A 288,358-nucleotide genomic window follows, 5' to 3' on the forward strand; every position below is an offset into this window, starting at 1 on the left:
CAGGCTAATACGCTACCAGAGGTGGAATAAGTACTCAGATCTTGTACTTGAGTAAAAGTACAAGTACTCAGATGATCTTGTACTTGAGTAAAAGTAGAAGTACTCAGATCTTGTACTTGAGTAAAAGTACAAGTACTCAGATATTGTACTTCAGTAAAAGTAGAAGTACTCAGATCTTGTACTTGAGTAAAAGTAGAAGTACTCAGATCCTGTACTTAAGTAGAAGTACTCAGATCTTGTTCTTGAGTAGAAGTAGAAGTACTCAGGTCTTGTACTTGAGTAAAAGTAGAAGTACTCAGGTCTTGTACTTGATTACAAGTAGAAGTACTCAGATCTTGTACTTGAGTTAAAGTAGAAGTACTCAGATATTGTACTTGAGTTAAAGTAGAAGTACTCAGATCTTGTACTTGAGTAAAGTATTCTCATCAAAATATAGTGAAAGTAGCGACAGTAAAAGTAGTCGTTTTGCAGATTGGTCCATTTCAGAATAATATATATGATATGTTTTCTAATGATTGATCATGAAATTGTTCTCAAAGCTGGTGAAGGTGCAGCTAGTTTGAATGACTTTGTATACTGCAGGGTAGCTTGTGGATTTACTCCAGGTGGAACTACAGTCTGATTCAACACTTGATTAGATTTCACATCATTCATCCACATCTGTAAAGTAACTAAAGGTATTAAATACATGTAGTGGAGTAAAAGTACACCATTTACCTCTGACTTATGTTCATTGCCAACCTAAAAGTACCTCAAAAATAGTAATCAATAATGTATTGAAAAGTTATTTGGCTGATTGTTTTATATTGGCTCAGCCAGGTTATATGGGAGGCCTAGTCTACGTACAGATCACTAATTTTGAAATATTAAACTTAGTTTTCTTTTCTTTAATTTTTCATCCTCGTGTCTAATGCTATCACGAAACACACATTTGGTTGTTTATAGCATAAAGAACATCTGATTTAATGTGAGGTAGGGAAATAATCATTTGAGTATGTGTATATAAATATGTAATTTACAACAGCTGTAAGCTGCTTGAAAAGCTGGAAAATGCACCTTGAAAATGCTTAAAAAGTGCTTGAATTTGACTTTGGAAAAGTTGTAAGAACCCTGAATTTTATTTCACTTATTTTACACCTTTGAAAAAAAAAAACATGCCCAAAATGCAATTTATTTGGTCATCATATCAGTATTTTAGAGAGCTCCCCCCAAATTTCACAAACCATGTTCCCAGGGGAGCTCATGTCACCACTAGGGGAGCTATAGCTCCCCCTGCTCCCCTCCAGTTCACACCCTATTCATGACCAAAGTTGGAATTGAAATAAAAAAGGAAAGTGAAACTTATGCTCGTCACCCTCTCCCTCCATACATTAATACAAAAAATGATCCCGTATGATTGTATGTCTTAAAAATCAATACAAATGTATTTATTATAAACGTTAGTCTTTAACATCACTGTGTACATCACCATTCAAACATCTTTTAAAAGTTGAACAAAACCCACACAGCTCAGTGAAATGTTGACTTTATTTGATCATTTCAGTAAAAACTAACGTTCATATTTCTCTTTTTGATTATAATACTGATGAACGTTCAAAACAAAGCACTTTGGCAACTTACCACATACATTTTAAAAAGCTTAATAAGCACCGTAACTTTCATGATATAATTTCTCCGTCATAATCGATTGTTTCCGTGAACGGCCGACTGTTGTGTGACGTCAAATGCTGCGGCTGCAAGGCATTGTGGGGCAGCATTTTCTCCTCTCCTTTCGGTTAGGGAGGTCCAGTGGTTCCTAAGCTAAAGGAGGTTATAAAGGAAGTTTGAAACCTCCTTTCCTATCATTCTAGAGAATTCGAACGGCACTTATCATGGCTGCCACTAAGGGACTTCCGGGTCATTTCACTCCGTTAGGAAGGTTCCTAAGCTAAATGGACTATTCGACTGCAGCCCCCTTCTCACTTCGGTTAAATGGATTCCTTGCGTCCCTTACTTGCGTCGTTTCCCTGTGACTAGTCCCTCCCTCCAGGGAAGCATGGAGGGACGCAAGGAAACCACGAGAAGCAGGGAAATTAGTTTTAAGAGCAATGGGACGTCCTTTCCTCCGGAGCGTCACGTGAAGCGACGTCCGTTTGTGATGACGCCGCACAGCTGTTCGTCTGACAGCAGCCCTATCCCCGTTGTTTTCACAAACACCCCCGCCTCTGTTAGTACACATTTACTGACACAAACATTTGTATCATCTGTTGTAGACCCAAATAAATAAAATAAAATAAGAACTCATACTCAAAAAAGATAAACGCCATTCTTAAAATGTATAAACGAACAATAGTTTGATTAATATTGATTAGAGTGCACAATAGAAATAAAATAATTGAGAGAAGAAAAATAGATATGTTATCTATCAAAACCCAGTTAGATTAACATTCATTGGATTGCACACTTTGTTTGTGTGGATATGTAGCACATTAACATTGTAATAGCACTTAATGACTGACTGAATGGAACTGACAATAAATGAAAATGCAAAACGAAAAAAGCGATCATGAAAATGTTTCCCAAAAATGAATAAAATGATTTTTGACCACTTTGTTGTTCAGATATATCACATATTTGTAACTAAATGATACATGAATTGAAACAAAACACGGTATAAACTGAGGAGTCACTCCCGTGAGGTTCATGTGTTTTCTTCACTCCGCTGGGAAACTGCTCTCATGTCAAGAACAACAAGTCCTCCAACTCATACGGCCAAATGGGTCGATTGTTCAAGCCCTTATTACGACCTATAATTACGTTTTAAAGTTGTCGGCCTCTAGTGCTCCCGTTGAATGCAAACGTTACAGAGGGTCGTTTATTCACAAATAACCCTCTGTAAAATCCTAAATTGTAGGATAGTTTGGCCATTAAAACGCTTTTTGATTAGATTTCTAGCGAGAAGTATATATTGTACTTTTAGAATCCACGTCCAGTCGATATGTAGGATCTATAGTTTGATAGATATTACGAAGAGGATTTGAGGTTTCGCCAGGAGAACGTGTATATGCGGCAAGCTTCCATGTAAAGTTACGGGTTAAAAACAGTATTTCCGGTCTCGAGGTTTTCATAATAAAACCAATGATCAAATGATTTAACAGTGATATCTGCAGTCCTACTCATCCACTAAAAAACATCAGTTTATCCTAGTTAATTATACGACATTAATTGGTCTACATTTTGTACAATGCTTTTGTGTTTTTCCCATAGGTTTTTCTCTTTCGATTCTGAGAGACACATTTCTTTTTTCAGAGGTTTTGATAGGCTAAAATCACGCCGCAATGCACGTCGGGATATGGTGTTTATGTGATATGAAATCGGAAAACATTTTTTAAAAATAAAATAATACTTTATTCCAAGTGTTCTTGCTTTTCTCTTTGGAAGTCATCACATAACGGCATTGTAATACACGGTTCGGCTGCATTAAATATTACACATCTGCCGTAGATATTTATTTATAGAGCCCTGATGAGAAGACTTCTGGACAAACTGGAAGAAATGCCGCCAAAACTGAATACGTGACGTGGACCATAAATATATCAACAATTAAACAACATCTGCATTTATTTTCACACAATACGTCACCTTGCAGTATCAACACTAATTCGGCTGACTTTTATATTTGTTCCAATTAGTAGATAGTCTGTATTTACACCATAACGGTGCACAGCTGATAGAAAGGGACTTTTTTGTAGTTTTTAAAGATATTACTGATTTTCTGAACTACCTTTCCAACTCCTCATGCAGTTGACTGTTACAGGTCTATACAGGTTCATGTAAAAATGCATAAGCTTCAAATCGAGAGACTGAAACTGTATTTTCCTTTACCGTTCTGTTTTAATTTCACAATAAAGTGAATAGTCATATTATGTTTGATATTATGTTTTATTAACTAGACCACTGGTTTTTTAAACCGCACCGCCTAGTGGTTAAAGCACGTTATTGAATTTTGTTGTTGAATAAGTTATATTTGATAAACATTTAAATATTAAGAGTAGCCTACATACAAAATAGGGGTCAATGATAGAAATATAGAATAGAAAATATCAAGAAGATACTGTAGTGATCTCTACAATAAAACAGTTTAGTGCAGGACGTCCAAAGATATTAACAGGAGGATGTGCAAAACAGACAAACTGATAAGGCTGAATTTTAATCAGGTGTAACTCAAGTCTGATTTAAGGGTTGTTTATATTTCACATCATTAATCAGAATCTGCAAAGTAAACAAAAATAAATGTAGTAGAGTAAAAATACCAGGTTAACCTCTGAATTGTAGTGGAGTAGAACAAAGTAGTACATGCTGCTGTAACAAAAACATTTCCCAACTTGGGATCAATAAAGTATCTTATCTTATCTTAAGATGATCGATGGCTTCTGCCATATTTGCTAAATGTGCATCTGAACCTTGACAAGTGCATGTTTCAGGCTTATCAATTAACAACAGGAGGGGTCACAGACATAAGACTAGCTGTTAAATAAAGCTCTTCTGACCTTAGCTGTCATGTGGGTATATTAATGCTGCCCATTATGGACACAAGCAATTTTCACCCATGTATTAATTATATGTTTTAAATTTGATAACACCAATGTGTTTCGTATCCCCTAAACCTCCAGGGATGTATACAGTTTAATACTGGCAACTTCTAATTGTGGGAAATACGAAAATGTCTTTTAAAAGTACAATTCCCAGTAGAGACGGTACCCGTCCAAGCTGGACCCGTCCAAGTCCAGTTTTGGATAGTCTGGCGTGGTTCCATTCCATTTCAAAGAGCTGTTTGACACTCGGCGTAACCTTGTCGCACTGCCACTCCAACATCCAATCACAGAGCTTGAGGGCTAATCACGGGGTTTGTAAAGCAAGGCGGATGTTGTAGTCCCAAACGATAGCGGGGGATTCTGGGTAGTGTAGTGTCTTCGGAAACTCTGTAGTGTCTAAACTCCGAAAAAACCATTTGTTTCTCCGAATCGAAGGTTAAAAACACAAAAGCATTGTACACAATTTAAACCAATCAATATTGTGTAATTAACAAGGATGAACTGATGTTTTTTAGTGGATGAGTAATGGAGATATCACTGTGTAATCATTTGACAGTGAGGGGAATACTTCCGGTTTTATTATGAAAACTTCGAGGCCGGAAATACTGTTTTCACCCACGCTAACTTTACATGGAAGCTGCCCCATATACACGTTCTCCTGGCGAGACCTCAAATCATCTTCGTATATCTATCAAACTGTAGATCCTACACATCCACTGGACGTAGATTATAAAAGTACAATATACACTTCTCGCTAGAAATCTAATAAAAAAGCATTTTAATGGCCAAACTATTCCACAATTTAGGATTTTCCAGAGAGGGTTATTTGTGAATAAACGACCCTCCGGAGCGTTTGCAATCGACAGGAGCATGTTGTTTGTTACACGACCACTAGAGGTGCTACACTTTAAAACGTGACTCTGGGTCGTATTTAGTTGCTAAACAATCGGCCTACAGTATAGGCTATGGTCGTTTTTTGTAGGAGGACAGGCTGGTCAAGAAGCATCAGATCAGTGCATGCACTGCCTCGTCCAATCAGTGAGCGATACACAGTAAGGGGGCGGGGCGAGTGTCTGAGGATTTCATCGAAGGATGGTCTGGTGGTTCCTCGATTATCGCTGCTCCATTATCGCTCCTCGATCCTCGATCCCCCGGCAAAAATAAGGCCATTGGGACGCTACTCAAGATGGCGCAGACAAATCAACTTCCGGTGAGACCAAGGACCGAGGAGCGAGGAAATGAAAATAGTCGACCTGAGACAGGGCCATAGGGGTTGCTTCTTCTCTGAACTTCTATGGCCCTTTCTCATTTCTCTAACTCCCCTCCTCGACTCCTATCCTCGAGACTTAGTCCCGCCCACAGGAGATGCGAACGGAGGAGTCGAGGAGGGGAGCCGAGGAGAGAGGAGGGGAAGCAGCAGGCGGTTAGAGAAATGAGAACTCCTCTAGCGGTCATTTTAAAGAGACGTCCATTAATGATGACAGGAGGCACAGCAGCCCTCTGTCTGATGGACAGATGTGTTCATGACGACTTATATATTTACTTTTAATTCATTCACAGTGCGGTATAATGAGACAATAACAGGCTACAGATGCGGACACACACACACACCATTTCAGAATCAAACAGAGCACTCTCATAATAACGTAACACTATTAGAGACTCGCTACAATGAGGGAAATAAATTACGGGCCAAAAGTTTTATTTACAAGTATTAAAAGTAAGCAGAGGACACCAAACCAACTGAGACCTGTCTGTCCGCTGCATCTACGCACTGTACAACACACACACACCTACACACTGCACAACACACACACCTACACGCTGTAGGCCTACCACACACACCTACATCTCCTAAAGCATCAGGCTACAGCCGTTGTGTATTTTATTATGTGAAGCACTAAATGGTTTTAGAAACATATCGACTCTTTGTTTGTAGATATCTACTAAACTATAGCAAATACAGAAAGTAATGTAGGCCTGTTATACTGAGTGATATATATTTTACACACTGCTCTGCTTTCTGCACGGACCTCACAGCTGTTCTCTCTGTAAACATCGCGTTGCGATGAGAGCAGTTAATACAATAATATCCAGGGGATGCATGCAGAGCTGTCATTGGCTGAGATAAGTCCGGCCGTGCGTCACGAGTCTTTGAAACATCTCTGTTCCCGGAAATGAATCCACGAAGGAGCCGGGAGGACCCATCAGTGTATCCTCGGTTATAACTCCTCCAGAGAGCCTCCTTGACGCTCGATCCTCGGTCATCGAAGTGCATTTAGAGAAATGAGATGTCCTTCAACATGGCGCGCTAAAATTCATTTCCGGGTCGAGGAGGGGGGATTTGATGAAATGAGAAAGGGCCTATGTATACTGCATCCCTCCATATCAAATAAACCATAAACAAATACATAAAGTCGTGTTCACTGCAGCGATCTATTTTACACACAAAACTATGAAAAGTTGGTGATATACAGTGGCATTTTCTCCTGGAGAACAAGGGATCCCAGGCTTCTCCTGTTTTTTCAGCCTTTGTTATCATTTTGATAATTAAAAATATATATTCTTGTCTGTGGTTGTTTTTGCGTTCAGGGCATACAAGAGGTGTAACATTATTTGAATAATAAAAACTTCAGACGCAGACGTCACGTAGCTTCTCAGACGAGAGGGGCCACTGGAGACGAGAGTGTCACGTTACTTCTCTCACGGCATAGTTCACGGCATGGTAGACGACGATCGACACGACTGTCTGCTCGGTGAGTTCGTTAATTGGCACAAATCTATGAGGTGTGATTTGTGCCAAAGAGCAGGGTAAAGCAGAGTAGTAAACCTTGCATAGTGCTGAGAGTATCTATCACAAGTTTCCCTGCACTTCTTCAAATCATGATTTCACCTGATGAAGGTGCTCTGCATGATTGCATATGTGGCACAATACAGCTTCTGATATTGCATCGCTGTTTAAATACTTTACACACCCAATACAATTCAAACATGTGGCCCACAATAACAAAGGGCAATAGCTGTTTTCATTTGTATTAAAGTGTTATTTCTGGTAATAATGATTTTAAATTGTATCTACAGAATGTCAGAAATAGGGAAAATGCCAAACACATTTCTGCAAAGGCCATGATGACATCTCCAAATTGTTTGTCCTAAACCCAAAGATATTAAGGCATAATTTACACTTAAACTTATCCAGACAAAGAAAAAGAAGAACCCTGTCAAGGTTTGGAATGACTTTAATCAGTTCAAAATCCCAGGTTTGTAATAATGTCACTGATTGTAGTTGCTGAGGCCTTCCTCAATCTTTAAATATTAGCTTAATCCAGACCACAATGCAAACGCATGAGCAAATCCCTTTGAGTCAAGATAAATAAGAATGTATCAAAGTTATACAATCTTTTTTGAGTTTATAACAAATCCCTTTTAACTTGTTTTGCATTTGAGTCACACGGGGCTGTGCAAGCAAACAAAGCTCAACAGAAACAGAAATGCATAGTGAACATCGTACTTACATTCATCAGGTGGACAGAGACACGACTCCAAATAAATGTTTTCCAATGAACGTGAAACATTTGTTTATAAAACGTGAGATTTCACATCTTTACAGGTGGACAGGTCGACTGGCCCAGATGAATTGGACGACAGCATCCATCTTGTTTGATGTTTTCCTGCCTCCTAGTGGCCAACAGCACTACATTTAATAAAACGATTCATTCAGCCAACATCTCTTGAAACTGGTCTGTGTAGTTAAGTCAGCATTAGGTTGGCATATTCACATGAAAACGCAACATAGTTAATTTAAAGCACATTTGCCATTTGTCCCCAGGCTAATTCTGAGCAGTGAGCATGGCAGCTATCAGTAACCAGCCGACAAATTAAGAAAAACAATTACCGAAGAGAGAAAGCATTACAGACCACATAGACCTATATTTAATTTTCCTCCCTAGTGTTTTTCCTCACATGTCAAAAGAACGTTGGACTGTTAAATTGTTCAGAAGGCATACATGTTGCTGCTGTGAACAAAGTGGGAGCTTGAGCTCTGTCAGATTATTTCGTTTTTGGTTTAGTGTCTTACTTTACACCATACGTGCCACAATCTTGACAGGTTTATATAACCAACATCTGAAATGTTTAGACATGTCTTTCTTTGTTTATTCTAGTGAAAGTGTATTCTGTGAAACCACTACTTGAAAATCAGGGGCACATTTACTTTGAATAATCTGTTACTTCGCCATATGATGGTTTGGCATCTCCACACTCGGAACCATAGCTTATTAATTATTTCTTTATTTTGTCTTCAATTATCATGGATTTTTCTTGCAGGAAAAGAATCAATACGCTAATACATTCAATGGGAAATTGAGTCCATTATCACAATAACACCAAGAGCCATACATACGTGGAATATAATCACATTTGATAATGCTTTGGTTCGTCAATATATTAAGTCAGCTTTGTGTTTCAATACTTCAAATGTCAAAAAAGTGCAGCAGAGATGAATGATTTGCTTTAAGATAGATCAAACACTAAGGCCACAAGGCTGCAACAAATAGCAATAGATTATTTTTATGGGGCTTGAAAAAAGTGTTTAAGCTTTGTTTTTCTCCTAAAATCAGAACGTTTTTGTTCTCCCTCTTATAAAATTGAAGCAATTAAATCTGTTAATAATGAATAAAACTGCTGGACATTTTTTTATTCTCACACAATGTGGTCCAACATGAATGTGATTCATATTGATTACCATGTCGACAACACTACACTTAAGGATAATTGTATTTATGAACATGATCTGAAATTGTGTTGGCAGTGTGAGAAGTAAATAAAACAAAAACACAAGGACAGTCATTTAGAATGCCATTTATGTCATTGACTTTTCAAGAATCTAATACAAATGCATACACATACATTTCACCACCTAAAACCACATTATAACCACTACTGCAGTAAACAGCACCATACAGATAGAAAAAGAATCAGAGGTTGGCTTTCAAAGCTTAGGAGGGGTCATGAAGAGCCTCGAGCTCACATGCTCACAAACTATTTCATACACATTCAAAAAGAGCATCCAGTATGTACACACACACACACAGTATACATCACTTCAGGGGACATTACATTGACTTACATGCATTTCCTGGAGACGTATCCTAACCTTAACCATAACCAACACATGACTAACCCTAACCCTAACCCTAACCAAGTCTTCACCCTAAAATGAATGATTCCCCTCATGGGGACCTCCATTTTGTCCCCATAAGGGAGGCGAGTCCCCACACGTGACTGTGTAAACAGATGTAGGTCCCCACAAGTATAGTAATGCTAGGCCACACACACACACACACACACAGGGCTTATGTAACACAGCATTAAAGAAGTGTGGCTGTATAAAAGGCATATTAAGGGAGGGCGAGCAGAGTATGAGCAGGAAAAGGGAAACAGCCAAAGTGTACATAACACACATTTTTTTATAGTTAAGCCAACTTTACTTAATATAAATATTCTTCATCCAAAAGTCAGTGCAGTGCCTTCTGCTCAGGCTTCTCCTGGTCCTCATGCCGTGTCAACTTTACACGAAATAACGGGGACAGAGCATGGACAGAGCTGGCTGCTGTCAGACGATCAGCTGTGCAGCGTCATCACAAACGGACGTCGCTTCACGTGACGCTCCGGAGGAAAGGACCCATGGAAAGGACGTCTCATTGCTCTTAAAACTCATTTCCCTGCTTCTCGTGATTTCCTTGCGTCCCTCCATGCTTCCCTTGTGGGAGGGACTAGACGGCAAGGATTTCATTTAACCGACCTGAGACGGGGCCCTAGACGTTAGGAGCTGATTTTTGGATTATCCAACCGCAACCTTCGACTGCAGCCATGCTCTGAGGTGATATCAATGATGCTTCATGTTTATAGCTGATACAACTTCTGCTACAGTAGAAACAGATGAACCATGACACTTATCGACAGCCAAAACAATGCAGTTCCCTTCCGTTTAAAGAAAAATACAGTAACGACTGACCGTAAATTAAATGAATTTGTAGTAAAACATTCTTGTAGCGTTAGCAACTTCAATGTAGCATTACACTGCAGGTGGATTTCCTGCCATTAAAGATGTTGACATGTAGACTGCATTTATGATTTTCGCTGGTCATATTTAACTGATTATTTTACAGATAGGTGATTCAGAATAGACAAGTCGCCTTTGGACTGATCTGACAGCCCTTTGATATGATGACCTACTTTGGAGCAAGAGCAATCCTTCTCAACCTGAGGCACAGTTTCCATAAAGCAGGGTGCTTTACCAGAACCAGGCTCATCCATAGCTCCAGGACATATTTTGTAAAAAGAGGGCAGATACTGTCGCAGATACCCAAGGTGACGTTGCTATGTTGGGGTGCAGTCAATGCATCACCCTGTGCAGCCAGATGCCAGGAAGCCATTCTTCCACATCCAACCGCAGGCAAGAAATCCCTCGCTAAAGTCGAAGTGCACAAATTCATATTTTTTCTTCGCCTTAGCCTTCGTGCATTAGTCCTCCTCCTCAAATTTGGCCCCCTGCTCCTCCTCTCGCCCCTGACTCTGGTGTCCACTCGCTGGGCGTCTTGCTGGCTGGGGGCTCTTCTGTGGGTCACTGAAACATCTGGTCCTACTTTCATCAAGCTGGGGCAGTGGGCCAGCACCAGACGGGACATCTTCCCTCAGGAGTTTTGTGAGCGCTTTTCCACGCTTCATGTAAAGGTGCGCCCTCACTCCTGGAGCCACACCAAGCAGTGTCTCCGGAGGGCCTTTGGGGAGGGCTGGAGGAGAGTTTTAATGTTTGACAGCAAAGAGCCGGTGGGTTCAGGGTGTGTGGCTCAGGTGTACAGAGGCTGGGCCAGGACAGACCAGGTGGAGGATCCAGCCTTCCAGTTGTTGGTGGAGGAGATGGAGAAAGAAGACCTGCTGGAGGCATGGGAGATCCCTGGGCTGGGAGGAGTCGCAAGGGCCCTGCGACAGCTCTGGAGAGGGGGCAAGGAGGAGGAGGGCTATGAGGAGAAAGGTCGCTTTGAGGACAGCAGCACAGAGAAGGGCCATCTGATACCTGTGGCTATCAAGGTGAGTGTTAAAATCACAAAACAGCATCAATGGAGTCATGCCAGAATCATGCCTTCAGTAACCGTTTGTCGGAACAGACTGTCTATATTTTGGCTGTCAGGAGCAGAAGCTTATAAATAGTTTCTGGGGTTGTACAGGTGATTCATCCAGGCGTCAGGAGGCAGGTGGAAATGGACATCCTGCTGATGAAAATGGGCAGTTGGCTCCTGCACTGCCTGCCTGGACTCAAGTGGCTCAGTCTATGTGAGATAGTAGAGGAGTTTGAGCAGCTCATGACAAAACAGGTGGGAATATTCAGATCCCTACATTTAAAATATACATAATTTTCAATAACCTTATTTCTTTAATTGCACATATGAGCCTATTTGTCTACTCTTTTGTGATACTTAAAGAAATACACCCTTTTTTCAGATTGATCTCCGCTTTGAGGCCAAGAACATAGAGCGTTTCCAGGAAAATTTCCGCAATGTGGATTATGTCAAGTTCCCAACTACGTTACGACCATTTGTTACCAGGTCTATTTTAGTGGAGACTTTTGAGGTGAGTACAGACAGATTCAAAATGTATACAAAACACTGACAAACATGATTGAGTGGTAGTTTGAGCTCCAAATGTGCAATGTAACACAGAATATCAAAAGCAAACATCTACAACTACTAATGAAAGATAATCTTTCTTTAAATAACTCAACAACAATTGACAAAATGTCAGATTTTCAGGAAACATAGAATAACTGGTTGAAATAATTATGTACATGAAGCCCACGTTGTTCTGTTTATTTTCAACATGTTTTTCAGGAGAGTGAGCCCATATCCAACTACCTGAGACCTGACATTCCTAAGGAGGTGAAGCAGAGAATCGCCAGAATGGGAATAGAGACCATGCTGAAGATGGTGAGAAATGTCACCTGCAGGATATCTGTTGCATGTTATTTTTACCATTACTCTTATTTCATGACTTGTGTGAATGTGATTAAGATCTTTTAGATTGTATGTTTGCTTATTGTCTCCATCTATATGTCTGTTTTCCAGGTTTTTGTTGACAACTTTGTCCACGGTGATCTCCACCCAGGGAACATTCTGGTCCACTGCTCCGGGCCTCTTCCTGGTTCCTCTGACGGGGCTGGGGTCTCAGGGGAGGCTCAGGGTAAGACCACCCTCACTGACCTGTGGGACACGGTGGTGGTCAGCATCAGACCGGAGCCCTGTCCTCTGCAGCTGGTGCTGCTGGACGCCGGCATCGTAGCCCACCTCAGCGAGCACGACCTGTCCAACCTCAAGGCTGTGTTCACTGCTGTGGTGCTGCATCAGGTAATGAGGTTCATGCTGAACTATGATATAAGGAAAGTCTATGATAAAAATGATTGCATATCATGTAGAACAGGGGTGTCCAAACACTAGAGCAGTGGTTCTCAACTGGTCGGGCCTCGGGACCCACTTTTTTCCTTGTCAATAAATCGCGACCCACCCCCATTTTGAACCGCTCAAATCTATTCAACAAAAAATCTGCATACAATTGTAATTAAAGTGAAGTACAGTGCATATATCCTTATATCCCTTCACAGAACTAAAGTATGCTTTTAAAGAAAGTGTAATCTGATGAAGGTCATTAAGTTTCTAGAATCAAAGTTGAACTGTATAACAAAAAAAGGCGCACTTGACTTGTATTCATTCAATAAAAAGGCAGACATGGCGCCAATCCTGCAAATTCATCATATGTGAAAACGTGTCATGCTGTAAACCCAACCCCAGCAGGGGGGTCTGGGGGGATTCTCAGGAGATTTTTTGAAATACTAACATATAAATACGCATTCTGGTACACTCTGAGAAGAAAATAAATACATCTATTACCACCAGACATATTTAATAATAGTTTATGCCATTTTTTGATTTTTGTTCTGACAGCTGAACTTGCTGCTCCTCACAGAGAGAAGAGTAAAGAGGAGATATCTGTGTGAAATACATTAAATTGTGGGTAAGGGTAGATAGCTCCCATTGTTCTGTGGCCTGTCAATCATCAAACGGGGGGTCGTATTTCATTACGTGTTAATTTTTATCTGAATATGTACCCATGGATGTATAAAGAGTAGTTCTAGCGAAAAGTTATTCTCCGTCGGGACTTCCGGCAACAAAACCATGCCGTTATCTTGATTCTGATTGACCAGAAGACTCAAAAAAACCTCAGCAAACATGTTTTATTGAGAAGATTATCACTACATCACTGAAGTTTTCAAAACCGTTGATGTTCTCCGGCATTTCCAGTCCAACGCTTACTGCATGCGCAGCATTAGAAAATCGGGCTTTCAAAATAAAAGTTTGACTTTTTTTGGAAAAGAAAACAGTTATAATTTTCTTTTTTCACTCCCACACCTACTCGAAATGGGTCGCGACCCACCAGTTGAGAACCACTGCACTAGAGGTCAGGTTTATTGCCTCATAAGTGAAGTTATAAGTTAGCAAAATCAATCAAATGTAAGTAAATGATGCTTGATCAGCCTACATCACAGCTTTCCATAGGGTTTCGTTTATTTTGTTCGCAGCTCATTCCTTAAAACAGAAGCCTTGGATTGCTTATCATAAGAGGAAATAGGAAGGGTATATTCAAAGGTTGTTATGTTAATAAATTGTTGGGCTTTTTTCTTATCAATTTAGTTTGCACACCCCTGATGTAGAAGATGGGTTTCAAGCAGTGTACTTATATTAGCCCTTAATGACCTTTTTTAAATGGCTAACAAGAAATGTATGTAATCTGTAGGTCACATAAAACCTCCAGCTTTGACTAACTGTTGCCATGGTTTTGGATTCCCTTTTCTCAGGGCGAGCGAGTGGCAGAGTTGCTCCTGAATCACGCTCGGGCCAATGATTGCCAAGATGTGCCGCAGTTTAAGAAGGAGATGGCCCAGCTGGTGGACAATGCTCTCAGCAAAAGCCTCTCCCTGGGAAAGGTACTTACCTGGAATTGCAAATATCTCAGTGTTCTACTTATTCCTATGCACACATAGTTTATGGTGTTGGTTGGTTTTGTGTTGGGGAATAACAGTCACTAGTCATTTCTCATGTGTTTTGTTTGCTGTGTTTATAGTTCCAAGTGGGGGAATTGCTGTCCAGAGTCTTTGGTGTACTCATCAAGCACAAGGTAAAATATCAGGAGGTTACATATTTATGTTAAAAAAAACTACTACTGTAGCTTTAAATGCTGTACTTAGGATACTGCCAACTGTCAATCAGGGGAGGAAACATAATTTGAATCCCTGATGGGACGTGGCAATGTAGTTTAAAACATAATTATACTGTCAATGAATATTTGGTTTTATTTTCTTAACTGAGAAATCTACGAATACAAGTCTTTAAAGAGATAATCCTATACTTCAAGGTCTTCAAAACTATCTTTGTACACGTGTCATTTGAGCTGGTTTAATACACGTACCAGCTTTGTTGCAGAAAGGTGTTTGATCAGCTATTAAACTCGATGTTGATTGTTTTTCTAGGTGAAGCTGGAGAGTAACTTTGCCTCCGTTGTGTTTGCCATCATGGTGCTGGAGGGTCTCGGCAGGACACTGGATCCAAACTTGGACATCCTGGATATTGTCAAACCTCTGCTGCTAAAAAACTATACCTCAAGGCTCTGACACACACACACACAAGAGCTTAAGCACACTGGGCATCTGTAACAACACAACGCACCTACACTCTATATATTTTATACATATAGTAGATCTATAGATAGAGTGCATGTGTGTGCTGTGTTCTCGATATAGTGGTGGTTGTATTCAAGCTAACAAGATGCCACTGTGGGGGCCAAAAACACAGTTTCTTCACTACATTTTAGCAGTGCCCTAAATACCTCATTTTTTATTTGTTGTATTCCCACTTTGATCTCTGCTTCTCATGCGTTTCATCATCTACTGTGTTTGTGCTATCATTTAATTTAGAGGAAAATAATCTTCCAGGCGCCTCTAACTGAGCCTAATGAAGGAGAGTGTGTGCTTTACACAAAGCAATCTCGTGTTTATTGAGTGCTAATGGACTCGGACATAGATTGCATCAGAGACCATTTGTAGTGATTTAAGATATAAGAGGAAATACTGTGACTGTCCCTTGTTGCTCTCCATGCATGTTTAACTTTTCAATGACTAATATTGATCTCAAGATGTCTTTTATTGCATCCGAGATAATGTTGTCTAATGGGCCATATTTGCTCTTGTGTGAATCACTATACTGTTCCATTGATGAAGTGAAGGCTAGACTAAGTGTGCACACAACTATACCATCTCTTCTAACTTTCCATTAAAATAGTGGGAACACTTTTATGAATAATGCATTTCAATAAAAAAGGAATGTGTTAATTTGTTTTGTTACCAAGTGAAGGTTTTCTCACCTTTTAGTGACTGGTGCTGCTTCAAAGCAGAACATTCATTACATCATGGACACAGTATCCATTAATTTACAATTTTATTAAATCTGTCAATGAAAAACACAGACAAGAGACGCGTTTCTGTCAATGTCATCAGGAAGAACAGTCAGCATGGCTGAAAGAGTGAAATCAGGAGGTTTTTGGTGCAAAAAAACTCATCACATACCCTTTATTGCAAAACTGTTGACTTTTTCTTTTATCACCATCAAGAGCCCAGATAGAGCAGCACTGTTCAAGTAAGGAGGGAGGGGAGAGGTGACAACTGTGTAAAAAAAAAAAACTTTCAATAATAATAATGAATAATAACAATGACAAAAGAAAATCAAAATATCTCGAAAAGACAAACACAATCACCTCAGTATAAGACGAGATTATGTCACGGTCACAACAACCAGAGAAAAGTTGTTTTATTTTTTTCCCTCTTTTAATGAATTAAATAGTTTTTAAAAATATCTCACCATTTACTTATACTCATCTTTTTTCATTTATTGCGAAAAATAGGCAACTGGACTAATTGTGACGATGTTCTCGTGTGTGTGTGTGTGTGTGTGTGTAACAGAGAAATAGAGATTAAGTGGAGAGATAAAGTGGAACGTCTCGGAGCGTTGGCACTGAGAGTAGCAGCAGTGTGTGGCAATGCAGTACTCTCATCCAGCCACCAGGTGGCACAGTTCAGTATGAACATCCCTCCAGGGCCGGAGCGATGGCCCACTGTGTCAGAGGAAGTTAAAATATGCCAACGACAGCCTCTGTTTTTGGAATGATGCTTGTGTGTTGAAACTTTGTCCACGGTCGCTTGTCTGCGTTGCAAGATCTCAGTTCTATGTACAAAGGTTTCAAATCCCTGAAGGACATCTACAAAGACAAGTGCAACCTCCATGTGACCATCCCCTTTCTGGAATAGTTAAGGGATCAAAGGGTTCCTCTATAGGGAAAAAAGGGGAATAGTACCAATCAGATAGATTAGGTAAACGTGCCACGACAGAATCAACAGAATTGTTCTTGGGAATAAAATTCAGGAATGATGGCTGAGGACCAAGAATTAGGGATGTCAAAAGCTGAAGGGGAACAGGTTGTAACATAGTTTCCTCACTCAGAGGGGACACCAAAATATCCTAACATAAGTTTTTCTAACATAATGTCCAAGAGAGGTGATGAAACAGGAAAGAAAGCAGCGTAATGCACAAATAAAATATCGCATCCATCGTCCATTTGTCATATCCGTTCATGCTGATCCATCAGTCTCTCCATGCATTTTAAAAATAGTCTTTTAAGACCAAGTAGTCCTCCTCCGTGTTGAATTGATTGTATTTTGTTTAATGCTCGTCCCGCACTTTTTCTGTCAGTCTTTGTCAGCCCCCTGGAGGACTGGCTGCCCTCCAGTTATCTGAGGCGGCCCCCAGCAGGAGCATATAGCTCATTTACAAGGGGGATAGAAGGGACACCAAACAGTTAGGAGGGGCTTCTTGGGATTGGATTTGTGGAAGAAATCAGGGTGTAAACTTTAAGTACGATGTGGGTGTGCGTCCTTCCATAGCAGGGCGAGGGAGCGCAAGGAAGGCCAACAGGGCTGGAAAGAGAGAAGAAGGGTCTATGTATAGGTCTTAAGCTCAGCGCTCATTATCTTCTCATAAACAAAATTGTCTTTGAGGCCCAAGCTACGTTAAGGTCATGGCAGATGAAGCTTCACGTTGACTTTTGTTTCATGTCATCGAAAAGATCAGCAGCTCTCAGTGATCCATGACTGGATCCAAACAAGGTAAAACTGAGAATTCGTAGGAGATTAGATGGAAGGGACTGGCTCTTCACGGCAGAACAAAGCACATCTCTTCCCAGACTTCTCCCTTTTACGTGAGTAGCATCTATCTTTAAATGATCTTTTTGGGAGAGGTTTTGGAAGACACAGCTACTATGCCAAATTATCTCCATATGCTTGTCTTTGAATTCCTTTGAGGGGCTTGTGTGGTATTTAAGCCTACTCAGATAAGCATGAAATGGATGTGTGGGATAGGGCAGGAAGGAATAATCATCTACTCCGACTGTCTTTAGCTTCTCTCCATGCTGTTGTTCCACCGGCTGCCACCAGGGGGGGGGGGGTGTTTGGGCTAACAGTGGGGGGACGAAGGGAGGAGGGCATCTGATCAGACATTGTGGCTACGAGTTGAGCCAGGGGTGGTTGAGGCATTCGCCGGCCGAGGCCCTCTTCTCAGGAACCATCTCCAGCATGGGCAGCAGGAACTGGGTGAAGAGGCCGGCGTCTTCGTGCGCCCAGCCGTACTTCTCCACCAGCACGTCAAACAGGGACCAGGGCTTCAGCTTGGTGATGTGCCGCAGCTCGCCTGCAGGGGGCGACAGAGAGCAGAGTCAATGATAGCATGAGGATGTGAGAGATAAAACAGAAGGACGGAGTTAAGAGGGTCGGTTCACCAAAATGTAGTTTCTGTTCGAAAAACCCAAAAGACTGGTGATGGTACTAAGGTTACTTTTAAGAAGGATCATCCAAAACCTACAATGAATTGTCTGTGGACAACTTGTAATGGATACGATGTTCATTCATTATGAGGAACATGGTACTGTGGCTTATTTTGTGTAAACACTAGGCCTACATATGCTGGCTGCTGCTGTAAAAATACATAGACCTACACATTTGTATAATACACGGCTGAAAATAGTCCCCAACTACTAACTGACTATTTACACCTGTTAAAGTAATGTAAGATAACAAAAAGTACACTTAGGTAAGCCATTTTAGAAATTAAATGTACTATATATATGTTTGTCCCATTAGGCAGTAACAAATAGATTGCCACAGACAGTATTGAGATCAGAAAGGGTTGGTCGACAGACAGGTTGGTTTTGTTTTGTATGTTGGTTGATGTAAAAAGATCAAACACCAGCATTATCATTTTACTTCACTTAGTAATATATAGCCATGCAGATCGTTTTATTTTTGACTCTTCACTTAAGATATTTATCTCTGAGATCTCAGCCTCCACCTCAGGATGGTCAAGTAGGACAAAATGTGAAAAAAATCCAAAACTTTTTTTTTTACAAAAATCACACTAATAAAAACAGTGCTCAGTGAAGTATGTACAGATGGTACAGAGTTAGGGTGGGAGATACCACTAACTTTATTATACCAGGGCCAGAATTACAGATATCACCATCAATACCGTTCTATTATTAAAAGCAGCCATTGATTTTTAAGAACGTGAGCTTACATGAGACAGATCGTGTATTTTGGTGTATTTATTCTTAAAAAGCTGCAGGTTGTTACTCTACACTGTATACAGGACTTGGTCATTTACAGTGACTATGAAACATTTAAAAAAAGATGTTGCTGTTTAACTTTGTAATTGTTTAATGTTTTGTGCCAATAAACAAACATATCTGCCCGGACAGAATCCACAAAAGGCAAGACATTCTTTGGGGTTATTTGGGCGAACTGACTCTTAAATCCTTGGCCAAAGCAGGCCATAATTCTGCAGGCTCCAGCCAAACACTACAGCAGCTGATTTCCCTGGTATCATTGCCACTGTGAACGTGTGTTACACTGAGAGCTGCTGTAATGATGGGGTTGAGTAACCTGTAGAATTATTGTCTGCAAACCACAAGAACAGAGGGCGACAGGTAGAGAGAGAGAGAAGTGGAGATGTAATGGAAACACACGAGGAGAGGAAGTTGTTCTTTATTAAATAGAGAAAGAAAATGGTTGTCTGGGAGCGGATGATTAATGATGGAGGCAAAACCCAAGGGTCAGTTCAAACCACAGCTGCCATGGTAACCTCTCCTTCCTATACACTGATTGGAGAACATGAGATGGGAGAAAGGAAACCATTGAGATTCCTTTTATTGTATTGATGAAGTTTTAGTGTCTAAAAGGACGTTTTTTGCATTATTACAGACATTGACTGTCCCAAATGACTGTGTGTATTTATAATGTGTTTTTATGAAAGTGTTCAATTGTTTTGTTTCCCCCATCAATGTGCATAAAGGAAACGCAGCCGCTTGATTGCACCGCACGTCAGAAAGCAGACAGCAGAAGCCCGGAGAGACAGAGCGGGAAAGTCAGACCAGATTAACCGAGCGCCAGGGGATAAAAGAGAGAACATTGAGACATCAAGTGCACGCACAGACCTCAGATAGAGACAACATCAAAGGCAAAATATTCAGGTCTCATGACACGTTATAAAGAATATATGAGCAGAAAGGGAAGGAGATTGGGGGGAAAAGAGAATAAATGAGAGAGTGCAAAGGGTTATCGGCTGTACCAAACACAGATCCAGACACTTACCGGGCTCATAGAGGAGCAGTCAGAGACATTTAAGACCTGAGGTGCAGTAAAGCCTCACTGTTCTGAGAGTACGACTTTACTGTCATTGTTATTGTAAATCCTGCCATTGTAATCTTATTACTAGAATAGAATACCTTCTTCTTTAACACTAACCATTAAGTTATTGATTTACCCTCAAAATACAATCTGTAGAGGTGAATTACTTCAAGTGCAATTGGTTGTTTTGATTCTGGTTGTTTCATACATTTATATTTCAAATTAAATCATTATAAAAAGGTATAAACGATCTATGCTGGTTCGTTGAAATCTATATTAAGATAATACATGTCTATAAATGTCAGATTTGTCCTCTGATGGCAGTGAATTAAATGAACCATTTTGTTGCATTCCATAAGTAGAAATCAGTATTACTTTATTATTATATGCTCTATTGCCGATTGTCCAAAGGCGTATTAAAAAATATTATTATACATTTTATTTTATTATGACTATATTATATAGGACCACTTTCCTACTACATATAAGAAAAATACTTTAAATATGTACAACAAAATCAGCAAAACCTGATTTGACTTTTTTTAATCAAGTAATGTAGTCTTTGAATTGCTTTAACAATGAACATGTTTTTGTGTCAAATGTAATTTACTTCAGGCCACAGCAGGTGTGCCTTTATTTAGGAATGTGTTTTTATTGACCTATTAAACCATGAAAATGTTGTCTTTCCAGAGAAAAAAAAACGACATAAACCTGAAGTCTAAAACTCAAATACAATGTGATCATTTCATAATGATGCAATATTAATGGAAATCAATAAAGCTACATGGAATGTAGTTAGTTCATGGAATTTTTGCTGTAAAAAACGATTTGAACCGCCTTCATTTAGAATACTGTGGCAGTACTACAAACGTAATGACACTAAAAACTTCCCAAAACCTCTACGCAGCTCCTCCTCTCACACAGCTACATGAGGCCTCCCCTGCCCTTCTCCTGACGACCTTTGACCCCGGTGTTGTTTACCTTTCTTGGAGAAAAACTCTCGGCTGAACTTCCCGGCAGCGAACACTTTGCGTGGTACCTTCCCAAGGAGCTCCATGATCAGAGCGATGTGGTCTGCCCACCACCACATACATCACAGAGGGAACAGGCACGATTCAGCATTACAACATGCACACACACACATCAACACGGAGGGCTGTATGGGACCGACACACACTGCTGCCTTGGGGTGCTCCACGGAACACACAGCTAATTTAACCCCTCAAGTGGTGGGGATTTTATGAGATTGATCCCACTGATTTCAGTCAAAATGTTTAATTAAAGGTCCCCTATGATACTGTTTTTCATCAATATATTACAGGTCTCAGATACAAAACATGTCTCTGAAGTGTTTGGCTCAAAACACCAAACAGATCATTGTAGCATCCCATAATCCCCTCTGTTTCAGCCCTGTTTCACAAGTGCTGATTCTCTGTCTGTTACTTTAGATGAAAATAAGGAGCCACTCCCCACGCCCCTCTGAGAGATATTTGGTTAAAAAGAACACAATGGTGCTCTAGGAGGAGATTCAGGTGATAAGGGGGGCGGGTGTTACCTTGGTTGCTGATTGGCTAATAGTTACACAAGCCAAAAAATCGTTATGACATCATAAAGTGGCCAAAATCTGATCAGCTCATTTTCAGACAGGTTTTTATATAAATGGATCAGGACAAAAAGAGAGGGGGTCTTTCTTCCTGAAACTTTCAGAATATCTTTACAGAGGGGACACATGTTGATGTATAAAAGACGTGAAAAAGTGGATTTTGCACAATAGGTGACCTTTAATACATCCAGTTATTACCCATCTAATCCACAGCAATATAAGCTTATTTTATTATGGGTTAAGCTAGTGTCCATGTCTGTACGTTTTAGGCCTCTGTGTGTCCCAGTCCCACCAGCTCTCTAGCCAGCGCTACCTCTTCTGTTGAAGAACTCCCGGGAGTATTTTCCGGAGAGCGCAAAGTGCCTCGGAATACAGCCGAGCAGCTCTATGATGTGGGCTATGTGGTCTATAGAGGAGAGAGGGGGAGGGAGGGAGGGGGGGAAAGGGGGAAAGGAAGAAGGACGAAGAAGAAAAAGAGAAAGAAGAAAGACAAGGAAGGGGAAACTTAAATAAAGGAGAAGGAGAGATGAAAGTAAAGTGGGTAGAATGTGGATAGGAAAATAAATAAGGAAGTGACAGATACAAAAGATCATGGAGGGGTTTGGGGAGGAGTAAAAAGAGAGGGGAGAGGAAGGAAAAAAGAGAAAGTCACAGACAGTAAAGGAGAACAACCTGTGTTAGTGAGCTGTGCCTCCACAGCAGAGGTGATGAAATGAAATAATCAGCCTTGGAATAAAAGAGACATGCATGAGATTCAGAGTTGAATGAAGTGAAACCTGAAGCTAGATTTTCTAGTTGGCCTCAATGGAGGGAGATGAAAGGTTTGAATCATGATCAATCTGACACTGGCTTATTGCCTGTGCAAAACATGCCAAACGAGGCTAACTGTGAGTCTCATGCAATGGGAACAATGACAGGACGAGCTGGTGAGATCAAAGCTCACAGGAGATAAAGAGATGAGGTGAGGATGAGGGTGCATACACAGGGTCTGATTTTCTTTATAATGAACATGTGACTTCATGCTTCTGCTACTAACTGTCACCGTTTAACTGTTTCTACAAAACAGATCCGATATGTTACAAAAGTCTATAGATTGAGAACAATGACAGGACAATGTGTGATGTCTCTCTATATGTAAGAAAGGTTGGGTGAAGATGAGTGGAGGCAAAGCAGCAGAATAAAAGGACAGAATTTACAGTTGACAGTGGATAGGGGGATTTGGGGAAGGGGGTAGCTAAACTCATTTTGGCCATTTTTATCAATGTATAGGTTTTTAATTTATAATTAATAAATTAGTATTGGTATATCACAGTTCTTGGCCATTGTTCAGATGCATTGTTAGAAACAATAGCCACACTTTTCTGTGGACAACATGCTGACAAAACCACACATGCATGCTTAAAACTGTACAATCTATAAAAGAAAAAAGTGTACAGATCGAATGTTGGTGTCTGCACTTGTATTAAGCGTTTTTCAAACTTAATTACAAGTAAATTAAAGTTTAGTGAATGAATTTCAAGCTGTGACTGCATCAGTGCACGTTGTGGCACACTTGGCATCAATGCATCTGAACAATGGATTCAATCGGTAAAGCAAATTGAGATTGAATAGCACACAGACACATTTTATACAAAAATACCTCAAATTAAAGTAAGAACACTTTCAAAAACATTTAGTGACATTTTCCATTAATATTAGCTCGGTTTCATTTAAAAATGCACATCTACAGAATTAAAATGTAATAATAATAAGTCTTTAAATACAACTTTCCCCTGGGGAACACTTACGAAAGCATTTTATATTTCTATATTTGTCTGTTTACACCATGAACATTTAAATACTCACCCTCATCACGGGAGTAGTCCTCTCCAGAGTGCGGCTCAAATAAGTAATCTCCAGTGGCCAGCTCAAAAGTCTACAAGAGATCAAATAAAGTATTTTACTCGAGTCTATACTGATATAAAGGAATGAGTTACACCAGTGGCGAACTGTCAGGGCCTCCAAGGTATTCAGAGAATACCGTGGAATACTCAGATAAAACAAACAAAAAATCGATTTAATTATATAAATAAAATGTAATAAAATGTATGTAAAATGAATAAATGAGAATCGTATCTGTGTTGTTGATCGGTAATATTACAGTGTTACGTTGATTTGTTTGTCCTTCTCGAACCATGCACTACACATTTCAGTGGTTTTGTGTTAGAAAAGAAAGCAACCAATCAGATCTTGTTCTGGGTCTCTGGGTAGAATATCCTTCAACCAAGGTATTCTACATCCTTGATCGAATGCCCTGGCCGTTGCACTGAATGAGAGCGTACGTTTGGACTGACAGTTTGATCAACCAATCATATATTGATTTGTAGCCAATGGGCGTATTCTTTCAGAGTTTCCCTCGGTTCCAGGGTAGAAGGCCCGCTAGTTAACTGGCCCGAGACAGAGGATCTAGATGAATGCCACGAAGCAATTCATGCCGTTTTATTGTTTTTAACGTTGAAATGGCCAGTCCAACAGGTGAAGATGAAGTTGTTACGGAATTATTGCGAGTAACCTTTTCAAGACAACAATTCAATGAAAAGACGGACATTATAACGGCGGGGAGGGCGCGGCAGCGGAGGGTGTGTGTGTGTCTACAGAAGGTCCAGTTGTGATAGACACGGTTCGCCACTGAGTTACACTGTATGTATCTATGTGTCCTCACCATGCAGGCAGTGCTCCAGATGTCTGCAGGAGTGCTGTAACCCGCTCCTATCAGGACCTCGATGGAGCGGTACTGTCTCGTCTGGATGTCCTCTGTGAAGTGCTTGTGCTGTGAAGGGAGAAAAACAAACCTTACAGAGGGCTTCTGCATCCTAATCCCTTATAGTGCTTCTATAACAACATTTATGTTTTGAATGCAAAATGAACAACAATGACTCTTGCTGCCCCCTAGTGTCTTGTTAATTTATGGGAAGCCACCTTTTTATAGACATAGTCAAAGTTCAATAACAATCTGTGATTCTAGTGTGTATACTGTTTGATTGCAAATTGAATGGTTCATAAGATCAGCCCTCTAAAGAAAACTCCTGAATGCAAATAATAATTGTTCAAAACATGCCAAAGCTACCATTTCAAACTCCTCGAAACAAACTTTTCCAACTGGATTTTGTCAAGCTTGAATGTCAATATTTATAATATACAATCAAAATAATTGTACCACTGTGCTGCTGCTTAGACAGTACGTAAAAATGCTTCAAATACAGTGCATTCAATCCAGTTATATATCAATTTCAAGACAGTCTTACCACCCAGCAGGCGTTTCCAAGATCAGCAATTTTGACTCGAATAGTCTCAGAGTTGCGCGGGTCCAGAGGGTTGATCAGCAGATCTGCAGCTCGGGCTTTAACTGGGAGAAGGTGGAGGGAAAGAACAAGGTTAACACACACATTGAAACAGTTGAAAATTAGCCTGCTGCCTAATACTGGCTCATTTACAGCAATGTGAATTAATGTGCACTGTCCTTTAAATAAATAAACAAAATAAATAAACAAACAAACATTTAGCAAAGATAAAACGTAATAATTGACATTTATGAAAGATCAGAGGCGCTATGGCTTTTTTCAACAACAAATCCAATCCTGGCATAGTCGTGATGACATATTTATAGTGTTGTTTCACTGGCTTTATGTGGTGTTTGCACAACTATTTGTGTTTAAAATCCCTATGAGGCTCTGGAGATGTGATCCTAAAAGTGACCCTAGAGCTAGAAAGAGTGTCAAAGTGTAATGATAATAATATGAATGGTGTGGGTGGATGAGTAATGGTGGTGATGAGTCATTAATAATACCCAGAGGACATATGTGCATGACTCTGAAACGTAATAATGAGCAACTGGATTCTCTTCTTAGTCAGCTATAATGCAAAACAAGCATTGATGGTTATTTATTTTCCGCTGATTCGTCACCAATCCGAAGATCACATTTAAATAACCTTTGCAAAGTCGACTTTGGCAAGAAGAAAGCAGAATTTAGGCGGTATTGGTAGATGGTGCAGTAGTTTGTTTTATTTATACTTTTAAGCATGTTTTGTTGACTTGTCCTGGCTGGTTTTCTCTATGCTGCTCGGGGCGTATGTGCCATACAAGCGTACACAGCTCATGTTCGGAGGAACCTTAAAGAAAGGCATCAGTAAAGTGGAACGTCTGTGTGAACTATTCACATCTTAAACTGCACTGTAACTTTTTATTCATGTATTTTTTCTTTCTTTAATGTTTATTTTATTATCTTTGCTTTTTAATGACTGTTTTTAAATGCCTTTTTCTGAATGTCTTTCATTTTTGTGAAGCATCTTGAATTGCCTTGTGTTGAAAGGTGCTATATAAATATAGCCTTGCCTTGTTGTGTGTCACTCAATACATGAATCCACTAACTGCAAATAACTGTATATTTTATAACTCTAATAACTTTAATAAATATAAGTCGAAGAGCCCCAGTCAAACTAGTTTATTACTCAAAGAGTGGGATTACAATTGCCTCCATTTTAACATTTTGAATGGGATTGGACTCTCTCTTTCTCTTACATGTTATATATGTCTTAATGTGATAATTGTGTCAAAAATGTAAAAAAATAACTCTCTGCCTTTTTATATTACGGGTTGCTCTTTTTTGTGGTCTCCATAGTTACATTGTTAAAAGAGAGAGCGTTTTTCGAAATTTAGTGGAAACAATTGATGTGGTGGGAGTGAGTAGAAGTTAAAGAGACATTTTCAAGAACAGTTTAACAACTTAACCCCTGCCTGTGTAGTCACCCACAGACTCTGTGTAATGTACAATGAATGAACGCCCCATATTACATTTAAAGGTAGGGTAGGTAAGAATAGAGAAACCAGCTCGAGTTCGCTAGAATTTGAAAATACACAGCCGGAAAAAATCTGCCACTTCCTTACAGAGCCCCTCCTCCAACACACACGAACGCGCACATGACCAATTAGGGCACGAGATAAGTTTGTGCACAGATGGAAGGCTGACCGGCAGGTAGGCCATCCAGTTACTTTAGCCGGGCTGGCTCAGATGATTGGTCGTGCTTTTTACAGTACTACGGCTTCCACAGATGACATTTTTTTAATGTATTTATTGTCAAAGCATTTAATATATTCATTGCTATCGGGATGTTAAGAGCATTCCATGGAATATAACAAAAAGTGTTTCTGAAGTGAATTACCTACCCCACCTTTAAGGGGCACAAAACTTAACAGGTTTTATCTCCTAAATATTATTTTATTTATTTATTTAACCAGATAAAAGCATTGAGATAGAATCTCATTTGCAATGCTGACCTGGCCAAGAAGGCAGCAACGTTACACATAACACAAACATATAAAATACAGAGAACATAACTAAGAAAACAAAAGACGAAAAAGCAGTCACTGCATTGTGCACATTAGGACAGTAAGAAAGGTGCACTACTTATTACTGCAAGAGCAGCTGGTGGTTAGGACCTCAGACAACTTCAATTTAAAACATGCTATTGGGACAAGTGCCGTCAGTTTGAGGCGTGATTGAAGGTCATTCCAAGACCAAGGACCATAATAAAAAAGACTCCTTTTCCCAGCCTCAGTCCGCACAGCAGGAACCTGGAACCGTATCCAGGCACTGGATCTGAGGTTGTGAGAGTTACAAACTGGAGCAAATCTGGCACATATGTAGAGTGGAAGCTTACCTAAAATGGCTTTATACATTAATTAAACACTTTAAAGTTTAGAGTTCCTAAATAGATTTCTTATATTAGTAAATTAGTAATTGTAAATGTGTGAAGATGTAGATCACTGTGTGTGTGAATCAGTGAATATAATAAACCGTCTCACCCTTGGGAGTGTCTCCCGTGCTGGAGGAGGACACAGTGCGACTGCGGTCAGCCGTGGGGCTGTTGGGGGACGGGCCCGCTCCGATGTCCACCATTCCCACAGAGATGGGGTTTCCCGGCAGAGGATCCAGGGGCAGTTCGGGGAAGAGAGGGATGATGGGCGGAAGGCGGATGCTGCCCCCGTTGGTTAGCCCCGGCTCGCCCAGGTCTCCGTTGTACAGCTCGTACCCGGAGCTGAGAGAGTGGTCCCGGTCTGTGTAACTGAGCTCCGACTCCACCAGGGGGCAGAGGAGGGTCTCGGCGGTGGAGGAGGGGCGGGGCGGAGGATTGTCAGGGTTCGGTTTCCGTCCCTCGGATCCCAACGAAACGTGCCCGTTGGTTTTGGCCACATTGCTCTTGTTGTTCTGGGGTTTCATGGGCAAGGTGGATTCTGTGAGGAGTTCCGTGGTCGTGTCGTCGTCGTCCTCGTCATCTTCGTCCTCATCTTCGTCCTCCTCCTCATCCTCCCTCTCCTTCTCCTTTGACTCCTCTTCCTCTACAGCTGCCTCCTCATCCTCTGTTTTGCTCTCACTCTTTGGCTCCTCTGTTTTGTTTTCCCCCTTTTCAGTCTTTTTCTCCTCGTCCTCGTCCTCCTCCTCGTCCTCCTCTTCCTCCTCTTCATCCTCTACCTTGCCCTCCACCTCCTCTTCCTCATTATCGGCTCCTTTTAACCCTTCCTCCTCCCCCGCATCCTCCTCTTCCTCCTCCTCCTCCCCATCCTCCTCTACCTCTGCTTTGGTGGAATTTCCATTACCCTCATTCGTGTTGGGGAGAGCGGCATCATCTTTTTCAGCGACAGGCGTGGACTCCTCCTCCTCCTCCTCCTCCTCCTCTTCATCCTCGTCTTCCTCATCTTCCTCATCCACCTCCTCATCCGCATCATCTTCGTTGATGTGGAGCTCCTCGTTCTGCTCCTGGGGAGACGCCGCACCTAAAAGAAGACGCAGAGGAAATACTGTTAAAAGAGGAAGCGAGTGAGTGGGAAGGAGATAGAGACGCAATCAAAGACGGTGTAGGCAGTGAATAAAGAGCCATGAAGAGAGACTGGAGAGGAGGCACAAGAGATAAGGAGAATAAAAGAAGCAGAAGGTGAGGAGACAGAAGGTGGAGGAGGGAGACGGAGTTTCTATTTTTCTTTCTTGTGAATCAACCTTGTCTCCTACACACAGTGTGACCAGCGTGGGCAGAGTGGTTGGAGCCAATCCACCGCCTAGTCATTCACTGACGGACGGCATGGAACTACGTACTCACACACTCACTCAAGCTGAAGATATACTCGCTTTAGAAAAATCACCTTTCAAGTCGTTGACAACCAGAGTAGAGTAAAGAGAGCAGCCTAAGCTACGTACAGGATGTATCTCACTTTCACTTCGCACACAAAGAAAGAGAGGATTGCACACCACACCGTTTACAGTAAAGAACTAAAGGTAACAAACCGGTGCCTTCAAATTAGAATACGTTTAGATTCCTATAAGGAGAGAAGAATCAAAAAGAAGATTCAACCAAATATGGTGGTGTGAACGCAAATATATCTGAGTTCTGATGAACTATTGTGGGAAAAGTACTTCGGTGTGAACGCGCCAACTGTTTGAATATGAAGTAAAGCCATGCAATGCTAATAAAGACTATGTATGTCATTTGTTTCTATAATGAAACGATGCATGGGTTTAAGAATAGAATCAATGTGTTTGGGTGATTAAGACTCATTTCAAAAAGAACGTTTGTTTGCAAAAAAGAAAACAATTTGGATCACTAGACCACCAGCACTGCCCTAAAATACATATTTAACCAATATCAAATCACATGCAATATACGCTATTTATCATTTTAAAGGGGCCCTATTATGCTTTTGGGGTTTTCCCTTTCCTGTTGTGTGCTACATAGTTTTATGTGCATGTAAATGGTCTACAGCAGGGGTACTCAAATACAAATCTTAAAGGTCCAAAATAAATGTTTCAATAAAACAAAGGTCCGTTTATTACGGTCATTCAAACTTTTAAACAATTGCAACAAGATTCTTAACACGAGGTTGCAAAAACAAAAATAATCTGTATGCAGCAGTTTTCATTGTTATTGTGTCTGTGCTTGACCCCTCAGAGTCGCAGTGTAAGAGCTGCACAGTTATGAATAAAGGCAGCTGCACCCTCTTTCATTCAGCATTCCCATTATTGCTTTATAAATGTCTTGCCCCCTTGTGTGTCCACTGAGGTTCGTCAGGCCCAACACATCTTCAACAAACTCCCCCTTTGCCTCATCATAACAACTCACAAACACCAGCAACTGAGCATTGTCAGTGGTGTCAGTGGACTCACCCACAGCTAAGGAAATGCACTGCATTTTTTATTCCATCACAAAGCTGATGAATCAAATCACCAGCCAGTATTTATGTTCTTCTGGTTGCTGTGGAATCTGAGAGGGGGATTTGCTTGATTTGACCTGTTATTTCCTCTTTTTGTTTGCCTTCAACATGGTCTCCATCACTTCAGTCATGCATTCTTTTATACTGCAGTTATTATCCAGTGGAAAGTCCTTACCTACTGGCCTAGTTCAATCAAAGTGGTTACTTTTTTTTGGCTGGGCAGTGTAGTTTTAAACACCGTCTTATTTGACTTTCTCAGGACTTAAAACAGTTTTTTGGGGGCAGACCCTCTCAAAGAAAAAAATATATTTACACACGTAAGGTCATCATCTTAATAGTTGTGTATGCTCATCCGTGAGCAGAGCATCAAGTTGACATGTCTATTACAGCTGAATGCGGCGATTACCATTTTGTTCAGCAAAACGCCTCACAAACGTATTAAGATCAACAGCTTTAGTGCGTTTTGATTCAATGCTGAGTACAGCCACACTGACAGTCTCTTCTCTGTCAGACCGCAAATACCTCATTCCTTCAGTGCTTGGGTCCGAATGCTTCTCGTTTTGCGCCGTCCAGTTCAAAATGAAATCGCCGCCAATCATATGTCCACGCTCGCGCCAGGACCGGGGGAGGGGTTACATGACGTGCATCTTGTGCTGCATTCACTTGCATTCGGACATTAGAGACTTTCTCTCATAAATGTCCGATGAGCCACAACTTTTCTTTCAAAACAAAGCTGCCAACTGGGGTGGCAGCTGGGGTGGCAAGGCCTATTTTTAGGGTGTCAGTTGCCACCCCGGTAGGTGAAACTAGGCTACTAGCTACAGTACAGATGGAACTAGATGAGCTGTTAATTCTCGCTCTGAATTTTTTTTTTTAATTCTCGCTCTGACTTAGACAGGTTGAAAGAGACACACACATTTTTCCCACCCGCATTCCGCGAAGACCCGCCCTACTGTGCCTCTGATTCGCAGATTGTTTGGGGGAAAAAAAACGCTGACTGGATGCTGAATGTGATTGGACCAAAGCGTTGACACACACAGGTGGAACACAGTGGAACAGTCAGACATGCAGAGCGCTGTTTGCAGTGGACATAGCGGAGCATTTTGACTCGTTGCGAATGCGTTGTGGCGATGTCTCACATATAATACAGAGAGATCATACATATGAAAAGTATAATTTGCTCAGAGTCCGGAGACAGTGGTGGTTCGGTCCGGATCCGGACCGGAGTCCGTAGTTTGAGGATGCCTGGTCTACAGGCTAAAATCCCAAAGTCCCCCCCCCCCCCCCCCCCTGCCTGAAACGCCTCCATTGGACTCCTTTGTTTACTTTCGTAACATAATGATCACATTATGTAACACTCGCGCTTCTATTGGCTAGCGCTCCAACACATTGTACGTAATAGGCTAAGGGGCGGGGCATCTCTAAGCGGTTGACCGATCACAACAGAGCCGGCCAGCTAACCAATCAGAGCAGACTGGGCTCTGGTTTCAGACAGAGGGTGAAAAGAGGAAAAAAGGAAAAATAAACAACACTAAAGCATGGAGACATGTCCCAGGAGAGACACAACATGACTGAACATTTTCATAAAAGAGCCCCTTTAAAGAAAGACAGCATTTTTAACACACTTTAATTAAGTGATTTATTAATTATAAAAACCTGGGAACACTTGAAAGTACTCACATGTATGATTGGTCAATCTCATTGGCCTGTCCTTCTCCCTCTCTCTCTCCCTCTCCCTCTCTCCCACCTCCTCCTCCTCCTCCTCATCCTCCCCGTCCTCCTCATCATCATCGTCATCGTCGCTCTCTCCCAGAGCCATGCTGGGGCCCAGCTGCGGTTGAGAGGGACGAGGGGTGTGTTCGTGTTCCCCTTTCTCTCCCCCGTCTTTGGATCTCTCCTCCTTCTTCTCGGCCTCTCTCTCCAGCGCTTCGATCTCCAGCATCCGCCTCTCCAGCAGCTCCGCCTGCCGCTTCTGCTTCTTCTTCAGCTTCTTCTTCTTGTTCTTGGAGATCTTTCCCACCTGGGAGGAAATCAGAACGGACAGGAGAGGAAGAGGAAGAGGAAGAGGAAGAGGGAGAGTCACAAAGGGAGGCATGACAAGTATTGATATTTGCGAGTGCACTAAAAGTTCCATTGTATGTTTATAACATTAAATATAAGTACATTTGAAATATCATATCACCACTGTCTTACGGTTTGAGAAAATAATACCACCTTTTAAAGACACTGAATTAAGCAGTCACCAAAAATAAATACTAAATTGATGTTTTTGGAGATACATGGTTTTCACAGGACAGCACCAAAATCTTCTTATATGATACAATCACTTATTTTCAAGTTCCTCTGATGGGGCAGGCATTTAAAACTAATGTATAGCTTAACTGCATCTAGTGAGGTATTTTCGAAAGTCTGACATTGCTGCAAACCCATTAATTGGGGAATCATTAAACTAACATTGTTGTTAAAGTAGTGGTAGAAGTTTAAAATAACTGTTGTGAGAAATGTTGAGGATTGCCTTCAGATATTGTGTTGCACTGAGTACCCTCAAAGGGCCTCTAGCATCAGAGAAACAACACCAAACAGTGTTTAATGCTGTATGTGCCTGTGTGTGTGTGTTTGTGTTTGAGTGTGTATGTGTGTGTGTGCGTGTGTGTGTGTGTGTGTGTGTGTGTGTGTGTGTGTGTGTGTGTGTGTGTGCATTCCTATTGTTTTATACTCACATCTGTTGTATTCACCGGTTTGATCTGCGGGGCTGTGCTAACTGACAGGCATAAAGAAAAACCACAGTCAGAGGCTTCAAAGTTTCATGAACATCAATTCGCCACACAACCAAGTTCACACCGAGTTCAATACTCCACTCTCCGGGAAGAGAGTTAGGTTTGTTGCCTTTTATAGACCTCATACGTACAGAATCTGTAGGTGAAGTGAGAGATGTGCACAAAAACGAAGAAATAGATCCTCCAGAATCCAACAGAATTAATTCATCGTCCCAGATGTCTGAATGGTTTATTCTTCTTAAGCCTGAGAATGTGGTAAACTATTCTCACCTCAATGATCTAACACCAATCAATGTTATTTTTTAAATATTCTTAGGGATAAGGCCAATTTCGAAGATGGTATCAAATTGAATATCATCAATCAAATGTACATTGATGTTCTCCTAATGTGAACACTCAACAGCAAAGTGGGGCACAACACAATAATTTAAGAATGGACTGAACCATTTTAATGTTATTGATTAAAGGTGTGTTACTTAGCTGTTCAGGAAGTATACTTATATATCAACCACCAAAAATAAATCCTAAATAAACTGAAAACTAGTTACTGCCACTTTCCTCCTCCATACCTACTTTTCTGAGACATCCCAAATGAAACTCGCATTTATAAAATAAATGTAGCTAGAATAAACATTTCTACACTTTTCTAAATGACGATAAATGATTTGATTTATTTTGTCTCTTCAGTCAGAGACAGTTTGTATTACCATAAGCTCCTGTGTTTTGACAGTTGATGGTTATGCGCCTCACTTTAATTGTGAAGCAATGTAAGCAGTATAATTGGTTACCCTAAGCAGGCTCAGAGAGACTCCGAAGGGTGATGAAAGCAATTGACAGCTTATGGGGGGGGGGTTCACCGGGAGGACAGGGTTCATGTAGAGTTTGTAGAGACTGTTATCTTTTTTAGAACTGGATTTTTCTTTCAGTAGGGGAACTTGGTGCCGGGAGATGAAAAAGCAAAAATATCTGTTTGGAAACTGAGGAGGCAAAAAAAGCTTCTCTGTGAATCCTTTTTTCTTCACTGAACACTTATTCCATATTCAACTTGGAAGATTATTCTTCACTATAAATATCACACCAACATATTTTTCTACATTATTTGCCATTCGTGTTTTTTCGCACCAATCCCAAATTAGCTTAATCTGAATTATTCCCCTTTGTCCTAAAAACTAAAATGTCTATGAAGAAGCTACACGTCTTGCACAAATAAAACACTAAACCAACCGATCCTATGCTTCGGCCAAAGTTCAATGAACTCTAAAAAGTGTTCTCTTTTAATGTACCAAAGTGAAACAATGCTAACTTAGTAGCAACGTTTGAGGTAAAAATCTGTATGTTAAAACATTAAGAAATATGAATGAAAGATATGCTTAGAGTTAGAATATCGACCTCTCTTACGTCTGTACACCAAATACTGTATAAACCTAATGAGCAGCCAGTTAGCTTAGCTTAGCATGAAGACTGGAAACAATGGGAAAAAGCTAGCATGTCTAACCACTTCAAAACTAACTCAGCATAAAGGAACACTTCCGAAAGGTTGCACTGTTTTCTATAAAACAGACTGTGTGTGTGTGTGTGTGTGTGTGTGTGTGTGTGTGTGTGTGTGTGTGTGTGTGTGTGTGTGTGTGTGTGTGTGTGTGCGTCTACCTGCTGATCCAGAGGGTGGGGGGGCTCCAGCTTTCTGCCATTCGGTGGCCTCCATGGCCATACGCCTAACAAAAGCATCGTCTACACACATCAGGATGTTCTCTGGCTTGATGTCCGTGTGGATGATTTTACATTTGGTGTGGAGGTAGTCCAGACCCTGCAGGACCTACACACACATTCCGATAAACAGACACAGATTGTATCAGCGAGAAACAGGCTCACACATCTTGTTTAGGCATTATTACACTCTGCAGACAAGGCCTCAACACTATTCAGCGCTTTCCTTTTTCATCTATCTCCCTTTCATTCATTCTCTCTTCTTCAGAGCCAGATTATCCATTCTCCTAATGCTGGTCATCCTCTGAGGGCAGAGACGAGAGGCTGTTGATGTTTCTGCTTCACTGTTTCATTTGATGCTGTCCAGAGGCTTTGGGATGGAAGCGGGGAACAGTCTCATTTATTTTCTACTCATCTCCCGTTTGGCTGTCGAGTGGCTGGCAGCGGCTGAATCGGATCAACTCCCCATCCTCATCAGGTTGCCGAGGGAAAAATGCCTCAAAGAGCTGCGTCTTATGAAGGCAGCGGTACTGGAGTGTGAAGTGCACAATGGAATGTATTATTACGAGTAATGGGTGTGAATTTTGCCTCTTGTTTTTATTATACATATATTTACACCATGTGTCTTTCTTCTCTCTCAAATCAGCCTTTAATAGTCTGTGAATAAGATCTTGACCTTCTTCTCGCGATGAATTCCAAATGAAAATACTGTATCATGATACACAAACGCTAATTTTGCCTAATTTAAAAGTACCACAGCTTCACAGAATAGTTCTGCCAACTATAAAAGTGTAGCTAGCATCTTTCTTCTTAAAGAGAATCTCACTCAACCCATTTGAAAAACAACATCAGTTCATGGATTGCTTCCTATGTTTTAATTTGTTGTCATATTGTGAAAGACGCATTTGATGAGCATGCATTTTTCCAGACAGCAATCAGGCAAGGAACACTGAAAAGAGGAAGCCACTGCTTGATCCATCATCATTGTCCTCATCATTGTTATCTGTCTGCTACTTCATTACTTTCTATATGTGCCCTAATCTTTTTCTGTTTTGAATGTGAACTTATCTGATTTATGTTGTTATGTTATGTTTACTATGTGCTAGGGTTAGGGTTAGGGTAAATCATTTCTGATTTTCTGATCGTCATATACTGTAAATGTTTTATTTAGTTTTCAATATGTGTTTACAGATTTGTCAGTTGTATTATCAGCAGACTTATCTCTCTCCACATTACATTTCCTTCAACGCAGTGTTTCTGTAGTCACTGGAGGCTACATGATGCAGTTGAAATTGTGTGTTATAAATGTGTTTTGAACATGCCAATAGTATTTATACTGTGTACTGTGTGTGTGTGTGTGTGTGTGTGTGTGTGTGTGTGTGTGTGTGTGTGTGTGTGTGTGTGTGTGTTTGTGTGTGTGTGTGTGTGTCTCCTTACCTGTTTGATAATGCTCTTGACACACGGCAGCGGCAGACCTTGGTAGTTGGATTTAATAATCCACTTCAGCAGGTGGTGACCTAGCACCTCAAACACCATGCACACATCTGGGACGGACAGTCAAGGACTAATACTACTATATCTTTGACACACACACACACACACACACACACACACACACACACACACACACACACACACACACACACACACACACACACACACACACACACACACACACACACACACACACACACACACACACACACACACACACACACACACACACACACACACACACACACACACACACACACACACACACACACACACACACACACACACACACACACACACACACACACACACACACACACACACACACACACACACACACACACACACACACACACACACACACACACACACACACACACACACACACACACACACACACACACACACACACACACACACACACACACACACACACACACACACACACACACACACACACACACACACACACACACACACTTCTGATTGGGATACGTATGCCGTTGACTCCAGAGATCTTGAAGTCATCTATCAGCTGCACCACCATGTCCTTGTTGGGGTCTGCGGGGTCGCTCTCCCTCACCTGGGGGACAAGAGGACAACGAGATGACGCAAACGTGACAGGAAGAGGGAGGAGAAGATTGATTACAGATGGTATGAAAACAAAGAACTCTGGAGGAAAAAGGACAGAGAGAGAGTAAATGAAACTAACTTCATAATGCTGCTACTTATTAAAAAATGTCTTACTATGCATGTGTATTTTATTAACGTGCGTTTACTTAAAAACTAGTATGTTAACTGTACTTGAATTTGCCTTTCTTTGTCTGCACTGACCATAGACTGTATATAAAGGCACTGACTCATGAAGGGTTTCTGATTGTGATTCTGATTCTAGAAGATAAAGAAAGAAAGAAAGGGGGATTTGGATGGATGAAGGAGAATAGGGAAGGTAGGGGAGAGAGGAAAAGAAGAGGCGAGGGATATGAGAGATACATATGCTGAAAAATGGACTGTCACTGTCCTCTGCTGCACCCAGCATGAAAGATAAATGACCAGCGTATCTTTAGTGTTTCTTGTTACCAGAGTAGAGGAGGTGCAAGGTGCGAATGTCAAGAGAGAGTGAAAGAGGAGGGAAGGGATTTATAAGAAGATGAAAAACTGGAGTAGAAAAAGTTTCCTAAGAAGAGTCCAAACAAAAGACACAAATATGAACAAACAAAAGAACAAAGCGAGATGAAAGAGGAAGGTTCCCAAACACTTGAATGTCAAATTGCTCAGATCCTCACACATCGCAGCAGCTTGATCTCATCCAGGGCCGTCTCTGTGTAATGCTGCGCGCTCTTCACCACCTTCATCGCCACAAAGTTCTTCACTCTGTAATGACAAACACAGAAACATGCACTCATGTTCATACCTATTAAGCCAATAATGCTGATTAATGCATCGTATAAATAGCAGTGACCAATATCATGATGCCTTTCTACACATCTTTGAGCCATTGTTCACACGACCCACATTATAATTGCAAATGTGGCATTTTGTAACTTAAATAACATTAATACTAATGAGAGACGTCAATCAAATCTCTTCTCCAGCACACCATGCTTTATTCACCACATGTTTGCAGCTATCAGGACCGTTTGAGCTTCCTTACACCAGTCACGTGACCTATTGTACAGATCACCATGGATACCAAGTATATAAAACATTATCACCTTTTTTGAAAAGCAAAATATTCGATTTAATCTGAGTGGATACAAGATTACACCCACACAAGATATACATTTATACAAATAAATAAAACATATTGATATATTCAACTTTAAAAATCCCGTAGGCTCTCTGTGATAACTGATATTTATTTTGCCGACAGGTGCAAACGCGCTAAAACAGCCCAAAACATTTCAAATAAGAGAAATGTGTTCCAGCTTCAGAAACGATGCAAATATAAAAACCCAAATGAGCCAAAACACATCTTGACAACACATGCACAGCCTTTACAAAAAGCGCTGCATACACTCGACACTGCCATCACAAAACGCTGCTAAAGAAACACGTTGTTATCCCCGAACGTAAACAAGCGTTCTTGTCCAGGTCCCACCTGTGTGCATCACTTTGAGTGTCCCCAGGTTTCCGTTGTGTTTTAAGCTTCTTGCAGAGTCTTTTTATTTGGAGCCTTTTGTGTTTGCATTGTTTTGTTTATGTAGCGCTTTTTTCTAAACACTGCGCATGTTTTGTCAAGTTGGTGGAGATGTTTTCTTCATTTTGCATCGTTTCTGAAGCACTTTTCTCCTAATGGAAAGGTATTGGGTCGTTGTAGCGTATTGGCACCTGTCGGCCGCCGTACTTTGGGGCCACCAAACAAATACATATCCAATATTAACTCTCTTTTAGCTCGGTTTTTGGTCTCTACCAACTCCCCTCTGATTAGTTAGCTGCTAAATGCTCCACCACTATGTTTAGAAGTTACACTCTAACTGTGTTCATCTGCTATATTGGTGCTGAACAGAGAGTGTACAGTCACACAGATGACAACGACGCTATGAGAAGGGCGAGATTACACCAAAACTGTAAAGTTGTAGACGCACTGAATATAACCTTTGTCAAGGACTGTGACTCACTGTATCGTGTGTGAAGTAACTTAACTCCAAGTCACTACTTTATGACCACCATTAGTGTAATTAACAGTAGTGACAACATGAGTAAATGAGTTTGTTTGTGTGTGTGTGTGTGTGTGTGTGTATGTGTATGTGTATGTGTGTGTGTGTGTGTGTGTGTGTGTGTGTGTGTGTGTGTGTGTGTGTGTGTGTGTGTGTGTGTGTGTGTGTGTGTGTGTGTGTGTGCGCCAGGGAAACGTGACACTGGGTTGATGAGACTGTCATCAATAATCCACCCCGGTTGCTACGTGAAGACATAAGAAACAACATTATAGTGCAAATGAATATCTTTGGTGTCTGCGCACGATGGTGTTGGTTGCAACCGTCGTCTTGGTAAGGTGCCAGCTCGTGTCAACAGGTGCATGTGTGGTGTGTGTGAGGTTTACAGTATATGTGTGTGTGTGAGAGAGAGATCAAGGTGAAGTGAAGGACTGTGGGAAGAGCCTGTGTGCATATGTGTGTGTGACAGGGTGTGTTGAGGGCTTTTTCTGGGTCATGATGTACGTGTGTGTGTGTGTGTGTGTGTGTGTGTGTGTGTGTGTGTGTGTGTGTGTGTGTGTGTGTGTGTGTGTGTGTGTGTGTGTGTGTGTGTGTGTGTGTGTGTGTGTGTGTGTGTGTGTGTGTGCGCGTGACTCACTGTATATCCCAGCATAGCCATACGGTGGAGAAGTGGCCCCACCCCAATTTCCTGATCACATGGTACCTCCCGTTGAACAAATCCCCGATCTTCACCGGATGGTACCCTCCTGAGAGAGATGATGAGAGAGGAGGAAGGTTACAGGCGACTGCTAGAGATAACCAGTCAGTGACATGAAATCCATTAGTGGGTAAGAAGTGGAGGGAGGTCAAACTGATAGAAAATGAGATGGGAGAGAAGTGTTTTGGATTAATTAACAGAAAAGAGCAGGAGTCATTTGAAGGTGTGACCTTGGATTTTGAGAAGATAGATTTTTTCTCGTTCAAACGTTTGATAGCCAAAACAGTAAATAGATTACTAAGTTAAGTACAAAATAAAGGTTGGATGGATATCTATTAAACAAGCCTAAGTAAGCATTGTGCATTACTAAGTATTGTTAAGAATTGTCTTCAATAAATGTAAAAATACAGCAATACACATTTTTAGCAGATGTGGCGCCGCAGGAATTCATATTTATATTATATTAGTTATATATACAATATTACTAAAAATGCAAGGTACCTTTCATAAGAGACTAGAATCACAGGGTTAATCAAAGGAATGCAAGAACAATAACCATTGTTCTTTGTGTCTGTTATCTTTAGGGTTCGATCCCAGCCCGTGCTGCCAACATGTCGATGTATCCTTGGGCAAGATACTTAACCCTGAGTTGCTCCCGATGGCATGGCCAACGGTGTGTGAATGTGTGTGAATGTTAGGTCCTAGAGCAAGTGGTACTGCTCTGTATGAATGGGTGTGAATGGGTGAATGACATGTAGTATGTAAAGCGCTTTGAGGGGTTGTAAAGACTGGATAAAGCGCTATATAAGTACAGTCCATTTACCATTTAGGTTTGTGTACAAAAAAGGTGGCGCATACAGTATACTGTAAGGAGGTTAAACCAAAATGAATTCAGTAATTCTTTCTGTTGACCTCTCTGTTGTGTTTACAATGACAGCACCAGCTGGCAGAGAGCAAGGTCCTGCTTGCCAGGGTAACATTTGTTGTAGGTGTATCTTATTGAACTCCAACTTGGTGAGTAGTGTACTTTTGAATAAAATAGCAAGAAGGTAGGAGAGGCCAAAATATGTAGACAGAACAGTACCACGATGAATACTACTATTGCTACTACTGATCATAATAATATAATACTATACGATATATGGACCTCTCCTAAAGAGGTACAACATGCATTATATGGTATTTAAACGTCTTAAACGGACAAACAGACTCAAAAACTGTTTCTACCCCCGTTAGGCTGCTTAACCACCACACATAATACAATAACCGTAACCATTCTCACACATACACACACTTTTAATGCACTTTATATACTATTTGTATATCAATATTTTTAACTATTTATTAAATGAATGTATGATTGTTTATGTTGTCTGTCCTATTGCCGTGTTTTTTAGTGTTATGTATGCGTTTGTATTTTTTGCACACCGGGACAGAGTTGCACTCTGAATCTCGTTATACTCCGTGTATAATGACAATAAAAGGCTTAAACTTAACTTTAACATTTTCAGAAATAAATCATAAGGCCAAAACATAAAGGGCTCTGTGAGGAAAGTCACTTTGTTTTGACAGAAAATCAGTGAAAAAAGTATTTTCTTCTTTTAGTCTTTCACCTTACTGAAGTGAGATCAGACAGTCTGGCTTCAAAAACAACCTCGTACAAATCAAGAGTTTTCCTCCAAAGCTTCATGATACATCAAGGTATGTTATGCCTAAAGGAAATCATGGCATATTTAGGTTTCAGCTCAGTAAAATATGCTATTTTTTCCAAAAGATATCAAATGATAAGTGTAATGGCCACAGTGTTTACAGAAAGGGCGCAGCATTTTGAAACAGAGCCGTGTATTGAAAATGAACCTCTTAGCAGACAGAATAGCTTTTGGCATCCTGAGACACAGCAGGGAGCCAGCCTATCAGATCTAAACAACCTTGAAATATCAGTGTCACAACGACTAAGAGCCATCAAGAAGGTAGGAGAAATGAAGAAAAGCATCACATAAGCAGAGAGAGGAGACGGTGTGAGACCTTCTTAAAATATGTAAGACATATGTAGAGTGTGGAAGTAATGGGATGGGGCTGATGATTTTCAGCGGTGGAGAGCAGTACTCAAGTACTGTTCTTTAATAAAACTTGGAGGTACTCTTTACTTCCATTTTATGCTTCTTTATATCGCTATTCTACAAAAAAATGTTTAGCAAATATTGCAGTTTTTACTGTATATCAGTACAGATTAAAGATTCAGATATTTGCCAACACAAAATAGAACTAATAAATAAAATATGATATATTAATATGGGTTAGGTTATCCAGCAGCAGTATATAAAGTCATTAAGATAAGCTCCACATGTACCTGCTCTGATGAAAACACTAATGCTTCATATTCAATTCATTTATTAAATGTAATTCTGAAATTGACTTTGTTGTTGATGTTTGGATGCCAATACTTTGCACTAAGTAATATTTTGAATACAGGACAGAGACGTTTTATAACTCAGTATTGCCACATTTAATCAAATCTGAGTACTTCCTCCACCATTGATGATTTGAGTGTGTGTGTGTGTGTGTGTGTGTGTGTGTGTTTCGTTCTGACCTTTGCAGTAGTCTGCGGGGTCCTCCTGCTCCTCATCATCGGAGCCCAGGATCTCCTCCTCCGGCTCCGGGGGCCCTGCCGGCTCGGGGGGAGGCGGAGGGGGAGGTGGGGGAGGGGGGGCAGTCACCGGGGCTTTCTGCTGCGTCTCAGGCCTGCACACACAGCAGAGGAGAGGCAGTTAGGTAACCTTTCAGCTAACTTTGTACAGGAAACAAACTCCCAGTATGAACATTTTTGGTATATTTTGGTATCAGAGCGAGGGCACCTTTAGACTGAGCTTTAGGTGCCGATGACTAATGACTAAATAATAACTTGCTTCTGACTGGCATCATTCAAAAGTGAATCATCCAGCTAATACAAAAGCAAAGAACACTTTTATATTTGCTTTTCTAAAGATATTTGGTCAGACAGAAAAATAGCTCGGGAAGAGATGTTTTATACGTCCAATTTTGGAATAAATGAAAGATCCAAGTGGCATAAAGGCAGAAGAAGAAAGACATCACAACACCAGAAACTTTACGTGATTCCAATACAATAAAACCATCAGAAATAAGTAATATATTACATCAAACGTTTTTTGGTCAACACAGATAGAACCGAGCTAACTGATTATATTTTGTTGGCCAACAGAACTGAACTGAAAGCCCCTTTAACATTTAAGACAAAAAAGTAGAGCACTTGATCTTGTTACTTCTACAACCACTTCCAATAACAGGATCGTTTTTTGTATCAACTAATTTCAACAAAGCTATAAAAACAAATGTGTCAATTGATATATTGTGTCAAAACTGTACCTTAAAAGATGTATATACTCTCAAGACATTTAGATCCAATGCTAAGACAGACATTCAACTTGTTACTGACAAAGATTTCTGAAAATGAGAATTGTGATTGAATGGAATAACCATAAACGTTATTACTGAACTGTTGCCCTGTCTAAACCATAACAGGCGTTGCTTGATGGGCTCATATTGTTTGTGGCTCACAGACAGTCAGGTTGAACCGATCAACACCCACCACGCACTTCAGACATGAATCACCAGAAAAACTGGAATTCATCCAAAAACATTTTCTTCTTAAATTCCTGAATAATGTAGTATTACCGGTATGTAGCAGGTATTCTTAATATGTATGAGGTGATAAATGACATTGACGCCATCATAAATGATATACAGTAATGACACATCGATAGATTAGACTTGATAAGACAAAGTTGATCTCCACAGTCTTAAGCCTTGTTCCACTTCCTTTAGCTGGTCTAAAATGGAACTGAGCCCATGAGAGTGAACATAAATTAGGCTGCAGAGCACAGGCTGCCTCTTTCCCCAGCCCGGCTACTTTTTGGGCATTTATCCAGGTCGACTTACAATGATTGATCAGGCAGGGGTTCAGGGTTTTGCTTTAGGAAATAGCTATTTGTAGGTTTCGGGAACATGCCTGCAAAGTTCCTGTTTGTTTCCCACCAACGCTGCCAGTGTGCTCATTTGTAAAGACACTGCAAACTATGGGTCCTTATTTGTCAAATTAAATACTGCCTTCAGGTTTATTGCAATCTTTAATTTGAATGAAACTACTGTTTACTACTGTTCATGGATGCATTGTTGCAGTTGCAGCGTTTCCAAAGTTAAAGGTCAGGACACCCCAAGGGGAACAAGATTATTCTGAAGGGCTAAGACAAGTCATTTATGCTATGCAAATTACATTTATTATCTCACAGTATTCTTAGCTTTTTTTAATTGCAAATAGCTGAATAACTTGAAGAGGGCATATTATGCTGATTTTCAGGTTCATATTTGTATGTAGTGTCTCTACTGTGACCTATGACTGTGACATGTCTCCATGCTTTAATGTTCAAAAAGCTCTTTATTTTTGCTGCAGCACCTCTTTTCACCCTCTGTCTGAAACCAGAGCCCAGTCTGCTCTGATTGGTCACCTGGTTGGCTCAGTTGTGATTTATCCAGTGCGTAGAGATGTCCCTCACCTTAGCCTATCACGTACAATGTGTTGGAGCTCTAGCCAATAGAAGCTCGCGTGTTACATAGAAATATCACGATGTGCCAGAAGTAAACAAAGGAGTCCAATTGAGCTGTTTCAGGAAGGAGGGGGGGGGGGGGGGGGGGGGGGGGGGTGTGTGTGTGTGTGGGAGAGAAACACCCTCTGGAGGGAACACAGGGATTTTGGCCTTTGCAGACCATTTACATGTACAAAAACCTATAACACTCCAAAAGTCATAACTGGGCCTCTTTAACCTCTCATTGACTCTACAGTATATAGTATTCAAATAAAAACAGGGGAAACTCCCTCTTTTATTGACCTTATCTTTGAAAATATGCTGTGCCTGCAATACATTCAGAATGGATGTATGCCGTCAAAACACGTGTTCACATTCATTGCGATTGGGGAATATAGCCACTTCCACATCTGATTGTGTTCCTGTCAGATGAGCTCTCCGGTCACTATCTTGTACATCTGCAAATCGTGTCATGTGCTTTAAAGGGTAAGAGTCTAGCTCTCATTCATCAGTTCTGGGAAAAGGGCTGACATTATTAAATCTAACATTTACTTATCAAGACTCTATCGTATCTTCACATTAAGACAACGTGATGTTTCAATTATGTCCCTGTATGACTAGAACCAAGCTCGACAAACACTTCCCATTCGGTGTCATTTCACGGTTACCAGTAGCATGATCAAAAGCTATATTAAGACAGAAATAAATATATATAAACACACAAAGCCAGCGCTTGTAAGCTGTTATGAAATTGCGGTCACAGGCTCAGACACATGATGGAGCCTCTTGGTGCGTAGCCATGGCAACTGCAGTGCAAGAAGAAAGGGGGGGGGGATGATCCAGGACACAAAGCGTTAACGTGGCCAACAAAAACACTCGCACAACGGCAGCGGTTCTTCCAATGCAGGAACAACATAACTTGGCATTGAGATTTTTCATTGTGGCTTTACAACACACACACACACACACACACACACACACACACACACACACACACACACACACACACACACACACACACACACACACACACACACACACACACACACACACACACACACACACACACACACACACACACACACACACACACACACACACACACACACACACACACACACACACACACACACACACACACACACACACACACACACACACACACACACACACACACACACACACACACACACACACACACACACACACACACACACACACACACACACACACACACACACACACACACACACACACACACACACACACACACACACTAGAGGGCTGTGTCCTTGCAGAAGGATGCTGCTTCTTTACCAAAGCAGTCACGTAGGGTGTCATACATCACGTCTCTTCTTGCCATTGGCTGTACTCACTTAGCCTCCCATAACTTCCTGGACCCGAGCCAAGCAGCAAAAACATTAAGAGAGCAAAGACGCCACAGCCTGAGAGACAGATAGAGCAGGGGGAGGACGGCGAGAGAATGAAGATGAAGCGAGGGGGGAAAGACACAGAAACCAGAAAGAGGGGGAGTTGAAGAGAAACAAGGAAGAGGAAGACTCGGAGTCAAAGAAGAGGGTAGAAAGAAGAAAGAGAAAGTCAGACATAGACATAAGCAGAAAGAGAGACAAAATGATATATACAGAGAGCTAGGAGACGTTGAGAACAAAATAAAAGGGAGGGAGAGACAGGCAGACAAGCACAAGCAGAGACAAATAGAGAGGTGGAAAGCCAGAAAGAGAGAGACAAGCAGAGAAAAACAAAGGCAGCAGACAATAGAAGAAAAAAACAGAAACAGAGCGAGACAGGAGGAAAACAAATAACAGCAAGGACACAATCAGGCAGGAAAACAAAGTTCAATCCACACCGAGACACACTGCACATCATTCCACTTTGAATTCCACTAAATACCAGGTGGAGGTGGATAAAGACTCAGTGCTGAGCAAGTGGTAAACAAACATGAGGATGACAACAAACTCGTCTTTGAACACAAACACACATCGAGCCAAGGTCATCACCTTCAAACACACAGTGCTCCTTTTGTGTAATTACACATTAAGAGGGTGTTTGTGATCTGATCTTTTCTGCTTTTGTTTGTGTAAAGGTGAGGTTTTTCTTGGACGCACATCACCGCATAATCCATTCATTCCTTCACTGACGCACTGTGCCACTTCACTGCCGAACTGTACAGAGCATTATGTAACACTGTGACCTTGTTAAATACCCTCTACAAAAACAAGTCATTCCTGCATTTCTTCATTCTTTAGATCAGGTTTGAAAGATGTCAACTATTGTAAACAAAACCACCACAATCAGTAGTTTGAAATGGTGATTCTTAAATTTACCACACTGAGATTCAGCAGCAGTCACACTTACCATGCTCCTTCCTTTGGTTGAAGGTGTAATAATCAATTTCCTGCACTTACTTGCAGTCATTTGCACACTAGCTGAATCAATGTTCTCCTCAACCAAAGGGTTTACTTATACCTCACATATGCACAGCAGCTAGCACTCTCATTGAGCTTTGAGCCCTGTAACTAAGCATCTACATTTTAAATAGTTAAAGACCAACCAATATGGCACAAGCTAGAAGGCAAAGTCTTTTCTGAGGTACCTTTTATTTTTGTACAGTGTGCCACAGCACCATACCGTTGATCACTGTTATTTTCCTCATTGCACACGTACCGCTTGCTTGTTAAGCCGGGGGTAGGACAAAATGAACCCAGCAGTAATTTAAAGTGTGTATAGAAGAAAAAAAACGGAGAAGAAAATGAGTACGGCATAAACAATGCAGTAGTTCAGCTTCACTAGTGTATTTGGGCACGTGTGGGAGAAGTCTATGTCTATTTGTGTTGCTGACTCCTGCAGTAATGCACGTTTAAGACATGTTTCATGGACTTCTAAACTATTTTTTCCTGGGACTACTTTATTGGTAAATCACTCATTTGAAACTGGTAAAACTGTTCTAGTATTTGACGGGTTCAGACAGGTGTCTCTCAGCGATACTAACTTTGTACTGTGTAGGAAGTGACTGCAGAATGTGCCGTTTATCTTTGAACTTCTTGTTATGTGTGTGAACATGCCCAGGCTGCTCCTGACACCTTAACACAAGTGTAAGTGTGTGGACAGATAGCAAACACAAACACACACACGGCCCGTTTTCAGACTCAGCATTTCCACTATCACGCCTTGCAATGGCATCTGTAGTCCCAGTGTTACATTTTCAACTGCTTGGCACTTTTTTTCTGGATCCAACATAGTGTGTACAGCAGGAGACAAAAGAACCACACATGTGTTAAGATGTTGTAGTTTCATGCTAATAAGCTGAGGATACAGTTGAAAACAATTTCTGTCATCTGCATGAGTTCATCTAACTGCAGTGGAAATGCTACGCTGTGCGGCGGGTTGTGGAGGATATTAAGCACGAAAATGATTTCGTTTCACAAAGTCCACAGGGAACAGATGGAAACAGACGACTGGATCTTTCACCAATCGTAAAGCAAGATTTCCTAGTAAATTCCTCATCGTAGCTCACTGTGTAATTACGTCTGAGGCGTTTTTTTAGAGCCGTCTAAACAAGCATTTATTTGGATATAAATACAGCTACTTGTCAACAATTACAAGATATCACTGGTAGCATTATTACAATGAAGTTAAAGCTTGGCACTTTGAAAATATATTGTATTGGTGTTTGATTCAAAACATAGATCGATAATCAATCAGCCTTAACAATCCATTAATGGTCAGGGTTCATTTCTGAAAGGCTAAATAATTGGTTAAACAAATGGGCACTGTAGTTTATCCAGTTTTATTTTGGTTAGTATTTACAACAGTTGGATGGTGTATGTGAAGTCCAAATAAGCTGAGGTTTATTTGTATGGATCGACAGGCCACCTACGCAATTATGTGGCTCACCAATGTATTTAATTAGTATTTGAATGACTTTAAATAGGTGGTGGAGGTAGGTATGGAGGCTCGAGTAGTCAAAATCTTTCACTGGATAAAATATTTAGAGGGTTTATTAGTTTGTGAATTCTTCTTCCTCCTGTCGAATACACTTTTTTTGTATTTCAGTCGATACATATTTGTGTATGCTGTGGCTTGTTTTTGTTGCTTGTGTGTATTATGTGTATATAATGAGTTATTTTGATTAAGATTTGCTTTGTCAGGCTTGTCCTTTCTGCTAAAGCAGGCCAAAATACAAGTGCTAATGCAATTACACAATGTTCCCGTCAGCATGTAGTTCTGGAGAGAGACCTAAAACTATCTGGAACCTGCTGTTTCATTGCATATCCTCTTTGCAATTTATATATTCATTTTTTCATTTCCCTGGTCCCGATTGACAAGACAAATTATTATTATTTTCAATGTTCCATATTGTCCCCTGCTGTCCCCGCATGCCTACTGAGACCTGACATCAATGATGTGCGATGCTGTTAATTACATCTGGATACCCCAGGAAACCCCTGAGCGTCAAAACACCTCGGAGCAGCCGTATAGAGGAGCTGACCTCTCTCAAGTTCACACTTGATGACTCATCCTTAAGCATTTCTCATTATCACCAAGGTAACAGGTATTCCTTAGCAACAAGAGCACCGTCCTCCACTCTCAATGCTGAGTCGTGGGTTTCAGACCGCGGGTGTCCTTCAGCTCCGCTACACCATTCCTACAGTCTCTACCTCTGATTGATTCATCGTTAATCTTTCATTCTCTCCGTCCCTCCATCTTGGCTCAGTCGGGCAGCTGACTCATTCTCTCCTCTCCTCCAGAGTCTGTGCGGAGAGCTGAGATCTCACCGTTATTTTCAGAATACAGCACATCGCCACTGGCTGCGCTGCCCCCACATTACCTCTATCTGCACATTATGGCTCAGACGGATCCTGTTTCATACCGCCAGTCGTTCATTTATATACATTATGACAAGACTTCAAGTTTTAAAACATCTAATTGATGCAGCAAAACCAAAATCCTGCACCTACGTTACCCACCAACTCAGACGTTGATTCAGGTGTGTTAGGCTAGCAATTAATGTAGCAAGTAGCTTCTAAGATCAAGCTAGGTGAGCAGCTAGCAACTGAACATGGGACAGGTAAGCTCACTTTTTTGTAGTTCATGTATTATTTTTTTGTTCCCAAACCTGAATAATTCAGTCCCTCATGGAATAATAGAAAAAGGCTGTTTCATTTCCGTACAGACCTCTTGTGAAAGCCTTGATCGTAATGCAACACCCCCCCCCCCTCTCAACCAACTTCCTCCTGACTGCTTTTCTGTTTTGTTTCTTTGTTGGCTTTGTTTTTGTTTTGTTTGTCTACCCTCCCTCCCAAATGTAAAGCGTCTTTGGGTTCAAGAAAAGCGCTATAGAAATAAAATGTATTATTATTATTATTAACACAGCAGCAAGCCAATTTTCTGAATTGAACATGGGTTATTATTATTTTTTTTAACTTGAATAAAATCACAACCTTTCTATTATAGACACTATTGTGGTAACTGACACTGATTTGTGTTCATGCTGCTTAGATTTCCTTCCTTTTAGTGAATTTACATTTCCACCATTCTTCCTGTGTATCTGTTTTAATTCCCAAAGGGACAAAAAAAGCTTGGGCTTTCTTCAAATAACCACTGAGGACTATGATCCAAAGTGTCAAGGCTATGTACTCCTGTGTTAACCTTAAAGGAAGAATTCTACAAAGCTCTCAGTGATTAATGACCAGCAATACTGTGACCCCACAAAGCATGAAGACTGTAAAACATCAGGCCTCTGGTAAGAAACATCTGTGTTTTTGTCACATAGAGAGACCCGAGTTTGACCTCCAAAAGCATCCAGCTTGGCGAGGATCTTGCAGGTAAGCCACATAACGAGCAGTTATGCTGGAACAATGTGCTCTGTATGAGTGGAATGTGTTGCTGATCTTTTGCCACTTCTAATGACTCCTCTGCCACCATTACAAAGAATAATGTTCAAATCATTTGTAAACAGTGTAATAAGGTTAACTTGCAACTGTAGAAAGACTGGAGCTAGATGTTGATTTCCTCAATGATGTAACATGTTGTTATCAAGGAGAAGGAGAAAGTGAAATCTCACTGGTTCAGATCTTAAAATACACTTCTTAATTTTACAGCATTTTGACAGCTGCATCAACTGTTAATGCAGGATGCAATATTTATTTTGCATGCAGGTAGATTTCTGCCTCTTTTTTTCTGAGCTCCTGTTATAATGCTGTAAAGAAATGCAAAGTGTGCTCAACAAAACCAAACAAATCTATGCATTTCAGAGCAACTCATGCGTTCATCAATAGCCATTCTACGGAGATGATGTTACACAAGACGCTGACCTGCTTTTTTTTCACACAATGTACGGTGTGCCTCTGGATAAAAGCACCGGCTAATCAGCATAGAAATCAGTACTGTAAGCCATATTTTGACGTTTGTAATGGGGTTGCATCGTCCCATGATTAATCTCAATACTGTAGCTTCACATTAATAGATGCAGAGTAACCGTGCTGTGCTTTGTGCTGCAGGGTTCAGCCACACCGATCTATAGAGGCTGAATCGACTGTTGTTCAAACTCCCCACAGGCAGCCAATGGATACAAGACCACACGCTACGCTGCATTGACTGAACTCTACAGCGGATGTATAATGCATACACGTTTACACAGGGGCACACATGCAAACACACTTAAAGATGATAAAGGGCAATAGGCGAAATCGATACAATCCGCTGTAAAACGCACAAATATAAACATGTCGATGCACTCAAATAAACCTGCAGCACAAAGACACCCAAGGCTGCATGCAAACCCTCTGTGATAAAACCAGTTGACTTGGAATACAATTTGCATTTGGAAAGAGGAGCACTGCCCTACATGGTTGTTTAGGGGGGGGGCGTATTTGCGCACGTGTACCCAAACACACAACGCCTAGAGGCAGTGGGAGTCAAGTGACATGACTGCAGACCGACTAGGACAAGCTCATTTCGATCTCCTAAAAACAACATCCAAAGTGCACATCTCGAAAACCCAGAATAGCATAGATGCACACCAAGAAAACCATATCTAAGTATTATATTCATGTGTGCTGTGTTGTAGAAAAAGCCATGGGGTTCATGTTTTCTTCTGCTCAGTATAGAAGCATCCTACCGCCATAGGGTATCTGCTGTATCTTTCATTGTGCGGTGCATTTTACCCTCTGCGCTCCTGTCTATGTAGTGCACTCATTCACTGCATTCTGTATTTATACATTCCAATGACGTCAGCCATGCCACAAAGCCCGGTATTATTGAGGTTACATCCGCGCACACACAAGCAAGCGAGAGCGTCACAAGTACAGTATGTTTGCTATTACAAACATACTGTAAGCACACAGGAAGTACAGTATACACAAGTCTTCCCTCAATCTAGTATGTTCTTCAGCTGTTAAGATATGGTCTTTACTGACAGTCAGCAAGGATGCAAAAGGATCAGAACCCAATATATACTTGAATTAGCTTGGACAATAAACCTAATTTACCAGCATTATGTACCTCAATTGACTAACTTAGGTTTGTGAATCCTGTATGATAAAACTGAGAAGCAGCAACAAGTGACATTGCAACCGAATCTTCCAAAGTCCATAGTTAAATCAACATTACATGATTCATCTGTGTTGCTTTAAATGTGACTGTTAATTATGAGCCGTCACCACTCCCAAGGGGTTTGACTGAAAGCAAAGGCCTATTTTCGAGCTAGGTATAATAATAATCTTTTTGAAAAGTAACACAACGTTATTAGTTTTCAGAAGCAGGCTCTAAATCATTTCTAGTAACCACTGCCAATCAAAGTGAATGTCACCATTAATTAGATCTATATACAGTATATAACGCTGTCCTAAGAACTACAATATGATACAATATACACCTGTCAATCAAAGGAAGAGCCGAAACAGGACGCTTATTGGATACACATCACTACAATACGTGTCAAAAATCACATGCATGTTGTCCAATTGTAATTCCTCAAAACGGCAACATTGCAGAAGTCTACAGTTAAAGGTGGGGTAGGTAATTTTGGAGAAACCAGCTCGAGCGCGCTAGAATTTGAAAATACACAACCGGAGAAAATCTGCCACTTCCTCACAGAGCCCCTCCTCCAACACACACGAACGCGCACATGACCAATGAGGGCACGAGATAAGTTTGTGCACAGATGGAAGGCTGACAGGCAGGTAGGCCATCCAGTTATTTTAGCCGGACCGGCTCAAATGATTGGTCGTGTTTTTACAGTTCTACGGCTTCCACAGATGACATTTTTGTATGGATTTTGTTGTCAAAGCGCTTCAGATATTCATTGCTATCGGGATGTTAAGAGCATTCCATGGAATATAACAACAAGTGTATCTCGAGCCGGTTTCTCAAACTTACCTACCCCGCCACCTTTAATTAAAGTCCTACTAATTTCTGATTTATTCTATGCAAAATGTATATACAAAAACAAATCAAGGTTGTTCAATTTGAATCGCTGTGTTGATGTTTTTCAGACATGATGTGTTCCTGAGATAAATGACTTAGAAAATAGCAGCGATCATTGCACCTTCTCTGGTATGACACATGCAAGCTTGTTTGCTGTTTTCATGAATGCAAATAGAAACATGATTTGACCGGGTTTAAACCACAATGCTAAAATAAGTGAGTCACATGTCAAGAGCAACACAAAAAGCAAAGGTTTCAATGCTTTAAAAACACATAAGTGGTTCAACTAGATCACTCATTGTAATCAGTTATGTTTATCTTTTAAAAAGAGTTTTCATACATCAACACAGGCTCACTATTTGGCAAGATGACTAAGCCTTATATTGGCTACTTGCAGAATCAACTCAGTGAGCAACAGATACCAAGGATGCTGGCTGATGAAGAAGACGAAGTAAGCTAGGTAGCCAGTATAAGGCTTAGCAGTACAGATAAATGTGGGCTCACTATTTGGCAAGCAACCGGTCACAGTCGCCCTGTTTAGCTCATGTCTTATAAAAGCTTATTAATACGAGCAAAACAGCCAGATTCTGCAATAGCTTTTTCCCCCATGCCATCAGACTGCTGAACAGCAAGTAGACCAGTAACATAAAGATTACATCACGCTGTGTAAAGAGCACATATTTGTTATATAGTATGTCTATTTTATTTATATGTATAGTAAGTATTTATATTTTAAACGCACACTTTATCTTTAATTTTATCAGCACCACGTCTCTATTATTTATTTATATGTAGAATTTTAGCAAGTTTTTATATGGTCCTGTTCCTGTAAGCCAGTACAACAAAATTTCGTTTTAATAGTACACTCTGTGTCTTGTTGAAATGACAATAAAGTATGTCTATGTCTAATGATTTATAAAGTGTTCACAACCTAATTAATAAATGAATTACAAACTATTCGTAAACCCTTTATAAGGGTAGTCTTATTGTAAAGTGGTACCGTTTATCTTATCTTTCCCTTAGATCCAGGCCTAGACAAATGTTGCACCAATAAAATATTGACTACGGTTTATCTTTCTTAAAACATACTTAAGACCATTTTGGGCTGCAGGTTATTTATACTATAAATAGTGAAGAAAAAATCCAAGATGATGCCTTGTAAAGTCTTATTTCTCCTTTCAACAATCCAACAGTTAATTAATGATCAAGATCAGGGCCGGCCCTCGGCATAGGCAGTATAGGCGAATGCTAAGGGCGCATCAACCCATAGGGGGCGCCGGAAAAAGAAAAAAAAAGTTAGAAATTAAAAATAAAATCTTTTTTAAATTTCATAATACACAATTTCCCGATTTTGGATCAACAAAGTACATCTTATTATCTTATACTAACAGAACTACGCGTACAGCGCCCATAAACTATGGCACCCCCCCCCCCCCCAAATCAAGTTGAACTGCCCCAGTCCCAGTAAAAAGGTTTATGTGAAATTGTTCTTTTTTTTTAAATAATGGTTTTAGTGTGCAATTATAGGTTTTAATTTATTTTGTATTTGTATTTGTATTCATTTAAAATAAATCAAACTCCCAAAAAACATACACAGCTTCTGTGTGCTTTTATTAACATTGGAATTTACATTGTAAGCGGCCGCGGGGTGATAACCTCAGCTCAGTGAGGTAAAGGCACACCTCTATATGATCATTATAGTTATAAAAAAAATAAGAGAATAGATGAAAAACAGGTATAAAATACTGACAGTACAAAAAAGTTGTTATTAATAAACAAGAATAGAGTTTGAAAGGGGAGTGATTTGTAAAATATCCATAAAGAAAAAGAAAATCTGTTTACAGTTCTGTTTCATATGGGTGTTGAGAGATGTTTCCATAGATCTCCCAATGTTGCAAAGTGCACCAGATTGATGCTTTTAACTTCAATATAAAAAAAAAAAAGTCTTCCCGGGGGTGCATGCCCCTGGACCCCCCTAGAGGAGGTGAGGTCCCCCCCCCCCACTCAAATCATGTTGAAATGGATAGGAAACTAAATACAGTTGCACACATCTTGTGTCCATATCTTTCTGTTTTGGTGGTCATGCCACAACCGTGCACGCGCGAATCATAGTGAGTGTCTGCATTTTGGGGGGGGGGGGGGGGGCCAGCTAAAATATTGCCTAGGGCGGCAAATTGGTCAGGGCCGGCCCTGATCAAGATAGTCAATGAATTATTTAAGCTCTTGAACACCAAGTTGTGTTAGTAGTAGGGCTGAACGATATATCGTGTCATGGCGATAACCGCGATATGCACATCGCAGGGACGTGCGATTTTATAAATGTTTTATAATATATATATATATATATTTTTTTTTTTAATTAACTCAAACACGTCATGTTACAATTATTTTGCTGCTTGCTACAAAAGGAAAACTTGCGCGGCTCTCATGTCAGGGGTACTTGAGTGAGTGACATGCTGGCTCTGCATGCACAGCAAACCACCAATCACAATCATTCTTGATCAGATCACAGCAGGCCCCGCTAGTTTGCAGACCATCAAAACACCGGTAAAAAATGAGCGAGGCACAGGAGGACAATACCGGCGAGAATGAAGATTTACTTCCAAAAAGAAAAGCAACATCTGCCATCTGGAACTATTTTGGATACAAAAAGGTTCTTCTCTTCTTCATTCACAGATGAACCCCTTTATTTGAGGGTAAGCAATATGCATTATCATGACATGTTAGATCATGACTTAAGGTATGATGAGTCAACCAGTTAAGATCCAGACGTCCGTGACTAAAATCCTTTATCCGGTTAAATATAGTTTAAAAAAACGCAATATATATCGCAGGGGAAAAAAATATCGCAATGTCAGTTTTTTTCAATATCGTGCAGCGCTAGTTAGTAGGCTATCCTATAAGGCTCCATACACCCAATCGACCTCCAAAAAGAAAGGGTAACCCGAAAGGTCAAGCACAAAGACATTTAGCATATTTGAACTTCCTGGTCAAAAAGAAATTCAGTACACTTATTGAGAGAGGTACCATTATTTAGCCCATTAGTCCCGTCAGTCCACCCTCCATTTGCCACCTTTTCAAACTCAAAAGTCAAAGTCAACTTTATTGTCAATCTCAAAATATGTTTGTACACACAGAAAGATCGAAATACTGTTTCCCACAGTCCCGAGGTATACAAAAAAACACATTAAAAAGGCAAGAACACTCAATATTTACAAAAAACACAAAATAACCGTTTACTTCAAGTAAGCAGGATATATATATAAAAAAAGATGATTTACATAGTGCAAATGGGGGTGCAAAAATGTCCATAGCAGCGTAATAATCCACCCATATTCCTGCAGAGAAGTAAACAAGCAATACGTAGTTCAATAAAAAGTCACGACAGAATCCACCAAAGTCTGAACACTTAGTTTTACCAGTTAAAAATGAGTACTCACACCCTGTTTTCACTTTTTATATTAGCCTTGTCAACCTAAAACTCCTTTGCGACTTTATTTGTCTTGGTTTTCATCCCCCTCTACCTGTTTCGGAGGGCCCTGTGGCGCAGACGGAGCACGCACAAAGCCAGACTCCATCTCTTCTTGGTGGTCAGAGACGTGCTTAACTCCATAAGGTAAAGGTAAAAGTGGTGGACGGAGGGACAGAGGAAACTGTACGGTAGATCCTTCTCTCTGCTGTGGACTCAGGGATTGAACAGTGGAGGGACAAGACGAGCCGAGCCCTGAATTCCAGCAGAGGTCACATGGCACTGTGACACCCACCTGCCAAAGATCCTTCTGAATGCCCAGATGAGATTGGAGTGCCTAAGCATTAGGCACTAATACACAAACATACTGTATTATAACATAGGCCAAGATGCATTGATTTTACACACGAACAGACGCCCACACGATATCTCTCATACAGATCTGAAATGCAACACCCAGAATATATTAGCACCCGTCCATCGTAACAGCACACTCGTTACCTTAAATAAACTCTGAGCACTCTGAGAAGACATCCACTGTTAATTAAGCTCCCATACGCTGTTCCCTAATATACTTTATCATTTGATTTGTCAGCTAATTAGCATAGCAGTGTGTCTGATGTCGAAAGCATTACATATTGCTGTTAATGCAGAGTAGGATGGGGGCTTCTGGTTTGGCAAGAGCTGGCAGAAAGACTAGCAGTGTCATGTGCAAAGCAGTCGTAACAGTTGGAGCTAATTAAAAATAACGACCTGTGTGTCGGGCAGTTCAGCTCAGGATATCATGAAGATCAGAGAACTTTAAATGTAATATGTTTGCTCACTAATTATATCCATCCGCTTTTAGAAGGACAAATGAACCTAGAACTAACAGAAATAATTGGTTTACAATTATGTGTTAATCAAGTCCAATATATTTCACAATGGCAGCAGGGGTTGTGTTATTGTATTCAGCAGGCATGCATCACTAAAAACAATTTCATTTTTATTTTAAGGCATGTGTAATATTGCAATAAGAACCCTATAGGGACTTTAACATGCACTTCAAGGCAGGTTGGATTTACTTATTTAGTGACATATTTTGCAAACTGAACTAAATGTATCTAAAACTGCAGATATTGAAATGTGAACCTAGTACTAACTAGCTAGTGAAATGACTTGAACAATTCAATGATTATCTGAGAATAATCTTCCGTAGATCAAGTTATTGATAAATCGACTAATCCTTTCAGCTCTAGAATTGTTATTCTAACTTGAAACCTTGTCATACTAACTTGTCATATTATGTAGTCTCGTATTTTCACATTGCATTGTATTATTGAAACCACTATTCTCTCACCAGATCGCAGGGGAAAGTACCATCACCAGGGTAACCACACCCGGCTCAGCAGTGCACACTATCGTCATCAGAAAGAAAACCACTGTGTTTGCATTGTGACTTCACTAATGTTAAACTACAGGCCGGTGGAGTGAGCTGAGTGTGCATGAGAGTTGGCATGTTGACAATCTGGAAGCGTTTCAAGGGTCCACAGCCCTCGAAACCCCTCCCACTCAGAGCTGATGTAGGTCAATAACAAAATAAATGATAAACACCCATGACCATGCTGCAGGCAGGGACCACAGTTGAACAGTGTTCTCGACTCAGACACAACAGACGGATGTTGTTCTCAGTTATGCAGCAGACGAGGGGTGACTCAGTTCTACAGGGCATGAGGCGTTGATGAGGGGTTGTGTGAGTGTGTGTGTGTGTGTGTGTGTGTGTGTGTGTGTGTGTGTGTGTGTGTGTGGACAAATGGAGAGTGGAACCTCCGGATTCAAACGTGTCATATTTTCACACACATCCATATGCAAAGCCGCACAAACAAACACATGCCTCCCCCCCCCAACATGCACAAACAGGCCATTATCATTCCACTGCTCCAGCGCCGCAGCATCAGTAGAGATTAGTCCCCCGGTGACCTAGCATTACCCAACACACTGCGCAAGTCTGCAGAGAGCCATCTATCTTCTCCCTCCATCTTCCCTCACTTTCCCTCCTCTGCTTTTTATCTCCGTCTATCCGAGGCTCCCCAGCCGCCTCCCTCCGCTCTCTCCTGGGGTTTCTGCTGTCCTTTCCAGTTCTCTGCCCTCTCTGTCTCTATCTTGGTCTTTTCTTTTCTCTCCAGCATTCTTCCAAAGTCTTTATCTTCGCCTTTTCAGTCTCTCTCCTAGGGCTATACTTGTACCAATGCTCCTCTCCCCCCTAGAAAATCAAAACATTTTCCATCTTTCTTCCATCTTTACCCACACTCTCACTCGTCTTCCATTTCTCCGTTTCTGCTGAGTATAACTTACACGGTGTCAGAGCAGGAAAGTCGACTCCAAAAAGCCTAATACGCTGGTGGCAGAGAGCTGTAAAATAATGAGAGGAAGGCTCAAGCTGCATGCATATCCCCACTGCAGCTCAGAGCCATTTCACAGTGAGATAGGAACTCAAAGAGAATGTTTTTCAGCCATTATGTTCTTTAAATATCTCTTGTTGCACACGGGTAGATGCAGTCAATTAGTAGCACTGTTGGAATTGCTTATTATAACCAAATATGATCCTCCTTCTACACGGTTGGAGGCAAATGGCACAATAATCCTGCTAGCAATTCACTTTATGGACCTAGAGTAAGATTGTTGTCGGAAAATAATGAAATCCAATCAAATGTTTGTAATTCATTGTTCCAACGATGCAGCAAGTCGTGCACATTTTGAGTCTCAATGTTTTGTTTGATAACTCTTCTACAGCAACAGTCAAGATAACATGACCCATGCCACCACTAAGTGAAGTACTTCATGAGATCTGGCTCAGACAGAGACACCTTAGTAATGGGAGCAACACCACGAGAAAGAAAGAAAAAGATTAGAAGAGAGAATAAAGACAGGAAGAGAAGGGGATAGTGAAAAGATAAAAAATAAATAAAAAGGGAAGAGAGTGAACGATCTAACATGAGCAAAGCGGCACAGGAAAGACTGGAATGCTGTTTATGTAAACATACCGAGTCAGCAGGGACTACACACACACACACACACACACACACACACACACACACACACACACACACACACACACACACACACACACACCACACACACACACACACACACACACACACACACACACACACCACACACACACACACACACACCACACACACACACACACACACACCACACACACACACACACACACACCACACACACACACACCACACACACACACACACACACACACACACACACACACACACACACACACACACACACACACACACACACACACACAAAGAGTAACCAACCATGACTGATTAGTTTCACATACTGTCACATGTAATAAATTGATTTGACTTGTTTGCATTTTTTTCAAATGTAGCTGAACGGGCCTTTTTTCACATGATGTGGGACTTTCCCCCGCCGCTATATTAACAGTATCACCCTGTAGTGTATAGATTTTTCAACTACAACCTGACCTTTGACCCTACACTACACTGGCTGACAACCCTGCCGAAGGCACTCGCGTAAGATCAGGTGCCGGGGTCTGGATCACATGACCCAATCCTTGGGGGTATCGCCATGGCAATCGTGTTGGACACACTACTCGTGAGGTGTCTTGTTCCTGAGTCAGTGATTCTTATTACTGATTAACCACATAGGATTTAGTTGAGCAGGGTGGAAATTCCCAGTGTTATTCTGCGGGGAGAAAGTCGTGCTACGCAGTCCGGTTAGACTTGTTTGGGAGTCTTGAACATTTCCGAGTAGTTTCGACTACACTAACACCCACATGCTAATTTATTTACAATTGCTACATCATTAAAAGATCTTGGAGTGATGGAAAAATAAAGCTTGCATCTCCTTTTCTGCCTGTGTCAAATGGAGAAAGGAGGCCGAGTAAAAGGGAAAAGCAGGTGGCAAGAGAGAAAGTCGAGGCAATAATCTGCTTCTTTCCAGACATAGGAGGGGGGTTGCTGGGATAATGGAGGCCAGGAAGCCAGACAGGGAGGGCACACCGGCTAGTTTGCTAGCTAGCTCCCTGCCACGCTTCATTAGCTATTGTCATGTTGCTGCATGGCGGGGGCTGCTCATGTCTGTGTGTGCCTGTTTGTGTGTGACCTGTGTGTGTCTGAAGGGATGTGAGGCGGACTAGAGAAGATGGTGGAGGCAGTATAGGCCAGTCAAAGCTACATACACTGTGTGAATGTGATAGCTGCCGTCACACCAGAGCTGGATGTGATGCTTCTGCTGCATCGGCCTGGCTTACTGACTGACTGGATACATTCCAATACTCCACAACGCATCCTCTGCTGCTCCATCTGCCCTTTTATCCTCCCTTTTATATTTTCCTTATGTTTAATCTCTGTCAGATTTTTGCTAATACGCAGATTTGGTGTACTTTGAAAGTCTAGACAAGTAGACGATTCATTGATTGTTGGATTGACAGGAAATGACGTGAAATAGGGCTGAAAAATACAATCTTTTTTATAATCCATTTGGCTTCTGATTATTTTCTTATGTATTCAATAGTCTGTAAAAGAAAGAAAAATGCCCCAAATCAAATTTGTGTCCATCCAGTAATCCAAAAACCCATAGAAATTTAAAGAAGGGCAGCAAATCCTCACATTTGATATTTTTTCTGGAAAGCGACTAAAATTATTTTACTTTTATTAAGATATTTTCTGATTATTTCTCTTCCTATTGAAAGATCTGTTGTAAATGGATTTGTGTTCTGCTCTGCTGAACAGACAAAAACAAAGCAATTCAAAGACATTAACCTTGGTTCTGGAAAATAAATGTCAGATTAACTCATAATGACAATAATCATTGGTTGCAACCCTATTTAGTGTAGAGCTGTAAGTTAAGGGAGAGAAAAGGAAAGCAGGAAGGAGGCTGGATATTTGGATGTATCCTGTAGCTGGCGTTTCAACCGGTGTCAAGTAGATGAAAGAGGAGACAAGATGGAAATGTTTAGGTAGAATAGGAAATGGCTGGGCATTTGCGTCTGTGCCATCTGACGTCCACATATCTTAATAACAGTTATTTGGAGAAACCGTTTGGTCTATTCATCTGTTTTTGTGATGCTACCTTTCATATCTTCCTCTGACTTTTTATTTCCTTTCTTTGTTACTGTGTCCTGCTACAACAAGGCTCACATCATGCATATGAATTAAAAGCTGCTTTCAGACAGTGAACCAACTATTCATACGCCACTTTTTTTAATCTATTACATGCACCTTAAAGGATTTGAACTTTTCCTCTGTAAGCACAGGTTACACCTGTTAAACACACAAACCCTAGAATACACACTGACTAAAGGTGAGACAATCAGCATCAAACACAGTGAGGTTGACTCCCGACCTCTCAGCACTCGTATCAGCTACAAGAGCTACTGTACAAGCCAGTGCCTTTAACGTCTTGACCTATGGTTGTTTATTTATAAAACTCTTTTTTTTTTTAATCCTTACAAGAAATCTCCTCAAAAGGACATAAGCCCTCCCACCCAACAGCATTGGTTAGGACCTAAACCGACGTGCTGTCACCCTTCAGAGAGAAGCTTTAAGCTGTTCCCACGCAACAAGGATGTCAAAACACTCACACACAGACACTCCTTGTCCTCCATCCATCTCAGTCATGCCTCAAGTGCCAAGTTACACAACAGGGATCGTCTCTTTAATGCAAGTGCTCCGGAAAAACGTGTCACAGTGCTCTTTTCAAGCTCAAATCCATCCATCCTTTTGGTTTAAAAAACACGAGCTATTCAATGCATTCTGCTGCATTTTTGATGTGTGTGTGTGTGTGTGTGTGTGTGTGTGTGTGTGTGTGTTCATGGCGGCTGGGGTGCAAATGTAGTCAGAACATTTTACTGATATGTCCTAAAATGACCACAATTTAGGTCAAACTTCCAAATCAGGTCATGCTGCTTTAAGTGTAACATACACATAATGTCTATAACCTCTTATTAATAATAACCATGAATTGTATTGTGTCTGTACCTTGTAATTATAAACATAATCAAAAGCTGCATCAATTGTGTTACCATTGACCACAGGAGATTGAGGCGAGGAGACAGTCGCCCGTTTGGTCCGGCCAACAGCCTGATGACAAAATATATTCAACTTACAGTGATAAAAAACAAGAAATGCAATCATCACATTTGAGAAACTGAAAGCAGAGAATATTTGGCATTTATGATGGATAAATTGCTACAATTTATAACGAACTGATTACCAAAACAGACGATGAGTCATTTACCGTTGATTTATCACTTCATTAACCAACAAGTGACTTCAACAGAGTTCTGCACACATGTTTAAAGCATCTAATCATCTGCACTAGCATCTCAGTAAGATAGATCTTTCCAACACATTCCTTGCCATATTAATGGCGAGCTGCCAACTTCTGCAAATAGATAGTATGATGATGGCCTTATTTTAGTAAAAGCAACACCTGCTGTGATTACTATCTGCATGTATCCAGCCCAAAAGGTCACCCAGATGTCCATGTGACGCTCACAAAGCTCCCGATTCCTCTTTGATCCTTGGCACTCAGTCCAGCGTGTGGCATTCAAATTTGAGCATGGAGGTTTTATCAGTTTATTACAAGCGTTAACATCTATCTGGGAATTAATTGAGACAGAGATGATTAAACTCATGACTAGTTATACTAACTCATTTGTCGAGCCATTCTCGGATTTGATCAAACCAGCAGTTGCATGCTTTGTTGCTCTTGTTATATGAGCTGTTAGAGAGCAGCAGTTTGTGTATGAGTGTAGCGCTTTGTTGTTACCTGCCGTGCAACAAGGGACCGCTGCATTATTCTTAATTACAGTCAGACGGCTGTGACCCAAACAATAGAGGAAGGAAAAACTAGCCGTGTGATGAAATCCACAAACCTCATAGCACCAGGGCTGCCAGATGATCCTCTGTTTACGTGTAGAAGTATGTCTAAGGTAAGCACACAAATATACTCTTTACATGTGAATAAATATGATCATTTCCATCTTTCCATTCACTCTTAGATGCCTTACTACAGAACATATCTGTATCCACTACTACTTCCTGCTACTCCAAATTAAACTTCATTTCCTTCCCAAACTGCCAATGTAGCTCTGCTCTCCTCTGTGCCCAAATGCCCGTGTAATAATGCCTGATTTTGTTAGTGCCCATTCACTTCTGCCTGTTTGCCCACTGTGCTGTTTGAGTGTGCCAGTCTGGGGCCTGGAACTGCGTTGTGTGGATGGCAGCGGCTCTGCCTGATCGTATTTGGCACAGCATCAGTGGCTACCTGAGTCATCCAGTCTGCCTGCTCCTCACCCTCCAGCACCCGTCAAATCGAGCTCTTTCCGCATTTGCACACTGAAAGAGGAATGTGGGCTTGGTCCGATTACATCTGAATGGATATGGTCTCTTATGCATAGAGTTAAAGAGGTTCCGACACACCGCGATTTGACTGATTCGTGCTCAAAATAGAGATGAGAACCACCATCAACAGAGCCTTTGTTGTCAAACATTCCCGTCTGTCTTTCAATAGAAAAAACGGTCCTTAATTCACTGAAATGACTCCAACTAGAAAGCCCTAGCCGCTCCACCAACAGCGATTGTCGAAATCAGGATTATCCAAGCATCCCAGAAAAAAAAAGGTAGTGCTCACTTAGATCTTGTTAGTCTGCATGGGACTGTATGATTTGACATGAATAGGTACACATGATTAAAGAGGCAATTCATCTCTATTGAAATCCAAGGGTGGAATGGCTAGCTAGCCTAGATACACATGTTCGTCATAGATTTGAAACATTTTGAAAGGATGCTGTGTGTGTGTGTGTTTCTCGGTCTACATGTATTTTCAATAACCCACAGTGTGCCATGTGACTGATGAGGCCTTGTGACTTTGCTATTCCTGCTTAACATCGTCATTGGTTGTTTATCAATCTGTAAATATACGATGCATATCACCTGGTCAGAATATGATACAACTGCCTGAGTGTCATGTATAGAAGACATGTGGCGTCCAGAGGTGCCATTGTTCAGTATTGCTATGTACTGAGGTGCGTCATGTGGCTAGCTGTTGTCTTGCATGGCTGCTGAGATGCTGCTGCTGTGCTAATGTTGACGTGTGTTGACACTCTTGCTGTGTAAGCTCTGTGCTCCAATGCCATGAAGAGACACTATGTGTGTGTGTGTGGGTAGTCCTATTATTTTTGTCATAGATGTTGAGGCCACAGAAGGCAGCAGTAGCAGCTCAAGTGTGTATCTGCATGGTGTGTGTTTTAAGATGATGTGTGTATATGTACTGTATGTATGCATGTGTAAGGACATTCTGTTTTAGCAGCCAGGTGAAATGTTACAGCATCATGCAACAATGAACTACTGCGTGTTTTATTATTATTATCTTGCTACAGTCAAGACTGCTGTGACCCAGACAATAGAAGAAACCAGCCTAGGATACACAGACAGGAGGAGAAAGGACACAACACATGGAGGTGATGAGAGGCTTAGGGGGAGAGGAAGGGTACAAAAATAACAGGCAGATGGAAAGACATCCAAACAGACATATGGGGATGAAATTATACATAAGGACAGAGGAAATGGGGGTGAGGAGGTGTTACCTTTCGGGGGACGAGGATTTCTCCGAGTTCACGGACATGAGCGGTGCCTGTTAGCCGCTCGCTGGCCGAGGGACCACAGGAGACGGCGAAATAGAACAGAAAGCTGCCTTCTCCTTTTTTTACTATTCTCTCCCTATCTCTCTCTGCTGTGTGTCTGAGTAAAAGAGAGGAGAGGGTTACTGCCTCCCCTCCTCCTCCTCTCTGTCTCTCTTGTCCTCTCGCTGAAAGGAGAAGAAAGGATGGAGGACAAGGCTCTGCGAAAGGATAAGAAAAGAGCAGCAACTGTCCGGTGCACAATCCGGCAGGGTGCGTGTGTTTGCCTACAACTGTGTACGTGTGTGTGTGTGTGTGTGTGTGTGTGTGTGTGTGTGTGTGTGTGTGTGTGTGTGTGTGTGTGTGTGTGTGTGTGTGTGTGTGTGTGTGTGTGAGCTGATAGCGAGAGCAGCAATGTCAATCAGGCGCCCCTCCTCATGCCCCAGCCTCCTTCCTTCCTCCCTTTCCTTCCTTCTCCTCTTTCACCTTGCCTCTCTTTCACTTTCCCTGAAGCTCCGTGTTGTCTTCCTCTTCCCTCTGTGTCCTTCCTCCTTTGTTGACGCTGGTTGAACCCGGGTGATGAAATGAATTCACAGGCTCTACATCCACGGTGTGCGTCTGTCTCTGTCTGTATCCCTCCCTCCCTTCCTTCTCTCTTTCTCCGTCTATCTGGCTCTATCAGGCCTTCTGCAGCTCTGCACAACAACAGAGCCCAGAGCGAGCTGGAATGTTCCATTTTCTGCACAAGAGCAGGGGTGTTAGCTTGTCACAGCAACAGGAAAATTGATATATTTCTCCTCGAGGCGAACTCTCCTCCCCCTTTTCTCCCCTCTGAATCAGTCCCTCCCTCCCTCTATATTTCTCTCTCACACTCTCTCTCCCAATTGCCTTATTACGACATCCTGTATCTCAGGGCAACGCCGCACAGATCTGCCTTTCTTCAACCCCCATCTCCTCTCTTTCTGGCATCCTTCCTCCATTTCTCTAAACCTCATTTGCACCTCTATCTTATCCTGGATGCTGGTTGTGTGTGTCTCATCCTCTTGTGCCTCCATGCTTCCATGCCTCCATCCCTGGCTGTCCGTCTCTGTTTTCTCGCCATCTCTCCAGGCAGATGGATCTTCTACATGAGTGAAGCTCACAGTGAGGACGCCGCAGGGTGTGCCATGATGGGGGTCTGTCTCTAGCTCTCCATCTGACCTCAATATCGGTGTCTGTGTGCAGGAGTATGTGCTCAATCTATATGTACAGCATGTGTGTGAGTGTGTGCATGCATTAGTGTGTGTGAAAATGCACAGCAGGGGTTAAAAGGGCATCCTGGGGTTAATTTAACGGACAAGTTATCTAGGAAGTACTAAGGGGAAACATTTACAAGTGCTTATGGTATCTACAGATTCTTTCTCTTGTGATTATTCCAATTAAAATAAAGTAGACAATTATGTGAAATACAGACATATGCATTAAGGACTGAAAGGTGAATATATACTGTCAAACAACAGAGTTTTGTGAAATGATTTAAGGAGATAGCTGTCCCTTTAATATCTATGTGTGTTTGTAGGTCATTGCAGGCAATGTTGCAAATTAATATGCATGGATGCTTTATGGCAATATTAGATTTGCTTGATTGTCCACCAGTGTGATGGAATATCTTGTTTTGTCATGTATTTAATATATATATATATATATATATGTATTTAATATATATATATATATATATATATATATATATATAATATTCTGGGTACGTTTTCCCTATTTTTGATTTGAAATATTTAGTTTTTAGGGAAATATCTCAAATTAATTGCCATTAGAGGTAACATAAAATATATATAGCAACACATTCAAATGATTAAAACGAGAACAAGAGGAAATAATACCATCACAAAATCATTCCAATAAAAATCATTATGCAATACTATGAAAGAGCCTTATATTTGTTATGGCTTCTAATTTTGCACAAATACATTTTCATACACCGCTGCATGAGACATGCCTGAGAGATAGAGAAAGGAAGAAAACAAGAACACAATGATCCCCTTTCTCTCCGATCACCATACAGTTCCACTTTCCCACATAAAAGGGCTACATTAGGCACACATGTCTCTGAGCCAAACTATTGTCCTCATTCTCTGTGGATGTGGGCCAATGGGGTGTAAAGAACACACTGGGTCTGGAGGAATACTGAGCTAATGCGAGAGGGCGCACTCCAGTTTCTATTTGTTTATTTCGCATACGCATTTCTTTCGGGGTCACAGGAGGTGGGGGATGGTGCTGGAGGATGTTGCAGCGCCAACTGGATGTTATGCAGGAAAAATCCCTCACAAATCACCGGTAACACAAACACATTAACAAACATGGGTGTTATAATGAATCTGACCTGCATGTTGTTGGATCGAATAAGGAAAGGTGTGAGGAGATCAAGCTCAACTAAATACATAAAGCAATGAAACAGTTGGTCAGATAATCTGTTAGCTGTTTCACAGGAAAGTGATTGATTATTGAATTAATCAATGTATCATTTAAGCATTTCCATTCTCTTTTAAATGTAATTATAAGTTGATTATTTTTGGAGGATTTAGACAGACAGAGTTGGACATTTGAAGAATCAATGGTGATTGTGATTCACATTTTTCTGAGATGACATGTGGGTACCCACATGTAAGTACCCACATGTCTCCAGCAGCTCAGATCATAGGGGAAGGGTGACAAAGCACCAACATTACACCCTTCTGATTTTGATGAATGCAGCGGGACAATCTGGATGTCACGTTTTAATGGGGATAACGTCTACTGTAAGTGAGACTTTAAGACCCCTTTCAATAAAAAAGCTAAAAAACACACGTGCTTGCAGTCGCTCCAACATACAACCATTGACAGAGGGTACAGTTTTGCCAATTCAAAGGCTGATTTTCATCTTCATCTTCATAAGCAGAAGGAGCCAAAGGAGAATAAGAAAGATGGGGGAGGGAGAGAGATAATGACTCTCATGAGCAGTTGTATTTTGGGAGCCGGTATTGAGGCTGCCGGCAGCTATCTTTAAGCGGCCTACTTCTCCTCACTGCATGGTGGATGCTGGGGAGAGAGAAGGGGTTTATGCATGCAAACACACACACACACACACACACACACAGGTCCCATTGCCAATTCCCCTTGAACAAACAGTACACTTAAACACACAAGTGACGCCACTGACAGAAGTCACAGCAAAGCACAATCAATCAGACAAGAAGACAAATGCATACACAATGGATTAGGTGTGTGTGTGTGTGTGTGTGTGTGTATGTGTGTGTGTATGTGTGTGTATGTGTGTGTTAAGATGCTTCCACTTTAACAGTGACGCTGCTCTTTGTCAGAAGCCTTGTTGTAACTGTCTGCAGAGAAAACACTGCCCCCAAGTGGAGACACACACCATTATATACAGCACACACCAAGTGGCTTATCTTAAACTGTGTATGTGTGTGTGAGTGTGTTTAGGGTGGTCAGTGTCCAGATTGATTGACATACTTATAGCCCCAGGTCTGCCTGAGAGCAGATACTTTTTCTGGGCAACAGACTTCCATAAGGGGAACACTCACCTACTGTACAATTCAGATTGCATGATATAGCCTGTAGATACTGAAATCTGAACACACACGGAAAGGAAACGTCTCCTCAAATGCATAGCCAAGATGAAATGTACACTATAAATATGAGCGAGTCAAAGCCTGTACAATATCAGGTCCCTGAGCGGTCTCACCTCTATGCAATTCAATAATCCCTAATACCTGACATTTGGACGAGTCATGAGCTTCAATGTTGCTCCTGGCCTTTGCCTTAAGAACATTCTAGTGTTTTCTTTGTACTCACGTCACCTCCCATCACACACACACACACACACACACACACACACACACACACACACACACACACACACACACACACACACACACACACACACACACACACACACACACACACCACACACACACACACACACACTACACACACACACACACACACACACACACACACACACACACACACACACACACACATCACACACACACACACACACACACACACACACACACACACACACACACACACACACACAGCACACACACACACACACACACACACACACCACACACACACACACACACACACACACACACACACACACACACACACACACACACACACACACTACACACACACACACACACACACACACACACACACAACACACACACACACACACACACACACACACACACACACACACACACACACACACACACACACACACACACACACACACACACCACACACACACACACACACACACACACACACACACACACACACAGCACACACACACACACACACACACCACACACACACACACACACACACACACACACACACACACACACACACACACACACACACACACACACACACACACACACACACACACACACACACACACACACCACACACACACACACACACACACACACACACACACACACACACACACACACACACACACACACACACACACACACACACACACACACACACACACACACACACACACACACACACACACACACACACACACACACACACATACTGGTCAGTGCTCGTAATTCATGCAGACTCACACAGGTAAGCAGCCCGCACTTTCTATGCCTCATTACCCCAGGGACCGCACTTTGCAGCATTAAGTTTGAATGTGTGCACTTTGCAAGTTTAAGAGTGTGTTTTGGTGTTTGTATGCACAAAGTGGGTGAGAAGTAAGAGAGGGGGGGAGGGAGGGGGTATTTACAGTTTACCCAAAGCTAATACCAACAAAGAAAACTGTGATTAGGACCCAGTAATAGCATCTGGTCTTGTGTTAGGGTGTGACTGTTTATGTGAGTGTGTGTGAAGGTGAGCAGGAGCTCATTTGCTAAGTGGTGTGTGTTTAATGATGAATGAGTGACCTCCGCCCTCTCTTCCTGCACTCTGACCCCAGCTGCTTCACCGGGCTGATGTGTTGAATTAGATGATATCTCACACAGACAACACTTTAGACCTTACATCCAGAACGTTGTTTTACCTCAGGCCCAGTAGCATACTTAACTGAGATAAAGGTGTGTGTGATCAGTGTATTGCACATACACTGATGTGACCATTGTACTACACGATTTTTATGTGGAAAATAAGTAAAAACACCCAAAAAGACGTTTTAATTTAATTCAATTATGTGACAAAGAAAAAGCAGCAAACCCTCCTATTTCAAAAGCAAATATTTAAAATGTTAAAAATGACTAAAGGATAAATCAATGATACATTTTTTTTATTACAATTGAATTTTCTCTCTGAATTTTGTATTGAGAACTTTGTATTGTCATAAATTAGTCATTATCAGTGTAACAAAAACAAGAAGAGGGGGGGACATTGCCACAATGAATGCTTTCACTACAGGACCCAAAACTAGGACATGACTACCCTCTATTGGACAGATTAAGAACTACACTCCTGAGACTCAAACCAGTACACAATGCACTCTTCAATGCATTCATAATGGGATACAGAACATCAGGGAACAGTAAAACACAGCAACTTGGGAGGCCAAACAGGTACATCAAATGGTGGTTTTCCCCCTACTGTCATAAAGCATGTAGAGAAAACAGTCTTTGGTTGGGAGCTAAAGAGGCGTTCAAGTACAACAATGAACGGCCTGTGTTTCAAGCTTTGGAGTGTTGTGATAACCTCCCTGCAGCGGGCAGAGGGAAGGCAGGCCCGCGGTCCCCAGCGAGTGTTATGTCAACACAATGAGAGTTATAATTCACTTAGCAGAAGTACTGCTGTAATGTGACTGAAATAGACTGAGACTGGTGGTTAAATGTTTCTGTAACACTTCATGATAGATTATAGACCTCAAGTTCAAGTGGAGTTAAACAAGAGTCAAATGAAAGAGGCAGACTGGAAAATATGAAAAACACGCTGCAGGGTTCTATTATATTCAACTCAACAGATTTGAACTGTATTAAAACGTAGATTAATGCAAGTTTAGTCAGAGTTTCTCTAGGTATATCTGGATTTGTGTTGCACCATATTAAAAGTCTGTCAAATAGGTAACTTCAGTAGTAATTACAAAGGTTGTTATTCCGGTTTTTATTTTCATGAAATTCATAATTCACAGTCTTTTTTTGTACTGATTGAAACACAAATAAAAACGTAGATTTCTCAAAAGGTATTCATTTTCTTCTTTGACTAATTTGAGGTTAACCCACCTTTGTCGTTAGCTTGGATTAGATAAGATGTTTTATCAGCATGTTTACAAGGCATTGCATAAGTCAAAAATACAAGTTAAAAATATAAGAACATTGGTAAAATATATACAGGAGCTTCTGAGTCGTGTACTCCAACAAGAATGTACTGCCACTTTTGCAATGCAAGGCTAAATGAGGACACCAAATTGCTCACCGAGCCAATTACTCAATGTTTAAAATGGCAGCAACAGCTGTGATAGGACAGAGCGATACATGGACTGTGAAGGACACACACATTTACACACTCTCCAGAGATTTGGGTTAGCGAGCTGCAAAGATACTCAGACAAACAAATACCTTGTGGCTAGACGGCAAACACGGGAAGTGGTGATTACAGCCGACACAAGCAATACGATACAGAAGTAATACGTTTTGATTCTGCACTGAGGTACCTGTGTCTGCATTCACTACATGATCTGTGATTATTGGTGGGGGAAATGTGTTGCACTCTGACTCATCCAACCGCACTGACGACATGAGCAGCATCTTGGTAACTCATCATCAAATGAAGCTGTATCTACAGTTTCCATGAGGCTTAGGGTTTCTTTTCCTATTTTCAACAGGGGCAATTACTTCAAATTGCTAGTAGATCACTTTGTACAAAAGCTATTAGCCGAGCACTCGGAAGCCATTGAAGGAGCTGGATTATTTTTAAATGTCAAACTTTTTGTATTCTTAAAGTGATCTGCAGTAAGTTTTAGACGGGGTGTGGAGTGCACAAACATATACGCTGGCTTTGCATTTTGATAAAAAACACATAACACTTTGAGAAGAAACACACCCAAAAAGCAGCACTTTATGCTTAAGAAAAGAGGAAATACAGCCAGTGCAACCTCCATTTCTGCCTTCTCTACAATAGTGCAAAAATGTGAAAAAGAGGTGTTGTCCACTTATATGTATCACTTAAAGGCAGGGTCGGTATTCACCTCAGAAACACTTTTTGCTATATTCCATGGAATGCTCTTAACGTCCCGATAGCAATGAATACATTAAATGCTTTGACAATAAATACATACAAAAATTCATCTGTGGAAGCCGTGGCGCTGTAAAAAGCACGACCAGTTATTTTCACCGGCCCGGCCAAAGTAACTGGATGGCCTACCTGCCTGTCAGCCTTCCATCTGTGCACAAACTTATCTCGTGCCCTCATTGGCCATGTGCGCGTTCGTGTGTGTTGGAGGAGGGGCTCTGTAAGGAAGTCTGAAGGAAGGGGCAGATTATTTTCGGTTGTGTATTTTCAAATTCTAGCGCACTCGAGCTGGTTTCTCCATTCTTATCTACCCTACCTTTAAAAACAAGCATTCATTATTATCATCAGAATAAAGGATTCACTTAATAGAGGAAGTACCACTTTTAAAGCGTGGTTGTTTGCAAGTACAAAATATATCCAATTGTGCTATATTAAACAACTGATAAAGGCTGCAGTACAAGAATACCATTTAAAGATAGAAAATGCAGATTTCTTTAGGAAATATGACAGAACATTTACCAGAAATGCAACTTCATAAGCACTATCCTTCCTTCCCTTTCGTCCAGGAGGTGGCAGTGGAGAGTGAGAGTGCAGTGTTCCCCTCCCCTACTGTGAGAAGATCCTGCTCTCACAGAAGAATGACATGCCCTATTACCATCCTCCCTTCCTCCCTCTATGATGACCCACTCGCCTGCAACTGCAGAGCTGGATAACACTTGTTCTGAAGCATGACACGAGAGGACCAAGTCAGTGCTTACCGCGTTGAACAATTCCTATTTGGACCACACACACACTCCTAAAATGGTAACCCTAATGCATTATTTTCATCCCCCTCTGCTCCTTCAGTCTGATCAACTCGGTAGATTTGCTCAGATCTTTGCCATCTGTCTTGGAAAGCAGAGTGTAAATCCTTGAAGAGCTCAAACTCAAACATCTACTTTGACAAGAGGGAGTGAAATCCAGCAGAAAAATCCACCCTGAGTTCTTAACACAAGCCTCTAGACGAGTAGCTTTAAGGAGCGGTTCATATAATGATAACATGCTGTCAGGATGCTGCACTCTCTTCCCCTCTGGTCTGTAACTTACTTTCTTTCTACAAACACTTACACACGCTTATACTCAGCACTACCCACTTTATACAGAACAGCACAACAACTGCTGCTAGTTATACTCATCCTGTGGATTAGATGCACATTTTTCATCATTATTTGTGGTTAATTTGTGTTGTGCCTCGTTATTGACTTTTAGCAGGATAATCTCCACATATTGACACGGCTTGAATACAATCGCCAGAAGTAAAAAGCTAACTTGGCTCGATGTCGTTAAGTAGTCTCATTAAGTCACTGGTTAGCAACAGCTGTTTTAAAAGGTATGGGGTAGGTAATTCACTTCAGAAACACTTTTTGTTATATTCCATGGAATGCTCTTAACATCCCGATAGCAATGAATACATTAAAAGCTTTGACAATAAATACATACAAAAATGTATGGAAGCCGTGGCGCTGTAAAAAGCATGACCAATCAAAGTAACTGGATGGCCTACCTGCCTGTCAGCCTTCCATCTGTGCACAAACTTATCTTGTGCCCTCATTGGTCATGTGCGCGTTCCTGTGTGTTGGAGGAGGGGCTCTGTAAGGAAGTCTGAAAGAATGGGCATATTTTTTTCGGTTGTGTATTTTCAAATTCTAGCGCACGAGCTGGTTTCTCCATTCTTACCTACCCTACCTTTAAGCTTCAGAGACTCAGGGTTGGGGTATTAACTGGCATATTTTATGTTACAAAACAAAACGTGAAATCCACATGAGCATGTGTTAACCAAAGATCTTATTTCATCTATCTCACCAGAAATGCATTAAAAAAATGATTGACTTCGAGACAAGGGAACCAGAAGTGGTAAAATACTAACTCATATCTGGGTTTTAAGACACATTACTGTCCTTTACATATTGCATATTAAACAATCAAGTTGACTGAGATTAAAATGCTGAAAAACAATACAACGTTATGCTTGTCAAGTGCTTGGACATTGTTGCGCCTCACTAACTAATGGCTGTGGGAAATTGTGATCTTAAATGAGGATCTTCTCTTCAGGAGGTCCTACTTAAACACCTACTGAAGCGTGGGCCGCTTATTGTAATATATTGTAGAAGTGGGCCTTCTACAATATATTCAATTAGCAAATCAGCCAGCAATAATACTGGCACCATGGCCGCCAGGGAGGAAATCAATCCAACTCAGACACCACAGAGGAAGCAGCTGATATCATATTACAACTCAGTTTATAACAATGAATGATCTGTGAGGGGGAGAGCCAATCTCTCTGACTGTCTGAGATTCCTATGTGGGTTTTTTATTATTTATTATAAGACTGTAGGATTATTGAAAGTAATCCAGGAATACATTCAGACTGAATGAAACATTTCCCCCATATGCAGCTAGATGTACAGGTGAATAATGTATACAGATCAATGTGTTAAATAGCTTTCCCTTTTTAAAGGGGACCTATCATGCAAAATGCACTTTTTTGTGTCCCCAGTGTGTCGGGGAACTCACGCAAATAAATCCCTCTCTCTTTTCCTCTGTACCCAAATCTCTAAAAACGGGGGTACAATGGAGTTGATCCAGATTTGCGTCTGATATGACGTAATATCGGAAATGTGGACCCACCGCACTATCAGAAACGTTGCTATCAGAAACAATCCCCGACGGTTTTGGACGTAATATGGTCGGTGCATGTTACATTAGCATCGCTAACACTCAGAGCTAACCTGTACTGGAGAGCATGTGTGTGAAGAAGCAGGAAATCAAAAGGAACTCACCTTGTGGTATAACCGGCAAGAGAGAAAGCCTTTGAGCTCCAAACTGTTTCAGAAACAATCCTTGATAATCCATGATATGGCGTTTCATCACGGCAGTATTTAGTTTAGACAGTAGCTGCCGGGTCCCGCATGAGCTCAGCCCCCTCCTTTTTTTTTTTATCAATTTTTTTTTTTTTTTAAAGCTTTATACCCAAAATCAGCACTTTTGAAACAGGAAGTGAAATAGAGGGATATGAAGCAGGTGATCTGTTTGGTATTTTGAGCAAAACACTTCATAGACATGTTTTTTATATATTTGTATATATCTGAGACCTATGCTATTACCTAAAAATAGCATGACCTTTCGGTTGCATAAATGGATGAAATGACAATGTATAGTGTGAAAGGTGTTCTGAATGGTGATGAATCAACAGAGAGTAACCCAACTCCAGTACTCCGAAGCTCTATGCAGCATTTTTTCACGAATTCATTTTTGGTTTTACAGCCCGCAACGTAACTGTTTTGTTCAGGCTCGCTGCTCTCATCACTTAATTTCTAGAAGCTGCCTGCTGCTGCTGGAAATTAGGCTGTTTTTCAGCTAAGAAAACTCACAGTACGTACCAAAACACAGCATCAAATAGTAACTCATTCTGCTCAACTGACAATGTAAGGCCGACATTAGCAACAACAAACAATCCCGTCATGGCAGAGGGACACATGGGTGTGGATGGCTCCTCTATGGCAGCGACAATGAACACAAAAACACAACTCATCTCCAGTCAATGCCCAGTGTTATGCTGCTTCAAATCAATCCTTCATTGTTGTCCTGCAGGTCTGACTTGTACCGACACATCTCAAAAGGTTTCGATTCTAATGTACACAAACCAAACCATAGCAGTCATATGGGCCTTTGCCTCTAAGTTAGTTAAGAGAGGATATGTTATGCTCATTTTCAGATTCCAGGTTCATATTTGTATTTTCTGCTTCACTGATATGTTCAAAAAGCTCTTTATTTTCCTCATACTGCCTGTGCTGCAGAACCTCTTTTCAACCAGAGCCCAGTCTGCTCCGATTGGTCAGCTGGCCGGCTCTGTTGTGATTGGTCAACCGCATAGAGGTGTCTCGCCACTTAGCCTACGACGTACAGGGGGTGTTTCTCAATGTAGAGTACGCTTGCTTGGTAGTATGTCTTCCGATTATCTTGCTTCAGAAACAAGGCAAGAATACTTCCTGGCATTCGGAAAACGAAGAGTGGAACAGGCTAACAAGTGTGCAGGTGTGCGTCATATGAGAGGCCCCGCCCTACATTTTCCGCCACAGATTTGGGGAAATTGGTCCGTGCGCAAAGCATTGTGGGGATTTTAAGAGTCTACACATGTGCAGCCTCGAAATTTCTCCAAACGAAGTACGCCGGGCTCGGTAGAATTTCAAGTATGCTGGACATTGGAACAGTACTTCGGCAGCACTCGATGACGTATTATGCTTGAAATAGTGGCTCTGGAGCAGCTTTACTCGAGATTGAGAAACACCCAATGTGTTGGAGCACGAGCCAATAGAAGCGCGAGTGTAACATAATGATGTCATGTTAGGAAATAAACAAAGGTGTCCAATCGAGGCGTGTCAGGCAGGGGGGAGAGTATGGGAGAGAAACTTTTGTATTTTAGCCTTTTTTGCAGACAATTGACTTGAAGATCTAACACACTACAGGAAAGGAGAACTCCAAAAAACATGATTGAGCCACTTTCACATTCGGGTCTCTGCATAGTGCTTCTGCCATTCAACCTATGTGATTTCCCTGTGTCCAACGCAGCAGTTTTCACTAACCATTCCACCTCTCATTCCCTCTCTCCACTTTTCTCATTCCCTCTCTCCACTTTCCTCACTCCCTCTCTCCATCCCTAGCTTCTCTGTTGTTGGTTGGCCAGACACCTGCTCACAAAGTCTAATTTTCACACTCTCAGCCCTCCTCCATGTTGTTTTATATCTCTCTCCCTCTCTCTCTCTCTCCCTCTATCCAGGCTGCAGTATTGATGAGGGAAGCTTTATTAGCTGAGCAGTACAAATCTGCTTGCCAAAGATCCAGTCTCTGAAATCCTTGACACGCCTGTACAATTCATTACATACTAACTATCAATCCACCATGGCTTACTTCCTGAACTAACACAGCTGGCCACTCGTGATCATCGACAGCTAGGGTAGGTTGACCTCCCGGCTCCCAAGGGAATCGATTCAATTCATTAACAGGGAACCTTTTGGTTACCGCTTGCTAATCAACAAAGGATCATTAATCACTATGTCAAACTGATCGTACACATGATCAAAAACAACATGAATACATGTATCTACAGAGCCTAAAGTCTTAGTAATAGTTCGATATTTTGGAAAAGGCAGTTTCGCCCTTTTTTACCAAGAGACGATGCGACTGAGATGAGAAGATTGATACCATGCTCATGTCTGTAACTTAAATATATGAAGTTGGATCCAGCTGAGCTTAGCATAAATGCTACCTAAGTTTTAAAGGGTCGTTAGTAAGACACGATGGAGAGATGATGGCAGGTTGATTTAACTTCCATTAAGCTAAATTAACTCTAGATATACACCTTAATTTAAGGTTTATCTTATGTTATCCCAATAGCTTCAGTTTAACATAAGAGTTGTTTTCTCATCAGACCTTTGGCCACAAAGTAATTATCTTCACCAAACTTGAACTGTAATTCTAATACATCACACACTGGTGATATGTGGTTCTTACATCAAACTAAACCTAAATGACAGCATTCAGAAAACTCAATTACTTCAGAAAAATAGAAATTAACCATAAAATATAGAGAATCTATTAACTCAAAGTGCTGAAGATAAAGTCTGTTTACTAATGTTATACAATGCTATGTGTACATATTTGTATGTATTCATGTAAGAATTCATGCTAACATTCAAGTGTCATGCTAATTTAAGCAAATTTTTGAATGGTTACAAAAAACGAAATACTAATAAGGCGCAGGGCTGCACGATTAATCGATTTTAAATCGAAATTGCGATTTTAAATGATGCAATTAGCAAATCGCAAAGCCTGCGATTTGGGATTTTTTTCTTCTTGTGTGTCAGTCATCCACACCAACCAGAAGTGCTGTGCTCCACATGTAATAGCCATTGTTAACCAATCAGAAGTGGCCCAAGGTGTGTGTGTTTTTTATCTATGGAAACACTCTCCTGTGGATGTCCTTTTAGATTATATATATACAGTATATAGCGCAAATTGAATCGCAATATCTGTCAGAAAAATCACAATTTGATTATTTCCCCAAATCGTGCAGCCCTAATATGGCGCACTTCCTTCAATTGTTTTGGAGACATTAAACTACAGCAATGTTTCTTAGCAGCAATCAACGTGTGATTTCAATCCTAACAGACTCCAGATTCAGCTTGTTTCCTGTTCCCAGTGAATAAACCCTGTTCTGTCTCTGCACAGTTAGCCGGCTGCCTCATTTCATTTAATTTCAAACCTTTATTTAACGAGATTGGTCCCATTGAGATCATAGATCTCTTTTTAAAGGGAGACCTGCAGCATATAGGTTCCACATGAAACATAAAACAATAAAGGACATCATACATTATATTTACAGGATACATTTACATAGACATTTACAAGTGCCCATAGTATCAACGAGCATTCCATTTAGCCTAGCTTTAAAAACATGCAGAGGAATGAGATTGCTCAGTTTCAATTCTTGCTGAAGATTGTTCCAAGCAAGTGGTGCTGCGCACATAAAGGCTGTCTTACCTAAGACAGTCCTTGCTCTTGGCACATCTAACAATACTACATCATGCGATCTCAGACAATAGCTGCTTGCAACTCTCTGTGTTATCAGAGAGCAGATATAATACGGGAGTTTACCCAACAAAGCTTTATAAATAAACGTGTACCAATGACTGAGCCTCTTTACAGTAAGTGATGGCAGACCTGCCTTGGCATACAGGGTACAGTGATGTGTAAGTGCTTTACAATTTGTGACAAATCTCAGTGCGCTGTGATAGGCGGCATCTAACTTGTTCAGGCAATTGGCAGGTGCATTCAGATACAACAAATCACCATAGTCCAGCACAGGTAAAAAGGTCACAGTGACTAGCCTTTTCCTGGCCTCAAGCGAGAAACAGGACTTGTTTGCCTACTCTCATCTTCAGTCAAAGACTACGGGCTGGGCAAAACCCAGAAAATCAATGCAGTTTACTGTGCGGGAACATTAGTCAGGTTAGAGTCAGCTCATTTCATGCAGAAAGGTCCATAATGCCACGACTGGCACAGCTCGCTGACAGATATATATCTCAAAAAGAATAATAGCATTTAGACTCACCAATGCTCTGCCTGCCACGCTATGACTAATGAATGCTATTATACTAGAGCCACTTCGATATCTTTCACACTACCAACCCCAGCAAGTTTGAGTATGCTTATCCAAACTCATTTAATCTTCAAGACAATTCACATCAAATGACTTGAAAACGGCTATAAATTGTCATTGTCTTATTTAAAAAGCAGACACACATCTCAATCTCTATTCAACAAGGCAGATCAAACGTTTACTCTTTAATCCGGGGTGGATAGTTTGGTGGATTTCCAGCAGAGGAATGCTACATATTGCACGTATGGGTAACCTATGACAGGTCAAAGGTCAATAAAAGGGTTTCTTGTCAAACACTTCATTCTTTCATATGTATCTGACTGTACCGTTAGCCTTTACTTGAAATGGCCTGAATAGAGAACCTTTTATATTTTGAAGTCATTAAATATGCATCTCTACCCTCACCCTGCCATTAATCGTAACTTCATCATTGTTGTTCCTTGTACTCATGCCGACTAGCACTCGCTTTGTTATTACTACAACTGCTCTACTAGAGTCAAAGAGCCAGTGTTTCTATGGTTACATGCACAACAAAGGGCATGATTGTCCATTTATCTCAAATGACAGGCAAAACTCAATAAAGGGAGGGATGATAGAGTGAGAAAACATAAATGTGAAGGTGTAAAAGCTATGATCCCTCACTAAACTTCCTGTCCTATCCATCCCCACCCACATCAATCACCGGACCTGGGGGGATAGAGCCTTCTCCGTCGCTGCCCCCTCCCTCTGGAACTCACTCCCCCAACCCATCAGAGACTGCACTGACCTCACCACCTTCAAAAAACTTACAAAAACTCACCTCTTCAATCTGGCTTTTAATGTGTGATTGTTTTTGTATTATTTGACTTTAACTATATATTTATTTGTTGTTCTTTTCTTTTCACTATATCTGTAAAGCGTCTTTGAGCACCTGTAAACGCGCTAACAAAATAAATCTATTATTATTAATAAACAAATCCTTTCAGAGAAAAGAGGACTGATGCAACTTGCTTTGTTGTTGGTATTAACAAATCCCGCTAAAAACAAAGTGGCATGGTAGAGCTGTAACAAACTGTAGGGACAATTAAAGATAACATGGCATAAATCGGTTATTATTTGCATGTTTAAATACTTCATCGTCCGATTACTCACAGGATATACTGTAGTTTATAAGATATCAAACTTAAACATGTTATGGAGTTCACAAATCACATTGAAAATGCAGCGGTCAACATGCATTTTTTGTAAATGTCTCAGCACTTTCAGCACTTCTCCACACATTTCGCTCTCTTCTAAACTGAAAATGTATCTGGAACACATTATAACATCATTTGGGCTTAACTCAATTAACTTGACTTTGACTGAGTATAGTCTGACTTATGATTCTTTCCGCACATATAATAGTAATAATAATAATAATAAATGATACTTGTATAGCGCTTTTCTAGGAACTCTAAGACGCTTTGACTGAGGTCAAAAAAACACAAAGAAAAATACAAAAAGAGATAAACATAACAGAAAATAGGGGGGGGGGGGGGTCAGTGGTTGAATGCAGTGTTGAACAGGTGGGTTTTGAATGTGGTGGGAGGAAGAATCTGATGGATTGGGGTAGTGAGTTCCAGAGGGTGGGTGCAGCAACGGAGAAGGCTCTCCCGCCCCAGGACTTGAGGTCGGTCCAGGTGGGGGGGGCGGGGGGGGCGGGGGGGGCAGGAGGTTGGCAGGAGCAGAGTGGAGGGAGCGAGTGGGAGTGTGTCTGTGGAGGAGGTCAGTCAGGTAGGATGGGGTCAGGTTATGGAGGGCTTGGTATGTCATCAGGAGGATTTTGTACTGAATTCTCTGGGAGATGGGAAGCCAGTGGAGCTTGATGAGGACGGGGGTGATGTGTTCACGGATTTGGGTGTGGGTGAGTAGACGGGCGGCGGAGTTCTGGATGTATTGAAGCTTGTTGAGGATTTTTGCAGATGACTCAATAACTAACACGCATATTATACAATACTAACATCCAGACCATGAAGATATATCGAGGGAAGTATAGAGATAAGATCAGGTTACAGTGAGCGGGCAAAAGCCGAAACTTCAAAGGACAACACAAGCAAAAGTTGGAGGATGAAAAGAGATAGTATTTCAAAGTGAACTTAGAATGAACTTTCTTTTGGGCCCCAACCAAGTTCAAAGCATCTTCTATACTCCTCCTACAGACACTGCTCATCTATACCTGCACACTCACCGAGTTATTTTAGAAGATAAATCCAAGGAAATAACACCAAAGCACAACTACGCCTACAAATCACAACGGTGTCTTTGAATGTTTCTAGCATCGCTCCAGCCTAGTACACAGTCTTTGGTCAGCACCCTAAACAGAAGTTTTAAAAGCTAGAAAAAGGCTTTGAAGAACACACTTATAGCTGCAAGGCCAAAAGATCAGTGTCTTGCTTACAAACACGCTCTGTTCACCAATCCATACCCAAACATGTGACTGCACTGCTTGTGCTGATGATGTTAATCGTCAAGAACGGAGCATGTGTTCCCTCAGAAATGGGGTGGTTTCCCTCTGGGTAAATCAGTAACAAACAGCTCACATAATTATTTTCATAGGAAATTAAGTCCTCAAACAAAATGTATGCTGTTCGTATCTGATCAATGGTGTCTGAGATACTGTGTGACAGATACAAAATGACTAATCCTATTATTTGAACAGATGCAGTAAATAAACAGCTGTCAATGTAATCACTTGAGTGCATCTGCAAATAAACTGTTTACATTGATTCATCTAATAATACTGGTATTTTGTCAATTACATTGTGTTGTTTTTACATTTATTTCAAAAGGATTCAATTATGTTTGCTCATATAAATATATTCTGCCTAAAGAAGAGGTCATTTTGCTTTGCTTTGCTTGTTTATATGTATAGGTTATATTTGCCCAGTTGATCATATAAGTGTAATCAAATCAAGTTTTATTTATATAGCACATTTATAAACGATTTATGGTCGAGCCAAAGTGCTGTAGCCTGTTAGCATGCTAGCATTTGTTAATATCGACCAAATACAGAGAAGGGCTCAGGTGGTTTGCAATGACATTGACAAAAGTATTGGGCAGCAGATTAGACTGAGCTGAAGATGGCACTCGATGGTTCAGGGGATCACTAAATCTGTATGCAACGATAACTTATCCTGTAAGGACCTTTGGTTAGATGTATTTTCCTCGACAATGCATCGAATGGTTGTCAGGACATTACCCGTACAACCAGGGGCGGACTGGGACTATAAATCAGCCCGGGACTCTCGACCGGCCCACTTCGGTACCGCAAGTAAATTGTCAACGGGGGGGAGGGGGGGGGGGGCGACGGCGACCGGCCCACTTCAGTACCGGCCCATCGGGACGATTCCCGATGGGCCCGTCGACAATCGGGATTCGTCCCGAACGTCCCGATGGCCAGTCCGCCACTGTGTACAATGAAAAAAAATGTCAAACTGCATGTATATGGCGCTTGGAGAAAAGTCAGTGAATGCCAATGTCAGTAGAATTCAAGGCATCGTGAATGTCCATCCTGTTGTTTTTTTGATATTTCAGTCTGGACCCAAGAGTGGACTGAGTTACAGAGCTTGTCAACTTAAAAACAGAATAGCAAATTAGCCCCAATCTGCCGGGCATGCAAGTGCAACTGATGCATTTAATGGGATAGAAAGCATGATTGCGCGAACAACAAAAATACTTAAATATCTGCAGGATTTCAATCTTGATGAACAGACCACAAAAGCAAAAAGAAGTTCCTATGGAAGCCACATACAAAATAGAATTGATGTGTCCTTACACACCGAGCCGATTTTCGGCGTCGATAGATGTCGGGCCGTCGATGAGCGTCGTGTCGCGCTACTCAGATTGGTGTGTAGGCCTACTGAACCGTTGTGTCTTTTCGGCCGTGCCGCCACCGATTCGACATTTCTTTGGCTAAAGAAATCACTCTGATTGGCTGTTCAGCTTAGCGAATCAGTGCATGAGAAGCTAAACGGAAGTGAGGGACCCAAACAAACTATTAAGAATGCAAATCTGAGATTTCATTTAACTCCAGCTCTCGACACAGGTTCGGGAAAGCCCCATGAGCTTCTCGCTGTAGAGTGAAAATGGAACGCACACGCTATTTGTTGTTTGTTTATATCACGCAGTCTGTTCTTCTTCTCTTGGTGTATCACGCAGTCTGTCTTCTGGTTGTTGCCTCTTTTGAATGACGAATACACACTACCGCCGCCTGCTTACCTGCCACTCACGCATACGCAGTTTTGTACGTGCTACTTGGCCGTCGGCTGAAGTCTTTGCGGTGTGTTCCAGTGCGAAACATGGCCAAGACGCAGGAGACGTGAGGCGACGCAGGAGACGTGAGGCGACGCAGGAGACGTGAGGCGACGCAGGAGACGTGAGGCGACGCAGGAGACGTGAGGCGACGCAGGAGACGTGAGGCGACGCAGGAGACGTGAGGCGACGCAGGAGACGTGAGGAGACGCAGGAGACGTGAGGAGACGCAGGAGACGTGAGGCGACGCAGGAGACGTGAGGCGACGCAGGAGACGTGAGGCGACGCAGGAGACGTGAGGCGACGCAGGAGACGTGAGGCGACGCAGGAGACGTGAGGCGACGCAGGAGACGTGAGGCGACGCGTCCCGACGGTTCTTTGGTGTCAGTTTGGTGTGTAAGAGGCTTAAGAGGCTTAAGAGGCTTTAGAGGCTTTAAAGAGGTTAGACTTTGTGATTATATCCCTTCTCTCTAGACTAAGCGATGTATGTTAAGATGGCACCCAGACAGTGTGTGCACTTCTTGGGGTTGGGAATGTGTGTAGATGCATTTTAGTGTGAGTGTGTCTGAATGAATAAGTTCAAACATGGGAAGAGGTATCAGATGAAATCAGAAGAGATAAAAGTCGACCGACAATGCAATGACTGCTGAACCTGAGTACACACTGCTCTGAATGTGAAAGCCCATGTTTGTTGGAATTGTGTGTGCGTGTGCATGTGTGTGTGTGTGTGCATGTGTGTGTGTGGGAAAGTAAATGAATGTTTGTTTGTTTAGGTTTCTAAACACAAAGCTCGCCTCAGCTGTGTGAAGCCCTTCAGCGGAGGCCAGGCGTGACTCTGGATCAAAGAAGATCATAATCCTTATAAATAAAGTATTTCTGTGTGTGTGTGTGTGTGTGTGTGTGTGTGTGTGTGTTTAACAAACAAGAGTATATGTGAGTGTACTTGCCTTGATACCACTGTGACCTCGGCCTGGATAAGCATTTGCTAAATCAGTGGTTTTCAAACTGTGGGGCGCGACCCCTGGTGGGTCGCGGAGGTACTGCAGGGGGGTCGAGGGAAGATTTTTTTATTTTATTATTTTCTCCTTTTAGCTTTGTGAAGGTCATTCTCAATGACGTTGTTTTTAAAGTGCACCTATATAAATCAAATGTATCGTTATTATTATTCAATTCAATTATTCACTGCTCGAAAATATCTCATTGGTCAGAGAGCTGTGGGCATAATGCTGCCTTTTGCAACATTACTTGTGTGAGATAGGCTTTTTCTGCTGTTGCTGCCATCAAAACGAAATACAGATCAAAACTGAACTGAGAGGGGCAGTCTCAAAACAACAGCCCCGGTTTGAGAAGATCTGCAAGGGAAAGCAAGCACACGTAATTGATAAGCTAGTATGGAATAGGAATGGTAAAGTGATCGTTTGCAACCTGCAGTAGAAATAGTAGTTAATTAATATATTTTCCTTAAAGAAATTTGAATTTAAAAATCTACTACTCAGGGAAGAAGGCCAACCAGTTTTAATTAGGCCAAATTAATTCACAGTATCTATTACAAGCACTTTTGTTCATGTGTAATCCATAATAAAATATAAAATTATAGTTGGATCTTTGTATCTTCTTATTATTAGCAGAGAAAATGTAATGTTTTTAAAACAATATACAATTAATCCTACCAATATAGATGGGAACCGGGTTGGGGGGTCCCGAAAATATTTCCAATACCCAAGGGGGTCCCGACTGAAAAAGTTTGGGAACCACTGTGCTAAATGAATAGCTTTAATCATTTGTTTCATTGTACAGCTGAGATAAACAGTGAATCGACAGAAAAAATAAGCCGCAACTATTTTTAGATGCATTTATTTATCATTTGAGTCATTTACCAAGCAAAATCAACATGATTTCCGCTCTATTCCTTGTTTAAAATCATGATGAATTGTATTTTTAGAGCAAATTATAAATCAGGAAAATTAGTGCCGATGTATTCATCATACAAGTATAATCTTTAATCAAGAGACATTTTGTTACTCATGTTCTGTCCCTGCTTAATCCCCCTCAGAGTTAAGCCCTAGTAGTGTATATATCCGGGCATACCCTGGGGGAAAGGCCAAATCCACAACATGTCACCAATCTCAAAGCTACCACTGGGTTCATTTTTTATTTACAAGATAGCTGCTTCTAAGGGATAATAAAAACCTAAAATAGATGAAAATCCAGCATATGGAATTACCTCACCACTGACGTAATGTTTTCATGATTTAAGACAGAAAATCTGAATAACTGGCCTTATCATGCGGGGTCTTTTTTGCACACATCTGTTTGCTGTATTTCAATGTGCAGGTGTTTGGGAAATCCAGCACATTCCAGCATCAGACAGAGCAGCCCCCTGGGGTGGGCATTGGTTGGCATCACCTAATTGATGCCTTCTTCGGCTGCCGGTGACGTCGCTCCAATAGCATCATGCCATGAAGAAAGCCCCCACTCTACCCTCTCCAATTCGCATGCACTTTACACTGAGCTGCTCACACTCCAGTCCGCTGCAAGCACACACACCGGGGAAATCAAGCTGAAATACCCGTGCATCTGCAAGACTGCCAATACAACCAGACACACCAGGAAACAATGCTCATACAAATTCAACAAAAGTTACATAATCCAGCCCCATGATGTGAGAGATTCCAAAATAGGCATTTCGATAGAGGGGGGTGTTTTGGTTCTTATCAGTCTGGTACTGCTGCAAAGAAACGAGCTGTCACACCTCCTTCTACAACCCCCTGTCAAAAATAATCAGTCAGGAGGCTATCAGTCGTGGAACCCAAGAGAGGCAAAAATAAGGCATGAAGCTACTGTGGATAGAAGCAGGCGTTAGGGAGTCAAGTGGGGTCGTTTTTTAACGTAAATGGCAACTTATCACACTCCAGAGTAGCCCATATGCGTGCTGAAAGTAAACGCCTTTGGCCATATGTGCGCACAGTCTATACCGGCGTCAGACGGTGAGACACCCGCTGCCAGCGAGCCAAACCCCGGCAAACAAACACTTCACTTTCACCATGTCGTGCAGTCATCAAACGCCGCCGCCCTGCTTACCTCCGATGGTGACCAGTTCTGTCTTTCTTCCCCTTCGGCCTCCTTTTTCTAGCCTGGATGGCCATCACTGCCGGGGCGATGTGAGGTTTATCAACGGGCATGACCGATGTCCGGGGAAGGGTGTAGGAGGGACGGGGAGAGAGAGAACAAACATTCATCATTAGGCTTTAAAGCTGGCGGGTAATTTAGCGTCGTTTGGTGTATTCTGGTATAGGTTAGCTACACGGGTAACTTCCGCCACCTTTCATGTAAAATACAAACAGTAAGTGTGGTAGCATGTTCAAGTTAGAGGCTGAGGGATACGCACCTTTCCTGGAGCTCATGTTTCCTCCTCTTCCCCTCAGCACGAGCTGGGGCAGCTCAGCGGCAGCAGCCGGATTCTCTCTCGCAAATACACACAAACACACACATATACACTAACCTCTACATGCGCTCCCTCTGGCGGCAATGACATGCAGAGGCCGCGTGGATATGCACCAATTTGCAAAAATACATTTTTTTTGCCACTATGTAATCATATTTAATAATAAAACGATTTATTAATTTATTTAGCCTATTGGGAATTAACTATTTATATCCGTTTACCAAACAATATAATTAGTTTCCTTACTTTTTTAATGAAGGAAGCGATTAGAGGTAAACAGAGCGTTATATTATTGACTCTCATTAGTGAGGATTAAATGAGAACCCTTTTCTTTTCGTTTACTTAGGTACAATTAATATTAAACATTTTAAGTTGCTTTATTGTGAAATGGTGGCCATGCAAGATGGTGTCACATACAGTACAATTATGCTTTATTAAGGAGAATTAGACACTTTAAAAGCTAAGGAGCATGCACCTGAATTTAATTTAAGTGCAATACAACATTGTGTAGAATGAACCCATAGACTTACTACATAAGTAGGCTGTATGTTCCTGAATACTGTATATCTGTAGGTAGGCTAGTACATATTTTAGGTATTTGTACTTTAAGTATGTCCATGTTATGCTAAGCTAAAGTCTACTTTTACCTGATGAAAATGAAGATAGAAGGACATTACCTTAGCTCCACTACATTTAGAAAATTACCTAAATGTTTAATTGATTTTCAAAGTATTTGCTAATCAATTTCCAACTCTGCTAATTCACTATGCCAAAGAAAGACAAACATGAGCTAACAGCATTAAGGAGGAAACCATAATATGGGAGGAAACATGGTAGCATTGACAGAAGTAACCATGATGTCATATTTGCAAACAGCGTGTTTGATTCACAGTTAACACAACCAACAAGTCTTTATTGGTTTACCTTATTGATACGTTTCCCTGCAAATGTAAATCCGATCCGAGGCATCTTGCGTTAATTCTCAGTGAAAAGGCATCGCTGGGATTCGAACCCAGGATCTCCTGTTTACTAGACAGGCGCTTTAACCATCTAAGCCACAACACCGATATCATCAATATTTATTGCTATTATTAAATATCTCCAATTAACTGCAGGATTGCTTGGGACTTTAATTGAAGTAAGTTGATTCCATTTTGATTTTTCTTCATGTATTTTCATGTAAAGTTCATTCCGATTTAACAGGAGTTTTATGTGAATTAAAAATATATCTTGTATGCACTTTGTTAGAAAAAGTGGTGGGGACCATTTTCCTGATTTAACATCAGCATAGGAGAAGACAAAGGATGTCCCTCCCCTGGGTGTTGAGCACCTGCATGAAAAACCAATCCAAAGACCAAAGTGTTTCTAAAACATTGAACGCCCAACCATATGTCTTGCTGTGATGTGATCTTGAGTGAATTTGTCTTTATGCACACAACAAGCACACGGGTATGGAGGACAGAACATGACAAGGGTAAACAAAAAATGAATGCATAAATACAGGAAACAAAAAATATAACAATAAATAAAAGTGAAAAAACTTAAATAAATATAGCAATAAATAAACACAAGAAAAAATAAATATGGAAATAAGTAAATAATATAAAACAATCTCATTTGTAGGGTTAGACTTGATTACCTGAATATGTCCTTTAGAAAAAACTGGAATTAAGCCTAGATATCTGTCTACTTTTTTCAGTTTTTTACACCACAATTAAAAACGTTTTTACAAGAGTTTGTGAGAGCTATTACTTTGAAATAACTTGCAAGAGTTCCTCCCGGGCAGCTCAGTGAGGTAAAATAACAAAACAATATCATGCTGGGAGTTGAACCGCTGACCCTCAGCTTGGAAGACTTCCATTTACCCCCTTGAGCCAAAGTCACACACAAATGTTGCATTAACATCTTACCTATACCTATAACATTATCATGAGGAGGAAAGGACTTGTCAGAGGAGATATTGTAAAAACACTTGTTGAAACTCATCACAGGAAGTGACAGTCCAGTTCTTACATCTGTTCAGAAATCACAAGGCTACCAGGGCATCTGGAGTCATGTTTCTTTTGTCCTTTACAAACAATGGAATTAAGCCTTGGTGGTACCTTTCCAACAACCAAACTTCAGGTATTTTTCCAATAAAAAACAAATCCTCCATTCAAACAACAAAATACTCATCTTGATTGGGACATTCCGGCTATGAGTTGATCATTTCTGAACAACAGCCCATAATTGGGATGTGGATGAGAGGAAGAGCTGTTGTCTTCGATTCTGAAGGTGGTCGGTTCAATACCAGCCAAGCAGTTATCACGTTGATTTTTCCTATTGTGCTGCTTGCTAAATGTGTGCGTTATCTCACTGCTATGGAGAAGAGCTTCAAAATCTCAAACCTGTTAGAAATCCCATCCCTTGCACTCCTGTTACTCAGTTTTCGGTAGTAGCAAACCCTTTAATAGCAACACAATTTCTGACGCTAATAAACATTTATATCTGGCTCTTGAGGGCACTGAAGTGAAGTGTACTTTTTGCACCAAATACATCAATACAAGTAAATCAAAGTTTATTTAATCAGCCCAATATCACAAATTGTACTTTTGTGTCAGGGGGCTTAAAGGTTTATACAAAACATGAATATGCCGGAAATTCCCGGTGCTGTAAGCTTTTAAAATATGTATTGAAGACAGAAGAGTCACTGTGTTTCGCCTTGCATTGTGTACAACTTGACACACAGCTTCTAAATAAAATGGGGACTGGTCAGAAAAAGTGATATAAATATTATAGCAACTCAAATATATTGTTAAAGACACAGCTTTCAGAGCAATTGAAGTACAATTGTTATAAATGTTGTCGTATCCACAGAATACAAGGCTACCAAGCAGAACAACATTGTGTGAAACACGCACAGACACAGAAATTAATAAATATATTAATGTTAGTAAAAATAAATGTAATACATTAAATATGTGTGTGTTCTGTTTTATTCTCAACTTATATATTTTTATTTATACATTTATTTATTTTGTGATTATTTATTCCTGTATTTATTTATGTTTTCTTGTGTTTATTTATTCCTGCATTTGTTTCTACATTTATTTATTTATGTATTTATTTCCTAATTTATTTATTCTTTTATTTATTTATTCCTGTATTTATTTCCGTATTCATTTATTTATTCATACAATTATTTATGCATTTATTTATTTATACTTATGTCATGTTCCGTTCTCCATATAAGGAGGAATTATTTTTGGTTTACATTACTTTTTTTTAAGTGCAGTGCCTGCGCCCTGCTGCTACAAAACTTATTTTTACATTTTCTGTTAAAAGTTTACTAACATGTCCAAATTGCAAATCTTGACACTAAACCAGTGTTCTTGTTCATTACATTTATTTGTGCACTTTATTTTTCAGAACATTTAAAAGTTAGCCCTATACTTTAAAAAGGTGGTGTGGACAAAAATGTAAATTTCAAAAAGTGGTAAGGACATGTCCCCATCGCAAATGTCGCCTATGCTTATATATAAACTCCCTAAAACACATTGTAGACGATTAACTCTCTAATTGTAAATTCATTTTTTTTAAATGTTATCTTACCCTATATGAGTTTTGTAAATGTCTGTGTATTGATTTGAATAAAATCATGTTGATTTGTTTTTTATTTAATTGTATTATTATATACAGTCTATGATTATTATGTGAGAAGCTAACTGCATGATTGACAGGTCTTTAACCAAACGTTTGCAGTGGGCGGTAGGATCTGTTTCCGGAACAAACCCCCCCCCCCCCCCCCCCCCCCCCCCCCACACACACGTGTGTGGCAAAAGCTGGCTTTCAACGCTGTCCGTATTGCATATAATCAGACGCAGGTAAATTGCATTGGAGCTATCTCTTGAAACATAGTCGGGTTTTGCTTTATTTACCCCGACGTTTTAGCTTAGCTTTGCTGTTACCAATGCTAGCATTAGCAAGTAATGTTAGCTATTACATGCGAATGCGCTAGCTGCTTTGCTAACTTTTGAGTTGCTATTATGTTCATTTTGTCTTTCCAGGGCCTCAGCAAACTCCAGTCCGTTAACAAGTTGCTACAAGTGTTTGGCAGCTGTGCAACAAGAAGAGTTACCCTGATCCACATCTGTTTTTGCAACCTCAGCTCCACAAACTGTAAGTCATTTCAATCGCATTGTTTTATAGGCCGATAATGTGATTTGAGTGTGTTGTTATTCCTCAAACAAACATCTGCAGTTGAAGTTGTTTTATGTGCATCGATTCAAGATGATTGCATAATCGAGTTTAGCATTTGCAATATGTTACTAATGATGATCACAGTGTTTTATTCATAGTTTTGGTTCACAGTTTAGTTATTATTTTGTCGTTAGAAAAAGGAAGACAGCTACAAAATGTGAAAATAAATAAGTTATCATATTTTAATATTGAAATATATAATTTGTTGTATGCATATAGACTTGTTGCACTACTTTCTATGTTGTATTATATGTTGCATTGTTGGAGGAGCTCAGGTCAGAAGAATGTCATTGCCATTGCTACACTCGGTAGCTTTGTGCATATGACAAAAAAACCTTTGAATCTTGTTTTCTCAAAACTATAAACTTGATCATACTGGATGAAATGTATGCACATTATATAATGAATGTTATTGTAGATGTAAGTACTCCTACTATGATGTGACACTGTATGGCACTACCGGTAATATGTATTTATTTGTATTTAATCAGCAGGCATTATACAATTGTTTTCATAGTAGGTGTACTCTTCAATGGAGTTACCTTTTTATGTTTTGAATTCTCTGTTCTCACAGCTTGGCTCTGATGGCTGAGCCTGAGCACGTGTCCGTCACAGTCCAGGTGGGAGAAAAGAGAGGCTGTCCGGAGGAAGAAGGCAAAGACACACCTTCGAAGAAACCCAAAGTTGAGAAGGATCACAAGAATGGAGACCCTCCAGTCAAAGTGGATGAGGAGGAGGAAGGGCCTGATGGGGAAGCAGTTGATGGAGAAGAGGAAGGTGAAACCTTTGCAGATATGATGAAGTATGGCCTCACTGAGCTGGATGTGGGTATCCTGAGGTACGTCAGTGACCATGAGGGCTTCTCAGGAATCCTGAAAGAAAGGTTCGTCATGACAGCTTTTAACTAGTTTGCATAACTTATTTCAGTTTGGATTGTTTAACAGATAATCTGTTGTGGTTTTTTATCAGATATTCAGATTTCGTGGTGCATGAGATCAACAGACAAGGCCAAATTGTGCATTTAGATGACCTCTCCGTCCCTCCAGAGGCTGAGGTAAGATATTGGATTACATTTCAATCACCAGTGTTTCTAGGCAGACCTGTAAGCAGCTTAAAATCCTCCTGAATCCCTATTTTTCATATCTTTTCACATTCTACGTATCATTTTGTGAAATTGTTTATATTGGAATTGTATCACGTTGGTCAATTCCATACACAAGACATATTGGTATCCATCAGTGTGATAGGGATCTCTCCTAAATTGATTTTTGTGAGATTTCCTCAATTTCCCTCTGTTAAAGGTTTTTTTGGGAGGCGCTATCCTTATCTGAAACAAGTCATATACAGATAGAGGGTTTTGTAATATGCTGTACGGATTATAAAACCCCCTGAGGCAAATTTGTGACATTGGATCCATATAAACATATTGACTCAGCTTCTCCATTAGACTATTATTGAGTTTTTAATACTATGGCTAAATGTATCAGTGGACGATAAGCATTTAAAATGTATTATTTCTTGTTCAGAGATTAAACGACGTCTTGAATTCATTATACAAGTACAAATGGTAATCCAAAATAACTACTGTTACTTTGACACTCTTAGCAAAACAAATATAAAAGGAAAGCTTTGTGGAAAGCAACCTTCAAATGATGTTTAAATGTTCTTCTATTTAGGAAGCCCCAGAGCCTGAGCCGAAACCAGAGGATTGTGACGTGCTAACAGAAGAGCAGAAGAAGAAGCTTGGCGAGCTGCAGCTCTTCAAAAACAAAGAGGACGCGGTCCCCATTGAGGTGAGTTCACACACACTGGATCCCTTTTTATCATAACTCAAAACCCAGTGGACGTTTTAGGTGATGACCTTTCTCTTCTCTTAACATCTGTAGGTGATGGAGGATACTAAAGAGAAGCGGACACTGCTTCACAAAGCCATCAAGACACAGTTTCCTGGTATAGAGACAAAGACGGAAGAGAAGGAAGGACGCAAGTTCATAGTAGCCTACCATGCTGCTGGGAAGAAAGCTCTAGCAGGTAAGAGGAGAGAAGGAGAACCAGACGTCAGCTTTACAGTCTGGACAGGGTTCTTGTCTACATTAAGCTTTTCTGCTGCAGTGCATGTTTACTACAGCGCAGTCAAAAGTCTGCATGCACTAATGAATGTGCATGATCAAGGCACCTGCATGATTCTGCTCCGACCTGTACTCGCAGTGTCTGTTAAAAGTAGCTATATCAGGCATGGGCAAACTAAGGCCCGCGGGCCATATACGGCCCGTTGGGCTTTTGAATCCGGCCCGCCGAATATTAGTACAAAATTGTCCAAATTATACTAAAGACCGCATTCATTTTGCCTTTTTCCTGCAATACCCGGCATTTCAGTTGATCCCACTAGATGGCGCACTCTAGACACAATTTACCTTTGCTGGAGTCTGGTCTATTCTCTCAGCTGGCCCCACTCAGCAACCCGGCAAGATCCAAGAACCAAATACGTCACGCTTACATTGGAGGGGGTCGAGATTAACCTGAGCAATAACAGTTCAGTTGTAACAAGCAGTAGCGCTGAGCAAAGTGACTAGAATGCGACCACACACTTATAAAAACACTTATATAAAGTCAGGCAACACTAACCAGGCTTAGTGTGATTCTGTTTATTTTACCTTACTTTATTTATTTATTTTAATTCTTTATTTATTTGGGGTCACATTATAATACAAGTACAGTTTTTCAAATCATATATTTTTAGAGACCCAAAAGTGACAAATGAAATGGCAAACAAAATTAGTCAAAATAAAATAAAAACGAAAAAGTACACAGGGGTTGTTTGAAATAGCAAATGTCTACACATGTACATATGCATTCATATCAACATGCATATATGCATACAATACACACACACATACATGTGTCCATACATACACATCTATATACATTCAATCGGTGTATAGGAACAGTCAAACAAGGGATGGTCGTCTTTGGGATATGTAAATTCTCCACTTTTTCCATATTTCCTCAAATGTGTTTTCCTGTAGCCTCATTGAGAATGTGATTCTTTCCATGATATAGATTTCATGGATTTTGTCATACCAGTTGTCAAGAGAGGGGATGTCTGCTTTGAGCCATTTTCTAGTTATTGCTTTTTTTGCTGCAACAGTAAGAATTCCAAATAATTGTTTTGTTTTTAAGTTTGAGGGGATTGAATGTACGAGCCCAAATAGAAATTCGTCCCAGTTTAATGGGATTTTTTCCTGTAGTATTATTTCAATTTCTACATGGATCTTTTGCCAAAAAGTTACTATTAAAGGGCAAGTCCAAAACAAATGGTAGTGATGTGCTAACTGAGAACCACATTTTACACATTTTACCTTACTTTAATAACCATCCGTTCACTGTTATTGACCATTGTGAAGAGGCAGACGTTTTCCTTTTGTTTTGTATTATTGCGGCTATCGGATGGAATCAATACATGGGCTACATGTGGCCATCACAAGTAAAATCATAACGAAAACTACGTCGGTAAAATATGCGTGTAGAAAACGACTTATGCCACAATATAGCAACAAGTAGTCAAGATTAGCTAACATCACCTGTAGAATGCCAGATAAACTTTCATAACAGCGTTGTGATGCCAAACAGCTTTCAGACTAAAACACATTCATTTATGGCAGGGGTCTGCAACCTTTTTGACCAAAAGAGCCATTTTGCTCCTTTTTCCAAAAAAATGTTTTGTCTGGAGCCACAAAACATATTTCATAGCTTGATAGCTAATAAAGTTGTATTTATTGTTATATCAGACAAAAACAGTTTTTTTGCATTTATTAGGCTATTTATTACATTATATAAAACTGTTAACCTCTAATAAGAAACAAATAACTCATAAGGAGAATTAAAAATAATACACAGGCCTACTTTAAAATAAATTAAACACAGCACTTGGGGAGTCCTCTGCACATTTGAAGGAAAACATATATAATTAAAATGGGCCCACTTTGAAATAAATAAAACATAAAGCTGCACCCTAAAAAGAGTTAAAGGTAGGGTAGGTAAGAATAGAGTGGCGAAGTCATGCCCATCTACTCCGGTAGACGAGCAGCACTGCAGCAGGCAGTAATGCAGCTGAACCACATTAACAAACAATGCACCATGGCACTCTGGAGAAAGGTACAAGGTTGGAGAAGTAGTTATTTAATTGAATCTGGCTTCGTATAATTAAAAACTACCCGACGCAGTCCTCTATTGATGTTGTTGTGAGCGGTGTTGCGGAGAAAATCAGGGACGTAAAACGCTGTGTGGGTCATAAGAAGGCACGTAAACGGTTACGCAATGACGCAATAATTCACCTTTGAACCTAATTCACCTTTGAACCTGCATCTGTAACAATGAGTGGACCAAAGAAAAGAAAAGTCAACATTGAGTGTAAAGTGAGGAGTGGACAGCTAAATATTTTTTCACCGATCTGCTACTGGCCCGGCCCGTCTGTCAAATTTTAAAACTCATAGTGTCCCCCGAGCCAAAAAGTTTGCCCACCCCTGAGCTATATGGTCTGAGTTTTGACTTCATTTGGTCAGAATGAAGACTTTCGGTATTGTGATGCCTTGAAAAAACCCTTGTTGCTTAAACCATTTTAATACCATGCTCCACTCTCAGGCCCATGCATGAGATCTCATCCCTGACATCTCACCCCACAGTCCTTAAACATCTTTTACTCAGTAACATTATTCTATCCTCCTTTTGCTCCCCTCTGGTGGATAGAGGTGAAAGCAACTGCAGGTAAGAACTTATTCTCCACACACCTCAGAGGATGTGGTTAAAACCCACACGGAGTTAGGTGTCGGTTGCTAGGAAAATGCTTTTTCTTTTTGTAATCAAAAAGTAAACGTATTCCCCATTATTATAAGCAATCACAAATGAGTTTAACTTAAAGGTAACCACGTGGAAAAACAACATCTGTTAAGCTTTACCTGGAATCTTAAAAGTGAATATTGTATTTTGTATCTGTGAATTATTTAGCTCAACAATCTTTACTATGTTCTTCATGTGTCCATAAAAGCTCCAAGGAAACACTTCTGGCCCAAAAACCGTGGCAGTTTCTGCCATTTTGTCCTCTACAAGGAGAACAAGGACACCATGGATGCTATCAATGTGCTTTCAAAGTTCCTCAGGTTTGTGTTCAACTTTAAAAAAGGATAATCATTTAATCATAAGAGACAGATTGAGAGTTATTTGCCCAATGAAATAGGATTTGAACCGTCATTTCTTCATTTGTCTTTCTAGGCTTAGACCCAACATGTTTTCCTACATGGGAACCAAGGACAAGAGAGCCGTCACTGTGCAGGAGATAGCCGTGCTCAAGTGAGTGTGTAATGCTTTAAGCTTATCACAACTTTAATTACTGTGCATTCATTTCATTGTCTGTGTATGATTTCTGAACAAGTGGTTCATGGTGCATCTTATCCGTGCTGGAGGAGTTTCTGCTGTTACTAGGCAGCATTTTGACAGGATGAGTGATTAAATGAACCTTGTCCCTGTCCTCTCAGGATCACAGCAGAGAGGTTGTCTCACCTCAACAAGTGCCTCATGAACCTGAAGCTGGGAAACTTCTGCTACAAAAACCATCCTCTGAAGCTGGGAGAGCTGCAGGGCAACCACTTTACTATTGTCATCAGGTCAGCAGATGTTATTTAAGCAGATGTTACGTAGACGTAAATCCCGTTTGTTATGAATGCTGGTTACCTGTAACCAACCAGTGGTTGTGTGTCTAGTATTATCAAGTATTTTGTTAATAGTGCTCCTTATGATATTAAATCTGCCATGTCTAAAAAATGTCAATGACTCCCCAAAAAGATGTATAACGCATCAATTCTCTGGTTTAAAAATGTTGTCCCGTTCATTTTGTTTAAATTTGAGCATGATGTTTTGCTTCTAGCCTTAATTTTTAGGAAGTCCTGTATCATATCTCATTCTTCTAAATTGTTCAGGCATAATGTGTCTGGTCTTGAAACCATTGTTGACTTCCCTGTTACATGAATGTACTTCTCATTGTCGTTTTATTTGTTGATTTATCTGTAAATCAGGAACATCTCAGGCACAGACGAGCAGGTCGAGCAGGCCATGACGTCCATCAAGGCGACAGGCTTCATCAACTACTATGGGATGCAGCGCTTTGGCACCACGGCCGTGCCTACACAACAAGTTGGAAAGTAAGGTCAAACCCAGGGGGGCTGACATATATTGTGATTATGTTATTAGTGTTTACTCAAGTATTTTAATCATTTTGTTTCCGCGCAGGGCTATCTTAAGAAATGACTGGAATGAGGTGGTGGATTTAATTCTGAAGCCCCGTCCTGGAGGTACGGAACTTCTGTCTGTCACACTTTCTTCTACTATATTTAAATTAGATATGGTTTGAAATATGTAAATCCTTCAACCCTCGTTAACACTTTTTCAGCGGAGAAAGAGTTCCTGGTGCGCTGCAGAGAGGAGTGGGCAAAGAGTCAGGACCCCGAGGCGGCCCTGAAGAAGCTTCCCAACAAACGCTGCGTGGAGGGTCAGCTGCTGCGAGGCCTGTCCATGTACGGCAAGAAGAACATCGTCACTGCTTTTGGGATGGTTTGTGCCCTTTTTTTATCATTATTGATAATGCTATAAATAAGCTGGAAATGTGTGTTTTAAAGAAACAGAACATACAGTAAAGCAGCAAAAGTCCACCATTGCAAAGGTCCGATGTAAATGTATGTTTTTTGTTCTAATTTATAATGCAAAGGAATATGAGACTTTAAAAGAAGGTTTACACAGTTCCATACAAATCTGATTTCTGACGTGAAAGTCTAAATGGGTTTAAAATACAACAAAAAAATACACCTTTTTAGGTCTTAAAATGAATGCTCTACTGTTGTGTTGTGCTGCAAATAATCTAGAGGGTCACAAGAATGTATTTATGTCTTTCTTGGTGGAAGAATTCATTTAATTTCAATCTACGATGTCTTGAAAAGTCCCTAATGTGAACTGTTTAAATGTCCAAACCCTTGGAAAATACTTTTCATGACATTTTCACTGACGAGTATTTGTTATTCTTTCAGCTCCCTCGTAACAACCGCCTGATGTACGTCCACAGCTACCAGAGCGTGGTGTGGAACACCATGGTGAGCCGGAGGATCGATGCCTTCGGCCTGAAGGCTGTGGAGGGGGACCTGGTGCTCAAAGGAAGTAAGAAGACCCCCTTTCTATTAGCTTATGATAAATATTAAAGTCAGTGTTAATAGTCTTTTCATTAAACTCTCAGACAAGTAAACCAATAACAAAAACACTATACAATGTTTACTATGGTTTGAACTATAGTTTTAAAGAACCCCAAATCAAAGTATTTTAAACTTGTGTATTTTAATTGACTAAAATAAGTGTTATTTATGAATATTGCACCTAATATCATAGGGTTTTCAATTTGGCACCACCTGAAACTGAATTTTTGGCCTAATGTTGAAAAGATACAAGTGCTGCCTTCTGATGTTGTATTTTGATATTTCTATGTAGCCACAGCTCATGTGCTGTCTGCAGAGGAGGCTGAGACCACCTCCATCCATGACACCGTGATGCCACTTCCTGGGTTCGATGTCATCTACCCCACTCATCATGGTAAGAAGTGGTTCTTGGTGAAAATGTGCATGTTAGATTAAAAGATAGCTGTCAAAAATAACATTGGGATGCTTTAAAACTAATGCATGGTACTACACGAGCTGCACAAAAGGCTTTTAAGCTCCACAGGCTGCTTACATGGATCTGAATAAAAAGCTAATTGAAAGAAATACAAAAGTGTGGTTTAGCAAAATCTGAAATCTTTGAAAATAAATCAAAGGAAAATGTAGACCTGAGCTTGTATTTGCCTGTAACATTGTTTCCATCTTGTTTAGTGGGTAAAGGTTACAGAGAGCTGCTCACTGCAGACGGGCTGGACATCGACAACATGAGACACAAAGTGAAGGACTATTCTCTGGCCGGAGCGTACAGACGCATCATCATCAGACCCACTGATGTCAGCTGGTGCGTCGCTAATCAAATACTAGTATTGTAGCGGACTCTAAGGACATCATTGTCTGACACTAGCAACCAATGTCTCTTTTCTGTGACAATAACACTTGGTCAGTTTTCTTGTTGAGTTTTTAGCTGATAAAATCCACGACACACAAGTTATGTAGTCAAAGATAAAAGTTGGTTGTCTATTTTCTCACAATTTCTACAGCATATCATTTCTTCACATGGTGCAGCACGGTTCTGTAATGTTACCCATATTGTAATAGAGATTGTTATTGTGTACTGCAGGTATTTGAATGCTTTACTTAAATGATACTGTGAATTCTCTAACCTGTTGAGGTGTTTCTGTCTGTTTAACGCAGGGAGGTGATTCAGTATGATGACCCCAGGATCTCCCTGGTGCATAGTGATTTTGAGAAACTGGAGAATAAACCCGCTCCTGTTTACAACAAAGGTAAATGTATTATTCTTTTCTCTAACTAACTAATTCCACCAGGATTTTGATCCCACAAATCACAAAATCTACATTACTTGAGAGATGTTTTTGGGTTGTTTGCCCATCCATCCATCCGTCTGTCCTTTACTTGTGGACATGATATTTAAGGAACAGCTGAAGGGAATGTCTTCAAATGTTGCACTGACGTCCACTTGGACTAAGAGAGGAACGATTTTAAAGATAATTTAAGTTTTGGACCATAACTCAAGAACTAATATGCAAAATGCAACTTGACTTTCTGTTGGAGGAGTTCAAACACATGGCGTTGATTCTAGTTATTCTAGATGCATTATATCACGTCTGTCGAATTTGGCACGTTAAACAATCTGCAATACATTGGCAGCATAGAGCTGGGATGCATGAATGTTGATATTTGTTTGCTTTATAGGGTCTTTTTGACCGTCCTCTTTCTCTGACACTGTTTCTCTCATTCCTCCGACAGAGGGGAAGCATCGGGCTCTGAGGATGGAGTTCTCCCTACCTCCATCAACCTACGCTACCATGGCCATCAGAGAAGTCCTCAAGGTGGACACTAGCATCAAGAAACAGACGCAGCTCAACACCACTTGGTTCAACTGAGGCCAAAACACTCAAACCGGACTGCTGCTGCAAAGCACCGACTACTGTGGCTTCTTACTCTTGTGAGCGTTTTAAGTGAACTGAGAGAGAGAGAGAGAGATTTGGCTCTATGTGAAGCCAAACTGTTATTTCTTTGAAGTACAAAGAGCAACAATTTACCATTATTACATTTTTTTAAAAGTGTTTCTGTCCTGCAATGAATCAGCATATTTTGAAAATGGTTTACTGTAGGTAGACGTTGTGCTTACAGGATGCTGCTGCACAAACTGCTCAGCTTTGTACAGAAATATGAGTTTTTGTTTTTTAACTTTGAGCTGAATGTGTGAAATGTAAGAAACTCTTGAAGAGATACATTAAAAATGTTGAGTTTATAAAATGAAGTCTGTCTTTGATTAAGTGTTGTCAAAACGCTGATGTCTTTGCATAATCATTATTTTTTACATATTCTTCAATGCACTGAAGTATTTGTTCACCTTTTTTAATAGTCAGGATAATATGCTTGTTGTTAGTGGATGTTAGAACAGCACTCCCACAATATAGTACTTTTATCATTTTCGAATCACAAATCTAATTGATAGATTTATGATCGGTAGATTTATGATTTGAAAATTATAAAAGTAGGGTAGACATGTGGAGATTATCCGACTGAATAAACGTGATCCATCTCTTAAATGTGTGTCAACCACAGACCTTATTTCGAGCTATTTTACAAAATCGGGAACCGGGTTACTTCCGGGTTTTAGGACCTGTCACTAAGTTGTTTAGCTACATACATATTACATGAACACTGTCTCCCTCTGCTGGCAATAAGTCTTAAGTGTATTTCCAATTAAGGGTTGGAAATATATTTGTTGGACTCTTGATCAGTCTGCAGCTGGTCAAACAGGAGCCGACCATCTGGCTCAGTGACCTGCCAGCTGGCAACATACAGCTACCCTCTCCAACAAAATACAGTTACAACCATAATCTTAACCCTCGGGCTGTGTCTGCCCTTCGAGATTTGGATCATTTTATTGTTGTGTTTTGGCTTTTAGTATCTATGGCAGGCTGTAGCAAAAGAGATTTCACCAGATCTGGACCAAAAGTAATAAACACAAAAAAGCTCAGGGATTATCACCTTATTTTATTTATACTCAATATAGCTTTTGTAGTTCACATTTCATGGCACAGTTTGAAATCCAAATGTAACGAAAAGGAGGTACCTCAAAAATAACAAAATAAGCCGAGCCCATTTCATTTTTTACTGTTTGCTATTCTGATACACTAATTCCTATTATTCATTGATAAGTAAAACTATTTGATGGGAATCGTCTTGTTGAGGATAACAGATTGATAAGTCAGAATGTGGATTGTACACCAGTTGGTCATGAGTTTCTCTGTTGGTAACTAAAAAGGTGTATAGTAGTGCTGCAGTTAAGAGGCTGGATGTAAAACTCCTGGTCTAATCTGTCGGCGATGAACAAAAGGCCTACAGAGGCTGGAGTAGTTCCCAGTCAGTAAGTTAACATCAGATAAGGATAGAGTGAAGGAAGAGTACAACCATTTAGTGTTTTCATGGTGAGTGAACTCGCAACACAAGCTAGTTGACGCACCATCAAGTACAACATCATTTCAAATGTTTTACTCCGACTAATGTTTTAATGTAAGACCAATATGAACCTTTGGGGACAATGATATGTATACAAATCTAAGCTCAAAGGTCCACTTAGTACCTTTTCAGAGCTTTCAAACACATCCTTCTCAGCAAATGGTGCTCGGAAAAGTTTGTAAGAGGACCTTTGGGGTTATATTCTTTACACTTTGACCACGTTAAATAAGAAAAGATCAGTGTAATAGTGGTGGGATTTACATTTCAATCTGCAAACAAGCTGCCAAAGAGCAAATAAAGATATGCTAGATTATATATTGGTGAAGAAATTGAGACAAGGGGGCATCAAGTTTAAATTACCCCAGAAACTGCATAAAGTAATTCAATATTTACTCCTATTTGACGGCTGAATTGGAATCTTAAAGACAATTGCGTAAATATAAAAGGACCAATCTTCTTCTCTCAAGGCATGGCACTATTGAGAGCCACGCAGTTGTCATAGAAGATCTGGAAAGAGCTGTCGACATAGGTAACCTTCTTCAGGAAGTCCTCCAGCTGCTGCACCGTCATCTCCTGGACCTTGTTATCCTGCCTGTCGTTGAGCCCGTGAGCTGCAAACACAGGAAACTTTGAGCGCTCGGAGAATGGTGCATTGTGGTCAAAATCGATGCAGCAGTATGCCGACCACAGGTAGGTGGGGATGCCCAGGCGGTTGATGTTGTGTCTGCGGATGCTGTGCCCAGAGGTCGTGACCCCGGTGACTATATATGCGGTGCCACGACAGTAGTTGTTGAGCCGCCTGCGAATCATGTGCTGGTGATCTTTCCAGGGGCCAATGTTGAACTCTCTGACCTGAGGGACCACGTTTGTCAGCGTGTAGGTGGAGGCTTTGTCATGGATGTCGGCCTGGTGCTCGTCCGGATTCAGCTGACCACGTTCAAACATGACACTGTTGGAGTAGTCTTCAAGCACGGCCTGAGCATCCTCAAAGCTCTTGTGAAGGTTTTCTGAAGGGAAGGGCTGCATCTCACGTGAATCAGACACTGTGGAGAGCTGTGGAGATAAATATTGACCTAAATAAAAACTCAAATGTGTGTTTAAGTAAGTAGATTTAAAGTATTTAGCATAAACATAGGACTGTATGCTTTTTTCAAAGCAGGTTAAGACAGCAAATCCAATACTCAACCCCTACCTGTGGTTCATACATCCAAGGCACATCCACCTTTTTGGAGCCGTCTGAGCGCTTGAAGGTGTACGCAGAATAAATGGGGATGTGGCTGAAGGTGTCGAACAGGGTGACGAATCGTGGTTTGCCCTCGTAGAACTGGCAAATCTTTTTAAAAGACAGCTGCTGAAGCCCTCGAGGCAGCGTGCCCATGTACAGGAACTGTTTACAGTTGGGAGAGAGGTTTTCCTGCACCTCTGCTCCTGCCATCACAATGACAAGAACAAAGAGGATCGATTGATATGCTCTGGAGACAATCATTATGAAATTGTTCCGTTTCCAATCCACGGTGCTTTTAATCCCTTTGAAAGGTCGTCCTGCTATGTGGACTTTGCCTCCTCGGTGCTTCATACTGTCCCAGGCATATTATGCAAATGCTTATCTTATTCACATTACCAGTAGGCAAACTATTACCATGTTTGAAAATCCATTGGTGGATGGCACAGTTCAAGAAGATCCTAAAAGCTGTTCAAACACGCTCCTTTCTGAGTCATTCTGGCTAAAGCGGCATCGGGTCTAAATTATACAGGAATGAAGTCATCACTGTACCGAAATAAAACTGAACATGACATAAAGAAAACTATCAATCAAGAAGAGTCTAAGCACCCACACAATAAGCCTTTCTTTCACAGCACACATTTGACTAATAACATTAATGGTGACTCTGCTCCATTTACACAAAATGTTCCTGTAAGCCATTATTAATAACACCTTTGATTTCCTTCAATGAGTCAGCTGTAAAAATGACAAAATTATGCCAGAAACAGTCATTTATTATTTTTAATATTTGAAACCTTTAATTCAAGCCTCATTGCACAAATGTCAGATGAGCTCAGACGTTACAGGTTTCCAGTCTAAGTTCTTACCGGCCTAAAGACTTGTTTTAACCTTCTGGTAATTGATACTCATGCAATTAAGCAAAGCCGCTGTATATTTTAGCACTAAGCTATATCTAGGTGTTTATTTTAAAGCCCCATGAACCCATAAACTATTAACAATTGTAATGACATACACTTTTAAGATACATACTGTTAAAATGATGTTTCAATCTACTGAGTATACATATGTGGCTACAATGTCTTATAATTAACCCAAATAGATAATGTTTTAGTGCAAACAGTAGTGTCAAGCATGTTGAGGTGCTCGTATCTGTATCTGCTATCAATACCAACCCTTGATCTGTGCGTTTGTTTGTTACCCCACAGCGCATCCTCCCCACAGTTGGATTCTCAATGAAACAGTTGTATTTACTCTGGCCTTTCTTTCATTGTGTGTGTGTGTGTGTGTGTGTGTGTGTGTGTATGTGAGAGAGAGAGAGAGAGAGAGAGAGAGAGAGAGAGAGAGAGAGAGAGAGAGAGAGAGAGAGAGAGAGAGATAGAGAGAGAGAGAGATAGAGAGAGAGAGAGAGCTAGAGAGAGAGAGATAGTAGAAAAGACTGGAATGTTTTTAGAAACATCTGTTTCCATAACAACATTTGATGGCAGTGTGACCTCTGCCCCTGGTGGTAACAAACACTTCCTGTTCACTATCGGGACATCTGCACTGTTTACACTGTAACCCCGTACTGACCTGTAGTGTCCATCCATCCATCCCTCTGTCCATCCATCAATAACTAAGATTAGATAACAGGGAAACAGTACTTTAAAATGCTTTAAAATTAAAAAACAAACAAAAGCTCTATCAATCACGTACGTATGCGTATAATTTGAGTATAACAACAAATATATTCTGGCTGTTGATTAGGAAGACAGTTTATGGTCAGTATGAATATCTTCTCTTTTCTCAATAAAGTTGAAAATATTACTGTCGCAGTTATCTATTAAGTTCATTTATATTCCACTTTTGGTCACTTATCAAAAACATTACTCTGATAAGATGATAAAACTTGACTGACAGCCCTGCTAGCCATACTACTATCTCTCCTGTATTTGCAAATTGCTGTATCACGTATGAGGGATAAGGAGACAATGTACAAGTACAAATAACCTTTTATTCTCTCATAGCATATTGCCTGCAATGGCTGTAACTATGACACAAATGTTGTGTCTTTGCCAACTTATACACCAATACACTTTATATTTAGGAGGTCTAATCAAAGTAGCTCTTAACTTATGTGTGTCAAATAGTGAGCAGTGAGTAAAAAAGTAGAATATGTCCCTTTACAATGTAGTGGAGTAGAAGTAGTATGCGCAAGTAAAGTTACTACCTCAACAGTGTACTTCACACTAGAGACTGTACTTTAATAAGATTTTCAGCATTGAATCGTTTGGGCAGAGAAGATCTGACACAGGCTGTGTTTTTTAAACGCAGGTTTGTCCAGAGTAATGGTTTAAAGGCCCTTTAAATATATGCATGAAGGCTGTATCATGCATCCACTTTCCCGTTCTTTGTGAGGGAAAGTGAGGGCTGTTTGTGTGGGGTTGTTACATTTAACCACTGTGTGTTTGAACATGGGAAACACAACAAAAGAGTTGTGTTAGTGTTTTGCACACATCTGTGTTCTGTAATGTGAGTTGAGAATATGGGCAGCCTAGAGGATTGTGGAAATCTGTTTGTGTTTCTATTTGTGAGTCCTCAGGTTGTGTGTGTTTGCAGGGGGAAGGATGGGTGATGTTATTGTGTCTCACGGGAGGTGTGTGTGTTTGGGTAGTTCGGGGGGGGGGGTTGTTTGCAGGTCTCGTATCTCTGCTGGGGTGGTCTGGTTTAAGAAACAAAGGGGGGGGGGGGAAAGGGGGAGGGGGGGGGGGTGCATGTGTGTGTATGGAGACTGTGCTATCTATTCAGACTCAGAGGAAGACACACCTTCCTCAGCCGGCTCAGTATAGATGTAGAGAGGATGAGGAGGAAAAGTGGCAGAGAGAAAGTGAAAGAAGAGAAGACAGGAGGAGAGGACAGCGGCTGAATTTTGCTCCACAATGATCATCACCCAATCCTCACAGCATCTCGAAAATGATTTTGTCATCCAATCTTATGAAGTGGCCTGAGGGTAGGTGTCATCATTCCTCTCCAGAGCAGTTCTTCATTTAGTCTAGAGAGCCAGGATGTTTTATAAAGCTGTAGTCGTCCAGATATTGCAAAAGGAAAATGCAGAACAGACATAAAATTCACATGCTGCTATTTTTTACCAATAGTTTATCAATGCCTGGCAAAGGTCCCTTGCTTCACTGTATGTAATGTTCCTGCTTTAGTGCAGTGTGAGAATCTGTCTATTTGTGTGTTTTTGATCCAAACCTTCCTCGTCCTGTAGGAGTTACACTTTTCTTTCAAATGGTGTTGCATAAAAACACAACATTGTTTGCTTTAAAAGTCGCCTTAAGTCATCTGACATCTTTGCAGCAAGAGAACATAAAACAGCAATGAGCATGACAGGGACCAACACAGTTCACGTGCACTGAAGACCTTTGTTGTTTGCATGTTAAAAAAAAAGTCTGTTTGCAACATTCTCTGGCAGATGAGTCCAAAATGCCTGGACACAATTCCTAAAGTAAGATGTCTGTTGGCTAAACTTGACTTGTTGTTATGAGCTGTGCACGTAGTGTTTTTGCCTGTTGCAAAAGTTTGAGAATCTCATTGCTTTTTTTGTACTTTTAGATCATCCAATTTAACCTTCTGTGAGACTGAACAAGGGACTCATCTCCTACTGGAATTTCGGCCCTGGAACAATAGTACCAGTGCAGGCGTTTGGACTTTTCTTCAGTATTGGGACGCCAGGGATGACAATGGCGATTCATTATATTTAGAAACTTAGCAGACGGACGCACAGATGTCAGACTTCCTCACCTCCCCCTCTCCTTCTCCCTCTGCCCTCTTCCACTGCGACTACAGCGACTGGTCTCCCTCCTTCTCCATCATCCCGTCCGTCTACCTGCTGGCCTTTTTGGGTTGGTTGCCTCGGCAACGGCCTGGTGTTGTGGGCCTACCTGGACCGACCCCGATGGAAGGGGAAGTGGAAAGACCTGTTTCACATCACTGGCCTGATCAGAATCAGACAGCAGAGCATTAGCAACACTGGTGGATCTCCTCAGAAGAAAGCAGATGGACCCTTCATCAGAACAAAGACCCTCCTCTCACTCCTCCGCCTCCTCCTCTCATCCTCCCTACATCCCCCCGTCCCCCCCCGCTCACTCACAGACTCCCTGATAGCCAGCCTGGCGTTGGCTGACCTCTGCTTCCTCGTCACTCTCCCTCTGTGGGCGGTGTACACGGCCATGGGCTACCACTGGCCTTTTGGGCAGCCCTCTGCCAGATCAGCAGCTTCCTCACGGCGCTCAACATGTACGCCAAGCGTGTTCAGTCTGAAGCATGCTCAGTGTGGGAGCGTACTGGGTTCTGACTGGGAGACGCCACTTCCAGCCACCCACGCCCCACAGAGCTGCCCCAGCAGGGGCATTGTGGGTACTTGGAGGGGTGTGGGTGCTGGCAGGGGTGCTGGCACTTCCTGGTTTGCTGCTGCGCTCTGTCAGGGGAGCGGGACCCTGAGTCTTATTATGATTATGAAGAAATTCATCCTACCACTGACTCTGGATCAGTCATCCTCATCTGCCAGATGGATTACTCCATGCTGATTGAGCGATCTGGAGGAGGCGGATCGAGAGAGGGCAGAGGTGTGAGTGGGGCTGCTGCTTTGAGTCCTTAAATCAACTCTAATTGCTTCCTGCTTCCTCTTTGTCATCTTGCTGGTCTGCTACTGCTCATTGGCCCAGGCTCCTCAGCAGACATTTGGACGGGGCCACTCTGCCCTGACCAGCAGGCGCCAGCGAAGACTCCTCAGGGTCATTGTCACTCTAGTAATGGCTTTCCTTCCTGTGCTGGCTTCCCCTGCATGTTAATAAGACTGGTCCTCCATGCTGCTGGAGTTTGGTTATGTCCCGTACTCCTGCTCTTTGGATCATATTTTACTGGCTGCTCACCGTATGTCACAGTTTTAGCTTATCTCAACTCCTGCCTTAACCCTCTACTGTACGCTGCCTGCGACCCTCGTTCCAGAAGAGGTGTCAGGGTAGCCCTTCTCTTGTTGTGTAGGTCAGCAGGAGGGGAGGAAGAGGGAAGGGAGGGGGAAGAAGGATGAGGAGAGGAAGAGAAGAGGAAGGAGTTCAGCTTGTTCCCACAAGAACACAAGAGGAAACAGCAGATAGGACAGAGGAGGGAGAAGAGGAGAGGCTGAGCGGGATGATTGCTGAGATAACTGCTTGAAATTAAAGAGTCATATCTAATTAAAACATCAAGGAACGCAGGACATCAAGCCGAATGTGTTTTGTTGACAATAAGGAAGGGTCGGATGTGATATGGTTTTCTGCAGTTTCTCAGTATATATCGACAAATGACTTGAGTTTCCAAGCAACTCAGACCCTGGAAGACATTGAGTCAAAGGTCGATATTTTCTAATTAAAACATCCTGATCAAATTAACATTAATGAAAATAATGAAATGAAATTCCGATCTACATATTCCCACAGGAAGATGCCAACCCTTCCTAAAAGATAGTTGATGGTCAATGTTATCATGACATGTGATCTGTTTTATATTTTCATTTATACTGTGAGTTGTTTATTTGACTTGTCTTGCACTGTTGTTTTTTCTATTAAAATATTAATAATGTAAATACGTATTTGTCTTTTAATTGTGAGAAAATAAAGCACATCTATTTATATGTTAAACATGTGGTTCAAATAGCAAGCCAAATAAGTTCAGCTGCTAGAAAAGTAAACACATACATATGTATTGATTCTTTAAGGGTAATTTGTTTAACTATGTTTGTACAAAGACAAACAGATATATGGAAAGGGGGAGAATAAGAGGACAACATGCAGCAAAGGTCCACAGATTGAAGTCAGACCTCAATGAAATGCTTTAATGTCTCAAACTGGGTTCGTAGTTTTAGTAATTGACCTGCCAGGAAGTGACAAAATAGTCATTTAAGTTAACTACTTCAATCACTATGCAAATATGAATATAGTTGAACTACACCAGCTATCAACCGCAAAGTGTAGCCTACTAGGCTGCTACTCCCTACTGGTCAGATTCAAGATTCAAGAACTTATCGTCATTATTAAGGCACAACGTAATTTATTTTGTGCTGGTCCTATAGGTGTAACATATATAGAATAAAACAAACAAATAAGACTAAAATAAATGCAACGACCCTTAGAAGGTTACAATGAATAAAGCTAACATAACTACACTTAACATGGTTGAGGACAATATGTACAGATGTGGATTGCACGTGAAAGGCACTCATTGCAATAGTAATAATAACAGTATATTGTACGTTAGATAACTTGCATTTGCCATTTAAAATAAGTAATATTTCAAGTACCAGACCCCATCCAGAGGGTGGCGGTAGTGCTCCATCAAACAGTTTGACAACCTCCATCAGACTCAGATGTCCACATTAGAGGTTTCTCAATACTCAAATTTCCCCTCCTCGACTCCTCGGTCCTCCGGTAGTGACCCGGAAATGAATTTCAGCGCACCATGTTGCACTTCGAGGACCGAGCGTCTAGGAGGCTCTCTGGAGGAGCTCTAACCGAGGAGACACTGATGGCTCCTCCTCGGCTCCTTCGTGGATGCATTTCCGGGAACAGTGGAGGCGTGACGCACGGCCGGACTTATCTCAGCCAATGACAGGCTCTGCATGCATCCCTTGGATATTATTAGTAACTGCTTTCATCGCGTCGCGATGTTTACCAGGCGAACAGCTGAGAGGTCCGTGCAGAAGCAGAGCAGTGTGTAAAATATATATCACTCAGTATAACAGGCCTACATTACTTTCTGTATTTTGTATGCTGTAGTTAGTAGATATCTACAAACAAAGAGTCGATATTTTTCTAAGACCATTTAGTGCTTCACATAATAAAATACACAACGGCTGTAGCCTGATTATGTTTTAGGAGCAGTAGGTGTGTGTGGTACAGTGTGTAGGTGGTGGTACAGTGTGTAGGTGTGTGTTGTACAGTGCGTAGATGCGGCGGACAGACGGGTATCAGTTGGTTTGGTGTCCTATGCTTACTTTGAATACTTGTAACAACTTTTGGCATGTAATTTCAATTCCCCATTTCAGCGACCAGAGAGAGGGGGGGGGGGGGGGTATATCCCAGGTCTCTGATTGTGTCACGTTATTATGAGAGTGCTCTCATACTTGTTTGATTCTGAAATTGTATATATTTATATACATATGTGTGTGTGATATGCCCTGTTATTGTCTCATTATACCCCACTGTGAATGAATTACAAGTAAATATATAAGTCATCATGATACACATCTGTCCATCAGACAGAGGGCTGCTGTGCCTCCTGTCATCATTAATGGACGTCTCTTTAAAATGACCGCACAGAGGACCCGATCTGCAGCTCTGCCCGATCTGCAGTGCGCATGTGCGAGATGGTCCGCCATATTGGACACCTCCCAACGGCAACCCAAGTAGGACAACATTGACACAGTGGCTTTTGGCAAAGCTCAAAAGGAAAACTCGAGAGAGATGAGTTATTGTTATTACAACGTGACTTCACTATTATTTAACAACTCTTTTTATTGGGTTCTTTATTTGGGGTTAAGTACATTGTCAGAATAGTGAGGAATGCATTTAACTTCTGTTAGACAGCTATCATATACTGAATACATATTTACTGTGAATGTGTGCAAAAATGTATGGCATATAGGTCTAAGAAGTTAAAATTCATTCCTCACTTATTCTGACAATGTACTTAACCCCAAATAAAAGAACCCAATAAAAAGAGTTGTTAAATAATAGTGAAAGTCACGTTTGTAATAACAATAACTCATCTCTCTCGAGTTTTCCTTTTGAGCTTTGGCCAAAGCCACTGTGTTAATATTGTCCTACTTGGGTTGCCGTCGGAGTTGTCCAATATGGCGGACCATCTCGCACATTGCGCACTGCAGATCGGCAAGAGCTGCAGATCGGGTAGTGACAAGGAGTTCTCATTTCTCTAACCGCCTGCTGCTTCCACTTCTCTCTCCTCGGTACCCCTCCTCAGTCCTCCTGCTCGCATCTCCTGTGGGCGGCACCAAGTCTCGAGGAGGGGAGTCGAGGAAGGGATATTTAAGTATTGAGAAACCCTCTATTGTTTTCAATGCAGAAAGAAAAAGCTATCAGTAAACTACAGTTTATGGTAAACTATTCACATTACGGTGAAAGTCTGATAACAGCAGCTTAATTCATTGATTCTCTGTCCAGTTAATTCGTGCACCGCTTATATTAGGAACAGTTTCTAACTTACAGAAAGTTGCACTGTTGTCATAGTGCTGCAGCTCGTCCGAGAAGTACTGAAGATGGGAACAGCATTGATTACGATGAGGAGATGACCAAATACAAACTGCTCTGGGTTGAGTAAGTAATCGACATGACAGGAGTAAGACACAATGTCTCTATGCTTATATATAAAGTGGTTTGTTTGTTAAAGTTACTGTAGCTTGCCTCGGCTAACGTTAGCTAGCTACTGGTTAATCAACGTGTGTGAATGTAACGTTATCTTTCTGAGTCCAAAGGGTGTCACTGGTTAGTAAATGTGTGTTAACCCTTTGGAGTCGACCGTCACGCCGGCGTGATCAGATCACATGACCTGTTCAAGCCGGTGTCGCATAAAAACAACAGTCCGGACAACATTGCCGTGTGTTTCTGTCGAAAGTACTGGCTTGAAACTATATCCCAGTCTTTGTTTCATGCAAAAGACCCAGTAAACACGGAGATACGATGATATAAAGTTAATACATTTCAAAAGTATGAAAAATGGAAGCACATATTTGAATATCTTCGCCGTATTTGATCATTTTACGAAACGGAAAATACTGGAAACTGTAGATCCTGCTCAACAGGATGTATATGTGTATTTCTGTCGAAAGTACTGGCTTGAAACGATATGCCAGTCTTTGTTTCATGCAAAAAGACCCAATAAACACGGAGATACGATGATATAAAGTTAATACTACTATTTTAAAAGTATGAATAATGGAAGCACATATTTAATATCTTCGCCGTATTTTATCATTTTACGAAACGGAAAATACTGGAAACTGTAGATTCTGCTCAACAGGATGTATTTACCAGGGAGGGGGTGAGGTAATCAGGTAAACGGAGTGATACGAAAAGAGACGAAGAGGGACGGCGGGAACCGAAGAGAGACGGCGGGAAATGGAGAGAGACGAAGATATACGAAGACAGGCGGCGGGAGACAAAGAGAGACGGCGGGAGACTGCGATTGAAGTAAAGTGACAGACACACATTGAGAATTTAGATATAGTTAGATAGATTTAGAGTTTTGAAGATTCAACTATAATGAAGAGAACTCTGAACGTGAGTCAAGCTATAAGCTTGTTTTTTGACATGGAGGAGGAGGAGGAGCCTGTGATGTTGCCCTCTGTGTCGTAGTTGACTGAAACTGCTTTGAAGCGTGGCACAGATAAAGACAGAAAAAACAGATTTCTGTACATCATGTGTATATATATATATTTGTATTATATTTATAATAACACTTTTGCCATATCAGAATGAAATCACATGTACATTATTTAAGCTTTTAAATGTTTTGTGCCTACTGTGTCACTGTTGACAGAACTTGAGAAATGAGGGAAAAAAGCCTATACACCTGTTATTTGTTCATAAAATGTGTATATAGGTTCATGCTACCTCAATCAAACTTTCACATTATCATAGTGACATCCCATGTATATATGTCCAGCTTTCAAATGGTTTCGTTGTGTATGTTTGTGTTACCTATCAAAATCTGTTTTTACTTTTTTTGTGATTTTGGGTCCAAAATGTTCATATAGTATCTCAAAATGACAGAAATAACTATCAGGTTATATAGGTGAGGTTGTCCTTTAAAAAAAAGATACCAAACATTGACATGCCAAACATTTCTTAATGGGGTTTAGTAAGACAAATCAAAAGTATGCGAAAAAGGCCAAATTAGCCCTGGACTCCAAAGGGTTTTAAACAGAGTGCAGGAAATGGTTACTAGTTACTTCAGATAAGTCATTCGTTTGTGCCTTCAAGTAATGGTAGGAACTAGAGTTGCGGTTTGTTGTAGCTAGCCGGGGTGGTTATTGAGGAGCACCCTCATCTTATCAGTATTTATTATTAAAAAAAAAAAAGTTCTAAAATATCTTTCTCATCTTTCCTCTGTCTCCTATTGCTATGTTAATGTAGTGCAAGTTTATGGACAATTAGCATTTTATTATTCAAACTAGCTTGATCTGTTGAGCCACATGTTTAAGGAGGTATTGGGCTCTTTGTGTCTGCAATATGGTAATTTTTGCACATTTATTATACACACATTTATATGCATTTCCGGCCCCAATTCATCTTGTTTTGTTTTTTTAAATACTGTACTACATTTTGTATTTGTATTAGTCAGGGTAGTATCCAATTGTTTTGAGCTTAATTTCAACCCATTTTTTTCTTCTTGGTATTTTAGGATGCCTGTGCACAATAGGTGTTAAAGAGAAATGTTTTAACCACTACTGACAAAAAGACATGTACAAATGATGTTGAGTTACAGATCAAAACAACACGAAAATAGAAATCTTAATATCATACTACATGGAATATAATTTAGATTTGTTTTCTCTCCAGCCCTGCATGTAAGATCGAGGTACCTGAGCGTCTGATAGTGAGTTATGAAGCTTTGAAAAACTCGGGTCTTGCTGATCGATGCGTCTCTGTACCTGTCCGCGAGGCAACGGATGAAGACATCCTGCTGGTTCACAGGTCAGTCATTGCCTCTTTCCTCTGTGTGAGGCTGACATAATATCCCAAAGCCACTCAGCTATGTGCTTTACTACTTTAAAAGTGAGGGAGTACTTGGAGGCGGTGAAGAAGACCCCCTTTATGACTCTGGAGGACCTGCAGGAGTTGACCCTGCAGTATGGGGACGTCTACTTCCATCCAGTAAGTCGGAAACATACTTTTTCTTACTGAGTGGTAGCTATTATTATTATTTTTGTATATCTAATTAATACTCCTTTTTTTCTGTCCTAGAACATCTATCACTGTGCCAAGCTGGCTGCAGGCGCCTCTTTGCAGCTGGTGGACAGTGTGATGACGGGGAAGGTGAGGAACGGCATGGCTCTGGTCAGGTGAGAGAACAAGCTGATATTAACGCTGATGCTACAATTCATGTGTATGAGTCTATCTCTTGTACGGTTGATGGTTTTGTTCAGATTGAATGCTGAAAGGTTTAGTCCATGTATTGATAGGAATGTCATTATTTGATCATATCTCTGAGGATTTAGACAATGTTTTTACTAATGTTTCATGTCAAACTAAACACTTTCTGCACAGTCTCACTAAGTAAATCGATTATAATATGAACAGCTGGGATGAAACGTGAACAACAATCAGTTAAAGTATTCATTACAATATTTTCTTAATTAAAAAATGGTAAATGAGAATATTGTGGAATAATCAGCTAATTAGTAAATCAGGGCTATCTGATCTATTTGAGGATGTTGACATTAATACACTTTTAAAGATGGTAATGGGATTCTAAGATTGAATGTCATTAAGGCAGCCTTTACCAAATACCAGCTATTCTTTTTTTAGCTTCTCAGATTCATAAATTGACTTCCTTTTCTACTTTTAATATCATAATAAACTAATACTAAGCGTTTGTATGTCATCAGGCTTTCGTTTTCTGTATTGGCTAAATGATGATCAATTCCTGCAAATACACCCTGACACGTAAACCCCCTTCCTTTCATTTCACAGACCACCCGGACACCACAGTATGCGCAGTGCTGCCAGTGGATTCTGTGTGTTCAATAATGTGGCCATAGCAGCTCACTATGCCAAGCAGAAATATGGGGTTAAAAGGTATCACTTGGTTAATCCATTCAAGATCTTCTTTATAAATTGGGCCAAAATATACGTATTTACTTTTTAAAATATATTTCCAGGGTGTTGATAGTTGACTGGGATGTGCATCACGGCCAAGGGGTGCAGTACTCTTTTGAAGATGATCCAAGGTGAGTCATTCCTCTTGAGTGAAGGACCTGAATTGCTATCTGGATGTTTTCCTCTATCATTATAAATGATGCATACTACATTGTTACTCGCAGCGTGCTCTACTTCTCATGGCACCGCTACGAGCATCAGAAATTCTGGCCTCAACTCAGAGAATCCGACTACGACAATGTTGGCAAAGAGAAAGGAGAGGGATTCAATATAAATGTGCCGTGGAACAAAGTAAGTAACCACAGAAATACTTAAAAGTCACAGTTTTTAATTTGCTAGGCCGCATTAATTGTTTTATCTTTTGTATTTACTGAGAGAATAAGTTGAAGGAGAAGTGAAACAATAATAGCAATTAATTTCTGTATACAATTCAAGAAAAGTATGGCAACTAAGTTAATTATCCATCATCTAAATTGGTTAATCAAATAATTATTGAATGTATTTTTTTTAAATTAGAATGAACTCTTATCATACGTTAATAGTCCGCAACATGGTCTTTTAAATTGCTTTTTTTGTCTGACCCCCCGGTAAAAAACAATGGTAATACAATCAAACAAACAAGCGGCGTTACTGATTTTTTAAAAGCTGAAATCTGAAAATATTGCTGTTTTATTTGAGCTTGATTTAAAAATATTTAATCCAGTTATTGAATAGCGAATTCATTTGTGGCGGGTAATCTCATAAAAACCCTTTTATTACTGATTTCAAATGAGCTTTTACGTTTGAATGTTTTTATAATGGTTTCCCATTGTGATGTTTCAGGTGGGAATGAAGAACAGTGACTATCTCTCAGTCTTCTGTCACATGCTCCTGCCAGTCGCATACGAGGTAAGCCAATTTGAAAGAAATCCCATTTAGCTAACAGATACTGATGTGTGATATTAAATGAATGTTAATATATTAATCATTCTGCATTCTTTATGACAGTTTAATCCCGACTTGGTCCTGGTGTGTGCAGGCTTTGACTCGGCCATCGGCGACCCAGAGGTACAGAAAATGAAATAATGAAGCAGATATGTGTGTGCACTCATGTCCTGTTCTTCCATCTAATGAAATGTGACTGCTCAGTGTTTCCCACAACATTTGATTCTATTTGTGGGGGCACCGCACCGCCCCCCCCCCTCAAATAAGAAAATACATGCAAGTTCATGGCTGCTGTAGCAGACAACGTTCTTGTTGCTCTGTGTTGCGTTGTTAATGCGTGAGACACACCGGAGTTGAGGATCTGTGGGCTTTATTCTCCCAAAAATATAATTTACAATTTAGCAGACGCCTTATTCCAAAGCGACTTACAATGACCAATTACAGGGACAGTCTCCCTGGAGTAACTGCGGGCTAAGTGCCTTACTCAAGGGCACACTAGTAGTGGTGTTCCAGGCGGGATTTGAACTAGCAACCTTCCGATCATCAGCCCACCTCACTATCCATTAGACCACCAAAAAAACAAAAAGGTTAAACAAGAAAACAATAATATATTTTTTAAATTATTTTTATGAGATTCCCCGCCACAAATGAATCAATGTATGGGAAACACTGCTGCTGTAAAACCCTGTGCCCTGTCTGACTAAACATATTTAGATTTCTTCTTTATTTTCAGGGTGAAATGTGTGCCAGCCCGGACATCTTTGCCCACCTCACTCATCTCCTGATGAACCTGGCCGGAGGGAAACTGTGTGCTGTGCTGGAGGTCAGGCCACACACACTGAATATCAACACATGCATACAAAACGTTTTCACTTACTCACTAACACCTGCTTTCCTGGAGACGACATTAGTTGTTTTGTTGTTTGTCCCATTAACCAAGTCTCTAATCTATTAATACATGTATTGCTTGTGCATATTTATGTTACTCTTCATAGCCAAGGGGAAGTCCTGCATATTGCTACCATCCTGTTGGAGGGGAAATGCTGTTGTGAAATGTTTATTATGTGCTTTGTTCCAGGGAGGATACAACTTGACTTCCCTCCCCCAGTCTGTGTGTCAAACTGTTCAAACTTTGCTCGGAGATCCTGCGCCTCGACCTGCAAACCTTGATGGTCCCTGTGAAAGGTGGGCCTGGTCGTCAGTTAGATGTTCCATGTGTGAGTGTGTTTTCTAACTGTATTGAATACATGTTTTTATTTTCTCAGTGCACTTGAGTCCCTCCACTGTAGCCGATCGGCTCACAGGAAGTACTGGTCCTGCCTCAAACACGCAGGTATAACATCCACATTATTCTTTTAGAGCTATTCCTTAAAAGGGGAACCTACTTTACCCACAATTCAACATGGCTTCTGACAGTTTGGTCTAAGATTCAGGTGCATATTGTTAGAAGGCTCAATCAGACATAACTTGGACTTTTCACCGCTTTTCTTTCGTCTTTCTCCAGCTGAGCCTCCCACCTCTGATGTCAGCACAAAGCGTCCTAAATTAGCAGAAGAAGAAGGAAAAGTGGAGAATGGAGAAGAGAAGAAAAGTGCAGAAGAAGAGGTGTGGCCCGAGCCCCCGAGACGTGTCCCTGCTCCTGTCCGCACAGCTTCAGTCCTCCCTGATGGCGTGTCCTGCCCAGAGGGGTGTGAACTCTTCAGCTCATCAGATGACCCGGTCACAGCCAGCAAACTCAGGTAACATTATATCATAATCAACTTCATTTCTTAGATATGGCACAAAATGAGTTTATGAGAGAAAGAGATGAATTCAAAACAATATCTATAATCATCATTTCATCTTGATTTGTACACAAACGTGTACTTTCTTCCACAATAAGGGAGAATTTCCCTAACGATGACAGCGATGCTCTCCCAGCCCTCTCCTGTCTTATTGCCCTCGTGAAGAAAATGGAGAGGAATGAGGTACAGTCTGGATACTATTTGTCTCTTTGAGTGCCAGGATGTGATCTGCTCCAAGCTGATGCCATTATGTTTAATTACCTCCTTGCAGATCTGCAATGGCTTGGCTTTGGTCCACAACGTCACCATGGCGATGACGTGTGTTGTCCAGCATGCTGCAACTGCTCTCAGCAACCGGTAAAGCAATGTGGATCTAATCCATTATGTACAGTGAATGTTTATTTAAAAACAACTTGAATAGCTTCATATTTAATGAACTTGTTCCCACGTTCTCTTCATGCAGGGTGTTGGTTGTATGTGTTGGAGACGTGGTGGTCCCAACTCATCACAGAGAGGATGGGTAAATATAATTTCTGTGTCCCTGAATATAACTTTCTGATACAACTTGTCCCTCTTGAGCAAATAAAAAAAGCATTTGTCCCAAAGATGATGACAGAAATCTTTCTATCTTTAGGAAAACACTCCTGGTGCACTTCAGCAACAAGGAAGAGGAACAGAAAAGCAAATATCATATTCCTGTGTGTCTGAAGAAGGTACTGTACTTCATCTGTAGCAATGGATACGATAATCTGGATAATTCTGTTATATTGTCAACATGACGCTATTGTGGCCAACATGTGTCTAAGTAATATAACTAAATGTTTAACCCTATATACTTTTAATGTAAACATATACTGTTTTAGGTTTTGGCCATAAAACACATTTCACCATTGCTTCAACATTCTGACCCCGAGGTTGAGATTTCACAATGTACTTTGGAGTATTTAAGTAATTATCCTATATATTGAAGTATTGCGTGTGTGTGTTTGTTATATGTTATATGTTTGTTATATGACGCATGTGAACACGTCCTGTGTGTGTTTGTCTGTCCCCCCCACAGGGCTGCAGGGATGTGTCCGGCTTCATGCAGGCTGTGCTGGGCCTCCTCCTGCCTCTGGGGTACGAGTATGACCCCAGTCTGGTCCTGCTGGTCCGGGCTCCAGACGACGGGCTGTGTGACGGAGCCTGGCAACAACTAACAGGCCTGCTGCAGGGCCTCGCACAGGGACACACACTGGTGCTGATGCAGGTAAGGAAGGCTGGAGCAGGTTTGATAAAAGTACAGACTGGGACAGAGTTTCATTCAGTCCCCAGGGTCAGAACCAAACATGGAGAAGAAGCTTTCAGTTTGTATTCACTGCAGAACACGGAGAAAAGTTGACTTCCACCATAACTCTTTTTCTCTTAAATTGAAGCTCAAAACTTATATTGTTGCCACTGCTTTTTCCAAGGTCATTAGATCGTATACCCCTGCACCTCTTAAATCTACCTAATTGCTTTTGTGTCTGAAATCTCCTAAGCTTTAATAAACTTCCTAACAATGAATGCCAAATGAATCCTTGATAGTGTGGAAATACAACTGTTAATTTGCGGGAAATTTAAATAGCAGTATGTAATTATTTTTTATAATTTCAGGAAGGTGAGAGTGTATGTGTCGGCCCCACCGCCTCCTCTCTCCTGGGGGAAGCGGCCCCCTCCCTGGGGAAGCTTCCTGCTCCTCTACCGGAGGACGTGGAGGCGTTGGAGAGATTAAGAACCAGACTGCAGGTGCACTGGAAGCTGCTGCAGACTACAGGTGAATCACAGCAGCATCATAAATACACATGACACATAATGTGACACCAACAGAGTTCAAAATGACTTGTACTTTATTAATATCAACTTTGTCTCCTAAAACAGCACCAGAAACTGGAAGAGGAGATGAGCACTGAAGCCGATCCTGCTCCTTACATTTTTGTAAAGAAATCAGTTGAAGCAAGTCAATCAAAGGTGTTGATCAAATGTTGTATTTTTGCAAGGTTTTATTGTCCAAACAGAACTTCAATCATTCCCATTGTGCCTCTTAAATAAACAGATGTACATGAACCTCGTGATAGATTGTCAACTTAATTTGTAGTGCTTACGATTAACAACTCAAACTAAATTAAAAAATGTTATTTATCTTGTTAGTTGTTATTAACATCACTCACATCTTTGAATACTATATAATACAATACCGGTTTGTGTTGTGATACAATTGTGATTATTTTGTATCTCTCTGCATTTCAAAAACAGATTTCTTATTTCTTTATATTTTTCTCAAATCTCTCTGTCAAAACATTTTCTCATTTATTTGTTGCCTGATTATGATACAGTCAATTACTGTTTACTCATTTCGTAAAAGTGACAAATTAAGGATGTTACAATTCTGAGAAACTACATTTATTTCACAGTTTCTTCAGTTTACCATTCTGCATGGTGAGTTTTATTATAAAGTACATTTCTGGTAATTGTTATCGATTTTCAATCACGTACAATTTGAATGCAGGACTATTACTTGAGTATCTTCGTCGTGTAGAAATGCAAATTGATTCTAAAGAACTAAATACTTCTTTCACTACTTTTAAGGGAATTCAATGCTCACAGGTCCATTTACGAGTTAGAGGATTTTCATTTTAGTCTTCAGCTTTTGAAAAGCTCCGATTGAGGTGAGTTTATTTAGTCTTAATCATTCTCTATTTATGGTCATGTATAACATTAGATAAAAGTATATTTTCTTAGGATAATACTGTCTATTTTTAAGAACCAGACTATGAAACCCCCTGTTCCTAGTCCTGCCTGTAGGGGGCGCTGTGGGATGACGACCCGTCGGTAAACATGGAGCAGATGAAGCTGTTCCTCACATGAGAGTCATTGGTCTGTTGATGCCCCACCGGCTCTGCTTTCCTCAGTCTGTTGTCTGCCTGATTGTATCTGCTGGATCTTACTGTACAGCGGTGCCCTGAACGCACCACAGGGAGGAGTGACCATATTTATACATCTGTGGCAGTGACAATATTAACAGACATAAAGGGAGAGCACACAAACGCATCATACTGAAAGATGTCTGCGACCCCGCAGCCCGCAAAGATGAAAAAGGACGAGTCTTTCCTGGGGAAATTAGGAGGAACTCTGGTTCGGAAGAAAAAGTCTAAAGAAGGTAAGTTGTTTTTTTATATTAAAAAAGGGCCTTTATCCTGCTTGGTTCTCTTTTGGGGTTTCTGTCCATGGTGCTGCAATCACATGATGGGCTATTAAAATATTCCCCCTCTGGGAATCAGAGCACTCAAATCATGCAGAGCTCCACACAACATATGAAAAGACATCTACAGTAGGCTATAGTGTTTCGGTTTCCTAAATGTATCCTTTTATGGTTGTATCCTTGTTTTTTAATTTGATTTATTATGGATTTATAACCTCATGCTTATTGTGTCAACATTCATTAAAGGTTCAATATCTAACATACTGAGCCTTACTGTAATTGCGATTCTTCTTTGGAAGTGTTTGAGAGGTGAGAGCATTTCCTCTGAACAACTCCACAGGCATTTTCCATGAGACAATGGACATAAATAGATCATAAAGATACATAAGTGGTGCCAGGAATGCCAAGTTATGAAGATAAGGTGTAAGAGGGTCACTGTTTTAAACTTTGTTTTATCAACCCCCCCCCCCTGTGTTATTATCCTACTTTTCCAGTTGGCCAAACTATTTTCTGCCCTCCCTTGGGCCACACACACTGTGCGGTAAAACAGACAGCTGCAAGGTTTAACGTGTGTGTGTGTTTTCCTGTGTTTGTGCTCACAGCCATGTGTTTGTAATCTCCATTAAAGGAGGCCCACCAGTAGGAGGATATAGACCTAATAATTGTTCAGGAGCCTCATTAAACTCCACACATCTCATCTAAAAAGACATGAGCTTCCACCTATTTTAAGAAGAGGTTTTTAAACCGTTTGATATCTCTTAATCAAACTGCCAAATTTAGTGTGACAGTTTTTTTCACAGTTATAAGACCTGAAACAACTCGTCACTTAGCTGATTCTCTGACTCATTTTGTTAATCTATTCATCGACGAGCCCCATGGTAACATGATTTCCCAAAATATTTGATTCTTCCTTTTATAATTGTTTAGCCGTCCGTATTTCAAGACTGAATATGTCAGCACAGGTGGTCTTGGTTGCCCTATTTTAAAGAGGCCATATTATGCTTTTTTGTGTGCCTGTGTTATATTCGTTGTTGTGCATGTAAATGGTCTGCGAAGGCTAGAATCCCAAAGTTTCTCTTCTCTCCCACACACTCCCCCTCCTTCCTTAAACGCCTCCATTGAACTCCTTTGTTTACTTCTTCAACATAGTGACATCACTTTGGAACTTTTTATCTCCAACACATTGTACGTGTCAGGCTAAGGGGCGGGACATCTCTGAGCTGATCATAAATCACAACAGATCCGCTGCAGATACACGCTTTACAACATCAGGAGGATACGTCCCCAGCTGACCCAGAAAGCGACGCAGGTTCTGGTCCAGGCTCTCGTCATCTCACGCCTAGACTTCTGCAACTCCCTCCTGGCTGGTCTACCTGCATGTGCCATCCGACCTCTGCAGCTCATCCAGAATGCAGCGGCTCGTCTGGTCTTCAACCTTCCTAAATTCTCCCACACCACACCGCTCCTCCGCTCCCTTCACTGGCTTCCGGTAGAATCCACTTCAAGACACTGGTACTTGCTTACCATGCTGCGAATGGATCTGGCTCTTCCTACATCCAGGACATGACCGTACACCCCAGCACGTGCACTCGGCTCTGCATCAGCCAAACGACTCGCTGCACCCTCGCTGCGAGGGGGACCTAAGTTCCCATCAGCAAAAACACGTGGGTTTGCTGTCCTGGCTCCAAGATGGTGGAATGAGCTCCCCATTGAAATCAGGACAGCAGATAGCTTACACACCTTCCGGCGCAGACTGAAAACTCATCTCTTTCGACTCCACTTCGAGCGATAGAATTACTAACAAAGAATTTCCAACAAAGCACTTATATACTAATAAAGGACTGGCTTATCTAAAGCCAGTTGAGTAGCACTTGAAATGTTTTGGCTCTATGAAACCTGATGTCTTATATGATTCTGTTTTCTTCAAGTTTGTATCTTGTCTGTCGAATGCACTTATTGTAAGTCTCTTTGGATAAAAGCGCCAGCTAAATGTAATGTAATGTAAATCCGTCCATCCAACCAATCAGAGCAGGCTGGGATCTCATTTCAGACAGAGGGTGAAAAGAAAAGAGAAAAAAATAACACTTTTTGAGCATTTGAGCATGAAACATGTCACAGTTGAGCCACAATTCCTTAACCGTAATTCTGGCGCTAACTTTAGCATAGAGGTATAGGTAAAAGTGGGGTATTGAAAACTTGTGACCGGAGGGTCCCTATCTGCTAATATGTATAAAATGTACAACATAAATCTATAATTGTTCCTTTAATTGTCCACCTCCAGTTTACCTATACAACAACCCTCGGTCCCTAGACCTTAAAGGTCACCTATTATGCAAAATCCACTTTTTCGTGTCTTTTATACATCAACATGTGTCCCCTCTGTGTAAAGAGATTCTCTCTCTTTTTGTCCTGATCCATTTATATAAAAACCTGTCTGAAAATGAGCTGATCATATTTTGGCCACTTTGTGATGTCATAATGTTTTTTCCACCACCTGATCACCTGAATCTCCTCCTAGAGCACCATTGTGTTCTTTTTAACCAAATCTCTCTCAGAGGGGCGTGGGGAGGGGCTCCTTATTTTCATCTAAAGTAACAGACAGAGAATCAGCACTTTGGAAACAGGGCTGAAACAGAGGGGATTATGGGATGTTTGGTATTTCCAGCCAAACACTTCAGAGACATGTTTTGTATCTATCTGAGACCTATAATATATTGATGAATAACTGTATATTAGGGGACCTTTAATGGTGCCAACATGCTTCTAGCTCCTTGCCGCAGGGAATACATTGTGCAGTGAGAAGGGATTCCTTTAGCCTCAGAGCCAGTGTTTCAGTGCAGCTTGTGGGAGTGCAGTGCCCCTGTGTGGTGAAAGGGGATTTAACCTCAACTGACCTATTTGGTTGTATACATTGGAGGACTTGTTGGAGCGAGCTTTTAAAATGTAATTTTAAAGTTATAAGCTCTTAGTGATGTTATTGTTATAAATCAGTAAAACAATAGACATGTGTGTGAGGTGTAGTCCACAGCTTGTGGTCTCATGAGCTGCTGCTGTGGTTTATGTTACAGTTGGGTGTGGTACTCTTTATTCTTTAAGAGGAACACCCAAGACAGACGAGGTGCCACTGGAACAGTTGCTTCACATTTGCTGAATAATCATTAATAGCGTACTAATGACATATTCTACAATGTGCTGACACCCCTTAGTAACCACATTTACATGTTTTTAGTTCAGTATTAAACACTCAAACCATACTCTCCTTCTTGTGGTAGAAGAAATAGGATGTAGTAGTAAGTGTTGCTTGAGGGTGAGGCGACTGGACTTTTTTTTAAAGTCCAGATTCCTGCAGACTCAGTTTTCAGAGATACTGGATGGTCATGGCTCTCTCTGTATATCCTGATAAACTGAAAGGAAGTCTGCTTTTCTCTGACAAGGCTCAGCTCCCTCTGTCAGCAACAGGCTGTAACCGTGATAGTATATTGAAGGGAAAAAAACACGTTTTGTTTTTCTTAGGGCTGAGAGGATGAACTTTAGGGCACATCCCGCTATCTTAGAGAGAAGAGTATCTACACCCTGAAAATACAAACTGACTAAGATACAATTGTCAGGATGGATGCTGATAATAGTAAGTCATCTATTTGTTGTTGCTGTTTAACCTTTTTTACATACTTACGTACTTATTGTTGTTGTTGTTGCTACTTCTACCAACACAAGGAGACTTGAGTCGTTTTTGCATTAGTTAATATATAATGCATTCATCTGATGTCAAATCAAACCAAAATAAGATACAAAATATATTTGTTTATACTGTCGTCGCTTTGTGTCTTTTGCTCTTCATTATGTCATATTGTTGCTTTAACAATTTATCATCATATTGTATGACCAATACTTCACATTTTTTTAAAATATTTTCTTATATTAGAAGCCATTATCCAAGAGACTCACTGATATTTATACAAAGTCAACTCAAGTCAATTCATTATATTGCCAATGTAGTGGCAAACAGTACCTTATGAGCAATTGTTGCTGCAGTATGTGGGGTGATATTTTAACAAGAAATCGCAGTACTCAACTGTCAATGATGTATTCAAGATTCTATATTTTTTAACAGTGAATTTACCCGCCAACACATATCTTGGCTAAAATTCGTAAAAACTCATTTTAAAGGTGTCCTATCATGCAAAATGCCCTTTTTGATGTCTTTTATACATAAATATGTGTCCCCGGTGTGTCAGGGAACTCACGCAGCATCAGAAAATAAAACCCTCTCTCTTTTCCTCCATACCCAAATCTCTAAAAACGGGGGTACAACGGAGCTGATCCAGATTTGCGTCCGATATGACGTAATATCGGAAATGTAGACTGGCTTTACACCCACGGCCCTATCAGAAACGTTGCTATCAGAAACAATGCCCGACTGTTTTGTAATATGGTTACATTAGCATCGCTAACACTCAGAGCTAACCTGCACTGCACAGAGCATGTGTGTGAAGAAGCAGGAAATCAAAAGGAACTCAACTTGAGGTATAACCGGCAAGAGAGAAAGCCTTTGAGCTCCAAACTGTTTCAGAAACAATCCTTGAAAATCCATGATATGGCGTTTCATCACGGCAGTATTTAGTTTAGACAGTAGCTGCCGGGTCCCGCATGAGCTCAGCCCCCTCCCAGATCAGCACTTTTGAAACAGGAAGTGAAATAGAGGGATATGAGGCATGGCTAGTATGGGTGATCTGTTTGGTATTTTGAGCAAAACACTTCACAGACATGTTTTTTATATATTTGTATATATCTGAGACCTATGCTATTGCCTACAAATAGCATGATAGGTGCACTTTAAGAACATTTAAAAGGCAACTTTTGAAAAAGTTTGTGTCTGTTATTTGTTGAATGAAAAAGAAAAACGTAATAAAAGAAGAATATTGGCACATATGTTTCTTCAAAATCCTCACCTATTACAGCAACACAACATTTGACTCCTACTATCCTTTAAAAAAACACAAACAAATAGTATAATAGTAATATAGGTAATAGAAGGTTACAATAAAGACACAAAATTGAATTACAACAAAATGTACAAAATAGTATGTCAAATAGGTGTTATTAGCTTGATGCAATAAGAGTGTATACCTCTCAGCCAAAGGCCCCGTGTGGAACAGTCCCAGTGACTCACTGGTGCCTGTGGTGTAAATAACCAGAGCGGCTATATTTAAGGTCTGCCTTCCCCTTACTGCTGCATTATTTATACTCCCATGTGCCACAGTGAACCTCCTCCCCCTCGGGAGTAATGGAACCAAACAAGACGAGGTCGATTTCAATCTGCTTTACGCTGTTGTTTATGATGCACACTGATTATATCTAGAACATTTTATTTATCTCTAAAGCAAAGAAGAAGCTGACCGTATGTTGTTGTGTCTTTTCCCATGCTCGTTTGAAGGAACCTCTGAGGGGCTTTTGACATTAATTTGTGCAATGAAGCCGGCATAAGATAAATGTTCTGACTGCAGGCTTAGATTTGTATTGAATTAGAGTAATTCTGTTAACAGGACTACAGCTGCTGCCTGATTTATCATCCTCTGCAGCAAAACATATAAAAGGCTCCATTTACATGCTCAGTTATCCACGCTAACAAGTGTATTCTCTGATTGCTGTGAAATGACTAGACTACACTTATTTAAGAAAACAAATTACACCATGCTTTATGCATTTCTATAGAATGTAATGAAAGGTAAGCCAGCACTTTACCTCTCAAAGTCAGTCTGTCAGTCCACTGTTTGTGCGTTTATGTCCAGTGTGGTCCTAATTCCCACCCCAAACACACACATACACACAACACACACACCCCTCAGCATGTCCTGTAACTGGACCACAGACGTGGGGTGGAAGGTTGTGACAGAAATAAACACGTGATGACGCCCCTGCCATTGCCCAGTCCCACCGACTGCGATTCACACACATATACACACACACTCTACGACACTTTCTACCTTCGCTCACCGCCGTCGTTGGGAATCAAGAGGTTTATAGAAGAGACATGGCGGGGCTGTTGTGTGGGACTAAGAGGAAGAAACAAGGTACATTTGTTTGTTGAGCTTTGAGGAACTTGGAAGTGGTAATGGGGAAGCAGGAGATTTACCTTAGTGCACTGTAGGTTAATATCCACTAATGTTGCTGTAGAGATCATCGAGATGTATTAGTCACTACGGAATAGATTGTGTGTGTCTCTGTGAGAGATTTTGATTTATTTCTGGACCGACAAGTGGAAATATTTTCACTTTTATAAATCATTCTGCAGAGGTTTGCCATAGTAAATTAATGATATTGTATAATTTGACCATTTCAAACCAGATTGTACTTGACTGTGTGAAGTGCCAGCAGCAGTTATGTGGTCAAATGGACAGCGGGGGGAAAAGGAAACACAATTATGACGAAATGCGGCGAGCTTGCTCTGTAATTACAAAGCAAACTGCTGATCTGCAGTGAGATAGTGGATATTCAGCTCTTATGGGACGGCTGAATCAGATAGGAAATCTGTGGGGACCGTTGCTCCCGGGGTAAATATGTACAGTTTATCCTCTTTGTACATGCTTTGAAGTAGAGATTTCATCATAAACACACAGTCCTAGACTTGCTCTCATTATATCCCGATTAGAAAACGCTATTTTACATGCTTTTAATTTAAAAACCGGTTCAAATGTAAGCTCAAATTGGGTTTTCCTTGCATACGTTAAAAATAGCAATGTCAATGAAATGACTTGACTATTGATTGTGTTTCATCCAGTTGCAGGTTGTACTAATTGAAATGTGGGATAATAAAAGCACTATGGCCATTAGTGGAAGAAAGCCTTTAAATCCCTTGAGTGTTTCTTCAGTCAGAAGTAAAAGCATCTCAGCGGAAATTGATTTTATTCAATGCCAAGTGTGTGTTACTTTTCCTGTGTCTTGTCACCTTTAATCAGCTTTCTTGTTTACAGTTTTACTTTATATTCTCACTTTGGATGCATTTTAAGTTTCTTTACACTGGATAAATAAACGTAAATGGAGACTGCCGCCCACCAAGGCAATCTGTGGTGGAAAGGAAAGAGTCTCACATGGTTGGAGATAAGTGACAGACCCTCAAGCAGCAGTTACAAATCCCTGGATAAACATTTCTTACAAAAACTCTCAGCTAGATAACAGTGCATTGTTTGCAGGATTTCTTATCAGCACAATATGGTTCATGATGGCGAGTGAATGGTTGTAATATACTTTATAATACAATACCTTATAATGTGGAATTGGGCGTGAAACTATTCTAACTACAAACTATTAGACTTTGATGAGCTTTTCCTACGTGAAGTACAAACGCAAATTAAATAAATACATCATAGCAACAATAATTCACTATGATTCTGATTTCTATGGCATCAAATCAAGTATGACGTTTAAAAAAGAAGTTTCTTAAAAGCGCACCGTGCCCACTTAGTACTGCACGCATATCACATTGTTGGACTCATTATAGACTTTTTAAAATGATCAAAATTGATGCAGCAGATCCAGAGATACCATACATTATTGTTCCTTGTCAAAACCTAGCTCCTACATTACCCACAATGCAACTCAACCACTTAAAAATTGCTCTGAGAGTCAGGATTTTAAATGCTCGTAGTGTCTTATGAAACTAATAAAGTGGCTAGACTCAAGCAGAGAAGAGAAGCCACAGCACTGGTAGACTCACTTTTAACTCAATTCCCCGCAATATTTTTTTCAAACTTAGTCTTCAGCCCCATCCCATGCTGACTCAAATGACAACACTTTATTTTCTCACATATGCAGACTGTGAAACTGATTCAGAGAAACCTTTAGAAATGTCCTTTTGGTCAGCTTTGACTGTCACTGATTGAGAAGATGGTGGTGGAGTGACTGAAGTGGAGTCTGTAGAGGAGGAGAAGGGGCTACATTTGACTCAGAATCGATTCAAAAGTAACACCTAACTTTCCCCACAAGGGTACTGGGTGGTTGTGCAACAGTGACTCTGACAAGCTTTCTCTTTAATGCCATTTATTGCTGTCCCACACTCTTTCCTTGCTCATCTCACTGTATGCCTCCATGTCAAGTATTTTTCTGTTGATTTGTTTTATCTAATTAGTTGTGCATGTCTATGTGTGTATTCTTGTCTTACCAGTGAGTGATCTCCATGAGGAGGGGAAGAATGCCATCAACGCTCCCATGCTTCCCACGGGGACAGAAATCCATCCGGAGGACACACTGATGGGTACACACACACACACACACACACACACACACACACACACACACACACACACGCACATGCACACGCACACGCACACACACACACATTCAGTATGCACTTAAATGTCCTATTTAGAATATAAACAGAATATCTTATGTTAAAACATCTCTTTGAATGTGCAAAAGTATGACTGGAGTTTGCTCTGTTGATGAATCTGCATTTCCAATATGATCAACTTGAGGTCATAGAGAAACATCAGAATATGTTGACACATTTGTGCTTAACGGGCACTTCGACATCTGAGCAGCAGGAAATGAAAGTGGGTGGAGGGGAGACGCCTCAGTCACCGTGTGAATCACTGTTGAAGTGAGAGTGATAGAAACATTGTATGAGTGTGTCTGTGACATTTGTGTTTATGTGAGATCAAAATGTGTCTAAGGGGGAGATAGGTGTGTGTGAAATGAAACAGGATATTTAAGTGTCACTCTGAACTAAGTGTCTTCATTTTCTCATATTATGCTCACCAGAGGAAAACGCAGAGAGGATCATGTTGGACCCAACATCGCGGGAAAATCTTAAATTTAAAGATCTTCTGAAGGTAGTCTGGGATTTTATGCATAAGCATTACATCTCTTCAGAACAATCACAGTGATGAAAATTTGAAGAAAAAAGCACATAAAAGACAATAGATTTGTTTGCGTTGTGATTTGTATCCAGGTCCTGATAGACTGGATCAACAGTGAGTTGGAGGAAGACCGGATCATAGTCAAAGACCTGGAGGAGGACTGTTATGATGGACAAGTTCTCCAGAAGTTATTTGGTGAGAAACTGGTTTCTTTGGCAGTCTAACTCTCAAACCATCTTTGTCAATACATATTCTGTAGGGTCTTTAAATTGCAATGCAACAATATGAACACTTGCAGAAATCGTAGAAGTAAAACATATTACAAAAAGCAATAACTTGTTGATGCAGCCCGTGGCTCTGGTATACATATCTTTTTGTTTCATATTCTGAGTTTGATTTTTGATATTAGTCTATGACCAAAACATTGCCTTTTTCAACAAACTTGCTGCCAGTAGTCAACAATAATTCAATATTTTATTCTATATGATTACATTTCTGTTTTCACCTACCAGCTGCAAAATGAAGAACACTTAATTGGTTGTATTATCAGAAGTACATTTGCAGCAGTCCCAAAATCAATCAAAGTACATAGTGTTATCTCAAATAAGCATTAAAGCCTTATTTGACCCCTGGGACACCATTATTCACACTGATGTCATTCCAATACTTTATTTTATTAAACATTCACATTTTGAGAAAATCTTATTAAGGAAAACGTATGGAATGACAAAGCCTGTCCAAAACTATGTAATGGATGTGTGTTCACTATGGTGGTGCTCTGTCTCGTAAAGCTTCAAAGTCTGTATGTGGCTTCCCCCTTGTGTCTGTTATGTGTAACAGCAAGAGCAAAACATTTTCAGATTTCCACAATATACGCTGGGTTAGGGTTAAATCTTCCCCTTCTGCTACAAAAGTGCCATTTTAGACGACACGTGTTGCTCTGTAGATTGGAAAAAAGGCTCTTCTTTAAACCAAAGTGTCTGTAAAATAAATATAATGTAATGTCATTGTCGCATAGTAACAATATCATTATTGCAGCCTGACAAGAACTTGCATATTCATTTACGGAAGCCAGGTAATACAAATAGGACTGACACATATGTTGTCAGAAGTGTCACGAACAACAACTAAAACACACAGCAGGAAACATTTTGTTAAGAGACGTGTGATTTCTTTCATTTCTCTTAAGGCTGTTGTTGTTTTCACACTTCTTCGTTACTTTTGCACCTTCTGTACCGTCTTTTGCTGCATCAGTGCCTGTTTTAGATTTCCAAAGACGCATAGGCTTTGTTGTCAAATGCACATAAGCTAAAGCGAGGTTTTGGCAATGAAAATGAAAAATTGTTGAAAAGGATCTCCATAAATCCTTCTTCTTTGTATTGCTTGCATCAGAGAATCTTTGTTGTCTAAAGCCCCCACATACATCTTCAAGATCACCATGTCCTTGTTTTCCCATAAACAAAACTGGTAAGCCTACTGATACTGTACGGGAACGAACAAAAACATTTTGTTTTGCACTTCTTTGGGACTTAACCTCTTCTGTAACTTTTGTCTACAGTTGACCTGTTCAGTACATCACAACACTGTCCCATGATACATGATGTGTTTCCCTGAGTTTGAGCTAGTATTTCCTCTCATGTTGTTGACAGAAAAGTTGTCAGGCAGGAAGCTGAACGTGGCCGAGGTGACTCAGTCCGAGATCGGCCAAAAGCAGAAGCTGCAGACGGTTTTGGAGTCCGTCAACGAAATGCTGCGGCCTCATGGCTGGACCATTGAGTGGAGCGTGGACTGTGAGTTTACTTCGACTTTAGAGATTTGCTACTTTGCTACTTCAGTGGTTAAGTTATAGCACTTCCATCATTTGGAGAATTACATGAGACAGACATTTTAAATAAAGTCAAAACAGAGGCCGAGATTTCTTGACTTTCAGCCTGAAATATGGGTCAAGCTTAAATATTGGAGATTCAATTTTTCACAATACAACGCAATACCACATTCTCCTTAAAACTCCACTTTGTAATGCAGGGTTTGTTTTTCAACGTTGTGGAAGCCGTGGCGCTGTAAAAAGCACGACCAATCATCTGAGCCGGCCCGGCTAAAATAACTGGATGGCCTACCTGCCTGTCAGCCTTCCATCTGTGCACAAACTTATCTCGTGCCCTCATTGGTTATGTGCGCGTTCGTGTGTGTTGGAGAAGGGGCAGATTTTTTTCGCACTCGAGCTGGTTTCTCCATTCTTACCTACCCTACCTTTAAGTCTCAATCCAATTTACTGCAAAAAACATTGCACAGCTGTTTTTACGGGCTGTGTCCTTGAGACAAGTCAACTGAATTTAATTAGCTAAATTGTTGGAATTCCCCCATGAACACATAATCTCTTGATTTGCATTACACAACATATTTAATCCTGTTCAGGTTTTGAGAAGCTCTACAAACATTAGGATTTCCTGCTGGAGCTCACCGATTAAATGCTTTATTACCTTTATATCTCTTGATAAGAGCTGGTAGTTATGTTACATTTTTAGAAGATTGCTTTCTTCCATGATCTTGCAGTGTGCAAAGATTTTATAGTCCTTTGCTTTGATTTACTGTCACAGCTATCCATTCAAAGAACCTGGTGGCGATTGTCTACCTGCTGGTGGCTCTGGCGATGCACTTCCAGGCTCCGATCAGACTGCCGGAGCATGTTTCTGCGCAGGTGGTGGTCGTCAAGGTAAAGTGGCTCAAAGAGCTCACACAGGGTTCACATTCATTATCATTATGTGCAGTGACATAGGGATGGATACAGAGCTGTATAGTTATTTTGATTCAGTTAATTACCAGCCCCAACAGCGTACAGCTGGTGTATTTTATTGTAGTCACATTGTGGGTCTCTGTGTGTGTATGCATGGGTTCTTGGGGACACCAACTGTAGCATGAACTAACACTAGCTTTAATGTCTGTCAAATTCAACGCCATGCCCCTTTCCCAATTTGTTGGTGTGATTCTTTTGCAAGATTGACTCAGTTAAACTTGTATTTAACCTTCACTGAGATTAGGAATGTCTTAATAAACTTATATGAATGAGTTACAGTGAAACAACATAAGACATATCATTCAGAATATACCTCAATGTTTAACAAAAATCTGTCTTTAAATTCACAAATAACATTTCTTCTCATCTTAGAAATGTCCAAAATGTAACTTCAAAACAACCCAAAACACCATAAGAATAACAAAGACCTATCCAAACTTTAATATAATGAGGATACACATCACAGTGACGGATAAAGTGTCAGTTTTTGCCATCATTCATTATCTGTCTGTCGTCTGTACATTTAATTTTCATAATGTGAATCAACAGTTCTTGTTATTCTGTCATGTAGTAACTCAAGTGTTTTGATTGTGTTTGAGCAGAAACGTGAAGGCATCCTGCAGACGGCTCTTGTGACCAAGGAGCTGACGAGCACCACAGAGTAAGAGCTGATATTTAAATATTTGTATCCTCAACTGTCCTTTCTTTTGTATTAATGATGTCATTTAAAGTATTATAATGAATATTGTAGTAATAAGTATCTCTCTTTTTTCCCAGAATGATGATGGGAAGATTTGGTAAGTGCAAGAGACACATTCTGTTATAGTATTATCCCTTTACCAATTATTGTTTCTCATTATTTATTTCCCTGCTTAAAGAAGTATTACTGCGTTTCGATAACGCTATTCCAGGACATTATGCTAAGCTAAGCTAACCACCGGCTGGCTGTATACATATATTTACATGACAGATAATAGAGTAGTATTGACCTTATCATCTTTTTTAACACCTTAACATTTCCCAAAATGTCGTACTGTTCCTTTAAGTATTCATAACCTTTGAATTATTAATTTTTTCACAACAGAGAGGGACGCGTTTGACACTTTGTTGGATCACGCACCTGACAAGCTCAACGTGGTGAAAACGGTATGAAAGAAATTTCCTTTGCATTAAAATGTACAGTGATAAAAATGTAGGTTACAAACTATTAACAGTTTGTTGATCCTGTTTCCAGTCTCTCATCACCTTTGTGAACAAACACCTGAACAAGCTGAACCTGGAAGTGACTGAGCTGGAATCTCAGGTAAGAGATTTAATAGTTCATCTACAGCAGGGGGGTCCAAACTTTTTCACCGAGGGCCACATACAGAAAAATATATGAAGGTCTGGGCCGCTCTCTAGAGGTATTTAGCCTCATAAGTGCAGTTATAAGTCAGCAAAAACAATCAAATGTAGGTAAATGATGCTTAAACGACAGCCTACTGTACATCACAGCTCTCCAGAGGGTTTCATTTATTTTGTTAGCAGCTCATTCCTTAAAGCAGGAGCCTCAGGTTGCTTAAAATAAGAGGATAGGCCTATAGGAAGAGTTTATTTCAAGCTTGTTATGTAAATACGTTTTTTAGTTTTCAGCTTTAATTGACTGAATTTATTTGAAAAGTGGGCTTCTTAACACATGAATACTACTGTGTAATATGTGTTTTAATCTATATTTAAGAAGTACAATACAATACAAGACAAGCACATGTTTCATTTGTGGGCCGTACTCCATTCTACTTTTTGAATTTGCTGAGGGCCGATTCAAAATGGCAGCCTTGCGATCCATTTAAAATTAAAATGGTGTTATTTAACAATTTTATTTCAAATATTGTATTTTATTGTATTCCTCTCATCATCACTTAATGTGCATGCATACAAATCCAATCTGTTTTACTTGTTCAGTTTAATATTGTATTTGCTGTGAATTTTCGTATAGACATTAATACTGTTTATATCCGTGTGTGTCCAGTTTGCTGATGGCGTGTATCTGATATTGCTGATGGGGCTGCTCGAAGACTACTTTGTCCCTCTGTTCAACTTCTTCCTCACTCCTGAGAGCTTCGAACAGAAGGTGAGTACACACTCAAAAAGTGGAAATTGTCAGTCAAAAAAGAAGACTTTTAGCAACTCATCACTGAATTGAGTTTTCATGTTGTTACCCTGCAGGTCCACAATGTGGCGTTTGCCTTTGAGCTGATGCAGGATGGAGGCCTGAAGAAACCCAAAGCCAGACCAGAAGGTATTTTATAGATGTGTTACACAATTACAAGATCAGAAGACAATTTCCCAGAGGAGACTTTATGGAGACTGACCTAGATTACTTGCTGAAAAGACCCTCTAAAAACAATGTTTAATGGTTGTCATATTAAAAGATGTCCAGTAGATGGAGACCTTGCTTCACCCTTAAACTTAGTTAATTTGGCCCTGGGATAAAACAATTTAGAATATAATTTAAAGCTGATACTTCAAGAATCAAAATATTACTGGGGTCATGTAGTTGTTGCTTTTTCTGTTGGTTATTAATAGAGATGCAGATATTTGCATTTTATTTACCCATTTGACTCTGCATACCCCCTGTAGAGTTGGAAATGCTATTACAGAAATAGCTTTCAGAGCGTGATCTAATACAGTTGACTGATCACGTACTTAAACTGTAATCAGTATTTTGCTTTATTGAAGCACTCAAATTTAAATCAGAAACTGTAACTTACATTAAGCCGCAGGATTTGATATTGGTAGAAGAATATATTCCACTTTGTTGTTGTTGTTCAGTTGAATGGAAATCTTCTCTGTCACAAAACAATCCCTGCATATGAGGGATAATGCCCGACAAGTGTCCATTATCAGGAATTAATTGATGACGGGAAAGGAGCCGGAGTCCATTCATTTTTGCTAATGGAAAACCGCTTTTATCATGGTCACTTGCCACAGAAAAATGTAATTGCAAGGCATTAATAGATTTTTTTATAATCAAAATGTTAAGTTGTTTTATAATCCCTAACTCCCTGATATCATCTGAGGGTATGGCTAATACCTGGAGCATCATTACCATCCCATAATATGTCTAGTCCACTCGCTATGAGCCTGAAAGCTAACCTAGTGCTTGCATAATTCAAAGTAAATACATTTTGACTGTATGTTTAACAACAAAACTAGATCCATATCTTAAAGTGAATGTGTAATAAACACTATCAATAAGTTAGGAGGTGCAGTGTTCTTATTGCAGTGTTACAGTTGCCATCCTGCAGCCAATCAGAATTGAGTATTCACCCAGACCGTAATATAATGTAAGAGCCATATATATCTGGGGCTCCTCATACTGCATGCCTCATTTAGGAATATGAAATATACATACTGTACAATGTAATACTCTCTTACATAATTCTCAGAGCTACATTACTTAAAATATTCACATTTCGCTCCACATTCTTGTCCCATATTTCTTAATATTTAATATCCTGCAACCCAGTTTTAATTTACTTACTTATATACAGTATATTCTCCTACTTACTGCACATGCTTTTGCTTTTGATCTTTGTTTTTATTATTTATTCCGCTTAAACTACTCTTTAACATTTCCTCTTTTCTATGTCGGTATATCTCCATTTTATTATAATTGCTCTATTCACAGTCCTTGGAGATGGTAACTAAGTATTATACTGCACAGCTGTGGATGTTGTTAATATATTAATATATATTCATCTTTAACCAGTATGGACTACCTTTCAAAATGTGTAAATATTGTTTCCCTCCACTGTATAAATGCAAATGAGTTTTCCTTCTACACAGAAACTAAACATTTCTTCACACCAAAACACAATGTTTTTGCGATAATTAGACATTATAGTTATTATCTTCATACTGATATTATGCTCCAACTCTCATACTCCAGTCTTCTAATTAGTAAATGGTTTGCCAAGACTTTTGAATATCAGCAGGTTCATATTAAAAAACAGAAGCTTTTAATGATATCAACAGTATCACCCAAAATGCAGACCATTTTTTAATTTTGATTTGATTAGATTTATTTTGAATGTGTAAAACAATAATACAACAATTTAACATGATAATTATTATACTATACAAAATTAAGCAGTGTCAAATTGATTGATTGACAAAAATATGACTGATTCTAAGTTATGTATAAACAAATGATCTACTTAATTACACATCCGAAAAGCACAATAATGAGCTTAATGCATCTTAGTTTAAATAACCCAGCTGTAACACAATGATGTCTGGCTTGAATAACTTAACCTAGAACTTCATGTGATGAGATATTACAATAAGCACTTATGTAGTACAGCATGTTACTGATGAAGGGAACAGAACGTGTTTTTCTCTCCTTGTACGACGTAATACATCATATGATCTATGATGAGCTATTTTAAGCTCCATTTCCTTAAAATTACAAATAACCTTTAAAGGAAAGTAGTCCAACAGCAACAATCGCAGTGAGAGCTCCTTTGCATTGTCAATAGGATTTTATGGAAGCTAAGCTCATTTATTTTGTGCTTAATGTTTCAAGGAGCTTTTAAAAGATTAGTTTTTGTGACCATCAAAGGTCTAAATGTCTTCCAGTATCCCCCTTAAAAACATGTTTGTCAAACTAATAAGTCTGTTATCTCCCATTTGTGTTCCAGATGTTGTCAACCTGAACCTGAAGTCCACCCTCAGAGTCCTCTACAACCTTTTCACCAACTACAAAAACTCTGAGTGAACTGTTCCAGTTTTCACCCCCCTGATATTACTTCTGAACGCTGCTCTGTGCTGATTATACATTATATATTATATATTATATATACATTATATATATAGTATGGCAGTCTGGACACTGGAGGACACCAACTGACTGAAAGTCACAATTATGTTGGACTTAAAACGACCCAGGGGGAGAAGCAAGAAAAAGGCTTTGAATGTTAGTTATTAATCTTCTCCAAATGTCAGTATTTATTTATTCCTTTTTTTAAATGTTAAATGCAACCAAGGAAACCCTGCAACCTTTTAGCCTTTTAAATACACAGCCGTCACAAGAGAAATAAACGAGGGCCGAATGTTTAAACATTTGTGTTAAACTGATAACTGAAAGCTGGAAATTCTGTTATATATGAGATAGTATCTAAAAAACATTTCTGTAAATATTAAAAGTATATTTTGGGGAAATAGACACAGACCTATTTGTTTTACTGTCAAGAGTTTGATAAGAAGATGGATAATACTACATTTAAAGCTATTGTAAGAGTCAAGAGCCAGTTAGCTTAGCTTAGCATTAAGACATGAGGAACTGCTCGTCAAATAACAATTAAAAAACTTTACCTAAGGCTCAACTCAACAGCTAGCTTAGAGATGATATACCTCCCTTTCTTAAGCTTTCTAGTTGGCTGTCTCATTACATTATCGATTTACAGTAAGCTGGATTTGGGAGTAACAATTAAAAAAAAGTTGTTTTTTACAAGAAAAGTTACATTAGTATGGCATACTAATTTATTATAAAGTAAAACAGATATCACAGAGTCAGATTATTGTTGTAACTCATTACCAAATACACTTTAACTTGCTGTATTTTGCATTTTTCGCTACAGCGCTGTTACCTTCTGCTACTAGCGTTATGCTAGGCTAAGCTAACTTGTAGCTTCATGTGTGTGGTGTTACTGATCTTCTCGTGTAACTCTTGACAAGAAAGCGAATAAGTATATTTCCCCAAACTATTCCTTTAACAAAACTTGAAAATGCCATGTATTATATGATATCTGAAAATGCTTTGTTTGTATATTACTACAGCTATATATAAATATATATAATTGCTTTTACTTGATAACTGAACTAGGAATGGTCCTTTTTTTCTCTGAACTATGCACACCACTTCTCAAACCATAAGAGCTGCTGCTGTTTTGCTTTAAGTGCAGCTCTCTCAGCCTCAGGAGATTCATGAGTCAGAGTATCTTCGTATTGACCCGGCCTTTTCAAACGAGTCTCCGAGGAGGTCTGCACCCTCACTCGGCTCTCCTGAAGCAGAGCAGGAGCCCGCCGTGCCACCCGGAGATGTGCTAAGATGTACCATGCACGACTACTCATGCATTTTAAAGCCGTGGATGAATTATGAAGAGAGTGGATGAATCAATCCAAACCACGCTTGCGTTTTGATGTCTCACCCCTATGCGCTTCTCGTTTTTTTTTATAATCTTGCCTATCAAGAAATAAATGCCTGAAATCAAACAGAATGAGAATTTCATTGTGTCTCTTACGTGTGCGATGGGTTAGATTCGCTTCTGCGTTTTGAGCGAAATTGCCTTTGGAACAGCCAATTCCTGCAATTTGGGTTTAGCTAAAGGAATTATAGGTTTACTTTAGACCTTTTATTTTCTTGTCTCGTTCCTTTGTTGCTATGGTAACCTTCCACATCCCCCAAATTGCCCCTTCGTCTGGCTGATGGGTGGTCCTTTTTCTTTTCTCCAACAAAGCTGGTTCACATGCAGAGCTTTTATGTTGTGCTGTCTATATTTCTTTCTCTCTTTCTTTTTTTGCTGGAGAATGTGAAGACCAGACGACGGCAAATTGATCCGGTCACAGATGGAGATGTGTGAGTCGAGTCTGAGTGTTTCAAGGCTCTGAGAGTCACGCTTCTGCCGGCCATCCTGAAGTGTGGTTGTCCAAACAAAACATTCAGCACCGATTCTTCCCTGTTTCCGTTTTCTCTATACACCTACTTATTATTAAAGTTTCAAACGCAGTATGTGACTCAGAACATTAACGCCCTTATCTGCAAAACGAGTATCACAAAGAGGAAGTGCTACCTTCTTCTTTGCCACATCCTCTCCGTGCTTATCTTCCCTTTCGACCCTGTGACATGTTATTTTCTTTTCAAGCAGGGCTTTGAAATTGAGTGCAGTCAGACCCTTTGCACTTTCACAGGAGGTGGTATTTTGTTAGATTGCAGCTTTCTCCACTTCTTATACGGCTGTTTTGACAGCTTGTGGAGTTGACATCAGTTAAGGAACTTACTTCAGCGATAGTCACCCAGTTCTGTCGAGTCGCTCTAGAGTTCTAAAGGTAAGGTTATTTAAAAATACTTCTTGTTTATGACCTTGTTTGAAAGTTACTGTCAACATCAGGAAAAGGAAGCACCACATACAAAACACACAGGAAGAGAAGAGACTCTCACCACCGGTAGCTTCTCTCTTCTCCTGATCCAGGAAACAACAATTTGACACACTCCAGGTCACGTCTGTTTTGTCAGAGTGTGTTATGTGTTCACTTTCATTTGTCTTTGACTGTGTGATTCACAAATGTGAGGTAAAGCCCTGCAGATCTGGGGGGCATCTACAGCACTTGATCTGTTGAGCGTGTTGCTGAAAAAGACAAAAGGAAGTGAGGAAACGAACCATCTTCCTCTTTCAGGTTGACGTGTTTTTGACCAGTTTTGTTGTGTTTTAGCTAAATTGTTAGCCATGAAAAAAACTATTTTCAAATCCCAATTCTAGAAATCCATTGGGTACAAGACTGTTTCACTTTTACCTGGAAAACAGAAAAGTAGAGGTACAAGGCTTTCATGCAACAATAAGCTGCACTCAGCTTCTGCTGGTCAGAGTAACTACCCTGCAGCAGTTTGAAATTCAGGACACTTACTGAGACGTTGTTGAAAGAGACTTTCTGCAAAACATGTTGATGGAAAAGGTGTTTCTTTATTCTTCTGTGGTTTATTTTTCAAGCTCTTTCTCTCAGCAGATTTTGCTGGCAGGTGTTGCACATCTCACCCTGAGGAAAAGAGATGGAGGCTGACATCTTTGAGTATCACAAAGAGGAAGACACTGTTGACATCAAGTCTTTTCAGGGTATATGTGCATTCAGTAAACTGCTTCATATCAGGCAATGTTTAACAAGACTTGTTACATTTTTTTGGTAAGATTCTCTTGATAAGATACTCACAACAACATGTGCATTGAGCTACTTCTTAGTGGCTGTAGTAGTTCCTCCTGAAATAGGAAGGTTTGAGAGAATTTCATATTGAAAAAATACTTATTCTGAGTAACCCTCTGTTATCTGCAGACTTTATTGTTTAATAATTATAATACACATCACAATTTGTATCATCCTTTTTTGCCAACGGTTTTTTTCAGGTCAGTATGTACTGTATGAGTAAAACGTTTCTTACAATAGTGTGAAGATAAAAAACAATAATGCACAATGTATGTTTGGTATGATTTATTTCACAGCTCATGCAAGTTTCACGACTGCAGCTCATTGCTTTTCATACCATATGAAAATGAAATGAAAAATGCATTTAGGCATGCATTTAAAAGTGTAAAGTATATGTGTATATTGCATTTCAGGCGCAAACACATGGGATGTTGCCTTTCAATAAATAAAATATTTGACTTTCTAGGATGATAAAAGAGCTGTTATTTACCAAGTTTAAGCATTTAAATATATAAGAAAATGTCTCTTTGACCGATGGACTTTGTTTGTATATTCACACAGAAGAGAAGCAGAAGCTCATTCAGCCAACAGCTTTAAAAGACCCCAAACTTGCAAAGCTAAAAGAGGTAAGAGATTATTCGACATCTTCTATTATACATTTACTGTAACATCAAAACTCATCCTGGACCTCACAGGGAGTTTGTCCTGAGTGGGCTGGAGATGAATGCTACTCAGAAAATACATTATAGAGCCTGCATGTATATTTGTGCAGAGAAGAGCATGAATAATATCTGCCTCAGGGAGAGAGGTAGAAGGATCAGTGACATTTTAATGAACATAATTATCAGAGGTGATGGGAGACAGATGAGAGATCCACAGCGAGGAGTCGGCACAGTCTGCTGGTTCTGACTTAAAGACAAGGTTTATATCGGAAAAGATGGCAGCACAAGTGCTTCATGCAAGCAGCAGTGAATGAGTAAATAATTCAATAAGCCTGACATGTAGAGATTGGAAAACAAACAAATGAAATATCAGCTATTTTGGAGGGGTATTTTGTATTTGTCATAATTTCCATCCACTTCAGGATCGTATTATCTCTGAAAATCGATGGACAGAATTAATAAAAAACAAGGTTTCATGCTGTTTTTAATTTGCACATTAGAAATGTATGCAAGAAGTGTTTGATCTGTCTGATTGTGTGATAAATTGTGTTTTGGTAGGCGCTGGTAAATTGGATCAATAGCACTTTGAAACCAGAACACATAGTGGTTCAGAGTCTGGAGGAGGATCTGTACGATGGTCTGGTGCTTCACCACATGCTGTGTGAGTTAATGCACATTGAATGGCTGTGCTGTCATATATCATTGCTTACTTTCATTTAATCATTACATTTGAAGATAGAAAAATAACAAATGATCCCCATTGTTGTTCACCATAAAGCTTGTCATTTATATGTCAGTCAAACTATAATAATAATTAAAGCTATAAACGGGCCTTCGCAAGTCAACGCACGTTGGGGTACTCCAAGGATTTTCCAGGACCACACACACACACACACACACACACACACACACACACACACACACACACACACACACACACACACACACACACACACACACACACCACACACACACACACACACACACACACACACACACACACACACACACACACACACACACATCTTTACATGTCTTGACCCTGGTCTTGACGTGAGATGTTTATCTCCGCCACGCCACCGCAAGATTGTATGATATCGACAAAAACTAAACGATAAATTGTGATTCTCTAAGTCTTCTGATCAAAATGTTCACCAGACCTGTCAAGTGTGCAAAACATCTCTGTCTTTTGAGCATGCTAAGGCCCTCAAAAAGGCAATTCATTTGGTAGAAAAAAAAAAAAAGAATCCCAAGGATTTCAATAGGTCTTCGCTCCGACTCAGTCGAGCTCAGGCCCTAATAATAATCTTCTGATCTCCACAGCCAGGCTGGCCGGGGTGGATGTGCCCGTGGAGGAGATGGCGCTGACCAGCCCTGCTCAGATACGCAAGCTGGGACTGGTCCTGGAGGAGCTGGACCAGAGACTGGGCCTGCAGGACGACAGCCGGATCAAGTGGAACGTCAAACGTGAGTCATGCAGCTGGGCTTCAGCAACGAAAGCAACAAATGTTCTGTTCTGGCAACAACTTTGAATTACAACAGGATTTGGTGCTGGCTCAAGGGTGCCATGTTGGCTTACACCAGCTGTGAGGGATTCTGGTGGAGATAAACACGATGGGGTTCTGTTTCTAGTCACCTGTCAGTGGATTATTTGTCTTTGTGCTTGGATATAGGAAACCAAAGAATGGTCCCAACTTTAATTTTATTAGCAGCTGGACATTTAGCTAGGAGTTTCCTCCTGCTCTTCTTCTTCTTGTTCTTCTTTCCCTTCTTATTTATAATATTTACACATTTGATAACCGTAATAAGAATACATACAAGACTTTGACACTCCCTTGAGCAGCTGTAGAATGTATTACAGCAGCATAGGCAGAGTCAGGTGGAGTAGAATGAGCAACATCGGCTTTTAATCCCCAGCTCCTCTATTGATGGATCCGATACTGAACCCCAAATTCCTCCCGAAGGCATAGACATTGTTTTGAGTGTGTGTGTATCTGCATTAGATTAGATCAGGGGTAGGCAAGTAAATTTGGCCTTGGGCCAATTTTTTGCTGAGCCACAAGATGGCGGGCCAGAACATAATCAAAGCCTAATTCAAGGAATTGATTTTGGTAAGATATTGCTGATAACCCTCCCCATCAACACTCTGATGCGCAGTCAGATCCGCTGATTGGTTCACTGATGATATAGGCGCCCAATCCAGAGCCTCTGGCTAGACCCGCCCAAAGGGAGGCTCGTCCTCTCTAGCCCCATTTCAGTCCCAAAGCCAGGGCTACTATCTGTATTTTAACAGACTTCTCTTTTAAATGAGGTGTATTTATTGTTCTCTTCAAAGTAAAATTTTCTCTGAAATGTTAGGGAGGATGGTCCTCCCTTTCCTCAATGGACGAGCCTCCACTGAGTAAAGTAGAGTTATTAACTGGGTAGCAGTGTTATTTAACATAGGCCTACTTTTATTCTGATAAGTATTGTCAAGTTCTCTGGGTTTTTGGCATTTATTTTAGTGTTTGCCCACATTTGAGAGGCTTGAGGGGCAACACAACTCGAATCCTTTTTCCTTTTCTTTATTTCAACTTTTCAAGGACACATTAGGATTCTTTCAGGTTGAAAACCTTTAAAAAATATCAAAGGACAAAATAAATCAATTACAGCATGTTTTGCTTTGCAATTTAATATAGGCTATTATAACCTAAATTAATCAGTAACCAAGTATTTTACTCAAACTCAATGTATTTAATAGTTAAATAAATACTTTAATTGACCTGGTTCCCCACAACCACACATTTGCCATATGTGACCCGCTCTATCGAAATCAGTCGGAAGTCGCAACGGCTCATTTCAAAATAAACGTGGATTTGCGTAAAAAACTAGTTTTTCAGGGATCGGGTGTTTTGTTTGATTTTAAATAAACAAAGTCTTGGCTTTCAGAATATGGAACTTTTATTCCAAAATCACACGATAAATACATGTTTGATGAAGCTTGTAAAGGGAAGATGACAGCTCTCCCTCGCCACTCTGCTCTTCCACAGCGCCGCTTCCCCTCCCTCCGCTGACATTATGAATGTAAGCGGATATGTCGGGACAGAATTTATTTTACCGGACACATTTGAAACTTACCGGTCATGTTTCAATAATAATAATAAGAATGGTGTAGCAAAGTTTCCGTTAGCAGGTAATCACCGGACTATGACAGGATATGCTGATGTTTAAAACTCAGTTAATGGGAGTCATTTTTATATCGCTTCAGTTTATAATCGTTACAGATCGAAAAGTTCAGATTCATTTTTCAATAAATGATTCCACAAACAACATCATTATTACATTCAAACAAACTACTTGTAGTAGCCTAGATGAAGTACATTATTCAAAAGTTTACATTAACTTTGGATAATAACACGGGAGAAACGGATCCTCTCTTTTCCCCTCTCCCTCTCTCTCTCTCCTGACAGCTCGTCAGTTTCTCATGCAGCGCGATAAACAGTGGGCGGGGCTTCAGGTGATTATGCAGCAGCTGATCTGATCTCTCTCTCGGGTCCGGTTATACTTCACTCGCGTTTATGTCCATATCGATCAGATCCAGCTCTGCTGATCGGCCTTTATAGAGAGCACCGGTCAAACTATTAAGAGTGAATATCGGCCGGTAATGACCGGCGGCCGATCGATCGGAGCATCCCTAATTATTACCAGACATTTTGACCAGCAGGTTTTGAATTTACCGGGTTTTAATTAATTTTACCAGATAAAAACCGGTGATTACCGGCTAACAGAAACCCTAATGTGCGACTTGTTGTTAAAAAAAAAAAAAAAAAAATCTCAAAATAATATTTTATTTTTGATTCTCAAAATTACGGGCCAAATATTATTGCTGGCGGGCCAACAATGGCCCGCGGGCCACCTGTTGCCGACCCATGGATTCGATCCTGATGAGCAGTTCTGCACCTTGTATGTCAGCCCTTGTGTGTGTTAATGGCTGAATGTGTTGTAAAAAGGCTTCGAACGGTATAGAAAGACAGAAGCGATCAACACTCCAGCAACACTTATAAAGAACAACTTAACTGTGAGATCAACTTATGTTTGTTGGTCTCAATATGTGAGTACAGTTTTTCCCCTTATAAGACAATAACATTTCCCTATTGTATAAATACATAAACGTGTTATATCTGAAACATTAAGACCATAAATGATAAAAATAGGTTTAAAATTAATTTGTATTTTTAAGGATTGTATCTCAAGTTTCCAGTATTATTTTGTATTTCATTTGGGTGTTCATTTATTTATTAGATTAAAATCCTTTTGGCCTTTCTTTGTTACTTTTCTGGGAGGTGATTTCTGATTTCTGTCACATCAGGAGCAAGCAAGTCATGTTGTGTGTGTGTTTGTTTGTTCTCTGCTGTTCGCCTGTCAGTCATCCACAACAAAGACCTTTTGGCCACTATTCATCTGCTGGTTGCCATGGTGAGATCTTTCCAGCCTGATCTGGATTTGCCTCCCAATGTGAATGTTGAAGTTATTGTTATGGAGGTGAGTTTCAGCCCTTTTTCCCCCCTGCTTCAAATCTTAGTCTAAAACACACCTTGTGGGATTGATTTTCAATCATGTTTAATCCTTATGCAGGTGAGCAAAAGTGGAATCAAATCCGATGTACAGACGGAGGTCCTGACAGACGAGAGGTGAGCAGATTTTTGTCCGGTGTGAATCTGTGGATGTCTGGAAAAACAGCTTATATATGTTTTTCTTTCTCAACAGGGAAGCAGGGCCAGAATCCCTTATGAAGAGTGAAAGTGGGTAAAAAAAGTGTCGGAGGTTGAGCGGATTTGACATTTTGAATGTCGTTGTAGCAGCATTAAAGCCCTCGATGACATTAACACATTTTTCTGGCTGTCTTTTCACCCAGGGGAAGATCCCATCGAGAAACTGCTGAAGCTTGAGGCTCACAAGGTCAACACGGTGAAGAAGGTACAATAATGAGGGGAGGAGTTAACTGTCTCTTCTCCTCTGGTAGGAAGAGAGCAATGGATGTGGTGTCGAGACATGATAAGTGACTCCTGAAAACAGATCAACTCAGAATAGAGTGCGTTTTTGGTGTTTTGTAGTCCGAACTCAAACCAAATAAAATGTCAAGAAGAGTTTGAACACAATTATTCTCATTATTGATTTGTTTTTATTTATTTATTTTAGCATTTAATATTTTTGATACATGAATATGTCATCTTAATGAGATCAACATGTATCTCAAACTGCCTTACCTATTTTTATTTTTATTTGACAGGCCATCTTATACTTTGTCAACCAGAACATGCAAACGCTGGGTCTGCAGGTGGCTGATATGGACAAACAGGTACAAAAACAACAGCAAAAATCTGCAAAAACAACATTGTTTATGAGCAAAAAATAAGAGACTGCTTCTCTGAGATTATATAACCCTCCTTGGATTATATCACCTTCCAATGTCTGGTGTATCTCCTGTGTAGTTTGCTGACGGTGTGATTCTGCTGCTGCTGATCGGACAGCTGGAAGGCTTCTTCGTCCCGCTCTGTGACTTCAATCTGACGCCTGTCAATCACTCTGAGATGGTACAGTATGAATCCAGGATGTAATACATATTCCTGACACTTTGTAAGGGAAATAATCCTCAGAAAAGTGGTATTCTAATCATTATTCTGCTTGTAGGTGCTCACAGATTAGTTGATGATTGTGCTAGTTCAAAAGCACTACTGTTAGATCATATTCATCATTGTTTTATTTCTAATTTGAGTTTAATTTACCACAGCAAATAGGAGGATGAGTTACATTTCTGAAGGCTGATCTCAAATCGGGCCTATTACAGAAGAAGATATGATTAAATTAATATTTTACAAGTCCCATATAAAAGTAGATCCATAATTACTTCTGTGTCACTTATAATAATATCTTTGATCTCACTTTACTTGACGAGTCTATGAAAAAGTTATGACTCTTTTATCATAGATATGAAGAGTTTATGAATAACTTACGACAGAAGGAAAAAGAGACTCCATTTGATAACTAAAAAGCTTCGGGTTATAAACACAATATTTCATATCCTGATTCATAGTAAGTTAATATGTGCTAATTATATCTGTATGGTGACCACATTTACATTTTACAACCAATATATTACATTTTACTATCATCAATATTTAAAACTCAACAAATAGGACATATCTGATTCAAAATATTATATAATATATATTATTCTGTGATGAACCGTTCTTCATATTAAGTGAGTTCACTTTTTGTTAATTTGAGTTTTTATTTTTTAACTTTTACAACTTTTTAATGCATGACTTGTTCCAGAGTAAATAGAAGAAAGCATTTATACACTAAAGATTAATACTTTAAGATAAGAAAAAGTTACTTCTTTCCACCACTACGTAGATTGTTGACTATACGTTTTACTACTTACAAATACTGTACTGTAACGCAACAATTATATATGACAACATAAGGGGATATCCTTCATATTGTCTCTAAAAGTTTATTTTAACACATTTGTTGGTGAATTTTACAACAAAAAGGTTGTTTCCTGATTTTGTATTTGACAATTTATCTTATCTCCGACCTCTAGGTTCACAATGTGACCTTGGCCTTGGATCTCCTTAATACTTTAGGCCTGAAAGTGTCCAGTGTTGATCCACAAGGTGAGGAAATAACACTCATAATGTATACATTCTGCCTTGTTGACAACAGACTTTACTCAAATTGAAATGCCAGGCACAGAGCATGAAAAAAACCTGAGGTGCCGGCGAGTGAAATGATTGCAACAGAAAACAGCAGAGCTCCAAGACAAGCTATAATTCAGATGATATCAGATATCAGGAGCATTTATCTGTGTGACAAGAAAACGCCGGAATCAGTTTGTATATTAGGCGAAGGGGAGGGGGTTGTTGTGCCGGCAGTTTGAGTTAATCTGCAGTGCTCGCTGGAGTGTGGGGTTGACAGTGTTTTGGAGGGAAAGATGGAGTTGCTTACGGAATATAAATGTGTGGGACTGGTGTCTCGATGAGTATCACTGCAGATGATTGGCTCAGTCCAGGGTCATCATCATTCATTTAGGGAGGAGAGGCGAGGGAAACTGTCTCCAGGGGACCATGGGGCCCAATGATAGACACAGAGATTTAAACTGTAGCTTTGGCTGCATCTACTGTGTGTGTGTGTGTGTGTGTGTGTGTGTGTGTGTGTGTGTGTGTGTGTGTGTGTGTGTGTGTGTGTGTGTGTGGTGTGTGTGTGTGTGTGTGTGTGTGTGTGTGTGTGTGTGTGTGTGTGTGTGGTGGAAGATATGATATCTGTATTTATGAGCTGTGCTACTGTATCCAGTTATCAGCCAGATCCGAGGATGTGTCTGTAAAAAGTCCTCATTAAAGTTTCTGTTTGTCAGTTCCAATTCGCAGCTGCCATGTTATCAGATTTTCTACCGTAAAATCTGAAGTTTGTGGCATAAATTTACAAGTGTTAGCAATCATGTTAATAATTACACAACTGTGAAAGTGTTACGTTGTGGGCAATTTTGGGAAATTCTGCTTTCTTCTGGGTTTAATAAGGTAAGCATATGGTTCTTGGCAGGCTGGTGTTCATATATCTGGTTGAAAAATATATATTTGAGCTAAAACTGTAAATAGGGTAAAGAATTTGGCACTTATTAACTACATTTTCACTTTTAGTTTATAAAAAAATGAATAAATACATAAAATACAAAACGAGCAAACTGTCAAAAGGGTTTGGTGGTAGAATAGGGAGCAACCCGCTGAATCCGAAGCAGTGCTTTTAAAAATAAATATCATAATCCTTCAATATCTTAACATACATAAAACCTGGTCTACACAGAGATGTTTTTCCCAGTTTGTTGTGGAAAAGCCAGCACAGTGACAGAGCTCTGACGTCAACCAATCCTCAGGATGAACTGTAACACCGACCTCACTAATGCTCCTGTGGCTGAATGGAAGCAAATCCCTGCTGCCAGGTTGCAATAAAATATATAAATCCTAAATAAAAGGCGTGTTATATAGAAGACTGTTATTGCTACATGTTGAAGCCTGTGGTTTTGGAAAGAGATTGAGATCAACAATGACATATAGATGTAATGTTTGGTCTTCCACTTTTGGTCATGTGGAGTAAATCAATAAAAAAAGAAGTAGAGTGAGTCAGTGAGCTATCGACTTATCTAAGTGTGTGAATCAATCAATATCAAATGGATCTACTCCACTTCCCTGCTGATCCATTATTGACAAGACGCCCTCTCTATTCTCTCCCAGCTTGAATCACAATCTCTAAAACTTCCCCACAATATTGCCTGCCAGCCATACAGTCTGTAATTGTAAAGTAAACCCCCCAACATGATAACTGTTCATAAAGACTAGCACAATTAATCTAAGCCAGGAGCAAGGGGCTAATTTAATTCATTTTAAGTGTCTTTTTAATTACCGGCATAATTGCTGCGATGGAAAGAGGAACTAAGGGTCTAAAATGGGAGCATAAATTAGGTTATCCAATGGTGGAGTCCATCTTAATGTCACTTTCATTCAGTTAGTGCCTCTCACAACAGAGTGCAATTTTATTCCAAGGACGTATTGATGACATTTCCATCTAATGTTTTGCCCTCCTGATCTACGGCCTGTTTGGATGGAGTGTGGGATTAGTTATGAGCCAATGTTAGTAAAAGCATTTCACTGCCTCAATGACTTGGTGGGTGCTGATGGTGCATTATAAATACTCATTAAATGTCTCCTGACAGATATTGTGTCTCAGGACGTCACTGCCACCTTGAAGGTCCTGTACGCTCTGTTCAAGAAGCACAATGGGAAATGAGAGACGAAGAGGAGCTCAACAACCACGGGAAAAAAACAGAGTGGAAGTGTTGACCAGCTGGTGGTTTCTTCTGTCTCTAAACTGTAAATACTGTACATTATTTAAACAGGACATTTTGAAACATTCAAATGTTTTTATAGACATTTTCTAAGGCTTTCAAGCTGCTTTAAAAGAACATAGGCTGGGTGTATGATATCATTTAAATGGGTAACCATATACAATCTGTCTTTACTTGAAGAGACTCACAGTGTTGGGCTCTATGAAAGATGACATACATTGTTGTGTAAAGGGTGAGAGAAGAGCTCGAAAGGGAACTTAATCCCTGCTTACAGCATTTTCTCACCGGCACACAGCTGACCAATCTCTGTGTGAAGTGGGTGTGAATAATCGATCATTGGTTTTGAAAAGAGTCAGAAATTGTTAGACACAGCTTCTCTAACCTGACGTCTGTAAAATGTGAAAAGCAGTTGTGAAGGAGCATATCGGCCCCTTGAAATGTAACCTTCTTTATTCATATTTGAATTTAGTCTATTCTATCATATTGTACATGTTAGTGTAGCCTTTTTGTTATTTCCTTTATTCAACCATCTCTTGCTCTCTTTACACCACTCTATTTCCATTTCAGTGTGACACTGCTGCAACACGCCTCTTTTAATTCATGCTTTAGGAAACCATCGTCCTTGAGTGCCTCCTCTCAAATAAACAATGTGAATGTATACCTCTGCTTCCTCTATGTGTTCCTGCTGACAGTCTGCGACCTCCTCTTTTTGTAGACTGTGGAGGCTTTTGTCATGTCTGTCTCTATTTTTGTGTGTGCCAATGAATTGTTCACAACTCAATGTCACACAAATGTGGAGAGGGTGCGGCAGGCAGCCATCGAGGGAGGCTCGAGAATGAGAGCCAGACAATAGACGTGATTTCATCAAAGCATATTTTGCAAATTACGTGTAAAATAAAAAATAAAAAAGTGGACTAGAACTGGGAAAATCCACTTAATCCTCCTCTGGTGTCGCAAAGAGGGGTAATTTCTGTGTTTGAAATATATGTATGCAAACCGTTCGTGACTTGTTAAATAATAACGTCTCTCGCGCACTGACGATCTGGTTTAGACATTAATATTGTGTATTAGCAAATTGCAGCGTGAACAATTGTTGTTGTCTTAAGGTTAAACAAACAACAAAGAGTAACAACCGCCACTTTCACACTTTTTATTCAGTTCACCCCGTTTCCATGCAGATGTGTTGTTGACATTCAAGAAGCCAATCTATTTGTTTCCACCAAGGTGATGGAAAATAGTCTGAATTCACATTTTATTTCCCCTGACATTTCAAAAGGTTTGCATAAAATTTGCTTCGCAGTCGGGTGAAAACAAATATAAAGAGACATTGGAAGTGCGTGTTGCTCGTGGTAACCATGTAAATTGACCATTATAGTTGGTAGTATTATAACATGAAAATGGCTTCTTTTCTGTTTACCAGTGAAAAACCTTTTGGACTCCTACACCCAGGCCCGGTTCTACGGGGGTGCATAAGCAGAGTTGGGTGTAACGCGTTACTGTAATACTATTACCTGTGTCGGTAACGGAGTAGTGTAACGCGTTACTTTTATAATTTAGTGATCACACTACAGTTACTAACATTGCCCCGACACGCGTTACTTTTATAAAATAATCACACTCACTGACAGACAAGAGGGGTTTCCGCCGCAGGTTTATTTACATGTAGGCCTAGTAATCTGCGCGACTTGCGAGACCACATCTCCACGTGCAGTGCTGCATAAACATGGCTGAGTCTTTTCATCTGTAAACTCCCTCAACGGGGCCGCTCGCTCTCTTTTGTTGATCGCCCCTCTCACGGGTGAACAGTTCAATGCCCCGCTTCATTGTAGGAATTCTGTCTCTACCACTTTAGTTTGACCATCTCTGCTACCACTTTAGTTTGACCATCTCTGTTACTAAATTATGGAATACTAAATAAATAAGTAATTAGATACCTTACCTTATGCGCTCATAAAGAATGATAAGAATAATGCGTCTTGAACTGGTTTCATTAATTAGTGTCTTGACGTTTCACAGACTGTTAGCTTGTTGTGTGGCTGGTAGCCTATTTGAGAGCATATAAAAAGAAAGACTTGTGTTATGTCTTCCTTAATGCAATAGTAATTGGGGGTGCAAGTGGAGTCTCGCAGAGGCAAAACTGTGGCGCGCACACTGTAAGGCAAGGCAAGGCAAGGCAAGGCAAGTTTATTTATATAGCACTTTCCAACACAAGGCAATTCAAAGTGCTTTACAAAAAATGAAAGAGATTAAGAAAATGGCATTTAAAATCAGTCATTAAAAAGAAAAGCTAATAAAATAAACATTAAAAGAAAAAATACATGGATAAAAGTTACAGTGCTGTCAATTAAACATTAAAAGAAAAAAGTACATGGATAAAAGTTACAGTGCAGTCTAAGATATGAATAGTTCAATTAAAAGCAGCGACAAAAAGAAAAGTCTTCAGCCTGGATTTAAAAGTAGTCAGAGTTGCAGCGGACCTGCAGGTTTCTGGGAGTTTGTTCCAGATATTTGGAGCATAATAACTGAACGCTGCTTTACCATGTTTAGTTCTGACTCTGGGGACAGAAAGCTGACCAGTCCCTGAAGACCTGAGAGATCTGGATGGTTCATAATTTAGCAGGAGGTCAGAAATGTATTTTGGGCCTAAACCATTCAGTGCTTTATAAACCAGCAGCAGTATTTTGAAATCTATTCTTTGACACACAGGAAGCCAGTGTAAAGACTTCAGAACTGGAGTGATGTGATCCACTTTCTTAGTGTTAGTGAGGACTCGAGCAGCAGCGTTCTGAATTAGCTGCAGCTTCCTAATAGATTTTTTAGTGAGACCTGTGAAGACACCATTGCAGTAGTCGAGTCTACTGAAGATAAAAGCATGGACAAGTTTTTCCAAATCCTGCTGTGACATTAGTCTTTTAATCCTAGATATATTCTTTAGGTGATAGTAGGCTGATTTAGTAACAGTTTTAATGTGACTGTAGGTGCACCGCAGTCTGCGTGATCTGCCTGTAGGGAGGGGCGGGTCGGCCCTGCGAGTAAAGTAACGAGTAAAGTAACGAGTTACTTTATGTAGAGAGTAACGAAGTAGTGTAACATATTACTTTTTTTTAAAGTAATATGTAATATGTAATATATTACTTTTTTTTAGTAACGACCCCATCTCTGTGCATAAGGGTGCATTGCACCCTCAGTTGAGTCGTTATGCACCCACATTAGAAAAATGAAAAGTGAAAAATATTACATATATAATAATAATAATAGTAGTAATAATAAGAAGAAGAATATAGTTGAAATAAAATAAATTGTAATTGTGGTTAAATAACATGGTCTGCTGCATTTATTTGGTCAATTTAAATGGTAAGAAACGTTATTATGTCAGGTGCGTGTGACCTGTGCCGCTGCGCGTACGTCATCTGCAAGGTGCTTACACAGCAGTCAATGATGGACATCAGAAAATGGTTAAAACAACCAGCCCTTATCGCCAGCAGTAACACTGCATCTGGTAATAACAGTTCAGATCATGGGGACATTACGTTACCCGCGGCCACTGTCGTGGATACTAACGTCCTCCCGCCCGCCTCGCCCACGGAGGCGGAGCAGCCGCAGCCGTCTTTGTTGCCCCAAACACCGCCACCCCTCGGCGGCCCGCAAGTACCAGAGGACCTCGGCAAAGCAGAGCCTGCCCAGGTATATTTAAAAAAGTACCCAACTCGCCTGTACAGTGGGCTAAGGCACTCATTTTGCAGCTCATGGTTTCAAAACAGAGATTGGCTGGAATATTCATGTGAAAAAGATGCCATCTTCTGCTATGCATGTAGACATTTCGTTCTTAAAAGGGGAGTGATTTGTAAAATATCCATAAAGAAATAATAAATCTGTTTACAGTTGTGTTTCATATGGGTGTTGAAAGATGTATCCATAGATCTCTTAATTTTGCTCTCAAAGTGCACCAGATTGATGCTTTTAACTTCAATATTTAAAAAAAAAATCTTCCCTAGAGGAGGTGAAGACCCCCTAGGTCCACTCCCCACTTATAAAAATAGCACGTTACCACTGCACCCTCTCTAATCTCAGATGCACCCTGAGTCATTTTGTTCTGGAACCGGGCCTGCCTACACCTGAGGGATTTTGTGCTACATGTGTATGTTGAAATGTAAATCGTATATGTTAGGGAATCATTTGCTTAGGTATTCAACCTTCGACCCAGTTCATTGTTTTCTCTCTTTACTGTCTCCTTTCCCATGGCATAGTTACGGCCTTGGGTATTGCTGCTATCTCTCTTAAGGAGGAGCAGCTTGGGCACATTGTTGTTGCCAGTCTATGACAGAGCACAAGCCGCCATGAGGTAGTTTACTGATCAGGGACGTAGGGTCCCTGGCGCACATTCTATGGACGAGAGCTCTAGTTAGATTCAGAGTCCATAATTGTTTAGTCTCACTGATAAAGAATGTTGATTATTACACTCCGAACTAGTTAAAACCTCGAGCTGCTGAAGAGTTCTTCAGAATTGGTTTGGCGACCGCTGTGTCAACTCGTGACACACCGTCTTGTCAATTCTCCGGCCGTAACTCCAAATAAACCATCAGTGTTTTGCCAGCTCTCCTCGTGTCTCTCTGAGTCCTGTTTCCAATTGCTGCAGAAGTTTCCCCCACAGTATATAGCTTTATTAAAGGAAAAACCCATTGTAGTAGTTGAAACCATGTATGAACACGTTATAAAAGTCTCTCTTTATCGGCATCTTAAGGCACCTTAATACAAATTGGATGGTAATAACATACTGAATGTTTGCTGCCCATCTCTCACATTATATGATCCACAAAATCACGTGGCACTAAATCTTCCTGCTTCTGTATATCTCACTTCACCTCATCTGCCTCATTGCGTATTCACATGAAGTAGTATGTGAATGTTGTGGACTGCAGGGTTTTGAGCTCAGGGACAGGCTGCTTTCTTATAATGTTTCAAAGCATAACATGTATATCATTGTTGCAATGAATGGTTAATCCTTGGTGAAAGTGTTCTTCATGAAAATAATTGAATGGGTTGTCTGTGCAGAGACAAAAAAGCGTACTAATAGAAAATAACAAGGGTTGAACTATATTCATGAACATTTATAAAAGCCGTTTTGTTTATAGGTAGCAGGTAACAGTCTTGTTACATAAATACTTGTTAGCATCACCAATGACCTGCTTTTCTGATGAAAAATGATGTGCACTATAAATGAAGATTCTACAATTATACTTATCTTGCCTGTTTTGTTCAGATTTACTTCTGTGAATATATGTGACTTTAAGCTTGCACCCTTAATCAATCAAGGGAAGGATGTGTGAATCCCCAGAACATTGAAACAAACTGGATAAATCCCAATGTGTGAACAGTATATGCCAACATTTGTGTGGCTGTGACATGCATTTGGGATGATCTTTAGGACACACAACAGCGTGAGTGAAAGTCAAGGGAGATTAATGTCTTTTAGCCACTGTATACATATCAGCTCAAAGGTCACAGTTTAGCCTGTCACCGGTTTCTCATCCCTCGGAACAAACAAGGATACATTTCAGGGAAACAATTGAGGGATTAAACCTGTTCTGCTCCAACGACAACACCTTCTTCTTCCTTCATTAGGACACCATTTTGCCTCTGTATTTTCAACATTGTCAAGACAATTACTGGACAGAACTAAGTTATAATGCCAATTAAGCAAGGACCGAGTTATATAGAAACCATTAATATCTCTTTTGAGGATACTGTCAGTATATTTTATCATCAAGGGTGACCACATTTCTCTTAAACAGACTGCTTGTTCTAGAAAACAACAAATGATGTCCCTCTGCAAACCCACTGGAGTCCATCCAAAATGTTGACAGGAAACATGAGTAATGTCTGCCTAACTTGTCACACCGAACAGATGCATCTCTCTGTGGATGAAACGGGGAGCAGAGCTAACAAAGCAGCGTCACTGAGGATTCAGCTGCTGCATTACTTTGGTGTCCATAAATATTTGTGTGTACATTTCACAGCTGAAGTCACAGTAGGGGTAAATTCAAAGAAACGTACACTATTGTAGCAATGGAGGACTAATTTGACATGAAAAAACAAGTATCGAAATTGACCAGTTTTTTCTCTATGTTGTCTTCCTATGCAGATATTACCCTCAGTGTAGACAGGATTCTTAGCTGACCATCATTATAGTGACACTGTATGAAGCTCCAGTGACATAATCTCACATTTTTTTAAAGTCTGGGTCGAGCAGATACAAAAATTGTGATTGCTATATTGACCCTTTTATAATCACTCCATACTTCTAGTATCGGTTCAGATCGCTTGGAGGAAGTACACAAAACAGAACCAGGCGTTATCCACAACTTTTGCAAATGGAAAACCATAACACAATAACGAGTTGAGTTGAGTTCATCCTGTGGCATACCGTATATCCTGCAGTTGAAATGCAGCATAAGCTAAATTAAGGTTCATGTGCACCACACAACAAAGATAGGTGAACACACTGTGAGGCATTTCATCCAAACTCAGCTATTGAGAACTCAGATTTTTGTTGAACTCTCCTCGTTTCCAGAGATCAAACATCACCCTACTGTATTGGTTTGGGTTCCCCATCACGTACTTGAGAAATGTATTATAACCACTTTTCAGAGCAAAGACATAATATGCCTATTTCATTGCTTTCTGCTCATTGTGCATTGGCGTTAAAAAATAACAGCATTTTGTGTGTGCCGCTTAACTGAAGAATCATTAAGGGGTTATGATTATGTTTGAAATGCACTTATAGTGGAGCAGGAGGCAGAGGAGAAGGTGTGTTAAAACCGCAGGAGGGAAATCAGCATTTACTCATTTAAATAAATCTATGATAAGATGTCTTGTGTTTTTTTATAAGTATTTACAAAATATATTATGCCCTTGTTGCAAGAAAGCGGTTATTTCTAGATTGTATGTATTTTATTATAGGAGATATTTGAACATCTTTAACTAAATCTTCTTTTAATGTAAACAAAGACCTTAATATTTTGAATGTAATAATATCCTTAAACATGTAATTTATGTTACTTTTTGTAAATATCGTTATTGATTTTCTCAATTTTTTTACAAAAGCAAGTGATAAAGAGCATGTACACTTGGTTCCAATTCAAGTAACGATAAATACATATGCTGACAAATCAAAATCTCCATTTCCATCCCACCACTCTCCCACCACCCATTAACCCATTGAGTTACAGGATACAGAGTACTTTAACAGTAAATACAGTATTTTCTATTATTAAATTAATGCAAGGGGACAAAGAAATTCAATTTTAAAAGAACCAAACGTCATACAAGAATCGTAGAAAAGGCTATAACCACATGGGCACTGTTTGGTAGGGATGCACAGGTTACCTTTGGTTTTAAACCAAAAAGGTCACAGACTGGGTCAGGCTATTTTATGTTATCTTTTAAATGATAACAAAAAAATTCCAACACCAGTTTCTGCCATTAAGAAAACAGTACATGGTGACATTTGAATTCTGCCAAAAAACACAACCCATTATTTTTTCCCAAGAGTAAGCTTGTTATTTTGCTGAAAATAAATGATGCTGAATTTCCACACTTTCCTTTTTTGGTGCTTTGACCCAAGAGGATATAAAAAAACTTTAAACTAAGTTCTGTTTACCCTTATTTTTTTCTGCTGTAAACTACTAATCCTCCTGGGAAAAACTTGTCCTCTGAATTTGACCCATCCTCATTAATTAAAGGGAGTCCAGCCAGGCTTTATCTGCTGATACCAAACACAGGTGTCTCTCTGTAAGTCCCTGATGGACGGAGAGTCACAGATACATACAAAATTGGCAAGCAGAAAAGAATAAGCTAACAAGGATTAAGATATCGCAATTTGCTTTCATTCTTTGCCTTGAAACTTTGAAATAGACAGTTTTTACTTCATTGCCTACTTTTAAGATATCTAAATCACCTCTACACTTTGATCTACACTGCCAAATAAACAATAACATGATGTTTGATACAAATATGTTATAAAAGTGTGAAATAAAAATAATATTTTTGAAAACACTGCTTATTATTGTTACATTACATTTCCTTCTTCATCTTTTGGTATTTTAGTAATTGTCTTATCTAAGCACTTACTGCTTTTGTCTTTTATTGGGAAGCACTTACTGATGTCTAAGAAAGTTGCCACAAAAGTAAATGCTCTGTTGCCTTTGTAAAAATGGGCAAAGACTTAGTGATGAAATGATGAAAGAAAATGTTAAGTGGGGAAAATGGCATTGTGAAATGAAAACAGACAGAAAGAAGGCATTGTGAAATAAATGACATGCAATACAACTATTTTATTTTGCTGACGAGAAGGATGAGTTTAAACATGAATCATTTGTTTAATGATTGCATGATTAAATAAAATATTTGGATGGATGAATCCCTATGGTTATTTGTTCCATAATGTGCCTTTATTCATTTTAAATTGATCACTTTCGATCTCCATTAGACGCCACTCCTGGGACTGTTTCCCACAAGAGCATGAGACCGTCCTGGAAGTATTGCACAACATCCTGCCGTCATCTTCCACCAGACACATTATCTATCAAACTCACTGCCATTATAAACACTACTTTTAATATTACAACTAATAAAAAACATCATGCAGCCTATTACAAGTCTAGAACATGGACAGGGAACATTTTACTGCAGAAAATATTTACAACAATGTATGTTTATGTGGATAATCTGTTTATGTGGATAATTATGTAAATGATGCTGAATGATGTCCTTTTGTTGTTCTATTTATGTTTTTATGTTTCATGTGGAACTACTTGAGCAGGTCTCCCTTGAAAAAGAGATCAATGATCTCAATGGGATTTATCTGTATAAATAAAGGTTTGAAATGAAATGAAATAGACTTATAATAATAAAGTAAGGTATTGAATGCAGGACTTTTACTTGTGTTAAGTATTTTCACAGTATTGTATAGTTTTATTTAAGTTGTTATTTATCACGCTACGTGAGGAACGTCTCTCATCGTCATGCATGCCCCGTGAACCAACCAATCAGAGGCAGAGTAGGGCGGGTCATGCCTTCACCATAGTAACACACTTAATTTCGCGCACCTGGCTGCAATTAGAAAGCACCTATGCCTCGCCTTCTCCTTTGAATTAATTAAGCTAACATTTTTATCTGTCATTTAAACACTTTTAACGAGAATATAGCATTTCACAACACAAGTAAGCTAGCATACAAGGAAACTTATTTTGTTACTTAAGGACGGATTTATGGACTACAAATATGTGTTGGGCAAGACCAGCGCCATATAGACTATATGGCGCTGGGCAAGCCCACAGCATGTATCTACCTGGTTATACCGGAAGTCGTCGTAAACAGCGTTCCTGTCCTCACTGCTTCATTTCACTAAGGTAAGCTTTATTAAGTTATTAGCTGCTTGTGCTTGCTGTTGGTATTTCAAACTAGTATTTTAAATGAATATCTTGAAGTGGCTGACTGACATAATTTTCTTTTGGTTGGTGTTTGGAACTAGGCCAAGACCTACAAGCTGTTGATTTACATATGGGTGAACAGTGTTTAACATATTTGGGGTTGAATTGTTTTGTGCACATGTCCCAGTTGCTTTTCTGCTTGTTCCTTGTGTTTTGTTATGGTCTGTTACAGAACATAATTTCATACATTGGCTTTAGGACTGTAAGCATGACTGCACACAGCACATTCACATAATTATAATCCTGTAATATTGGTTTCATGGGGAGTTCTGTATAGCTAGCCTTTGTCATATGTTCTCCACACATTTCATATTCATCAGAGCATTAGGGAGATATTTAAACTGAAAGCCATGGGTTTATGTGACCGCTTGCTTTACTATTCTTCAGAACCGACAAATCAATTACATCTTTACTGCTGCTATTGTGTCATTTTCAGTGTTGTGTTAGTTACTGAAAACCAGTAACTAGTTACCATTACTAGTTACTTAATTCCAAAAGTAACTCAGTTACTTTACTAGCTACTTGCACCAACAAGTAATGCGTTACTGTGAACAGTAACGTTTTCGTTACTTACAAAAATGTATCCCATTAATGCCCTTATAGCCTTCATTTCAGTACTGTCATTGCATTGGAGAATAATACAATCTGTTGATCAACTTGACATGCATTATATGCAATCTGGATTGCTGCCTTCGATATTAGCTGGCTTTCCATTTTTGTATATTCTTTCTCCAGGTAGTTGGAAAAAGTTTTCCGTCCCATATGCCGTGTGCCGCCCGGACATGCTATCATGCTAACTAGCTCCCTGAAAGCGGGTGACTCCACTGTAGCAATAGCCTGCATGTGTTCTCCAACATACCGTGCAATGGCTTTATCGACTTTTCCCTGGCTAGCAGTCCCTTGGTTAAAATCCAGCCGCTGTTGCTTAGGTGGAGGTGGAGTGGCGTCGGCTGAGTCTCTGTGGTCTTAGCTACTAGCTTCGTCCCAGCATGTTGTTTTTGCAGATGTTTTAACAGATTTGAATTACTGGTTTGGGCAGTAGATAGGATCTTTGACCCGCCAAGACACAACTTACATTTAACAGAAACGTTCTTTTCTTTGTGCTCGACAAAAGTGAAATAGTGAGAATATCTCCAGGTGGAGAAACTAGACTTGAGCTCCGCCGCCGCCATGATAGTCTTGTTAGTAAACAACACAAACACGCCCACAGCGCGTCTCCGCATGTGACACAGGAAGTATCTAAGTACATTTACTTAAGTAGTACAGTACTCATCTCTGTTCGCCTGGCTGTTGACTATATAAAAAAACGAACGCAGTAACAGAGTAACGCACCATGTAGTAACGGTAACTGCGTTACGGAATAAAAATAACGGCGTTACAGTAACGTGTTACTTTGTAACGCGTTAGTTGCACACTGGTTATTATATCATAACTACATTCAGTACACTCAAGCATTGCATTTTTCATGATTTTAATATTAATTTCTGCTGCGTCATGGAGGATGTGTTTTTACTTGCTGCTACAAATCATGTGGTTTGCGGTGATAGTGGTACATTCCCTGCGGTTTTGGCAGGATTACGTTTACTATTGTCACTCCTGTTGTCTCAGTTGTGTTGAAAGTGGGGAGTGCTTGTGGGGAGGGTTGAGAATGGGGATAACAAATATTCACTTTTTGGATAGTTTGTATATTTACATAACAAATCTGTTCCATGAGAGATAGCTAACAGAGCTCTCCTTTCATGAAGACTACAAAACCCATTTTGCACAAGTTGATATCAATGACTAGTCTGAGAAAATACTAACTAATATAATTGTAGTTGTTATGAAATAGACCCCCATAGCTGAATCAATCTGGGGCTAAAAACACATTTCTCCTGCAAAAGTTGTGATGATTATTTGTCTGACTTCTCTAATCTTTGCTTTCTTTAAATAGTAGAGGGATCTTTAGGTCTCTTACAAGTAGTATATTAGTGAGACATTGTCACTGTCTATCATGTAGATATTATTACATTTGTTTGACCTTTTCTTGTACCTTTTGTGTTGCTGCAAGACCAGGTTTCCCCTAGACTTGTGAAAAAACATATTTGGGAAATATACAAATATTTAAAAAAGTCAAATATACAGGTCGCAACTACGCAATGTGTCCAATGTGTCCGATGTGTCCAATGTGTTAGTAGACAAAGACAACTAAAAACAGAGGTTCGAGTTCCAATTCAAAGGCCTGTTGAAAGTTAATTCCTTTCTCACAGTTTCTCACTTTTTGATATTATCCAACAAATTCTCTATCCTGTTTTGTTCTAATGCATCACTTAGTTGTGGTCCACCATGGCTGTATTACTTGGGCACACACAAGCTCTAGTTTTAATGGACATCATGAAACGGGAAACATTAATATCTCCTTCAGTTGGATCTTAATGTGGTTTCAGTGCCACAGAAGATCCAGCCATTGCAGACAGGGCATCGCAGAGACAAGGCCTAATGGAGTTTTAATAGATACATGTTGGCAGGATGTATCTCGGACTCCTCAATAACAGCAGGAAGTGGAAATGCAGCCAATGGTTTTTAAATGGTGATGGATGGTAGCAACTGGTTTGATATAGGCAGATGGGAAGTGCGTTGGTTAGTGGCATACAGGAAGGAGGAGGACACAGATGGAGGGGATAGAGAGAAGTAGTTTGATGAGAAGAACTTGTGCAGCATGATAGACAGAGATGGATGAGGGTTGGATAAAAGTAGAACCTTATTAGGAAAGTTCAAATCAACCTTGACAACTTGGTAACGAACTTCTTGGTTGCCGAGGGCCTTTGACGCAAGTGCGCAGCAGGTGCCCAATTTGAAGCAAGGTGGAGGTCTGACAGGCCTGTCACTCTGTCTCTCGCCTCCACCGTCATCTCTTTGCTTTAATGATGTTGGGCCAGTTTTGGCTGTGGCTCTGTCAGCGTGGTAGGGTCACTGCTTTGAAGCCGGGTGAATCATCTCATGGTGTATTGATTGGCTGTTAAAAAAGATAATACATAAATTGAGGCTTGTATAGCCACCAAACTCATTAAAGGCAATAAAAGGTTGAGTTAAAAACACTACTTCAATTGGAAAGTTCTCTAACCTTTTTTTTTCTTTACCTTAGATCAAATAATATCCTAAATAAAAACTTTAAAGGCGACCTATTGTGTAAAATCCACTTTTTTCATGTCTTTTATACATAAACATGTGTCCCCTCTGCGTCAAGAGATTATCTCTCTTTTTGTCCTGATCCATATATAAAATCCTGTCTTCAAATGAGCTGATCAAATTTTGGCCACTTTATGATGTCATAACGATTTTTTGCCTTGTGTAACCATTAGCCAATCACCAACCAAGGTACCCCCCCAAAATACACCAAAAGCAGCGAAGAAGACCCCCGAGCATGGTTGCCCTTCTGTTTATGCCCCGCGGTAGATTTAGCAACATGTAATTCTCCATGTCCACTTGTTGCTGATGGTTGTGGTAGAGGAGCTGTAGATTTTGCACTAACATCTGTAGCATGGTACTGACAGTAGCTACTGACCATGCTACAGCAGTGAGCAGCAGAGGTGGGGCTATGGCTTCATCGTTATCAGGAAATTATCGTATAGGGCGTAAACAATGAGCCGTTTGGTCCCCCAGAGCGTTCCGTTTGCAGATCTATCCACCTTTGGACCCGTTATTGTTTACGGGGTCCGGTTCCGTTACGGCCTCGTGTGAATGAACGGGCTATACACGAGAGAAAAGTAGCAGATACAACCCGTTTCGTTCTCGTGTAAACACCGCCTGAATCTCCTCCTAGACCTAGAGCAACATTGTGTTCTTTTCAACCAAATATCTCTCAGAGGGGAGTGGCTCCTTATTTCCATCTAAAGTAACAGACAGGGGCCGTTTCTCAATGTCTCACTCGATGACGTAGTATACTTGAAATAGTGGCTCTGCAGCAGGTATACTCGACATTGAGAAACGGCCAGTGAATCAGCACTTTTGAAACAGGGGTGAAACAGAGTGGATTATGGGATGCTGCAATGATCTGTTTGGTATTTGGAGCCAAATACTTCAGAGACATGTTTTGTATATATCTGAGACCTATAATATATTGATGAAAAACAGTATAATAGGGGACCTCTAAAGCCATTCCCCTGCTATGAAAGGAGATTGTCCAATCAAAGTTCTCCAAGTATATTTAGGCCTGGCACAGCTATTTAGCTACAGTGCTACATTCACAGCTATAATGTTACTGCTAACTTTATAACGTTACTGACCTTCACATGCATGCTGGACTGCCGCCTGCCATCTGCCTTTCAATACAAAACCCTAAAAGGTTAATGTTAGCCTGGCAGACCCACACCTGACAACCTGGCTTAACATTACTGGGGAAGTGGCAACATGTGTCCACAACAGAGCACGCAACATTGTGCCTGATAACTCCCCCCGACAGGTGAACCTGTTACTCGGGCGTCTGTTTTCTTCATATTCTGCAGCTGGCGATAAATGATGGATACAACCCGTTTGTATATCAATTATAGTTGCAGCTTGGTGGCATGTTATAGTTGCCACATTCATTCAAAGCACTACTCTTTCCGGCTGATTTATGATCAGTTAAATATAAAAACAATTGACAGTAAAATAATTGCAAAATCGTGGCACTGTGAGAACTATCAGTCCTGTTTATCCGCTCTTGTAGGCTGTAAACGTTAGCGTGTTGTGACGAAAATATGAGAATGATATATTAATAAATAAACTAAAGAGGTGACGAATTAGGCTTACTGGTGATAAGACGAATAATACTAGAATAAAGTTAATTTTTTTAAATTAAATTCATTGGAGGTGAAGGACAACATGAAAGGAGATGTGTGTAATTGCCATTTTAATTTAATTAATTGATCCATTCATTAAAAAAAATCCAATTCAATCAAGATAATGGATGAATACAATTTTAATTGCTATTACTTACTAAATTGTCCCACTTTATTTTAATTAAAAAGTAAGAGTGAATTATTGATATTTTTAAATCATCGTGTGTAAAGGACAAAATAAATAGTTATCTCTATATCGAACAATCTTTATTGATACATATTTTAGACTTCTCTTTTACTAACCTTTGTTGGTTTCCATAATGAAAGAAAGAAGTATATATTTTCTGGAAAGAGCACCTGACGCAGAGGGATTTAAACACACTGGAAAAGATAAAACTTTATTTCTCCCTGTCGCGACAATACAAAGTCAACAAGTGTAATAACAATCCAACTGAAAACGGTACTGATCATTCTATCTAAATACATAGACAGAACGTGGTGCACATCATCATCATCTCCTCCACACCCAACAAGTGAGGTATCAACCACTACAAAGCTTCTGTGTACAGGTGGGTATTCAACTGTAAGGCAACTGTCACCAACCTGGAGAGACTGAAACACACGTGTGCTCTCTTCTTCCCATACATTTTTTTTATACATGTTGTTTTATTGTTTATTTGGGAAGCAGTTTGAGCTGATATGATTTACAGTACCACATCATCACAAACCAGGCCAGAGTTTTTAAACAAAACAGAAAACATCACAACTTTAACATTTTAGGAAATACGTGAAATCATCCATTTGTGGACCCTGCTACTTCTTGTCAGAGGCAAATTGAAATTATTTTTCTTCCCTGCGTGTGACTATAACGTTATTGATGGTAAGAAAAGACCTTCTTTGCCTTTTATTGTAGGTCAGAAAATGGAGCATAAACCCTGAAAACCATTACTCTATACATGTTACATTTCCCCCACTCATCCAGCATTATCCTCTTCTTGCTACTCCCCGTTTACCTCTTCTGTTCACACTCTGGGAATAAGGAGGCCGCTACAGAGAGCAAGAGAGCTTAATATATAACTGCTAATCCCTGGGCCAATTATTTCACATGGACACATCCTATTTCTTTGCCCCTGAAAGCACAAGTCTGCTGGGGCGCACACGTAATTACACTTTAGCCATTTGAATGTGAATGAACTTGCTTTAACAACTCGGCAAATGTGAATTTTATTGCTGATAACTGGGGATGAGGCCTGCAGCACATGAGTTCTGTTCAGAGGGGTCATGAAACATAAAAAGGACCATTAGGCGCGTTCACACCGAAGTACTTTTCCCTTTTAGTTCCGATAGTTTCTGGGATTTTGCGTTCACACCAAAAAGAGAACTTAGTTCATGAGAACTTTTCAGTCCCTGCTAGAGAGGTGGTACTTACTTTCCTGGGGAGACAAAAGTTCCAATTTCTGATTGGCTGGGCGAACTACGCCCCGTAAAACTCTGAAAAGTTTTGTGAAGCCGCCATTGTATTTGCTGGCATTAGCATTAGCCCAGCACACCAACGGAGAGAGACTAATTTATGGCAACACAAAAGAAAACATGGGAGCGTTGGAGTGATGGCGTTCTGGCGATTTACTCGGAAGGCTTCAGTAGAAGCTGCTGGGAGTCTTCCCAGCAGCTTCTACTGAAGCCAGTCCCCAACTCCGGGGACTTCGGGCGGCAGTATACGCCGTGAAGTTGTTTGCGGCCTGCCAGTAAACCCAAAGCAGAAGAAGAAGAAGTGACGTCAGCGGCTTCATTTGCGTAATCTTCCCTCAGGGACTTATTCCGGTGTGAACGCGATCTGCTCTTTAGTTCCATGGGGGAACTAAGTGCTGGGAACTAAGTGCTGGGAACTAAGTACGGCAAAAATACTTGGCGTAAAAGCGGCTAATATGATGGCGAGACCCCAACTCTCATGTCTGGTTTATGGCCAACTCCTAACGATTAACGGCATCTCCTGTTTCAGCGAGGACATTTCACATTCATATTACATACAGGCTCAGCAGCTGCCATTGCAGATGCAAGATTGGGGCCGACACCTTCTTCCGACCTACCGTCTGTCCACCTGCTCGTCACATGCTGCCGCTCATATTCAGTCTGGCACCCACAGCTGCTTTATCTCGTAGACCTATCTGGATTACAGATCATTTATCTCATCAGTTATTAACGATTTGGGCCTGATGAAATCACTGAGCTGAAATGATAGTCAATGTATCCATTTGTCCAGCAAACTGGATTTGGTTAATCAATGTGTCGATTTTGTCAAAAATTAGGATTTGCTGCTTTTCTTTGTCTCCTATAAAATCAATTGAATATCTTTAAAATATTGGTTGTACAATAAAGGTCATTTTAAACTCTCCCCAAATAGTTTAAAGCATTTTTAACTATTTTGTAACACTTCAAAGAGCAGATCATGTATTAATAAATTCATCAAATAATTGCCAGACTTCAGTAATTAAAACAATCTTTAGTTGCAGCCTATTGTCAATTAGACCATTTATTAATTATTCAAGTAAGTTAGTGATTTTACATATGGAAAGGATTGTTATCTTTATTTAATCATATCGAATAATATAACTAAACATTATTGGAGTTTTGGACCTGCTCTCAGGCTGTTGTAAATTATAACATGCAGTTTTATTATTCTCTCAGAAGTTATCGACCAAATGAGGAATGAAACATATCATTAGTTGCAGCTCTAAAGTGAAAGTATATATTTTTTTATCCTTTTTATAAAGCTAATAGAGAATGAGTCGGAGACCTTTTTTGATACGAGTTCATTATCCTGAAATACTGTATGCCCTTTTCATTGAGTCCTTATTACATTTAAATCGTCCTGAAAGCTCTGCGATACACCTCAATGATTACCCAGCGCTCATTTGGACGGGCGCCTCTGACTTTTACACACCATGTCATCATTCTGATTAAGATGGCGTACATTATTGCTGACAATGAAAGGGGTTTTAATGGGTTTTTTACATTTTTTTTTATTATGGCTAATCGCTTACAATTGTCTATTTACCAGTGTGGGATAAAGAGCTCTCCTTATAATGGAACCAACATATTCATTTGCATCATATTACTAATGGAGTTGTTTTTCAGGCAGCTCTGGTAATGAGGAAGGGCAAACAAGTCAATGGATGAGTTTCCAGAGGCGACTGTCTCACACTAACTAAGTAATGCTCTCAAATGGGTCTGTAGGCTCATAGCCAAGGATTCATGTTTAACTTAGCATGAAGCTCTTTGCTGTTGTAAAGGCATCCCTGATCCTCATTCATTGTTTGGATGAATAACTTATTGAGAGTGGACATCCCTTTCCTCAGCATCACAAACCGAAAAGGAGAAATATTGATGACCTAATGTAAAACCTTTAGATCTACAACAGTTTATCTGTATGGCCTTGTGTCCTTGTCAGACACGTTACAATATAGAGAGAACACTTCATACAAGATATTGTTTTTCAACATGGCTGCAGAGACATTTTGTGTCTAGTTTCAGTAAGTAACAAAAACACTCTACTCTAGTGAGATGCTCAGCATCAACCTAAGCTGTTACATGTTCCCGAATGTCAACCACTCATATATTTCTCTGACTACTTCACATAAATAAATCACCAAATAGATAACCAACATCGTGTCTAACTGCTACTGAACACAAACTGACACAGCAGTGTAATAAACATGTTATATTTAGAAAGATGAGCTCCTCGCTTCATGTGGGTACAGTTGATCCAGTTCAGCTCGGATCTGTTGGAGATGCTCCAGGCTTTGGCAGCCTTTTCAGGGGATCACTGAACACCTGTGAGCATTTCAATGTGTCGCTCCTCTGCTATGGCAGCAGCAGTACGCTCCTCTGTGTCTCCGGCAGCTTCTGTTCAGCTGAGTTTCTTACTGCCATATCAGTCTGTTAGTCCAAGGGGGTTTTGTGCTCATTAGAAAAGGGCAGCAGTCACTTCTTCCTACTACAGTATGGCTAACCCACCACTGGTGTTGAGTCTGTGGTCCAGAGAGGGGGCATCGGGGGTGGGGGGTGGCGTCTCCTCTGTACCACCAAACGAAACAAGGTGTTGCTACTCTTCAGTTTGTCCACTGCAGCATCGTTCTGTTCAGAGAAAAACAGAAATTGAGCATAAATGTTCATTTTTACAAACAAAATCTTATCACAAGGTTCACCTTATACATTTAGCTGAAGCTTGAAACCACAATGGCTTGGACATATCTTAGCAGCTTGAGTTGCCTTGTCATGAAGATGGTGTGGATATTATCATTTGACCTAAATCAGGAATGTGTCCTTTGAAGAGAACAACTAAGGATTATTTTCATCATCAATTTGCTCATTCTTCTTTTAGATCAATCAATTTTTCTTTCTATTAAATGTCCCGTCAAATAAAGAACACACTCTCTAGGATTACTTGCATACTTAGACGTTTCAAGTATATCCTACGAATGGATAAGAGTGAACCCTATTGAGAAATGGAAGAAAATAAATGAAGGCCTTATCATTGCTTCATCCTCTCCAAACTGACATGTTTAGCCCCGACTGCATGCCTGCGTCATGACATTACACCGTGTTGCCACATGAGTTGTTTGGGAAAAACCTGCCGGATCCTTTTGAACAACACGGACATGGGTTTTAGTTGCACGGCTGAAATCGTCTCTGATCCGGATCGGTTGCTTAATAATCCACATTGGTCTGTTATATAACTGGATAATCAGTTCAAGGCCTGAAAAACACAAAAACTAATAAAACGAGGCAGCTTTGCTTTTCAAAAAGCAATCAGATTTACAGGAATATTTTACAAGTCTGTAAATCTTGTAAATACTTTCAGCCCACCCCAACTCTATGAATCACATCGCACCCAATTCTGCCACCCACAATAATGCAACTATAGATGGGAAAATAAAAGTTTCCACTTGAAGGTTATTCTAATGCACTCGAGAGAAATGACCAAACTGAAAAGTAAATGTATGCCAACTGATCTAATAGTAATACAAACATATAAATAGCTGCTACCTGACTTGCTCGTGGCCATGCCAAAAGTCATTCTCAACTTTGAAGGAGCTAATCCCTTTCTCATGCACTTTCCTTTTCGCCTGAAGCAGAACTCTGTCCATGGCTGCCTTTGTAGCATCTATGATGTTAATTAACTCACACCACATGGAGAGTGTTGCTTTAATTGGACAAGGCCTTGGCATGCTGCTCTGTCGACGCCGGACAGGCCAGGAATAATTTCATAATGCACAATTATATTATAACCACAGAACCACTGAGTTCAAAGATGGATGTGAATATGCAGGAGGCTTTGATCACGCTCTGACAGAGAAAATACTTTGGGGAAAAAGATGTGATGCTGTTTCAGTTGCTGATTGAAGTCAAGTGTCATTTCCCCACTGAGTGCTTTTGAATGTGTTGAGATGGTTACCTAGGGCTGCTCAATTAATCGTATTGTAATCGTTACGATTTTGGCTTGCAACGATTATGAAAACATTATATATATATTTTTTGTATTGGTTTTTCAGTTGAATTATATTTAACATTCAGGGTAATCAACTGTTAAAGACATACCGTTCACATTTTATTTTTCAATAAATGGATGTTTTAAAAGTAAATAATCGTTTTTAATAATCGTGATATCAATTTTTGACCCAAATAATTGAGATTATGATTTTTGCCATAATCAAGCAGCCCAATGGTTACTGTACCTACAGCCAAAGTTATGGAGACTCCATTTACTAGACTGAGTGATAACGTTGAGTCACAGGGGTCTGACAGTAAGAGGCAGTGTTACGGTGGCTGGTGAGTCAGGTATTTGTTGAATGTGTCGACCGATGCCATCCTCACATGAACCGTGGCTGAGCTCAGCTGGCCCAGGGAGATACCAAGCCTGAGTCAGTGGGCGGTTACTGGCACGAGGTGCTGCTGCAACGCGGTGCCAAGTGATTTATGAATCTCCAAGAGACTCTTTGACGTGTCCTGGTTGATGTGCAGTGGTGCCATTTGATGTTGCCCAACATCTCAATTCTCCCACTTTCATCTGTGGTTGATCCTCAGCATACATTAAAACCAAGGTTGAACTAACCGGCAGCTATTCCCACTTATCCTCGAGGGTTGTTAGGAGGATATTAGGAAGCCCATACCAGCTGACATTGGATGTTAAGCAGGGGAAACCATGGACAGGTCGTAATCCCAATTCTTCCAACGAACGAGTAAAGAGGCAGCTTATGTTTTATCTTGATTTAAAGAGATATTTTTGCACAGCAAGTCTTGATCGGCACTGACTAAAGACATTCTTCAATGATTTTAAAATATGCAGTAAAGCCAGACTGAAAATACAGCAGCAGATCAGACATTTCCTGCAGTTCTGAGAGAGGATAGTGTCAGAGTGAGCGAACTAGGAATATAAAATAGATATAAACGAGATTCTCACTGCCAGCCTTTTTCTTTTGGAGTCAAGATATCCAGATGTTGCTGCTGCTCCCCAGTACCACTTATTATTTCTCGAGGTGGACTACTAGGCAGAGAGGGTTGGCACAAACTGGGATCCCGGCTAAACTCTAATGTCCTCATAGCCACGAGTGAACAACCAATCAGTGCTGCAGGGCACTTAATGGCGATAAACAGGAACTGCTGAGTTTATCGCCGTTTTAAGGGTTACATGAGAGCCCTGCCAGGATGTTTTTTTTCTTCCTGTGCCAATTTCATAGCTTAGCATAGTGGTCACTTGTCATTTATCTGAAATTCCACCACGGCCCTGTCAGACAAGCTCAAGCAGCCCAAAATAACTCTCGCCAGGTGTGTATTCACATAAATGAATAGTTCTACACTTTGCTTATTCCCTCTTTAGTCGAGAGTTAATTGAGAAGATGCATTCAAATATGCTGGAACAAGCAGCAGCTTGTTTAAAGACTGAAAACCACCAGCTTGGCTCTGTCTTATTGTAACAACATCTGCCAACCAACCACATTATCATATCAAAATGTTAATTAGTTAAAAAATGAACTCGGTCCACCTGATGAAGCACTGTGTGCTTGAGAGGTCTAAAGCTCTCTAATTAAAATGTTCATTTAAAAATGATGCCATACAACACAGTGATGTGGAGTTGACGGGGTGGATGCTTTAACAATGTATCAACTAACAGTGTCACTGATTCGTTACATTTAAGGTGTCTTCTGAGCATTCATAACAATACATCTGTTTAATTGCAGTTTTACCTTTTGTGCGATATGTTGCCATCCAAACACAAATATGTGGATATATTTATATATTTCTTTAACCAAAATTATATTTATTTTTCTTATTAGCTGAGCTAGTCTACAATCTTTCAACTGCAGAAGTGCCTCATGTGATACTAATATCACTTATCAATCATTGAGTGGGATGGTGCTGCCATCAGGTGCCACATTACCCTGAGAGTAAACTCCCATCTGCTGTCAATTTCCCGCTCATAAAAAAACAACGCATTCTTCCATCCAATCAAGTGACCGTAATGTCTGGCTTAGCAGACCTGCAGTTTTTTCTCTCACCTGGGTCGCACATCTCTTACTGAACAATGACAGTAGTTAACTTTATTTTATTTGCTCAAACTGGTACGAAATAAATTAGGAGATTTCATTCAAGAGTATCCGCAGAGTGAAGATAATGACGGTTTCGCAGGACGCCCACACTGAACTTGAGCACTATAGGCTATACCAGCTCGCTGACGTAGAAATATGGTAAACAATTTTCCCACACGCTGAATGCCAAGCTTAACTTTCTCTGAATAAATAGATCATTGCATGTGGAAAAATGTTTTGATACTTTTGATGTTGCTGTGCGACTGGGTTGTTTTTAGATGTTGCTGCGCCCGATGTGGGACTTGACCCCATCTCTGTTTGTTTACATTTGGCCAACAGATGTTCAAGTGTAAGTGGACCCAGTTTTCTGAGACATTACGCTACGTCTTCTCTGGGGATGAAGATCCCTACCCCCGCAAAGAAACCAAAGCCGTCTGATGACGCACTGTGTGGGCAATATCAGCTGTGGTGAACTTACAGTATCACCCATTGTAACTTAACACATTAAACAAATCACAGAAGCATTATCTAGATTGTGAGAAGTGGTTCGCCTTGTGAGACTGCCAAAGTCTATTCTAGGCTATTCTTGCCCCAGAAACGGCTGGTGACTTAATTTATCTCCCAGTATCTGTCAATTTCTCTGGCGGGGCTTATCTAATAATATGCATAGCTATTTGTAAAAATGCTCCTGCTTATTAAAAAGCCCACACCGCTTTCCATGTGTAAGTATTTCCCATCAATCATTGTCCACATAAATAACAACGAACTTTACGTGTTCTCATTTTTTTGTCCCACTTTGTAAATGAGCATTTTGCTGTGATTTCAATCACCGTTTTTAAAGACTTCCTCTGGTTAAAGCTGCAGAGCTGCCAGCAAAGGTCAACCTCACAAGGCCAGGATTGATGAGTCCTATCACATTGAACTGACTTCATGTCTAACGAGGAGGCTCCATGGGTATGTCTAGTGTTAGTTAACCATGTTTCCACCAGCAAAGCAATCTCAGGATCCCTCTGCAGCATCTCAGCTCGCCTATCTATGGCGCACACAGTCCAGACTGCTTCTCAAAGCCATTTGTCAAACCTCTGCCCGCATTAAATTATCATGACCCAAGAGAGATGTCTACCTCTAGGAAGAGACGCTGAGCCTCAGTCTAACAGATAGGGTGCAAAGTGCTGCAGATGGAGAACTGCATGAAAAATGGTCTGCACATAAATGTGGATTGGGGCAGACTCTATGATCGTGTGGCTGTATCATATAAGTCTGAGCACTGTGTGTCTGCCAAAAGAACAAAAAGTTCCCGGGGGCTGTTATATGTTACAGTTCCCTCCTGGCATCGTAAATCATCTTGTATGTTTTAACAAGTCACACGCAGCCAAAAACACCTTGAGACTCCCGTGACTGTTCTCAAAGGTAATACAAAAATATAAACTGAAAGGACAGCAGATGATGCTTTGCAACAGAAACTCTGTGAAAGGGCTCTAATGTGACTCAGGTTAAATCAAAGTAAGGGGCCTCTGGCGGGCAGCGCAGCTTTCACATTATTCAGTTCTCTTTTATTCATTAATGATGACCTAATGAGCTGGTCAGACTTAAAACCCAAATGTCTCCATTAAAAGGATCTTGATGTTGAGGCAGTGCAGCTATTCTGAGATGAAAGACAAATACAGATCAGATGCTTTGCAGAAAAGTATCCATTAGTGGGCGGTGAGGCAGAATTCTTAAAATATTGATAAAGTCTGTTTCCCTTACTCTGAGGAGGGAAGCTATTAAAATGACTGAATTCTTTACCAGTGAGTTGCTATGATTCAGGAACAGATTTAGCATTATCCCTGGTAGGCTATTATCGTGTGTGTGTGTGGTGTGTGTGTGTGTGTGTGGTGTGTGTGTGTGTGTGTGTGTGTGTGTGTGTGTGTGTGTGTGTGTGTGTGTGTGTGTGTGTGTGTGTGTGTGTGTGTGTGTGTGTGTGTGTGTGTGTGTGTGTGTGTGTGTGTGTGTGTGTGTGTGTGTGTGGTGTGTGTGTATGTGTGTGTGTGTGTGTGTGTGTGTGTGTGTGTGTGTGTGGTGTGTGTGTGTGTGTGGTGTGTGTGTGTGTGTGTGTGTGTGTGTGTGTGTGTGTGTGTGTGTGTGGAATTTTAAAGGAGTAAACGGGGAGCCTGATGTTTGAGCTTCCTCCCTGTTGGCTTGGGAAAAGTATGCAAGAAATGCTCTAATTTGTCCTGCTAGACACACTGTTCCCTGCCATGCTGCTCTCTCTATGTAACAAAACATTCAGTTCAAAGACAAACAGACACACATGGAAACGAGACATGGAGGGAACCTGTGTTTAAAAAAAGAAATGTAAGAGAACATTTCTTATAGGGGCATTTGAGTTTCTTTCTAAGCATCAGATACACTTTTAAAATAACAAATCTCTGCACTGACATGCTTGTTAGAGTAGGGCAATTTATATTCATAATATATAGTCACATAGGGTAGAACATTCTGCAGGTTGGCGGTGGTCATGTGACGGACCGTGACTCACCATGCGGTGGATGTGTTGTAGGGCAGCAGTGTGGGGCTGTGGCTCTCCCCTCTCAGGCTGTTTCTGGGCTGGTAGTGGCTAGAGACGGTGGGGGGGGCTTGAGCCGGGGCCTCGCTCTCCTCCGGCATGGACCTGTGCCACTGACTGCGAGCCTTCTTCAGCCAGCGCCCGCCCAGACCCCATTTCTCCAGGTACACCCGGCACAGCTCATAGTTTATGGCGGAGTAGTAGAGAAAGTCCAGCGCCAGCAGCACCATCACGAAGAAGCCGTAGATCCACACGCCGACCAGGGCTGTATAATTACTGCGGGGGAGACAGACGGGGGGGGGGTATTAGTACTATTAATCTGGGAAAGATGATGATGAACACTCACATGCTAAGAGCTACCATCCGGAAACCATCGTATCCCAAAAGCTACGTCAGAGCTGCCAGTTGTAAATGTTTGCCGTTCATCAAATGCTCCCTTGATAAAACAAATACATTTTGAAAAACCCTACATCTGTTCCAATTGCTGCTTTTTAAAACTTCACGATTTAAATTGCAAAACAAAGTCATTAGCACAAGACACCTCTTAATCCATTTTATACTGGCTCCAGAAATAGCTACCCGAGAAATATGAGAAGCATCATTTGCCAAAACAGGGTTGCTAAATATCTGGGTGTGATGTCTTTGTTTCTGTGCTGAGGACATTTAGTTGAAAATTGTCACACAAATTGAAAGGGACTCTATTACACAGAATAAACAATTATTAATCTGACTCCTCGACAGAGATGACACACGACATTATTTAAAAATAAAGCTTAATAAAGTGGGAAACTCATCTTTTATGTCATTACGACACAGTTTGCAATTTGTATGACTGAAACTCTCACAAAAAGGTGATGTTCAAGGGCTTCTAGTTGAGTGAATAAAGTGAATCCACTCCTGTCTGCAAATGATAGGTGGCCTCGGGATATTTATCTAAAGATGTGGATATAAAATGAACATCTGTGTGAATGAGCACCTAGAGAGACTAATACTCCACTACAACAGTAAATGTGTCCTTAACTGCCGTTTGCCTTTCTTCACCTCAGTGTTTAAGACCCCGGCCACACGAGGACGAAAACGGCTAAACGCATAGGATTAACGCAAACGCAATCGCAAACAAGCTTCCGTCCACACGCAATAGTTATCCGGATAGTAGGCTTGTTTGAGACGCGTTGCGGCTCGCCTCGAAAGTAGACGAGAATAGCCGATCGCAGCCGGGGGAGGTCTCAAAAAGCTCGCCTGAAGTCGGACAGCTCGGAGTCGGCTTCTTCATCTTCTTCTTCTTCTTCTTCTTCTTCTTCTTCTTCTTCTTCTTCTTCTTCTTCTTCTTCTTCTTCTTCTTCTCTCGGTTTTTTGGCGGATTGCAAACAACTTTAAGGTGCATACCGCCACCTCCGGAGTCGGCTTGACTCGGTTTGCATTTATAAAGAATGCACACATGTGTTTAATCGTTAATGTCAGATATGTACTAAGTAAATACATTTGTTCCTGCTCAAGATTAGATTCAACTTTATTGTTATTGCACATATTACAGGTACTGAGACAACGAAATGCAGTTTAGCTTCTAACCAGGGGCAGCAAGCAGTAAAGTGAAAAGTAATGTACACAATAGACAGAATAAAATATAGAATGAATTGAATGATGAATAAACAGTGAGGGGTGTGAATACACTAGATATCAGCCTGTGAGCAGTATGAACAGTGTGTATGAATATGCTAAGATATATAAAGTATGAAAACGGTAAGCAGTGCAAGTATAGTATAAAATATATGGATATTAATTTCATTATGATAAACATTGTGGAACAATGATGAAAAATGGGAATGGATGTGGCGACGTAAAACTGACACAAAACAACAACAAACTTTTGCCGAGCCAATTGGAGAGTTTCATCACCAGCACGTGGTAAAAACCACCAATGAGCGCTCAGCTACTCAGATACCAGCGAGTCGTTTCCCATCAAGCATTTCGCTTCCGCAGCCCGTGGAGAGGAACTGCGCCGCCTCGCCGCGCCTCGCTCTCACGGCTGCGGGCGTCTTTGTCCCGCGAGATTTCAACGTCTCATGTAGGCGGGCCTCCAGAGCAAGTCGGACAAAATGACTAACCATCATGCAACGCACTAGCAAGACGTTGATCTCAACTGCGCAGGTCTGCGCAGATCTCGCTTGTCTCAAACAAGCCTGATGTCTGCCCACATGAGACCGCTCCGTTTAGCTCCAACCGCTGGAGAAGCTGCAGTACATATGCAGGAGCCTGTACGTGGCGCTGTAACTTCCTCCACAAAAGCAGCGAAGAAGCATGGTTGTCATGGTTGCCCTTCTGTTTATTCTCCGCGGTGGGGGCCGAGGGAACCTGGCAGAGTTTTTCGCCAGTCAACGTGTATTAAAGTTTAAACCTTCCGACAAAATTATAAAAGTGCCGGTCAAAGGTCTTCTTTGCTATTTATTGAGCTTTAAAACAAATGAATAATGACTCTATATAATATAATAATAAAAATACACGGAGCCTCTCTTTTTCCACCCTCTCTTTGGACAGCGTCAGTGTCTGTTTCATGCAGCAGCTGATCCAGTAATGAGTGACCCGGCCGACAGTAACAATAAACATATTTATAACTAGGTTAGGTAGTTTGAGAGGTGTCTCCGTCCTGTCAGATTAGACTTCACTCGCGTTTATGTCCATATCGAGAGAAAGATAAATAATCTGAATTCAGTGTGCAGTTTACTTTGACGCGGGGGTGAGCAGCAGAGGTGGGGAGAGGCGGGGCTATTGCGCAATCATTATCAGAAAATGATCGCTGAAGCTGCAGTACATATCCACAAAAGCAGCGAGTAAGATCCCTCCCGGATGTGTAAGTCTGCTGTAGATGTTGCACAAAGAACTGTAGCATGGTCAGTAGCGTCCGGAGCACGATAGCAACTCTGCGATCCGCCATTGTTGTTGTTGGTGGTGGCGAAACACATCAGCAATGGCGCGGGGTACGCGGAGGTGAGCAGCAGAGGTGGGGAGATGCGGGCTATTGCGCAATCATTATCAGAAAATGATCGTATAGGGCGCACACACGGAGCTGTTTGACCCCCAGAGCGTTGCGCATGCCGTTCTATCCACCTTGGGACCCGTTATCGTTTCCTCAGTCGTTTAGTGCCGTATGCGGTCGTCCTCGTGTGGCCGAATGGTCTATATGACACTAAACAGTAACGCAAACGGCCGTTTTTGTCCTCGTGTGGCTGCAGCCTAAGACATTTACTCATAATATAGTGTGTGTCTACTCAGGTAATTTGAGGGGGCAATAGGCTCTATTTGAGTGGAGCTTAGCAAACAAGAATTTGTGCACAGTCCTTGGCTACATCGATCATGGCCACACAACTAAAACAAATGTTATTCAATATTTTACACGGCTCCCTCAGAGAATGAAGCAGAGGCAATTGATTTTCTGTCAGAGGTTTCTAGCAGTTTGTGTTTCTAGCAGTTTGTGTTTCTTTACGACGGATCATGTCATTGTGCAATACCTCTTCCACTCTGAATCTATTCTGATTCTGCATCCTTTTCAGGTACTCTGTAACTAAATGGAGAGCTATATGCTACAAAGCACTGACTTGTGAAACCCTCAGAGGACAACCGCCTTTAGTGTTACCTTGAAGTGGAGTAAAATATAAAGCTATAATACAATGTCCTCCATGCAGTTTGAGTAGAGTTATGGCCTGTTTAACTCTCTTGGCCAGAGGTAAATATCAAACCTGCAGTCCCTTTGCCCCAGTGAACCAGGATGAAAGAGTGGCATAACAGGCCATCTGACGCTTAAATGAAATATCATGACCTGCTGCAGGGCAGTGTGAGCCACCAGAGACAGAGGCATGCTGGGAGGGCATTAGTACACACGGCTGAGAGCTGCCACACAACAAGAGGATCATTTTTCTGTGTCATTCATTCCTAAATCTGTGGATAAATGGAGGGATGGATGGCTAGATAGATAGAAAGACATAGATATACAACTAGATTGAAGATAGATAAATAGATAGATATATAACTAGATGGATGGATACACAACTACATAGGTAGATAGATGGATAGATATACAACTATGTAGAGGTAAACAACTATGCATAGATATACAACTAGATAGATACACAAGTACATAAATAGATATACAATTAGATGAATGGATGGATATATATATATATATATATATAATAGATAGATATACATACATACATACAACTAGATAGATGGATAGATCGATGTACTTTATTTTCCATCACAAATTGGGATGTTTTGAAAATAACGATTAAGCATCTCGGCAGGTATGTGTGTCCTCTGTAAAAAAAAAAGAAAAGAAGAAATGTGAAGTGTGGTTCACTATTAATCATTCTTGCCGGTGTCTGTACTAGACGTGATCCTTACGGCCCGTCCACACAGCGGCGTGCGTTGAAGCTTGCCGGCGGGCGTGTCTGAAACTCGACCAACAACCTATCACATTAATCTCCCGCCCTGGACACACAAGCATGCGGTTTGATTGGCTAGAGCTTGTACTGGCATATGATTTGATTGGCTGGCGCTTCCGTCGACGCTTGAAAAGTTGAACTTTTCTCAACTTCCGAAGCGAGCAACGGATGCAACGCGAAGCGATGGAACCACAATGCAGTTCGGCAAAGCCTGACGTCACCTCCGTTGAAGCAACGCACGCTGCCGTGTGGACGGGCCGTTAATATAAAAGCCAGCACTTAACACCTGCCTTTGTGTGAGATCAAGTGGAGGCGTCCCAACACAACAACGGCTCTCAGCATCTGCTCTTCTCTGAGCTGGTTTGAATGCCTCTGTATGTGGATCGATGTCAACAAACCCTCTGAGTAAGAGGCAGACGGTGTCAATGAGTGCGATACTGTCGAGGGAGCGAAGCGTTTGTGAGCAATCGGACTATAACCAGCTGTTTTTATCGGATCTGAATAAGTGTCATCTCTGAAGCTGTTTGTTCCACTAGAGCAGTGGTTCTCAAACTTTTTCTGTCATTCCCCACTTTGAACAGGTGGGCCTTTTCAAGCCCCACCTGTTCCTCATCGCTCCAATAAAATGGTAGGCCAAGCTGTTCTATAACAGGGGTCTCCAACCTTTTTATTTCAAAAAATAAAACAAGTCGTGAGCTACTTTTACACCTCTTTTTTGTTTTTTTGCAGTGTATATATTTAGCACATTTTAACATTATTATATGCTACCTTTAACCTTTGAGTGCTGTTTGGGTCTGTGGGACCCGTTTTCAGTGTTTACTAAAATAAAATGTATGCAATTTAATTATTTTAACCTGCTTTATTTGGTGGTGGACGTCACATCCTCTAGGGTCCGGGGGCATGCACCCCCAGGAAGATTTTTTTTAAATGTTGAAGTTAAAATGCATCAATCTGGTGCACTTTGAGCTAGGGCTGCTCAATTAATCGTATTTTAATCGCAATTACGATTTTGGCTTGCAACGATTATGAAAACAACATAATCAAAATAAAGCGATTTTATTTATTTTTTAAATAGGGTTTTCAGTTGAATTATACTTAAAGTTCAGTGTTAAAAACATACTTTTCAAATTATTTTCTTCAATAAATTGATGTTTTTCAAAGTAAATGGTTAATCGTTTTTAATAATCGTGATATCAATTATTGACCCAAATAATCGAGATTATGATTTTTGCCATAATCGATCAGCCCTACTTTGAGCCCAACATGAATTTATGGATACAGCTCTCAACACTCAGATGAAAGGGAGCTGTATACTTTTCAATAATCCAAACATCTTTAGAATATGATCACAACAAATCCTTTAAACTTGTTTATTCTTATCTTATGTTACCTAGTTAGCATTCTTTCTTTTTATTTATGCATATTTGACTAATCCCTACCCTTTTAAACTTTTTACTGTCCTATAGTACACATTGGAATGATTTCTTACTTTATTTTTTACAACTTTATTAAATAGATAAAGGTGTGCTCGCTCTCTCTCTCTCTCTCTCTCTCTCTCTCTCTCTCTCTCTCTCTCTCGCTCTCTCTCTCTCTCATCCCATCTCTCTCTCTTCTCGTCTCTCGTCTCTCTCTCTCTCCCTCTCGTCTCTCTCTCTCTCTTCTCTCTCTCTCTCTCTCTCGCTCCTCATTGCTTTTCTTCCCGACTGCAACGCTGTTGTGTGTGTCTGTTTAAAATTATATTTTTCTTTATATATTTTTTTTAAATATGTTTTTAGTAATATTTGTCATTAGTTTTACCAAAAATAACTTGATTAAATTGTATTTAAAATAACATTTCCAAAGAAATAAATCCTTTGAATCTGCCTATTCAGTTTCTGTTTGAATGTGAAGGGTTAAATGAAAGAAGCTCCTCTCTGCGAGTCTGTGAAGACAGGAGCTGATTGGACGTCCAGCTATGAATTCACAGAGGGCCCAGCTATAGTAACTGAACGAGAGAGTAATGTCAAATGACAGTACAATTGACCAATCATATCTTCCCTCTAAATGGGTGGGCTTTATTATCGCGGACTTTATGACAAGTTCCGCCCGCTGTGAAACGTTTCTTGTTTCCATAGCAACAACAACTGTCAACAGCGTAAACTCGCCTTCAAAATAAAAGCATGCCAAATTACACTTAAGACATACAACTGCAACGAAAGTAACAAACACAATGCAATATCCTTTTCAATTTCAAAAAACACAAATTGGGTTATCTACAGGTGTTGTTTTGTGTGGTAGAGGGTCGCTTTCATTGATGCGTTTTGCACCCCGGGCCGTTGTTTTGATATTCCACCAGTGTGGAAAAAAAAAAAAGTTTATATTTTTTAAAAAAAGAAGAAATTCGCGACCCACCAATCACACCCCACACTTTGAGAAACGCTGCACTAGAGGCTGATCCCAAAACACTCTACAAGATTCAGCACAACCTATTTTCCCCTAATTATCCCTAACAAGCCATACAGACTTGCGTTTCGTCCCATTTGTTTTTATCATTGCAGTATAACTCAAAAACTACAAAAGTGATATCAATAGAATTTCGTGAGAATTTCATCATAGCCCAAAGAAGAACGGATTAGCTTCTGATGTGAATAGAGCAACACTAAACCCATTAATAAAGCACTTTAAATGTTGCTCATTGATTCTGGAAATCAAGGCATTCAAGTAGCTATTCAGTCCAATGCCTGGGTTGTTATTCATCCATGGATTTAATTATTTTCCAACATACCTGACTGTCCATCATAATCATGTATTATGTATTTGTTGAAGATCCAAATGCATTTCTTAAATGTTCTTAGTAAAAAGTTACACAATAAAAATACGTGAGTGCATAGTTAGATCTAGGGCTGTCACATTATCAAAAAGGGAAGTTTAACGTTTTTTAAGTTATTTATTAACTTAATTTGCATTTCAAAACACCAGTGGCGAGCCGTCAGGGCCCTCTAGGCCCTCTGGGAGTGCCTAAGATATTCTAAAAAATAATATTTGAAAGCATTAAAAAAAAACATTAAAAAAAATATATATTATTTGTTTTATATATTTTTTGTTAAATTTTTCATTAGTTTTACCAAAATAACTTGATTTAATTGTATTTAAAATAACATTTCCAAATAAATAAATCCTTCGAATCTGCCTGTTCAGTTTATGTTGGAATGTGAAGGGTTAAATGCCGTCTCTGCGAGTTACTGTGAAGACGGGAGAGCTCGTTGGTCCCTCTGTACATTCACAGAGGGCCAGCTATAGTAACTCAACGAGAGAGTAATGTCAAATGACAGTACAATTGACCAATCATATATTCCCCCTAAATGGGCGGGCTTTATTTTCGCGGACTTTATGACAAGTTCCGCCCGCTGTGAGGTCTATGCAAGTGGTGCAGTGACGCGTCCTAAAAGCCGGAAGTAAACTGCGCTCGGATTCCCTCCCTCGACAGAAAGCATCGGGATTTCTCCATAGGGTTTTGGAAAATAGCTTGAAATAAGGTCTGTGGAAAACGAACCTGTTAGATAAATGCACGTTTTGTTCAGCCGGATAATATCCACATGTCTACCCTACTTTTATTATTTTCGAATCATAAATCTAAACGATAGATTTATGATCGATAGATTTATGATTAGCATAAATTCGTTCATGATGGCTCACTTCAATGATAGTGATGACATCGTTTGCAAAATTATTAACCGAGTCATTTTCAAGATTGAGTTACAATGATAAACTGGAGTGGCAAAGGATCAGCTGAATGACCCCGCCATGAAGTGCTTCATCCAAAAGGACAGGAGGATGGACTTTGTGTTTAAGTGATTTGATCATCAAAGGTATGCCTAAGTCATTTTCAATGTGGGCCGCCGTGCCGACTTAATTCATTTGTAATTGTTACTTGGCTGTGGGTGCGTTTTGCACCCTGGGCCGCTGTTTTGATATTCCGCTGAAGTATATGCTGTGACGTAATAACTCTTCTTTTTTTCGAGGGAAGGGGGGGTCAGAGGGCCTAGGTATAAAAGTCACGGCTCGCCACTGCAAAACACCCTCTCTTGGTCCACCAGGAGAACTTGAACAAAAAGCCAATCTAAAAGGGACAGTCCTACTATGTGCCTATAACAAAAGGACTTTATGTAGATATTGACATATAAATGTTTCTTCATCATATTACTCTCCAGGCTTCAATATGTTTTTCATAGTCAAATAAATCTTAAACTGAACCAGAAAATAAAAATAGGACTAATGAACCAGAGCATGTGCTGGTGCAGGTGTGTAAAGAGGTTAAAGGGTCAAATGACAGCGTGTCTGTTTTGTACTTACTTGTGTGCGTAACCGTCTGAGGTGGTGGTGAGGTTGACCTGCATGACCACCTGGAACTCGCTCTCGTTGCAGCAGTATTTGAAGGCGGTGTTGTTGTGGTAGCAGCAGAACATGTAGGTCTTGTTATTGTCTGAGAGGCGTGGGCAGTGAAAGCCGAAGTGGTAACGCCCCTTGTTGTCGGAGTACGGTTCACACACTCGGTAATGAGCTGAGAGCGCTGTGGATTTGTGAAAGGACAAACAATAAGATGTTAAATAAAAAAACAGACAGGAAGTATTTCAGTACGTCAGGAAACAAAAACACAATCACACGTTGAAATTGACTCATGACCTTTTAAGTGTTTCCCTCCCTTCCCTGAAAAAATGACAACCCTTTATTTGAATTATTGATGAAAAACGGCTCCCTTTTCAAACTGCAGCGGCGAAACTAGAAAGTACTGAATGCTTTTCTTCAGCCTCAGAGAAGATGTGACTTGAATGCTATAATAAAAGTGTAGGATTAGAAACAGAAAATCACATTGTAATTGCAGGAATAATCAGATAGGAGTTGTAGCCTTAAGCACCCAGAACCTGATAAAAAGATCCATCATCTGTTTTATTAAAGGAACACAGCAACTCAAAAACATTGAGTAAATATGATCCATTAGGTTATGATGCAAACATGCCTCTGGATGGATTCTCTTCAGACCAGTTTCAGAATGTTCTACATCAGAAGAATAGTAGATCTAAGTTTATTGTGAAGGAATCCACAGATATGCGGTACAAATAATACTCCTTTAAATTCATTTTTAGCTGTGCATTCAAGTGCCTGCAGCTTAAGAAGAGAAGAACATCTAAGCATCCTTGCTGCCTCAGAGGGAAAAATAACAATATTGTTTTTGATATAAAGTCTGGCAACCAATAATGCAAAATGAAATCAACAATCTACGTTAGCAGCAGTTGAGACTCCATCTGATGAAAATAAATGACCAATCTGACCAAAGAAATGAACCAGATATGATTAGTGTCAGTTTACGGGGCTGATGATAGTAAATGCACATCACAGTGGAACCGGAAGTACTCACAAGCCTTCGAAAACAATCAGTATCAGCATTTGTTTGTATACTCTTACTCTATATTACTAATAATAAGATCAAGATTGAATGCTCCAGCCCCTGTAAGCAGCGTAGTTTAATATAAAATCTGCTGGTTAGTTATTTTATTTTATTTACTTTTGATTTAATCAGTCGGGTTTTTCTTTTTCATCCTGGCGAAGATAAGGAACAATAAGAGGGAAATATGAACAGCAATAAAAAACAGACAGGCTTAACACAAAATATACCACAAATCAGAAATAGAAAACTTTAAAACTTAAATAGCATCTAAAACAAGCTAACAGTTGTTTTAAACCTTTAAAACAAAGACCAAGAATTGAATGACACTTGTACATCCAGATCCTAAATTACTCCTTAACATTGGGAGCCAGAAATGTAAACAACATATGCTTCGAAGGACAATTTTAAAGTGGACCTATTATGCTATATTGGAAACATATATTGTAGGGCCATACCTATACAAAACATGTCTGTGAAGTTTTTTGCTTAAAATACCAAACAGATCACCCATTGTAGCCATGCCTCATACTGCTCAAACCCCTCTTTTGCAGCCCTGTTATACCTCATTCACACCAACGGTGTTTCAGGGCCGGTTCGGCGCTGGAGCTTGAAAAGCACCAGGTTTTCCTGTTCACACCGCAGCGGAGCAGCCTCTTAGCTCCGGAATCTGGTTCGTTTCATACACCAAAATATTGTCCGGCCAGAGCAAAAGCACAGCACACGTCACGCTTACGTCGAGGCGGGGGCAGGGGCGGGATCAACTCCTGAACAACAACAAAAAGCTGCCGTTTTATCCAGTTTGTACACAACGATGGAGAAACTTAACAAGCAGCAGTGGTCCACTGAAGAGACCAGCTACCTGCTCGGAATCTGGTCTTACGAAGCGGTACAGAGGAAGCTGGAGCACAATCGGCCATTGTTGTTGGTGTCGGTGTCAGCTGTGAGGGGTTTCCGCTCGGTTTGGCTTTATGAAGCAGGCACGCAAACGGTTACGTCATGACGCAAACGGTTACGTCATGACGCAAACGGTTACGTCATGACTCTGGGCGGTGTGAAAAGAGCCGGAGCTAAACCGAAGAACCGGTTCTGAACCTGAAAAGCTCTAGCACGGAGCTTGAACCGGAGTTGCGTTGGTGTGAATGAGGTGAGAGAAACACGGATGTTGGGTTCTTAGCTTGAAAAAAAAAAAAAGAGGAGGCGGAGCTAATGCCTGATCAGAATTCTACCGGAAATAAAGTTAAATTCTGCTGTGATAAAACGCCATCCTGTTCTAAACCACATCAAGGATTATAGCTGAAACAGTATGGAGCTCAAATGCTTTTTCTCTCTCAGGTTTATCACAAGGTGAGTTCATTTTTTTATTTCCTGCTTTTTAATGTGCTCTACAGTACAGGGTAGCTCTGAGTGTTAGCGAGGTTTGCTAATGTAAACAAAGATGAGATTACGTTCTGATAGCAACTCTCTGTGGGTCCACCATCCGAAATTACGTCATATCGGCAGCAAATCTGTATCCGCTCGTTGTTTTTGGGTACGGAGGAAAAGAGAAAGGGTTTTATTTTCTGACGCTGCGTGAGTTCCCTGACACACCGGGGACACATTTATGTATAAAAGACATCAAAAAGTGCATTTTGCATGATAGGTCCCCTTTTAAAGTTAAAATAAACTCAACCTGACTGTGTAATGGTTACATTGCTATTAAATAACTGCACATATATATTTTTTTATTTCTTAGCTGCAAGAAATGTGAAACCCTGATTCAATTTCCGGGTGCGAAAGCTCAAGTCCTGCGATGATATATATGATAATTTTGCTTGATCATTCTCAGTCTAAACACAAATAAAATCAGTTTCCTGTGAAGTGCATCCAGATTAGTTTGACTGTCTTTATCGTTCGTGTTTCCTTTCATCAGGGCCGCCTAAAATCTGGCAGTAGAAGTGTTGTCGCTGTGATTTAGTTCAACGTCCACTCCTGCTGCGGGGTGATAGAAGTCTTTCAGCAATCTCAGACAGGGAGCGATCAGCATTTGAAAGGAGAGAGCTCTTTTAGATTATAATGAGCTCGGTGTGGCCAGCCATCTTCCCAGTGACAACCAGGAGCATTAGTGGGGGTGAAATGAGGAGGGCTGAAGGACACAGTAGGATTAAAAGTTAAAGGTGTTTTTTTATTGGGAGAAAACCCTTTATTTGACCCTTTGATTAGTGTACTATGCTTCTGCAATCAACCTGTGTTATTTATACCCGATAACTCCTTGCATGTGAAGGAGGGGTGAGCAGTTGGTCGGTATAAGCACTGGCATTAAGGAAACAGACGTGCTCAACATGGAAAGTGGACCATAAAGTCCTCTAATGACGCAAAACGTAAAGCTTTAAAAATAAAAGAGTTCAAGGAAAGTCTCTGGCTTCTCAAATGAACAACAGCTGCTGGAAACCATACAGTTGTAAACACATGCAACTGCTTAATTTCATTAACACCTTTAGGATACAGTTAACAACGTAGCTTGGCTGTGGCTCGCTCTCCACCACTCGGATAAAAACATCTGAACACTAGTCGCTGCCTACACATGAAGTTTATTACGACTTCACTCACACTAAGAAATGTTTTTCTTCTAAAACACACTGCATGCCATCAGCGTACCAATAGGACAACAGAGTGTTCAATCAATCAACCTATCAATCAACAAATCAAAAATCCTGCTGATTCTAGCTTCTCTATTGTGATATGCTTTTATTCTTTCTTTTATATTATTGTCAATTGAATATATTCAAGTTGTTATTAATGTCGGTCAAACCAAACTTGATTATGTAACTTTCTGACTTTTTCACATATTTCAATATTTACGTTATGGTTTTTTAGGCGAATTCATCAACAAAACAGAAGAAATTACAATTGAATAGTGATTTGATTCAAATAAATAATGAATCTTAAATAAATCCACTTCTTAGTTAGAAGTTGGATGTACGGTCACGTTGCTGTATTAAATCATTGTGGTTTCTAATTTACAGTATTCATTGCAATGGCAGGGATTTTCTCTATTCCAGAGAAGATATAGTCAAACTTATTTTTCTGTGGTGTGGCAAGGGTGGAAATCCAGGTATAACACCCGTCTCTGTTGGCTGTCAAATGCATTTTTATGGTAAAGTTAAAACATGCGTGACTTTTCTTTTGATTAGCTCGTCATTAACAGCATTCCCTTTCTTACTTTGATGCTAATTCTCCTCCTGTTCGCTTTTGTGCCGATTTTTCCCCGCCATCCTTCCTCTTGTCACATTTTAACTGGAGTTGGCATCTTTTCCCTTGTGCATAATGTATGTTATCTGAGAGATATGTGTTGGCTGGGTTCTTTCTTTTCTATCTTTTGGGGTTATAATGTGCTCTCTTCACAGTTTTATGCAGCATGGCCTCATTTACACAGCACCTTGAGGTTTAGCGCTTTTCCTGCCAAGTACACTTTATATTTTGACAATAAATGTTTCTAAGTTAAAGGTAGGGTAGGTAATTTTGGAGAAACCAGCTCGAGTGCGCTAGAATTTGAAAGTACGCAGCCGAAAAAATCTGCCCCTTCCTTACAGAGCCCCTCGTCCAACACACACGAACGTGCACATGACCAATGAGGGCACGAGATAAGTTTGTGCACGAGATGGAAGGCTGACAGGCAGGTAGACCATCGGCCCGGATAAAATAACTGGTCGTGCTTTTTACAGCGCCACGGCTTCCAGAGATGAAATATTTGTATGTATTTATTGTCCAATAAAGAGCATTCCATGGAATATAACAAAGTGTTTCTGAAGTGAATGACCTACCCTACCTTTAAGTGTCTCTGACTTAACTTTAGGCCATCAGCTGTCAACTTCTATCTCCTACTAAAACTGTTTTATTTTAGGGTTGTTTTCTGTATTTAGTTCATGGCCCTGCTGGCTCACTCAGTAAAGGACTGTGACATTTTGGAGCATCCAACGTTTATAGAAGCTGCTTCGAGCATGCCTATATAATCTAAGAACACTCTAGTGTCTGGAGGCCCATGTAATAAAATAAATATGAGCTTTTGAAGGCCAGACAGATAAGCACACAGAAAACTTTACAGACCTGCAGTGGACAGCAGGAGGAAGATGACCGTCAGGACATTGAAGGACTGCCGGCTGGTGATAGTCATCTTCTCGTCCTCATGTGTGAAGAAGGGAGGGAGCAGAGGGGATGGATGGGGGGGCGGCTCTGCTTTAGCTGGGCGTGGGCATCCTTTGCTTGTCGACAGCTCCTCTCACATGGCTGCTGCTGCTGGGAGTCAGGACTCCTGATGGGAACAAGACAGAGAGAGGAAAGATGGAGACATTTGATTCAGACTTCTGGAAGTTCCTCCCCACTGTGTGGACAGCTTGTCTGGCAGAGAGCTCCCATCATGCCGTCTGAAATCTGTCCTCAGGTTTACAGAATATGTTGGCTTGGGCATTCATTTAAATTGAAAGTGGCACTCCAGCCAAAATCCCTATAGTGACATAGTAACATTTTCTTTTCTGTTTTTGACAGGAGGAATGTTTGCACTCTATGCTAGCATTTTAGATTTGGAAACGCATGTTGTAGATTTACAGTATTGTACTTATTGCTCATGTTATTCAAACAACCAATAACAACAATAATATTTAGTTTGATTGACAAGTCCATTACATTTGAGTATGTTATTTGGCATTTATAATCAGGTAGTAAGCATGCAAATCACCTTAATAGAGGATTCACTTTTCAATGATAAATCAATTATTAAATAATATTTACTTGTATTATTTTTTATTACGGATCACAAACTCATAAAAAGCATTACGGTTGGTTGCATCAGTAATTCTGCCTTTCTTCAAACTTTCCTGGAAGCACAAATAATGCTTACTGATGCATGTCAGCACTCCAACAATAGAGAACTAAGAGTATAATGAATATATTTCTCTTATTAATATTGAACTTTTATCTTGCTTTTTGATCAGTTTACCCTGTTGAGAAATAAGATTTAAAAAAAAGAATGATCTAATAGCCAGCAGATATTTTATTATATAACTACTTGGCAGTAAAGAAAATGCAATAAAAAGATGGCTTTCTCAGATAAATGTTTTTATAAACCAAATGAATAACAGAACTTGCTCCCTCAGCACAGTTCAGAGTGTTGATAGTAGAACTGCTGAAGAGCAGTTTGCCTGTAAATGATGCATCCTGGGAGTTTGTGAACTCATCTATCACTGTACAGTTAGATTTAAAGCTGTGTCACAGATATCCCTTCACTGTTGCTCAAATAGATTAATGGGGTGGCGTAACGTTGTGCTTAGCCACGCTTGTTCCTGTTCTTTGGTAATTATTCCTTTAATAGTACTGGAGGACATTGCACGTAAACGGTCCCTGCCCATGCATAAGTTAAGGGTGAAATCAATCATAATGTATTGCAAACTCCGTCAATTAACCATTTGAATTTAGCAGCGGCTTTACTTTAGTAAATTTGAGCATCACCTTGTTGTTGAATGTGACTTTGAAGCTCTTATCAGTGGCCCCACATGTGACAGAGGAACCCAGCAAGAGCCGAAAACAGGGACGATAATGGATGGTTTGTTTACATTTGAGGGTGGTTAAAATGCAAGACACCAAAGCTATCTGCACAAGCTTTATGCCAGGTCGTTCTGAAAAGGGTTGGAAAAATGCGTATTTGCTCCTTAAAGCCATACAATCTCCAATATTCATGACATGTATTCAATTTCACTTTAAGTACCAGAATCAGCTTGTGCAAATGACCCCAAGACCCCAGAGGGCTTTGGCTGTAAGTTTGTGCAAAGAAAGTGAAACCTTCTCTCTGCAGAAGCTGCATGCAATGTGTAACAAAACTCAAGTCCTGAATGATTGACGAGCCGACAGCAGCTGACAGCAGAAAGAAAACCACAAATATGGAGCAACAACGAGAAGTGTAGAGCTGCTATGGCAGACCACATCCAGTGTGATGTTGCATCACCTCTGTATCCGGTTTATCTTTTTCTCAAATGATTGCAAGTTGTTTTGGTGAAGAAAGTGCAGAGTATGGTACACAGAAATCTGAGGGGCAAGTTTTGTTTTGAGACACCACTTGAACCGCTGATCGTCATTCACCATGTCAGAATCCCAAAGTGATATCATTTGATAGAGCAGCTACCTTTTGAAGCTGTGATGATGTGGTTGGTATAATCAAGAGAGATGATGAAGGGGAATAAGTTAGTAGTACAACAAATGATAGAGGTTACCATAGAGCATAGTATAGTATATATAGTATATATACTATATATATATACTATGCTGCCAGTACAGAAAGCGGGCTGTCAAGAATGTGCAGAGAGAAGAAGCACTTAAGAATTTTCACAGCTTTCACATCACTGCACACCTGGCTAATCCATGCAGAACGCGGGCATAGCTGATTTCAGATTGTAGAGAAGGTTGGGTGATGCCTATACCTCTAAAAACTCTATGTGCGTAAATAATTGTTTTGTTCATAAAAAGACGATTGATCTGAAAAGGGCCTCATATACTGATCTGTGTACTTTAAGCCTTAGGATTCACCCCAAGTTACCAAACAGCCTTACAAAGATCTTGAAACATCACATGATCAAATGTGATGGTGCTTAGATCTACTTGGTATTACATATACACATATTGACTTGGAGCAAAACAATGGGATCCTACCTGACCCGATTGAACTGAATCTAGATGGGACCCTATTCCTATAGCCAGGGGGTTTCCCCTGAGAAGATATATATGTGTGTTCCCTCAGGGGCAGATGAAGACCCTAGCTGGCTAGAAACATGGTGTGTAGCCGCATGAATGTGAAATCAAGCATTACTTAAATATGTGGCTGTTTTAATTGTGCCTTCCTGGATAAACAAATGTTTTGTGGGAAAGTAAAGTTGTGTAAACACCTTGGAGATTCCCTTTGCCTGTCAGCTGCTGAGTAAGTTACTGTTGTTCTACGTGTTCGAGCTCCCTCGTGTTGCCCCGCTTTCTTACGTAATCCAAACAGCAGAGGCTGATGGTTGCACACGATCAAAGCAATACACAAAGCTGTACTGTATGGACAGAATGCGTATGTGAGCACAGCAGGCTGCCTCTGTTGGACTCTTTTAAAGCGTTTTGATCGGACAAGCTGTTCCCTCTTCAGGAAGCCAGGCAGCTGAGATCCCAGGAGACTTGTTAAAGTAGCATTTTTTTAATGTTTTTCCTCTCTTTTTACTTCTGGTGAGAGCTTGAGTGTAGTCTACTGTCAGTTGACAACATGTGCAGTTCGACGAGGGATTCCCATCTTCTCAAGACTCCGGTTTCTTTCTGCAGCTGTTGTCTTTTACAACACATTATTTGGTCACAGTCGCACCATTGTGACGTTACTGCCTGTGCTGTACTATCTGCAGTGCACAAGGGGAAAGGTTCACTTCATCACAGCTCTGCATTTGTTTGCAAAGAAGAAGTGGATGTGAAGGGTTTGTGTAATGAGCCTGATGGTAGTGAAGCAGAACATGTAAATACACAACATTGTACACAGTGCATCGCTCCATGGGACTGAAATGTACTGCGCCGCTGAACAGGCGTGCAACACAGATGGAGCTACTTGCTACCAACTAAAATATACATACAGACCATGACAACTCGGGGTTAGCCACTCTCAGAGTAAATGTAAAGGCTGTTACAGCATGAGAGGAAAAATGTACACATTCCTAGCAAACCAAAAGCACACAGAGCTTGTGTACATATAACTCTATTGTTGCCTGAGATAAGAAGGACTTATTAAGTGACCAATTACTACAGCTACCACTTTGAATCTAACAGCATTTTTTATCATGAACACGCCGCAGAAGACCACAATCTGTCAGATGTTTGATGAGGGAACGTGCACGGGAAGATTTGTGATTATTCTCAGATCACACAGTGATATGCGACGCCTCCTCATCTCATGAACCTCCTTGTCCGAGTCTTATCTTTGTTCAAACATTAACTTTAAAGTCACTAACATGTTATTGTGCTTTCTAGACATCATTATTTATTTATTCTGGCTGGCTAAGTCTTTCATTTAAGAAGCTTTCAAGTTTTTAAAGGCAGGATCTCAACATAAGAATTCTCCCTCCTGCTACAGCCTAACTTTATTTTTAGCTAAAACATTTAGGCCTGTCATTTTGAGTATACACCTTTTATCTCCTGTGTGGATGATAGTAGTTGGATATTTATGCACTCGCTCTGCCTCATTATTAGGTTTGTGTTTTCCTCAGAGCACACAAATACACTCTCTGTTGCTACGCTGGGTCTTAATCCGTGTTAATGTGTGTTATCAATCACCCTAAAACACACACGTTTGTGAGCATCGGGACTGAGGTGCAGTTTAGAGATGTGACTCCCACATCACTCGGGAAATGTGTCTGTGTCTGGCTGCATCTAATATCTGCTCCTGCTGATGGGCTCGCGTCCAAACAGCGATCAGTATTCTGCTGCCACGAGCCCCGTGCCTAATTGATGCTCCCTCCCATCATAATCAATTGGGTTTCATTCACTTCTGATGAAATTAGGGCTCCACTCAGCAGCCCAAATGGAGCTCCATTAGGGTACGAGCCCATGTTGGGAGATTCAGAGCTATGATCTAATGATCACCATTGGCACAGAGTTGAATTGTGTGCAGCGATATTGTCAATGAGTGGCAGCCTGAGGCCTGAACTGGATGGTTGTAGTGTCCGAGGTTTGTGTTGAGTTTGTCACAAGACCAAGTCATGTTAACAGAGCTTTGCATGGCTGTAAACCAGGGTCTCACCGTAACGGCCCGTCCACACAGCGGCGTGCGTTGAAGCTTCCAACGCTTCTGCCCATTCACTTTGAATGGGGTGACGTCACTTTTAGCCGAAATGCATTTTGGGAAGCGACGTGGAGCGTTGCTGGCGTAGCTGGCGTCAAAAGTTGAGCAATGTTTAACTTTTGACGCCTCGACGGAGGCGTCAGCCAATGAAATCCCGTTTATTCAAATCTGCCAGTACAATCGCATAGCCAATCAAACCGCGTGTATGCTGGGAGAGACTACGCAGGTCATTTCCTCATATTCAAACAAATTGAGGGGAAATTCATTGTAGCGGTAGTGAATCACCCGGTGCTGTATGATCAGTCTCTGTTCATCTACCGGGATACAAACCGGAGGAACCAGGCATGGAGGGAGGTGGCAGAGACAGTGGGTGAAACTGGTAGGTTTTCGCCTGTTTGGGGATTTTATATCCAGTTTACTTCGTTTTAACATTGCTATTGCTTTGTATGTCGGGGGCGGGAGATTCATGTGATTGGTTGTTGGTCGCGTTGCTCGCAAAAAATCCCCAAGCTTCAGATACGCCCACCTCCAAGCGTCAACGCACGCTGCTGTGTGGACGCTCCGTAAGAAGGTGCACCTCCAAGGAATTTTTTCGTAACATAAAACAATATGAAATATTTTACTAATGGGTCCTTTTCAATCATTTTTTTTTTTACATCTTTATACCTTTCCTCTCCAGCACAACTGGTTTCATGAAAATTATTATGGTAAGTACTGTTGAAAAGAAGGATTGAAACTGATGGTGAGTGCGAACAACTTTTTTCTCCCTATAACTTTATGATACTTAAACTCAGGGAACCTTCCTGATACCAAAGCTTTCATTTCACAAGTGTCAAAACGTGTTATACTTCAATACATGGAGCTCATTGAGATATTTTGTTCTAAAAAGGCAAATGAAGCCAGAGGTGGTTGTGACTGAAACACCAGCTTTTTTTATAACGATACTGAAAAAGAAAGTATATTTAATGTGAAAGGTTTACGTAATCCGCAGAAATGATTGGTTTGTATTGGCTATAATTATAGTATATCTCCATCACACATACTGTAGACAAAAATAATCCATGCAAAATTGTTAAAAACTCAACCTGTCACTGAAACCTTGAAAACGTTTTTCCTTGCATCACTGATGTCCAACACTACGAAGGATCATCTTTTTCTACAGCTGGAACTAATTTCACAAGAGAAGTTGACTGTAGGTCAAAAGCAATTCCTCTTACTGTTAAATATAACCAGAATATTATTTACTGGGAAGAATGTACTGTTCACAGTGTGTTCCTTCTTTAGACCATGTATTGGCCTAAAGGGCCAGCTATAATAACCTCAGGCTCTGATCAAATGTAATGCTGAGCTGCATGATGCTGATTTAAATGTAATTCGTTGCATTTCATTTAGAATAGTCTCGGAAATGCTATTAAATAAACATTGCATTTAGTTGTATTGCCCTGAAAGTTTAAAACGGTTTTTCATCAATATAACACACAAAAAGTAAGGACATTTGTGTTTGGTAGATGATTTCTTTGTGGCAACAATGCTTCTGGGCAATACATCTTATACAGTTGGAAAGCCTGTTTTCTGACCTTTCCAAGGGTACCACATTTGTGAGGAACAAGCATGTGTGGGATGGGCAGCAGAGCTGAGTATGTGGGTTGCGCCCATGAAGAATGTGACAAATCTCTTTCAGAATCTCTTTACACAGAGGGGACACGTGTAAATAAAAGACATGAAAAAGTGGATTTTGCATAATAGGTGACATTTAAATTAAAGCTCCCCAATTATTAAATCAGACAGCGGGATTAAAAAGGTAAAGATAATAGGAGGTTGATTCATGGATCCTACTTTCTTTGCGAGTATATTTATTTCATCTAAATAGTTCAAATCAACAACAAAAATAAAGATGTACAAAAAGTGATTTAGTCATTGAGGTAACACATTTCCTAATTACCCATAAAAAGTCACAGAACATTTCTCCAGTAGTTTTTGTTTGTGTGTTAGTTGCTCCAAACAGACAGGCCCAAGTAGCTTTGCATAACAAGCACTGTCAGGGGAATAACTGTGTATCACCAGGAGCTCAGAGCTGCACATACATTTGACTTATGAACACAGGTTGTTCTTTGGTTTATATAATCAGTCACCTGAATACATATCCCAGATCAAATATTCTAAATGAAGCCCAGAGGCAGCGATGTGTTTTGGTCTGGTGGCTTGATGTTGCTTGGGAGACATTTACGTCACAGAAGATGTAGCGTCTGATAATTAGCACCCACGGTGTATTGTACAGGAAATGAATACAGTCAACCTGAAAAGCGAGAATAACACAGAAGGGTTGCCATAGAGCTTGTTGTGGAGAGTTTGGCTAATACGGCAATATAATGGGCTCCGCTTTTGTTTAGTGCAGCCATCCTTCTGCATGGGTGGTCTTTTTCAGTTTTTGACTTGGTAATGGTTTGTAAGCTTAACACGAGAGAAGAACTGTAATCAAAGTTTCATCTGCTGCTGGCTTGCTGTGCTTCTACCTGCTGAGGGCTGTCATGTTGATGGAAACCATTCTTCACTTCATCATCAATTTGGATCACAAAGGCAACTTGAAAATAATAGAGGTATTTGTCTGAGTATCTCCCTGGATCTTACCAGAATAATAACTCTGATTGACTTCTTCCTACAAAGCTCCAGTAAGCCTTGTAGTAATGGAAAAACAGAGTCACATTGATTAGGACAATCTACTTTAGCAGGACTTGAAGTTTATATTTCTGCAGAGCACAGCATTCATCTTGAATTAAACCACCAGGTTCACTGCAACAGCCTCATTTCAGCATGAATAAGCAATCAAATATAGGTGACAGGAGAATAAAACTGATCCTTTTTCTCAAGTTTTAACCCCAAATAGAACGACTGAAAGGGATAATTATAACACATCAGAACACCCAGGGATTAGTATCATCCAGCAGCTGATAGGATAGGAGTCTATTCCTGACAGAATCAGAAATGAACAGGAAACAAACAGTTGCTTGGCAGTAAATATATGCATGCAGTGAAGGAGAGACGGCTAATGAGACATCTACTGGAGTCTAATAAGTTGAATTCATTATACAATCCAGGTCTCAAAGTCAGTGGGGGGATGACATTGTTTGGAGCCCTATTTAATATAATGCAGATCTGCAGAGGTCTTGTTTCTGATGCAGTATGAATGAATCTCAATTGATGCTGTAAGGAAAACTGGATATTTAAGGTTGTTGATGTTAGATAACAGAAAAGGGCTTTTGAATAGCCCTGAAATACTAAGTTGATTAATCACTGGGCTGCATGTTAGGCATTTTAACCACAATACAACTATTGTTGTAATGTTAAAGTGCACCTATCATGCTATTTTTAGGCAATTGCATAGGTCTCAGATATATACAAATATATTAAAAACATGTCTATGAAGTGTTTTGCTCAAAATACCAAACAGATCACCCATTCTAGCCATGCCTCATATCCCTCTATTTCACTTCCTGTTTCAAAAGTGCTGATTTGGGGTATAAAGCTTTAAAATTAAAATAAATTGATAAAAAAAAAAGGAGGGGGCTGAGCTCATGCGAGACCCGGCAGCTACTGTCTAAACTAAATACTGCCGTGATGAAACGCCATATCATGGATTATCAAGGATTGTTTCTGAAACAGTCTGGAGCTCAAAGGCTTTCTCTCTTGCCGGTTATACCACAAGGTGAGTTCCTTTTTATTTCCTGCTTCTTCACACACATGCTCTCCAGCACAGGTTAGCTCCGAGTGTTAGCGATGCTAATGTAAACACCGACCATATTACGTCCAAAACAGTCGGGCATTGTTTCTGACAGCAACTTTCTGATAGTGCCGTGGGTCCACATTTCCGATATTACATCATATCGGACGCAAATCTGGATCAGCTCTGTTGTACCCCCGTTTTTAGAGATTTGGGTACAGAGGAAAAGAGAGAGGGTTTTATTTTCTGACGCTGCGTGAGTTCCCTGACACACCGGGGACACATATTTATGTATAAAATACATCAAAAAGTGCATTTTGCATGATAGGTATAAAAAAAAAAACTAAAGTAGCAATGCTCACTTCAACCTAAGGGTTTACATGTGAAAGAGGACGGGAAGCACTGTCAAAGAGGTTTTCCTTTGAATTTCTCTAAGCATGTCTCACCATATTACTGGCCTTTGGGTACCGGCCAATACCATGTACCTATCCGATGTAGTATTGTTTGATTAATAAGCCGTATAGCTCACTGTGTTGAAGAGATGGGATCATCATTTTATGTGTAAGGCAGCATCAGGCTTGACTTAAACATACGTGTATATTTCCTGAATTGTTGGTTCAACATAGTTACAGATATCTCCAAAGTGAATTGATTCATCGAGTCAGTTTCAGCTGCTATTCAATATCAGTTGAAAGTTAATAACCTTAAGACTTTGCTTAAAGAGCCTGTGACACGAGTTTCCCCCATCATCCAAACCCATCAATTTGAGTAAATATTGTCCCCTTGAAACCGTTACTGAACTGATTTTGGATATTTGTACTTTGATAACCATTAATCTGCCCTTCAATGTTGACCATTTTCTGGATCTTCTCGGGGATTCTTCAAGTCCCGCCAAATTATGTGTGACGTCATTGCGGGCACAGCGCTCCAGCTGCACCGTTCAGGATCCCAGCATCTGCATGTAAACGCACGACACAGCAGCCAGCTCAGACGGCGATGACAGTTTAATTTTGAACGTGTCTGAGAGCTCATATGAGGCTGAAGGATCGGTTTATGTTGTATCTGTATCTGTTAGAAGTTTAGGAATTAGGTGCGTCAATGGGCGATCATACGGTCATGTAGCCAGTGGTGGACTGGGACTAAAAATCATCCCGGGATTCTTGACCGGCCCACTTTGGTACCGCTAGTCAACGGGGGGAGTGGGGGATGTGCTAGTGACTTATCCGACCGGCCCACTTCGGTACCGGCCCATCGGGATTCGTCCCGATGGCCAGTCCACCACTGCACCCAGCCCAGCCCACGTAAACTGTCAACGGGGGGAGCCTCGCTGCGGGGAAACGGTGGACCTGGTGTCCCGGTCGGAGTGGGAATAATAATAATAATAATAATCCGTGCATTTTATCCATTAATTTCCCCAACATTGTGGTAAAAAAACACACGTTTAATCCATGTTGGTGTACTACAACTACAAAAAGCATTGGTTTGTTTTATCATCAGGAAATGCAGACCGGCTCAAACAAACGATGTTTAAATCATCATCCTCTCCTCACGATCATTTAATGTATATGTTCACCGAATTGACATGAAAGCACTAATAAATGTAGTTTCATCCACTTGAGTTTACAACTACAAAAATAATCGATTTGTTTTTATATCACATCCGACGGGAGGAAATTCAGCAGCTCCGATTTTAATCCTAATTGAATCATCTTCACCACGATCATTTATGTTTATGTTCGCCGAATTGACATGAGCACTGACAAATATGAATATACTGTAGTCAACTTCATTACAACGTTATTCCATCCATCCATCTTCTTCCGCTTATCCGTGGTCGGGTCGCGGGGGTAGCAGTTCCAGCAGAGAGCCCCAAACTTTCTTTTCCCTGGCGACATCAACCAGCTCTGACTGGGGGATCCCAAGGCGCTCCCAGGCCAGCGAAGAGATATAATCCCTCCACCTGGTCCTAGGTCTACCCCTTGGTCTCTTCCCAGCTGGACGTGCCTGGAACACCTCCCTAGGGAGGCGCCCAGGTGGCATCCTAACTAGGTGCCCGAACCACCTCAACTGGCTCCTTTCGACGCGAAGGAGGAGCGGCTCAACTCCGAGTCCCTCCCTGATGACCGAACTTCTCACCTTATCCCTAAGGGAGACACCAGCCACCCTGCGGAGAAAACCCATCTCGGCCGCTTGTATCCGCGATCTCGTTCTTTCGGTCATGACCCATCCTTCATGACCATAGGTGAGGGTAGGAACGAAAATGGCCCGGTAGACAGAGAGCTTTGCCTTCTGGCTCAGCTCCCTTTTCGTCACAACGGTGCGGTAAAGCGACTGCAGTACCGCTCCCGCTGCTCCGATTCTCCGGCCCATCTCACGCTCCATTGTTCCCTCACTCGAGAACAAGACCCCGAGATACTTGAACTCCTTCACTTGGGGTAAGGACTCATTCCCTACTTGAAGTGGACAGTCCATCGGTTTCCTGCTGAGAACCATGGCCTCAGATTTGGAGGTGCTGATCCTCATCCCAGCCGCTTCACACTCGGTTGCGAACCGATCCAGTGAGTGCTGAAGGTCGCAGACCGATGAAGCCATCAGAACCACATCATCTGCAAAAAGCAGTGGTGCAATCCTTAGTCCACCGAACTGCAGACCCCCTCCCCCATGACTACGCCTCGAAATCCGATCCATGTATATTACAAACAGGATTGGTGACAAAGCGCAGCCCTGGCGGAGGCCAACCCTCACCGGAAATGGGTCCGACTTACTGCCGAGGACCCGGACACAGCTCTCGCTTTGGGAGTACAGAGATTGGATGGCCCTGAGTAGAGACCCCCTCACCCCATACTCCCGCAGCACCTCCCACAGTAACTCCCTGGGAACTCGGTCATACGCCTTCTCCAAGTCTACAAAACACATGTAGACCGGATAAGCGTATTCCCAGGCCCGTTTTACAACGTTATTAACGTGCCTAAACTCAGTAATTCACCATTTCTACGCATGACAACACACTTTGTCCGTGTTTTGCTCTCTCGCCACACAGTGAAGCGTTCCCGCATTGACGTCACTTCCGGCTTCCCCCAAAACTTCAAAATGAGTCGAAGGAATTTCCCCGCGATGTTCAAAATTATTGATATTTATCGGAACGGTATTCCACCTTCTTTTTTAAACTGACGGTTCGAGATTACTAGTAGCCCAATATTTCATTGCACAACAGTTGTTGGGAGGCTGTCACAGGCTTAAGGGACTTGTTAACATTTGATAGATGATCCATTGATTAATCAAAAAAGTAGTCGATGAAAGATGGATTTTCAAAATATTTTAGTAGAACTCCTACTGTGGAGCAGCATATCTTCTAGTTTACATGAATGTCTTTGATCAAACAGATTGTGTTGAGTTTGACTGCTAAATGTCACAGAGACACACTAGCTGTGACAGTAGAGTCACTTTCAAGGCCTAAGAAAGTACTCTAGGAATTCTTCCTCAGCAGCTCCCTACAACCGCAGCTCCGTCAAGATTTGAGCTGCCTGCAGGCAACACAAAGCCCTCATCTGTCAACGCATCAGCGCTTTAGACCTCAAATTCAGTTTTTGTTGTTGTTGTTTCGCTGTGACTCATGCAGAAGAACTGGACGTGTTTTAGCTCCGGGGTTTGGGAGACATATCCTGTATTAATTGTGTGTGATGCAGACAGACAGAACAGTATCTCCCAGACACAAGCCAGCGTTGTTTGTTTGCATTAACACCCCACTCTGGGCTCAGTTGGTTTCTCTTGGAAACATTCCCCGTCATCATCTGCCTGACCCCGGGTTTAAAATAGCTTCCACCCACAGACAAATAGCCTTGTGGGAATTTCAAAAATGAAGAAAGTGAAAATAATGACATGGGACAGTAATGCATGACAAAACTGCAGATCAAACAAAGCAGTGTTTTGAATCTTACTTGTCCTCCTCTTTGGCGTGCATTAATATTCTACTGTAGGTTTCCACAGACCACCATGGATGTGGAGCTTCACTAAACTGAGAGTTGGCTCTCGCAAAAATATGTTGTTCTGCTCCAACAGCTATCTCACGGTATTCAATATTAATAAACCAACAATAAACAGGCCTGTAACAGTAAAGACACTAATGTATATATTTGGTTTGGTTTGTTGTAGGTTACACACTTTTCCCATCAATGTATCTCTTTTTTAGTTTTTGGCAAGAGATTCCTAAACAATTATTGAAAATGTTATGGATTTGAAATTGAAACTGTTATAGCAGGAATACCATTTTTAAACACAAAGAGGAATGGCTGCAGGGAACAAAGCCAACAAATGACTAATGGACCCCTAACCCTACACATGTAACTGCAACCTTTACAAAGAAACTTACATTTTCCTTAGTCTACATTAAATGAAAGTCTGTCAAAATGGACAGATAGCACCCATAAGATATAGCCTATTACTATATGTGATTAGAAAACTCTGTTTTTATAGGTTTCTCATGTTGCCAATGTCAATGCAGTAAAAATACCAGGATAAATAATAATCCAAAGTGACCTTTTGGAGTGTGTCTGATCCAACATTTTCCTGGACACATGGTGTGGGTTTACCCTCAGATAACCCTCCTGAACAATAGTCGGTTTTAAGAGGTTTAACACCCCAGACTAAAGCCCATAAATAGACGTGACAGATCCCCTGTAGAGATGTGGAGAGCTCTCGAACACCTCGAGGTCACAGAGGGCACGAGGGCAGCGGTCGCACTGTATACTGCCAAGAATACCTCCGATGAGAACCCATAATATTCCACATGCTCCGCATCCAAACTCTAATGGTGTTTTGGCAGCGTGTTTATATGGCCTGTTAGAAAAACCTTCAAATGCAAGTTTTGTGGGGCATTCCAGGGATCATTACTGGAAGTGTTGGTCGACTGGCCCTCATAGTGGGATTGCACCTCATTAATGAGGCTGTCCTGACACTGACCCACGGAGAGTGAGCTCAACTCAGGCTTGCATGAGTTTGGCGGATCTCCTGGGAATAATAACCTCCTATTATGTCCTGAATTGCTCCCCAACTATAAACTCTAATATTATACATTTCTGCTAAATGCTCTGAAGTCTCCTCTAAAAGAAATGATTTATCTGACTTGAAATGAATTTTCTTTTTAGCAGTTACCTGCTGTTATTCACTGATAATGTGGACGTGATTATTGCATATATATATATTCTTATTAGTCGTTATTGGAGAGAGGGATTATTTCCAGACATTACATTACATGGCGAATCAAATAATTATAGTCATTTGAGCCCATAATGACTCATGGATTATAGCGAGTCTTTAAGTAATACATTATCTCTGTCGGCATGGTGAGCACATACGTTCAGTACTAAAATGTAGACCGATTTTCACACACATAACAGTTGAGTTTACACCCCATGTAATGAGGATTTTCTGATTTGTGCAATTACAATATGTAAAGCAGGAGGCTCAGTGATGGCTGGCTTGAGAAACAAAAGCCCTATCTCCCACAGGCACACACACACATACACATACACACACACACACACACACACACACACACACACACACACACACACACACACACACACACACACACGTACACAGCTTTTATCCACATTAATGCATTTCCTGCCTCGTACCAACGCCAGTATCAATGTGTCTTCTGCTTTAACAATGAGGTGTACCGCCGGTGGGAAGAAAAACTGAAATAATGTATTGTTTTGAGCGAGGGCGAAAAACCCTAGAGATTTGCCCACGATGACTGCTGGCTCAGAGGCACAATCTTTACTGTACTTCAATAGTCTTTCAGAAGAAGAGGTATTGCTTTTTTGAGAAAAATATATTTAACAGCCATATGTTATCTGTGCATGTTAAAGCTGTAGATGTTTTTTGTGTTTCAAAGGCCAAATAAATAGTTATTTTAGGGCTTTTAGCTGTGTGTCACAGTCCTCATCAGCTAATGGAATTGGCTCAGGTATTTTATAATAACATATATAACAAATGACAATGTTAAAAGAAAGGTGACACAATGTAAAATGGTGTTTATGTTGCTTCATAAGAGCTACACCTTTTACGTTTTTCTGTTCAACCCACAGTTATTATTTACTGTAACTTAACTTTCCAACTGTATATCATTGTGTACTTACTGCACCATGAGGTTGTTCTCAGTGAAACACCAATATAAGCTCAGTGTACAATACCTGCTCAGCACCATACAGCAGACAATTCAGTTAACTATTAGTGAGGTGAAAATAGTGGAGCATTCAGTTACTATATTAGATATTTCACTCAGGGGAAGCCTGCTAGAAAATATAATCTGAAAATGTCCATATACTGTACAATGTTGACACAAAGACCAAATCAAGTACTTCCATGCCTTATCACTTCCAACAAGAATAAAGCGAGCATCTTCGTTGCTCATCCAGAGGTTGCATGCCCAGCTGTTCATTCGGCCCTGTCCCTCGCCACGCTGCATTTAAGCTTCTACCTTGACAACACGCTCCTTTTTATCTGGTGATAAAAGCTTTTCTCTCTATGTTGCACGGCTGAGCTAAAGTGACGGAGGCTCTGCTGCACCTCCGGCTCTATAATCAACCTCCATTGTCTGACACCGACCGACGTTTAGCTCTTCGTCCTCTCCCCATGCATCTCTGCTGTCACTCGCATCTGCTCCCTCCCTGCAACACCCCGGGAAGGGGGCGCACACAGCTTTATATGGACCTTGTTGAGCGCAGAGCATTTCAGTTGGTGTGGATTGGGAGGCATAAAGCTTATTCTACTGATGTTGAAGTGGCTTTACTGTACTATCTGCCTGTTGATTTCAATAAATGTAACTATAAATCTTGTTCTTTGTCACATAGGAGCACATACAGTACAGTACATACAGTATTGTAATGTAACCTGCTTGTAAGACTCTGTAAATGAAGAGTTACTGTATAACATAGATTACATCTAAATTGGTTTGCAAAGGCAACGTAGCTGAAAGTGTGACAAAAACAACTTGTCGCTTGTTTGCCAAAATGTATTTGTTTGTTTGTAAGATAACTATATATTCCAGTAATGTTCTTTAGACAATTCTGAGGTACTTGTGCTATATCTCATGTTTCTCCTATTTTATACTTCTACTCCACCACATTACGTTTTATTCGAAAACAATAAGATTCAGTTATGGCACAATGTTTATTAAAATAGATGATTACCCAATACTATACCAGTAGTTAACCATTGTTTCTCGTCAAATTGCTACACTACTAAAAAGCCGCTTACATGTTAATGCATCAGTATTAATAATTCAGCAATACAAATTATATTTAAGACCTGAAGAGAATGTTTAGTTTTCACACTTTTGGTACATCTTGAAAATAGTTCTTCAGTTCTTTAAGTTATCTAGCTAGTTAAATACAAGTATTGTCTGTAAGTATTTTACCATTCTGAATTTACTACTGTTACTACTTCTGTATTTCTGTTTGACTCTGACATTTGAAGGATGCTCTGTGGTGTGAATATAAAGTGGTTTGTTAGCAATGTAAACAACTTGAACATACATATTCCTACTGAAACACAAAACAAAACAAGAATATTGTTGTTCCCTCATCATCACCAAGTCACATGTAACACTGATCACCTAGAGGTCAAACAAAGTCGAAGAGGAGGCCACGTGGAAAAGCTGATTTGGTCACAGGTCAGAACAATAATGATTGATTTAGAGTGGGGTCATGCATGCAAACATTTACATGCTATGTCAACAGTATGGTTATTCTTCGAGTGTGTTCTGTTAAAATCCCCCAAGAGAGAAGACTCCTGACTTCCTCCCTCAATCAAGGTTTTAATTTAATTGTTAACCAAAATAAACAGATGTAGCTTATTATGTATGCATGGAAATAAACAAGAAAGAACACTAATACTATACACATTTGCATATTACTTGTTGCAGTATTACATTTCCCTCGTGAGTGATCACTCATGTGTGATTGAACAGTTTCTTTTCAGTCAATATTATAAACGTCTCAAGGGAGTTTGGATCAATGTAATGTTTCTTCCCTTTTGAGTTGCACACACACACACACACACACACACACACACACACACACACACACACACACACACCCACACCCACACCCACACACCCCCACACCCACACACACCATTTCAAAAAGCCACTGGGTGTCTGAATTTGAACAGCTTGTTTGTTATTTGAATACCCTCAGCCTCTCATTTCAGTAACTGCACAAAAAGAGGAATAGTTTCCTGATGCCAATAAGAAAACATCCCCTTCCCCCCGGAGAAGCAACACACTTCAAAGCAATGTACATACACACATTGAAGACGAAAATACTGCATCTAGACATGAATGCAAACATTTAAAGTTGTATCAGCTGCAAACAAGCAGAGAAAGATTTGACTTGTGTTGCTGTTGTACGTGTTGCCCAAAGGTCAGGGTGAATCCATGCAGGAGGAGCGGGCTACAGATATTAACGTTGACAGTATAATAGCACAAAATGCTAGTTGGCTTTCTGCCTTTGAAGAGTACACAGGGGCCACATGGAGGTAGAGACTAGGCACTGAGTGTTTGTGTGCGTCGCTAGATTATCATCTGTTAGGTGAAATCATATACTGAGGGGAAGCCGGCATCAAAGCAACTTTTCATCAAGGAACCTGCGGCTGTCAGCCTCTCTCTCAGTGCACATATATACTGTACATACACCTTTGCTCTTTTGAACTCCTTCTTTCCACCAGGCGCACAAACAGATCAACACAAATGAAAGAATGAATATAGAAAGACACATACTGTACACGTACACACACACACACACACACACACACACACACACACACACACACACAAAGAAGCGCAGGGCCGGGGAACTCGCTGTGAACCCCGGGGAGCAGGGCCGTTTCTAACTTTTTGGGGGCCCTATGCAAGATGCTGTTTGGGGGCCCTAGTTTTGACAGTTTTTTAACTACAATGGGGGGGATTCCGAAGCCTTTAAGATGATCTGTGGAGATGCATCAATATGTTACACTTTAATAGGAAAACAGGCTAATTTCACGAAAACCAAGCAATTGAAAATTCCAAAAATTATATTAAAAAGGTAAACAATAAGGCTCCTCTATGTCAATAAATGCAAGAGATGCAGCATTTTCTCAACAATGTTTAATTTACATTTTTCATCTTCCTCAGACGTCACTCATTGGCTGTCAGCCAATGAGTGATCGTTGGGCTGGCACAGCCCCACCTAGTGTCAGCAGAAAGTATTACAAATAACGATTACCAAAAAATGCAAAAAATAAATAACAAAGTATATATAAAATATATTTTAAGATCATGTTTAATCATCTGATTCGTCTCATTGCTGTTTTAGTCTGTGTTCTTCTAATTAGTGTCTACAGTGTGTGCCTATTGAGCTGTTTAGAGCCATGTGGGACAAAACCCGATCCTGCCCCTCCCTCTCACTGTCTAAGTGAACGGTGACTGTAAAAACTACACTGCGCATGCTCAGAGTATTGTCCTATTTAATGTGTGTGGCAACAAAATAATGACCATAGGGGCACTGAGCGGCCATCCCCACCATACGTCCTCTCACATCATTCAGAGCTGATTGGCAGTAAGTACGTGTGACGCGAAAAGTGTGGAGTGTGAAGAGGAGGAGTGAGACGCGTCCTAAAACCAGGAAGTAAGCTGCGCATGGCTTCCCTCCACAAAAAAGCAATGAGATTTCTCCATGGGATTTTAGAAAATAGCTCAAAGTAAGATCTGTGGGAAACGTACCTGTTAGATAAATGCACGTTTTGTTCAGCCGGATAATATCCACATGTCTACCCTACTTTTATCATTTTCATCTATCTATTTAATCTATCGATTAGATTTATGATAGACTTTTGAAATTACAAGGAGATAAGGAGGACCTGGAGTCCAATCAATGAGACGAGATTAATAAATGATCCGTTAATGTGGCCAAAACAAATGACTTTAGGATGATGCATGGGAGGGCTACTTTCCACAAGCTATGCTTCAGCCCTCCCGCTTTTACTAATTTTGTTCATCTTTGTGTGTATGAATTAAACTTTTTTTGTTTTTCGGATGAATAAAAAAATAAATACTTTCAGCTTGGGGGCCCCTAGTGGCCCTATGCCCCCGCATAGTCCGCCTATAGGAAGAAACGGCCCTGCCGGGGAGAGAGATGTCACAATGACAGACCAGATTAATCAAATGAATGCATATCAGAAAACAAGACACTTCTGTGCACACTCAGTGACGACATGCTGCTGTTTGGATTGAGCGAAGTATGTTATTATTGGACTGCCTTTTCTGTTTTCAGTTAATCAGTTACAGTATACACTTGGTTGGAAATAGTTCAAAATGATTTTTGGTGAGTGGGGGATAAGAGGATCCAGGGCACTCAAAAAGTCAAATTGAAGTCTGTGTTCTGTCAGATGTGAAAAACAATATATTTCCGTGGTTTACTTTTTAGCCTTTAAGCTGATATTTAAATTCAGTTGTATTTTAAATCATTACCAAAAGATAAAACTCCAAAGAGCATGAAAGCCAACAAGCCTTTCACAATGGCAGTTTTGCACTTAAAGATTTTCCAAAACCAAACCAAGACACTGTATTTGAGTTAAGCTGCTAGACTAAGCTTAGTTTGATTTAAATTGACTTGACTTGTATGTTTCTTTTGGTTTTTATATGAAGGTAAACTGAGTATTTGTATATACAAATAACAACCAAATGCAACGATACCGAGAACAATGTTGCAGCCCTAAGGACAACTTCTTTCATAATATGGTTGTGAACATTACAATCATGTTCACCTTTGCTTGTGGCTGTGCTCCCTTTAGGCCTTCAGCTGGTTTACCCACACACGTCAGGCCAATGTGGTTTGCAGCTACACTTTATAAAAAAAACATCTTTACACAAACAATCCGCAGGTGAGGACAGAGCAGTGAAAGGGTTAAAGTAACAGGGACAATCAGAGTTAAACTAATCCAGTGTGAAAACCTAAGATGTTTATTTATGTGTTCATGCTGGCCCTTCTGCCTCTTGCGGCCATTAAGGGTGTAGCAGGGGCAACACTAACTTTCTGTCTCAGGTGTCAATTTCCTCTTTTCAAATTCAGAATATATGCTTCTATTTCATATTTCAGTGGGTGGAAATAGCAAAGGAAGTGTTTGTATAAGAGTTATTGGAAGTTAAACATAATAGATTAGAGAGAGTGTGAAGCTAAACACAAGTGATAAAGAGCTGGTAAATAAGATGCACCTTTAGTAAGATAGGTTGTTATAAGCAGGGCTGCACATAACTGGTGCGCAGGTGCGCAGGTGCGCATGCGCACCCGCCGCGAAAAAAGGAGCACCGGATCATTTGAAAAAAGGCGCATTTGCGCACCAACATTGAGAGAGAGAGAGATATTTGCGAGTTGCATATGAACGGGTAAGATAGCAGGGTTTCCCACACATAGACTTTACCTGGGCGGGCCACCCAGGTATATTAACGGCCGCCAAAGTATAATTCGTAAGCCGTTTAGGTTTGATTTTTTTAATCCGTCCGCGAGCACGACGGCATCTGTCGATCCCTCGCTCTACCCCCTCGCTACCGTGTGAAGGGTCTGCTTTATGCACTCCGCACAGTAACCCTGCTGCGAGGCTCCGGTGAACAGTCCATGAGCGTGCTTACTAGCGCAACTCCCCCCCCCCCCGTTTATAAAGTCAAGTACCCCTCAAAAGGTCCGGTTTATTTCATTTTAAGGATGCGCACCAAGCAACATCTCCAGGTGCTCCTTTGAGAGCCAGGGCAAAAAGGCTGTGTGCACCGCTGGTTATAAGCTTTCTGTAAGTACTCTTCTACATTGGAGGAATTTGGCAATATCAGATACTTTGCTGAGGAAATGTTCAATTTCCAGCCCAAAATGTGTCTTCTGTTTGTATGTGATAAACTGGGGACACACTTCAATCTCACCATGAGCAGAAAGTAGACTGCAATACAGTTTCAGTTTGTGCCCTCTCCTAAATAACCTCCGCTGTCTGCACTCTGATACGTCTAGATATAAGGCTGGATTGTGTGCAGTGACGGAAAACACCGTTCTCTAAAGCTGAGGGTTGGTTTTGTTTTTTTTTGCCTTATCTGAACCGTGATAATAACCACCACCCGTGAGATGACGATAGCACAGTTGTAATATTTTCAGCTTCTTGCCTCTGACTTTTACGTCTACGTCTTTGGTTTAGGCACCAAAAAGTCTTCCTCTGCCAAAAGATTGTCTGCATCTGGTGCCTCCAGCGACTCTGCAGTTCCACCATTTTGATCATCTGTTCTGAATGTGAAATGCTCCTCACTCCAAATGTTCACCTTCAGGGCTTCTGCCAAGCCACCGGTCACGACGCCTCTCCCGGCGTGTGTGTGTGTGTGTGTGTCTCTCTCAAGACACAAATGAGACACACTGATGGTGAGGAGTTTTCTGTGTGTGTCTGAGACAAGGGCCATTTCTCAATCGCGAGGAAACTGGCTTCCAAGCCAATATTTCAAGGACACTAGGTCATCGAGTGCCGCCGAAGGACTGTTTCAATCTCCAGCATACTTGGAATTCCACCGAGGCCGCGTCCTTGGTTTGGGGGTAATTTCGAGGCTGCACATGGGTAGACTTCGCGTCCTTCAAATCCCCACAATGCTTTGCGCACGGACCAATTTCCCCAAATCTGTGGCGGAAAATGTAAGGCGGGGCCTCTCATATGACGCACACCTGCACACTTGCTAGCCTGTTCCACTCTTCGTTTTCCGATTGCCAGGAAGGATTCTTGCCTAGCTTCTGAAGGAAGTGACTCGGAAGACATGTGCTACCAAGCAAGTATCCTCGCGATTGAGAAACGGCCAAGGTGACACAAGGGTTGCACGATTTGGAAAAAAACTACTAATAGTGACTATTTGACTATTATTGTGTTTATGATATGATTCAAGATATTGGAGGGAATAATCCGTTTTAGATAATAGATGGATACGAATTAAAATGATAACTATGATTGTGATCTGATTTATAAGCAGGATCTGTACAAACTGTCGAATATTGTTTGTAGCCCTATTAAAAAAAATGATGTTTCACATATTTTGCCTTTACCCTGTTTTATATTTGATAAAATGTGGATTAATTGTGTAGTCTTATTACCCTTTACTAGGGATGTAATGATACCAAAAACTCACGGTACGATAATATCGTGATAAAAAGTCCACGGTACGATATTTATCGCGATATTGAAAAATAAAGAAAAAAAAATGTGAATTTTCTTTTTCTTTTTTCACTTGAATTCTTTATTCTTTATTAAATAATAAATCTGATTTGTACAGCATTTTAGTAGGATAGTAGTATTTTAAAGTGTCAACAATATAATAATCAGACCTTGCAATAGAATAAATCAAGTTTCACTTTAGTTTTTCAAGTAACTCAACTCTAACTCTCTAACTCACTCACTCAGCATCATCAAGGTTATCTTTTAGGAATATGAGCTTGTCCACATTTCCAGGTAGAAGCAGGGATGTTTGGGCGTTTACAATATCCCCTGCTGTGGAAAAAACTCTCTTGCTTGGTAGTGATGTTGCTGGGACAGAGAGATATGCTTTGGCCATGGGTGACAGCAGTGGTTAAAACTGTGCATTGTCTCTCTACCACTTAAAAAAACAATACAGTTTTTGCCAAGAAGGTGAGGCTTATTGACAGGGCGAGATATAAATATACTGTTGGTACTTGTCAATGTCTCTAGGTATGTAGATAGATGTCCTTTATTGTTATCTGTTGTTTTATGTTCATGTTGTAACCTACTTGCTGCCATGTTGGACAGGGCTCCCTTGAAAAAGAGATCGATGATCTCAATGGGACCATCTGGTTAAATAAAGTTTATAATTTAAAATTCTAAAAAAAAAAAATTATTTAAAGAAATCGTGGTAGATTTTGTCAGTCTCACAACGGTATTGAGACATTTATTTACCGCGATATTCGATATATCGTTACATCTCTACCCTTTACTGTCATTTGTGTCCAGACCCAACTGTCCCGAGCTGTCTAATGTTTGGTCCCTGCCATGGAGGTGACTGTCTAAGGTCCAGACTAAACAGAAAGCAGGGTAGGTCATCGCACTTGCTCGCTGCTTAATGATCCCTTTTTAAAAGCTTCACTTTGGGGGGTTTGTATAAACACATCCTGCTGAATGTAGACCAACACTTTGCTGTCACTGAAATTAATGGACAGCGAGGCTTGTGTAATATGTCCTTTTGTGTCAAAACACACACAGTTCAGAATAATTGCCCTACGTGCCTGCACCTGTGTTTATACCGAGAGCACAATACTTTTCTTTGATACATTTTTCATCAACCCGCCCTCCACCCCACCAGCTGGAAGGCTTTGTGGTAAATGTTGAGCTTGAAAGTCCTCAAGGAGAATTTTTGCGATCACCTGCTGTAAATAAATACAGTCTCATAGAGTCCTCAGGGAGCTCATTCATCCATTCAGTAAAGGTATACACAATGCCTCACTCATCACAACAAGGACCACAATATGGGCCCTAATGTGATTTGCTTTCTTATTTTTTGCTATTGTCCTTTTGTCTGAGCATGCCTAATTTCTTCCACTTGTGTTAATTAAACATGTGGGCTTACCTTAGAGACTTAGAGACGTATTGTCCATATGCATGCACGGGCACACACACAAACACACAACACACTTTCTATGCGCTTGCAGTACACACACTTGTTCCACACACTTATTCCACACAATGTCCCTTGTCATGCAAAATCATAAAAGCTCAAACCTGTGGCCCCTGGGCCGGTTTTCACACGTACACATGAGCGAGAGCGGGATTTTTCACAGGAGGAGCAGGCTTTTGAGTGAATGAACAAAGGGAATCTCCTTCCTCCTCTGCTCCTCACTCCGTCTAAATCCTATCCTGTGCCACCATGCGTCTCCCACACGCCTGTTTCCAAGTTACCGGCTGCCAGTCCTGCTTAATTGCCTCCTGTATAAAGTGACGGCTGATGAGAGCGAGCTGTCCTCACCTTTTCCTTCCTCTCGCTCGCTGTTACCTCACCTAAAAGAGAGACTCCACCTGACAACTGTACTGTATGCCTTCGGGGAATTATACAGTCGTGTTGACCTAGAATGTAATTTACCTGGGGACTTGCTGTATGGAAAATAAATCTAACTGAGGCACTTTTAATTATAAGAACTGCTCTCATGTAAGATAACTGCTCTGTGAGGACGTTTAATCTAAGCCTTAATAGACGCTAAGGGATGAAAGGCACATGAAAAGCTTTGAAAAGCAAATGTCTTGTGAGAAATAAAGTACAGAACAGAGGATAAAACAATAACAGCAGGCAGTGTTTGCTTTAATGATAAGCAGCTTTTCCTCACTAACCTTTGCACGAGCCTGGAGGAAAGGGAAAGGTCTTTTCGCTCACTCCCGCTGGCAAAATGTACCACCCTGTTGCTCCTGGTTTCCCCTCTTCCTTTGTTGCGCCCTTCCTCACAAATAGATCCTCCTCATCCTCGGTAACCGGGGCTGGAATTAACAGCTCATGAGGGGAAGCCAGGCGGAAGAGAAAAGAAAACACACCAGGGAAGAAAATAAACACTTCTCTTCTCGCCCCTAAGTCCTCCTTTGGCAGTGTATCCCCATCCGTCAGCGCAGCAACGGAGTGTGAGAGGGGGAGAGAGACGGATTAAACGATACTGAGTAAGTGGGCGAGTGAGAGAGAAAGTGAGGGAGGGCGGGAGGAAGAGAGAGCTTGTGTGTGTGTGTGCGCACTGAAGGGAGATCCTCTGAGCTCCTGTCTGTCTCCTCTGCATGCATTCCTCCCCGACAGAAGCCACGAGGTCAGCTGATTTCACTGTAACAAGACTTTATTTCCCCTTGAGGGAAAATACTTCCTGTTCTCTGCTCAACTTCCCTCATGAGTGAAATCACTCTGCATTTGAATGCCTTTTAAAAACCTCAATCTCTCTCGCTTTGATGCACAATCTCTCTCTCTGTTTCTTGATCTTCATTTACGAGCTTCCTTGTGAGAGTTTATCTAATCTCCTCTCTCCCAACACCCCTATCCAGAGGTTCACCAGACAAATGAACAAGAAATGACAAGATTGCACAAGAATGCTGCAATTTCATTTCGGATACACTGTACAAACATACAAACAAACGGTGGCAACATCGTGTCAAGCGCATACATGAACTGATACGCTGAGGAAAAATCTGCAAGGCTCCTCACGTAGGAAAGAAAATTACATTCATGGTGCACATCAGACACAACCATCATCTGTTGCTGCCCTGTATTTGGCCAGAAGAAGCATAATGAAACCGAAATAACAGAATACCATTATTATGAACAGTACGATCAATGCAATGGTAGTTTTAGTATCACCTTATGGGTACTATTTATTGTGATTTTATGACCAAAATGTAATAATCAATTGAGAAGAGATAATACAATTAATACATTTCAGAAGTCCAATTAATTCAGCAAAAAAAAAAGCCACTTGTTTGCGACTTTGAGGTTCTAAATGCAACAATTTGCAACTCAAAGTAAAAAGAAACCTGATTTCTGGTTATCTTTTATTTTGTTTAATATCTATTCAAATGCATCCCTTTGGTCTACGGAAAGCTGTGACCACAGTTCGCAGACTAATTAATTGGGGAAGAGGGGAAACGGATAATTGATAATGAAATTCATCACAATGTGCAGCTCTTTTTCACACGACTATAAACACATGTGTGACAGAACAGGTGCTGGTTGAGTGTGCCAACAAAGAGCAGATTGACTTGCTCCAGGTCACTATGGGACTTGTGGCACTTCATGGCTTCCTCCCAGCTGTGTTCATCAACACCTTCACTGCGTATAGCTCAGGATTCAATTAAAACGGTCTGAATGATATTCAAAACTTAAATTAAATCTTCTCAGAGCCTGGTGTTACGTCACTTAATGAAACACTACTGGGAACTGGTTTTGTAACATTAACAGGCGTAAAGAAGAACCGTTATTACCCTGGTGCCTGGTCTGTGTGTATTGTACACGCTGCATGTGATCCTGCGTCTTTCCTCTCTGCCCATTCCTGATGTAACATGGCAGCCAGAGAGCCGAAGTGTTCCCCCTGAGTCCATTACATATTGGGTCAATATGCACGTGAAGCGGTGGATCAATCGGGTCACACACATCGATGAAAGGTCATTCAGGGGCCAACCTGACAGCTTCCCTAATTATGTTGATAAAGTGTCCAAATGTAATGAATCATGCCCACACCACAGGCAAACACAACACAGCCAGGAAAGCTGAGGGTATGAACATATGGCCATGTCATCTTTACACTAGGGGTGGGCAGCTCGATCCCAAAATATCGATACTTCCGATATTACGTTACGTTTCAAAATATCGATACTAGAGCCAATAGGATCGATACTTTTATACTTTTTTCCCCCCTCTCCTCTACTCGTCAATTTAATCAAAAACGATGTGCTGAGTGCAGACGAACACAAGTATATGCGCTCTTTTCTTCTCTCTCCACTGCTGTCCTCCTCTCCTCGAGGCTCACGCACTCGCAGCGCGCTCCCTGCCCGAACGCCGATTATCAAGCTGACAGACAGCGACTCGCGAGTGCGACACACACACGCACGCACATGATGGCTGAGAGAAAGAGGAGCGTTGTATGGAGCTATTTCACAACTGTCAATGAAAACATAGCGAACTGTGATGTGTGCATTGTGCAAGAAGGCAGTTCGCTACTGTGGCCACTTTGTATTGTTATTTGTCATGTTTGCACTTTACATTTTCAAAAGTAAAACGTTTATTTGTATATAAAAACGGTCCTGTCTTTAATCATGAAAATGAATTCAGATTTAGTCTGTGTGTGATGCTTTCAGCTCAAAAATCATGTCATGCAGCTCTCCCCTATATGAAAGTATAAGACGCTTTTCATTTTAAAAAGGTATCTGTGATACTGGCCCTGAAATACTTGGTATCGGATCAAATCCAGATTTTGTAGTATCGCCCACCCCTACTTCACACTGCACGCTGACCAGAGGTGCTCCCGTGGTGCATCATGGGTATTGTGTGGTCTCGGCTGGCGGGTGTTGCTTGGGGACTCATGGCAACATGCAGCAGGAGCTCTGATTAGGGACAGTTTCTGTATAAGAGAGCTGGTGACTGTGAGGCCTGAGGCGGGATCGGGCCGTATGATGATCATCCAGAAGGAAGTATGCACAGCAAAGCTGTGGACTGAGAGTTCGGAGGAAATAACTCACGCTAGAGTTATTTCCAATGCCGCACAATCATCATTGTTCTCTCTTTGATACGAACATTCAGTGCAAAGCAAATCATTTTAAAGCTGGCTTAAAGGGGACCTATCATGCAAAATGCACTTTGTGATGTCTTTTATACATAAATATGTGTCCCCTGTGTGTCGGGGAACTCACGCAGCATCAGAAAATAAAACCCTCTCTCTTTTCCTCCGTACCCAAATCTCTGAAAACGGGTGTACAACGAGCGGATACAGATTTGCTGCCGATATGACGTCAAATCGGCAGCGGACCCACAGAAAGTTGCTATCAGAAACAATGCCTGACGTGTTTTGCACGTAATCTCATCTTTGTTTACATTAGCAAGCCTCGCTAACACTCAGAGCTAACCTCTACTGGAGAGCACATGTGTTTAAAAAGCAGGAAATAAAAAAAGAACTCACCTTGTGATAAACCCGCAAGAGAAAAAGCATTTGAGCTCCATACTGTTTCAGCTACAGTATAATCCTTGATGTGGTTTAAACAGGATGGCGTTTTATCACAGCAGAATTTAACTTTATCTCCGGTAGAATTCTGATCAGGCATTAGCTCCGCCTCCTCTTTTCTTTCTTTTTTAAAGCTAAGGACCCAAAATCCGCGTTTCTCTAACAGGGCTTCAAAAGAGGGGTTTGAGCAGTCTGAGGCATGGCTACAATGGGGGATCTGTTTGGTATTTTAAGCAAAAAACTTCACAGACATGTTTTTTATAGGTATGGCCCTACAATATATTTTTCCAATATAGCATGATAGGTCCACTTTAAATCAGATCTCACTAACTCATATTGCATCTGATGAAAGTGAATATGAAACCATCACAAAACCATAAAGGATGGTTTTATTTGTCACAGAAGAGCTGTGATGAAACTCATGACAGGATTGCTGTTTTTATTATGGAACACTCATCCACAGCGCCTGATAGTACATTTATCTTACAACTCTTATGAAATATTGAGTGGCTTTAATGTACTCGGGAAATGTGGTCATGTTAAATGGATGCAAAGCAGGGAATGTGCGGACCGTTGGCTGGCGGCACTTAGTCACATGAACATACCTCCGATGACTGTAAAACAGAAACAAAGTGCACTGACTGACTTCTTACTGTAAATAGATCAGTTGTTTTCCTTTCATCTCCAGGTGTGTGTCCTCTGTGTCAGTGGGCGCGCTGCGGGGGTGTATTCAGGACTTGAGAGGAGTTTGTCTTCCACATAACTGGGCTCATTAATAATACAACTGGCTGTGTACTGAACCTTTACCTCGTCACAGATGAAAATGATCTTCCTTTTGTGTTTCTGTTCAAAGTCATTCTGCCCCTCAGAGGTTCAGATGATAGGAGGTATTCTGTCTGGCGTGGCCTATCCTGCTTTAAGCCAACTCGGGGAGATTTCTTTGAATCTTTTTTCAGGAGGATCCATACATGTAGAGGATTAGCTTACACAGTCCTCCATTAAAGCAGCAGGGTATTTGATACAGATGTGACTTTCAATCTACAAAAAAGAGATTTGGGCTCTGCTTTTTATTATATGGTCCAAGGGCAGGGAAATAACTTTTTGAAAAGGCTTGTCCATATGTTGTTTGTCCCTTTTTCCTTTCTTAGCCCCCTCTCCCCTCTACAGAAGAGACCTATGGAGCTGTTACCTCCTTTTATAGGGAATGTATAGTGCTGGTTTTAAATTAATTTAGGTTGCAAAATGTAGCCCAGCTATGAACTAGTGTCCTGCAGCTGATGACTATAGTCCCATGGTAATAAAGTGAGTGAATGTCGCTGTCAAGCTTTCCTCAGGGGACCAGCTTAAGCGCACTAGATGGAGGTCAGAGGAAGCATGGGGAATTAGGCAAATCCATACAAGTCATTGCGTGTCCTTCCGTCTTGAGATAGATGCTACTAATAGAAACGTGCATCTTACTGCTTCCTAATGACTCAACCAATCCCAAGATGCCACTTTTGGACATTTGGGTGCAGTTGTGCTTTTGCTTTGATTAAATTCAAAAGGTAAGAGGGAAGAAGAAGAGAAAAACCGACCATTTAAATACCCAAATGAGCACTTACTCTTGCTTATGAGTTACAGTTCATTGTTGTTCTTAAAGAATAAGCTTTAAAATGTACACCCCACCTCCATCTCCTCATGTGAATGTGACATGCTGGTGCTGACACAGCTTTTACAAAAAGAAAAAACAACCCAGCATCAGCTCTCCGACGAGTGGCTCTGCGTGCGTGCTTTTCCTCTTTCAGGGAAGTGTGTCCTCTTAATTGCCTCAAAGGTAGTGTTGCTTGTTGCAAAGCTTTAACCCCCATCTTGAAAGCAACGGGGTGTCACTTAACATCAGCAATTACAAGACTAATATCATACACTGCTCAGCCGTCTGAAAAATAACATGATATTAAAAATGCTTCCTCTTCCAAAAAACAAACAAACCCAGTGAACACACTAATATGCTGCTTAACAGGCGTTCGTTTTTATGGCCTTGTTTGAATACTTATTGTTCTAAACTGACACGCTGCATTTATCCCCAAATTCAACGTCTGGAGGGAATTACAAAGTGAGATTATACGCATTCTTACACACGGAGAAATTAGCTTTTATCGTTGCAGAAAATAACTTTAAACAGCATTTTTAGATTCAATTATTGTTTGGGTGATGGACTTTATTATAGTAAAAGCCCAAAGTTTTCTTACTTTTTTTGACAGCAGAAGTCTCTGACAGCCTTTGAGTCATATACCTTCACTGGGCACTGTTTTCTGTGAATCAGTCGTAGGGCTAATCCATGTCATCTCTTAGTGCATGAGAAGTGACAAATGAGTCCTGGCATCACACTGAAATGGCTTTGCTCTCAAGACGAGTCACTCTGTCCAAACTTCTGCGGCCTTCATCACGTTGTCATGACTGAGGTCAGCCTTGAGGTTACTGCTTCTGTCCTGACAGCATCATCATGTAGTTGCTAATATGTGTACTTTCAAAACACAACAAGAAGTTACTCCTTTTCTTCTTAACTTGTCATTTAGAAAATAGTTGTTATTCATGTGAGTAGAAAGGATACGAGGACTGAAGCAATGTCATTAACCTATTAGTTAGTCAAAGAAATTAAATTGAGGAAACTGTTTTTATTTTTGGTAAATCTATTGACATCTCCCATGTAAATATAAAAAAAACACTCACTGGTTTCAGAGTGTCAAATTTGAATCTGTTTCTTTTCTTTGTTTTTATGTTATTGAAAATTGAATATCTTTGGATGCAGGACTAGTGGTTGAACCAAACAAGTTATCACAACAAAAATCACTTTTGGTTTAGGGAATCTACTATTGTCCACAATTGTTGGACTTTCCAAATGATTCATTGATAAATAGTATAAATAAAATGTAAGAATTGAACTTACTTACTAATTAGTTGTTAGTTGCAGCCCAAAGTATTATTTTCCTATCGGCTTGATTGACACATGTTGGTCTTTGAAATGACCAAAAGACACTTTGATTCATTACATTAGTTCATTTATAATCAGCATTAACCTTTAAGTATTTTTAACTTAAAATATCAGGGAAAGGTTTAGTCTGCCAGAGTTTTAGGGGTGACACAAATTAGAAAAAGTGTCTTGTGTAAGCCAACTGCGTGAATAGGGGGATTTAATCAGAAGAGACATAGAGATCAATTTTACTTCAACCCTAACCCTAACCTAACCCTAACCCTAACCCTAACCCATTGCTACAAAACTTACATAACCCAAATGACTTTGCCCTCAAATGACCACTTTTGTAGGCACATACTACTAATTTATAAAAGGATGACTCCTTATTCATAGTGTGTGCCAGCAGTCGGTGTCCACTTTTTAAAATGGTAGATAAATCTGGAACAAGGCTGTTAAACTCATTTTTGTACAACATACTCAAAAGATGATGAGGCAGAGAGAAATGTCAAACGACACAGAACAACTCCATAAAATATTTACAGGCTGTCAATAGCATATCTGCTCTTTTCATCCTCAGAGAACACTGTGAAGCCTCGGTGGGGGGAGGAACTGTCAGGCAAATGATACAGACTAATGACACATGAGATCCACGTACATTTTGTATGAGGTTTTGTGGAAAAGCTTTCAAGATTAATTTATGTTGATGTCTGCAACACTCCTAATGTGGAAACCCCCCAAAGCAAAGTAACACACTCCTCTCATCATGGTCACTGACCGTTATTAATGCTGTCATAAAGCACTGGCATTATTTCTGTGTGTGAATTAAGATAATGCATTATCACAACAATCCTCATAAGGAAGGTTTTTATTCCGGCAATGTTTAAAGGTCCCCTATTATACTGTTTTTCATCAATGTATTATAGGTCTCAGATATATACAAACATGTCTCGGAAGTTGTTGGCTCCAAATACCAAACGGATCATTGCAGCATCCCATAATCCCCTCTGTTTCAGCCGTGTTTCAAAAGTGCTGATTCTGGGTCTGTTACTTTAGATGAAAATAAGGAGCCACTCTGAGAGATATTTGGTTAAAAATAAGTAACACATTAGGCGCTTTCACACCGCAGTACTTTTCCCACTTTAGTTCCGATATAGTTCCGAAATGTCGCGTTCACACCAAAAAGAGCCGGAACTAAAATTAGTTCATGAGAACCTTTTTACCCCCTTTTCCGTCCCTGCTAGAGAGCAGGGACTTTCGTGGGAGAAAAAGGTTCCCATTTCTGATTGGCTGGGCGGATTGCAAACCACGGCCCGTAAAACTCCCAAAAAGTTTTGTGAAGCCGCCATTTTATTAGCCTTGCATTAGCATTAGCATTAGCATTCGCCCAGCGCACAAACGCAGAGAGACTAACTTATGGCAACACAAAAGAAAACATGGGAGCGGTGGAGATGAGGAGGTGTCGGCATTCTGGCGATTTACTCGGAAGGCTTCAGTAGAAGCTGCTGGGAGTCCCAGCAGCTTCTACTAAAGCCAGTCCCCAACTCCGGGGACTTCCGGCCGGGGACTTTGGGCGGCAGTATATGCCGTGAAGTTGTTTTGCGGCCTGCCAGTAAACCCAAAGCAGAAGAAGAAGAAGTGACGTCAGCGGCTTCATTTGCCTAATCCTCCCCCAGGGACTTATTCCGGTGTGAACGCGATCTGTACTTAGTTAATCAGAACTAAAGAGTTCTCATGAACTTTTGTGGGAAAAGTACTGCGGTGTGAAAGCGCCTAGTGGTGCTATAGGAGGAGATTCAGGTGATAAGGTGGGGGGGGTGTTACCTTGGTTGGTGATTGGCTAATGGTTACACAAGCCAAACATCGTTATGACATCATAAAGTGGCCAAAATCTGATCAGCTCATTTTCAGACAGGTTTTTATATAAATGGATCAGGACAAAAAGTGAGCTAATCTTTTTTCCTGAAACTTTCAGAATCTCTTTACACAGAGGGGACACATGTTGATGTAGAAAAGACATGAAAAAGTGGATTTTGCATAATAGGTGACCTTTAATAGCTTTCTACCTCAAGAGCAACCGTGTCTTTTGAAATGATTAATGGTTTGAATGTCAGCCTAGGTCAAGGTAATTAGTGAGAAAATAATGCAGGAATTATAAGCACTGAGATCAATTCCTCTTTCTAGCGGACCCATTGGCTGCAAAGGATTTTCTTCTTTGCAGCATCGATAATAAATCAGTGCTTTTGGACAGCAGCCTGTAAAGCTGGCAGCCACTGGCTTCTAAGATTCCTGGGATCAATGACAAACTGCTCCAGTAGAGAAATGAGAGGAGTGATAAATGGACATAATTTGCAGAACTCAAGATACAAATCTGGTTTTAGTTCAGAGATGTTATGAGGAATTGATGATATCCACTGAAGAGCAGGAGGAGAGATTCATTTAAAAAAGCAATGCTGCCTTCTGTATTTTTAAAGTCTCAAATAAACGTAACTCCATTTGTGTGTCCTCTTTTACGCAAATAATACTTTAAAAAGTTTCCGCTTCACCTCTAATTAGCTTTTTGTAGCTGAAGCTTCTGTACCTCTGCTAATAGTTTCCTCAATGTGGTTCTGTGAATTATAACCAGATAAGGAGCTTTGGATTTTCCAAGACTTTAGGTGGAAATATAATTGATTCTACCGTTATTGCCAAAAAGGGAACCAATAAGCTCCAAATCTGTGTGCAACGAGGCTCCTTATGTCTGCCCAAGTGAAATCTATCACGCCTGGAAGTCTTACTCGGCTTCTCAGACGGTGATCTTTTCGTCACAATGTGCTCTCTGAAAGGAAAAATAGATCGAACATTTGATGAAATTACCTATATAATCAGATTTTGTTTGGGGCGGCAATGAGGATATTACAAAGCTAATTATGTCTGATTATCTCATCTTGTATTTTCCTCTTGTCTATTTACGCAAGATTCTTGTTTAGAGTAATGGAAATGGCATCTGCCTCATAGTCTGCCTTTTGTCGAGTTAATTCACATTAAGCTTCTTAAACCTCTTTACTTTCTCAAATCTGAAACATCCCCCACTTATACATCAAAGTAACAACAGTCTCCTCATATATTTGCAATGTTTGTTTATACATGTCCTCTTTGTTGAATAAATCAATATCCAGAAAACGTAATTGTAGGAATCAAACTTTACATGCTGTCACTTATTATAAAATAGGAAGCACAATTAGATTTCTATTCATCGTTAACTGATGTAAAATCGTTAACTGATGTAAAACTGAACCTATTAGCCTCAGGATGGTTATTAAAACATCAAAAGCAAAATGAGTTTTGTCCGTCAGTGATGCATCCTGCCGGAGAACAGAAAAAAACGTCTTCCTGGCCATCATAACTTTAAACCAGATGTCAAATGTTACGCAAGCCTGAAATCTTTTTATACATTTCATGTCTAATTGTCGCCATAAGAAACATAAACGTTAAAGTCACCTACGTCTGAATGCCATTATTGAACAGACAGATGACGTCAGAGGTGTTATGTATTCGTACTTTTGTAAGGCACGAACTGACCTCCCGACCTGAACATCTCTGTCTGCTTCCAAAGAAACCCAATTAAGGCTTTTCCAACCTTGTAACGTCTCATATCCAGTTTCTGTTTATCTGCACTTAGCCGCAGTGCTTTTAGAGTGCAGTTTACATTTAAATACATCAACGCTTTGATGTATATTACCCATCTTCCCTTCAGTGGCAGTGTGTTAAAAACTGTGATAAGCTTAACATGAAGTATGTATTTATTTAAAAATAGGGTAACAGGTAAACGCGGAGGAAATATCTCAAATATGTATATGATCAAAGACAGAATCGGTTAATAGATCTTGGTTATAGACAAACAACATGTGATGCATTCAGTACACTGTACATACTCAAACAAAATACCTACTCTAATCCTCTAAAACCATTACGGTTTGGTTTCACTAGAACAGAGAAAAAGAGCAAAATGTCATGACGATTCATCCAATCGTTGTTCAGTTTCAGTCCGGACCAGATTGATCAAAACATTGATTTGTTTTGCCGTCAGCAAGCCATGCTAGCGTCAGTAGATAGCAGTGGTAGAGGCGTAATGTTGATTGGTGTGCGGGTGTGAAGTCAAGTAGCAGTCACATTAAACCTGGGTGTGTCAGTGCATTATCTGTGAATTTTTTTAATTTTTTTTATTTAGCCTTTATTTATACAGGTGTAGATCTCATTGAGACACAAGGTCTCATTTTCAAGAGAGACCTGTCAGTGGTAACACTACCACACAAAGTTACAGACAGACAGGACACTAAACACAGAGGCAACACTAAAATACAACATCATAAAAAAGTAGTCATTAAAATCCATATACAGCAGTCAGATATAGCAGGTGCAAACACCCACAGATGATTTCTCCAGCTTTTTTAAAATGAGTTTAAAATCCGTGATGGGTATCAAAGTGGTCAGCTTAAGTTCCTGCTGAAGTGTGTTCCAGGTCGAGGGGGCAGAGTATGATATGGCTTTTTTCCCATAATAAATGCTACAACTCCTCAAGACTCATGCTAAGCTATGTCTTGCTTGCCACATGCTGATGAAGATTAGCTCATAAATTAGCGCCAAATAAGAATCATTTTCTTTCTGTTGGATTTCTTGAAGAACCTATTAATATAATTGGCAAAACATATTTGAGTTGCTTTTTATAATTAAATGGGCACGATATGGTCCCATATACATAGATCATAGCTCCCTGAAACAAAATCGTATCGTGGTAAACTCTGTTATACCGGCAATATCGTATCCTTGTCCAAAGAATTAATATAATATTATATCATGATGACAACTGAATAACACTCCTTCAGGCCAACATACCTGTTCACAAGACAATTTAACTTAATGTCTGAAAGACTATCAATTTTAAAATACGTAGCCTGCACCTAACTTTAAAGTTTCTTATTGAAATGAACCTATATATAAATGATAACCAGGGTGAAAATCAGGTTGTAGGAACTGAAATAAATGATACACCTTCATCTGCACTTCTGTTTCTGGGAACAGTAAGGATTTTGGATTGGAGCAGTCGTGGTGTTATTCAGCTCAATGACACAGACATTAAAGTCCATTGAGGCTTTAAAGGAGTTCCTCTACAAAGCCTTCAACAGGAATGGCACAAAAGACTGTCAGCACTACAAAGGACTAATAATTTATGTAATGTTTACATTTGAGGCTTTTAGAGACATACCTATCCAGAGGAGCTTAAAATGTATCAGTATGTAACAGGACACACAGTTTCTGTGAAATCTTTCAAAGTTCCTCTGTAACTACAACACTGCCACCACACTGCGGTCTTTACTAGACAGATTTATAGATAACTCATAAAACACTACATTGTCACCAACCTCCTTACAATGTGAACCCTCTGTCAGTGTTGGGAGGTACACTTCTTTTTAAATGATATTGAATAGCAGCATGATTGTGAACATCACACTTTTTTATAATGCCATCAACCGATCAACATGTTGTGTATACTGTCAGTTCCATGATCCCAACCAATGAACAGTGATAGTCAAATCATAGCTTAGCAACAGTACTAACTATAGGTAAGTTGAAGTGATGTGTGTGGAGCTTAAACTGCTGTGAAACCAAAAACAAAAGAGTATGACAATTCTTTAAAATGTGTGATGGTTGTGTCATGTTCTGCGAAAACTTCGGAACACTCTCCTGAGACTTGTTGCACGACAAACAATTAAAACATGAATCATCCGAATGCCTAACCTCAACTATATCACAAGAGTTCTGTAAAATGAGGGTTCCCATCAGTAGAAAACATAGCTTTCTGTTTCCAAAGCGTGACTTATATAATGAAATAACTTAATACCATATGGTTGAGTATCCTCTTTTAAAGCGAGACATACTAAATTACTTTATTTTGAGTCAACTTTATCCGTCACCTGTTGATGTGATGTGCTAGGTTCCAGAGCCGATAAGGATGAGTCATTATATACAAAACAGATGCTTAAATCAACTAAAAACCTTTTTGTGTCATACTTTTAAGCTACATTTAGAAAAACAGATAATCAAAGGCCCCGAAACGGGTTGTATCTGCTACAGTTCTCTATCGTACGGACGGTTCGTTCACACAAGGCCGTAACGGAACCGCGGAAACGGAGCCCTCAAACGGTAACGGATCCCAAGGTGGGTAGATCTGTGGACGAAACTGGGGGCCCTAACGGCTCCGTGTGTACGTCCTATACGATCATTTCCTGATAACGAAGGAAATGGAGAACTACATAAACTACATGTTGCTAAATCCACCGCGGAGAATAAACAGAAGGGCAACCATGCTCGGGGGTCTTCTTCGCTGCTTTTGGTGTATTTTATTGCGGAAGTACAGCGCCACTTACAGGCCCGGCATATGTACTACAGCGTCTCCAGCGGGTCGATCGGTCTCGTGTGGACGGACACGTTTATTGAGCCGATACCGTGTGGACGGAATACTTTTTTGATATCGAATTCGGTTAGTTTTTGTTTTCGTCTCTGTGTAGATGCAGCCTCCTTGGAGAAGATCTTGTCTCTGACATTGTTGTTGATTAGAGAAGGAGCAGTGATCAGCACTCTGATAGTCAATCAGCATAAGAGCCATTTGGTTTGATTGCTCGAGGTCGTTAGACAGCTTATTCATTCAAACTCAAGAGCCCCCTCCTGTGTGAGAGTGGCTTCCTGTGTCTCTAAGTGTGTCTAGTTGCATAAAATCAGGCGACCCTGAGATGTGAGTGGGCCCCATGGAGCACAATACTCGTGACTGATGAGCTGACCTCTGACCTCAGAGTGTGTGACAGCATTACAAAACCCCCCTCCTGTCTTCTCATGAACTGAACCCTTAAACTGATACTCATAAACTTGATCCGTTTAATCTGAAACGGATGTACTTTTCCCAAGCTCCAATTAGATACTTTACTTGGTTCTGGTTGTACAAAGATGGTTCTGCTCTAATTGGAAAAAGGAAAAAAATAGGGCGTATCATTAGAAAGTGACATTTCTAGGGCTAGTCTCTGAACAGTTATTCCTTTGCTCTGCTTTAATTAGAGGCATCAGACACCATAAGAATCTAATTTGAGAATATTCAAAGCAGCTGATTCTGCAGATCAGAGAGAGAGCCAAGTTGCTTTTCAAACATGTATTGCAGCTACAGTAAAGGTTAATCCTCTCGTGTAAAGAAGCACTTTTAGCTGCAGGGACTGGAAAGGAATAGCATTTTGTGTGGTGAAACATCAAACTCTATAGATAGTCTTAATAATGCATGAATTGATCCATTCGCACTATTGACCTTCTGAGGCATATTGATATATTTCAATAGTGATGGTTTGAGGGCATCTTTGAAGCCTGCATACTGTGCATCTAACTGTATTAAAGATGGCACTTTGTTAAATCACACGTATAATCATTCTTACACATTTGCGCCTGAGAGAAGGATGCTTCGTGCTTCCAACTCTGGAGCTTTCCATACTGGCTGACTTTAATGTTAAGTTTGATGTTATTTCATAAAGGGTCAGTCAGCAGTTTGCTGTCTAAATGCAGCAAAAGTTTAAATGTGTGTCCTTACCAACCAATGTTTGTCTAATCCAAGTTTTTTCTATACAGATACAACATAATGGACTGTTATAATCTTGGGGCCTCGAGGTTCTGATACCCAAATGCGATGGTAAGCCTATAAAGATGTTTGTGTCTCCCTTTAGTAATCTATTCTGTTTAAATAGTTTAAATACAATGGATTTGGATTTATCTGCTTAAGGTCCAATAGTGAACTAAATGGAGATATTAAAGTCTTTATACTTCCTACTCACTAAGATAAGAATAAAAGCTATTTATTACATTTGTTTTGAGGTAGACATACAGTTTCAGAAGATCTGAAGGGATTTTGTAAGTTAGTTAAGAAGAGACAGTTATGATCCTAGATGGTCGCAGTGCAGAGGCAAGTCATGGAGCTTCTGCGATTGGATTTTGAATGACTGAAAGATAATGATGAGCACCAATCATGACAAGTTAATTTCAGTTTAGGGCCAAATATATCTCGCTGTCATCTAATGCGTTTTTAAGGAGGGAGGGTCTTAACAAATGTGTCCTCTCTACAGAGAACACTTCTTTCTGTTAGGGTGGCAGGTGTGTATTAATATAATTTAACAGAAAACCCTCAAAGTTGCAGTCAAATAATTGAGCCACTGTCCTTATTCAGAGTACGAGGTATAGCAACAGTACTTCTGCTTTATTATACCAGTTTATTCAAACCTGTGAAACTGGCACACTAACCAATGTAACTGCCTGTGGTTAAGGGGCCGTGATGTAGTGGTGGAAGAAGTACTCTGACTCGAGGTAAAGTAAACATACCACAGTATAAAACTGTTACAAGTAAAAGTCCTGCAAAAGTTAAATTAGTCAAGCAGAAATGTATCTTCATATAGTTTACTCTTGCTATATCTGTAAAGGGCAATAAGTAAATGCCTGTCAGCTAGAGTCCAATCTTACAAAAATAAAGTCTTCGCTTTTCCTAAGTGGCCTTGAGTAAAACACCTAACCCCTACCAATGTGGAGTCCCAGAGGAGCAAAACAAAAAGTGTCCATATGCATTCACAGAAAATCCTTGAATAAAGGGGAGACTTTTAGAGGACCTGCCCTGACTGCATCTGTTCTGAATGAGCTGCATTCCTTTATTTATTCATTTTTTTATTTAGATGTAGTCGTCATAAAATCGTGCAGTTGTTATTCCATCCAGTGTTGGCTGCTCTAATCAAAGATGTCACATCATCCAGTAAAGAATCATCAACTGGTGGATCATTTGTGAAAGCAATAATATCATTATACAGTGGTAGCTTGCACGAAAGAACACAGGGTTCATGCAAAGGCAATGAAATGGTGTTAGTTAAAACAGCACGACACTAACTCGGCATAAGAAAATAACTGCACGCACAAAATACTTTGCACTTCGAACAGCCTCTTACACCATAAAGAGGCATGGTCATTTCTGAAATAGTATTGTCCATTTCTGTTGTATTATAAAATCGTATCTTTCTTCTCAAGAAAGGCTTCAAAGGCATTCAAATTATCCTTCTTTTAGTGAACAAATACCATTCATTTAGTTACATACTGCCATTATAGCGGCTTTAACAGGAAGTGCTTCAACATAGCTCCTCTGTCAGTCAACTTCTCAAAAACAGCCCATATTAGATAAACGGTTGTAATTGGCCGGCCTGTCTTTGGCAGCTGAAAATCTGACGGCTCGGGACCAGTTGCATCTGTGAATGTAAATAAAACATGAGCTTGCAGATTTGTCTGGTTCCCAAGCAACTTGTATGCTCGTCACATTCTGCTAATGTAAATCTACCTTCCTGTACTTTCTTGCTTCCAGGGATACACCATAATTAGGGCAAAGAATAGAGATCAGAAAACCTGCTACATTTGCACGTCATTTACTGAGTAGTGTCTTCAAACCAATCACAACAGATATCCATCATCTTCTTTCCTCCCTTTTGTGCTGTGCCAATATTTGAATTAGCAACAATTATATGCATACTTTAGAACTCAGAGTCCTCGACCTCAGTGCTGAATCACCTGCAGGGCTTTTGGAGATTACTCTACAAGGTTCTGAGAGATTAATGAAAATCTGATTTGCAAATATATTATATCGTATTCATTATTTATGCGATGAACGCTTTTTGAAAGCTGTGAAATGACTCAGCAATATGATACAATTATACAACTGTAAGGCTTACACAAAGTGGCGTCAAATGAGCCAAGAATTATGTTTTAATGTCACACTTTGCCTGAATCTGTCATGTGACGGTCTTAAAAAGCCATTTCTGTTCAGCTTGAGATGTTTGTGTTTTATGTTTACGAATAGGAGGTCTTTACAGGAATACTGCAAATGTAATCATAGCAATGTGTTCACACTCAAACCTCTGCTGAGCCAACACAGTGACACATTGTTTTTAGAATCGCCTCGAGGAAAGGCGGGATTTGCTTTGATCGTTCCCACTGACACACACACACACACACACACACACACACACACAACACACACACACACACACACACCACACACACACACACACACACACACACACACACACACACACACACACACACACACACACACACACACACACACACACTCGGAACAGACATAATGTGTCTTGTCTTTCATCTGTTCTCACTGTGTGATTCCATCTGTCAATTCTTCAGTCTTAATGCATCTCAGGGCCTGTGTTGTGTCTCTCTGTTTTTGTGTGTGTCTGCTTTAAAGCTGGTGGGAGGAAGAAGAGAGAATAACACGCAGAGACAGACTTTTTTGCCCTTTCTGAGACCTTGCAAAAAGCAGACAAGGTGATTTCGATTTGATTTGTCATGAATCACAGAACATTAAATCAACATGACAGAAGACAGACACAGGCTCTGACCAAACACTTGGAGGCCCACTGCATGCTGACACTGCACAATGCTTTCAGGTTCTTATTCCCTCTTGCTTCAAACTTTTATTACTAAGATTTCATATTTCGATTACTAGTAACAGAGCTAATGTTGGAAAACTCATCTCTTTCGACTCCACTTCGAGCGTTAGAACTATTAACGAAGCACTTTTATACTAATAAAGGGCTGGCTTATCTAAAGCCAGTTGAGTAGCACTTGAAATGTTTGGCTCTATGAAACCTGATGTACTTATATGATTCTGTTTTCTTCAAGGTTGTGTCTTCCTGGTCGAATGTACTTATTGTAAGTCGCTTTGGATAAAAGCGTCAGCTAAATGCAATGTAATGTAATGTATTAATGGATCAGCTATAATAAAGCAGATTAAATCACAATCCTTTCTTTAATATACTTTTCTCACTGTGGCAATTATTTTTGTGTCCGCTGTCCAGAAAGGTTATCTTCCACTTTTGAAATCTATAAGTTAAATAAAACAATAACATCATTAATGTACATAATTATGTCCATTGTTCATGACCCAATGCACTCATTATGCAACCCCAACCAGCGGTCCATAGCTTTATATCTCAAGAATGTGGAGATCCCAATAAACAATCACATCACATTGGACTCACAGAATATAGGATGGACATTGTTAAACAAAACTCTACTTTCTTCGTCACTGTTTTTGGTTTTTAATCTGACCAAACCTCAAAGAACGATTACAACATTTACCGATCAGAATGAGGATTTGTTTTTCCAATCGTCTGCTGTATTAGTAGGTTAACAAACACCTAGACAAGCATGCACAGATGCACCTGAATATCTGAGGTAACAGAGTGTAATTTGATTTGCTCACTGAAGGGCCGATGGTAGATGAATGTTGACAGCGTGCAGGTATAGACAGGCAGCTGCTTTCAGCTTCGCGGAATAAGCAGCCAGGTGGAAATTAACAAACAAAATAATCTATTCCAAAAGCACTTAACTTACTGAAAACAACCTTCTTTTGTTGTAAATTGTTCAGTTTTGAGTGCTCTTTATTAGTCTCCTTGAGGTGGGCGATATCACTGCTGCCATATGCTGCGTGAGCTCACACCAGTGTCATCTTCTCTACTCCGTCCCAATCATCATTTAATCATTTTCTGAGGAATACGGTGTGCTCACTGAACCTCAATAAAAACATTCTGCATGATTTAGAGTTAATGACTGGATAAAATCAAGAGTGACATTGACAGTAAAAGGCATGGATGGATTTACTCTAAAAGTTGATGAACATCGAGCAAGGTAAACTATATGGGAAATAATATAATGGACTATGGATAAGAAAACATTTAATGTGGAGTATATCTTATTCTAATCAGACTTACAGCATCGGACCACAGAATTACAAGTATGTTTTTAAATTTGTGGAGTGTCATTTCTACTCCATTGTGACATTTAGTTTGGGACGGGTGGCGCAGTGGTCTGTGCATCTGATCATCAGATCAAGGGGGGTGCTGGGGAACTCCAGTTCGAAACCCGCTCCTGCCGCCACTGCCGTTGTGTCCTTGGGCAAGACACTTCACCCGGATTTGCTCCTGTGGGTATTGTCCACAGTACATGTATGATACTAATGTGTACTTGTAAAAGCGCCTCGATGACTTCGAGGCGTGAAGATGGACGGTGTGGCGCAGTGCGCTGTGCAATGATCATCAGATCAAGGGGTGAAACCCGCCGCTGCTGCGTCTGTAAAGCCGTTGTGTCCTTGGGCAAGACACTTCACCTGAACTTGCTCCTGTGGGTATTGTCCACAGTGGTGACCATTGCATGTGTAATGTGTAATGTGTATTTGTAAAGTGCTTTGAGCATCTGGAAAAGCGCTATAATAAATGTAAGGAATTATTATTATTATGAACTTAAGATCATAAGAAACCAATTTCACTTTTGGATTCAGGATCCTCATCATAACAGCAGGGTCTTCATTTCTCCATGACCTTAGAAGTTTTGATCGTAGGGCTACTAGCTACTGGTTGTGTCTCCAATGTCATAGCGGACCCAGGCAAGAGGCCAGACGAACAGAAATAATTCAAGTTTCAGGCGAAGTGGCCGAAAGAGGACAGATGTGGGATGTCAGGGCCCCCCTCTGAAGCACGGCCTGAGATGGGGGGGGGGGGGCATGGTCCCATAGTGCTGGCTGAACATATATCAGCCTTGTTGAGTACACAAAGAGAGGAATGACAGGAAGCCAGAGTTTGTGTGAGTACAAATGATGTCCAGTTCTGGCTCTTCAACACATTTCAACAGCTGGGAAGCGACTCTTCCTCCATGTTAATATGTAGCTGTGGATACTTCAAAGTCTTATGTTTATGAATCCCATCCTACAAAGAAAAATAGTCGCTTCCAAGAGTCCATTTTTTTGGAGCAATTAGTCTTTCAGCTAATTGTTTTGGTTTTCAATCCAGCACCTTTTATTTTGTATGTTTTCATAGCATTGCAAGTAAGCTACATTAGGCTAGTGAACATTAAGTATTCAGCAGTGAAAGGACCGGGTATTATTCTTAAGAAATATGGGGAATATTGGACTTTTCTATCCATCTATATGAGCTATATCTATTTGCTGAATTCATTAATGAACAGAAATGGCAGATTAAGAATGAGAAATGGAATTTAGAGAAGCCTCGTGTTCGTCTTGATTGATCATCATAAAATCCATCAAAGAAAAGGCAGACTTGACTTGACCCCTTTCTAAAATATGTGCATTGATACACCGAGTTTCCTTCTAGTCTGCTGGAGCATACATGCATAAAAACACATCCAACACTTTGCACTTTAACAGGATTTGTACCACTTTAAAAGCAATGCTTCACATCATTTAGTCAGTAAAGCAGTGTTCATCTCTCTGCTTTATCTCTGCAGCAATCTCCTTTTAATATTCAATTTAAATTTCACAGAATTCAAACTGGCACTCATCTGTGATATCTGATACACAGTGGTTTGTAAAGGCACAATGTACATGCAGATAAAGAGACAGGAACAAATGAAGCCTGCATGTTGTGCTTGTGTCAGTCGCTGCTGTCCCTCGTGTGCTGTCTTTAAACATGTTTACTTCAAATCTGCATGTTAGGATGCGTGATTATTACTTTACACACCGCAAACAGAATCCAATTAGCAGTATTGGTGTGGACAGTTTTCTGTGATGTTAATGAAAGGAAACGTTTGAAGAAGAAGGGGAGACGCTCACCAGCAAAGCCGTGTTGCCATGGCAGGGCTGACGCAAAAACAGTACCATCCTCACACACACACACACACACACAGACAGACAGACAGACAGACAGACAGACAGACAGACAGACAGACAGACAGACAGACAGACAGACAGACAGACAGACAGACAGACAGACAGACAGACAGACAGACACACTTGTTGGCTATTTTAATCTCCACTAGACTGTAATTTGAGTGCTCCAGTTCTGACCATTGTAACTAAGGGTGCACATGGGAAAAAAGTGAGATGGATCAGAGGCTGACAGGGGGGGAGGTCAGAGATGCTGGGGGGTGAGGGTATAATAGGAACACAGCCCAAAGTGCCAGCAGGCAGGGTCAGAGGAGCCACTTGTTATCCAGCCCACCTTTGCCCCCGTAACACTCTTTCATCTGCTCTCACCAGAGAAAGCCCTCGTGTAGACAGACATCCTCCTGTCCAATTGCACTTCACTCTCGAAAGCACTCTCACAGTATGAGGGAAAGTTTTGTCTCTGAAACGCCTCTGTAGGAAATACAAAATTGCTTCATTTTGCAATCACAGATTCTAGACAATTTCAGAAAATTGCTCATAACATATTTTGATATTTTCATGTTGCTATGCACACTGGGGGATCGTGTGTGTTTGTATGTGTGACATGAATACACGGCCGTAGTGACTCATGCAAGTGTACTATACTGTAGTCTTATGTTGTACCCGTACCGACAGGAGAGCCGCAGCACTGGACAAATGCCACGTTGGATTGCTTGCGAGATGAGTGGGCAGAAGTCAGGTCTATTCTACGACCTGGTTCCACAGTGTTTGCTTTCAGACATCAATTAGTCTGGAAATAGCAGCAAGTCAAAGAGATTATTACCAGGATGAATCAGAGAGGAGGCAGACACCTGCGCCACACTGTTTGTAATAGAAGATCTCAGACAGCTGTCATACTCATTAAAGTCAGAGATGCTTACATGTGGCCTGATCTAAAAGCCTGTGTGCTCCAACAGGCGAAATATGCTTTGTCTTCTCCTCATCATCACTCGTTCTATACTAGATATGATTACATTATTATGGATCCAGTATAGAACATAGGTACTTCAGATGAAACAAGATCAAGCAATATTTTAAAGGGTAATTCAACAGGTTCAAAGCAGTTAAAGTCATGTGTTATGGGTTATAAACCACACTGCCAAATCCAAAATATTTATAATGACAGCAGGTATATAAAATCAGGTTTCTAAATCCTGGAAAAGCTGCTCTGAAACACTGCAGGCGTGTCCGCAGTATGCGCCGTGCCATCTGAATGTTAATGCAAGTGCACTGCTGAAGACATTATGTTCAAGACCCTTTAATTTACATTTAACGTGGGATTGAACTTCATATTTTATTTAGGAACTGACTGGGATGAAAAAAATAGTGCTTCAGTCCAACCTCATTAGATTTCGGAACAGTGTTTCTCCGATTTGATGGAAACAATTCATATATGCTGTACAGGGCATGGTTGGGGTGAGAAACAATGTTGTTGGCAAGCCTTCATATGTTATTATGGTAAGTTTATTCATAGAGTTTCTCAAGAGTTTAGCATCTATGAGCAGGTTTTCATTTAGTGCAGCAGTTTTGACTTAAAAGCAATCATGTGCACCATCACTTCTCGGATTCGACAGTATACTTCAATATCTTTTATAAGCAGACAGTGACAACCTGCCTCTGTTTCATTCAAATGTTTTACAACTCTACACCACAGGAGGTACAATGGGGTTTGAACCAGCCTATGGATCAAACTGCAAATCACCATTAGTTTGCAAAAGGTAGCCATTCAGAAAGAGGGATGAAAGGAAGGAGAGGGAAAATGAAGGGAAGGTTTAATAGGAGTTCAAAGGGAAAAGGAAATATGAACCATATGTGCGAGCCCTAATTTTGCCCTAATCTTGGTTGTAAAAAACTTTGTTTGTATATTTTTATTTCTAATAACCGGGCAGTGGGCCTTGTGGCTGTTTTCATGTGCAGCCCACAGGCAAACAAACAGTAAGGCAATTAGTCAACCTGTTAAGCCCCAAGGTCCCCCTCGGCGGGTCCTTTTTTTTTTTTTTACAACACTGTGTCTCAGGGGATCTTAATATTTAAGAACCTATTAATGTGTTATACCAGATTAACGGGAATAATCTCAGCTAACTGACGATACAAACCATTTTTACCAAAACAAAACACAAATCTCATAAGAAGCATCTAAATGACCCCTGAGCGAAAAATGCTAACGCACTTTGGCACAGAACTCAAGATAAAAGATACCCTTATTACTTATCGTAGCTGCACATACAAGATATCCGATTAAAACTGAGGTTCCACAGATTATGTAGGTATATAGTATCATCACTGAGTGATCCGAACTCTTGACAGGGGAAGCAAACACAGACATCACAACACGTACCTTTACGGAGCTTTTACGGGAGATTGTCTCACCGTAGCTGTCAATCTGATCAAAAGACTTGTTCAATGGCATTAAAACGAGAAAAAACGCGGCTGAATTGGTTAATCCATTGGTTGATAATGTTTCTGTGCAATAATCTTTTTTATTTATAATCCATAATTACATTTTTATGTAAAAATCGGAGAGTAAAAGTTAGCTGCTAATGGTAGCCACCAGAGTGTCTGCTGCATCCGGTCTAGGCTATGCGTCAGTCTCACACACACACATTACCAAATAAGGAGTATGTGGGAGTTCCCCTCGATTCCATTGGCTCTGACGGTTAGAAAGAGATGTCAATCAGCAAAATCGAGAAAGGGGGGCCAGAGATAGGTCAAATCCACCCAAATGACCCCAGAAGTGAATTTTTTTTTTCGCTAAATCTCTCTAAAAAGGTCAAATTTAACTTGTTTTACATCAATCTTGATACAGGGTACTTATTATATGTTGTAGTTTGGATTCCTAAAGCTTTTAGTCTACCCCATCATTCAAGGGTGGTTTTCACTAAGTTTTTTTTTTTTTGGACGGACACAATAATTTACATGTTTTTACTGTGTTCAATCTGAATTTACTTTAAAATAAAAACATCTATATTGATTCTGACACTTCTATATCCAACTCACAGGTGTAACCTTGCTTTGAGAAAAAATATTATTAATGTAACCTTTTTAGAAGGGAAGATATGGTCATTTGTTCTGGGAATGTCATTTTCGAGCCTGAGACCAGAAAAACAGGCTCGGGGCTTAACAGGTTAAAACATACAATATAGACGAGTTATACCTCTCAGAAATGCATTATTTTCTCACAGGTCACTCATAGTTTACAGCTGCTCCACATTCCTCCAGTTATTCATCATCAATCATGAGTGGCAGTTGTTGATTTGTAAGAAGAAAACTGCCCTTCATACAAGTATTGAGATTTATTTCCATTGTTTCCTTTTGAGCTCTGATGATAAAACTGCTCTGTTTTATTTCTCTCCGTCAGAAATTGAACACGTTTCCATGGCAACCACACCGCCAGCTGTCCAAACCGAGATAACGTAGCAGGCGGAGTTGAGAGGGAGATATAACCATAAAATTCCCATTGTGATCCCGTAGATTAGGGAAAGTTGTTGTGTTGGTAGAGTCGTGCGCTTACCTGGCTCACATCAGCTGGGCCTCATTCAGTACAACACTTCTGTTCATATATTTATAGTGCATTTTATTCAACAGGCGTACTAACACAAAGGATAAGAACATAAGATAAGAAGGCATTATATATAGAAACAGAATATAATGCTTTTGAGATCTTGTGGTTGTGTATATGTGTGAGTGTTTGTATGTGTCTGTTTCTGTATGTTTCTGTGATATCTCTGTCTTTGTGAATATCTAACTTAAACTACTAGACCAAATCCCCTCTATGGTCTGAAGTGGTCTTTTCAACTTACTGTCATTGATTCCTGAATCCTCACTGCTCTTAACCGAGCGGTAGGAGCTGCTGCTTCAGTTTGGACTGTTTTGGAGAGGGTTAATGGCTAACGGCTAACATAACTTCAAACACAGCTGAGTGCATACACACTTTGAACATTACAAAAAGCTTGAAAAAGGTTTTAAGGCTTCTTTTCAAGAAGGCATTGATGATGAAGACGTGGTAGAGGGTTCAAGAGAGTGGATCTATGACGTCTGAAGACACTTTAACTGATTAGACAAGCTGGCCTTTCTTCATACCAACAGCTTTTATCTTATTACATTGGTGTATTTTACAGAACACAGATTTTTAACAGGCTTCGTATTGGTTTGATAAAGTTTGCTTTATTCATGCACTTTGGGTGAATTTGATGATTACACTACTTATATATTCATTAGCACTTCTTGGCATAATGGTTCCCACAGGTTTCCATGTATTCTGACTGCATTGTGCCAGTGCAGGCCCTGGCCTATGGCATGAATGCATCATGAATGCATCAGTCGGACCACCATCTGGTAGCTTGTGCAGTATTCGTCCTGCTGGGCTCTGCAAAGGCCCTCACCAAAATGGCAGGATTAGTAATGTTGAAACAGCTTGCCTGACACATACAAGCCTTATTTACATGCCGGTCCCTAAAGGCTGCTTTGTCAAAATCTATCATTTCAAGGAGTCGAGAAATGTAATTGCACGTGTTGCTAAACACAACAACATCGCTGGTAATGTGTGAATGTACATCGTGTACAAATACACGCATGCACAGATACGAAGTGTACTATATAATTGAGCGAAAAAGGCTCCCAGTGTCTAATAAAGTTACCATGACAACCAGAGAGTATAGAGGATTGCCCTCGTTGCACTCAAGCTGCTTTTTGTTAGAAAGGTTTCCCTGTTTCTCCTGTAGTGTGCTGTTTTCACCTTGTGATTATAATGACACATAATCTCTCTGAAAATATATTCCCCTCGAGAATGTTTTTTAAATCAAACAGAGGAGACGACTTCAGAACGACTGAGCTCATAGCAATTTAGAAATCAGTCGCACTGACTCAGCATTCACTCCTCATTTGAAAAGAACATTGTAAGGATTGCATTTTTAAAGCTGGCTAGTTATTAGATGAAACTGCTCCCTCATAGTTTTCAAAAGCACAATATATGCAAAAATGTTTTTCCTTGTCCTGTTGTATAGGCTGTTTGTAGAGATTGTGGTTTGGGGAATTAGATTTTTTAAATCTATCATAAAATAAGATAAGATAAAATGGACCTTAACAAACCCCCGTGGGGAAATTCAGTATCATCATGTTTAAAAACTGATTTTTCTCAAGATTTTTCATTACTATCTGCGTCAGTAACGAGGAAACAATCATCGAGGCACTCGTTGCATTCTCGTAATCAACACTCCTGCACCTGTTGAGGAGGATTACGCTGTGAGCCCACTTCCACTTGGATAATCCCCCTTTTAATATGCACTTCATGTAATAATGAGCTGCTTGACTTCTCTGATTGCACGGCTTGATTCTGATTCATTGCCACCCCACGGCTTTGTAGGGCTCCTTCTCTGTCTCAGCAACTCAAAAACGTTGTTCCGCTATTTTGTAACCCTACACAGCAACGCTACCCCTCCACCTCCTCTCTCGTCTTTCTTTGCCTGCCAAGGGAGCGACATCTCATACGGAGAGTCAGCTGCTCTGATCTGAGTAGGCTCCAACTGACTGATCATTTACCTAACGCATACAGCGATAAAACAAATTAAGTGAGCCTCAATAACACATCACCCCCACCCTCATCCACCTTCACTGGCTCCCGCCTCCGGTCAAGTCACGCATCCAGTACAAACTCCTCCTGCTAACCTACAAATCTCTCCACTCCCTAGCCCCTGCATACATCGCTGACCTCCTTCAGCCCTACACCCCCTCTCGTCAGCTGCGGTCCTCCGACACAGGGCTGCTCTCTATCCAGCGCTCCAAGCTGAAATCCTTTGGCGACAGAGCCTTCAGTGTTGCAACCCCCACCCTCTGGAATTCTCTCCCCTCTGCTATCAGGAATGCCGACTCTCTGGACACCTTCAAACAAAAACTCAAACACCATCTGTTCACCCAGGCCTTCGGCCCCAGCTAAAATGCAGTACCCAGCAACCTGTTTTTCAACCTGTGTGTATGTGTGATTATTATTATTTTTTTGTTTTGTTATTTTATCTCCCATTGTAAAGCGCCATTGGGTTTCTTGAAAGGCGAATCGAAATTATTATTATTATTATTATAACCTTCCTGCTTGTTGTCAAGCTACTAGCGGTACAAATCGAAGGAGACTTTAATACGATGTGATGTTTACATGGTTGATAATTGTTGTATTTTGGAGAAGATATTGGATTCTTACAAATGTATTGATCTGAAGAACAGAGAGACATGTAGGTGGTAGTGTAACCAAATCTTGAAATGAAAAGGATATCTAAAATCTAGGAAAACCATTTTATCATATCTACCATTAATTAAAATAAACCCCAAGCTTCTATAATTGAATAAGACCTAATTTATTGAAATTAATTGACATGGTATTGTTTTTTTAATACAGGGTATGAACGGAGAAAGGAAAGAAGAAAGTCGACGAATATCCTGTGAAAGAGCCATCAGCAGTGTAACTTCACACAGCGTTGTTCCCACACTTTATACAGCCACAGCGCTTTGTCATAAAATCTCATTTAAATAAATCGTGCCTCTAATTTCCTTATTAAATGACTGTCAATTAACCGACAGAACAACCAGAACGACATGCCCGTATTACATTGTGTTCTCGCAGACGTCACTTGCTTTTTACACGTAACTACACAAAGGGTTCAGAGAGTCTTATTTGAACAGAACACATTCAAGGATATGAATGAATGAACACTTTATTACAGACTCAGGGTCCAGATAAAAGACAAGACATTACATAGATAAAAGACAAGGCATTATAATAAATTACATACACAGCATAAAAATAATTCATAGTTTAAGAATCATTTAAAACTATACCAATGTCTCCACAGCTGCGATTGGTAGCGTGTAGTACTATACCTTATGTTCGATAAGGCCAAGAGGATTTCATTATCAGTCATTAAGCCGGCAAATATATTTCTACATGAGATTTCTTAAAACAGCTTGTAGAGTATTGACTCCTGCAGCCACAAACATTTCACTTGCACTAGACCATCGAGGTCTCTTCAGCAATATTCTCATGGCATCATTATAAGCTACTTGAAGTTTCCGTAAACTTGCTTTTCTGTAGTTTGACCACAAATGTGCCGTATAGAGCGGTGTGCAATATGCTCTGAACAGAGACATCTTCACTCCATCTGTACATGCACCAAACTTACGTAGGAGAATGTTTGCTTGTGCATACATCATGCGGCATTGCCTATACATTTCATCATCTGTCATTTGTTCTGTAATAAAGTGTCCAATATATTTAAACTTATTACAGACACTAAGATTAATACCAGACAATTTAAAATCAGGAAATGTTAGACATTTATCCTCTTTGGTTCTAAAGATCATGACGGCACTCTTACTGGCGTTGTATTTGATGTCATGTTCCACACCATACACAGAACAAACAGCAAGAAGCTGCTGAAGACCAGCGCTAGATGAACTCAGCACAACAAGATCATCTGCATACATAATATGGTTCACTAGAGTACTACCAATCATGCATCCAGTGTTACAGGCTTTCAGTCGCTTGGACAGATCATCAATATAGAGGTTAAAAAGAACTGGGGACATAATTCCACCTTGTCTGACACCATTGCTAACCCCAAATGGGGCTGAGACCCTATTGCCCCATTTGACTTGCATAGTCTGGTGGCCATACCAGTAGACCAGAATTCTCACAATGTATTTGGGCACCCGTCTTTGACTCAGTTTAACAAATAACTTCCTATGATTAACACGATCAAAGGCTTTAGAAGCATCAATGAAACACATAAGAACTGATGAGTTATTACCTCTATATTTGTTGACAATTTCCTTTAAGGCGTATATACACAAGTCAGTGCCATGTTTAGCCTTAAAGCCAAACTTCTTATCTGTTGAGTTAATAAAGTCATCTAATCTGTCCAGCAGAATTATTTCTAGGACTTTTGACAGTATGCTGGCTAATGCTAACTATAGGGCCTATAGTTATCTAGGCTTCCCACTTTACCGGCTTTGTCCTTAATAACTGGCACCAACAGAACAGACAACATTGAGTCTGGTAACAAGCCATGACTCATAAAGGCAGTAAAGCAGATAGAAAGAAGAGGAGCTATCTTTACACTGGCATATTTAAGATGTTCAGCAGAAATATGATCTACACCACTTGCCTTGTTGTCCGACAGCTTGTTTATAGCTTGGCACACCTCATGTGGCATTATTACCATTGACTCATTGTTATCAATATCATCTACCCTATACAGTTCACTTTGGACACAGTTGAATAAGGTACTATAATGCTGTCGCCATAACTCCACAATGTTGTCTGCATAATGAGAGAAGTCTTCATTTTCTCTCTCTTACTTGCAGTGACTCTCAAGGACATGTTTTCTGCCTTTGTTATGTATGGGGGTTATTCCCTATCCCTATCTTTAAAAAAATCTGTAAACAGCAATATATCTGAGTGCAAGCGTACAGTTTGAGCAGAAGCAGAGCAAATCTAAGTGCAAGCAGGCACTATTTGAGTGTGAGGACAGGGTTTGAGGGAAATAAATCAATAAAGTATGCTCTCAAATTTAAATACCACGCTCTTGAATAAAGATAGGAAATAACCCCCATAGTTATGCTACTCTTTGTTTAATTACGAGCCGCTGATTCAAATTCCACTCCCATCACAATACTGAAACACACAGAAAAAGAAAAAAATGTAATGAATGCAGGAGCTGACATTTTAATATTGATTCCTATAGCTTCAGCAAGGAGATGAAGGATTGTGGCCACACGAGAGCAGGGAAACTCATCAAGGTGCTTGTGATGATAAATTAGTGACAAATATTGTGACATACAGCGACGTGCAGTCAGGGTAGGCAGGGGAGGCAGAGCCTCACCTGTCATACTCATAGACTGGCCATACTACAATGTAACGTAAAAACAACTAAAGAAAAACTAAATAGTAATAATAATAAAATGTCTCCACTGATCTGTGTTGTAAGTGTGATTTATGTACGATTCCAATCGCTTTTTATAGTCAAAATCAGCAAATTTGCCGAGCTCCGCTACAACTACATGGGAGCGATGAGGAGTGAGGCAGGGACGAGCTCTGCCTCACGTAAGCCCACAGTAACTTGCTGGAGCGCGGGCACTTATTTTGTGATGCGCTCAAGCCAGTTACTGTGTGGTAAGGTGAGGCACAGATGAGCTCTGCCTCACCTCAAAATGCGTCACCTCACAGAAACTGGCTGGAAAGCGGGCCCTAAGCGCATGCCTGTTACCATCTCACTGTAGGTCACCAATGTAATGTTTGTAGATCCCTTTATTACATTTATCCTCGCCATCCATAGTCTCTAAATAACTTATTTCACGTATATGATATTTAGGCTCGCCGTACAACGGCAATGAAAAAAGCACCAGGGGAGGCAGCCATAACCTCTGCCGCACTGAAGGGGCGCACGTGAGCCCACAGGTCCTTGTTGCTACTGTTATTCTACGCAGAGACGGTATAGACGCGAACAACAAACTAGACTTTTGAAACTAGAGGAAAATAAGGAGGACTTTTACAAAAAAGTAATAGAGATTGTTGTCCAGAAGGATAGCATGGACTTCATCTTCAAGTCAAGGTAAGACCACATTGATAATGAAAATTGGTTCTTACTAAGAAAGAACAATCCAATATTTAGATTGTGGGTATCCTTTTGTTGAACGGTCTGTTTAAAATGAATCGAAACATCAGACCAAAAAAGCTTTTGAAAATAACAGAATATTTCGATTAAGGTCAGAATATAATATTTGTAAATCTGACTCTGAAAGAGTCAGTGCCTCACCAGCCATGAACCTCACCGCACGTCACTGGTGACATATATGTTAAAGGTTATGTGTGGCATTAGGCACAGAGTGTACGTCCAACCAGGAGAGTGAGCCACGTCATTGTCCTCTTCCAGCTCAAAGGAGGGACGAGCAGGGCACCTAAATGTCACATCTGCCCAGCCAGTGCATGCCGGCGGTTCCTCTGACAGCCAGCGAAGCCACAGGCTGCTGCTGTTCTTCCTTTTCCATAATAAAGTACCTGTCTCAGTACTGGCACACAATAGCTTCTGTCATAATGTCACGCCTTCAGCCGACAATGGGCACCACCACTGCTGCCTGGATGGCCAAGTGTGTTTGGAAAGATACCAGAGTGTAGCCTGGACCTTTTCTCATCCAAGGGAGAATGAATTGTAAAAAAGCTAGAAATTCATCTTTGTTCAGAGAGTTTTATGTAAGGATGCCCAGTGTATCCAACGTCATTATATCTTGGAGAGGTTTTATAAACCAGCATGAAATCGTGAGAAACATGCACACTGCTCCCTTAACCCAAATTGAAGTCATTACGTGGCAGATTGATGGGAGATTGCTTCTGATGTTTAAAGGCTGTTGTTGTGTTTTAAATGCCTTTTTCACACCGTTGTATACAGTGGGGCAAAAAAGTATTTAGTCAGCCACCAATTGTGCAAGTTCTCCCACTTAAAAAGATGAAAGAGGCCTGTAATTTTCATCCTAGGTATACCTCAACTATGAGAGACAAAATGAGAAAGAAAAATCCAGAAGATCACATTGTCTGATTTTTAAAGAATTTATTTGCAAATTATGGTGGAAAATAAGTATTTGGTCAATAACAAAAGTTCATCTCAATACTTTGTTATATACCCTTTGTTGGCAATGACAGAGGTCAAACGTTTTCTGTAAGTCTTCACAAGGTTTTCACACACTGTTGCTGGTATTTTGGCCCATTCCTCCATGCAGATCTCCTCTAGAGCAGTGATGTTTTGGGGCTGTCGCTGGGCAACACAGACTTTCAACTCCCTCCAAAGATTTTCTATGGGGTTGAGATCTGGAGACTGGCTAGGCCACTCCAGGACCTTGAAATGCTTCTTACGAAGCCACTCCTTCGTTGCCCGGGCGATGTGTTTGGGATCATTGTCATGCTGAAAGACCCAGCCACGTTTCATCTTCAATGCCCTTGCTGATGGAAGGAGGTTGTCACTCAAAATCTCACGATACATGGCCCCATTCATTCTTTCTTTTACACGGATCAGTCGTCCTGGTCCCTTTGTAGAAAAACAGTCCCAAAGCATGATGTTTCCACCCCCATGTTTCACAGTAGGTAAATGGTAAATGGACTGTACTTATATAGCGCTTTATCCAGTCTTTACGACCCCTCAAAGCGCTTTACATACTACATGTCATTCACCCATTCACACCCATTCATACAGAGCAGTACCACTTGCTCTAGGACCTAACATTCACACACCGTTGGCCATTCCATCGGGAGCAACTCAGGGTTAAGTATCTTGCCCAAGGATACATCGACATGTTGGCAGCACGGGCTGGGATCGAACCCACAACCTTCTGGCTGAAAGACGACCGCACTCCCTCGCAGCCACAGTCGCCCTATGGTGAGGTATGGTGTTCTTTGGATGCAACTCAGCATTCTTTCTCCTCCAAACACGTCTAGTTGAGTTTTTACCAAAAAGTTCTATTTTGGTTTCATCTGACCATATGACATTCTCCCAATCCTCTTCTGGATCATCTAAATGCTCTCTAGCAAACTTCAGACGGGCCTGGACATGTACTGGCTTAAGCAGGGGGACACGTCTGGCACTGCAGGATTTGAGTCCCTGGCGGCGTAGTGTGTTACTGATGGCAGCCTTTGTTACTTTGCTCCCAGCTCTCTGCAGGTCATTGACTAGGTCCCCCCGTGTGGTTCTGGGATTTTTGCTCACCGTTCTTGTGATCATTTTGACCCCACGGGGTGAGATCTTGCGTGGAGCCCCAGATCGAGAGAGATTATCAGTGGTCTTGTATGTCTTCCATTTTCTAATAATTGCTCACCCAGTTGATTTCTTCACACCAAGCTGCTTACCTATTGCAGATTCAGTCTTCCCAGCCTAGTGCAGGTCTACAATTGTGTTTCTGGTGTCCTTTGACAGCTCTTTGGTCTTGGCCATAGTGGAGTTTGGAGTGTGACTGTTTGAGGTTGTGGACAGGTGTCTTTTATACTGATAACGAGTTCAAACAGGTGCCATTAATACAGTTAACAAGTGGAGGACAGAGGAGGCTCTTACAGGTCTGTGAGAGCCAGAGATCTTGTTTGTTTGTAGGTGACCAAATACTTATTTTACAGAGGAATTTACCAATTAATTCATTAAAAATCCTACAATGTGATTTCCTGGATTCTTTCCCCCCATTCTGTCTCTCATAGTTGAAGTGTACCTAGGATGAAAATTACAGGCCTCTCATCTTTTTAAGTGGGAGAACTTTTGGCCACAATTGGTGGCTGACTAAATACTTTTTTGCCCCACTGTAAATGGCATCATTCACCACATTGATTCTTCTCTGAATCACAGGGAGGAGACTTGATGGCCACAAGGGGAAAAGGAGAATAAAAGTGTGGCAGTTATTGAGGGATTATGCGTCATCATTGACATTTGCAGAACATTTTTATCGAGCAGTATTCATTATCTGGTGAATTACTCCATTTTTAGCGCCTAATCAGCCCGCCGCAGATTTGCTTCAGCTCATGTAAAATGTATTTCATGCTTCAGCTCCCATTGAAGCATGGCATGAAAAAACATTCACACCAGGGAACATGTCACGGGTATGTAAATAAATGACACTTGGGGAGCTTGAATTTTATGTTGGAGTATCATTGAGAATATATAAGCAATTATTTATATAAAATACTATACAATTTCATTATACTCTTCCAAAATCTACAAAAACACAGGAGTGAAAATCATCTCACAGGATGTCAAAACATTGCATTCCTTTAGCGTTTCTGTTTAATGTAACCCAGACAAGTTGCACTGTAGCCGACCTTTAACTGGTGAGAGAACAAAGCTATCCACCAGGCCTATTTATATGGAGAACAGCATCCATTAATATGTTAATACCTGCCACTTCTTCCCCACTTCACATTTAAGAAAGAATAAGCTTGACCTTTGCTGCCAACAAAGTCAAGCTGGCCTTATTCAAGAAAGTTATTTAATGTCAATTACCCTTTAGTCCAGGGGAGCTGATAGTAATGCAATATTCAACAATTGATTAACACAATGTAATAGTTTGAAGCTAATGGAATAATCTAACAATTAAAAAGCTAATCTTGAAATTAAACTGGCAATTCAGTTTAGTGTTGTAGGTTAAGATAATTTTAAGGAATGTACTTTTAAATAGGCTATTTCTGGTGAGTATGGCACTTTAATGGTTATCTTTGGACCATAAATATTTAGGCTGTATAGTCCTGTAAGACCTGAAAGTTTGATATTATTTATAAATGGAATTCTGGTATTGAATCCCTTTTTAATCAAATCTGAATCCTATTGAAACCCTATTTTTATCTGGGGGTCAATACATGAGGGCTTAGCAGTCAATATTGGCAAACATTGGTCCTAATGAACAGCAAAAATACATTCCCAAATCTTTCTATTCCTCACAAAAGCAATGTTTGGTTAAGCTTATTGTTAGAGCCAGTAATTTGATTTGATAAGAAAGGCCACCTAATTGTGACGTCTGTAGTCAACGCACTATAAAGGACTACAATTCCCACGGCGCCTGTGCTAACGCCACAGTGATGGGCAACCTGTTGAGAGACGCCGACGAGGAACAGTTTTTAACCGTACTCAATCGTACTCGTAACCGTACATACACACCGTACAAGTACCCTTTAAGTTGTGAAGTTTTCAAGAAAGAAAGAATACCTAAGTTGTGTTGTTTTATTTGAGTTTTGCCTATTTCTTTTGAATATTGTAAAGGCCTATTTTTCTTTGTTGCATGTGCAAAAGTTTGTTACTTTATTTTGAGCAAATACATCGCAACATCTTCTAAACCAGTGCTTCTCAAACCTTTTTCAGTAATGTACCCCCTTTGAAACATTTTCTCAGCCAAGTACCCCCTGACCGATCCCGAACATTTTTGATCCAAAAAGCCTATCTAAATAATTACAATATAGTGATGTTCCCTCAGTGTGTGATGTATTAACTCCTTTGTGGTATGCATTACAACAAACTAAGGATATTTTCATTTTATGCATGAAAAAAAACAACATAACACTAAAACAGTTATAAAACAGATTTTTCCAAGGAGTTTTTCAATTTAAGTAATATGTTATTGTGAAAAACTATCAAATACAATACACACATTTGACATGTTTATATGAGGACCCCCTTGGTGGTTCTAGGAATGTTTTATATAATATTGTGTTTTCTATTTAAGTTATTTTACTAAGATAATTTTTTTAATTCACCTTTTTTTTTCTCACGTACCCCCTGCAGTACCCCAACGTACCCCCAGGGGTCCGCGTACCCCCATTTGAGAATCACTGTACCATCGGAGGCCAAGCAACACTTCAAACTGTGAGTACTTTAAGGAAAGAAACGAGTTACACCTGTCTGTTTAAGGCGTCTAGTGGCTTGGTGGAAAAACAAGGAAGGAAGCCACGACACTTATTGTTACGGTTGCTGTTTGTCTGCTCATTAATCTGCCTGAGTGTTTTCAGCTGTGTGTGTGATTATGCAAATGAGCTGTGTAGTTGCCCCAACATCATTGGCTGTCATCTCCTGGTCCACTTCCGAGGACACTGATTGGAGCACGCCGGGCCCGACGTTCTCCAATCCCTGTGCAAGCCCAGCGCACACCTGCTGGAGAGGACTACAAAGCTGGGGACAATCATCACTCAGTCTGGAGGCTCTGTTGAGTGAACAGACGCCTCTCGCATTTTGCTCTTCATTCTGTGGTTAATCTTGTGTGTTTATCTCCGTGTGATATTGTGTGTAAGTAGAGTGTAGAGTAGGTTAGTTAGTGTTTAGAGTATTGTTAGGATTTGTGACTGTTGCCTTTAGTTAGCTGTGTGTTTTGTGTAGACTCCCTTTGTTAGTTATACCACTCTTGAAGTGAGGTTTTGTTTGGTTCTTTAGTTAGGGTACTAGTATTTATTTCCCCCACATATGCCATTAGACTCCTTTTTTAGAGTCCTCCTTTTGTTCGGTTATTTGTCAACCGGTGCCCTTTTGGCCCTTTTGTTTGTTTCAGGCTGCCTGCCTGCCATTTTGTTACACCTTGCTTTATAACAAAACCACTTATAATTAATACCAATACCACTCTGGTTCGTGTCGCTTCCCTTTGGTTCCCCTAGCCCAATAGGGAACGTAACACTTATATAGATCGTAATATTAATGTATGTCTATTAATCTCAGCGAGTTGTTGACGGCTTTTATGAAGTACAGTATTCTTAATAGGCGATGTTTATCATCTGACACGAGAGGCATCACATCAGAGCGCTCACACTCACCAATGCTCTTAAGGTTCTCATTTTAACAGCAAGATCAATATTAAATCAACAGGGGGAAGAAACAAATATTAGTGTTTGAGAATGTCATTATCATCGCCCAAGGCAGTATCATGTTTGGAATTAGAAGAGCACAATTGGGCAAACAATGATATTGCTCTCGTGACACCAAATTGACTTCATTGATCCACATGTAAGACTGAACTACATTTTATGTTTTTCCCCTGTGTCTTAAGATTCATGATATCTTCGGTTATCTCGAGTATGTACGGCAAGGAACGGTCACCCTTGGACCAAGGTGAATTCTATCCTGCCTTCTTTGATGCTGTGGGACTTATTCACCTATTATGCTAAATCCACTTGTTCATGTACAGTATTTTATACATAAGCATGTGTCCCCTCTGCGTTAAGAGATTCTGAAAGTTTCAGGAAAAAAAATGCTCTCACTTTTTGTCCTGACCATTTACATAAAAACCTGCCTGAAAATGAGCTGATCAGATTTTGGCCACTTTATGATCTCATAACGTTTTTTTGGCTTGTGTAACCATTAGCCAATCACCAACCAAGGTAACCCCCCCCTTATCACCTGAATCTCCTCCTAGAGCCAAATCTCTCTCAGAGGGGGTGGGGAGGGGCTCCCTATTTTTCATCTAAAGTAACAGACAGAGAATCAGCACTTTTGAAACAGGGCTGAAACAGAGGGGATTATGGGATGCTGCAATGATCTGTTTGGTGTTTCAGCCAAACACTTCAGAGACATGTTTTGTATATATCTGAGACCTATAATATATTGATGAAAAACAGTATCATACGGGACCTTTAAGAGGGTAATAGGCAGACTCCCTAGTGTTTTCATTATAGAAATGTTAGCGATGGTATGAATTGGTACTACTTGAGTACTTATTTTCAACACAACCTTCATGCTTAATGTAAAGGTATATTGAAGTGCTATGCATTGATAAGCTGACCAGGAATATATTTCACATTCTGTAAAATATCATGCTGCACTTCAAGAAAAATGGTTTTGTGTTGCCCTCACTTATCCGTAGCGAGTGACAAACAAGCTGTACTGGTTGCTAGGAGAAGTTAGCCATTGTTTTGCACATTGATGGAACAATTATGTGTCTTTTTTTCCGTGCCTCAGTATTGCACCCTCAAGTTTTTTCTTTGTGTTTCTGAGACGCCAGCAGCAACTTAGAGGTCTAAAACTAGAATTCTGCTTTAGACAGAGAACTTAGCGCAGTTGTAAATAGCATATTGCAATATTAGAAGAAATATAACTTTGCACAATACCAGCAGGACTCAATTTGTGTCTACAAAGTGCTGCTAAGGTCATCAGCACCTCTCTGAAAGCTCTTTCTTATGACTGCATGGCTGAATTTACAGAGTAAAGGTGGATTTGGTTTTACTGCTGAGCCTGAAACTCCAGTTACAGCTTTGTGATTTAGACATTAGCAGCACAGAAGGGCCAGTCTTTCTGCAAAGAGTCAATGTCCGTAAATGACTCAAAGGTCAATTTCCACAGTCTGGGTACATTCACTCCAGAGGGTGAGCTATGACTCATGCACCGGGAGTTCAATTTAACTGACCAAATTCAGGTGGTTTTTAAACAAGGAGTTTAGAGAATGCTGTTACCATCACTTGGTTTGGAAATGTATGAACCAGAAACTTTTAATGATATCATATCCACATGCTGTCCATGCCTTTGTTCTTTAATACTCCTCAGTGAACCTACTATGAAGCGGCCGAACTATAATATACTCTGGGAACGGACGTTTTCTTGGAACAGAAATTGTTATTGAAATACAATTTTATAAGCGAGTTCATTAGAGAGTCTGCATAATACTGGACTGAGGCGCCTTTCACACCCGCCATGGTGAGAATAAAGTGGTAGTTCAGGTCACTGAGAGTTTGCCGCTTTTGTCGAAGCTCATAGTTACTGACATTTGTGTTTAGATGGACAAATAAACAAAGATAGGACTGCCGAGAAAAACTAATAGATGGTCTCATAGTTTGGTGAGGTGGTTAGCAAATGGGACTCCATCTCTTTTCACTTTTAATGATCTCCCTCGTGTGCTTTGGCAGATATGGAGTATGAACACCGTTCCAACGACTGAGGCAATTTCATTACACCACGCAGTTTTAATGTGCGCACTGGTGTTAAGTTTAGACAAAACATACCCAGGGGTGTAACAAGTTTCCAGCCTTTTTAATTGAATGTACTTTGACCTAGAGGAGCATTATGTAATGAATGACCTTCATTGACTTCTATCCGCAATGGCTGGGACCTGCATGGTGATATAGCATCAGAACGTATTGCCTCCCACACATCTTCCTCTCAGCTCTTTGAAGATTTTTAAAACAGAGAGGGTTAAGCACCTCACAGGAACATTTAGATCTCATTTAACGTGATGAAAAAACATCATGTCATCTTTTTTTTAGCTCGGTGTTAGAAGTGAGGAAGCAGTATTCATAGCTGAAATGTGCTTGTAAAAATGTGTGTACTTAAACTCAAGCAAGCTTTTGTTCCAGACAATAATGTGCTTAATAGAAACACATTTTATAAGCTGGAAGTGATATCACTAAACTGCCTGTATTGATTAATATATTTATCAGCGCCTGCATGTGTTATGCCAATCCATCTTGGGCCGATGGATTGAGTTTGCATATTTCAACTTCAACTTCAAACTTCAAACCATACCAGACCATGAATAAAAAGGGATCAAAGGGAAAAATTGCAAACTTTCTGACTAATATTACAATAGTGAAAAAACTTTCTATTCATTTCCCTGAATCTACAACATGTGTGGTAAACGTAGTTATAAACATATGCTGCCATAATATAATTCATTTTGTTTCCACATTCAAACACTGAATTAACCCTTAAATGGTTAACTGTTTAGCCCTTAGTGAGCTGAGGGGTAACACGTGGTTTTCGGGTTGCTTTTGAGAACAATAACACAATAAGGGGAGTATATATACTTCAGTATTACATGACGATTTAGCCTGTTTATCTGCCCTGCTAGAAGCACAACAGCAACATTTCAGATTTAATTTGCATCGCAGGAATTCCTGGTCGACATACCAATTAGTGCGGCTGTGACTCAGAGACATGCAGCGCTTCTGCCGCTGACAGGACACTGAAGGCCTGGAAGGATAAACTGCCACTCCACAGGTTTAGCTGTCATTCACACAAACAGCCTCATTAGCTAGCGGAAAAGTGGCTATTAAAATGATTCCTAAATGATTAAATTGAAATATAAACTGTACATAGGCCTACTGGAGGTTATATGCATGTTGTTCAGCCATAAATAACTCCCGATATCACTACATTATAAAAGAGAAAAGAAAACAGATATACAGTAACATCCTCATTAGTTTTTCCTTCATTTTAATGATTTCTTTCAATAATACTAATGATGTAGGAAGTCAGCCACTCTACAAATCATTGTTTCTTAGCTTTTTATTATTAAATCAACATACAGAAATGCCACCAATTTCACATGTTATCCCGAAGTAGGATGACAAACATGTGAAATAATTAAATAATCAATATTAGTCAAAGGAATGATTAAGTCTCTTCAACAATACCTTTTCTGGTCTGTGACGGACCTTCAGAAATGCAGAAATCAGAGGCGGTTTGATCGGTCAGATTTTAATCCGTTTTAATTGCTTCTTTGATGTATTTACACTTCTTTTAGATCAGATAGCTGTAACATCCACCTAAGTGTACATGGGTCTTTGTCAGAGCTAATTGTAAGGATACTAATTTACATTTAAAACTGCAGTCACAAAAGTTAATCTTTTGCTTCACCGAGCAAAGCTTTGGCCTCAAGAGATCCTGACTCTTTAAATCATGCACATCGATCTCAGACTGCCTGTTAAAACCGAGCCAAATCATTCCCAATTTGAATTTAAATGCAGGTTTGTTAGAGACTGAAACATATAAGCCTTTAACCTGCTCTCAGCGCTAGTGGTAGTTTCCACCGGATGCCCTTACAAATCTCGTGCTCTTCAGTTAATTTCCCAAATGGCTTTAACAGCAGACATTTAGCATAACTCCCCAGCGACAGAGGCTGCCATTTTAAATGGTATTTGTTGTTCTCCTCAAGACCAATTTGAGTTGTCAGCTCAAGAGTCTCTGTTGACATCACAAAGGGGGGAGGTGATGAAGTGAGACAGAGTGCAGTGGAGTGCAAAAGAGCTTCAGAGGAGACACGAAATAACAAAAGTGGGTGTGGCCATCACCTTCTCATCACTTTTGACCACCATAAATTATGCCTGTAAAAAAACGTAATGGCTGCTCTTTAGTTTCGTGATCTTGAACAATCAATATGCTTTTACTTTTAATTAAAACGTGGTCATAGTGGAAGTGCTTTACAGAGCGCTGTACCGTCTTTCGGTTCCTTGTTTTAATTGTATGACACTAATTTGGTACACTTTGATTTGGTTTCTGTTTTTCAGTACATCGACTCTGTACTATAGTTTATTCTCAGTCAATCCCACATACACTCGTGTTCCTGTAAATACTGAAACACAAAATGTGTATTTATCTGCAATCTATTTAATGATTGCCTCAATAACCCCACGTTGTACTCTTGTTTCAGTAACTACATTCCCTGGTTGTTGGATGAAAATATAGTGCCTCTTTCAAATATATTTCTGATCCTTTTTTCAAGTTGAAACGTTTTGGAAACCAACTCAAACATTGTTAGTTTTTGTCTTCTCTTGACCTTAAGAAACATATAGCCTAACAGCAGCTTTATCCTTCAAATAAGCTCAAGTTGATTAAGACATGAGCTCAAGTGATGTTGAACAGTGTTGCTTTAAGTCCTTGTGTGTGTCAGCTGCCACTCCACACAGTTGCTTTCAGTCAGATGGGATTAGTGAGTCCGTCAAATGCCTTTGATCAACGAGCAGGCTTGAAAGGAACAAGACACTGCACTTCCCCGCAGTTAATTATCCTCAATGAGCCTCCAGCACAATGACAAAGTCAATGCCAAAGCCGTCAGCTCTCTCCACGACATGCTTATCATTTCATAGATAGCATACCATTACAAGGACTCGGCATTGAGACACCGCAGTGTAGTTAGTGGTGAATACTGACCTTTTGAATAAGAAAGTTCCAGATGACATTTTGGTTTAAAATAGGTTCCTTTATGAAATATCAGGACAAGAGAGAACCTTTAAAAATGTAGGAAGGTAAAGAGTAAGTTACCTGACAATAACACATATCTCATTTAAAATTAGTTTTCAGATAAGATTCAGGTGTAAAGGCCCCAAATAACCTTCAAAGTGCTATAATGTCTTCACAGTTACACCTGCTGAAAGTTCTTAGACCGAAACCATGAAATTCAAAGAGCATTTGAGAGAACATCTATTACCACGGGGCACCAGGAGACTGTTCCTATTAAGCTGCTTTGGGAGTCTTTAGAAAATAAAAATAGACGCTTCTATAAGCTGAGTACTTCTGAGAGGTTTAGAAAGTTGTTCTGATTTCATTCTTGAAGGTACAGAGGGTTAGTTTTAGGTTTGAGAGAGTCAACCTTGCTGATCCTGCTTTAAGCTTTAAGCTAAGGTGCGTCCTTCCAGATAAATGTACTTTGTTGAGTAGGTCTGTCTACGGCAAACCAATCATGCTTTTTTTTTTTTACAATGTTAATCTTGCACTTTGTCTTTATTAGGATCCCCATTAACACTAGCATGCACATTGGCTATTCTTCCTGGGGTCTTCACACACACAAAACATACATAAACATACATACAACAAAATTAAAACAAAACGGCTCATAATTTCTTGCAATTCACAGTGCTGTATGAAATGAAAACTGTACATAATAATATATACATTATATACATACCCACAGGCACAGTTCAATGTTACTTTATGATACTGAAATGTTTATTTTTTTAGCAACCTTTTGAAATGTACTTGAGAATGTTCCTGAATTATATGGATGGGTAAAGAGTTCCAGCGTACTCTGTACACGACTGTTTTCTGTCCCATATTTGATTTAGATGTGGGTAATACAAACCTTCCTTCTATTGCATGTCGTGTTTGATATTTATGTCGAACATACTGTGCTATAAACCGTTGTGATAATATATGTGGTAAGTTAGCCACTGTAATATTTCTGACAACATTTAACAAAATATAAGTTGACCTCTGTCTGACACTTAACCATTTCAGTGTCTCCAGCATTTCAGTTACTCTGGTTTTCTAGGAGCACTGCACTAAATTCAAAATGCTATGGTTGCCAATAAAAACAACACTATAACTATATAAATAATATACTGAATGTGTCTGTCTTACAAATCCATGTCTTCAGTAAAAAAAGAAAATGTTATCACCATTCTCAAATATCTTCTGAAACTGACAAACAGTGATTTTAAACACAGATAAAGTCAAATGCTGTTATTTTACCATCTTCCTTGAGGTGAATCAGCAAGTTCAACATGCATTTCAATCCAATTGGCGAACAATATCCAGGGGAAAAGATTTCTGCTGGCCGACAAAATAAAGAAGGCAGCCACAGGTGTTATAATTTTAAAATCAATAACAGGAAAATGAGTCACGGATGAGATTGATTTTCCTCTTGGTTTGCTTCTCATGCATCTCTGAAAAGATTGGTCTTGGAAGTAATAACTTTGCAAATAAATCCCATTTACTTGGAGGATTTCAGAGGGGATGATGAGCAAAAAATAAAATGATTGGCAGCAGAGGAGAGGCCAACAGGAAAGTTCATGTTGTGTCACATCAGTGAAGTATTTGCGGCCTGTAGGCCTGTCGGCTGTGACTCAGAGGAGTGTGTTCACAGAGGAAACAGCTGCAGGGCGCCCAACATCCATTCACTGAGCACAGGAGTCGTCTAATTGGCTGTAGTTAAGGTATAAATAACTATGGCACAGGTGTTTCAGTGTGAAATGTCTCTTTCTAAATACAACAAGAGATCCTGTGCCAATGTGGTTGTTTATCGCAAGTTTTATTGATGGTTAAATGTTGGAGGGGTGCATACCAGCGACGTGCAGTCAGGGGAGGCAGAGCCTCACCTGTCATACTCCAATGTAACGGAAAAACAACTAAAGCAAAACTAAATAGTAATAATAATAAAATGTCTCCACTGATCTGTGTTGTAAGTGTGATTTATGTATGATTCCAATCGCTTTTGATAGTCAAAATCAGCAAATTTGACGAGCTCCGCTACAACTACGGGCAGCGATGAGAAGTGAGGCAGGGACGAGCTCTGCCTCTCGTAAGCCCACAGTAACTGGCTGGAGCGCGGGCACTAATTTAACGCGGGCACTTATTTTGTCAGCGCGCTCAAGCCAGTTACTGTGGGGTAAGGTGAGGCACAGATGAGCTCTGCCTCACCTCAGAATGCGTCACCCCACAGAAACTGGCTGGAAAGCGGGCCCTAAGCGCATGCCTGCACCATCTCACTGAATGTCACCAATGTAATGTTTGTAGGTCCCTTTATTACATTTATCCTCGCCATCCATAGTCTCTAAATAACTTATTTCACGTATATATGATATTTAGGCCCGCTGGTCTCATCATACAACGGCAATGAAAAAAGCACCAGGGGAGGCAGCCATAACCTCTGCCGCACTGAAGGGGGCGAACGTGAGCCCACAGGTTCTTGTTGCTACTGTTATTCTACGCAGAGACGGTAGACGCAAACAACAAACTAGACTTTTGAAACTACAGGAAGATAAGGAGGACTTTTACAAAAAAGTAATAGAGATTGTTGTCCAGAAGGATAGCATGGACTTCATCTTCAAGTCAAGGTAAGACCACAATTGTAATGAAAATGGGATCTTACTAAGAAAGAACAATCCAATATTTAGATTTTGGGTATCCTTTTGTTGAACGGTCTGTTTAAAATTAATCGAAACATCAGACCAAAAAAGCTTTTGAAAATAACCGAATATTTCGATTAAGGTCAAAATATAATATTTGTAAATCTGACTCTGAAAGAGTCAGTGCCTCACCAGCCATCAATCAATCAATCAATCAATGTTTATTTATATAGCCCAATATCACAAATGTTACATTTGTCTCAGTGGACTTTACAGTTTGTACAAAATATCAGTAGACAATACGACACCCTCTGTCCTTAGACCCTCACATCGTGCCTGCCGCCCGAACACAAACTGGAAGCTGATTCCACAAATGTGGAGCTTGATAAGAAAAGGCTCTGGCTCCCATTGTACTTTTAGAGACTCTAGGAACAACCAACAACCCTGCATTCTTGGAACGCAATGCCCTAGTAGGACAGTAGGGTATAATGAGTTCTTTAAGGTATGATGGCGCCTGCCCATTAAGGGCTTTGTAGGCGAGAAGAAGAATTTTAAATTCTATCCTGTGTTCTATAGGGAGCCAGTGTAAGGCAGCCAGAACAGGAGTAATGTGGTCCCTTTTCCTAACTCTGGTTAGTACACGAGCTGCAGCATTTTGAATCAGCTGAAGCGACTTGACTGACTTCTTGGTACACCCTGATAATAAAGAGTTACAATAATCCAGCCTTGAAGTAACAAATGCATGGACTAGTTTCTCTGCATCGTTTTGAGGCAAGATATGCCTGATTTTTGCAATGTTACGTAGATGGAAGTAGGCGGTCCTTGAAATTGATTTTATGTGGGCGTTAAAGGATAAATCCTGATCAAATATAACACCAAGATTCCTTACAGTCTCACTGGAGGCCAAATTAATGCCATCCATGGTTAATATATCCTTAGATAATTTGTTTCGTAGATTCTTCGGGCCAAGTACAATAACTTCAGTTTTGGTCGTGTTTAACATCAAAAAGTTTAAGGTCATCCACGTTTTTAAGTCCTTAAGGCAGTCTTGAATTTTATTTAGATGATTAATTTCATCAGGCTTGATTGATAAATATAGTTGAGTATCATCCGCATAACAATGAAAATGTACAGAATGATTCCTTATAATATTGCCTAACGGAAGCATATATAATGTGAACAAAATAGGTCCGAGCACTGAGCCCTGTGGCACTCCATGGCTAACTTTGGTTTGCGTGGAAGATTCATCATTGACACGTACAAACTGAGAGCGTTCAGATAGATAGGACCTAAACCAGTCTAAAGCAGTTCCCTGTATGCCAACTAAGTGCTCTAGTCTTTGCAATAGGATATCATGGTCGATAGTATCAAATGCAGCACTGAGATCGAGCAAAACAAGAATAGAGACACGTCCCTTGTCAGAGGCTATTAGAATGTCATTTGTGACTTTAACCAGAGCTGTCTCTGTGCTATGATGTGTTCTAAAGCCAGACTGAAAATCTTCAAATAAATCATTGTTTTTTAAGTAATCACACAGCTGTTTTGCGACCGCTTTCTCAAGAATTTTTTAGAGGAACGGAAGATTGGAAATAGGTCTATTATTGGCTAAAACCTCTGGATCGAGGTTGTGCTTTTTAAGAAGCGGTTTTATCACTGCTACTTTGAATGATTGTGGAACATAGCCTGATAATAAAGACATATTCATAATATTTAATAAATAAGTGCTAATTAATGGAAAAACTTCCTTCAACAGCTTAGTTGGAATTGGGTCTAACATACACGTTGATGGTTTAGAAGAGAGAATCATTGAATTTAATTGTTCAAGGTTTATGGCTGAAAAGCATTCTAGTTTACTATCTAGTGTAATATTAGAACTCACGTTTCCGGGAGCTGTTGATAACACTATACTGGTCAAAGGCAAGAGGTCATTAATTTTGTTTCTAAGAGTAACAATTTTATCATTAAAAAAGCACATAAAATCATTACTACTGAGTGCTATGGGAATAGAAGGCTCAATCGAGCTGTGGCTTTCTGTCAGCCTGGCTACAGTGCTGAAAAGAAATCTTGCATTATTCTTATTCTCATCTATTAATGAAGAGTAGTAGGCTGCTCTCGCTTTACGCAGTGCTTTCTTATATTCATTGAGAGTAATATGCCAAATTAAACGAGATTCTTCAAGTTTAGTGGAACGCCATATCCTTTCAAGTTGTCTCGACTTTTGCTTTATTTTGCGGGTTTCGGCATTATGCCATGGAGCTAATCTATGTTTTATTTTCTTCTTTTTCAAAGGAGCAACAGAGTCTAATTTTATTCGCAGCGCATCTGTAGCACTATCAACAACATGATCAATTTGGGGTGGTGTACATTTTGTATAAGTTTCCTCCCTTACATGCAGACATGCTATCGAGTTAAGTATTGGTGGAATCTCTTCCTTAAATTTGGCTATAGCACTAACAGATAGGTTTCTGCTGCTGGAGCTTTTAACTAATGCTTTGTAGTCTCGTAACAGTACTTCAAAAGTTACTAAGAAATGGTCGGATAAAGCAGGATTATGCGGTTCGACTAATAGTTGCTCAATTTCAATACCATAAGTCAGAACAAGGTCGAGAGTGTGATTATAGCAGTGGGTTGGTTTATTTACACTCTGACAAAAACCAACAGAATCTAATATAGAGTTAAATGCAACAGTAAGGCTATTTTTATCATCGTCAACATGAATATTAAAGTCACCTACGATAATTACTTTATCTGTTTTAAGAACCAAAGTTGATAAAAACTCAGAGAATTCAGATAAGAATTCTGAATAAGGACCTGGTGCACGGTACACTGTAACAAATAAGATTGGCTGCAAAGTTTTCCAGGTCGGATGCGTAAGACTAAAAACAAGACTTTCAAAGGAGGTATAATTTAATTTTGGTTTAGTATTGATAAGTAAACTTGAGTCAAAGATTGCTGCAACTCCACCTCCTCGGCCCGTGCCTCGGGCAATATGAGTATTGATATGGCTGGGTGGAGTGGCCTCATTTATGCTGACATATTCTTCATGTCTCAACCAAGTTTCAGTGAGACAGCATATATCAATATTATAATCTGATATTAAATCATTTACCAATATTGCTTTAGATGCTAGAGATCTTATGTTTAAGAGACCACATTTAATATTCCTGTTTTGTTGCACTGTAGTAGTTGTTACATTTACTTTTATTAGGTTATTATGTATGACACCTCTATTAGGTTTTACCTTAACTTGTCCTTGGGCAGACACACACACCGCTAATATTGGGTATTTTATTGGGTTCGGGATTCCTATGGATGACTGCCTAGGAGAGAGCGCAGAGAAGCGTGTAAGACTGCGACTCCGCCTCCTGGTCTCAACTCCAGTTTGTCATGGATTAAGTCCACAAAGCCCTGAAATGTTTGCCGAAATGAGATTTGCACCTTCCAAAGTAGGATGAATGAACCTCACCGCACGTCACTGGTGCATACATATACATTTTTGTAGAGATTAATAAACTACATCTAAGCACTGGGCCTGGCTACTCTTCACTGAGACATCAAAATGCTTCACACGTTATTAAAGATGAATAATTGTTATGTTTCTGATCCTGACATGATAGCCTCGTGTAAACGGTCAGCATATTCAAAATCTTAAAGATATTCCCTGTCAGTAACATATCTCTCTTTAATGCACCCTCTAGAAAAACAAACTCTCCCCCCACGATGGCAGTTTGTATGTGTAACTATAACCACTTGTACACTGTGAGCAACAACAATGTGTCACTTTAAAGTGCTCTCACCTGTGCTTCTGGTGACGTTTCATTAATAAACTGCAAATGTAGTGACTGTCTGCAAGGCCAGATTAACCTGCTGGGGGCCCCAGGGCAAAAATGATGGCTGTGCCCATTAACCCTCCTATTAATGTAATAGAAGTGAAACTGGCCCCAGGTTTGCTGTAAAGTACACACTGAGTAAGTGCACTGTTAACAAACAATATGATGGTAACTTTTGCAATAATGAGTGAGGAAAAACAATATGTTCTGCCAACGTTATTGCAATTGTGGTTTATTCTCTTTAGATATTTCCTGTGCTTTTCTTAAGGCTTTTAAGTGAGCGGGGCTAATTTGGAAAAAAGGGTTGTCATGTTCTCCTGTGCAACAAACACGATTAAAAACACATTTTAATCAGCCTCTGTAAATAGTGGAAGGTAACTGTCGATTGAATTATAAGCAGAAGGTAGAACCAGATTAACTGAACTTTAAAATGTGCTTAAATTCATATTTCAACCTACCTCAGCATGTTTTCCCCTCGATGTTGCTTTTTGCATCATGTATACTTAATGTTATAGTGAATGTTTTCAGGGCCTTTAAAGCTACATTTTGTGAGAGAGGACCATTACCTTATAAATAAACCCTGATATGTTGGGCCCTTATTACCTACAGTATATTGATATTGCACTTTTATGCATGGTGTATTTTCAAACAAGCACCCACCAGATAAAACAGTGAACTGGGGCGTTGCTGCACTTTTTTGTGCTTTACATGAATACCTTGCCAAGAAGAGACTGCCAAACAAAGGGGCGTGAGTGTTAAAATATGTATATTGAAGGAGACAGACATTTCTAATGTTGCTTAGCGAAGTGGAGCAGTCATCCAGTTCTCACTTGGCAATTTGTGACAGTTGTTGTATTCATTGTGGGAACAAGCTGTTACAATGTCTGCTGTGTTTCCCACTCAATCCTGATGTAGACTCTGTCGTTCGCTCCATCTGAGGATCCCTCCAGCCAAAATGGTTATAACACTCAGTTATATGGCACTCACTGTTCAGGCTATCCTTCATTTGGCTGAGTCCGAGGTCCTCCAAGAGGCTCCATTAGCACCCTCCTCTTCGCTGTATTTACTTTGGTACTGACAGAGTTGGAGGATGCAATGTTCGCAGGGCTCTTGTCTTTCCATCACATGCTGTATAAATTATTCACAAGTGATCACATTCCAGTAGTATAATTATCACTGTCCGACACCGACACCTCAGCAGTTTCTTAGCAACTGCTATTGGCACAATTTCTGCTTCCACAAAAGCAGTATTTTCCATCTTGTTGAATCCAGACTCTTGTGGAATTCATGAAATACGACATCAGGATGGTCTTAAATACAAATGTGCACACTGTACCTTGTAATGAAAACAATTATATTGCTGTAGCAGTAACTCCTATAAATGAAATGTCATCAAAAACATTTCTGCTCTCTCTCTGCTCAACACATCTTTGGAAACGTTAGCTTTGGATGTTGCAGACATGAAAAAGAGAGGCAACAGCTCTGTGCAGCCTGGTTGGGGGGATAAAAAACCTCTGGACTGAAGTCGTCCATTATTCATCCACCCTTTAGAGCTGGCTTTAGAGCTGTGTGTCAGCATGGATGGCAGCGAAGGCCCCAGGCAGCCTCGCTCTTAGTCAATGAGCTGGAGGCTCAGATGGCTGTGTGGAAGTCAGCCAAAACAAACAGGAGGGAGGTTCAGAGAACAGAGCTGGGACATTGTTGAGATTCTGTTTTTAAAGGTTTCAGATCAGTAAATAGCCATTTTGAGAGAAGTTAGCTTGTGGGCTTGTTCTTCAAAGAAAGGTTATCTTTTTGGGGCTTTTTCCCTCAGTTACAAAATACAGCTGTTATTGGACAGGAAAGGAAGAGAGAGAGATGGAGGGGATGACATAGAGCAAAGTGTTGCAGCTCAGATTACAACCTGCTCTACCAGGTCAGCTACTGGGGCTTTTTTGCCTTTTTGACCAGACCGTCCTAGAAATTCAAATCCAAACTGGAGAACTTACCTATAACTTATAGATCATTCAGAACTGTGTTGCTGTTAAGGTAGAAGAAAGTTGATTTGTTTTATCTGTAAAATTAATACTTTCAGAAGAACTCCAAAATATTTAAGTATATTGTAGTATATCCTTCAAAACTACAGTTAATATCGGGGTTTTAAAAAGGATTTAAAAAATACCCTAAAGCAACATAATGTAGGGTTTGATATTTTGTGAATTTAGGACCACTACAACTTGTTTAAAAACGTTGGAAACATTAAGCAAACACAACTTTTGAAGATCTAGCTAGCCAGCTTCTTTCACTAACCCACTCAGTGTCCCAGAGTCGTGCCCCCACTCCCATTTTCTTAGAAACGTTCACCTCACAGTGGTCCAAAGCTCCAGTGCTAGCGATACAGCTTTGAGTCCTGGCAGTACGGTTAGCGGTGCTAGCAGCTATCTAGCTAACGGAAGCTACTATTAGCAGCAGTAAGCAGTTTACATTACTTCAGCAACAAATCGTTTATCAACCGGGAAACTCTGACAAATTACCAGGAGTCTAAGCAGTGCATTTTCTCTATGAAATATGATCTTCACCTTAATCAAAGTATTGCAAGGCTTACATTGTTCTCCCAGGAAATGGTACGACCCTTTAACAAAGTGCAAGAAGAGGCATCCAGGCATGTAGTGGGTCTGACAGTCTGCACACCTCCCTATAACAAGTCAGTGTACCATTACAATGGTTTGGGGTCCGTTATTTTGGGGTAACGTAGACATAATGCTGATGGATTTTAGGTAGTCAGTTCAATGACATTTGTTAGACATCAACAACATGAAGTACAATTTCCATCCCAAGGTAAAATAGTGATACAAGATGATAAACATTGAAAACAAAGAGTTGTATCAGTCTTGAGGTTTTGTTTTATCTATTTGATCCTGTTGCCAAAATGCAGGCACAGATGGAAATACCTAAAGTGTTCTCCTGAGGTTGCAATCCAAAAAGGAAAGTGCTAATTTGGTTCCTCAATAGTGAAGGTGATCACACAACACAACACACTTGGGTGATCGTCTTGGCTGCCCTACAGGGAGGCGGTGAATGGGCGTTGATGTGCTCTAAATTTAACAGTTAGCAATCTGTCTCTGGAGGAGGCCATTTATCGCACCCAATGACTTTAACATGGTTGTCGCAGCATGGCTTGTGTTTGAATGATATCCAGACTGTGAGGAAGCCACTTTCTCCATTTCCTCCCAGTCTATCTATAATCAAGGGTGTTGTTGCTATTCGGAGGAGGCGTTCAAACAGAATCTGACGGCCCAATCGACACAACAGCCAATCTCCTTTTTCTGCTTCTCTTTGACGTCGGAAATGAAAGCTGAAGGTCTGCACACGGCTCTGTTTTCTTGTCAGCAAACCATGAGAACTTGGCTTTCTCTACGCCCACGCTTACTGTATATTGACATTTAAAGAAGTCCTTCACTCAGATACATACGTATGATACCAAACAATTCATCTCCTTCTGGGTAAATTGCTTTTTCCCAATCTGATTTGAAGGTTGACTGACTTCCTGTTAAGCTCTTCACTTCAAGCCCTGTTTACATAGAAGATAGACGGATTCAGGCTAAATGATGTTGAGACGGAAATCACTTGTTGTTTCACCTGCATGCTAATCCTGAGTTTGACATTAAAATTGACATTTCAATTCGATCTGTATTGGCTACAATTGCTGTTGTCAAACAACTAACATATCCTGCATACAAATGCAGTAGTAATGGCTTCACAATAAATCTCATTATACAGTTGATTAAATACTGACACATTTAGCAGATGGTAACAGTACAGAGGATGTGTTCTGCAGCATGGCATAGCTTTCCGATATTCAAGGAAGTTGTGGTTTCTTCTGGTTGTAATTTATATAGTGATGGTATCTAAAGCAGGGGTGTCAAACTCAATTTCATCGCGGGCCACATTAGCATTATGGTTGCACTCAAAGGGCCGGTTGTAACTATATAAATATACATATATAAATATATATATAAAATAATGTATTATATTACATTATTGCCTCTGAATTGGATTATTATCGGATAGGGTAATAACTAACTACGTTTGAAAGCAGAAGTCCGGGGTAAATATTGTAAGTCGCTTCAGTGCGCATGTCACAAAACGAGATGCATTGTGGGACATGTAGTTTATGGGCAACTTGCTTCTGTAAAGTGGCATGCCGTATAATAAACGTATTATATTCTTTGCAAGCTCTTGCTGGGCCACATAAAATGAAGTCGCGGGCCGGATTTGGCCCCCGGGCCTTGAGTTTGAAACCCCTGATCTAAAGCATACACGCAAAATTCAAATGTTTTATTCCATTTATTATTTTTGTAGAACTCATATGATTTGATTAGATTTATTTCGAATAAAACAATAATAAAAAAATGTAACATGAGAATTATTTTACAATACAAAATTAAGCAGTATCAAATTGATATACAAAATATGACTGATTCTAAGTTATGTATAAACAGATGATCTACTTAATTACACATCCGAAAAGGGGTGGGGGGAAGTTTATTTAATCCCACCCCTTCTCCCAAAAACTAAATAATTAACATCCTTTTTTCTTAAAGAAATACATTTTTTATTGAACAAACAAACAAAACAAAAACATAAAACAACAAATAAATAAACAAACAAATAAGCAGATAAATAAACGAAGAGTAAACATACAGTTTACTCTTCATGTTTGTTTAACGGCTAGCATGGTCTAAATGAATTTTGGTAAATAAAGGCAGTATTTTCTTAAATGTTTGATAGATAACATTTTTATTCTGTGATATTTTGTGCATGTAATTATTATACATCTCGATACCGGCACATTCTGACTCCTTAAGGGAGTGGGGGTTAAAAAGCAGTGGCTGATGAGGTTAGGAAGAGTACACCATCAATCACTTCTCAACAAATCTGAGGCTAAAACCTTATTGCATTTCCTAATGTCACAACCTCTTTTCTTTGACATTTCGTTTGCTGCTTTTTTTTTCAGCGCATGCTTTTTATTCTATCCTTCACTGAGGATAAAGGAGTGGCAATGAAAAGAAAAACTCAAGGCAAGGTTGAAATAAGGACAAGGTTGTACGCTACACACCCAACTTTGTCACCTTAATACAACGACACGCTTGTTGAAAAGGAATCTAAAAATCCTAGTTTGCTCACTCTCTAAAAGAAAGGACACAGGGTTTTATTAGGTATTAGAATTGAGTTTATCCCTGGCATCGTTCCTGTCTGTTTAACGTGTTGATTTTAAAGTCGCCACATTTTTGGATGCTAATTTGTAATTGATCTAGATGGTTTGGCACGACTCAGACTGCCTCTCTCAGTAAATGGGATTCTCCTGAGAAGGTTATTCAGTGTTTAATTAAAGGCTGTGCAATCATTGTATGATTACTTTTTAAACTCAATAACAGAATGAGCTGATGGACACAACAATCAGTGAGAGAAGCTTTGCTATTGTCACTTCATTTACGAGTATCAGTGTGTTTCCAAGATGGGTAACTACGTCTTTAAGTAGATAAACATGTTACTTGTGTGTTGGATTTTGTTCATGTTTCGACACGAAAACTGGCATTTTGTCGTTGCTATTGTTTTGTAGGTTCTATTATGTTTTGTTGTGTTGTCCCCAATGTTTTTTGTATTATCTCACCTGAAAATAAAAGAAAGAAATATTGAACAAAATAAAAGAACCGTGGTACTGAAGACTCATTTTAGAGCAGATTCCCAGAAAATACATCATCTGTGACATACAGTACAAACAGAAGTGTGGCCAGATGGTGTTGTTGCTTCACAGTTTGAATCTCTTACTGTTCAACTGGTTTAGTTTGATCCATAGGCATCACTAGCAGTGTTACATAAGATTTCAGATAGTTTCATTGATTGATTGATTGAAAAGTTTATTAACAGCTTGTATATTGGGTACAGTACAGTACAGCTCAAAACATACAATTGTTAAGGGGATGCAGACCAGAGAAAGACTTTCGTCTTGTTTACATCAGGGTCCCCCATTTCCAATTCATCATGTCATTTAAGACATATAAGACATATTTGACATACAGATGGCTTATTTACAATTTACATACAGGTGGTTTTTTACATACAGATTGCTTGTTTACAATTTTCATTTTAGATTTCGTTCTAATACATCCTAACCGGACATTTAAGACATACCAAGTCTACAGATATACAGTTAGTAACAGAGTCTAAAATGCGAGTATATACATAGATGGGGGGGGGAAGCTGTCCATTGAACGACAGGTTGAGATTTGTACCATTACCGGGGCCAGTTTTGCAATGCTCTCCCCTGAAGGTGCTCTTTAAGAGAGCTTTTGAAGGTAAGTATAGTTTTACTTTCCTTTACAGTTGTGGGAAGAGCGTTCCACCTTGATGTGGCATAATTGCGAAACGTGTATTCCCCCTTTTTTGTGCCAAATCTGGGTTTCACATGATTTGTGGAGCTCCCTCTGGTGTTATGATCATGGTATTCCTTGACCTTTGGGAAGAATGTTGACATGTACATGGGTACCATAGAGGTGTAGTGGATCTTGTAGACCAGGCCCATTGCAAGTAGCTGTACTCTGTCGTCTACTCAAAGTGGGCAGAGGTGAGGTGGGTTCTAGATGAAAGGTCAAGCAGTAGTTTGACCAGTTTATTTTGCGATGTTTGAAGTTGTATTTTTAGCGCCTTGGAGGTGCTATGGTACCATGACGTGCAAGCATAGTCATAGTACCCTTGAATGAGTGCTCCTGCCAGAGTTTTCAGGGTGTTTTTGTTTACCAGAGAGGAGATCCGGTATAGGAATCTAGTTCTTTGATTGACTTTTTTTATTACATTGGATGCCATTTTGTCACAGGAGAGGTTTGCCTCAAGAATAGATCCTAGGTATGTTTGCTCTGCTCCACACCAGGGTTGTCAAACTCAAATACACAGTGGGCCAAAATAAAAATATCGGTACTAGTCCAGGGCCGGACTGGTTCAATGTTTATTGCAAAACTTATTTAAATGAACTTATTGCACATATTAAACCTGGAACTAACAAAGCTTAAATGATTGTCTATAAAAATAACATTAAACATTAAATAATCAGTAGCATTCATTGCTTATGGCTCTATCTGCAGCTTTTCCGGAGTCATTTCTTATGATTACATACATGATTTCCACAGGCCAACAACAGCTTCAAAGAAAATGTTTCCCTCAAAGTAAAAACCAAACATGCCCTGTTGTCGCAAGAAAAATACCAGCGGGCCATGAGTTTGACATGTGTGCTCCACACCTTCTAGTATGCATTAAAGTCTCTTCTGCAAGAAGGTAGAATCATTTCAATATACTCTTCCTAAACATTGTTTCAGTCCAATAGTTTTCGATATAGATCTTTTACAGTTTGACTAGATTTAGACATTTTATAAAGACCATTTTCAAGTTTGGTTACTAATGTTTGTCATTTTCTCTGGTTTCCTTCTTGCCTCCATGATAATGTCTTGCCCTCTGTGTTTAGTAGGTGGAATGAGAGCCTGTCTGACAGCAGATTTGTCATGGATGTTGACCATATACCGACGCTCCATCACTCTCAGGTCTGTGTGGGTGCTGCTGACCTCCCGTACCTGAGAGCAGACCCACATCAGTCTGCTCCTCGGAAAATAATAACCACTCTCACCGGAACAGGTTGAAGGTTAGGACAGAAATCCAATAATAAACGTTGCTTCGTCCTTTTTCCTGCATGCTGGTTCCCGCATTGACATTCCTCATATGTCCAAAGATCCACTTTCTGATAGAGCTGATTTAGTGGTGTTGACACTAAAGAGCTTTGTACAGGAAATGTCAAAACCAGCTGTTTTCATTGACTGACTTTTGGCTCCCACGGTTCACTTGTTAACACCGACAACGATTATTTCTTTAACAAAAGATCACAACACGCTGAGTCAGTAAGAGGAGTTAAATGGCAAAACTGTTGGAGACTTTCATGTGTGTTTGGTGTTTTATTTTTAACTTATTGTATGCAAGTAAAATAAACTCAGAAAAGACTGACATTTGAAATGAGCTCAAGACAAATTCTCCATGAAACACGCTTGATCTCTGCAGCGGGATGTCTTGCAGATTGCATCACTCTGACCAATGAAATATGTGAGACCAGCATGTGTTCTTTGAACATATACACTAGTGTCGACGGAGATGAAATCTGCTGCAATGTATTTTAGGTAAGTATGAGATAAAGATCAAATACAGTCATGGTTCGGTTTAGTTTTGCTCTTTCTATAGCCTCCACTTTCTTTCGGTCTCTTTCAGAGTTATCAAAACTGAACCAAATCATTAATAAATAACCTGCCTCATGCAATGTGAAACCATAACTTATCTTCTATAGTGGGCATTTTGTGGCGTCCAGGAGTAAATTATTTTAAGACAAACATTTAACTAGTGATGTGACGTTTCGCGAACGATCCGATTCTTTTGAACGGCTCTTTGGTACGAACGAAGGGAACCGAGTCCTACTCGGTGAGAGCCGTTCTTTGTATCGTTGGTTCTCTGCCTGCCTTGAATCCACTCGCCTTTACGGGAACTTGCTTTCCTGAATGCACATTAGCCGTAGATGATGGCATAACGCATGCTGCTTGAGTAGTAGTTTGGTTATGTAGATGTAGCAAGTTATACATTTTTCTGTGAGTAAAAGTAGATTTCTGGCAATACAGTCAATCATTATCCTGGTGATTATTTCACAGATAAACCTATTAACCCCAGCCTCTTAAAAAAATTGCTCTTTTGAACGGCTCTCGGAAAGGAACGGAGCCATAAGATCCGGCTCCCTTCAAAGAGCCGTAATTCCCATCACTAACAGTGCATCGAAACAGCCTGGATGAAGATTTATAGTTGTATGTGAAGGGGTTAGGGCATGGTTTGTAGCCACGACATAACTGAAGCTTAGTCAGAAATGAAATTACTCGTCAGGCTACACACAGACTATAGTATTCTACCAATAGCATGTGGAGCCTATAAGGACTGTGATTGGTCAGCTTTTTGTGGTGTTTTCTCCAACAAGCCTCCAATGCCGGTGTTCATTTGTTGACAATAAAGAAACCTGCAGTTAACTTCTTCATTTCAGTAGCGCACATCTAGCAGAGCTGCAACTGTCAACCTGCCTCATGTGAGACGTGTTCTTTATCAAAGTAAATAACAGCACGTGAAAATGGAAATATCACAACAATAGTTAGCAGTCAGCCACGACACAAGGTGAACCTTCCCATTATCGCTCTACATCACAGAGTGAAGGAAAGTGTGTAAACATGGTAGGAAACTTATTTATAAAACTGAGATGGCTTGATGATGTACGACGCTACATCCAACAGCTTTGTAGTCCTATAATACTGCAAAGTGCCTTGCAGAAAAAAGTGTCTATGTTGAAAACAACGTTTAGATTATAGAAACAGAAGACACACGACATCACAGTTTATGATCAAATGTGAAAGATAAACAACATTGAAGAAGGAAAATATAATAAAGCCTATTCTCAAAATTGAAAATAATTATATATAAGATGATAAAGGCCTGAAAAAGTGACAAAAAGTGCTCTCCTTTTTTCCATTTGAGGACCATGTGATGCCTGAACAAATACTCTGGCGGCTTTAAGACGTGCCGTACTCTGAGGGGTCCATTTAGCCGCCGACAGAGGAGCATATATGATTATCTCCTTTTAAATTTGATTTGCACGGAAGGAGATGAATTGCTCTTCCGACGGCTTCCGTTACCACAACATCAATGGGAATTTGCCTTGCTATATTAAACATTATGCTTCAGCATGAATTATGCATACCATATAAATGTTAAAGTGGTTTAAGTGCCAGGATTAACACAAATTAAATTAAGCAGGGAAATGCTGCATGTAGGGGGAACACTTAAAAACCGACAACCACTTGCTGCCTTCATCAATATGTAATCATATAGAGCAGGGGTGTCAAAAATGTATTGAAATGAACTTATTGCACATATTAAACCTGGAACTAACAAAGCTTAAATTATTGCCTATAAAAACAACATTAAACATTAAATAATCAGTTGCATTCATTACTCATGGCTCTATCTGCAGCTTTTCCAGAGTCATTTCTTATGATTACATTTTCCCACAGGCCAACAACAGCTTCAAAAAAACAATTTCCCTCAAAGAAAAATCCAAACTTGTCTCAAGAAAGAAAGTGCAGAAGGAAACATCCATTGAAAGTCAGTGTGCTGCTCTGTGATGCTAGTTCAAGCCAGATACTTGGCATCTCATCTCGGGTGCAAGTTCATCAATGTTTGGGCTCAGGCTCTGAGCTGAGGAAACCCTCAGGATGGAGTGAAGGTGTGCGTGCAATATACCGGTGGGCCAGATCTAATAGTAATTAGAAATTATCCTGCGGGCCGAAATGTAATCCACCACGGGCCGGATTTAGCCCCCGGGCCTTGAGTTTGATACATGTGATGTAGTTTATAGTTTGAGCCTCCTGCTGCATTTTCCTCTCTGATCAAAAGAAAACTAAATTCACGGGCACACCTGGATGCTGGAATAAATCAATTACATTTAAAACAAGAAATAGTGAACATGTTTTGGATGTTGCTTAATCAGAATCCACCTTGTGTTTCAATGGCATTCAATGCGCCTTCATTTAGACTTATTTTAGATATGATTTACTTGACAACAACAAATATATGCAATTACCCGCAACAACTACAAAGTATAATTTAGAAAATGACCAAAATATTTGTAAATCACTGATAAAAGTAACCTGCATTTTTAATAATCATACAATAAGGGATATTATATTATTACAGTTCCATCCATAAGGATGCGATAAAAGCTACGAAAGTCTCAACATAAAATACAAGAACCTCGAACTGTAGGACGATTTAACACAAAGACTTCTTCCACTTAAACTTATTTTGAGTCTGAAGGTTGTGTTGTGTCTCTTAAGCCCATCACAGAAAAAGATAAAACATGAAGGTCCAATGAAAAACCCTGCTTATGATGTCCGCTGTCCGGGCCCTTTCTCTTGTGAAAGAAAACAAGCGCATCCTTGGCCCAGCCATCAACAGTCTGCTAAGACTCACCCCGCAGTGTAAAACACTCTCTGCAGGAATAGCAATGTACGGTTTGGCAAGGACATCGAGTCTCTGAAACACTTTTTCATCCTTTACCGCTAATGCACTTCATTTTCATTGGAAATAATAGCTTTAAAATAGTTTATAATCTGTCTGTAATATTGAGCCTCTGTAGCATCTGCACCATTAACACCATTTCATTTCATTTCAAACCTTTATTTAATACAGATAAATCCCATTGAGATCATTGATCTCTTTTTCAAGGGAGACCTGCTCAAGTAGTTCCACATGAAACATAAAAACATAAATAGAACAACAAAAGGACATCATACAGCACCATCATACAGCAACTTCATACAGCACCATTAACACCACCTGCTAAACCTGCTTAAACAGACAGCGTTAACATTGGTATGATGTTGTTTTTACTTCACAAAAGTGCATTGTGCATGTCTATTAAAGGTGGGGTAGGTATTTTTGGAGAAACCAGCTCGAGTGCGCTATAATTTGAAAATACACAGCCGGAAGAAATCTGCTACTTCCTTACAGAGCCCCTCCTCCAACACACACGAACGCGCACATGACCAATGAGGGCACGAGATAAGTTTGTGCACAGATGGAAGGCTGACAGGCAGGTAGGCCATCCAGTTACTTTAAAATGATTGGTCGTGCTTTTTACAGTAGGCTACTACGGCTTCCACAGATGACATTTTTTTAATGGATTTTTTGTCAAAGCACTTAAGATATTCATTGCTATCGGGATGTTAAGAGCATTCCATGGAATATAACAAAATGTCACGATCTGTCTTTATGGTGTTTTGTCTTGTCTTGTTTCATGTTTTATTTTGAAAGGTCTTCACCTCCTGTCTTGCCTGTTTCTGTCTGCGTTGTGTCTTGTTTGGATTTGTCTGTGGTTCCCTGTCGTTAGTTTCCCTGGTGTGTCTGATTACCCGATTGTGTTCACCTGTGGCCCCTGTGTTTTCTCCTCCCTCCTCACTTGTGTCTTGTTTGTGTGATTAGTCTTGTGTGTATTTAAGTTCTGGTTTTTCTGTCTGTCTTTGTCGGGTCGTCTTTTGTCATGACTAGTTCGTCGGTGAGTGTTCTGTTTTGTCTTTGTTGTTCACCTAGCCTTGAAATAAAGGAATTCTCACTTTAATCTGCATTTGGGTCCTACCTGCTTCACACACCGTGACACAAAAAGTGTATCTCGAGCCGGTTTCTCAAACTTACATACCCCACCTTTAACTATAAAAAAACATGCAGTTGCTTGCTTGATTTGCAGTGGTTTAGAAAGTTCATCACAAATGTGTCTCAATTTAGAAGTTTCGCAGGGGAGGAAACTGACACTTCAATTTGTTCAACACTCCAAAAAAGAAACTAAAAACGTACGGTGTTGGATTATTTCAAGCAACACCAGAACTCATTTTTAGCTGGCTATAACAAGTGGTGTGAGCAAAACGAATGAGACGCAGCGTGGAGGGCATGACCCAGCGGAGTCAGGCGCTTTAATAAACTCCCACCTGATGTCCCAAGCTCAGAATCCTGTACCTTGTTAAAATGTCCCAGCTGAGCCCGAGAAGAGTTATGTCTCACTTCATTCCTCGCAATCATTCAGTTATTGAAGTGCCTCTCTGCAGCGCTGTGACAGGATAACAGGACAAACGCTTCAAATAACCCTCACATTCTTAGTACCATTCATAACTCAAAGGGTGACCATTTTATAGAAGTTACTTGAGAAGTGTTTAACAAAGGTATGATTATAATTTTCTTTGACAAAGTGCACTGGTTCAAACTGTCAGAAGATGACAACTAGGGCTGGAAGATATTAAAACAATTACATATTGCAATAATTTGACCACCTCGATATTGATGTTGTGACAATATTGCAGGGTTGATCATTGATGCTTTCACAACATATTTTCACAAGGAGATTTGGATCAATAATCATCAATTATGTGGATTTGATGAATAAGCTGGTTAGGGCAAATAATAGAAACACATGATCAGCCTGGTACATTCAGAAAACTACATCCATGTCCTATTAAGCAGACATTAAAACCAGAACAAATATGTATAATACTACGATATCCCAAATTAAGGAGGATATCTATTTTTTACATTTAAAAAAAATCTAAGTAATACTAAAATATTTCCAAGTCCTTATTACACCTTCCTTTGATTTCCCTGACTCAAATGGCATACATCTTCCCAATTGAGAATTTTCTAAATTATTAATAATACAACACTAACCCAAATAAATGTTCCATATTTTTGGACTATTCCACACTTATTGCAAATAATAACCTAATATTGACCAGACACTGTCAAGCAAGCAGAGACCCTAACCCTTAAAGGTGGGGGTAAGTTTGAGAAACCGGTTCGAGATACACTTTTTGTTATATTCCATTCAGCCGGCCCGGCTAAAATAACTGGATGGCCTACCTGCCTGTCAGCCTTCCATCTGTGCACAAACTTATCTAGTGCCCTCATTGGTCATGTGTGCGTTTGTGTGTGTTGGAGGAGGGGCTCTGTAAGGAAGTGGCAGATTTGTTCCGGCTGTGTACTTTCAAATTCTAGCCACTCGAGCTGGTTTCTCCAAAATGACCTACCCCACCTTTAACTATAAAACAATCACCATACAATCTCATTCTTTGTCTTCATTAGCTGATGTGCCCATAGACAGATAAACCCGGACCTGCTCTGTCGTTACAACAAGATATGAATAGGATAATAGGAGAGACGTTTTCTAAGGGATTAAAGCTCTGGTGTGAAATCTCAATGCCTCGACGGCATGCTGCTCTTAAAGTCTGTCTCCTTTAAGAAGGTCAAAATACCCTGAAGGGCCGGGACCGAGGGAACCAGAGCTTTGTCTACCCATCAGAGGCTTTACTTCATCCCGTAGTGAAGGTGGTGGCACAAAAGGACTCTGGGAGTGCTGGCTCTCTGTAGTAATACATGTACTGTTTGTCAGACTCATCCACAATATATCACTTTAAATCTCACCAAACTGTGTGTAGGATTACAAGGAATTATTGCACCATTTAGCGAGGTTGGAAGGTTTCAACCTTCGGTCACGTTGTAATTTCTGACCAAATCAAAGTTGTTTGTGGAGTTTTCTCATGATTAAAGTAGACATATAGGCACACTTTCTAATACTACACACTATCCAAGCTTGGCCTGAGAGCAGGCAATAATCTTGTCAAAGAAATCCAATTAAAAGCACCTGGATCCTGAGGAAACAGGGGAGACCGGGGCCTTTTAAAAAAGCTATTTCTGAAAGCCCCTGGCTGCTGGGGGCTATCAGGGCTCTGCTGCTAATAGTTGGAGAGAGCTGGAGTTTCCCTTTTTAACAACCAATGCACCGACACGTCTATAAACAAACAGGAAGGCTCACTTTTATCTCAAACTATGAACTGATCTTTTCCGTATCTTTTAATACAATATCTGCTGAAACTGAGTAGTCTAATGAGCTTCTGGGTCCAACAAATGAAGACGCTAAATCAAATATATAAATTGATATGATATGGTTATAAGTTAACCTGTTGAACACAACTCTTGAAATGTATGTGAAGTTACCTTAGCAGAATACTGAAACATTATGATTAGATTAGGATCTGCTAAATGTAATCACTACTCATACTTATATTCTGACTGTCCCTTAATTTAACACACAGAGGGGCTTTATAACAACATGAGCTCTGTTCCGGGTTTCCTCGCAGTTATACTGTTTGAATATCCATCAGCCTGCTGAGCTCATTTCAGGATTCGCCCAGTTTTACAAATGATGATAAAGAAAACCCCGTCAGGATTGGACCTTGAGGAGGGTCTGAATGTTCATGTTCATAATTGAATAAACGTTCAGTGTACTTTCACTTGTCTTATTATTGTCTTGAAATCACACCACATGGTTTTATTAACACGACCACTAAGGAGTTCGTGAAGCGGAGAAAATCTAAATTGCCCACAGAAATAAAACATCACAGGAAAATATGAGTGCCTCTGTACCTTACATTTTAGTAAAGGACGCCACCTTTTAGATTGGGATGCATGCAGTGCAGGGTTAGGGATGATTTTTCCAAAATAAGGTCCCATGGAGGTCCACCGGAAAGGGAGGGACTTCGCCACTTCGCCACTCTATAGAGTGGCGAAGTCTATAGAGTGGCGAAGTCACGCCCATCTACTTCCGGTCCATGGGACCTTATTTCGGAAATATAATGTATTGAAGTCAATGGAGAGAGAAAACGTATCTTTCGATCCCGTTTGAATTGTGCCATGAATTACACATATGATGTTTGTCAATCTTAAAAAATTATTTCCATGTCAAAAAAGTCACAGTTTGTCGTAAAACTGTTGAAATATAAGAAAACTAGATATAGAAATACGCAACTAGAAAGACTACAAATCCCAGAGTCGCGTAAGTGATGTCACAATTGTTTTCCTCCACTAAGAGATAGATAAGATCAGCGCCATATAGATATAATCTATCTATATGGCGCTGGCTAAGATAAGATAACTTTAACAAGATGCCTGTGTGCTTAGTACCAGGTTGTTATCATACCAGCAATGGGTCTTGCTCGTTCTTTCGCTTCCCGTCTGATGAAAGGACCAGGAGTGGCTGGATCAAGTTAGCTACCTAGCTAGTAGCTAGCACGTTAGTTAGTATTACAGCCTTGTCATTTGTATTAGCCTTAATATGAAGTAACATTAAGTAACCCAACATGTTAAACAGTAAGAGTAGTAGTCATATTTCGTAAACCCTTTGAAGAGTACTGTCACCGGTGTGATCATTCTATAATACACAATTTAAGCCCGGGGGAGAAATGCGATCGCCGATCTTTTCTACTTCATGCTATCTGCACAAATGGTTGACATTAAACATTAAAAAGACCAGGCAGTTCAGAGAGAATCAAAGGAAGGCAGGCAGGCAGCTTTGCATGACATTCTTCTGGACGTGTTTCATTGTGGTGATAGTGAGGGTAGTCAATCGTTTTGTTGACAAGACAGTAGTGACAGCCATCTTGGTGACGTGTGTTGTTCTGCGAGACCAGACACAAATGTGTTACTTCACACACAGTTTTATGTTTTTTGACTTGCAAAATTATCTTTTAAATTGACAAACATCATATGTGTAATTCGTGGCACAATTCAAACGGGATAGAAGGATAATCTTTCTCTCTCCATTGACTTCAATACATAATTTTTTCGAAATAAAGTCCCATGGAGGTCCACCGGAAGGGGAGGGACTTCGCCACTCTATACCATCAGTGGTGGAGGCAAAGTGGTGGGGCACAAAAAACTTAGATGTCTATAAGCTTCTGCAGTGAGGTTCATGGCTGGTGAGGCACTGGCACTGACTCTTCAGGTTTACAAATATTGACCTAAATCAAAATATAATATTATTTTCAAAAGCTTTTTTTGACTGATGCTTCAATTAATTTTAAACAGACAGTTCAACAAAAGGATACCCAAAAAATGTAATTTTATCATTTAAATATTGAATTGTTCTCTCTTAGTACGATCCCATTTTCAATAAAATTGCAGTCTTACCTTGACTTGAAGATTAAGTCCATTTACCTATCCTTCTGGACAAAAATCTATATTACTTTTTTGTAAAAGTCCTCCTTATGTTCTTGTAGTTTCAAAAGTCTATCATAAATCTAATCTAATGAATAGACTTATGATTCGAAAATTATAAAAGTAGGGTAGACATGTGGATATTATCCGGCTGAACAAAACGTGCATTTATTTAACAGCTACGTTTCCCACAGACCTTATTTGGAGCTATTTTCTAAAATCCTATGGAGAAATGTCATTGCTTTTTTGTCGAGGGAAGCCATGCGCAGCTTACTTCCGGGTTTTAGGACGCCTCACTACAGCTCTCTCGTCTCCTCTTCACACACCACACTTTTCGCGGCACACGTACTTACAGCCAATCAGCTCTGAATGATGTGAGATGACGTATGGTGGGGATGGCAGCACTATGCCCCTATGGTCATTATTTTTTGCCACACACATTAAATAGGAAAATATTCTGAGCATGCGCAGTGTAGTTTTTACAGTCACCGTTCACTTAGACATAGGAGGGGCAGGATCGGGTTTTGTCCAAGCCCCCAGGAAGTGCGCCGGAGTCTGATGAGAATATTCGTGCTGGTCAAACGGCGGTACTACACTTCCTTTAGGTTGCTGGGCCCGGAAACACTTTTTCCCATTGACTTACATGGGGAAAGAGTGGTCTGTAACTCGTTGGATAATTTTTTTTAAACTAAATAAACTACCCAGTATGAACGTTTGTATAGCCCTTATTAAAAACATTCGTTCCTCAAGTTGTAAAAATGTGCTAATAACGTTATTCTGAGAGTTACTTCCCTCGGCATTATGAACGCGCATCTAACCCACGGGACCGCGCTGCCCAGCACGTTCAAGTTACGTGGTCAGTACTACATGAGTTTCTCTTTACCCATGGATGCACAATAAGAACGGACCCATATCGCCTTACTGCCAGCCCACGGAGCTGTAATAATGGATATTTTGCACATGTTTGCTGTAATTCATCATTTGTAAAATATTATACTACATGGGCTGTATGATTAAATCTTGTACCGTAAATGTTGTATTAAATAAAGTTAATATTACCGACGTAGATTAACGTTCCTGTAGCTTCTTATTGCACTAAGAAGCTTATTGCACTGTATATATATATATATATATATATATATATATATATATATATATATATATATATATATATATATATATATATATATATAGCCTACAGTGCAATCATTATTTCATGCTAAATGAAGCTCTGTTGGATATCACTAGATCCTGTTACAGCGTAATATAAGTACATAACGATTGATGTGTACATTAGCATAATTACTAGCTAGCTGCTAACTGCCGCCTCGTTAATATCAAATCCATGATAACAACATCCATTACCATGCTGTCATGAACGCACGGTGCTGTTACGTGTACGCAAATTGACGTGCTTGATGTGAACGAGCATTTTGGTTAAAGTTGCGCATGCGCTATGAGCGCACATACGGGTACTTCTCAGGCATGCCGGGTAATCTGTGACGTTTCACTCTCTCAAAAGTTGGGCCATTTTATCATCATGCGCCATTGAGCAACTCTCATAGGAATGAATGAGGCCCCGCCTCCCACGCTGTATCCAGTTCTTATTATACATCCATGGTTTTGTCCCACATGGCTCAAACAGCTCAATAGGCACACACTGTAGACACTAATTAGAAGAACACAGACTAAAACAGCAATGTACAGACGAATCAGATGATTAAACATGATATTAAAATATATTTTATATATATTTTAATTTATTTTTTGCATTTTGTTGTAATCATTATTTGTAATACTTTCTACTGACACTAGGTGGGGCTGTGCCCCACCTGCCCCTAATGACCTAATGACACTGTATACCATACAGACCATAGATGTGTTATATCTATGATACAGACCATCAAGTATTGCTAATTCTAACGGCGTTTCAAGGTGTCAAGGCAGAGTATTCGGTTATTTATAATGTGTAAACCTTTGGCTGTTTCATCTGAACATAACTGCCACACATATTACAACAATATTCTGAGCAGGTTACGGCTCTGTTATTCCTAAACATGATGGACTCAGGGGCGGACTGGGACAAAAAAACAGCCCTGGGACTAAAAAACGTAAATTGTCAACGGAGTGGGGGGTGCTGGTGAACTGTCAACGGGGGGGAAGCCTCGCTGCGGGGTAACGGCGGACCTCTGTCGGCGCAACTTCAGTGAGGCCATAATAAAGTAAGGGCGGTGCCGGCCGTCAGCGAACCGAGCCGGCCCTCAACGGTACTTGACGACCGGCCGTTTTGTGGTTCTCCAGATTCTACAGATGGCCAGTCCGCCCCTCACTCTCCTTTGACCCCACCTCACAATCAATAAAAGGGAGAACGAAGTAGAGAAATAACGAGTGGTGGAGACCAATCACCTCGGCCTGAAGGCTTTTGAAAGTAATTGAAGCTGAAATACAATCACGATGCAGCACGGTGTCAGGGTGTCGCAGGAGGAAGCTAATTGGGGGCAACCCCTTGTGCACTACGCAGTGATTTAGAGGGAAAAGGGCATTAGAGGATTGGAACAAGTTTAATTGGGTGTGTTGAATAACTTGATAACTTTTGAGGTTTCCTGTTCATTCATGTGATCTCTACATTTCTGGTTATCTACCAAGAATAATGGGCCAGCTCCTCTGATCAGCTCCGAGGAAAGAGGAAGAGTACTCACATGAAGGTGGTACAACAAGGATGTCCATAATAATTGGCCGCAAATCAAAGCACCTCTTTTAGATTTGCACCTGCTTTCTTTCTTTTTTATAGAATAGGCTGTGATGTCTCACTCTTTGAAGACGAGCCTGGTTTTCCACATGGAGTAACTGGTTTTGTGACAAACATCAAAACAAAAGACCTGCCGCAAACCAGACTGCAAATGAGCTGAACGAAAGATCCACAGAAAATTATTACAACCCGTTTTTTTTTTTTACTCTGATCTTAAAACATTTTCTTTAATTGTGATGCTGTTCAGGCCAAGCCACCAAGAAGTGCGCCGGACTCTGAGGAAAATATTCGATGTGGCCAAACGGCGGTACTACACTTCCGTATCAGTTGATGGGCCCGGAAATACTTTTTCCCATTGACTAACATTGGGAAAGAGACGTCTGTAAATCGTTGGATAATTTTTTTTAAACTAAATAAACTACCCAGTATGAACGTTTGTATAGCCCTTATTAAAAACATTCCGTCCTCAAGTTGTAAAATGTGCTAATAACGTTATTCTGAGAGTTATTTTCCTCGGCATTATGAACGCGGATCTAACCCACGGGACCGCGCCGCCCGGCACGTTCATGTGACGTGTTCAGTACAACATGAGATTCACCTTTACCCATGGACAGGGGCGCCGTAAGGGGGTGAAAAGTTAGGACGATTCTAAGGGCCCGTGACTGACAGGGGCCCCAAAATGTTCAGAACATTAAGAAAATAAATGTAAGTAACCTTTCATCAATCCTCAATAATTAACATTAATATAACGTTATATTGATAAATTACTCACTAAACTTACGATTCATTTAACTTATTTTCTTCCAAAAGTTAATTACCCAAAGCCTCTGTACACCCCCTTCTATTTACGTGTAATGGTTTGGTCCTGCCTCCAAACGCGGTGCGGCACCGGCACTTGCAGAGAGTGAAAGCATGTGAGGAGGGATGCTAGTACTTAGCCTACATACGTGTGTTGTACCATGTTTCAACGACCAACAAAGTCAGGCTCTAAGAAAAGAAGAGAAAGGAGAGAAAGACAAGAGAGAGGGACTAAAGGGCGACAGTATGTCACCCAGTTTTTCACAAGAAAAGGTGGGTGTGGTCCATGAGTGGTGGAAATGAGTCTGTTAGCTAATGTTTTTTTTAGGGCCGGGACTCGATTAAAAAAATTAATCTAATTAATTAGAGGCTTTGTAATTAATTAATCGAAATTAATCGCATTTTTAATCACATATAAATATTTGACCTAAGAACAGTGAGAAGCAATTTTTTTCACATGGATTTTAGTATACCATTAGGCGCATTCACACCGCAGTACTTTTCCCACAAAGGTTCATGAGAATTTAGTTCATGAGAACTCTTTGAACCTGGGGGTGGATTAGGCAAATGAAGCCGCTGACGTCACTTCTTCTTCTTCTGCTTTGGGTTTACTGGTAGGCCGCAAACCACTTCACGGCGTATACTGCCGCCCAAAGTCCCCGGCCGGAAGTCCCCGGAGTTGGGGAAGGCTTCAGTAGAAGCTGCTGGGACTCCCAGCAGCTTCTACTGAAGCCTTCCGAGTAAATCGCCAGAACGCCGACACCTCCTCATCTCCACCGCTCCCATGTTTTATTTTGTGTTGCCATAAGTTAGTCTCTCTGCGTTTCTGCGCTGGGCTAATGCTAATAATGCTAATGCGAAGATAATAAAATGGCGGCTTCACAAAACGTTTTGGGAGTTTTACGGGGCGTGGTTTGCAATCCGCCCAGCCAATCAGAAATATAGCTCTTTTCTCACAAGAGAGCCGTACGAAAGTCCCTGCTCTCTAGCAGCTCTCTGCTCTCTAGCAGGGACTTTCGTGGGGGTAAAAAGGTTCTCATGAACTAATTTTAGTACCGGCTCTTTTTGGTGTGAACGCGATAAAAGAGGCTAACGTCCACGCTAGCTTCCACGCTAGCTGCTATATGTTTTGCATTGAGGTGATACTTGAGGCTTGATGTGCTGCGGTGATATGCGAATTCCTTTTTGCATAATTTGCACACAACCGTGCTCTTATCGACGCTTCCATCCGTCCGTTTTTAAAACAACATTTCCCACTGTTGTTCACTGTGGTTTGTTGTTGTCTGAAGTCATGAACGTTAGTTGGTGCTCCAGTATAATCGGTACGCCTGAAACTCATCCAGTGAGAAACGTTCCGCGGTGCAAAAATAAGTGCGATTAAAATGCGTTAATTTTTTTAACGCGTTAATTTTTGTGTAATTAATTAATCTTAATTAACGCGTTAAAGTCCCGGCCCTAGTTTTTTTGTTTACTAAGCTGACATTAAGTACTGTTAATATCTTTACAGAAAATTCAGAGGTCTTTAATTTCACTGCTCTTTTAGCTGACATTTAAAGGTATGGTAGGTAATTCACTTCAGATACACTTGTTGTTATATTCCATGGAATGCTCTTAACATCCGATAGCAATGAATATATTAAATGCTTTGACAATAAATACGTACAAAAATGTCATCTGTGGAAGCCGTGGCGCTGTAAAAAGCACGACCAATCATCTGAGCCGGCCCGGCTAAAATAACTGGATGGCCTACCTGCCTGTCAGCCTTCCATCTGTGCACAAGCTTATCTCGTGCCCTCATTGGTCATGTGCGCGTTTGTGTGTGTTGGAGGAGGGGCTCTGTAAGAAAGTCTGAAGGAAGGGGGGCAGATTTTTTTCGGTTGTGTACTTTCAAATTCTAGCGCTTCGAGCTGGTTTCTCCATTCTTACCTACCCTACCTTTAATAAATGCAGGCACATTTTTAGCGCCTATTCATACTAAATCAGTTGTCCCTCCCCCTGGTGCCAGGTCCAACAGATCCATCTTTAGGCTCAGCAGCCCTGTCCCCCATAAGGCTGAACCTGAACCAGCTTTTCTCCAAACTGAAGGAGGTGAGCAGCATTGTGTTGAATGCCACTTAACATATCTGAAGGGAGACTGGAATAAAAAAATATATATATATAACAAAAAGCTAACATCTAATTTAAATTATACATTTCAAACACAGTATTTTCCCACATAGCCAATGATCTATATAAAACCAAAAACTGCTTTCAGTCTATTTAGGATGATGGACAGTTTGAAGCATTGAGTGATCAGTCTGTAAACAAAATGTTAATCACCGACATTTTGGTTATGATATTAATACTAATGTTATTATATTAAAGCAGGGGTGGGGAACCTCCGGCCCCCGGGCCATATATACGGACCACTAGACCATTTGGTACGGCCCTCGAGGTAATTTATAAACAAAGTGGCCTGTGCCTGGTGGTGGGGCCCAATGTGATATATTTTCAGGGGGCCCAAAATCCCTGGCGGCGCCCCTGCCCATGGATGCACAATAAAAACGGATTATAAGAATACTTTCGTGACGTTTCGCTCTCTCAAAAGTTGGGCCATTTTGTCTTCATGCTCCAATGAGCAACTCTCATAGAAATGAATGAGGCCCCGCCTCCCACGCTGTATCCAGTTCTTATTATACATCCATGGTTCAGGCTAATTACTGTTTTCATATACACAGAACAAACTGAAACATTGACTTTAATTACATGTATAATGTCAACAAATTTCACATTTTTTTATTAGGTTAGTTGAAAGTGATAATATTAAGTTGAACCTAATATTTCTTTATTTAAACTTAATATGATTGTTTTCACCTAACCTAATGCAGTTATGGGAAATGTGTTGATATATAATACATGTAATCAAAGTCAACATTGCAGTTTTTTCAGTGTATACTAGTTGAGTAAAAGCCTAAAAGGAGGGCATTTTATACCATAAAAATGTACAAAAGTAGGGTTAATATTTCCAAAAGCTTTGTCAGCTCTACTTGTGACATTTTATTGTCAGCCATGATTTGTGTTTTTGGTATATAAACCTGTTTGAGTGTATTCTACATCACGTGACGGTGTCTTCCTCCACAACTGTCAAACCGGGAAAGTAAAAGCCAATTCACAGGAAAAGGAAATACTCTCACACATTTCCCAAAAGAACTGAGGGACAGAGAGAGACAGAGAGAGGATACGCTGGTTTCCATAGCAATTGTCGGCCCTGTCACATGGTTACCTAGGAACTAGCCCTATGATGCTGTGCAATTTATTTGTTTATGTTTGGCCAGCTGTCGCTCTCCTTGAACAAAGCAATCATTTCATTTCTGCCAGATAAAGAGCTGCAGTGTGAGAGACGTCAAATGTGCTGTGAAGGAGAAACTCCTGCTTATCGAGTGCCACAAGTGCATCTTCACATGTAGAAAGGGTCATTGGCAGGTCAACAGGACCACATACAACATCAGATTTAAATCTCCATTTGTTACAGCCGGTGTAACAGATAGTCAAATCTAGTGCACCGTGGGGTCAAACTGAGGGATGATCAAATGGAAAAGCTGCAAGTAATTTATGTAAATATGAATCACTGTTCAAAACCCAAATGTCACCTTTGATAAGTAAATCCAATCCCAGTTGTCTGCAAGCATAATCCAAATTACCGCCACAATTTGATTACCATTTAAGATATATTGGAAGCAGCTGGATTACAATCATCACAATATCGAAACCCCGATTAACTATTAATAGTGACCAGAACCCAGGCACAAGTCATGCTCACAATAATACAAAATGTTTAATTAACTAACTAAAGGAACATTTTAACTGGGAGATTGTGAAACACACGTCAAGTAGTCCACTCTGGTATATTACTTAAATAAATATAGAAAGCATTAATCCCAATGCAACCAAAATGCATATTTGAAATAATAGAATCAAACGGGTTGTATTGCACTACAGTGTTAGAAAGTACGCCATTAACTACAGCTGAGTTTTTCCATTTGTTTCCCCCTCCACCCTGGGGAGTATTCTAGGCTTTGATACAGTTTTGTACAGTTAAATATGTATGGTTTTGGGAATTAGACCTACAATTGTTGAGGTACAAACCAGCCATGTCACAGTATGGACAGTGTGAGAGAAGGAGAATATTAAGTGCGCTTGCATGACAGGCAAGAGGAGAGCTTTTAACGGGTGACAAGAGGCTTTGAGCTCATCTGCCTAATGAAAAGCCTGAAGTTGATTAAACCCCCCCACCCTGGTGACTGCCTAATACCCACCCTTCTTCTAATCAGAGATCACTGCAATTATGGTTCTCTGCACTGCAGGGTGGTAGGACACGACTGCACACATGTTCATTTCACTTTAGAAAGAAAACATCAGTCACAAGAGACTGTGGAGCTCAAATGCTTTCAAAAGCACCAACAAGGACTCTAATGGTTTGATGTCTTTATAATATGCCTTTCAATCGTTCATTACTTTGCTAAAAAAAACTACTGATTTAGGTTTAAAGACGTATGTTCCCCATATCCTGTTACAGAGCGCCCTCTGCTGGTCATTGCACCCTGACCAGGATACTGAAAAAAACAAAACATATTTTATTGCTTCACACAGGAAGAGACATAAAAGCGTAACCGAAATCTGTTTTCTTTATCATCGACAGTATGTAAATCAATACATCTCATATATATATGAAATGAGGGGAAATATAAGACGGCCAAATGCTGATGCTTTATCAATAGCATTTGTCAAAGGTGTTTAAAAGCCAAATAAAGGATACTTTTGGGACTGTAGACACATTTAACCTTTTAGAGAACTGAGGTATTACTTAAAATATGTATCAAGAATGATAGATAATGACCACAAAAAGTTTTTTTGCAAAAACAGATGTGCATACAGTACACATTCCCAATTTTAAATCCTAAACAGTTCATCTCAGGCATTATAATAGGTACACTGTAACACATCACAGCTGTCAGATGTGGACTACAAACTGAATTTAAATTACTAATCGAAGTATAGTATATTTTAAGTACAGTCAGTACACCTTACATCTGAATATACCGTGCTAAATGACTTCATCTGAGGTGTGGTTGATTAGCCAGTTAAAAAGATGAATATAATTTCCTATAAACAAATTATCGGTCTCCTGAGAGACTGTCAAAAATTGCCGTCGCCGACTATATTTCAAGTCGTCTAGGCGGGGTATTGGGTAAAGTTTTCAACCAGCAATAATCGCGCCTCGGATAAACCTCATGGGCTACGATACTGCCACTGCGCAAAGCTGGTGTGCAAGAAACAGCGCCTGCAGTTTGTATCTCTGCCACGCTACTCTGTGTCATGGTTTCAACAATGGCCATGTCTAAATTTTTCGTTGTTGTTGTAATGTATCGTTATCTCACTTGGAAATATAAACCACGTTATCCATAGAGAAAATTATGAATACTTTACAATTACATCTTCATGAAAAGGAACAGTACGCATTTTAAAGACAGGATATATAATGAAAACACACACGTGAGCTGTAATCCTATAACTATACAGACGTTATTAGATGTAAAGTGTTTAATTATGTTGTCGTCGAGTCGTTTATCTTCGAGTTATGATTAAGAGTAATGTCCCGCACAAACAACGTAACATAACAGAACAACATGTTAAATAAATGCATGTTTGGAAGAAGTAAGAAGCGGAAATGACGTAGCAGCCAGTACGTCTCTGTTAAGGGACCCCCCTCCAGTTCAGCCAGAATGAATAGGATGAATATATTCCGACCATGATATATTTAACAAAAAATGTTATTCAGTAGCATGTTTGAGAGCGAAAACATAACGAAACAATATATAATATCACAATTACAATGTCCTCAGGATAAAGTGACCAAATACACAAACAGCAGAGTAAAATATTGTTTAAAAAAATCCAGAATACCTTTAAAAAGTACCACAGAGAGGATATTTGTTTATATTGTTTCTATAAATGTTAGTTACTTATACATAATGTACAAAATATACAAACAAATAGTAATATGATTATTAATACTGGCTGCTACTCCTAGTTATTCCTCTCATTACTGCAACGTAACTATGTACAATAATAATTGAACTAATGTTTTATACCACACTTCATGATACACTTATTAACTAAATACTGCTTACTACTTGAATGTGAACTTCTGTAATTAGTAATTATTATTATTTGAATACTATGTGCATGCCTTTTAAATATAATGGTGTTATTTTGTCTTCTCCTCTATCTATACGTTGCTGTAACAATGCACATGTGCGGGACGTAAGAATACATTCAGATTCTTCACATGCAGTCAGTGTTACAAGTGATCACATGTCATGGTCTCCGGCTTTGATACTAGATCAAGATATAAGTAAATTATTATATTTAACACTTTATCGGTCTCCTGAGAGACTGTCAAAAATTGCCGTCGCCGACTATATTGCAAGTCGTCTTGGGCGGGGTATTGGGTAAAGTTTTCAACCAGCAATAATCGCGCCTCGGATAAACCTCATGGGCTACGATACTGCCACTGCGCAAAGCTAATGATAGAAGGAAACGAAAGTTGTGTACTTCCAATCAGTACTACAGTCTGTTATGGTCTAAACAACTAGTTCGGTTACAAGTCTACTAGTTCATAATAAAGTGTTGTAACTAAATCGAAAAATAACCCAGTTATTCCGAGAGATAAACTTTGGAGACGTTATTAATGCATGTCCTGAAAGGGAGAAGTATGGATTGAAAAGACAGGATGACACATAGTAATAATAATAATAACAACAGACGTGTCCTGAACGGTAATCTTTTCAGATGTAACATGTTTCATGTAACTTTGTAGTTAAATCGTGTAGTAGTTTATCAAAACGAAAAAAGCCCCGAGTAAACAACCAACATCAGAGATCCATAGCGTTAAAAGAAATGCACTGTTTGGAGAAGTTATAAAGCGGAAATGACGTAGGGCTCCAGTACGTCTCTGTTTATAGTCCCAGTAAATCAAATCACACAGGCTAGAAATACAAACATGTTTCGTCTTCTTCTATTTTTTTTAATACATTATACAACAGTGCTGAGACTATGAAATAGCCTACAAAAAATATGTGTACAAATGAAATACTGCTTTACACTACGGGGCTATCTAATAAACGAGTAAATGTCCCTAAAAGGAGAGGTTTACCCTGTGATCACGATGAATATTTACTACTGTGTTTCATTTTAAATTATGATCCCTTATTCTATTCGATATGTTTATGTTTTTCTATTACTGGAACTTACTTGGAACATGTTTTTGCATTGTATTTTTTCTCTTGAAGTTATATATTGCTTACAGTAAGGGATAAATTAGCATGGAATACTTGTAGCTATACTTGACCTGACAACAACACTTTGTAAAATCCTTTTGTGTAACGATTTAAAGATAAAGTTTCGGACTTTATTTGAACAGTTTATCGGTCTCCTGAGAGACTGTCAAAAATTGCCGTCGCCGACTATATTTCAAGTCGTCTTGGGCGGGGTATTGGGTAAAGTTTTCAACCAGCAATAATCGCGCCTCGGATAAACCTCATGGGCTACGATACTGCCACTGCGCAAAGCTAACGATGACAGGCTGCAGAGGATGAGGATATAAGGTGAATACACCCTTCTGACAGGGTTTAACATGCATACTGTTGACTGACTGCAAGGAAACTCTGTATGCAGACTTGTAGTGTATGGTTAGGACAAGTTAGATATGGCGTATAGACACAGTATGCTCTGGGCTGATTAAGACTAAACACACTTTACAAAGAAGGTTACAAATTAAGTTGTTCTCAGAGTTAATAATAATACTAATACACGGGGCGGCGGGTACTGTAGGATGCAAATATTTGTGTCATTGCATCCTGAAATAAAACATATATTGTAGCCTATAATGTTTGTGTCTTTGACATTAGCGCTGCTATGATGCCACCTGTGCCCTGTACTATGAAGCCAGTTCAACAGACCCTGGATATGTTTGAGTTATCTTAACTAACCCTAACAAACGAAATCTCGCTAAGCGGTCCTACCACGCTGATCGGTAAATCAAGCCAGGGTTTCTCTCTCCAGCTGAGAACGCGTTCACGTGAAAGGGGCGGGGTTAGCTACATTTGACCAATCACAAACAGGGACAAGTGTGCTGACAGCGCAGCGTCATACTTCAATAATGAAAAGTAAACTAATATTAGACAAATATGAACTTTAAACATCCATGATTTAAACATATAATCCAAGATACAAGCCACATAGTTGCACCTGCAAGGTGAATATAGAACAACTGGTTAAAAAATAAATAAACTACAGTGTTTGAATCAATGTGTACAGCAGTTTTATGATATCACTGCCCCAGCGGCATGTATTGGCCGGCCGGCGACGAAAGTATGTTAATTAACAAAAAACCCTATGCATTTAATGTTATTTTGGACAATTAATCACATTACCTGAGCCCTTGAATTGCCTAGAGCAAAATAGTTACGGCATATATTTAGTGATTTTAATGTTAACAGATCATTGATGCAATAACATTTTGACCCAATTTGCCTGACTTGACACATGGAATAAAACATGGGCGTAGGAAGCATCCTCAATGTGGGTGAGACAATTTAACAGGGGGTGTGGGCAAGTGGTGGACCCATAGACCAGGGTTTCCCACACATAGACTATACTTGGGCGGGCCGCCCAGGTATATTAACGGCCGCCCAAGTATATTTCGCGACCCATTTAGGTATTTTTTTTTATTTTTTATAATTTTATTTTTTTTAATATATATTTTTTTTATTCGTCCACGCCATCTGCGATCGATTAACTTGTAGACAATGATCCCTCGCTCCCTTGCT

The 288,358-nt window shown here is 40.3% G+C and overlaps 8 protein-coding genes, 4 non-coding genes and 1 pseudogene across 23 annotated transcripts; 6 read left to right on the plus strand and 7 right to left on the minus strand.

Annotated features, from left to right (window-relative positions):
• The first annotated feature begins 10,279 nt into the window (after positions 1-10,279).
• Positions 10,280-16,011, plus strand: adck2 (aarF domain containing kinase 2). Of its 2 annotated transcripts, none has more exons than XM_034218675.1 (9): positions 10,280-10,591; positions 10,745-11,666; positions 11,804-11,950; positions 12,078-12,206; positions 12,464-12,559; positions 12,698-12,976; positions 14,482-14,610; positions 14,748-14,801; positions 15,154-16,011. In XM_034218675.1, the coding sequence occupies exons 2-9, from the start codon at positions 10,800-10,802 to the stop codon at positions 15,292-15,294; spliced, it is 1,842 nt and encodes a 613-aa protein (XP_034074566.1). In that variant the 5' UTR covers positions 10,280-10,591; positions 10,745-10,799; the 3' UTR covers positions 15,295-16,011. The 2 variants fall into 2 exon arrangements, with proteins under 2 accessions (XP_034074566.1, XP_034074567.1); XM_034218676.1 differs by having other exon boundaries at positions 10,298-10,455.
• Positions 16,012-16,102: 91 nt separating this feature from the next.
• srpk2 (SRSF protein kinase 2) lies at positions 16,103-86,973 on the minus strand. 4 transcript variants are annotated; one of them, XR_004569244.1, is made up of 16 exons: positions 86,885-86,973; positions 86,578-86,644; positions 42,171-42,322; positions 39,521-39,629; positions 37,513-37,600; positions 36,722-36,809; positions 36,170-36,276; positions 34,676-34,841; positions 32,972-33,012; positions 31,932-32,271; positions 27,855-28,823; positions 25,297-25,397; positions 24,714-24,821; positions 23,858-23,927; positions 21,391-21,497; positions 16,103-18,418 (listed from the first exon to the last, which is right to left on the minus strand). XR_004569244.1 is itself a non-coding variant. In XM_034218672.1 (16 exons), the coding sequence occupies exons 1-16, from the start codon at positions 86,898-86,900 to the stop codon at positions 18,234-18,236; spliced, it is 2,700 nt and encodes an 899-aa protein (XP_034074563.1). In that variant the 5' UTR covers positions 86,901-86,973; the 3' UTR covers positions 16,103-18,233. The 4 variants fall into 4 exon arrangements, 3 of the variants coding, with proteins under 3 accessions (XP_034074563.1, XP_034074564.1, XP_034074565.1); XM_034218672.1 differs by having other exon boundaries at positions 21,391-21,483; XM_034218673.1 differs by lacking the exon at positions 21,391-21,497 and adding an exon at positions 22,326-22,418.
• Positions 86,974-87,932: 959 nt separating this feature from the next.
• Positions 87,933-88,006, minus strand: trnat-agu. Its single transcript has one exon. It is a non-coding gene; the product is annotated as a tRNA-Thr (tRNA).
• A 2,727-nt stretch (positions 88,007-90,733) lies between these two features.
• On the plus strand, positions 90,734-100,657 carry pus7 (pseudouridine synthase 7). Its single transcript, XM_034218787.1, has 17 exons — positions 90,734-90,804; positions 90,988-91,099; positions 91,755-92,063; positions 92,150-92,234; positions 92,857-92,973; positions 93,067-93,211; positions 96,225-96,336; positions 96,449-96,526; positions 96,712-96,840; positions 97,249-97,374; positions 97,463-97,524; positions 97,623-97,783; positions 98,254-98,380; positions 98,705-98,806; positions 99,082-99,211; positions 99,565-99,656; positions 100,141-100,657. Exons 3-17 carry the CDS (start codon positions 91,765-91,767, stop codon positions 100,275-100,277), a joined length of 1,902 nt encoding a protein of 633 aa, XP_034074678.1. The 5' UTR covers positions 90,734-90,804; positions 90,988-91,099; positions 91,755-91,764; the 3' UTR covers positions 100,278-100,657.
• Positions 100,658-101,382: 725 nt separating this feature from the next.
• Positions 101,383-104,316, minus strand: LOC117547870 (endonuclease domain-containing 1 protein-like). The gene is made up of 2 exons (XM_034218760.1): positions 103,058-104,316; positions 101,383-102,918 (listed from the first exon to the last, which is right to left on the minus strand). Exons 1-2 carry the CDS (start codon positions 103,439-103,441, stop codon positions 102,328-102,330), a joined length of 975 nt encoding a protein of 324 aa, XP_034074651.1. The 5' UTR covers positions 103,442-104,316; the 3' UTR covers positions 101,383-102,327.
• Positions 104,317-105,929: 1,613 nt separating this feature from the next.
• Positions 105,930-108,686, plus strand: LOC117547872 (annotated as a pseudogene).
• Positions 108,687-111,015: 2,329 nt separating this feature from the next.
• Positions 111,016-119,798, plus strand: hdac10 (histone deacetylase 10). 2 transcript variants are annotated; one of them, XM_034218659.1, is made up of 20 exons: positions 111,016-111,438; positions 113,683-113,817; positions 113,900-113,997; positions 114,088-114,185; positions 114,817-114,921; positions 115,005-115,073; positions 115,167-115,293; positions 115,825-115,890; positions 115,990-116,049; positions 116,660-116,749; positions 117,005-117,111; positions 117,192-117,259; positions 117,431-117,665; positions 117,809-117,893; positions 117,982-118,067; positions 118,174-118,230; positions 118,345-118,423; positions 118,771-118,959; positions 119,346-119,505; positions 119,610-119,798. In XM_034218659.1, exons 2-20 carry the CDS (start codon positions 113,793-113,795, stop codon positions 119,639-119,641), a joined length of 1,836 nt encoding a protein of 611 aa, XP_034074550.1. In that variant the 5' UTR covers positions 111,016-111,438; positions 113,683-113,792; the 3' UTR covers positions 119,642-119,798. The 2 variants fall into 2 exon arrangements, with proteins under 2 accessions (XP_034074550.1, XP_034074551.1); XM_034218660.1 differs by lacking the exon at positions 111,016-111,438 and adding an exon at positions 112,238-112,311.
• Positions 119,799-120,568: 770 nt separating this feature from the next.
• Positions 120,569-138,433, plus strand: parvb (parvin, beta). 3 transcript variants are annotated; one of them, XM_034218661.1, is made up of 13 exons: positions 120,569-120,888; positions 129,092-129,181; positions 129,688-129,758; positions 129,878-129,980; positions 131,435-131,575; positions 132,383-132,498; positions 133,182-133,240; positions 133,357-133,376; positions 133,664-133,725; positions 133,814-133,882; positions 134,588-134,689; positions 134,785-134,857; positions 137,262-138,433. In XM_034218661.1, exons 1-13 carry the CDS (start codon positions 120,792-120,794, stop codon positions 137,336-137,338), a joined length of 1,080 nt encoding a protein of 359 aa, XP_034074552.1. In that variant the 5' UTR covers positions 120,569-120,791; the 3' UTR covers positions 137,339-138,433. The 3 variants fall into 3 exon arrangements, with proteins under 3 accessions (XP_034074552.1, XP_034074554.1, XP_034074553.1); XM_034218663.1 differs by lacking the exon at positions 120,569-120,888 and adding an exon at positions 124,291-124,555; XM_034218662.1 differs by lacking the exon at positions 120,569-120,888 and adding an exon at positions 126,846-127,001.
• A 642-nt stretch (positions 138,434-139,075) lies between these two features.
• Positions 139,076-150,998, plus strand: parvg (parvin, gamma). Of its 4 annotated transcripts, none has more exons than XM_034218665.1 (13): positions 139,076-139,668; positions 140,341-140,450; positions 141,097-141,161; positions 141,756-141,858; positions 142,521-142,664; positions 145,603-145,718; positions 145,812-145,867; positions 145,944-145,978; positions 146,092-146,153; positions 146,467-146,535; positions 146,669-146,770; positions 147,784-147,856; positions 149,947-150,998. In XM_034218665.1, exons 2-13 carry the CDS (start codon positions 140,387-140,389, stop codon positions 150,018-150,020), a joined length of 963 nt encoding a protein of 320 aa, XP_034074556.1. In that variant the 5' UTR covers positions 139,076-139,668; positions 140,341-140,386; the 3' UTR covers positions 150,021-150,998. The 4 variants fall into 4 exon arrangements, with proteins under 4 accessions (XP_034074556.1, XP_034074559.1, XP_034074557.1 ...); XM_034218668.1 differs by having other exon boundaries at positions 146,491-146,535; XM_034218666.1 differs by having other exon boundaries at positions 140,344-140,450.
• Positions 150,999-167,368: 16,370 nt separating this feature from the next.
• On the minus strand, positions 167,369-212,625 carry shisal1b (shisa like 1b). 2 transcript variants are annotated; one of them, XM_034218633.1, is made up of 5 exons: positions 212,296-212,618; positions 188,450-188,654; positions 183,274-183,490; positions 174,476-174,778; positions 167,369-168,502 (listed from the first exon to the last, which is right to left on the minus strand). In XM_034218633.1, coding segments are annotated over exons 2-5 (588 nt in total). In that variant the 5' UTR covers positions 188,517-188,654; positions 212,296-212,618; the 3' UTR covers positions 167,369-168,501. The 2 variants fall into 2 exon arrangements, with proteins under 2 accessions (XP_034074524.1, XP_034074523.1); XM_034218632.1 differs by lacking the exon at positions 167,369-168,502 and having other exon boundaries at positions 174,472-174,778; positions 212,296-212,625.
• Positions 212,626-284,648: 72,023 nt separating this feature from the next.
• Positions 284,649-284,789, minus strand: LOC117547904. Its single transcript, XR_004569256.1, has one exon. It is a non-coding gene; the product is annotated as a U4 spliceosomal RNA (small nuclear RNA).
• A 1,122-nt stretch (positions 284,790-285,911) lies between these two features.
• LOC117547909 lies at positions 285,912-286,053 on the minus strand. Its single transcript, XR_004569261.1, has one exon. It is a non-coding gene; the product is annotated as a U4 spliceosomal RNA (small nuclear RNA).
• Positions 286,054-286,958: 905 nt separating this feature from the next.
• LOC117547907 lies at positions 286,959-287,100 on the minus strand. Its single transcript, XR_004569259.1, has one exon. It is a non-coding gene; the product is annotated as a U4 spliceosomal RNA (small nuclear RNA).
• Between the last annotated feature and the right edge of the window lie 1,258 nt (positions 287,101-288,358).

This window comes from Gymnodraco acuticeps, unplaced genomic scaffold (assembly GCF_902827175.1).
Source record: "Gymnodraco acuticeps unplaced genomic scaffold, fGymAcu1.1, whole genome shotgun sequence".
Classification (NCBI taxonomy): domain Eukaryota; kingdom Metazoa; phylum Chordata; class Actinopteri; order Perciformes; family Bathydraconidae; genus Gymnodraco; species Gymnodraco acuticeps.

What these genes read in the sequence shown, in the direction of transcription:
- adck2 (XM_034218675.1), top strand. Translation starts at nt 10,800, where the DNA reads ATGATGACCTACTTTGGAGCAAGAGCAATCCTTCTCAACCTGAGGCAC. An exon ending in TGATACCTGTGGCTATCAAG is followed by an intron (nt 11,667 to 11,803) that starts GTGAGTGTTAAA and finishes GGGGTTGTACAG; the next exon opens with GTGATTCATCCAGGCGTCAG. An exon ending in TTTTAGTGGAGACTTTTGAG is followed by an intron (nt 12,207 to 12,463) that starts GTGAGTACAGAC and finishes CATGTTTTTCAG; the next exon opens with GAGAGTGAGCCCATATCCAA.
- srpk2 (XM_034218672.1), bottom strand. An exon ending in CCCACCCTCTGGATCAGCAG is followed by an intron (nt 33,013 to 34,675) that starts GTAGACGCACAC and finishes TATGCCTGTCAG; the next exon opens with TTAGCACAGCCCCGCAGATC. An exon ending in CACGGGAGACACTCCCAAGG is followed by an intron (nt 25,398 to 27,854) that starts GTGAGACGGTTT and finishes ACCTTCTCCCAG; the next exon opens with TTAAAGCCCGAGCTGCAGAT.
- pus7 (XM_034218787.1), top strand. Translation starts at nt 91,765, where the DNA reads ATGGCTGAGCCTGAGCACGTGTCCGTCACAGTCCAGGTGGGAGAAAAG. An exon ending in TCAGGAATCCTGAAAGAAAG is followed by an intron (nt 92,064 to 92,149) that starts GTTCGTCATGAC and finishes GTTTTTTATCAG; the next exon opens with ATATTCAGATTTCGTGGTGC. An exon ending in GTGCTTTCAAAGTTCCTCAG is followed by an intron (nt 96,337 to 96,448) that starts GTTTGTGTTCAA and finishes TTGTCTTTCTAG; the next exon opens with GCTTAGACCCAACATGTTTT.
- LOC117547870 (XM_034218760.1), bottom strand. Translation starts at nt 103,441, where the DNA reads ATGAAGCACCGAGGAGGCAAAGTCCACATAGCAGGACGACCTTTCAAA. An exon ending in CTTGGATGTATGAACCACAG is followed by an intron (nt 102,919 to 103,057) that starts GTAGGGGTTGAG and finishes TTATCTCCACAG; the next exon opens with CTCTCCACAGTGTCTGATTC.
- hdac10 (XM_034218659.1), top strand. Translation starts at nt 113,793, where the DNA reads ATGAAGACATCCTGCTGGTTCACAG. An exon ending in TAAATGTGCCGTGGAACAAA is followed by an intron (nt 115,294 to 115,824) that starts GTAAGTAACCAC and finishes GTGATGTTTCAG; the next exon opens with GTGGGAATGAAGAACAGTGA. An exon ending in CGGCCATCGGCGACCCAGAG is followed by an intron (nt 116,050 to 116,659) that starts GTACAGAAAATG and finishes CTTTATTTTCAG; the next exon opens with GGTGAAATGTGTGCCAGCCC.
- parvb (XM_034218661.1), top strand. Translation starts at nt 120,792, where the DNA reads ATGTCTGCGACCCCGCAGCCCGCAAAGATGAAAAAGGACGAGTCTTTC. An exon ending in TCCGGAGGACACACTGATGG is followed by an intron (nt 129,182 to 129,687) that starts GTACACACACAC and finishes TATGCTCACCAG; the next exon opens with AGGAAAACGCAGAGAGGATC. An exon ending in GAGCTGACGAGCACCACAGA is followed by an intron (nt 133,241 to 133,356) that starts GTAAGAGCTGAT and finishes CTTTTTTCCCAG; the next exon opens with AATGATGATGGGAAGATTTG.
- parvg (XM_034218665.1), top strand. Translation starts at nt 140,387, where the DNA reads ATGGAGGCTGACATCTTTGAGTATCACAAAGAGGAAGACACTGTTGAC. An exon ending in TTGAAGTTATTGTTATGGAG is followed by an intron (nt 145,719 to 145,811) that starts GTGAGTTTCAGC and finishes ATCCTTATGCAG; the next exon opens with GTGAGCAAAAGTGGAATCAA. An exon ending in TGGCTGATATGGACAAACAG is followed by an intron (nt 146,536 to 146,668) that starts GTACAAAAACAA and finishes TCTCCTGTGTAG; the next exon opens with TTTGCTGACGGTGTGATTCT.
- shisal1b (XM_034218632.1), bottom strand. Translation starts at nt 188,516, where the DNA reads ATGACTATCACCAGCCGGCAGTCCTTCAATGTCCTGACGGTCATCTTC. An exon ending in CCTCCTGCTGTCCACTGCAG is followed by an intron (nt 183,491 to 188,449) that starts GTCTGTAAAGTT and finishes ACAAATCCACAG; the next exon opens with CGCTCTCAGCTCATTACCGA. An exon ending in TCAGACGGTTACGCACACAA is followed by an intron (nt 174,779 to 183,273) that starts GTAAGTACAAAA and finishes TCTCCCCCGCAG; the next exon opens with TAATTATACAGCCCTGGTCG.